Genomic DNA, 280,043 nt, shown 5'->3' with positions numbered 1-280,043 from the left:
ATTCATTTCGGAAATTGGACTCTGAGCGGTCTTAATTTAATTTATTTCGCTCCAACTTTCAGCGACCCGACACCACAAAATTTTAGAAAATTGCGTCCACAGTAAAGCAACTTAAATATTACTCTAATAAGCTCAAATCTTTCAAAAACCTGAAAATAAAATTATTATTTGATGAATAAATTCCATTAAGTAAAACCTTATTTAATTGATGGCGCATTTCTAAAAATTTTTTTAATCTTATCACTAACAAAATTCTTGATCAGCGGTTTGACCAACTTATCTACAAAAATGTTTTACTGAATCACAAAACTTCGAACACTTATTGGCAAAAAATTTAACTAAACCAATTAAGATTAACTTAAAATCATAAATTATCAATCAATCATTTAAAAAATATATTTACTAGCGCAGTCGATATAAATTGTCTCAAATGTTAAATCAAATATATTTCTTCAGAATTTTATTTCTAATAAGTGTTCATAATGGAAATAGAAAAAAATTAAACGTAATTAATAGTATTTATAATATTATTACGGACTGTAATCTACGAGTACAGTAAAATCTCTCTTAACAGACACTTCTTATAAGCGGACAAACGGACATTTTTGTAAAATTTGTTAAATAGTATAGTTTCTCTTCTAAGCGGATTCTCCAATAAACGGACACAGACAATGTTCAGATCTTTGAAAACAAAGTCTCTCCTTTAAACGGACAGAATGCCATGCGCTTCTGCATTATTATTATGATAAACCGGCAAAAAGTTCAAAAAATTACATATTTTCAAAAAAATCTGAAATAGAAAAGTCTAATAAGCAACAAATATTGTTAAAAATAAAGATGAATTGGTGAAGCACTGGCATGAAAGTAGAAACGTTTGTAAAAAGCGAAGTTTTTTTGATGAAAGTTAAGAAGTTTCTGGAAGACATTAAAAAAAATACTTTTTAAGGCACTTGAAGGGTGGCTAAAAAAGTTTAGATGTACATTTCTGGCGAATCAATATTGATGAAGAAGTTGTAGCAAATTGTTTGAGTCTATTATTTCTTAGGACAATCCACTAACCGGACAAGAAATGTGTAACCGTCAGTGTCCGCTTATTAGAGTTTTTACTGTATATATGTTTATGTGAATTTTTATAGCACTTTAAACCAAAAAATACCTCAGAGTTTCAGGTAGTTTTTATAAGTACAAGGTGTTTTACGTAATTTTACCAGGTCTGCGTCTGTAAATTGCAAAATTCTGATACAAAATGATATCAAATTTTAAAAAACTGGATAGTCTTTTCTAGTTTGTTCACCTTTTCAAAAAATTACAATTTTTTGAGTTAGTTAATTACGAAGTTAGATAGATTATAGAATAATATCTATGCCGTCTGTTGATAGAACATATAAAAATTGTTCTAAAAAACAAAAAACTATTATAATGGATTTCTAAAAATTAAATAATTAAATGTGTAGTATTTTAGTATCTAGTGTTTTGTGACTTATATATTGGGTTACGTAAGCGCAGTCGTAAGGTTGTGGGAAACACCTTGTATATCGTATTGTCAAAAAAATGGTTTATTTTCGCATCATGTAAGTAATTGCAACATAGAAAAAATTTATTTAAAAGATTTTACATAAAAAACTCTCCAGTTCTAATTGTTTTTAAACACTATAACACATAGATAATTATAAAAAAAATGCCCAGGTTTATAGGTAATAAAGTTTTAAAGATCTGTACAACTGATCTTTTTCTAATTAATTACATCATTTTATGTTTTTTGTTTTTAAAAATATGGTAACGAAGTTAATTACTTTTTTGAAAACTTGAGTAAGTTTTAAAATTAGAAGCTTAAATAGATTTTTTATTTGAATATATTTTTATTTTTTTGGAATAAGAAAAAACAATTTGTCGCTTAGTATTACGATTTACACAGACACGGAGCGTCGCAGATGCGAGTTTTATTTTATTAGAGCTTTCGAAGAGTATCAGTTATAAAAGAACTGAACTACAACTATTATTGCTATAGTATTGTAGTTTTAAACCTATTCATCAACAGCAGTTTATTTTGTTGACATACCTATCATAATAAATATTCTGAAAAAGCGTAAAAAGCTCTCATATTTTTAGATTTACGCCTTTTAGATAAATCTTCAGACCAAATTATTAAAAAACTTAAAAATAACTAATGTTAATAGGCTCGAATTTGGCTTCTCCTCACTTATTATCGCATTATGTATAATTTCGGTTTTAATTTTTCGATTTTTTGTGGAAGAATGCTCTAAACCTGTTATTTGGATTCCGCTCAAGCTGCAGCAGCCCAATCAGCACTCATTTACCCAGCATTTCCTTCCACATATCTAATTACTTATTTACATTAATCCGACAAGCAATCTATCATGAAGCTAGTACTTATCGAGCTTTAAAAAATCCGAGCGCTGTTTTAGAATCGATCGGAACACCTTGAAAACATGAAATAAAAAGCTCGAGAAATCTCATCGCTGATCTATTATGTAGAAATGCTGGAAGGTTACCGGATAAGGACTAAAAACCATTTAGAAACCCCAGAGTACGAGCGGCTCACTGAAGGGCCCGTATTGATCCGATGGGAGGGAGGAAACGGCCACTTTTGCGCATGACGCAAAGGGAAAGCACAAAAGGGAAAAGGGACGGCTATTCAGCGACACGGACTTTTCACCGAAATGGTCGTCGGCAACGCGGCTAATCAATTAAAAAAACAGAGATTCAATAGTTGGGAGATTTGGAAAGAAATTTCATTTCATGCCACATGTGCCGATATGAAGGCTACAAATGGTATTCGTCTTTATGGAAACGTAAATATCAATTTTTCTCTCTGCCACTTTTGATATTTTCCAGAGCTTCCATCATGCATCATGATGGGCCGCTATTTGCATTTTATTGGAAGGCCGAAACAACTGAATTTCAATATTGTTGCTTGAAAATGAAATTCAAATTTTTCTTCACTGTGTATTGCGTTATTGCCCGCATCCGAACGTAAATCGAAAGTGAAACGCGATAAATCATTTTGATTCGCAATATCAAAATTTCCAGGTCACAAATGTATGTTTGGACCAAGAATCTTTTTTTTAACTTTTATAACAATAATTTTTATTAAATTATTTGGAACTCTAATTTGTTTTTTGCATCAACATTTGTTACAATTCTTTCTTTATCAAGAAGTATTCTTCCATTTCAAATTATTGGAGTCCTGCTACATGGCAGCACATCTAGCAGGAACTCGAGGAACTACAACTCTTTCCCTCCACTGGTTAGATGGCGCTCCCAGAACTTGAATCAAGTTATTTAAACGAAATTACAATACCAATTATTTGAACTAATACTTTCAAATTAAATTTGTAATGCAGATTACATAGTAATCTCATAAATTCTATTCATTATTTATCTTTTTCATTTACTACTCGTTGATTTAGTTACACACAGATTAAACACTAATTGTTATAATTCTATTTTCATAACGTGGATGCAATTTGAGTCTAATTACTTACATAATAGTAGATCATGTACTGATAGCCGGTAAATAAATAAAAATAAAAATAATGCTGTAATAAGGAGAAGAAAAGCAATTACAAATACAACTACTCTAATTAAAATTACGCATTTTTTTTACAGTAGCAACCCTTACTTACAGACGAATCTAATCAGTAATTTAATTAGTTAAACATGGCTTACCTAAACCCTGTTATAATCAAAGGTTTAAAGTGTCAGTGTGAATTGATTTCCAATTTTTTCCAAAAAAATTGATCACGAATCTGTAACAGACAACCACTTGCTAAAGTCGATGAAAGCAAACTGATCTTTCACCCAGTTTCCGTCGTTACATCAGTAGCTCAAACAATAAAAGGGATCATTGTCAAGTTTAGAAAATTTATGGCCAAGCTTCTACCTTCCCTCTCGAGCGTGCATTATGGGATAGGCGCTGCAAACACGTTTCAGATGACTAAGTCCTTTTGCTAGATTTATTTTAATTAAAAAACTGCGACCACAAGAAAGTAAAATGTTGTTGCGGCCTGGACGACCGGTCATTTAAAACCAATTAAAAGATTGGAGCATTGATAAGAAATTAGCTTTCAGGAATCTTAATCCAAAAATAGACATTCGTGATAACCAGTTTGTTTGGGATTTTTCAATGAAACTTTCGAAAAAGTTCGCGGAATTACACTTTCCATCCAAGCCACAAATTTCCCCGGAAGACTCCCCTGCAGTTCTAATCCTAATCACACAATTCTAAATCGATGATCACTAGAGATTTCCGGCTTAGTTCTGTGATGAGTGTGTTTGGTAGGAAATTCCTGGGTAGTTTTGTGTAACACCTCGTAACATTTTGCACTGGAACATTTGAGTAGAGTTTGTAAGTATAGTGAACCGGAGTGGAACCCTGTGAGTCAAGGGTGGCCGGGCTCACAGCCGTCCTAGATCATCAATCATCCCGAGACAATCGCGCAGCGCACAGCTGTCGCACAGCCCGACACGCCGTCAGCCACCGGCCTACCGGGTTTATATTAGAACTAACTCTTAACTGCAACCTAACTTGCATTTGCAGAATTAAACGGTTTTATCGCCGGAAAAAGACCAGATAACCACCATAAGCCAAAGGTCGGACAGTGGGAAGCTTTCGCCAAAACCACTCAATTCAATCGTAGATTTAAGTTTTCAAAAATCGCATAAATTAAACCTAAGCTTATCAAGTCTCGAGTTGTTAAAAAGCAGGTTACAAATTGTAACTAAAAAATTGTAGCAGCATTTTGGTTTTTCTCTTATAGCTGTTAATACTTAATGTTGTTTTATAGATAGGTACAAGTAGAGGTAGTACACCTTTATTCTACAAGTGGTTACTATAGTACATTATTATTTTAGTTATTATTTTATCTTACTTGAAAAAATAAAGTGGCCATTTGGTGTTTCTTTAATCTCCGTTAAAAAAATATAACAAAAATTTCTCAATATACCTATAAGAGAAAACGTTGTATTGTACACGTAAAGAAAAGTTGGAATTATCTGTTCGTGATTCCTTTCTGAAACTCGTGCTAACACAGATAATGCATATCTTTTCTGTACTTGTATATTAAACTATTATATTTTTATCACAAACTTTCTTCTTATTGTTTTCTTCCTCTTTTCTTCTTTCGTTTTTTACATTATTTTTGACTATATTTATTTTTGATTTATTGATTTATTGTGGTCGATTACATGAATAAATACATAGAATTGACTTCATTTTTTTGGTGTCTTAATTTTCACACATACTTTTGGTGTTTCAAAAAGATTTTGTCAAAGTTTATGGGCTTATTGGACACTTTGCGATCGAAAATTTTTTGGTATTTAAGCTGTAAACTATTGTAAATTTATAAATTTTGTTTTATTTTTAATAAAAATTAATTAGATATCGAAGGTTTTATTAAAGACAAAATGTTTTACGATTTTCGTTAAAAGTGGTAGATTTTTCAGTTTAGTATTTGGAATAACAAACACAATTATAGTAAATCATAAAAAATGACATTAAATAGACAAAGAGTGTTTCATGTAAACTCCACATTTCAGGCAAACAAAAATGTTTACCAATATTTAGGTACCTACTGAAAATTTCTCTTTTAGTACCTACCTGGATGTTATGATAAACAACAACCATGTTTACACTTTTTTTAATAGGATTTGCGCCTCCTCCTTTAGGAGCCGCAGCTTTCACATTTTTAAATACTTTGAAATCCTATTTGAATATATGTATATAAAAGTGAAAGCTTAGATCTTATCTACCTTTTGGTGTTTTCACGTCCCCAAAAAAAGTTAAAGCCAAAGTTTTGAGAATGAAAGAGAATTTCATTTTGCACATCTGTATTAACATTCCCTGTTTTCCTATGTCTATGTTTAGTGAACTTCAAGTTATTTTATCAAAACATAGGTGGTCAAAATAGAGCTTACAATTTAGAAAATTGTCGATTACCGACCAATCGATTGATTAAATAATCGATCAATTAATCAGAATAATTAATAACCAAAATAATCGATTAAGTTTAATACTCAATTAATCGATCACTCAAATTTATAATCGCCCAGCTTTACTCAAAAAACAAAGAAAAAACTTTATTAAACTTATATTTTATGAATTTATTTGATATTTAAGGCAAGAAAATCAAAATTTTGAACAAGGTTTGTTTATGCAATAGGAAAAATTTCTATATGTAAACAGCTATAGTCAATGTCAAGAAAATTAAAATAATGTGAAAACTATTAATTTTTTTATTTAGTTATTGTTTAAATGTACTGTAGGTACCTAATTTTTTCTCTAAAACCTAGTTGTTTAAAATTAATAGCGTGATGTAAGCCAACTCATAACAATCCTCTGAGTGACTTGTGTGTTTGCTGAAATTTTTGAAAAATCTACTTTTCAAAACAATTTTTGTGTTAATATTTCTTATCAGTTTTTATACGCAGAACTGAGTGCCCCACCTAGACAAAGTTTCTAAACACACAAATGATAAGAACAATTCTTGAAACAATCGTTCTTAAAAACCAAGGTTAAAGATCGGTTTAATTTAATCCGCCACTAAATGCATGATTAACTGATCATGTGACCAAATTGAATTAATTTGATTAGTCTCTTGTCTTTGTAAACTTTTAACAGCGCAATTAACTTTAACTTTAAACCGGCTCAAAGACTAATTAATTTTTTATACTAGTGAAAAAAATAATACCTGTAACCCTTGTCAGTACAGAAACATTTAAAACTTTAGGGGTAAAAAGAGATAAAAAAGCATTAGATAATTAATTTTAGCATTTAACGTTTTCCATCAAATATTTTTGCCGTAAACATTTACAAAAATTTTAAAATAAATCTTGCCATTGTCTTTATTGTTTAATCTTTCGTTGTTTACATCTATGTTCCCTAAATCAGGTAATGCCTTTTCATCCATACACCTGTAGAATTCGAGTTTCTCTAAGACTTTCTGACGCAATACCCCCAACTGAGTGAAAGTTGGCGAATTTATGGAAAGTAAAATTCTCCAAATCGCTCGATTTCCAATCAAACGCCACATTTTAGCAAAGAGTGAATCACAAAAAGCAAAGCTATTCCGCTGCTTATTGAACATTCAACTCGATAAACTCGTCTTTTGTAAAGCGCATCTCGTAAACAAAATTTATCGTGGGTGCTTTAGCTAAACAGGTACAAATAAAGTTATTTGCCCAAGTACATAATAAAAACAATAAACATGTAATAAAATAATAAAGTGTGTAGTCAACGACCCGATGACAAGCGAGCAGCGATGTGGTGACGTCACTCACCCCTGCGTTAGGGATGATATATGGCGGCGGTTAGAAGATCGCGCAGCGGCCATCACTCAAATCAATTCACCCGCACAACGTATTTGACAATCCTTGTCTCTCTCTTCTACGTGTGCTGAATAAACACGTAAATAGGGACATGAGCAAAATTTTTTTCATTTTTCGTCTCGCCTTCAAAATGGGCTTCTAATTACCAAGTTCGGAAAAGTTCCGTTCCTTGCAAACTATGAGGAAGTAGACAGAAAATCATGCAAACTATTGCCAGTCTCGATCATATCGAGCATATGGCTCTAATCGTGCCATTAATGCTCATTGTTGGACTTTCGGATTAGGGAAAAAATTTCCAAGTCTAGCCATGGACTTTGGCTCGTCTCGCCCTCACAGCAGGAATCGCTGCAAGCGAACCGGCCCAAAGCGCTCTCCCAACTCCAACCCAATAAACATTATTATTAATTATTTTGCTACAGCAAGTGCTAACTCATTCTTAATTGTTGTTAATCAGTCACACATTTAATTTGTTTACTAAATAGTTACTAAAAGTGTGCACTTGACACATTTCGAATCGATTAAACAATATCTATCGTCACTTTTATTATTGTTTAATGTTTCATTTTTATTATAAAAATGGAATTAAAGTAGTTTTGTTCTTAAAATTAATTTTTTTGGTAACTGAGGAAAACAACCCGTGAGCAACTTTCTTGAGGGTATGCAAAAATAAACACTAATCCCTAAAGGGGTGGGACAAGGTACTATAAAATCTCTCTTGGCCCAAACAAATTTGTCAGTGTTTATCCTGTTGTGAGTCAGTGCAAACTTCACTTTGACGAAATGTCTTACTCCCAATTTGAAAACCAAGCCGTTCTGCAGTCGTATAATTTTCTGCAAGAAAAAACAACTTACGAGTATTACGAGAATAACCAAGCTGTAAGTTACACATTTACTGTTAGGTTTCAATCTACTTTTGAGTTTTTTACAGCTACCACCAATAACTTATCCACCTTCTGATTGGAACTGTCCCCAGTACAACGCGCCCCCTTACATGTCATCAGTGCTTCAGCTACCAACAGTAACAGGTACTAATAATTTCAATTCGTTATATTATTTTTTATTGATTGTTTTTTTTAATTAGAAATTCAAGAAACTCAACCCCAACGGACCAAACCCACCGCTGGAAAGCGTGCCCGCACTGCCTACACCTCGGCCCAATTAGTGGAATTAGAGCGGGAATTCCACCACGGGAAATACTTATCACGACCACGCCGAATCCAAATCGCCGAGAACCTGAACCTGAGTGAGCGTCAGATCAAGATTTGGTTCCAAAATCGCAGAATGAAGCACAAGAAAGAACAGATGAACAAAGTTTCGACTCCGAGGTCCTCTCCTGCTGAAACAGCCTCGTCTCTTTCGCCGCAGTCGGTCGCCAGCACCGCTTCATCCGCCGATCACCAAATTGTTGACCGCTTGTTGTCCCACGCTCCCATCGACAGTGCAAACCAATGGTACAGCCAAACCATTGATAACAGTTATCAGTTCTGTGATAATTTGCAATACAGTTTTGATAACCAATGTTCGGGCACGATTGACTGGGCTTTGCCCAAACAAGAGGACTGTTTTTATCAGGAAGGGTGGAACGGCCAAAGCTTCGATGTGTCCCAGCCTGCTTTAACCACATTGTGATTGACTTATTTAATTATGCTACTTATTAATGTATTAGTTAGGGGTTTAAATAAAATTTGATGCAGCAATCTGAGCTTTTATTTACGTCTTTTTCGGTATCATTACGCTTTATAAATGGAGTAGAAACCAAGTCAAATTCTTTCACCTGAAGCAAAGTGCTTTTCGAAAACGGTGATATCACGTAACCTTGGTTAATTGTTGTCAACTATCTAAACCCAAAACTTGTTCAAGAAACGCTTAGTTGTGTTGTTACCCTCGTGCCAGAGACTAGAATTGTACGAAATGTCCAAAGATTCGTTAGAAATTGTTAAAAATGAAGAGTTTGATAGTGACTCAAAATTACCATTCTCGGGGCTTTTCATAGAAAATCAAGCCGGAAACGCCCCAGTTTTCAACAATTACATGGACGAAAATCAAGCATTGGGTTTCAAAATCAGTGACAACAGTGGGATAAATTCGCAAATGGTTTGTGACTAACATTAATTTTTGAAAATTATTGATGTTAATTTAGGATTCTCAGATCGATTATTCGCGTCCAAACTGGTCGTACCTTCGAACCCCACAGTTCGAGCCCCAACAGTTCGAAGTGTCCCTCTCAGAAAATCGTGAGTTTTGTGCCCAGTTAGGCAAAAATTTCAGTTTTAATTATAGGGTCTCACGAGCCGGAAATGGAGCGCCCTAAGGGCGCATCTAACGGCAAAAGGGCCCGAACTGCGTACACCTCCTCCCAATTAGTCGAACTCGAACGCGAATTTCACCGGAGCAAGTACTTGTGCCGCCCTCGGCGCATCCAAATGGCCCAAAACCTCAACTTGACCGAACGCCAAATCAAGATTTGGTTCCAAAACCGCAGAATGAAGTTCAAAAAGGAGGAGAAAAACAAGGTGGTGACCCCGAAAACGTCCCCAAACGAGGCTTCAATGTCGCCGCAATCGACGTCTTCGAATAATTCGGCTTCGCCGAAGGCTTGTCAGTTTTTGTACAACCAATTTCCAGGAAGTAGTCAGGTGGTGGTGAAGGATGAGACTTGTCAGTATGATACTGAGAGCTCTTATCAGTTTAATGATCCACAGTTTAATTTTAATTATCAGTATAATCAAGCGTATTCGAATTACAATAATTATCAGGAGGGTTTTTCTTGTCAGTATTACCAAGGGAAGAATTGTGTTGGGGGGAAAGTCGACGAAACCGCTGGGGTTTACAGCGGGTGGGAGGGCCAGGTATTGGAAAACATGCCCCAACCCAACTTGACCTCACTGTAATTATTATTTTTAATCAGTGTATTGGTTTCGCATTAAATTTTGTTTACAAAGGTGCAGTGTGAAAATGATTTATTACAACCCTCATAAATCCTCCAACAGGAGTCAGGTAAGGACGTCCAGTCGCCTCAGAGTTTATCCTCGTCTCACCTTCCTAATCCTTGACGCGCCGGTTTCAAAATGTTGTAGCCTCTTTGGCCCTTTTAATTTTTCTCATTATTTGATAAAAGAAACGTTTATCGACTCCTGGGCCGAGACGGTGAGGAGAATTTCATGGCGCCTGAATTACGGACTAACGACGTATTTATGGACATTGCCAGACCATAAACAGACAAATGTCGCAATTAGGTAATGATCACTCAAAGGGAAAATAAAGAAAGTGTTTCAAAATCGGACGAAAGTTAGCAACAATTTGCAATGTTTCTACCTGAAGAGTGAAAACAAGTTGTTTTTGTTTACGATCGCAATAATCCGATTAGTGGCTGTTTTGCAACTCGCGGAATATTTAAGCTTGAAGTTGTGCGATAAAGCTCATATGGATAATGTGGAAGATGCAACAGGCGGGCAGTTGCTTGCTTCTCTGCCATATTCTCACGTTTCTATCCCCACGAGGCAACACTGGGGCATTACAAGATTGTTGTTGTTATAATCCCGAGAGAGCCCTAACATTTTCACTTTGACTCCGCGGTTCCGACAAGCTACTGTGCGGTTTGTCTCCCGTCTCGTTGTACCCAACAGAACGAGTTATAAATTGCCAGCAAATTGGACGAGAGATGGAAACTTCAACCGCTTTATTTTTAATGATGAGATAATTACGAGCCACGACGCCGATCGTATGTTTCTCGGCAGCTTTTTTTCAACAAATAATTGTACACAGTAAATAAAATTTAAAGTTAGAAACTATTTTGGCATATGGTTAAATTTTTTCTAGTGTTAATTATGCCACTAGTATTTCAGAATCGGTAAACTATAAAACTATATTTCAGAAAGTGTTAGTTGTAATTCAGATAACTAAATTAATTTCAGAAAGCATTATTTGTAAGTTAGAATCGCAATTTGTTTTTCAGAATGCGTTAATACATATTTGTCAGTTGTATTTCAGAAAATGCAAATTGTAAATCAGATATTTAAGAAATCGTGAATTGTAACTCGGAGTGTGTAAAATGGAACTCAAAAATAACTTTTTCTAAATATTCTGGGTTTAAAATTGCAAAACACCAAGCTGTGTTCTACATTATTACTGCGTTTCTTTACTTGGATTACCTATTTTAAAATAAGAAATATTTAACAATGTCTTACATTTTCATTTTGCTCTTAATACATTATGGTGTTTTCTTAAATATTGGTACACTGATTTACATCTGATCTTTTCTGAAATACGACAAAAAAGTCAAATATAAATTTATTATTTTTTTGAAAAACAATGTACAACTTATGAATTATAAAAAAAATGTTTTCTTAAATCTAAGTTACTAAATTGAAATTCTATAGACATTTTCTGAGATATATTTACTAATCTGAATTACAAGTAATGTTCTTTCCATCTTTATTACACTGAAATACAGTTGAAAAAGGCGTAGATTATGTTTAAAATGACTGTTAACTAAAAATTTTTTACAAAATAACATTATAAGTAAAAACCATTTTCTGTGAGTGCCGAAATTACATAAAAAAATTAATTTCACCTTTCAAAGCAAATTTTTACTCTTAAATAATGTCTGCGTTCCATTATTCAATAATCTTACCTTAGTTTAAACGAAAGACACGTTTTTGAACAACAGATATTTTATTTTCAAAAGCACATACTGAGACAGTTAGCTGATATTTTTCAAATTACGTTACAAAAAATCCGTAAAATTTTAAAAACTGAAGAAAAACTGTAGGTTCTTCCAAAAATATCTCAGAACTAAGTAAGTTACTGATTCAATTATAATTTCTATCTTCATTTGTTCTTAGGATATAAGACTAGCTTGATTTTTTTAAATAGCACGAAAAGTTGATCTTAATTTTTTTTAAAAGAGTTCTATGGTGTAACAAACATATGCATACCTTAATTTAATTGCAATTTAAAAAAATCGAACTAATAAAATTTTAAAAAATATAAAATTTTGTTAGCCTTGGTTGTCTTTATCTATCGTTAGCACGTTGCCGCTTAAACATTGACCAAAAATTAAGTAGAAGTTAAAGATACTTGTTAAAATAATACTTTTAACTAAAAAAAACACATTTTAATAAAAAAATTTAAACACAAAATACACCATTTTTATGCAACAAAAGATATTCAAGGTGATTTCTACTGACTTCTTGGCTTTTGTTGTCTTAATAAACCAATATGATTTTTTTTCGCTCAGTTTTATTTAAATGTACCTTTGCTTTTTAACTAATTTTAAACTAATTATTGCACACAAGTTTAATTTTTTGGCTAATGTACAAGGGACAGATCGCTAATAACAGTAGTTTTAAAGCTAACTTAGTTTTACTTTTTCAAAAATCCTGATTTAAATTTAAAATTTGTATTTTTTTTACCTAATAAAAAAAATAAAGGTGGGTATTATGTTATATCAGTGCATACAGAAAAAAATGCTCTTTTAAAAATAATTAAATTTAATTCTTCGTGGCATTAAGAGAAATCTAGTTGGTCTTGTATTTTCAAAATTAATAACAATAGAAAATTGAAACTTAATAAACACTTAGGTGTTAAAAGTACCTTTTTTAGTATATGTATATACTAAGAAGAAAATATTATACAATCTAGAATATGGTTCTCTGAGAACTACTCTTAGTGTTATTTTAGTGTGCATAACACCAGATAATTTTTTACTGTGTATGGTAAGTTTTTTCAATAAGTTTTCAATAAATGATGGATTTGTGCAGCAAAGCAGTGAGTTAATTAAAATTTTGTAAAATGGAAAATGTTGTGGTGTGAGGCAAGTGTTTAACAAAATGGCCGTGTAAAGTGATACCCTGAGACCGTGTAGATAAACATGTGATTGTTGAATACGTCAATCAACGGACAAGTGGGGTTGTCGGCCATATTGCTCCATCCCCTGACGTTTGACGAGCGCTGACAGACATCGAACCTGCCCCTTATCATATGTCAAATTATTCTCATTTCGGTTGCAAGTCCCAGCTCGCAATAAGTCGGGTGGAAATGAGCATCGACATTAGAGTCTCTGGCGAAATAGTTGTATAAAACAAGTTTTTAATGCCAGGAATTTGAGGTCGAAAAAGGCGATAGCATCGATATGCGTGACTAAATTCGATTCTCGTGTTGGTTGTAATATGGCCGCCGACACGATTTTTTGTTTTTAACGCAGTCCGCAATTAAAACTGGTTTAGATAAATTGAATAATTTTTTGCTTTCATGCGTTATTACAAGAGACATATTTCAGTTTTTCTGAAATTAGAGCGCTTGCTTGACTGTTGACTCTAATATAAAAATGCATTAAAATAATAACAGCCCATGGGAATTCTGCTCTAAAACTTTAATACGTCCAGACACGAAACGCTCTTTTCTAGGAATACACAAAAAATACTAGTATTGGAGTGAAAGACACGAAACATTAGCCGAATACGTGGTATCGATGTCGATCATTAATATAATCGTCGGGGTTCTTCTCTAGTGGGAAAACGACTGCTGCTCGAGGCAGGACGAATACATCCTTTTAAATAATACCTTAATTTACTCAAAAACAATCAATATTTAACCGCGGACTCGAGCCCGCTCGAATTTTCAATGCCGCCAGATTAAAGCGCCGTTGCAAAGATTAGAGGTAAATATGGTTTTAGTGCCGGATTAGGCGGATTTCTTGCCCTGCATTCGAACAGGGCCTGCACCCTTTCGCATTGGGGAGAACTTCCGCTGCATGATTTCCATTCAGCGGCCATCCATCTTGTTTGAGATGGTTTAAACTGACAGACAGCAAGATCCGAGAGTGGTTCTATTTCGATGACATGGCACATATCTATTCCGCTACTTATACGCAAAACTTGGAATACAGCCAATATTTACCGATTTTTTTCCTCCGAAAAATTTTGCACCCCTTATATGTTAATTTACGACGTACAAATACCGGAACTCGCTATGGATAACGGAAACGAAATTGAACTATTCTCCGAGCGGTTCTTTTCATCAAGTGTCTTTAAATTTCCAAGCGCCCTATTGTAAAACGGTATAAATACAGCTCGAACGTTCCACTGGATAAGTCAATAAGGGATAAGAAGGGGACGATATCGCCGGGAGGTTTATGAATAAAACAAAAGTCTTAACAGGCCGCGGCTTTGACTGCGTTTGATTTCCAGGATAAAAAGTTTTTCAGATTTTCACTATCAATGACTGACCAAAATCCGCACCCACACAAAGAATTCCATTTTGTCCACCTTATAAAAAAATTAGAAATTTTTGAACAGACATTGTAAATTTTCTAAACAACGAGATTCTAAAAAAAATCATTTGTATTTTTTTTAAGTTTTGTACCTACTATGTTCATACTATTAAATCGTAAACTATGCAACACATTTTTTATTGTAATATTTTGCTATAAATAGGTCACAACAATTAACCGAAATAATGTGAAAGGTTAATAATATCGACGAGTTTTCATCAATGAAATGGAAGTCAAACGAATGTGATGATTATATTTTTTGTAAACAAATATGAGTACTAAATAAATATACCCCTTTACTACTAAATTTTATTTTTTGATTACAAGGTAAAAAGTAACTTTAAAGCTGAAAATTACGTTTTTTTTCTTTTTTTACAAGACATAAAATTCTGAATGGTTATTTATTTAACGAGTTTGAGTATAAATCGGACGCTTTATTTTACGAATGGATTGTTAAACCACGAGTGAAAACGACAGTGTCGAAGAATAAAAATATTTTTTTATGATAATTTTAGAAAAAAAGACTTTTGTTTAAACGTTTGTTGCTACTGCAGGGTGATTCACAAGTGTTGACCAACTTTGGAAGAGAAAAAAAAAGACTTTCAGTGGAACATAAAATGTATTCAGACTTTTTCTAAACAACTTTATTTAATTTTTTATAATTTGTGTTTTTGGCAATCTTTTTTATTGTCGCTTTTCTGTTTTTATTGTTGTCAGACTTAATTTATTGTCGGACTTGGTGGTTTGTGGTATATTTTGCACATCATTAAAATATTTGGTGATTTTCTTCAACAGGTATAGGTTTAATGTTGTTTCTGAATGTAAAAAAAAATGATCAGAATTGCTATAAACTTAATCCAAAAAAGTAACCTTTAGAGAAAGGTAAGAATCTTTTGAAAAACAATTTTTTGTTATAGAAACTTTTAACCCATTTGCAACGCTTTTATCACTACTTTAGAGATCATCTGAGATCACTGTATAAAATTATACAATTATAAAGATGATGAAGAAATAATAAATAGGTTAATAAAACTGGGCCACTAAGCGATTTCTTGTTGTTTGTTAATACTGATAATTTACTGTATGTTTTATTCAAATTATTACAAGACTGATAAGTGATAACTGATAACAATGATAACTATTATCAATGGTTTGTTGTTGTTATTCTAACGTGAAACTAAAGATGATCAACAAATTTATAATCACTAGATGAAGAAAGTGCTGGGAATAAACGAGGCAATAATTTTAGTGAAAGACCTAGGAGTTCTGATCTTCCTTGTGCTTTATTCTTTGATTTTTTAAATTTTGACTTATGTTTTTTATTTTTTTAAGCAATTTATCTTGATCTTAACTGTCACAAATATATTTGTATGTGTTTTTATTCGGTTTTTTCAAGATAGAGTTTAATTAAAATTTCTGTACGTACTAGTATTTTCATTTAGCACAAAATACCAAACCAACACAAAACACACCTACATAAAAACGAAGTTATTGAATAAATAAAAAAAAATAAAAACAAGAATGGTAAAAACCGTGCAGTTTTTTTAAAATTCACACACTAGTGTAAATTTCAAAAATTTTTATCAGTGTACCTACTCTAGGGAGTAGACGCAAAGAAAATGAAACTGCTGCTAAAGATCTTTACAAACTTTTTGACTGTCGAATATTTTGTCAAACTTTAGGAGATGATTCTTATTACTTACTGAAAAAATACTATTGTTGTCATGTACTTTTCTGTTAAAACCATCTCAAATAAAATTAGGTTTGAAAGATGACCTATTTAGTTTCTTAAAAAAACTTTATTTACCAGAAATGATTGTTTTAACAGTTCGTAATGGGTTAATATGTAGTTAATTGTGCCTCAAGTAGCTGGGTGTTGTTTGGTGTGGGTCAGTAATTTCTTTCGGTGTGTGATTAGCGTTTTGGTCGTAATCAGACTAGATAAGCCTGAGATCCGTGGCATGGAGGGCGAGGGAAATGAGGAGTTGTGGGGTGTGAGTAATGAGCAAGTCTCTATCTCGAGTGCTTCGAATCGGGATCAATGACAAGTGCAGGCGAAGAGCGGTTAATAGGTGTTTGTGATAACAGGGATGCGATAACGGCACTGGTAAATATACTGGAAACGGAAAATGCATGATCAATGAGGATGCCGGCACACACCAGGAAATTATCTGCCCGAAATTTTCATCTTCTATTTCATGTTTGTACGCTTTTCTTAGATGAACATCGCTCGTAAATATGCCCCATCCCGGCCAATATCGCGTTTAATTAAGACACACTAAACGTCCAATTAGTTTTAATTGAGATGTTTAAAGCGAGTTTCGCGACGAGCAGCATTTTTCGCTATCGCAAACACATTAAAAAAGAGTGAGTCTGAAATAAATTATGGCTAAAGGTGGAAGCAATATCTGATTGAAGACTTCGGCGTCGGCTCATGAAACTCCGTTTTAAACGTTGTCATTTAAGTCATTACTTGTTTAGATAACAGTGCTAGCAACGCCACCACATAAAATCCGATAAGTGTTATCTTCCTCTTTACTTACTCTTCGATTCGAAACATTCCAGAGTTATGCAACCAATTAAACACACCGAAAAAAGGAAAAAATCGGCGCTCACGTCGCGAGTGTTACGTATTCGATGAATGCAGCATTGTCGATACTTTCCGTGAAGAATTTTAATATGTCGCCGATTTTACAAACTCTTAAAACAAGTGGCAGCTGTTTCTGATGTCAAGAGATGAATTTTATTTCAATATTTGATAGTTTTCGTGCCTTCGTGTCGACACCCCTCCCCAATGATCCTGGCTATATTCCCGACCCCACTCTCTCTATATGCAAAGCATTTCGAAGCTATAACTTTACTAAAACATTGAAAACACTTCAAACTTTCCATGGAAACCTCTACTCTCCGAGCATCGAGAAGACGGAAAAAAGAAGGAAATAAACTGTCAGCTGCTGAAAATTATTCTGATTATGCTAATTCTTTTTCTTCTACATCACTCGCTATATGCAGTATGTCTACACCACATTCAAACACTAGAGATTTATGACGCAGGGGGAACGACAAAAATACAAACACTCGACCCCGATTTACATCCACCTCTTTTAATTCGATAAACAACCAAGACAAACATTTAGCCAAAACAATCAAAGAATTAAGTGACCGCTCACCGGAATTTTTAATTTTGGTGTCAAATGTCTGAAATCTCCGACAGCATGAATACTCACCCAAAATGAAAATGATAATATATTATTATTATTATTATTATTATTATTATTATTATTATTATTATTATTATTATTATTATTATTATTATTATTATTATTATTATTATTAATAAATTATTAATAAAGTAAGTTCATTTTGTTCTTCTGCTTTTGAGGCGTGTTTTCACGAGATCTTACAAAATAAATTAATTTCAAGTTTAAAAACCGACAGAATTGGTTTTTTATTTCAAATGGGTATTTATAAGGGAAACAACAAATCACTTGTTTCTTTGCTTTAGACAAAAAAATTAATGCAAATTTAACCAAATGAAATATTAACAGTCTATACTTTGAAACCATCTTGAAATCAGTTTGCGATGATCGACCAATACATTCGCTTTGAAGTTTTTTGTCTACGAATTATCTGTGCCTTTTTATTGGTTGAGCGCATTAAAAAGGCATGACTCAGTTCGGCTTTCGGGCTGGCTCCTCCCAATTAAATTCAAGTAATTTCAAGAAAACAAAAATATTTAGCAATTTTATTTTTAAATCGTTGTTTTGAATGCCTCCTTTCCATAAAACGAGATTGGTTTAACTGATTTTTGTTAAAAAAGTAGATAGTAATTTACAATTCAATTTATTCTGGAAATAATTAGATTTCTGTCTCATCAACGTGCTAAAAATTTAGGAAAAAATATTATTATTTTTGGTTTAATTTCTCTTTCAGGTTTAACAAAAAGGTAAATAAATGAATAATTTATTTAGTTTATTTATTTAATTTAATTTATTTATTTTATAAAATTAATTATTATTATCTTATTATATATTATTAAATATTTATTTAATTTATTTATTTAGTTGCTAATAATAATAGTAATTATAATAATAAATAAAAATAATAAAAGTATTTTTTAGGAAAAAATGTGAGAAGGTTCCGAAGTCTAGCTTATACAGTCGATGCAAAATAAATTTTAATGTGAAATTATATTTGGCGTAAAAAAGACATTTTATTTTGTTTAGAATCCATCTGGAATTAATGAACAAAATTAAAGCTTAAATAAATTCTTCTACAAGTTTTTGCTTTTTCTTGATAATTTTGACGAATCAATGATTCTGCATCAGAAATAATCAAGAAGAAGTAAACAATGTTTTTTTTTCAGTTTTAGTTCTTGTGGTTTTCCAGCTCGATTTAATTCAAAAAAGTGTTTAAAAGAGCCTGAAAAAAGTACGAATAGCTTTTTTCGGGCGAATTCTGTCAATTTTTCAGTTTATTCTTGACGAAATTGTGCCCAAAAAGAAATTAAATTGAGTGAAACAAACAAAGTAACATTGGTTTCATTTTATTCTTGTAATTTTGAGGCATGTTTTGTCAAAAAAAAACACCAATTTTGATTGATTTTGTAGTTTTTAGACGATTTTTGATCAAATTTGATTCAAAAATGCACCGTAGAGGTCATTTTCATTTTGGGTGACTGTAGGTATCCCCTAATTGTGTAGATTACAGTCCGAGTAAATGACAAATGTTCTGTCATTTCGGTTCAACAGGTTTTTAATGATCCCACCGAAATAATTGTAAACTGCTTTAAAATCCCTGTCGGGGTTAAATAGTTGCGTAAAAAGCTTGGAATCAGAGCATTTGTCCCATGAATCAATACGCCTGACGAAAAAATTGATCAATACCATTTCATCGGAGTAGTTTTCAAGCCCACTCGCCATGAAACTTTAATTACAATCGACATAATTTGGAATAGAGTCCTAGAAAACGCTAAAGCTCGTATTTGCGGCATCCCGTGTTAACTACCCAATAAAAAGCAATCAGTGGCTTGTCACTGTACGTTACACCATTCGTGACGTCACTAGTGATGGATTACTCTTCTTGCAGCTTTTCTACCAGCAACTTGTTGGTTGTTTAGTTCGCGTTGTTGACGTTGTTTGGGGTGTTACACCCTTGCTATCTTTATACGACTGTCACGGCAAAAATCGAAACCTTGGTCTAGTCTTACCTCTATTTTTATCAGGGTAATTAGCGTCACCGTTTGACAAGTCGATATTCTTAAACGATTTATTTTCAGCGCGATGAGAGATCATTTTAATTTGGCAACGACCGAACGAAAAAATCAACCAGTTTCCTGTTTCTATATCCCAACGAAAAACACGCTGTTTGCGGCAAAAACGCGACTATAAATTACTTTACTATATGGTCTTGACTTACAAATTTATTGTTAGCAAGCTACAAAGAGAAATAGAAAAAATTAACGATTCTAAAGTTTTTCCGGTCGTTTAATTGGATTGAATTGCTAAAACATGGGACGGGAGATTTTCAGCGGCTGCGTTTTATAGCCCAGCGAATTTCATTTTTTCTATTTCGATTTTTAAGGTGCGAACTCGCAGCGTAATGACGACAGCGAAATTTCAACAGAAGCCTAATATCGAGATAATGCATGTTAAATTGTTGCGTTAACTGCTTCTGTTTCAATGCTGAGGTGTGATTATTTGCATGTAAGCAGCTGCTCCGTGGGCAAAAATCTACAAGATACAATCGAGACCCATTCAACTTTTCACTAATTACGAATTAAATGCCTGGTCTAATTGCATCACCTGCGTTTTCACGAGATGGGAAAATTACGACCTCGAGGTGACGAAAACTTACAAGACCCCGAAACCGTTTTCTACACACTGGAGGAACTTTGTGAATAATAAATGTTGTTGGATATAAATTCTCTTGTAAACTCACGAATAACTCATTATTCCATTATTAATACTTACCTTATATTTATTTTAGTTTAATTTCTAGTAAATCTTTGGATTGGAATAAAAACGCAAGTAAATTTTAATGGTTTTATTGATCTGTGGTACCTATGAACATTCCAGAGTATTATTTTGGAGACATCCTTCCCATTTATAAAACCTCCTCTCGTGGATAACCTCTCATTAAACTTATTCTGGTCTCGGATCATGTTTACGTCTTATAATTACCTTCAGCGATACAAATTACAAAGTACGGGATGAGTTTTTGTGTCGGCCTCAGCCAGCAAGGAAATACATTTGTCCAGCTATTGCTGGATACTTATTAGCGGCTGACATTCGATTTGTCTTGTCTCCGGCAAGCTGAACGATTGCGGTGGACCTGAGGGTCGATGCCTTTTCTTCGTCTTCTTCCAATCTTCATCAGGGGCGGATTTTAATTTGGCAACTGCATGAATATTCGATTATTAATCGCCGGCAATTAGTTCCACTTGTGACAGCCCTAACACAATCCTTTTTAAAATAAATAAAGCCACCATCCTCGAATGATTGACTCCATATTTCACCGTCATCCTGAAAAACAAACCGAAAAAAATCGTCTAATATTAAGAAAGTATTTGGCGCTGCGGCACAACCTATCAGCATTTCCCTATTAAAGGAGCGTTAGAGAACGCCCGCACAATGACAGCTGGTTTGTTTGCAGGCTATTTCCGCGGAAATATGGCCAAGTTCCTCTCTTCCACCAGATATATGGAACACAATAAAAGCCCCACCTGAAGACATTATGCAAAATCAATTCGTCTCTTTTCCTACTGAGATGGGCTTTGTTCACTCCCTCGGCATCTATAAGGAGAGATTGTGCGGATTAAGACGAGCAGGATTCGATTCTTTGAGGGCGGCATTAAAACATGCAAGGACGGGTTGGCCTCTTGCCCAGAACCGTGTCAAGGCCCCGGACCAACAATATCGGAGATAAAATAGAATTATTTGCTTTTAATAAATCCCCGGGGCTGCCACCCCTGCTGCCAGTAACAATATTTATCCTCGACCATCTCGCGAAACTTCTGCCAACTACTTAAAACTCTTTCGTCTTTCCATTTTCCGTGACAGGCTGTCGCTCAAATCGTTCCAAGAGGTGGCACTTGTATATATTTTAAGGAAGCATTTAGTAAATTACTTTTGTTTCGGTGCGTTTTATAAATCCTGCCATTGAAACGTCCGAGACAAAGAAGCGCCGAACGGCAACAAAAATGGGAAATGCATCGCTGCATGGGTTAACTTATATGGTCGATGGTTTCCAATAATTACAGGTTAGGTTGTTGGCGAGTGGTTGGTTGGTTAGTCTTGTTGAACGTGAGCGTAGATGCGTGACTTGGGCGGGCTCTGCATGATTCTACTGTCACTGTCGTGTTCGTGACTGTTGTACGCCTACCAGATCCGCCTGGTTCTCATTGAATATGCATCGAGGCAGACATAATAGTTCAATGTTTCGATTAAATTTACCTTTTGGAAAAAATTTTCATTTTCACCGGGCTTAAAATAGTTTATCTTCTGTCAACTGGTGATTGCGCCTTCAAACTAATAAATGTGGAGAGCTTTGTCGGCCCGTTTGATTTATTTTATTAATCATCTAATTTCGTCTTGCGGGAACTTCTGACTATTAATTATGGATGGAATGCGACGCGATTCGCATTTTTTCCGATTTTAATTAGAAACGACCGACTCCAATCGCAAGTCGCAAAGAGATACAAAGAAATCAACCAGATTGTTTGGAGTACAGCTATTCAATTTTAACGGAAGGGACACTTTACACAATTTTTTTGAATTTATTTTCAGTTTTTATAAACATTAATAATATAACTATTTTTTTTTGTTAGAACTTAGTATCAGTCAAAGTGTTTGCAACCTGCAATTAGAACTACAAATACGAACAAGAAAAAAAATACCAATTGATGACGGACGGGACACAATTGTTCTAATATTCTGTTAATTTAAAAGATACTAATTCCAACAAGTAAAAGATAAAGTCTACTGAAACTTTTAAAACCACAAAATCGAAGAGTAAAGCATATACACATGACGGACGGGACAAAAAAGTGTGAAAATAGCTCTAAAACATTTATTCAGACAGGTTTTATTTGTCAAAGACTTTAACAATATTAAAATTAGACAGTAAAAACTAAAAATTCTTGGTTTTGTTTAACAATGTCAGAAATAAGAACATTTTATGTTTGCGATTTCGGACGGGACAACAAAAGTTACATATAGATAAAAAAGTAAGTCCTATTACTAGTCAATTTACAAACCGATATCCATTTTCTAAACTACCAAAAACAAGAAAAATATTCTTTAAAAAATATTTGACAGTTGTAGAAGATCAGTATGTTATGTTATCTCCAACAATGAAGGCAATGTATTAAATTTTAAGATCCAATAAATGACTTCAATTTACCTAAGTGATTATCCTCTCTCAAAGGCTCTTTTGTCGCAAAATACATTAACATGTATTTTGAAAAAAAAATATTAGGATCATTATTAGAATCATTTGAGTAAGTAACACCAGTTTCGAGAGAACAAATAGTAGGTAAAAAAATAGTAGTAGGTAAATAGTAGGTAACAAATAGATAGTAGGTAACGCCTTTATCGCTTAATCTTTCTGGATAAATAAAAAATAAAAAACAAATTAAAAATTAAAAAAAGATGGAAAATATAAATGTATATTGAAAATTAGACACAAAAAGCTTTATTTTTTATTTAAAAAAAGTGATTGTTTTTATACAGATGATTAAAAGTGTCGGGGTGAGTTAAACTGAGTTAAAATATACGTTCCCATAACAAAAAAATTACTTAAGTCCTTTTTCACGAGATGGCCGTCCTTCTAACATTAAAGTAGTACAAACTAAAAAATTCACTAATTTGTTCTTTACTGTGGACAAAACGTGTAACGAACTACTAAATTCGAAAAAACAATAAATCTGACAACATTGGAAACAAAACAGCACAATTAAAAAAATTGTTAAAAAAATTAAATAATTAAACAAACATTAAAAATCAAGTTGATTAGAAAAAATGCTGAAAGTTTTTTATCGCCGCTCAAAAATTTGGCAAAGATGCATTAAAACAAATCATCTTTTTTTTCTAAGGTGGGAACGCAAATATAAAGATTTTTTTTCAACTTTTGTAATATGTTAGTTGGTTTTTAATTTTATTAGTTTACTTTATTTATTTATATTTACTTACCAGAAAAATAAAGATGTATTGGTTCTACTTACTACAATAAATAAAAATGTCGGTTGTTATTTAAAAAATTTAAAAATTACGTCACTACTCATTACTCAAAAACCAGTATCGTCATAAATGTTGCTATTTGCTATAATTTCAAAATGTAGCATTTACAAAAAAAATATTGACCTGTCCAAGAATTTTTTTAAGAATGATTTATACAAAGATGTGAATTTTATATGATACTATTTTACGTTTGGTTCAGTCCGCACCTGAATAGAAGTATACTTACCTACATTATATTTCTATTTTAGGTTTCGGACAGTAATTATCACAAAGTTTTCGCCATGTTAACATTGAGCATACACTTTTATATAGTATAAAGACCATTTTCTCCAATGAACGAACCTGGCTAAGTTTTTTTTAGTTTTAAGCTGATGTGAACTAAAATTTAGAGTGTTACAGCACACTACGAGTATTTCGAAATTTTTTCGAGTGTAGGTGCGTCCAGACATTTGGCATAATTTTGCCGTTTAATAGAGTGGTTGTTTCTGTTTCTTTGTGTGAAAAAGTGGTAATAGAAATGATTTGAATTTCTGGCCTGATTGGGGGTAGAAGCGTCAGTTTGACGTGAAAATGGCCTAGATGGCGACAGCTTGCGAGTGTTCGAAATGGTGATTTAATTGAAAAAATCTCATTCATATGCAGCCGAAGTAAAAAATGCAGCATCGCTCGATTTTTACCGTTTTATTTGCGGCCGCTTCGTTGAATGCCAATCATTGATATTTCCTCAAGCCTGTGTAAGCTTCCATTTTTCGAAACACAAAGCACGTTATGAAACATGCATGATTCAAATGTTAAAAATGTATATTTGGCATACAAAAGCATGTTCCATTTATAATCCCGGTTTTAAATCGTGGTAACGTCATCGAACAAAGTGAACAACAATGAAACGTCTCGTGGAATATCTCAGTCACTCACTCCGTGTTTGTCACATAACATGCAAAGACGTGCTTTTATCATCTTTATAAAGACGATTTTTCTTGGGTTTTTGTTAGGCGACCCTGTTTCCACTCCGAACGGAGTTCCGGACGGGGAAAAGACGACAACAGCTCCGTCCTTATCGCGCAAGGGAGGAACGCCGAACGAGAGAGGAAAACGTCCTTCCTCTTGGACGCCGTGCTGCGGACCCGCATCAAAACATCCTAGCTGAGCCGCAAGCGATTTGAAAAATGATCCATCTCACGTCACAAGAACTGGAGTTTTTATACTTCTGCCTGGAAGCGGTGTTGCCTCCCAGACAACGCTACACGCCAACAAGATTCTAATCCCGGCGGACGACGTTTCAGCAACATTACATTCCTGCATTCCTGCAGGAAAAATACTCAATTAAAGCGTTTCTCAGAGATGCCCAAAATTTGCCGTGTAATTACAGGTTCTGAAATGCGAATTTGGGCGAAGTTGGTTGAATCCGGTGACCGGCGCATTTGATATATTGCCCGTCTGTAACAATTTGCCACCCGCTGGGAGTCGGCGTCCATCAAAGCCGTGAAAAAGTAAATATGTGTGAGGTTTTGTTCCGAATCGTGTTCACCGTATTTTTGTTTTAAGTTATCAATAGGTCTGAGCGTGAAAAATGTTAACAAAAGAAACGCCAAGTTCATCGTAATTCTTTACACCGCTTTACACGCGCCTTTGCAACAGATTAATTATATTTGCTCGGAGCGCCCTTTATGTTGAAAATTGAGCGTTTATTCGAATTAATCGTTTATTAGCGCCATAATAGCGAGGAAATAATGTCGGTAAACGGACCCTATTGGAGTTTTTCATCGGCCGACACCCACTTGTAATTGATACGCGCAATTCGGGCACTTTTGAGACACTCTGTAAATTGAGAATCGAGCCCTACCCGTTTAAATTTATTAATATAATGCTTGCGGCTTCTCAGGCGTCATCTACTTGATTTGCCTAAGAGCCCAATACACTTAATTCCTACTAAGGAAATTAATAGAGTGTTAGAACCGGAAAACCTATTTGCTAATGAGATAGTGTTTGATTCGGTTTTCGGGGGACAAAGCATCAGCTGATTAGCATGATGACTCGGAAAAAACCGCGAGGATCGCAAGATTTAGATGGTTATATTCATTACGGAGTTCATCTTGCGGCTTCTGGAAACTTAACGCTCCGAGAGACATAAGCAATTAACTGCATAATTTTATAGCTTTAAAAGTGGAGAACTTATGCTCGCTTTACCGACTCGCCTTTGCAGTTAATTCAACGACTCGACACGAAATTTGTCCAAACATTTCAATATCTCGTCATCAATCTGTCGGAAGCGCGCGCGACAGTTCTTATATCGCTTCCGCTATTGCCTTAATAAATCTAAATAATATGCTGCATAAAATATCGCACGGTTATTCCACACACCCTCTGCCCATATTGAAGTGGACATCGGGGACATCCCTTAAGCGTTACGCTCCCCGAACGAGCTCTAATATCAGTTTTACGTGTGTTGCAGCATAACCAATCAATCTCTGCCTGAATAATTAACGGCCTCGATACAAATTCGATTTTCCCAACCCGGATTGAAATATTAAGATCAAATTCGATCAGATTATAATCGGGGGGTGAAAGCGTTTGAGACAAAACAGCGACATGATTTCTTTCAGGACGGACCGATTCCAAGGGGACCGCTCAATCTTCCTGATACGCCCATTCCTATGGACCCTCTAGACACTCCAACGCCTACAGTTAAAAAGGTCATTTCTAGCTGGCTAAGAGGGCCCACTGAGACCGCCAGCGCACGCTGCCCCCAGCCGCCAAACAACTTCAAAACAAACCCAACTGTTCTCCCAACTCTCTAAATAAATCCACAAAAAATTAAACTGTTTTCTATTTTCTTCACAAACTACCTTACCTACTCATATTCAGTGCATTTTAATTTCGATATAGAGGGTGGCTCAGCCCCGTTCCGTTCTTCTGTAGCTCAATTATCTTTTATTTAAGTTATTACTTAAGGAAGATACCTTTTTAGCTTCTTACATGCCCCTAAAGATTTTTTTAAATCGGTTTAGGTATTATTGTAAAAAAAATAAAAACCAAAAAAATCGATTTTACAGTCTTAGATTTAAAAATAAATAAAAATAGAAACAGTGCTTTTTTAAAGACGATAAAATTACGTACAGTCACAATCAAAATAAGTGACACCTCTAAAACTGCAGCCTCAAATCTTTATAATACGGTTAAAGTGTACAATTAGCTACTTTATAAATTAGCTAAATATTGTGTATTGTATTACACAAAGTCTAACAGACTTATGGATTTTTAAGTCTGATTGAACTTAATTACTACAGGGTGTTTACAATTTACTACCAAACATTCTAAACTTTTGAACCTTTTATTTTAGTTATTTTAAATAGCAACCCCTGTTCAGTTTTATATTATTTGATGCAGAATTAAAGAAGAAACATGTTTTCTTATTACGACCCTAACGTAAAATTGGACATATTTGGAGTTATGTGTCAAAAACTTTTTTTGTCAACTATTTTACTGACAAATTTAATAAATAAAAGTTGAAGATGGTTCCAACCTTGTTTATTTTTTTTATTATTCGTTTAATGCGGAATTAAAAAAGCAACATTTTTTTGCTCTTACAACTTTATTGAAATTCCTAACACATTCGGAGTTATTTGCCAAAAACTTTAACCATGTTCAACTTATAATAATCATTACAGTCATGTTTTATTGACAGAATGAGTTTTTAGCCATTAATTCCGAATGTGTTAAGATTTTCAATAGCATTGTGTTAACAATTTTTTTTAATTTTGCAGCGATTAACAATAAAGGAAACAGTGTAATAACCATTTTCGAAATGTATTCATTAAATTTGTCATTAAAATAAGTCAATAAGAACCGGTTTATAAAAGCGTCATTAATTTAATCCGCAATTAAATGCGTCATTAATTGATCATATGACTAAATTGAAGCCAAATAGTTGGTCCATTCGCGGTGTTAACTTTTAACAACGACTTTAAATTCAATGAAGCTTTCTATAAACCGCCCCTAAAAAAGTCAATAAAATAACAAGTTTTTATCAAATAATTCGGAATGTGTTAGGATTTACGTTAGGGCTGTAATAAAAAAAATGTTTCTAATTTAATTCTGAACGAACCATATAAAATAAACAAAGGTTGTTATTTAAAATAAGCAAAATAAAACGTTAAAAAAATTAGAAGTAAACTGTAAACACCCTGTAGTAATTCCGATCAATCAAACTTAATTAACAAGTCTGTTAGACCTTGTTTGAGACGAAGCTAGTAATAATGTTATCGAAACAGCGTTGTTTATATTTTTTATTAATTTTTAAAACTAAAGCTGTAATTTTTTTTTGGTTTTTATTTTTTAAAAGTAATTCACACAAAAAATAATATCTTATCATTAAACCATTTATTATCATGACATAATACATTTTTGGGTCACTGTGTATAATCAAACATATTTTCCTAAAATACGGCCTAGAGCATAAATAACGTCTACAAAATACTAATAACTGAGCGACAGAAGACAGGAGCTGAGCTGGAAAATCACAAAACAATTCGGAAAATGGAATAAGCCGGGAGATAGGAGAATGCATCTAGTCTGTGTGGCTAATTGTTGTGTGGAATGGAGTGATTAGATGTGGTTGGCGATTGTAGCGTATAAATATTTTAAAAGTGTAAGTGTTGAAAGGTCAATAATTGTTTGGTCATCGGGCAGCAATCCATCATGAACCACCTGTACGTAACGCGTGCCCCAGTTATTTATTGCGGCAAAATCCACTCTTGGACATGTTGACTAAAGAGATGATCTATGGCTTGATTTCTGCCACTCAGAGTTAAATACTTGACAAATATTGTTACAGAAGAATTATGTATCGATAAATCTCCGTAATGGCAGTCTTACACGAATTACTGTCAATATCTGCGGCTCATAAATTTCCGAGGTGGGATAAGCACAGAGGACCCGAACCTGTGTTGATTTACGGCCTCGTCCTTCGAAGGCATCGCCAGTTAATTCTTGCATCTGGCGCTCGACTAAATTCCCCGCAACTATGTTTTACAAAATGTATGTAAATGGGACGCGTTGTAACTTCTTTTCCCAATAACTTAAGTTAAATTTCATGCGGTTAGTTCTACAAAATAACCGCCACAAAGGCAAGTTTCAGCATTCGAATTGCAAATCTAATGGCAAAGTGTTGTCTCACCATGGCTGTAGGGAGAGGGACCGAGAGGAAATGGATAAACTCAGCGGTGAGATAAAGAGCGCGGAGCAGGGAAATGAAGTGTGTGTTCGCCAACAATAAACTTATCTTTTCTGCGACTGGAGACTTTCATGGCGGAGCAAAATACATCATTTGTATGTGGAGATACCTAAACGTATGAATCCAAATAGCTCACAAATGTGCACCGAGCACTATCAAAGCCCAAAGACGCACAGGTACACAAGCGCTAAACACCCAACATGATTAATGGATCGTATTTATATATCGAAATATTTTACCATCTGGAAAGATAAACGCAACAATGTACCAACACGCACCATTACGACCGAAAAAACTACCGTACAAACATTGCTCTTCCTTAAAATAGTTAAAACAAAACGCCAACTAGCCTCATTCCTGCATTTTTTACACTTTCAAATGACTCGTGAAAACTGTAAAGACATGTGACATTACCAGACCGGATGTCACAGCCAGATGCTTGTTTTTCGAACCAATTTTGTCATTTTCTTTTTTACAAGACTTACACTAACTTGAACAGTTCCGGCTGAAAATACCGTCGTGGAAAAGAACAACAATAAATGTCTTATCTTATTAAACTTTAGTAATTGGTCTTTTATTTACCCTCAACTAGAGCAAAGATAGCAAACACAAATCGGTCTTTAATTGGTTTTGTATGTCGAGAACCTAACAGTGAACCCCAAATTTTCGTAAAATTGAAAAAAAAATCAAGCGTAATTTTTCCCTTCCAGCCTGAGTTACGATAAATTCCAGTAATTATTGACATTTTCTGGCATTAGATATTCATGGGAGATAGCATAATAATTAGTATCGTTTGTCCATTTTTATCAATTTTCCACCACACATTTGATTAATACTTATCTTTCCAATAACCTGTTATTAGTATCTAATTACAACAAAGTAGCGACATATTTTAAAGCCTAATTACCGGCCCAGTCAATTTTTTCCTGTGCTCACTTTCATAAACGTGCCAGATTCCTGGACGTCCACCTCGAATAAATTTTTTGCAGCGCGTCCAATTGTCTTGCTGCTCCATCTAATTTGTCTACCCCATATGGAGGAAATATAAAAACACGTTTCATTTAATTAAAGCCTGAAACATTAGCAGTTGTTCTAGTATAATATTACGCGGTTGCGACCGTATTCTACCTGGTACTTCCACTTATAAATGTCCCCACATGTTGCGCTATAGTTTCGCAATTATCTCAGACCAGTCGAAATATACGAGTCTCCTCTCGCATTTATGCGAAATTTATAGACAAAGCGGTCGAAATACGAATTTTTATTTCACGGGCTTAGCGTGCATACCTGAGGCAATTAACTATTAATTTTCGTTGCTCGATCGGAGTTAAGATAGTGTCAAAAAATAATTAAAAATGTGCTTAACACGGGAGCAATTGGCGAGATTTTAATTGACCGGAACCGGAATTTTAATCTTAATAGAAAAATATCGGTTTCGGCGTTTTTCGGTTGTTTTGAAGAGATTATTTGATAATTGTAGTTACAGCCCGGTAGGTATGCATTGTATGGAAATTAAAAGATGTAATGTAACTTGTTTAGGCTGTTAAAATGCCTTTATTATGTGTTGGCTACATACATTATGCTAATTTTCAACAAGTCGTGACCTGAGTTAGGCCTTTTTATTTTCGAGCCGACAAGGATAATTTCTAGGCGAATAAACTGTTTGAAATTATTGAAGCGAAATGGAAGAGTAATGAAGAGTGGAACGCACGTACTGAGCTATAGTCATTTGTCTCGACATTTTATTTTCTCTTATGTATTACAGGCTTTCTGCCAACTAAACAATATTATTCTGACTTGTGATTTATAAGCTAGAAAGTTTAATTCCAGTCATTGAAAATTATTGAAAATTATGGGCAAATGCAACTACTCGTACAGTCTGCTCCAAAAACTTTCCCCAGCCGCTCGGCCAAGCTCTCGTAAAAAGTCAAAAAAAATATTTGTAGTTTGCTGACAATATGCTAACATAAGTACGACTTAAAACAAGTTACATAGCGCAAACATAAAACGATTTAATCAGAAAAATGTGGCTCTTCTCTTAATTCAAGCAATGTAAATAACAAATATTGACTCTTTGATGTTGTCTTTTTGATTTTTCTCGTGAATAAGCCGCGAAAAAAAATTAATTTTAAAAATTTACGTTTGATATTAAACAATTTTTGTATCAGCCATGATTTTTTGGATACAAAAATAATTTACGTAGAAGTGGCAAAATTACACTATTCGCCAACTGTTAATTTTGATATTAAAAGTTTATTTATTTTAATTATTATAATAAATTGTAATTATTAATTGTTCTGTAACGACAGTGTAGATTCTTTGTTGTTGTGTAACAGATTTAAAAAAAAGGATGTTTTCGTCAAAAAATAAATTATTTTAAAAGTAACAATTTTATTTACATCTTAGGCAAAATCCCGTCCCTAAAACTGGTTCACTAGTGTCTCATTTGTCTCAAAAATGAGTAATTGACCAATATAATTATAAAAATCACCTCCTATTTGTTTATCTGGTGCACAAAAAATTGCAAGACGAGTGAAACGTTTGTCATTGGATATCAGAAGAGATATTACACTCCCAGCAGTAAACCAGACCAGTCATACAGCGACTAAAACTGAGCAAAAAATTGTTCTTTGATTATTTTATGAATGTCGGCCAAACTACTTGAAATTGTGGTGTTTTCTAAGAAAATTACAAGTTTTCTATTACATTTGGTTAAAAAATCGTAAATAAATAAATTGTAGATTGATTTGTTCTTGATAAAGATTAATTCTCGCCAATAGTTTGTGTTCAAACTCAAAAATTTCGAAAGTTTTTCAACAAAAACTTAATTTTTCGCAAAACTCCTTCACAAAATGTACCAAATTAAGTCAAAAATCTTTTTAGTTAGGCATTTAAAAATTTTGAGTTATGTTTTTATTTAGACAATTTAATAATCTTTGAGACGCAAAGCCAAAAAATTGAATGTTTTAATTTTTTTTTAATATTTAATATATTGTTTATGCAAAGGTGCCTGATTTTAGTACTAGTATGAATTTCTATAGTACAGTGAGTTTATTTTCTACTTTGAGATAAATTTTTGCAAAAAGCAACTACATAATTTTACAACAAATTTAGTAAAAAAAATTGGTTCAACTGTTAATTAACTTCGTTACAGCTTTTTTGGTGCAATAGCTAATTTTAGGTTTTTGACAAAACTTAGTTCGTGTTGTTTGTTTGTTTCTGTAATAGAATTTTTCGCATAAAAATTATGTTTTAAATTTTCCTGTAATAAGAATTAATAAAAATATATCCGAAATCACCAGATTTTAAAAACTAATTTCTGTTTTTGTACATTTTTTAACACATAATTTTGTAACTTCTTAAAAATTCGGTCCTTATTGATGATGGTCATTCCTAGAGTAGGTGTAGAAATTGACAACGAAATATTTGAGTGAATTTAAAAGAAATGAATTCCAATAGAAAGCTTTAAAGAAAATTTTGTAGACTTGAAAGACAAAGATTATGAAAAATATTTTTATACAAAAAAAATTGTCAAATAATTTAGAAAATGTTGCAACCGTCTGTAAGCAGCTATTGCCTTGTACCAAAGATTGGGTCATTTATTACTCTATTTTTTAAAATCAAATTAACAAAATTGAACATTAATTATCTAGTTTATAAAAATTCTTCACTCCTGTTGTTCTGGGTCAAAAAATGTACTCAACAGTTACTCTTAAGAGTTGTAAGCTTGTCCGTACGATTGTTTTATTATTATTATTTAAACTCTTTGTGCTTACGTGCGTCATTTTAAACCAGAAAGTAGAAAGATTGGGTTAATAAAAGCAAAACATCCCATCTGAATTTTTATTTGATTTCTAATTAAACCGGCTCACATGTCTGTTATAAATATAAATCACCTTCAGCAATTCTCTTTTAGTGAATCTTCCCGAAGACAATCAATCACTGGATTAGCTCTAATAAAAACATTTCTCGTTGCAGTGACTGTTGGCGCCTACCCCTTGCAATTCCGAGCCATCTGCCACCCGATGCATATTTTTCATCGCCGAGAGATTTGATTCCTGTCTTTTCAGTTTCATTTTATCCGAAAATATTTCTTGTGTATATTCAAGCATCGTGGTGACATTCTTCGGATCGGCATATGACGCATTAAGAGGCTGTACGCGAGACCTCATCTACTATGCAAATGTCTTCCAAGAAGTTAGCCCTACGACAGATGGCCACTATGAAGTATAAAGAGCACGAGAACTTGGAGTTGAGTCCTTGCTTAATTAAATATCGCAAGCCTCCGACAAACTTTTACCAATTCGCCGATTAAATTATCGAAAAGTAGCTTCAACTGCATTCCGACAGACGATTTAAAACGCATTAGCGGCCGGAAATTGGACCATTTTTTCCAGGTTTTTACCTGGACACTCGTGGGCGCAACAAATTTGGGAGTATTTGCGTATTAAAGCTGGGTTTTCTGACAATAGGGAGATAAATTGCGGCGTCAGATGGGCTCGGAGGGACATTGGTCATTACTTAAAAATATGATACGAGTAGAATGGGGTAAGTCGTAAGTTTGCACTAACTACAGCATGCTGAGCAACCGCAGTTTCTCGTTTATACTTCCGGGTCACGAGCGTCCAGTGGCGGATGTCTAAAATTTTAATGTTCCGAAATAATCAGACTCTCATTTAAAATTGTAATGCTGCAAGCGCGCACAAAAACCGAACGAAAAACCCCAAACTCTTCCAGCCAATTTCCAAGTCTGGACTCTTCACACACAACACGATATTTTTGAATAATTATGTCTTTGGCTCCGTTTGGGATAACAGTCGTCCCTTGGGAGTTGCACTGTGAAAAATGACTTCGACGAGTGGACACTGGTGGTCAAACCGTGTCCAACACATGCAGCAAGTGCGGGAATATTAATGTCTTGGACTACCGCGTTCTTACCACCCTTCCACAGGCCCTGACCAGGACATAGATCATGCATTCACCCTCCAAGTTGGTGCGGCCCGATTTTATTGCTTAACCAAATATAAATTAAATTAACTACTGCTTCAGTAAGCAATTAAGAATTAAGGGAGTTTAGCGCGCGGAATAAAAAGCGATTTAGGTGACTTTTATTTTGAATGCAACGCCGGAGAGATAAATCACCCATAATTTTTGCGGTGACGACGCGAATACTATTTCGGGGTTGTGCAGATTCTTAAATTGGCGACACAGAGGGAAAAAAGGGTTGTCTGCGGAAAAGTGGAGCTTGATAAAGACCGCAACGACTTGATGAAACCACTCAATGCCAAGTTTGAACAAGAGATTGATTTGGAGGAAAAAATATTAATTGACAGCCACGTATCAGACGCCATCAAGCTTGAAGAAGTAGAATGAACTAATCTAATAATATTTTCATTTCTGCGCTTTGACGAAGTCTTGCTACTAGTGATCCGATTTTGATTTTGTATCAAATATATCTAAAAAAAGTTGATGTGAAATAAAAACTTGTTCTAAATTGTTTACGCATTTTATTGTAACCATAATTTCCAACACAAATTCCCAGGAATAAGCAGCTACTTAAATGTTCATTATTCAAAAAAATGATAAATCATCAACTCTCCAAATCACAGAACTTATAGAAAAAAAAATGTGTGCCACTGAAAAAAATTAAAAAATTGATCACTACCTATAATGACGATATCAGAAACCAATCAGTGCCCCAATTTACAATTTTTTTAAGTAATTTATATAGTCTAAAAGTTATAGTATTTTAAAATTTGTCAGAAGCCACTATTCTTCAGATGAGCCATCTATATGATAAGGTAGATTAAATTAAAGAAACACTAATAAATTGATGTAATGTGTATTAATATATTAGTTATAGTTACTCTGGAAGAGAAAATTGAATTTGGTTGCGGTGCTAAAAAATAAAACCTTTTGTAATAAGTAGCCTAAAAAAATTCATAAGTTATACGGTGATAAACTAATAAAACTTTATATTCCTAAAGGATAATTAGAACAGCATTCGACTAAAAGTAAAAAGGAAATTGACCGTTGTTTTAAAGATTCTTTAAGATTTTTACAAGATGACTATGACAAACAAACATTAAAAAAATAAATAGTTATGTACTTGATTATTTATGACTAAAAAATGATTTGCTTAAAAATGGACAAACAAAATTCCTGCTTCAGTTTTATATTAATTCATAGTTGAGTGGAAGCATTACGAGAACATACATACATACAAAAGTTACGCACAAAATTCATATCTTTGCTATGAGTTTTTTTTTTAATTCTTTAACAGCTTAATTTAATTTTTTTAAAGACAACTGATCTCTTTTAGTTTGTGTGTTTCAGATAATACAGATTTTTATAATATGTCTGGAAAGTATGTATAAAAAAATTCAAAAAAATAAAGCAAAAATTTAAAAAAAGAAAAAATAAAGTGAAACAAATAAAAGTTATTGAGAGTATTGTACACAGTGCTTTATGTTTTTGTTCGTGCTTTATTTTATAAGGGAGTAGTTGTTTTTTGTTTATTTTTCGTGCATAAGTTTTATTAAATGTTTTTATGCTTATTAAACTAAAAAATTATAAAAAACTAATTGCCGCCAATAAAATAAGTCAAGAACAAAAAAAGCATAATATTTTTGACTGTCAATATTTTTTATTTTAATAAATTTATTTCTTTATGTTTTATTTAATTTTTAATTTTATTAGCAGAAAAATAAAAATGTGTAGTATCTAAAGCAATAATCAATAACCTCAGTTGTCATTACAAAAAATGAGATTAACGTCATAACTCAAAAATGAATGACATCATAAATATCACTATAATGTCAACATGTAACACTAAAAAATTAAAAAACTAACTATTCAAAGATTTGTTTGAAAAATGACTAATAACAAATATAGAAATTTTGTGCTTCACTTTTGGTTTAGCCTGTATTGTACCAAGTTGTTAATTAAATAACATAAGAAAAAAATTATAAAACACATCGAAAAACTTGCCGAAAGTTTGCTGTTTTTTTGCAAAGCAACAATCTTGCTCATAAAATCGTTGTTCTAGAATAAAAATGGTTTAGAATTCCTTGATCGACCATCTAACTGTCTAGGTTTCAACGTCAGACTACCACTTATAAAAAAAAAAACAACAAATATTTTGGAAATTTTAAACATACCTATGACGAAGGATATAAGTTGGGTTCAAAAAAATATATATAATAATAATTGTTTTAAAAAGTGATCTGCTAATTCTAAGAGATTAGCAAAAAAATATAAATATTATAAGTAGGTACTTACTAATATATGAAATTTGGTTCTGATATTTTGTGACGTTGTCTAGGGTGGTTTAAATATGACACTTCTCAAGATGATAAATAGAACAGAACTTTCCTAACCAGAATATTCACTAACTCTTACATTTACTTTTGAAGAAGTTAGGGCCGGTAAAGCTCAATTAAAATTTAATGGGTTGTTAAAAGTTAATTAAAATTTAATTTCGTAAATGAAAACGTGATTGGTTCATTTTGGTCACGTGATCAGTTAACCAAGCATTTAATTGCTGATTAAATAATGATAGAAACTGACCCTATAAAAATTGCCACTTGTCTAAAAATAAAAATGGCTGTTACTAAAGTGGTTATTGTAAATCATAAACTCGGTTTAAATTTATTAGCACGACAAATTGGAATTAGTCAATAATCACTTTGTAGAGCAAAGAAAATTTATTTTTATCACTGAAAACGTACCTATAACTCGTATACTTACAGTTCTCATAATTTTGTTAAGTAGTTTATTGACTACATTAATTTTTAATTTAAAATTTTGATTAAAAATTTTGGCATTTTCTTACGATTTACCATTTTAGAATGAATTGTTGTTGAGCAGTGTGTAATGTGGCCATGTGTCACGCTTATGGAATCCGCGACCATTTTGAGCGCTTAAATTTAGTCGTCAAATTTGGAATTTTGTGTAAAAAATGTCTTGGCTTGTTGAAGAATTAAAATAAAAGAGAGAATGCAAATTAGCTTCTGCACGCAATTACGCGATGTAGTAAGATTGACAGGCGTGTTTTTGTAGCGCCAAGACGCGGCTCGGCACACCCAATCATCAAAGTCGCATCTGACAGCAATTTGGCGGGGCCCAGTTCAGCTCCGAGCTATGATTTTAGAGTCGTGAGGATCTGGCAGAAGGCAGCTTACATCAAACCACTTATTTGCCGCCACCAAACTACCAATAATAATTTTTCTCCATCATACTATAAATAGTCGATTTGATATGATCGCCTCGACGGCCAATGGAAACCTTACTCAACAGCACGCACTGTTATTAGGGGCTATTATGTGTTATTGCAGCTAATACGCGTGCAGGAACCGCATGGAACTATCTTCGTGGCCTAATCTAAGACGCCGGACCTGTACTCTAACCCATCATTACTTCACGACGAATTCTACGCTCACACAGTCTCGTTACCTTGCCTATTTAGGCACAGTTTAGATTTTTCGACTAGCTCTAGGCCACCTCTAATGAATTACATGCTCTCAGAGTAAATAATTACTTGATGAGGGAGTACGAGCGCACCAAAATGGCGACAAAACACCATCTTAAAAATAAAAATATTCGTGGCTGATTCTGTAAACAATTAAACTAGACTGGGCCCAGTTTATTGATTCCAAGCGAAAAAATGTAACGACAAAATAAAGTAAATAAGCCGAGCTAAAAGCGTAATGAAAAAAGTTCTAACGGGGATTAAATTACGCAAAGCAATCATAGCATGCAAGTTCGACGTCTAGCCTTTATTTTTCTTCTTGACACAGTTTATATAGAAGCGTCAATTCCTACCTGGCATCCCTCTAAAAATTAATTTAAGCGGGCATTTCTGTCTTTGTTTTACTCGAGTGCATGAAAAGGCGCAGTAATTCATTTTCGAACATCTATCGATCACCTGTGTCCCGTCCCCGCCTATGGTCGGAAGAGATTTCCCCAAGAAATCGTTAAAATTTTCGAAAAATCTACTCACACATCGCCCGTCAGATCAATCATCACATGTACGGGGGCACACGACTTAAACATGCACCAACTATTGTACCGTTTTTTTTCCGCCATGACGTTGCTTCCAATTTGTCTGATCGATTGTGAGAATTGCAAACGGTTTTTGATCTTCACACAGCCAAAATCCGAGTTGCAACACATCGGCATGGATGACGGGGAATGACTGAACATCACTAATGCCACTGCCGTCATCAACTGCTAATTTAGAAACCCTTTTAAACGAATTATCCGCCGCTACACTAATGCGCTTTTGTTGATGTAAGTTACATTGCCCGGTTGAAGCAAATTCGGCTGATTGGGAGATTTTTCCAGGCGAGGCGTCAAACGCAATCCTTATGAATCTAATACGGTTTTGAAGTTGAGTGCCCAGAGCGTTGTTATTAGACATCATTAATCAAGCGTTGGTCAGGAAATGAGTCAACCCTTCGGCCCTTGCTAGGCCACACTCTAACACTTTACATACTATGTCGGACATTGCGGCCGTCTTAAGACACATGGCTGGGCCTCTTTTCATACTTTAATGCGTTAAAGATGTGAATTCAACTGAAGATGCTATTGTACAAGGTGATTAGCTTCTGGGTGGTACTCCTTTGAATACTCTTAATTTATCATTTCAACATCAAAGGACTAGCGTGTGGGACGGAAAATATTTCCCAGCGTAAATACCCATTTTAAATAATTGTCAAAATACACGTTTACCCACTTGGCCAAACTTATTATATCACATAACGATATTATAATTTATACAGACACTTACCGTAATTACATGTCACCATTAGCAAAGTGTTAAGTAGTCGTAAGTGTGTCACGAGCAATTTTTACAATTTTTGTCATTTTTTACACGGTAATGGAAATACAGTTACCCTGCAAGCAAAAATTCGAGAACCAAGTGATTTTAAATGATGATGGTGGTAATAGCCACGGGAGATAAATTAGGCTGATAAATAACCAGTCAACAAGGCATAGCAAAATTGCAAGACTAATACGCAGAAGAGTTAACAATAACTGTAATTGGAAATTTTTGATGCTGGGGCTGAGGCGACTTTCGCAGGAATTTCAACGCTTTTAGCGGGAAAGAGGCTCATTATTGTCCTTCATGTCAGTAAAAGTAATATTAAAACAACAACTAAAAGCTTTCTAGTGCAAGTAGGTACAGCTAAATGTTGTGACTGTCAACAAATAGCTAAGCCGATGAAGTAAAAGAAGATGATGACAAAAGGAAAGCAAGCAAACGAGTTTGCTTCAATATTTTTAAATAATATTTTAAGTTGAAAATCGAGGCTTTTTTAAATAGTACTTAACAAAGTTCTCCATGTAAATTTCACTTACAATCAGGAAAACCTACCACAGTTGGCTGTTTTTCTACAGCAAAATGTGCTTTTTGAGTTTGTGTTAAAACTACTGTTTAATCGTTCATAGTCGTTCTAAATAAATTAAAAAAAATTGTTACCTGTAGTTGCTTATTATTAAAGGTTTAAAATAAAAATACGTAGACATTTGGGGCAAATTCTAGACACTTTCGAAGACCTATTGAAAAATTTATTAAAAAAAAATTGTAATCAAGCAATAGCGCATATGCAGTTTTTGTGTTCGAATAGATCACAAAAATGTAGACTTTTTGTACGAAAATAGATTTTGACTAATTTTTGAGCCGAGTGGCCAAGTTTTGCTAAAAACACTCACCAATTAAAAGTGAAAAATAATTTTGAAAGGTGACAATTTATGCTAGAGGTTTGAAACAGAATACCTACAGTGAAGATTTTATTTTGCTGCACACTGGCCAATACAGTTAATAGTGTTATGTACTGTTAAGCGAAATAGAGTCTTTACCATATAATACAGAAGATCTAAGAACTTTAGTATTGCACTGATATGAATTTTTTAAAACTTAACATAAAATAAAAACCTCAGTGTACCTATATTTTCGTCATAAATGTAATTCTGATCCTGACTAACCTATAAATACTTATCTTTTATTAAAAATGAAAAACTGTTTTTTACAACAGCAAAGACGCTGTTAATTTAAGTTTTGGGTAGTTTTAGGTAGTTGGTTTTTCTTTCTTCCCCATGCTGTGTAATAACTTGAGCTAATGTTAAAATTAAAAATTTTGTAGTTACTTTGCGATTAAAATTATGGTAAAGTAATGAAAGTGGATACCAGTTATTTATACTTAAAGCATTGCCATTTCCAAGTTTGCAATAACTCCTCAGAATAGGCTGAGAAAACTGAGAAATCTGTTGCCACTTGCTTTTTTTAATATGTTAATCGAATTATTTTTGATTTTATTTATATGTTTGTTCCTAAAATTTTAAATGTGTATTTTCCTAAAAAATTTGTCGTTAAATAAACCAAAAAAATACCTTGGAATCAAAAAACTATTAAACTCATCCTATCAGTTTCTCTTTTTTATTGCCACACTGTATACCTAGATTGCAACTGGATTTTTTTAAAGTGAAATAAGTCATAAAAATTTGTTTTTGTTAAAAAAAATACTTTTCGAAGTGTAATCTACTGACAAATTTGAAACCCAAAAGAAAAATATATTAGTTAGTAGAGGTTTTTAAAATAAAAATAAAGATATAAAAAACTTTTTATTTTTTTATTATTCATTTATATTTATTATACAATTCTTATTTTACGATTTATTTCTCTGCTTATTCAAAAAAATACATAATATTTATTTTATTACCTATTAATACGAGGATTTGTGATTAAATATGTCAATGTTTTTAATTTTTTTTAATTCGTACTTTTGGAGGGTAATTGTTTAATACATAAAAGGATGATTTACTTTTGGAACCAAACACCTAGAACCTAAAACGATTTTGGTAGATTATTGTCGGGTTTTTATGAACAAAGTAATTGATACAACACATCAATTAAGACCGGGTAAAAATAGAAAAAATAGTATTTATTTTTATTTGGGTTTAAAAAATTTATTTGGAAATTGAGCTACCATTTTATATTTCGTTTTGTATTACTTTTCCGAAGGTAATTGTTTGATGAATACAGAGAAGGATGATTTAGATTTGGGACCAAACAACTAGAATCTGAAACGATACTTGTAGCTTATTGGCGGCTGGTTATGTACAAAATAATTGATAAAACACGTCAGTTAAAAATGAATAGAAAAAAAATTGGACTATATTTTTATTTGCGTTTAAAAAATTCATTTGGAAACTGGGCTATAAGGCCTTCGAATGCATTCGTCAGCTGATGACGGCGTTATTGATATTTAAGAATAAGATGTAAGGAACATCAAATGATAAGAGATACTTACGCCCCTCCAAACATTTGAGAAGCGCGCGTCGTCAGCGTCACGACGCTGAAGTCCCTCGGTATTTAACAGCGCATCGGCAACCACGCGGTGCATACGATTCTTGTTCGTGACGTGTCCTTTGCACCCTCACTCACATTTCGAAAAATTTCGTAAACTTTTCTCGCCCAGACCACGTTGTATTTGAATTTTTTCGTTCCGAAAAGTGTCCGAAATTTGCATGTCGGTAATTCCCCGATTCGGAATCCCGCATTCTCTAAAATCAGGTATTCGTTTATTTTTAAATAATTTTAACGTTGTAATTGCGGCCTCGTCACGCTAACGCAAATCCCGCCTCCCGGAGCCGTCCCTGCCCACGGAGCGCTCCGCCATTGGCGCTCCACGGCACCACGTGACCGGCCATCATCCTCCTCAATGAGAAAGAAACAAAAACAACCGTCACTAACAGTAACTGTGAACACACACGTAACAATCGTTTCCTATTTCCAGCTGGCTCCGCTTGAATTTCGCGGGTTTTGTGACTAGTGAGTGGACCTAGTGATTGTGATGGTTCCTAGTGACTCCGGTCAATGAGAGTCAAACATCCGCTCCGGATGCCGACGGGACACTTAGACGACGACGACTTCGTGGTGGTCAAGACGAGGTCCAACAGCCCCGAGGCCGGGGGCGGCGGCTTCTGGCTGGCGGCGGCGTCGGGGGCGCCGCACCCCGCGGCTTTGCCCATCGAGGGATGCAACGAGACCGGCTTCATTAACAGCCAGCCATCGATGGCCGAGTTCATGACGGCCCTGCCGCATCTTTCCGGGGACATGACCCACGGCGCCTCCATCAGCCCGCAGAACACGCCGCCGGCGGGCTACCCCATGGACGTGCCGCACGGGATGGGGTCCCCCGGAGTCAACGTGCCGGAGTACCCCTGGATGAAGGAGAAGAAGACCACGAGAAAGAGTAGCCAGCAAGGTAATTTCGAATTCAGAAACACCGTCGGAGCTACCACAGCAAATATTTTCTGGAGACTTGTTTAAAAAATTATGCCGTATTGTTAATGGGCACAAAAACCATTCGTGATGTTCCCTTACTCGTACCGTGTATCATATTGCAGAAAGACATTAAAATATTATTGCCTTTAAGCATGCAATGCTACTGTAGGCGTTGACATTTCTGCACGCACTTCTTCTTTTACTTGCTTTTTCAGATATTATTTTTTTAATAGACAACGTACGACTTCCTTCATATATAATTTACGTCAAGTCGAAGCTAAATTATAAATCATTATTGGATTTTTCATATGAGACAAGCGATGACTGGAATAAGGGTACTCCGAGTAATTATAGCAACTACACAAGGAAAATTAATTAAATAAAAATGAAAAAAATTCTCAGTAGATTAATGATGATGTATTGACGACAAACCAATCTTTATTATTTTAGAGTGAAAGTGGATCGTTCAATAGAAACAGATTAGGTGTAAAAAAATCAATCGATGCAAACTTCTAAAAACACGTCTGTCACAACTTATTCAAAAATAATAAACACTGAAAGAATCTTGGGTATAATGCCAAACAAAACAGAAATCGTTTTTTGTTAATTATACCGACAGGTATTTTAAAAATATTTAAACCATCGTCAATGAAGTCCAAAAAAATTAACCTGTGTGGTAAAAGAAACGAAATTGTACATGGGCTAAAATATTTTTTAAGGGACCATCCATAAAATATTCATTGTGTGCCAGACCTTATACATACATATAGATGCTTAGACGTTTTTTGTAATACGAGGTAATAATTATTGTTAGTTATTTTATTATGAAACTAGACTTGGAACAAATATGTCAAAGATTAAAATTTGGAATAAAAAATAAAATGTTTCGTTAAACCCAACTGGTTACTTATGAACTAATCACAAAATTTACGACCATCGTTTTTTCAAAAATGGTTAAATAATTTATTTCAAGAATAAAAATGGTTTAAAAATAAAGGTTGTTGTATCTTTAAAACTACCTAAGTGTCTTTTTTCTAACCTTGATTGGAGCAATATCTATTTTAGTCAAATAATTAGAAAAATAATTAGAATGTCTGTTTATTGCGGTTTGCTATACCATTATGAAATAAAAAATAAAATTGTGGTTTCCATATTATATTTCTCAGAAAAGTATGGTTGCATTTTTGTTAAATAATGTACTAAATTTTAATACATTTTTCTACATTGTAGTGGACGCTCTCATGCAATGTTTCAATTATTATACTCATTAGAAATAATCCAATTATACTTGTAATGTCAATTATACATTATCATTTTGTAAAAAAACTTAACATGATGAAAATTGTAGAAAAATTGTTGAATCAAAAGCATGAAACCGCTAAGACCTATTCGTAACTTCTAAAAATAAAAATTAATAATAAAGACTTATTTTTATTGTTTAGGTAACGTCTATTTTAACATTGTTTTTTTTTATATAAAAATTGTAATTTTTTTCAACCATAACTTATACTTTAGTACTATAAACATCAACATTTCTGATTTCTACTACATCTGTATATAACTTCACTATCATTTCTATTGAGGTGAAGTATGTCATCAACATTTATTTTTGTGATATAAAAGAAGAATTTATACAACTGTAGGAATTCTACTCACAACTGAGAAACAAGTCTATAATCTTTCATACAAAAAAATATTGTAAAAAGTGATACTTTGAGCAGGCGATAGAAAATTCTTGAGCTATACATGCTTACTGGTTTGTAATTATATTTTTTTAAAGTGGTACAAAAATCAATAAAAATTTATGGTTCGGTATTTTTTTATTTGATGATAAGTTTGAAACTAAATAATTTTGGTATTTATCGGTATACTTACTTACCTGGAATTTGTATTTTTGATTTTTTTCTGTTTATGTTATAAAATTTAGGCTTTATGTTAGTCTTAAATTTATGGTAATTATAAAATAAATTAAACAATTCTAACTTCGACCTCCGTCGAATATTATTGTAAAGCTTAATTTTCTGAACCACTTCATTATGTATAACTTATGTTAAATTTTGAAAATTTTATTAAAATGTACTAGTATACCCGTACTTACCATGTCAAATGGCAAGTAAAAATTATTATGCTTAGCTAATTCCTATAACATTAATTATTAATTTTCTAATATTTTTACTACATTTTGAAATATCTATTTCATATCACGATACTTTTTTATTTATTTGTAAATATGTACATTTTTTAATGAATAAACCTTTATGTGTAGGCATAAAACCAATTACCTACATTTTGTAAAGCACTTGGAAGATAGTATTAATACGATTTACAAGTATATATAACTCGTAATCTACTAAAGTATTTCTTTATGTATCGACTGGTATATTTTTATTCCTCTTCATTTGTTCAAATGATTAAAGAATATTATATGAAGCTATTACAGCTGTTATAGGTGCACTATATAAATTCAATCTTTTGGTATTATGATACACATTCTGTATTTAAGAATGTCATTATTTGCAGTTTTTCGTAAATATATCTCATAAAAAACGCCTTGTCCGAGGTTAGTTAGGTCCGGCATTTAATCGTCGTAATCCTTCTTGTTAACAAATAAGGCGTCTATCGGGTCAATTGGCGTGCATTAAGTCGGTGGTTTAGTTGTTGTCGGAAGATGAAGTGTCCAAAGGGGCAGTGGTTGGCCGGAATGATCTGTAAATGGAGTGTCGGATGTCGAGCCCGGGCTATATTTCATGCTGCCGTCGGCGTCGGGACGGCATCGCTCCTGTGTTAACGTTGCTCCCTGCTGAAACGAGCCGTTTGACTCCCGCTGGGCCTCCGCAGGTCCCGATCCGATGTTTAGCGCTCTGTTATGTATTGCAAGGGTGCCACACGACATCAATGAACCTGTGGATTCACATTTGTTGAGCTTATTAAATCGACCAGTTATCATTTAGCAAAGAGCGATTGTGCTAGACAATGTTAATTGAATGATATTACCACCCGCGACGTTTGAATGATTAACGTTCACGACCGACGTGACGGTAATGCCACTACACCCACCGAACGCACTCAGCTTTTTTCAGACTCCAAATTTCAAAAAGTTCATCACAACAATACACCAATTTTCTCCCAATACAATTATACATTTGCAAGCTGTTTTTTATTTACATTTTTATTAATTCATCACATTTTTGCATTATTTTGTCTGATCTGTATACTGATTCATTTAAAACGAGATTTTAACAAAGAAATTCTAAGTTGCAGTACTAAGTGTACAAACAGCGGGTACCAGTTTTAGATGAAGCTTTTAACACTTATGTTTTTAAGCTTAATTGTTATTGGCTGTTTTTGCTTTGTTTTTGAAATAATTTGTTTTTTTTTTTGACAAATACACGTTTTTTTTTAAACCATTACCTATACAGAAAATCTCAGAAAAGTAAAATTTTCACTTCAAATAAAATCAAACTTAAAGAATATAATTTTTTTCGCTTACTGTACTCAAAAAGATAAAAAATTAAGAGGTTTGTTGTAAGTTGAATAACGTCAAAACTTTAAATAGAAAACCCAAATTTTTAATTTTGTTTCAAAAATACCTTTAAATTGTTTCTATAAAACCATTAACAGTTTTTTGCTAATTACTCAAAAGGTATTTAACTTTAAATATTAAAAAAAAATTATTAGCTATTGTTTCAGTAGTCGAAAAGTGAAATAAATTTTCAGCTAATAATAACTTTAATGTTACCCTTAGGCTATTATTCGTTATTTATAATATTTATAATCGTGAAATAACTAAAATTTCAATATTTATCACGAATTTTTAAGTTAAAGTCTTTACTTGAGTTGCTGTGGTTATGGTATGGTTTACTGCTGTGGTAAAAAACAATGCCCACGAATACTGAACATTGTTGCAAAAATTAGCATTTAAAGTGAAATATCTTTTTGTAATTAACTTTAGGCATTAAAAACTTTATGTTTTTAGATAGACTATTTTATAATCTTTGAGAAGCTAAAACAAAAAATTGCGTGTTCTATTTAACTTTTTCAAGTTATTGAACATTTAACAAAATTTTAATTTTTTTTGTTTCTAACTGCAATGTACTAAACAATTTTATTGAAATAGAGTCAAGTTTGAACTTTTACCTTTTTTCGTTTTTGTTCTATAAATTTTTAAAAGAATTAAATTATTTCCAAAGTTAATACAAGTTTAGATTAAAATCATCTGTATTAAAAGCTATGTCTAAAAATGTAATAAGTTTTAAAGTGTTCCATTTAAAAAAAAACATTTTTTAATAGAGGGACACTCTGTATATATACTGCAATAGTTTAAAAATACGCAACAGAAACAGAGTTATCTATAGATAATTTAAAAAAAAGTCAATATTTTTCATAATAAACAAATTATAGAGCTTTTTTGAATCGTCAGGACACCCTGTACATATTGTAATATAGGTAATTACTGAAAAATACAAACATATTTAAGCTTCTTTTGTAATTTTCTGAATGGACAATAATAAAATAATTTTGCTCTAATACTAAACTGGTGAATCTGGTACTATAATTTACTCATAACAAAATTAAAAGACCAATAATTAAAAAAAAAAAACTTTTTTTTAAATCGTAAGCGATTTTCATTAAAAAATAAGTTAAATCGAACAAAATAAGCTGAAAAATTAAATTACGCCCATTTTTGGTAACTTTCTGCATCGATTAAAATTCAAGAAGTATTTTTATTATTACGATTTTTGGTACAGAGAATATAAACAACTCTTTAAAAAAAATTACATTGTACAAAACAAGCTAAAATAACGCATTTCTGTATAAACTGAACATTTTAACTAAATATGAACTAATTAAAGTACTAAGCGTAAAGGACTAAAGGATTAACTTTATTCCATAAACTTATCAAAAATAATAAAATTTGCATGGAAAAAAATTGTTTTAGAACTTTATTTTTGCTTAAAGCATCAGTGATAATAAATATCCGAAAAAAAGTGGTTTCTTTATTTTTCTAACTTGCTTGTTTGTGCACCCATTGAAAATTGAAAAATTCGACTCCCATTAAAAACAAGTAGAGAAAAATAAAAAGTATGACAAAAAAAGAAATTAAACAAGGAACGCATCCATGTGTAGCCTTTTCATTTGTTAAGAGATTATTCTTTAGATTAATAAATACAGTAACATAATTAATTAGTTTGAGTAAGGAACAGATCATAGAAGCGTCATTAAGTTAATCTGCAATTAAATGCGTGATTAACTGATCACGTGACCAAATTAAACAAATTTGATTGGTCCATTCGCGTTGTTAACCTTTAGCAACGAATTAAATTTTAACAAAGCTTTCTATAAATCGGCCCTAAACGTTTATTTTTTTAATGTGTTCAAAAGCTGATCGCAGACTGGTCTGTGTAAAAAGTAATAATTTCGTTTGAGTCTTTCTGATATATCGTGATATTCGTCGGTGATGGAGCGTAACTAATGAGCTTTTTGTCTCGTTGTGCCTATATCTTGGTGAGAAAAACCATATTTCTATAATTTGTGAACATATGCCGCTATTTTAAAACATCGTGGAAGGGCAGGTCAATGATGTCGATATGATGACGCGTCACCTTGCGGCTACAGATTGATTTATGACGGGCTTTGGATTAATTAACGGCATCGAGGGACACATCCCGCATCAACCCACAGCACTCCCAACCACTGTCGCAGAACGCTCATAATTGTTTCTTGCACGGTACGATTTAATCATCAATCATTAGGTGTATCCTCCTCACACGAAAAACCCAAGAAAACCCGCTTAATTCACCGACTTTTTATTAAACTTTGAGCATAATCACGCTCCCAACTCGCACCCGTCGCATACATTTCCCCAGAAATCTGTTTCCGATGCTGTAATATCAACGCTAGAACAAGAAGGAGCCTCGCAAGGATTATACGTGCAAGGTAATGAAGAAGGATAGGCCGAGATATGGGTACACCGACAGCCAATGAGTAGTTGGAGCAGGGATTACCGAGGAGTTATCTCTAATTTGAGACGGATTTAGTGTCCTGGGAATCCTTTAAATTGGATCCTGCTCCCGTGTGCACGCGGCCTCTTTACCGCACTCGACAGCTACATTTTTGCCACGATACGAATTTAAATCCTTTGCCGGAGTTTTATCTGTATTTAGTGCGATTTACTACCGATGCTTAAACTGTCATCACTGCATCCAACTATCGATAAAAAGGTTCGGACTTGTGATGAATAAATTAGAGGAGAGGTTTCCTGCCAGTAATTATGTGGATGTGCTCGCAACAAGCCTATTAAAATGTGCACACCGGAATAAATTGGTACTTCCAGTTTTACGGGAAACTACAACTCCAAGATACAAGAATGTGTTATTAGACGGATTCTTTAGAAATTCAGATTAAGGTTAAACGAATTTAGCGTTCCAAACCACGTATGCATATTCATTGTTATTAGTTAAAATTAAAGCAAAAAACCAATTTGAATAAGACAAACATGAAGTAAAATTGATTTTTAAATCGTAACTGGCAATAACTATTTTACGATTGATTTAAGTTAATTGTTTGTAATCGAACTGAAATTAGTAATCAGTGATAATGCGATACTTATGCACAAGATTTCATTAAATTTTTTATTAATTAAATTCATTATCGTACAAATCAGTTTCAGTATTGAAATATCAAGAGTATCACATGTAGTTTTAAATTGTTTCTTTTTTAATACAAACGTATCAGTCTGCTGTCAGTATTTTATAATTAGATAATTCTTTGAAAAATGGAATGTCTAGTCCACCTCCAAATACCTACCTCCCATAATTAGCTGCTTAGTTGAAAAATCAACGAAGTAACCTTGAAGAACCAGGAGCTTTCAAGGTTATTTTTCAAAGGTTGACGTCGCTGCTGTCAAAGAATGGATCAAACCTTGGATGAAAACATCAAGTTGTGCGTAACAGAATTTATTCAACTTTCTAGAATCAAGTCGCTGATTATCATAATTACATAGAGATAGTCTAATAGTTCCAGTCCACTTTTCGGAAATTTATCAAGCTATTGTTTGGCTTGGTTTCGGGTCAAAATAAATCAAATTCTAGGAAATGTTAAGCAATGCTGACGCAAGAGCAATTTGAGAACACGAAAACATTTGAGTGAAATATTGTGTATGAGACTTTCACATTTTCAAATGTCCAACGTTTCACGTTGAGCTCGCAATTAGCAATTTCTTCGGTGCATTTTTTAAAGTCTTGTCGAAGAGATAAGCCCATCAGAGATTGGAAAGGTGAGAGTTCGAGTAGAGACGTGAGGTCTGGTCACTTTGGGGAGCCCTCGGATCAATTCATTATACCCGAGAGGGTCCGAATTTGCACCGTCATCTTTGAGCTATCCTTCCAACACCCTGCACCGATTACTTGCTGAAAAATGACGCAGATTTTATTTATGCTTTTTTCCTCGATCAGATTTATGGATGGAAGATTTTTACAGGTTTATGACTTTTGTCAAAGAATTTCTATTGAAAATTATTTCTAAAGAATTCTAATTGAAATCGCAGGATGGGGCTAGTTTAATTAGACACGGCATTACAAGGTGCCACTTTGACAGGCTCGTGCCGCTTGTAAAACTATGTACCAAAATTTGATTCAAATATTGTGAAAATATCCTTGTTCTCTAAGTTTTTTGACCGTTAGAAATGAATCTTTTGTGCCATTCTTTTGACTAACTGTTAACTTAAAAACAGTACTTTCTGCATGCGACAAATAATTTCAGAAAAAGTACAATGGAGCTTGCTGCTTCCGCTATCAAAGAGAAATTTAGAAGCAGTTATGTGAAAAAACCTTAATCAGGTGAAAAATCTGTCGTAAACTTCTGTAGTAATGGGTGTTTATTATTTCCTTTTATCCAAATATTTAGTTAAAAAAACTACCAATAAGATTAATTATGAGTTAAGACATTGCAGACAAAAACTTTCATCTTGAACATTAACTTAATTTTCTTTGATTCTTAATAATGAGATAAATTGTTTCAGGATCGATCTAAACCATTTAAAAAGTTTAAACGAATACTCGCTTTAAAACGGTGGCATTTTATTCGTTTAACGCCCGGTATTTCCGTTGATAGTTAAACCAAAAATATTTTGGTTACCAATTTTTTTCCTGGTTTGACATATTTCAGTGCTTGGCTTTGATTTAACCAAGTTTAAAATTTTTACCGAAGGAAATATGTCGGGTTACCAATTTTTTTCGAGGTTAGTTATCCTCATGCGCAGGCCCTTATTTTTTAATCCAATTTGTTCGCGAGATATCACGCAATTTTGCCACTTTCTGCGACCCGTTTTTGGCTGTGTTTTGGTGGCGTTGTAATTATTTTATATGAAACATGAGTGCTGTGGATATCTTTTGCATTTTAGAGAATAATGAAAAAATTACCAAGAAATTGACTGTTGCAAAGGATTTAACCCAATTTCTACTAAAGCACTGAAATACGCAATCAAGGTTAAAATCTTGGGTAAAATTTATCATCGGAAAGATCGGGCGTAAATAAGTAAACAGATTGCCTGAAAATACCTATACCTACCTTAAATTGCTTTAATTTTGCTTTTATTTTATTGTAGTCACCTATTTTTTTAAACTGTTTACTTAAAACGAAACAAATTGCCCATGAATCATCATATTTTGGCATATATATTAGATTTATTTTTTAGATATAGTAAATTTATTTTTGCGAATTATTTACCATAAAATGAGCAAGATAATATGATAGTATTTACGGCCGATATTTCAGTTGATGATTAAACCAAAAATATTCTGGTTACCAAATTATTTTCTGGTTTGGCGTATTTCATTGCTTAGTTATGATTTACCCGAGGTTGCTGAGAATTTAACTCAATTTCTACTAAAGCACTGAAATACGCATTCAGAGTTAAAATCTTGGTTAAAATTTGCCATCGGTTAGTTACCAAAGAACTGAAATACCGGGCGTTAGGGAATAAACTTCAGAGGTTATCAGCTGCTATTTTTTTTTGATCTACTATATACTATCATTTAAATTTTCCACTTAACTATAAAAATCACACTTTATGTGTCAAAATTCAGTTCTCGGATATTTTTTAACAGCATATTTAATTTTATATTTTTTTATTTTGTCTAGTTTTTTCGTTAATTTTATATTATGCAGACTCATCCAGAAATACTGAGTTTGTTGGCAATACTGAAATTAAATTTTGAAGAATACCAATGGAGTTCGCTTTTATTTAACAACAATTCAATAATCTTGTGGGGTTGTACGTCACATAATTGTAAAAGAAAAACTAAACTGGTTGCAGTGTTGCAAATTATAAACAAAAATAATAAGTAATTCTGGATCGGTCTGTATTATCGAGGTATTTTCTATACAATTTTTACTGAATTTTTTTAAAGAACAGTCCCAAAAACAGTCTTGAAATAATAGGAGTTTTCGAGACTATCTTGGACATATGATAGGGATTAAACCATATGTACTTATTTGCATATTTTTATTTTACTAATTGTCGGACTAACTGTTTCAACTTGCGAACTAGTTGGACTCAAAAAAATTATATAGGTAATATTTATGCCTTTCGAAAGGTTATATTATGTCAAAGAATTATTAGAAAATTATGATAAAAAACGGTTTTATTTTATTTATTAAGTTTTTTTTGCAATTACATTATAATAGGAATTCGGATTTCGACCACATATCAAAAATTGTTTTGATCTCGATCTTCGCCCCTACTGTAAAAAAATACTTGTATTAACATTCATAGAATTGCTGTAGGTCGTCCAGCACCTGCTTTGCAATATAAGTTTTTGTGGCTTTGTGTGCCAACAATAATCTGTAGTTCTTATACTCCATTAGAAAGATATGCGGTGAATGTCTGTCTAATTGTTTAATCCATTCATGTAGTTCGACGGCAGTACGGAGCAGTGATTTAAAAATCCCTATTGTACTTGGTCTGCATCTGTTATCCTGCAAGTCATGCGGTAGCAAGATCAAAGATTTGCCGGTCGCGAGTCATCCTCTTGTTCCTGGACCACCTACTCCTTTCGTCTAACGACGAACGACAAAACCGTTCGAATCGTCCGCTTTGCAAAAACAAAACGGAAAATGTCGAGATTCATATTCCCAACAAACTGTCCAACTGTAACTCACCTTCCAGCGCACATAAAAATGACATTCCAGTTTCTTAACGGAACACTGCGTTGAAATTATTGCCGTTCCCATAATCACCACAAGTCATTAAGTTCCCACTGTTTATTCATAATTCCTTAGAAGAATCGTTATAAAAACGATTTTCTCCGCTGTGCCTGGGGTCGCATTTGCGTATTTGCCCCTCTTCGCTATACTCCCGACCGGCAAAGTGCAAGTCCTGTTCGCCCAACATGTAAAGAATTAACGTGATGGGTAATTAACTGCAATATTTTTAAAACGGAAAATGTCAGAACGCCAATAAAAAGGCACGGCACATCAACCAAAGAAAAACTTCTTCGCACCAATCGCGGATTTGCAACAAGAAAGGTTACAACATTGCTAAATTTTCAATCCTTCTCTGTGGAGCTTCTTGCGTTTCCGCTTTATCCCATTTCTTTGATTTCTTATCGTCGGTTTTCCTGTCTTGTCACTCGCGACAACTGTCTGGGGCAAAAAGTGCGTTCGCGAAGAGTCATTATCGTGAAAATTGCGTCGAAAGTGGAGAATTTGAATCTCTTACATGCTCGTTGTTAAGAAATGATTAATAGTAAAATTGAATGCAATTTGCTTATAGCTAACGTTGCTATCTCGGCACAATCGGAGCATGGCGATGTGATGAACATAGATGTTTTAGTAGGAGATGATAGTATTATTAATAGTGGTGTCTGGTTGTGGGTGATGTGCAAGTCATTCTACGTCACTTGGCTCCCGTTGTTTTCCTGATCGATACCGCTAACATTTTCGTGTCATCGTCGTCGACTCATCTTCCAGATTCCCTCCGAAGAATCGAATCAAATTCGGGAATTGTCTATTGTTCAAATCGGCCAAGTTCTCTTTTAATTGAAAGTAAATTCTTTCATGCTTGTTGAGTACGCTGTCCGAATGACTGATGGATGGGCTGCGGACGCGGTTACAATGCCTTACATGGCCTTTGTGTCTACGTTTGTGTTAGATCAATGAGTGAGACTGCCGCTGTTACGCTCTGTGACTGATACTTCTTTAATCATTGATTACCCACAACACGAACCACTTTCGAACCATAGATAGGCCTAAGAAGCGGACTCAAGCGCCGTCTCCAGGCACCTGGAGATTTCTATTACACTGGAGTCCGGTTATAACGAACTTGCGGATATAACGAACTAAATTTTTCGCCGAATTTCGAAAAATATGTTGCAGTTGACAATTACAAAGCACCAAGAGAAGTGTTAACTGATGAACAGATTATTGAAATACTAACTAAAAGCATTTAAACCAATAAAGACGTGTATTTTTAGTAGTTATTTACCTAATTTTCCTACATAAGCATTTTGTTTGCCACACGAGTGCAGCGAGCGTTGTAACGAATATCTCAAAAAATATATACATTCGGTTGACTTTCATAAAAACCATTGTGGTAGAAATTGGGTACTCTTGGGATTAACTTTTATGAGTTATGAGACAATTCCACCACAAAGTTTTTATGAAAGTGAACCGGAAGTATTTTTTTTTGATAATTTAGTTCTTTCTGCTGATGGTAATATTAACTAGGTTTTTCGTTTTTTGGGTACTTTTAAGAAATAAAGTTCAGCAGTATTTTTGCCAAAAAAAAATCGCTGCAAAATTTTTGCATTCTTATATTTTTTTATAGGACTTTTTTTTTCTGTGGCTGTTTTTTAGTAATTTTAACTCAGTGTAATAGACTTTGAAGAACTAAGCTCAAAGACCAGATTGATTTAAAATTTTTGTTGGTCTCAAATTTATTCGCGGACCAAAACCTTCTATACCTCAAAATCTATAAATATTCGAATATATTTATTTGAGCTCTACTATCACTTTTTTCAGTTTTTGCACAACTGTAAAATCCACACAGTAAACATATTTCTGTTTCCCACTGGATTTATGTTTTTTTTACAATAGATAATTATATTATTGTTTGTCAATTTGTATTTTGACAAGAAACACAAAAATAAATTCGAAAATTACTCTCAAAATTGGTAATATAGAAATAGGTGATTCCAATAACGTAAAAAATCTTGGCATTCTAGTAGATTCGAAATTACGATTAGAGAATATGTCAACTTGATTGTAAAAAGGTCTTATATTGCCTTAAAATTGTTATTTTATAACTACAGTATTTTAAACCTTAAACTAAGAAAAACACTTTGTGAATTTTTGGTGCTTTAACTATGGTCTCATTATTTATTATTCTTGTTTAGATAATCGCTCAAAATATCAACTACTAAAAATACAAAATCTGTGTGGTCGTTTTATTTATAAATTAAGAAAATTTGACCATGTATCGCAAATAATAAAGGAACTTGGTTGGCTGCCGATAGACCAAATATATAATTATTTTTTGTAAATGTTTATCTACAAAATGTTTGTTACTGCTTTACCATTCTATCATATTATATTCTGTCTTATTATTTCATTCAAGAAAAAGTTGCCATCAAATTCCTGTGCGTAATATTGTTGATCTCTCATTATCAAAGATTAAAACAAGAATATTTGGAAGATTACTCGCTTACAATACAATAAAGTTATACAATTCCTGTCATTTGTTTTAAAAAAAGTCTCGATAAACAATTTTCGCAATAAAATAAAAGCATATTTTTTAATCTTTAATTTTTTCTTCGGAATTCCTTTATCATTTTGTTATTTTCTTCTTGTTTTATTTTTTGTTATTTTTCTCTAGATTTTTTTAGATCTAGAACAGTCAATTTTTGTAAATTTTATTTTATTTATTTATTTATTTATTTATTTATTTATTTATTGTTCCGTTCATTTAGTTTTTAGTTGTTAAGGGTGTTGCTGAAATTATTTTTTTTTAGTAAAATATCATTTTAGTTATTAATTTTAGGCATTTGAAACTTTATGTTTTTAGATAGACAATGTTATAATCTTTAAGAAGCAAGAACAAAAAAGGGTGATTTCCTAATTTTCTAAATTTCCTAATTTTTCTACGTTTCTAATTGCAATGAGCTAAACAGTTGGAAGAGATTTAAGTTTGAACTTGTTCTTTTCTACGATTTTTTGTTTTCGTGTAATAAATTTTTAAATAAAACGTGTTTTTACCAAAAAATCAAATTATTTCTAAAACCAAGCAAAATCGACCAATATATAGGTATATCAGTATTAAAAATGCAATAAAATTTTGGGTGTTCCTTTTGAAAAATCAACTTTAGTGCGTAATCTAAAAGAAAAAGTCAATATCTCTAATAATAAACAAGTTACGAAGCTTTTTGGGATCGTAGGGACAGCTTGTATGTAAAGTAAAAATAACTGCTAAAAAACACTGCTTATCGCAAACTTCGGATATTGTGATGCATTTTCGGAGATCTTTTTATTGGACTCTACTGTATTTTTCGAAAGAGTAGTGATTGAGGCAAAATTCTGATTTTTGTGTTGAACAGATTAAAAACTGTAGGTGCAAGTCGGCGTGGTGGCATCCCAGCTAATGGATTGTCTTGGTGGGCTGTCAAAGAGTATCGATCTTCCTCCGACGAGTTAATTAGATCGAAAGCGAAGTTATGAAGGGCGCGATTCCGTTCTGTGTGAAGGAAGAATTTAGTTAAATATTATCGTGGCCGGAGTGGGACCTGCCGGAGATTTATGCGGGGGTTGGGGCAACTGCAGCGATATTTAACTTGGTGGTGGTTCGTTGCGGCGGATTTTAATCTACATGCACAAGGTTTTTACCCTCGTTCTCCCTCGCGGAACTCGAGCAAAGACTCAACGATAAAAACATCTTGTAGCGCAAGATTTACTTCTTCAGCCACATATTCAAATTATCAAGAAATTTGTTTTTCTTATTTTTACAAGTTTAATGTTTGAAAAGTTTTAATGCTCTGATAATTTGGACGCTGGGGTTGGTTATTTATGGGCGCGATCAATTCACATGTTATGAGGCTTGAATGGGATTTATTCCGACTATTTATCTTGGATGCACGAGTGAAGGTGCGTCCTTTTCAACTCCCGATGCAAGAAAGGAGCGATTTATCATAGGTGGAATTTTTAATTGTTTCGTTTCTAATGGGGTTAAGATACAAAGTGCTGATTTATGTCTGGGTCTATCGGAGGAGTAAATTAATGTTTTATCGCTAATTGTCCGATTCAATTCACAGCTCTCAATTAGTTGTGATATCGCGGGTCCTATCTGCTGTAATATATAAGTTGGGGATGAAACAAAAAGGAAATATATCCATTTTGCTTGTTTTTGCTTCCGGTCTCTGGAGCTGTCTACACGAGTCGAGGGTCGTGAGCGGCCAGCGGTCATTCTATTAGCATCTACAATCTAGATGGCCGTTCTTGTGGGGTCCCTTACTTTACACTCCACATTATTATGTGTCTCTTATCTGACCACGCTTTCGTATATAATCCACATTCAGCTCAAGTGACCACTCAAATTTGATTAATTTGCACACACGCTCATGAATATTCAGGCTAGAGAAAAATAAATAATTCAGCAGTTACAACAAAGAAATTATTTAATATTTGCATTTGTTGTACTTTAAGTGAAATCGTGGGGAATGTAGATAGTAAAACGATATCTAAATGGCAATTTGGGAGTTGTTAGCAGTGGTTAGTAGAGTGGCGCGAGTGGTTGTGTCGACAGCAGTGCTTTGGCGGGGATTTATGGTACTATAACTCCGGACCCGGAGTTGCTAACGGGCCACAAGCAGCGCGTGCCTGTATCCGGCTGTGACACTCGACAATATGTAAGAGCAGGTGCCAGATTACAGAGATTTCCTTCATATTTGTTTTATGGCACTCGATATATTTATAGCTTTTCCAACACATTTTCACTACAAATCGACCTGTTGAACGCCATAAATATTCATTTAACGCACATTTAACCCATCACGACCCAAACACTCAACATCTTCCACTAATTTTTAACTCTGCATTCACAGCCATATCAGGGCAAATGACTCATTAATGTTCTACAAAATGTAAAGATACAGAATCTGTAGATGTTTTCTTTACAGATGTTCACGAAACTTCATTCCAAACATAAAATAAACAAGAATATGTCAAAATACAAAATAGACTAAGTGTCTGAAGATGCTTTAAATAAAGCGAAACCGGTTAAGCAGAAAATATTTAATATTTTTGGAATCATTTTGATTCATAACATGAACTGTGTCAGTGACGATATTTTAAAATACCTATAGTTCCAAGTGTTTATTGAACTCTAATGGTTAAGGACTGGTTTTGTCGTAATCGTTATTTAAAATTAAATACTAAAATGCACTTTTGAAAATTTTATATTTTGCCATTAAAATGCTGACATCTATGAAATACGGAGACGATTTTCTATCATACTATATGATTTTATTGACATATGGTGCCTATAATTATAAAACAGCAGATTCTGTTATAATGTACTCCAGAATAGTGATTTTATGCAAAAAAATATATAATTTTGTCTTCAATAAATTTATTACCCGAAGTGAAATAAATTTTTAAATCTCGACTTAAAATTCTTAAAAATCGAAGGTAGATTGAATAATAACTTAAAAACTTTTAAAAATAATAACGCGAACAATTTACTTACTTTTTACTAAAAAAAAGATCAACTAAAAATATATTTAAATAAATATATTTTTATTGCAAATCTTTCAAAAACTAGTAATTATATAGAAATCAGCATTTACTATTAAATACTTATACTATTATTATTTCTTATACTATTTTAAAACAAACAATGTTTGAATGTTTATTTGTAGAAAAAATACGAACAAAAATTGGCTATATAGCACAAAAAATTAATTAGGAAATTAAATAAATACTCGTATACCATTAAGCAAACGTAATTTTAGTAGTCTAGCGACAGTTTTTTACATATCTTTTCCACAAAATATTTAATTTAAGTATCTGGTTCAATAATAAAAGGAGCTTTTACTAAAAAAGCTAATAAATCGGTCAAAAAGAGCAAAGCTTGCAAAAAATATAGCTTTTAACGAAACTTTAGTCAGTAGCTACACAAATGACTAAACAATTTCTAAGATTTAGTTAGAGTACACAAAGTAGATACTTTAATTAAATATGCAAATAAACAAATAGAAAGACTTTTAAAAAAATAATTTGAATAACGCCATCATTCAAAGATTTATTTGGTTACATTATTGTGGAACGATAACTAGGGTAGTAGCTAAACCTAAAAAGCAGCAGCTCACTGAAATTAATAAGTAGGAATATTCAAAGCATGCATTCTTTTCTAGATTAGATCGAGTAAGTTTGAGAAACATATAAAAGAATAAGAAAGAAGAATCGTCAGCCATTTTTTTTATTTTTTTATATCGATTTTAATAATTTTAATACCTATTATAAATTTTGTTTACATCAAAAAATGTAAAAAACAAATATTTTTTCTTTTTATTGATTGTAAGATTTAAAAAAGTGTAATGTAGGTAATTCGGTAAATAACACAAATGCTCGAAAATCAGAAGAAAGAACGAGAGAAACAGATTCTCAAACGTCTTATTCTTGTGAATGTAATTTTCTAGGGATTGTTGTCGGCAATATTAGAACTTCCACTATGCAAAAAAAATCATCATCAAATATTATGTTTAAATTTCTATAACACAATACGTTGTCCATATTTTTGTGTTCGTAGTTGGGTTAGGTACATAAGCGTAGTAATTATTGCTTGATTATTCCTATTTTGCCATAAACATGATCGTATTTTATGTCTTTCTGTTCACTGATGGCCTCTTTTTAATTTACTTCTTGGAACATCGACAATTATTGTAATTGTTGAAGTAACCAAAAGCCCCCCATTTTCGGAATTCCTTCCACCTTTGTTTCCCCATCTCTGCGGGCTAATGCGTGTAAATCTCATGCACGCATCTAAATATTTATGAGTCTGTATCTTCGAAATTGTGCACCTGAAGCGACGCAATTATAGCACCATTTGGCATTTCTCTCTCGAAAAATTTGAATAATTAATAAGCATCTCTATCGTTTGGGAAAAAACCTCGTCATGACCGCGAGCAATGCTCGTGAAGCTTTAGAATCGTCTGGTACACCCAGAGAGCGAGGTAGAGTACGTGATTGACGTATTCCTCATCAGTATTCCGGCGTTGCGATTGGACAGACGCAGCTGTCAATCAAAAAGTTTTGCACGCGCCTCCCCTACCGTTCGCTTTTCGAAAAGCCCCACAATGTATTGGAATATTTTTATTCCCCGTTTAATACTTCGTACAAAAATTAAATGGAAATGTGTAGGTGCCTCGAAGAGGGTGAAATTTAATTCACATTTTAAACGATTTTAAAACCGTTTTAAATAACTTCAATTTTGCGTGATCTTGTTTTTCTACTTAATCCTAATTGAATTATGCAAGCGGGGCGATACTCGTGCACTAGGTTACCCTGACACACACACCGCTCATATCGATTCGGATGCCTGACTTATTCTATTATCAAATCCTAGTCATATTTCGCCACCAGTGCACAATTTAGCTTGTTTTCGCAACCATTTGCCCACTTCCTCTTCTCTCATCGTTTTGACACTATTTCAACAAGTTGGAGAAATAGCCTGACACCTTTAACCATGCCTACAGTATTATTAGCTCCAAAACCCGCGGCCTCTATTATTTTTACTATTCTCATCAAAAATGCCAAGGACGTAATAATTTTTGTTATTATATGCTGTCAACAATAACTCTATTTGGCGCAGATCTTCTTTGTCATTTTTGTAATTGTTTTTTGCATCTAAATTTCCCACAGCCGTACGTTTTTAACAATTGGAAGCATCCATTGTTGTTTACAATGCTGCTGTATCATTATTTCAATTACAACAATTTCTATAATAACTGTCCTCAACATTACATGATTTTCAAGTCCATGACAGAGGGGATTTGAGTGATATCCTTTTTTTTCGCAGTCAAACACTATGAAATTGATGCGATAGCAACTATTTATATTACAACTATTGTAAAATATAATGCCGTGATTATTTTGCGTGCAATGGCGACTCTAATGAGCAATGGCGGCTTAAGTAGGTTTTGATCATAGAGAATTAATAAAGAAGAGCGCTACTGTCTGCGTAATTTCATCAAACATATCAGGACAAGAATTAATTTCGTTTCTTATTCACAATTCTGATTTATGGTTGGCAAGCATTAAATCCCACCTGGTGGCAGATGTTGTCGAAGTTTATTCGGAAATAGGAAACATGAAAAGTTTCACAATTGCTAGTTCGACCGAATCATCCCACCCACAAACTATCGTTCCAGATATTAAAGACAATAATGATATTTTTCCAGAAAATGGACTTCCACGAAGATTAAGGACAGCATATACCAACACCCAACTGTTAGAATTAGAAAAGGAGTTTCACTTTAATAAATATCTATGTCGTCCTAGAAGAATAGAAATAGCTGCTTCGCTAGACCTTACCGAGCGTCAGGTATTAAAATTCGAAAAACCACGATTGCCAAAGTATGATACCTTGTTTTAGGTAAAAGTCTGGTTTCAAAACCGGCGCATGAAACACAAGCGGCAAACCCTCGGCAAGCAGGGCGACGACGGCGACGACAAAGACTCGATCACCAGCGACGGTGGCAAAAACGGCAAACTCTCCGACAAGTTCCTGGACGACGAAATGTCCAAGAAGAGTTGCCAAGGCTGCGAAATGCCTTCGGCGGGCCTGTGCGGCTCCCACGACGAGATCCCCGACATCAGTTCAACCCGAGGCAACAACAACAACACCCCAAGTGCAACAAACAACAACACGAACTTCAACAACAACAGCAACGGAGCGAGCAGCGTCGGAAGCTCCAGCCCTTTCGACAAACTCATCGAAGAGGACTCCCGATCGAACGAAGACACTAGCCTACACCCATCACCCAGGATAACAAAAAAGGCAAACTCGGTTAGCGTCAAGGTAGAGAACCGCAGGAATTCGCCCAACTCCTGCGAGAAGAAAATCGGACTGAGCAAGATTTCGCCGAAGGAAAGTCAAGACGCCGCCAACGTGAAACTGTCGCCGAAAAGTGCGTCCTCCCTACCCCCAGGAAACAACATCCACGGGATGGCCCCAAGCGTCATGTACCCACATTTGAACCGCTCCTCGCCCACGACAGCAACAGCAATCGCCTCAGCGACCGTCACCATCCAAAATGTTAGCAACACGATCCCGCCTTTCGCCTCCCGAGGCTCAATGCATTTTCCCAACCAGTACCAAATGAACCAGGAGTACCGAACCGACCGGAAACACACCCAGCAGCACTACCAAATGAACCAGAACATGTACCCTGGCGAGATGTACAACCCGGAGCACACGACAGTCAACGAGGCCCAGCCCTACGTCCGGAACACAACGGTACCAACGCAAGGGGTGGCAAGGATGTCCCGCGGCCGCCAGTACAACTACCCCAACCCCCAACAGCAGTATTACTACAACAAGAACCACCCCAATTCCGAGAACTACATCAACCACCAGAACTACGTGCAGGGCTACCAGGGCGAGCACCCGAACTACAACCACTATGGGTACCACTACAGCGGCGACGGGGGCGAGGTGGCGCACTTGCCCAACACCCATATGGGCCACGAGCCGGGCGCGGCCTACTACCAGAACGAGAACATGCTGCAGAAGAACGCCGAGTATTCGGGAAAAGTCGGCTATTATGAGAACAACCACTACAATGGTGATCCTAATTACATTTCCCCGGAAGTTTTCCCCAATACGAACAATGCGATAATGACCCCACCTGCGAGTGTACAAACTGAATCTAGTGATAATTACAATTCGTTTCATCAATTCTATTCCAGTGAGTCTTCACAAAATCAAGTCGCACCGACCGGTGAGAACAGTAACAGTTCGTCGGACTTTAATTTTTTGAGTAATCTGGCAAACGACTATACGCCCGAGTACTACCAGATTTGATTCAGTGCAATGGACAGTTCTGTCTTCTGTTAATTTTTACTGTTACTGATGTGATTTTTATTGTTTTTGGTTTTTCGATTCTAGTATTGTTCACGTTGAATGTATACACTTTATAAAAACGCTTCTAGCCAACATTTAGACAATCTAAAAGTTGTGTTTGTTATTGATACAATCAGAAAACAATCATTTTTGTTTCATCGCACGATCCCGCCGGAGTCTCATTATTAACATAAATGTATGTACTATTTTAGGACAAACCTGTAGGTTGTTGTTGAATGTAAATACTTTGCAATTTAATGTAATACTAATATTGTACAGTTAGAGACACATTGGTACACTTTAGCATTTTAATTCGGAAAATATACGACTGTAGCTTTACGTGTTTTATTTCTACAAACTCAGATAAATAATAAAAGGAAAACTTTGCGAGTTTTACTTCGGAATTGGGTCTCATTGAACTGATGAGAAATATACATAGTGCAAATCATAGAACGGTATATTGGAAATAAGGTGTTTGACAGTGATGGATTACCCTAAAAGCTGAGTGAGTCATCCAACCCTGAAGCGTCTCTTCCCTTTTCGACGCCAAGTCGGCTAATCTGAACACAGTTTTTGCAACCAATTCCAAGCCCTAATTATTATTCAAACCATATAAACAAGAACAAGTTGTTTATCTAACTCGATTATAAAACAATAAAATTATAAACAAAAGTGAAAAATGAAACTGAAAGCTCGCTTAGAGCTTTTAGAAACGCCTCCGCCATCTATCAGTGGAGCTTCGAAAGCTCTGTCAACATGGCAGAAAACTTTAACTGAGTTCTGCTCAATACAAATTGCTGTACTAAAGGTAAAAATTCAACAATAAGAATATTTACTCATTAATTTACGACATTACTGATAGTAGAATTGTACATACTTTACATAAAACATGGTTTTTTGTATCTAGATAGTTTTCTATATTTTTGAATTTTAATATTATCTACTCAGAGGAAGGTAAACTTTCCTAGCAGAAATGTATATAGCAACCTGTACCGTTTTAAGTTCGACCTATAGATGTCTCTTCAATCGGAAAGCTAAAAATTAAATATTGATCAAAACCAAAAAATTACAAAGGCACCCACAAAGCTAAAACACAATTGTACTCTTTGTACAATTTAATATTATTTGTGTCTGTAATTATATAACTTTATGAAAAAAAACTGAATTCAGTCTTAAATTATTTGAAGCGTGTTTTTGATTTTTTTAATGGGTATTTTATCTAATTGTCTCAACAATTAACCACTTTGTTTTTTTTTTTTTTTCAATTTTATTTTTTTTTTCAAACCGATTTGCAGAAATCAAATTTTAGATATAAATTTTGAAGTAACCACAACTGAGTTTTCATTTACATGTAGCGACCTAAAGATAAAACAAAGGTTGCTACTGCACTAAAAGTGGTTACTGTTTTTTTTAAATAAAAAAGTGGGTCTTAGAAATAAATTTCGAAGTGCAATAATTATTATTCACAACATTTCGATTTTTGCAACTACTTCAGTTCACTCCAAATTAAACTGTTATACAATACGATATGTACTCAAAAAATATAATAAAAATTGTAGGATTACAAAAAATACCACTATTATTTACAACAAGGGCACAAAGCAATAACGTCCATTTTACCTTTTTTATTTTTATGTAATTATATATTTTTATTTTTTTTATTTTTTTTATCTTCTGTAATTTTAAAATTTTATAATTGTATTATGTTTAATATGCAATATGTACAGATCTATAGGCAAATTAACTAATAAAATAATTGTGAATTAGTAATAAATAGAACATTATTTGGTGCACAGTACTTGCCTATTGTCAAAAAAAATCGTTATTCTGTACCTATTAACTCCAAAATATTGCAATATTTTGCAAACAGGTTCTTGTGTACCTGTATTTTAATACCTACATTATTAACAAAACATTTACTGAAAATTTTATGTTACAAACAAATATATTTTTTTGGATTATCTTATTTTCTTGTCTTTTTCTCCAATACTTGCATGGTGGTATTGGTTACCAATATAATACATGTAAGAAAAAAGTTATGAATCATATTAATTCCCTGTCTACACAATGATAATACTTAAGTACTTCTCAACACATTTTGTTGTTAGTTATAATAATTATCTCAAAATGTCACTAAATAACATTTACGGAAGCTGAAACGGATATGTTTGTTGAAACAGTTATTAATATGCATTAGAACAACGTTTCAATCCATTGAATTATTTTATTAGTTTATATTCACTACAGAAAACTGGACCTAAATAAGAGCCGTTAAGGCAAACACACAACAAAATAAGACGTATCCGGTGAGACAGATGTCAAATATGGAAATAGAACGGCAGCGACATTTCCATTTTACTGATTGTGCTCATTGAGCATTCGACAAGCCAATGACTGAGTGGCTGCTTTTCTATTTCGAGAAATATGAGAGATTCTTGCCTGGATTATCGACCTAAAGTACAGCCGAAATTTATCTATTTTCTCCAGTATTTGATGCATTGCCGCGTAATCATCTTTTTTGAAAGGCATTTTTTTATAAAATTAGTTCGTGAGTGCATCTGGAATGCCTTTGAGCTCTTAATCCTGAAAGTTGTATGTTAGACCGTCCGTTGTGTACGCTGTCACATTCTAAGTAGAAAGGTTTTAGCAAACGGTGGCCCCAGCCCGATCCATCATGGCTTGTCAGGGCCGGCTACTCTCGCCACCCCAGCCGCCCCAAAGCTCCTCCAGCCTGTCGTTCATGCTCACCCCCCATACCAACTTTCTACAATGCCAATTATTCCTAATATTTCATAATGCGACGAAAAAGTTTCACACATTCACTGAATTTGAGAGCAATGAAGAGTCCCTCTTGCCAACCTTTAATTTGAGGACTTTTTATATTCTTTATAAAATTATTCGTAACGTAAAAACTTAGTTATAGAGCAAAACAATTTGTTCTTCAGTATTCCACGGTCTATTTTACGTATTACTTCTAAAGAGTTCCAAAAAAATTAAAAATTTATGTCTAATATTTTAGTGGTCAAATCACTTACAAAAAATGAAAAAAAAATTATTCTTTAAAATTCGTCGCTTTGACAAAGTTTTATAGCTCTTAAAACTCTTTCGAGTTCTTAAAAGTTTTTTAAAGTAGAAAAAAAGTCAATTGGTTCGATGTTTTAATGTTTGATTATTCCAATCTTTGTCAAAAATGTCAAGATTTTGGTAAAATTTCGGTACCCGCCGAACATCTATCGGGCAATAACTTCAAAACTATTAGACACAACTACACTAAGTTTATTATTGTTGGAAAGCTCATTTTATTGTCTATCTTTTTCAAAAAAAAAATATTGTTCTGCGACTGATAGTTTTCTAAGTAATTGCAATCAAATTTAATACAAAAATAAGTAACAGAAAAAAATCATAACTAAAAAAGTATTGAAAATATACCGATTTTCTTAACGCCAATCGATTCTCCGAACCATTTTACATAAGCTGAAATTAAAATTGCTCCACTGTTTAGATTTATTTTACGGTAATTAAGAAAAAACAAAAATTGAAAAATCTCGAAAACTAATAAAAGTCGTAGAACGAAACGATTTGTTACAGCAAATTCTACGGCTTATTGTACAAATGACTATTAAAGTTTTACAAAATTAAAAAGTTTATTTTTTTTACCTAAAATTAGGAGAGTGAAATACTTAACGCTACAACAAAAAAATCATAACACGAAAACTAAAAGTTGTTGACAAAAACGGTTTGTTCTAGTAAATTCTGCGGCTCATTTTATTCATTATTCTATATTTATTGACTTTTTTTGCTTAAAATTTTAGTGGTCCGAGAAACTTACCTTCACAAATATAAGAAAACAGTTCTATAAATTTTTCTATGTCTCTACAACCCTCTCGAGTTGTTAAAAGTCCTCGTACAATAAAACTCAAAAGTTTGATTTTTTCAGTTTTTAAATTTTTAAATTTTTGGTATTCGGAACATTTATCGTTCTTTTTTCAAATTTTTCTGCTGTAATTGCAAAAATAAAAAAATTGAATAACTGTCAACACAAGTATTTTTTGCTTTTTTCTCGAAAACTATAAGACTTACAACAAAATTCAAAAAGCATAAAAATGTGCTTAAAATTATCTATCTTCTTGTAAGAACCTATAGGCTCTCCAAGCAACGATTTCGGCTACAAAGCTATTTTTTATTTTTCACTAAATAAAATAATAACTTCATAACTCAAAAAATAAGTCCTAGAGTCAAATCGGTTTGTACTTGCGGATTTTACGCTTTATTTTACGTAATATTACTCAGGTAATTTTAATTAATTTTTGCTTTAAATTAAGGTATAACCATTTCATTGAGTTCTACATTAAAAAAATTATAACTCAAAAACTAAAAGTCCTAGAGCAAAATTATGTTTCAGTAAATTCTAAGGTTCATTTTACCATTATTCTGGGCTTTCACAAAATTTTAAATTTTGAAATTTTTTTTAGGTAGGTACTTTCCCAAAATTTTAGTGGTAATATTTAAGTAAAACTAGTTGCTTTAACAAAATTTTATGAGCATTTCTATGCTTTTAGAACCCTCTCGAGTTCTTAAAAAAAACACACGTAAAAATATTCAAAGTATTTTTGTTAAACGGAAAATGGGCATCTGTATTTTTGTCCACAGTAAAAGTATACAAAGTTTCTAGTGTTCTTTTCAATATAAACATGCCAAAATAATCAAGTATACAGTTTTTCAATGTTGCGACTTCTAAATAAAGTGTCTAAAGTAAAATTTAAATTTTGTAAGTGTTTTTAGTAGCACACTATACTCGGTATTTTCAGCAGAATTAAACTATTTTTTTAAATAATTTATTATATCCACTCCTTTGTCAATGCTGCCAATACCTAAACATTAGATGATTTTACTTTAGAGAATTTAGTATGCGTCTATTTTTTTTCATTTTGATGATTGATTTTTCCAATTCTTGTCGAGATTTTAGTTGATTTTTGAACACTGTGTGATAAAAGTGCCTGTCAAACAAAAAATACGTTAAAATTATTTATTTATTGTTCCTACGAAAGTAGGTAGCAAGTTTTATGAAAATGTGTTACATTATTTTGAATAAACATTACGTTATTATTGCTGTTAGGTTGTACAATCTGTCAACGAATCTTTGAGTGTAGTACAAAATTGTGTCTAAAAATAGCGCCGTGTAGATGGGCATTTAAATTTAGTCATGTTGCCTAATCAATTAGCAGTGATTCCGTCACAGTGCTGTTTGGTGTTGACTAAACGTTATTAATTGAGGCATTATATTATGAGTGATTAACCTATCAAGCAGCTAAAAGTGTCGTTCTAGCGGTTTACACTCGGCTTTACACCCCTTTAAACGTATCCATCACCCGAGAGTGTGTTTCTTCGTCGTGCAAATAGTGTTTGAGTGCGGCTTCCGGTCTTAATCTGCATGGAGTGTTGCAATGTCCAGATCACGCTGGGCCTCTTTTGCTCCCGATGGCGTCTCTGTTTGCACGGGGGTTCCCACCAATCCATCACTCGACCCGTCACTACCCATTAGCACGCTCGCATACTCGCCAAGATCTATTCCATACCGACACACTACCAGCTCACATCCAGACGGACCATATTGTTCCACGACAAAAAGCACACATTCCTTGCAAAAACACGAAATAGAGCAATGGAATTTGTTTCAACCGAAAAAAAACCTAGCAATCCATGCAGCTTTCCTGGTTTGTGAAATCGGGATTCGACATAAAAGAGGTGTCAAGCTGTCTTTACCCTTCTGTTTTACTTAGACTACAAGCGTTCCCGGTCACGTCCGAGTTGTCGGTTGTCTTTAGATTTGATTAATAGCGCTGTTAATAACACTCGCTTTTCAAATTATTCGATGCGGGAGAGATAACCGAGCCACATATCTCTATCAAGGGAATTATCGAAATTATCATCTAATTTAGTCACTACAATAAGAAGAAAGGCGAGTGTTAAAATGCCGACTGGGCTAGAATATGCGAGGAATGTTCAAAGTGCTCGTCTTTTTTGTTTTGTAATCAAAGGTTAATCAAGAAACGTCCAACCAATGTTGGATTTATGTGTTTTGTAAAGGCCGTAATAAAATATTACAATGTGAAAAACGCATTTTTGATTCATGGAGAATAATACCACGCTAATTTAATGTCGTGTGCGTTAAAGTTATTTCAATGCAAGCCAGCACCGTATCCTCTTATTGTATATCTCAGTGCACGGTTAAGAAAAATAATTCGAGAGGAACAAAAGTATTGACACGCTTCACGCTACCATCAAACGGCAGAAAATCAATCTCTGCTAGATATGCGAGCACGTTCGTTTAAAAATTTCAAACTTGACTTTACACTAAATCTAAACAAATCAAACAACCAAATGAGAAATTGCGAATCAAACCGTTTAATGTTATATACGAGCAATTTGAAGAATTGCCTATTAAGAAATCCGTGCAGTGTGTTACTTACTGCACACTCAATTAAAACGCGAAAAAATAAACTTACCGCATATTCGATTAACACAGATGAAAACAATCGCTTTATAATTTCAAGCAAATTTCGTATTTGTAAAACGGAAAAATTCGATTTCAGATTATTTTCGCATAAAATGCACTCGCAATAATACTTGCCAAAAATAATCGTGGATTGTGCCAATAATTAAATGCTCATCAATCATTTTTTCAATACTCTTTTCCATACAACTTTATTCAAATTGGACGGGAATTGGGGTTTAATCGACAGATATGCAACCCAAAATACTTGACACACTCCAAATATTTGAAAATTGGAACAAATGGTGGCTTCACGCCAAAAAATTGTATAATCAGGTAAAATGGTAAAATATTAGGTTACTACAATATCATCCAAACACCATATTTAACCTTATTTAATTTTACACTTGATTCAACTCATAATTTATTAACATAGCTTGTAACTAAGACTTACTAACTACATTTTGTACTGTGCTCACGTTCAGGTAGTTAATTAATTCTTAAGGTAAGTAAGCATTAAAAGTACAGTTTCTCAAAATGAAAATAATGCGTTCATAAACAAAGGCCAACCGTGCATTTTTGAATCAAGTACTTTTTTATTTTACAAGATTTGATCAAAAAATGTCTAAAAATAAAATAACAATTTATTATTATAAATATTCTTAATTTTTCAACCTTCGTGACCTCGTTTTTGAATTTATTACTTAAATAAATCGAGCTGAAAAACCAAAAAAACTGAAACTCAAGAAAAAAACATTTTTCAAGAATTCTTGATTTTTTCTGATGCAGAAATATTGTTTCATAAAAATTATCAAGAATAAAGCAAAAAAAAAATAACATTTCAAATTGACTTAATTGAATTTGCAAATAAACTGAATAGAGTATTTGTCTAACTATTTTGTTAATCCAAAAAAAAAATTAAACTACAAATAACATTTTTTCCAAATTTTTAGAACGTTGATGACGTGATAAGACAGAAAGCTAATTATTTTCCCAATAAATTGCATTAAATTTCATTCTTTTTTGTTAATTTTTTGTTAATCAGCGAAATAAATCTCGTTTTATGGAAAGGAGGCATTCAAAACAACGACTTAATAAAAATAAAATTGCCAATAATTTCTGTTTTCTTGGAATTACTTGAAATTAATTGGGTGGAGTCAGCCCGAAAGCCGAACTGAGTCATGCCCTTTCAAGCGCTCAACCAATAAAAAGGCTAAGATAATGCACAGACAAAAAATTTCAAAGCGAATGTATTGGTCGATCATCGCAAACAGATTTCAAGATGGTTTCGAGGACTAGACTGTTAATATTTTGTGCAGTAAAAGTAATTTGATTTAATTTGCAATAACTTTTTGTCAAAAGAGAAGAAACAGGTGATTTCTTGTTGCTTTTATAAACACGCATTTGTGATAAAATGCCAATTTTGTTCGCTTTTATACTTAAAATTCTTTATTTTGTCAGAACTGGTCAAAACACGCCCCAAAATCACAAGAATAAAATAAAACGGCTGTTAGTTTACATCTTTCACGCGGTCCCGTTTGTTTTTGAGCAAAACTTCAAAAATAAAACGAAAAATGACAATTTTGTCGGAAAGGCTGTTATTTCTAACATTTTCAACACGTTTTTAAGTTTCTTACCTAAATAGAACTTAAATATGGTAGATATTTTTCAATTTTTACGTTTTATTAGCACGTTTTTAACGCAGAAAAGTAATAACTTTGCCAAAATTGTCAGAATAAAAAAATGTAATAAGAATTAGTCTTTTGCTGTGTTTGTTTGTTATACTTACGACTAATTGATAATTAATTAAATTTACAAGCAACATATTTATTTTTTTAGTCTTCTTTCAAAGTGTATACGTCGCGCCAAACTTGAAAATAATTGTTTTATTTGACATTTGTCTCAACCAACCATTTCAAAAAAAATCCTTAATCGTTTCAAAAAATAATAAACAAAACGTCACACTTTTCTCAAAACTGGCTTACGTGAGACTAATTGTGGGTTTATATTTTCACATTAGGTGAAAATGCAATCTCTGAAACATCCATTCTTTGCACTAACATGTGACAGGTGAAATAATTACTTTCATAAATAATGTAGGTAGTTAGATACAAATTGAACGTAAAAAGTGTAATAAAAATCGAATTCAAATTGAAGCTTTGAAATATGGGCAATTAAATTTCATAACAATGTCACTTTGTAATCCGTTAATTTAACGTAAATTTTCTCGCTCCAACTAGGAAAGTGAACAAAAGACAAAACCTGATTTACTCTTAAAAGTTTCTATAACACAGACCATGTCATTACAACAATCAATAAGTTAGTTTTTGCTTCATGCGTTGAAACTATTGTAAAAATGCAAGGTTTTCATTTGCTAAACATTTCTTTGAGTGTTCAATGAAAACATGAAATCTGATATCGCAATTAGTTTTAACTCTTAAATTTAAATGTAAAACTTACGATAAACCTGGAACTCTCCTTACCCTCAGCTGTGTGAAACACAAACACATGTCGATTGCTTCCAATAAACTATATCATAAACATAACTGAAGTTAGGTAAAACAGATGCGAACCTTATTTAGTTCCTTTTGATTTATGGTTTTAAAATACTATGGTCGGTATCTGCTTATGTTTATAAATAATAAGGTTTACTGCATGAAATCAAAACGCCAGCTCAGTTTTCTTCGAGTTGCTTTGCTGCTTATTTAATGATATTTCGAACACAACAAATTACGTGGCTTTTTTATTTTCTCACAAATTATAAAAAAGTCTTCAGAAGAGCTTGTTTGCTGCTAATGTGATTATTATTAATTGCCGCTGGTCGTTCGTGCCTTTCAAGCGATGCCTCAATCTGAAAGACATTTTTGTGATATAGCAATTTGAAAAGATGGACTCAGGAGATGCCAATTCCTCTAAGTGAATAGCGAGAATGAAACGGGGTGACACATGACAGCAAACTGCTGTTGCTAGTTTCATTTAGAGAGTTGTTCCTTGTCAAAGAGGTGAATCTCTAGAGAACCAAACTGCCTTCCAAACAACCAGTTGCTCCCAACTTTTCCACGTAATAAATCCGAAATTGTTCGACTTTTCTATGCGTCGTATTTGCCTCAACTCCTTATCAAATCCAAGATTGACAAGTTAAGCCCATGTTAAACATTTCGTTAGAAAATCATAAATTTCCAACCGATAAATGTAACGATTTATTCCCGAGTTGGAGTTCATGCAAATTGTTTTTGACGAAATGACACTTTTAATATCGCTTTATTATTAATATGAAAATTAAAACGCGTACATAGAGGCACAGGTGTGACAGTGATGTATTGGAAAAATTCTAAATTATTCAAAATTGCCAATGTGCACAAAAAATCGTCAGACCGGTTTATTTTATTAATGATGGGAGCTCCCATTTCCTGACCCCTTTCTTAATTGAGCAACCCAGAGATAAGCAGGAGAAATGGTTCTTATATTTTGTCCGCAATTAGAAGGTCCGTGACGTCAGGCAGATAAGGTGACACTGACGGGATATTAATAACTCCTATGTATCAGATCGAAGAAGTGTTGACTTGGAGGCCTATCTGGATCATGTCTCTGTATTAACTCATTGCTTATTAATGAATTGGGAATTAACATATTGTCCGTTACTTGACTGACGAATTCTGCCTCTTTCACCTGGTGCCTGACACGAGAACAAATACGACAACAATTTTGTAAATATTGGATTATATCCATTCAAGATACTTAAACAAATACTCCGCTGGACACCAAAAGAATTTTGTAAACACGAAGACGAGGTGTCACTTTTCAAAAGATACCACAGGTAAAGCGCATTATTAGACTGACACTGACTCTTCACTAATGTTACCTCCTCAGTTTGTGCCAGCACAAGTACCTACGTAAAACACTCTCGTTCGATTTTCTTCCGCTGAATTAATTTCAGGTAAAAAATAAAAAACTCAGAGATGGGTTCCACTATCGGAGAGTTGTAGTGACTCTGACAGGGGTGTCATGTCTAAAATTCCGACGCTCGTCTGGGATTTTAGATTTACAGATCGTGCTGTGCCTGCCACAGTGAAATATTTTTTGTGTTATTGCAGGTGTTTAAAAATTATGAGAAGATTTTTTATTTCAATTTATTTACGCTGTTGTTGTTGGTGCAAATAATCACGCAGCACCCAACGTATTATATTTCCTTAATTAGGAACTGTCGAGATATTTTCAAGATTATTCAGATTTACATAAAATTCCTGAGCGTAACAATTTAGCATTAATGCTTTTAATAGGGAAGGGACTAACTTGCATAATAATGTAAAGTAAGTTATACACAAAATCTAAAGCAAATTTTTACTTTGCAGTTGCTGATTATCAATTAATCAAGACTTTGAATTTGTCTACCAAAATACTTCGAAATTTTGTGAATGAATTTATTTTGCTAATCTATAGAAAAAAAAAACAAATATAATTGTTAAAGTTGCCAAAACAGGGATAAAGATAACTTTGAGATTTTTTATTAGGTAATTGAAAGTTAATTTAGACTTTACTTATTCTGTATTTATTAAAAAAAATTTTACTGAGCATAAAAGTACACAAAAAATTTTTTTGGTTTTTTGTTATTGGTTCTCTTCTGCAAATACATTTAACGTATTTAATCAAAATCGATTAAAGTATATTTTGTCTATTTTTTGGTTTACTTGCAAGAATGTTAATGAATATTTAATTCTTTGTTTTAAATTTTGTCTCGCAATAAATAGTATTACAATAAAGATGTATTTACAATTAATTTTTATCCTACATAGTTTTCACTAGGTATAGGTATCTTTTATTAGCTGTAGGTATTTAAAAAATATATATTTCAGTTGTTTTTCATTTTGAGAAAAATATTTTGATAGTTCTAAGAAACAATAATCCGGAGAATATTTTGTAATAATTTGTTCCATTTATAAAAGTTTTACTGTGTATATTATCATGTTCAATAAGTTACCATACTCCATACTCTTTGATCTTGGTTAACTCAGTTCATCTCATATTGTAATACAAATCGTGACAATAATTATATCGTAAATAACTCTTAGAGCTATAGCTACCTAATTAAGTAAAGTAATTAAACGAAAAACTATTCCAGATAATTATGTTTTGTGTATCTGTGTTGACTGTCGAGTGTTTATGTTTTCTTTTTACGTACCTACTAATATATATAGAGCATCATAATCTGGTTATAAATTACATTCTTCATGGTATCAACATCCAAACGATTTTATTAACGGTAAATCAAATTATTGTTTATACATAACTAAGAATCCGTTTACAGAAGCATCATTAATCTAATCTCCAATTAGATGCTTGATGATGATTAACTAATCACGTGATCAACTGTTGTATATTTACTTATTAGTTTTTAATTAAAAAAAATAAATTAAATAAATATTTTAAAATGTGTTTAAATAAAAGACAAATACGAGTAGGTAGATGTTTATTAACTACTGTAATTTGTTACAAGTACCTAACAGTGTCACTTACATAAAAATATATTTAATAAAAATGAAAAATCTTACACTTGTCTACATTTGTTCAATTTACTAACAAATCACTAATACCTACCTACTACCTAAATGTAGGTAAGCAAAATTAAGAAAAAAATTTTATCAAGTATGTAAATAATTTATTTATTGTGAGTTGTTTAAAAAATACAGTTTTTACACATTTCTTTGACGATTAGGAAAACTTTTCTTTACTGGAGGGCGTTTCTCATCTGAAGAGTACAGGGAACAATAATTATAAGAAAAGCAATTTTTTTAATAGGAACTACTAACGTTATCTAATATAGAAAAAATTGGAAACTATTAACTATTGTCTCTGTTCATAAAAAAAGTGAAAATCAGTTGCCTAATATTATTATTATTATTGTTACATTTCTCGTTTTTGATGTCTACATATTTTCTTTTTACTGTTTTTACTTGTTAGAGATACTTATCACTTGTTAGAAATTAAATTTCTATTGTTTAAAAGATCGTTATATGTCACTATTAAAAACATTCTAACGCAACAATATTTCATCAATAAAATTACAAAGTGCTAAATACAACACAAAAGTTAAATCCAGAAATGTGTTTTTCTCAAAATACCTAGGTATGAATGTGAACAATACCTATTTATTTTTTTTATGAGAAAGTCCAAATATTATTCTGCAGCGAAATATCTTCCTTCATGAGTTTTTTTATCTATTATTTTTGCTACACTCACAATCGTCTGTTGCCTTTCTCAAGAAATTTTAAGAAATCATTTTAGTCGTAATGGACACACACATATATGCAAAAAAAGCTTGATGTCTAGGTATAAGCGCATACCTACCTATAATCTATAATTAATATTTATTTATTAATACTAAGATTTAAGATGCTAATGTTTATGAGTGTAAATCGGTCGCTTTATTTTACGAGTGAATTTTTAAAACACGAGTGATTTATTTCACCACGAGGTGAAATAAATGAACAGATTTACATAAAAACGAGTTGAATACAACATTTTATTCATCGAATTAGACTCAACAAGGCTTAAAACTGCTTTAAATTTGCTAAAATAATTTGACGTATTATATTAAGAAATGCCAAACAATTGTCAAAACTGTCTTACACAAAAGAAATACCTAAGTATATTAATTATAAAACGCATTACAGTTTATGCTAAACGTTTGAATTAGGATACTTAGGTACCATATATCTTTTTATGGTATAGCATACATGCTATATATATCTTTGACATACCTATGTGTCACTCTGATCTGATAACGATTAAACTTTTTTTAAACTTGGGTATGTTTTTTATTCAAAATGATACGTATAGCTTTTACTATTTATTTATATATTTATTTCATAGCTTCAATAATAAATTATAGGTATTTGTATAATTATTAATTACCTACAATTTTTTATGTAAATAGTCTTTCAGACTACCCCGGTCGCCTCCAAAAATTTAATATCTATAAAATTATAGATAGGACTTTTATTGAAAACGTATATTAGAAGCAGCATCAAACTTTAATATACTTAACCGTGAATTTTTTATCCCCTCTCGTCTTATCAGCAGGGAAAGACCCCGAAGTCGCGTCTTACCACCCCTCAATAAATTATTAAATTATTACATTTCGGGAATCAAACTTTTCTCAAACCATCTCAAAAATTTTCTCCCCAGCATCACAATATGAATAAGTCGATAAGGATCTCGGCCTCAGCCCATTAGAAACGCCACATGCGAACAATACAAGGCGAGCTGTCATGTCACACACAGTAGCTGACACTTGTACCATTCACTGGGATTGAAATGTTCCCTTATAAAACGGTACAATGATGGCTGGATCCAGACCAATCCCTCATCCAGCATCAAATGATCTTCGTGGGGCTGCTCTGCCATTGGTCGGCCGTCCAAAGCGCGCAGAAGCAAGCTCCTCCCTCTGACACATATCGCGTCTGCCGTGCAACAGCATAAACAATCGAGTGCTTGCCATGTGACGTGTGTGCAGTGCCGACTTGATGAAAATGATGATGATGGACGTTGGGATGTACGGCCATCACAGTCAACATGGGACATACCCATCGGATAACTACTACAACTACACCAGTGATATACCAAACGCCCAGCAAATGCCCCCACATTACTCCAATTACCACTACGAAGACCCATATGGGTACACCGGCTCGGAGGAAACACCACCGTCGCCCCAAGAAGTCTACTACCACCACCAGACCATCCCCCAAGACAATCCCATAATCAATACAGAGACAGGACTAAGTTACACAAACTTGGATTATGGTAACTCAAACTTCCCCCCCATCAACCACCAGAATTACAACGAACCCTATCAAAGAACCCATGAGAACATGCTGCTGAGGCACCATGAGGAGGTGGCCGATGGGCACCAGCACCACTTCCTCCACGAAAACAAGTACCAGTTGGAGGTTGACTCCGGGTACCACCTTGGGGCATCGAGCACCCCCACAAACTCCTGCATGGAGTACCAACACCTCCACAGGTACAAGGAGGAAGCGCTGCAGGGAGATGGGAGGATGAGACAACACGTTATGCATAATTTGAGTTCGGTTCCTCAGCCACAACCAGTGTTACCAACTTATAAGTGGATGCAAGTCAAAAGGAATGTACCAAAACCAACAGGTGAGTCAACAGATAAAAATTTTAGCTTTTCAAAATTTTCTTATCTTATTGATTAGAGCGGAAACGTTTCGTTACATTTGTTTATTGGAAGTTTAGCGACGCCACGCGATTGGAAAATCGTTGTTTTATAGCTTATTTTCATTAACTCTGACAAAGACTAAAAAGACAAGTGATGCGTTTCGTAATTTACTAAAACAAATGTCAATTATTATTAATATCAAACAATTATCAACTGTGGGTGAGAAAATAATTGGAACACTATTACATGTTTCTGGGTTAAGTTACAAGATAAGCCCGAAACGAGAAACGTTTCTCATGATTAAAAATTAAAATTTAGTTGCTTTGCAATTGAAATTGGAAAAAATGTGGAAATACACTTCCCATATAATGAGAACTACCACTAAATGAATAAATTCCAGAAAAATAACAGCGCATTTTTGCTTAATCGCCAATACCACAAAATTAAATTATATCACAAAAATAATGAAAATTTTTACTTTATTATTTACGAGTATAACGTTCTATAGAAACAAATATTTTTAAAACTGCTTATAGATAAGTATACTCTCACTTACCTGCAGACGGTTTCACCTTAGCTTTTTAATTAATACACAAATTCAAAAAATAAACATAAAACAGCTAATAACAAATGCTTACACGGTTGATATTTCTTCTAAGTAATTCCTAATCAAATGAAACAAATTACAATTTAACACAAAGTACGGGATAATATGTACATATATATATATATATATATATATATATATATATACATTCTTGCTGCACATAATAAATAAACTACGTAAAAATTAAAACCTAAATATATTTTTCGGTAAAACATGTTTTAAGATTTATTTATTTATTTTAGAATTTATGAAAAATAAAAACTAAATAAAGCTTTTATTTCAGTAATATCAATGCTAGTTAAAAAAAAACATAACTTACATAAAAGAGAATGGAGTTATGGCGCTGTGTTGAAAATTGATTGTTTCTTTTGCTAATGAATCCACTTATAGGTATCAGTTAACTGTTTAATGATAAATAGACATCATTTTTCATTCGCAAATTGCCAGAAGTTTTACAGTTTCTTTAAAAGCAGGAGTATATTAAAGTAAAATTAAATGAAGAAATAAAAATAACGAGAGAACAGAAAAAAAGATTTTGTTTTTTTTTTTAATTGAAAAATGAATTAGTTTTTTTATATTATTTTTTTATTTTTATTATTTGTTATATATATTTTTATATTTACTATCACCTACCACAATATTTCAATTCAACTCAGCATGGTATAATAAAAAAACGACAATTAACAAGAAATAATAACTATCAGCTGTGATAGTTATTAAATAATTTTAATTAAATTTTTTATTTATTTACCTACCTACTTTCCAATTTGTCTAGATTTTAAAATAAAAAATAACGTAAAAATTACAAGCATTATAAATATAGAACAAAAAATTTCTCAAAATTCAAGCTAAAAAAATCATTGCTATAAATAAGTTTGTATTACATACCTAATCAAATTAGTAGTAGCTTACTAAATTTAAAAACCAGACATGAAATACTTTAATAAAAATATTAAATACAAAAATTTTAAAAAAGGCTGTAGTTTTTCATCAGCAGAAATTTTTTTGCGAGAATAACTGCCTTAATGCTGCTGAAAGATTATTAGGTGCAGAAAAATTATTACAATGACTGTAAAGAGTAAAGACAACAATAACTTTAATTTATTTTCCCATATCCACACATGTAAATTTTTTATTTTGCTATGTTTATAATTCTGTACAGCTATTCTAGATTTTAATGTATTATGTACAAAAATAGGTAAGAAAATTTTGTGGGTATTACTAACCCAATTTAGTTCTCTCAACATCATTCAAGTCACTTCTAAAAAAATACTGCAAATATAGGTACAACTTCCAGAAAAAACTCACACTAACAGTGCAATTCTATGCCAAAAGCTCAGCAGAAAATTTAGCGGCGCTAAAACTGTGTTTTTTGATGCTGTTATTTGTTACATGAGCCCAGTGGCATCAGTTGCAATTTTAAGAGTGTTTTATGAACCCTTCCAATTCCATAACAGTTCATTTAATCCTCAGTAAAGCGAAACACGCTTCCCGCGAAATAAAAAGCTCCCTAATTTACGACTCCTGCTACCATACAATGTTGCAAGCATGACTATTCCAACATTCTTGTTCTCCTTGTAAATTTCATTTAGTGAAATCGATTATGCATGCCATGTCAGATCTCGGTCGGTGATAACTACACTTGACCCTTACGTAAATTGCCCCTTGCGTACTTTATACCCACATGACACCCCGATCAATTTGTGGCGTTACACTCATCGCTTAATTACACATCTTCTCACATTTAATTACAAGAATCTACATTGTGCATAGCACGAAAAGAATGCCGTTTTTTTGGCTTTGTGCACACACGTCGTGGCAATTTTTCTCGCTCGGATTCAACTCGCTTATTATTTTGAAATTGAGCATATCGTAGAAAAAAGTCGTGTGACAGTAGTCAGAGCGCGTGGGTTGTTGGTCAGTTAACTCGAAGCGAGTTGCGTGCCTGTCGTCTACGGCACGGACCTCGTATCTGACATGCGAGCCCCAGGAAATAAACTAAAACCCAGCCACTTGAATTATTCCCAAAGTTTCAGTCGATGACAACGCGCTATTTTTAAATGGCATTAGCTAATTACCACAATTTACTGCAAATATCAGCACATAACTTTTAGGCTGGAAATTATAGGTATAATATAAGAAGTTTAATGGAAAATACACGCCAGAAACGAAACGTTTTCAATTCAGCCAAAAAACGGATGACCAACGAATAATACCTGTATAAGCATAGTGAGTATAATGACCATCAATGTAGAAAATTGTTTAGATTTTAAATTAATTAAAACTAAAAATTATACTTATGACAAAAGGCAAAAGTAGATAGGTGGCAAAAAGTATCAAGGATGTTTCTAATTTTCCAGACACCAACTCAGCCATGGAAGAATTAAAAACATACACGTAAATTAAAGTCGTATTTTAATCTGTTATGTTGAAGACAGAACTTATAAAATTTGAATGTCTTTCTGGCATCATATTTTACGCTTGCCATACCAGACATAATGCAGATTATTTAAAATAATGCTAAAGACATTCTTTTCAAATTTAGCGTTCTCTGCTTCTTTAAAAATAGATTTTAAATTACTGAAATTAATTTTAAGTGTTTGCTTCAACTGAAACTGAAACAATGCAGTTCTATATTTTCAAAACCCAAATTTTGAAAATATTGGAAAAAAATATATATCCACCTATTACGTATCAATTAAGTATATTATGATATAAGTATATGATTAAGAATCCAAAAATTTTTAGCATGGTAAAGCTATTGAATGAAACTTTTACTGTCGGTATGTTAAAATAATTAAATAAATTTGTACCTTTAAGCCAAAAAAACTTTTATTCAAAAAATTTTTCGTCAGTTTATATTTTTTTTTCTATACCTGTTTTGTCCATTTTTGAATACACATAGTTGTAAATCGTAATGTATTTTACTTCTAAATTTTGCTAAGTTTTTAAAATAATTATTACTTATTGACAAAAACACCGCGCTTTTTTTAATAATTAAAAAATAACTACAACATAAAAACTACAGGCCATGTTAATTTACTTAGTTGTTTAAGTAAATATAGATAATAAAAAATTTTGAACATAAAAGAAAATTCTTAAGTAAGTTCTTTGTTTTATTTTTCGAGAATTTTCCTATAATTTTTATTAATAAGTGGTAATAATTTATTTTCAGTATAAGGAAAAGTGTTTGGTATTTATAAACTATCAATAAAAAAGAATACAACTTTTTGGTAACGTTTCGATTTTAATTTAATTTTCTTCAGGCTGTCAATTGTTTTTTATAAACGGGTTGAAGAAGATTGAATTAAAATCGAAACGTCGCCAGAAAATTGTTTTTTTAAGTGATGGTTTAAACACCAAATAGGTACTTTTCTTTATCGTGAGACTAAACAAAATAGACACAAACACATTAGAAATGGATAATTTATTATTATTATTATTAAAAAAACATATTAAGCTTTTATATTGTTTATTAAAAAATTATGCCTCCCTAGCAGTCTTTAAACAATACGCAAAAATACCATTGTTTTTATATCATACATAATTTTATTAGTTTATTTACAATATTTACAAACAACTCATTTTACCAAAAAAATAACTTTCATATATTTGCAACAAAGATTAAAGCCGATTAAATGTTAGCTGGAACAGGATGGTTATTAGGTTTGTCTTGAGTTGTCTCATGTTTATATAAATTTTTCATAAAATTTGTGGTCACTCACAAATTATTTTTTTTAATACCATATAATTTATAACATGTTATAACATTTGCTGTAGAGTAGCGCGTTGAGTCTGCGCCGTATTTTACGCCTCACATAAGTATACATAAACAAGTTAATAACCTTATTCTGTTAAATAAGATTATTAAATAAATTAATTAAAGACCAGATTTCTAACTGATCTGCCTACTCAGAAACTGCATAAATATTACTTGTTAGAATTGTCAACATATCAAACTTGTAATGAAGATAAATGAAGGCTTTTTTAGATTTATTCTGTACCTGACAGTGTTCTATAAATCATTTTTAACAGTCTCTCTACGAGTATTTCTCTAACTTTCTAGCTCACTTTTATTTAACATGGAAATAAGTCACAAGAAATAATTAGGTGCAGAACAAATAATTTTGTGTAGTTGAATATTTTTATTTGCACAGCCAGACTATAAGTTTGGGAACGATCAAAAAATAAAAAACACTTTATAGTGGCGGTTAGTTCTGATTTACTACACGAGAGTGTATCTAATCAAAAACATTGATAAACTATTTTTACGACTCACGTTTTCCAAAACTCGGATAAGATTATATTTTTTAAATATTTTATCCAAGTAGCTATGGTTGGCAAAAGTGTGAAAGCGATTAAAAAAATAAAAAAAATGGTCATTATAAGTGAGGGTTCTCTAGCCGACGGTATTCGCCCGTATGTAAATAAAAATATATGGCTAATATATACATGTGGCCGATGTTAAATTTGAAAGGCCACTTTGATGAGATCTCGACATTTTCTGATCCACGCGACCTGATACGAGCGTTCTACTAAAAGCTTTCTAGAGAATAATATTGAAAAAAATGTTAGAACAGTATTCTATAATTGGCCTAGTGGAACTAATGTCGAGCAACCCTTAATTTAGCAAATTACACTCGAGAAAATCAATTAAAATCATCGAAAACGACTCTCAGACAAAATATAAACACTGCATTATCTAAAACCTGATAAATCATTGAATAAAAATATTTGACGTATATTGTATTAGTTTAAGCCTTAAGTTCATATAATTTTGCCACTGGTAATCCGCTTTATCTAATCACCTAATCCCACATAAAACCAATACTGTATCAATATGTTTTGAAATCGTTCGACACAGAAATCAGTTTCCGAACGAAATTAGAAAATAATTGCGATTCCATGCATTAGAGGCGATAAAACCGAATCAAAATTATTCAGATTAGAGGCGGTGCTATTGATCGAAATGAAATAAATGACAATTGTGACCTTCCAAATTCTTCGACAAGGCTTTTAGAGACTTCTGCCAAGCCAAGCTCTGTCAACACTCCTGTTGACTTTTCATCAGCTGTATTTGCTATTACCTCATCATCTGGTTGGATGCATTTAACAGTGCCGGAGATAATTTTACAAAAAAACACCAAGCAATCGCTCACTTTGCCCATTACAAGCTAATTACCGAAAGTTTTATAAATGGGCTTCTGTTATTTATTATAGATAGGAATCTTTGAAAAGTTGCATTCATTAGTCAAATTTCGCAAGTCACGTATTTTTCAAATATTAACTCAGGGCAGGTCACGCACGCCAATGTGTTCGAGGGTGAATATCACTGCAACTAAAACAAACAGTCGAGGACGAAATCCATTAAATCTTTATTTAGTTTTGCTCGGGTGATGCGCAATATTGCCTCAGGTTTAGTATCAGATTTGACGCAAAACCACCAATTATTCTCCAGAGGCTGCATTTTTAAAACCGAGATTTATTTACTCGAAAAATTACATAGTTTTCTAAACTCTTAGAAGCGGTTTAAAGAAAACTCAAATTAAATTAATTTGGTCACGTGATCAGTTAACCACGCGTTTAATTGCGGATTAAATTAATGACGCTTCTATAAACCGCTGTCTAAATTTTATTCAAAATTTATTACAGCTGTTTCAACTTTATACAGCATGTTCATTTTTCGAGCCCTACTTTGGGGATCTCAGTTATTATAAAAAAAATGAGGATAGTTAAATTAGGGCAAATTCGCGCATTTTTATGCTGAACAATAATCTGAAAAAAAATTCATGCGGTATTTTTAGTTTTTAAATTATTGGAAAAGAAACAGAAATTTCTAATTTTCGTTTTTATTTTTTCAAGCGAAAACAAAAAGAACTAGAAATTTTTAACTAGGATGTTCTTAAGCACTTTTTTACAAGAAATCTAAATCTGTCATCACCTTTTCCAAAGCATTCTTGATGTCAGAGTTACAACAGTCAAATTTGGTTTTTCTTATGAACACTATATTTGGAACTTGTATTTTTGAAAAGTGTTTTTATTTCTGATTACAACGATCTATCACATGCTATGACTGAATCTTACATGCTGACTAAAATGGAAAAAAAAGCATTTTTGTGAAGAGTGCTTTGGAAAAAACGGCAACAATTTTGTTTTTAAGCAAACTAGATTTTGGAGGTTTAATTGAATTTGGATTTGGAACGTTCACTTTTTCGCCAAGCTTACTTATTTTTCGCAAAATAAAACAAGACAAAGTTATCAAAATTCTGCTCGCATATTTCATGGAATTGTCAAAATCTAGTTTGTTAAACAAAATTTTTGGCGTTGTTTTTTCAATGCACTCTTTGCAAAAAGGGTTTTTTCTTAACTTAAATCAGCATGTATTAGATGATACATCGTTGAAATCAGAAACAAAACAGCTTTTCAAAAATACAAGTACTAATTATGGCTATCATAACAAAAACCAAAAAAAAAAACATCAAGAACGTCTTGGAAAAGACGATTACATATTTAGATTTCTTTTTTAAATGCCTGAAGATTTTTTTGGTTTTCTCTTAAAAAGTAATATCAAAAATTACAACTTTTTTATTTTTTTCAATAATTTCAATAATTCAAAAATTAAAAATGATATATCAAATTTTCTTTCAGATAATTGTTCAGTATAAAAATGCGCAACTTTGCCCTAACTTAACCGACCTTTTTTCTCATGTAATAACTGGGATCTTTTTGGTGGAGCTCGAAAAATGGACACCCTGTACAGCCATTATCAAATATAAAAAATGCACGTGGTGTATTTATGATATCTTACACCACGTGCATTTTTTAAATCTGATGATGGGTGTATAAAGCCGAAACAGCTGCACTCAATTTTATGAACCTAAATTATCTAATTTTCCGAACATTTCCAAACTCTTACAATGGAGCAAATCAACTTGACTTTTTTGCACATAAGACAAAGGACGAATAGCTTAATCCTGGCTTACGGTGTCACAAAATCAAAAACGTAATGCATCACTTGTCCGTCTTATCATGAAACTTGTGCATTTAATCCGTTAAACCCTGAGAAATTTTATTAAACCAGGTGTAATCCCCTAATCCTTTCCATTGCTTCGAATTAAGCAATTTCAGATTTATCACGATTTTAATTCGGACGTCAGTGTTGTGACTCCGTCGCTCTTCGAAACGCACACTTATCTCGATCTAAAAGCAACAACCTGCTCATTGGACCAATTTACCACGACTGGTTAAGCTGTCAGTTTTGAGACACCAGTGATACGGATATCTTAAACTTTTTTGTATCGTGTTTCGTCGAGAAATTGATCTTTTCGATTGCAAAATACGGACGTGTCTCTAATTGCCGAAACGGTTTTGATAATTTCGAATTAAGCCGAAGACGGGGCAAGTCTGGGGAGACATTCTTTAATCTATTGTGACAGCGCGGTGTTAAATACACGCTACACCGGTAATTATTGATGACGGACTTTAACATGACATGGGCTTAACACAATTATGGACCGGCCAAAAACTGTACGAAAATTTTGTCGTGTTGAGAGACTCGGTCGAGGATCCTGTCAGAACAGAGGAAGCGACATTTGGCCCTCTTATCGCTTATCGCATTCACCCACTCGAGAGTTATTTCGAAAAGTACCGATTTTTTAGGCGAATGCGTGAGCTGGGTGCGTGTCTGAGGGTAGCGTGATGAAGAGATGCCCTCACAAAGAGCTAGTCCCATCAAGCGGATATAATTAGTAGCTGGAATAAGGTGACAAAAGTGGAATTAAACTGGCTTTTTCCCCAATTGATCATAATGGAGGAAATGTTTGTCCAGAACTGCTTCCAACGTTCAATATTGTCCCATAATGAATGAAAACACTTTAAAGTATTGGCGGTTCGAGTTTCAAGTCAATTTCTGTAATGGACGAAAAGGAACGATTTGTTTGGGACACAAACTTTAAATTTAATTAAACAATTCCGATATCTGGCGCGCTGAAAAAAGCCGGCGAACAAGATGAATTGAGGGAAAGATTCAATTAGGTGAATGTGAGGCTGAATGCAAGCAGCTAATAAGAAAACCAATCTGTCTTCGTTTATTAGTTCCGCGCTGAATTCGCCGACTTTGAAAAGCTTCCACACATCGGGAAAAAATCAGCAATTGTTTGCAATTTCACCCTTTCCCCTAAATGGTCAATCGCTTAATCCGGCAGCTGGTCAAGCAACAAAGCCGAATTAGCTCGCAACATGACGTCAAACGTGTAATTTTCCTGAATGGATGGAAATTTTCACAAATAGTCACGCTCTATGCTATATCGTATTCCATACTTTCTACGGTTTTATCGTTGTTCAGTTTCGCTTAGCACAACACAAGTCTATGGGGACAGAGTGATCAATCCTGCTTGACAGCACAACATATTCATATTCGCATATTTTTGCAGCTTTTATCTACTGTACCAGTAGCTTTAATATTCCATTAAGTCTAGTAGGAAGGAAAGACACTAAACTCGATCGAGAAAAAACCGATTCGACAATTAATTAAAACAACTTGTAAACAAAGAAGTAGATTAAGCAGTTACGGGTATGGAAATTAGGATCGATTTCAGCTGAATTATAATTATGAATATTAAGCAAATAGTACGTAATCTAAATGCAAAATGCATGTATATTTGCAAGGTAGATAGGCGAATAAAAGTGAAACGGAAGCAGTCACAATGTGTCAGACCGTTCCATGTCAACCCACTGATAACATCTTTATGGAAGAAAAACGAATATTAATTTCATTAAAGCCTTTGTTTCGACATCTTGCTCGTCCTACAGACTAGCTGGAGAACTACACAAAAATGACAAAATGATTTATTTTTCTGTTGAAACGCTTAAAGAAATCACTTATGTAAACCCAAAATTACCAAATTTTCAGCTAATTTTTTTTAGTTTGAAGTCAAAAATTATATTATTTCGTGACTAATAAATTATAATATCTTTTTCTTCGAAAAACCACGTAAATGATTATTTCAAAATAATAATATTTACGATTTTAAACGCTTAAGTACATTTCTTGCAAAATGTTGTTCAAACAAACAGCCGAAATAATAATAATAATAATAATAATAATAATAATAATAATAATAATAATAATAATAATAATAATAATAATAATAATAATAATAATAATAATAATAATAATAATAATAATAATAATAATAATAATAATAATAATAATAATAATAATAATAATAATAATAATAATAATAATAATAATAATAATAATAATAATAATAATAATAATAATAATAATAATAATAATAATAATAATAATAAATAATTTATTTTATTCTTAAGCCAACAGTTTCAATGATTAAATTAGATCGAACTCCAGGTTTTTTTGGCTTGTTTAATAAAAATGGTTTTTTAGAACACGACAAAAATAAACTCGTTACGTCAAAAAATTTCCAACAAAAGTCAAAACGGATGTTATTTTTAAAACAATTCCAGAATTAGTTCAAAATCAAAATTATTGCTTTTATCTTTTCAAATGCTTTTAAGCATATTTTTAAGTTAAAAACTTATTTTATCCGCACACTTTAGCTTGAGTGAACTGAAAAGTTACCACAAAAAATCAAAAATGACATAGCTTTTCTTTTTTCGAACACGGTAACAAGTTTTATCACAAATGAATATAGAAAATGAGTAAACTGTTATTATTTTCGCTAAATTTATCTTGTTTTTACTTTATAAAATTTTGAAGAAATATGATTAATTAGGAATAACTTGACTTTCTTTCTGTCTGTTTTGGAGTCAAAAATGACCTAATTATGTTGAAAGTTATGTAGTTTTGAATAATAAACCTAATTCTTCTTTAATACGTCAACGAATTTTCAGCGTTATTTTAATTTGTTTTGCTAGAATAGCTTATTTAAAGTAATGTGGAACTAATTCTTTGAGAAAAAAGAGCAATTTCAAAATTTTTTCAAAATTATTACAAACTTTTTTTAAACTTTTTTTGCGAAATCTGGCGTAAATAGATCGAAAAGTTACCACAGTAGAACGAAAATGTTATTTTTTTAGCTTTTGTCAAGTTTTTTAACCAAAGACTCATTTAATTTCCACAATCTTGATGCTATAGCAGGCAAAAAAATCACAAATGTTTAAAATGACACTTTTTTGTTGAATTTATCTTATTTCTAAACGAAAAACTTACTGATTTTAAAAAATATTTTAATTAAATCTAAATTAACGTTATTTTAGCTTGTTCAGAGTGGGTAAAAACACTTAATTCTTCTAAATTTCTTTAAAACATTCTAAAAAATTAACCAGTCACGTCAAAAATTAGATTATTTTAAGCTCACTCATGTATTTCGCATAATTCCTTTTAGATATAAGGTGAAAACCTTTCAACATGATCGTTACAAATAAGGTTGAATCAGCTTTGAAAGGTAGTTAACAAGGTTAAAACAAAGAAATTATGTGATATGACATTAAATTTGTTTGTTAGGTACTGCAAATTAATGTCTGACCTTCGAAAAAAATTAATATTTAAAAAAAGTTGTTTTTTTAGGTCAGATTATGCATTTTGCCACTTCTAAAGCATTTATTTGAATTATTTAAATTTAAATTATTAAACCGAAATTTGTTATTATAAGAAGTTTGTTTTTATTAAATTACATATTAATATTACAGATTATTTTTGTTTCAAAATAAATATACGATTTTACTTATCTCATTAATTTAATCTGCAATTCAATGCGTGATTAACTGATCACGTGACCAAATTGAAGCAATTTGATTGGTCTATTCGCATTGTTAACTTTTAATAGCGCAATTAACTTTAATTAAACTTTCTACAAACCGACAAAAAGTCGGACACTTATTTTATATTTTATTTTTTGCAAATTGCGAAGAATATTGTCACGAAACACATTAAATTAAACGTTTTAAGTAAATATCACTGACTTCACTAAACTTTCTTTCAGTACCCAAAATTCCGCCCGCCGAGTTCCCAACCACCAGCAGCTCCTCAGCTCTAGAGAGCCCCAACCCGGCATCACGCAGCTCCTGCTTGGGCTCGAACACCTCCAGCATGCTAAGTCTCAACTGTCTCAACACCGGCCGAACAAACTTCACCAACAAACAACTGACTGAACTGGAGAAAGAGTTCCATTTCAACAAGTACCTAACTCGGGCACGACGAATCGAAATCGCTTCAGCTCTCCAACTCAACGAAACACAAGTGAAAATCTGGTTCCAGAATCGGAGAATGAAGCAGAAGAAACGGATGAAAGAAGGACTCATACCACCAGAACCGATCTCAGCTAGTTTAAGCACAAGCAATAGCAATTCGCCAAGTTCAACAAACTTGATTCAAAATGAAGCCAGCAACGAAAACAGCCGTGAATCAAACTAGTGTGAAAAAAAACAACTGTGAAAGTTTATGTATCGCCAAAGAGATAGAGTAGACACTCCCGGGCAAAAAGTTTCTTTATTTATTTGGGTACTATATTTATTTATAATTTATTTAAAAGTGTACAATAAAGTACTGAACTACATACATGCTTTTTTGTAAATACCATTTTTTCTCATTCAATTCGATGTACATAATTATTTTAGTGTAACTAGATAAGTTGCTCAGGGAATGTATTATGTACCTACCAAATAAAACACGTCTAAAGTAGTTTATTCGTTTCAAGTCGAGGATGTGCAACAGCGAACACATAAGGCATTAATCCTAAACAAAGTTTACAACAATTTGGCAAAGTACAACGAGCCAAATCATCAATTTCTCCATCGAAGCTTTACTCCAACCACACTCAATATCACTCTTAAGAACTTCAACCAAACTCCGGTTATTTTTATTCGCACACAACGTGTTCCTAAGACCATCATCAGTGTGCCTACAATTATATTCCTCAAAATCGAGACTCGAAGCAACACTGGGGCATAAATATTGCCGCCGTTTCCTCTCCCAAACTTCAACCCACCTATAAACCAAATTAAACGCGAAAAATAATAAAGTATAATTACCCCAAATCACAATCGCAAGACCATTTTCCGCCCATCAGTTTCAAATCGGTCAAAAACGCCGACCTAGGCTTGCCAGGTTTGGACCCAGTTGACGGATTTTGCAAATTCTTCAGAAGGATATTATCCCGAACGTCGACACTCACGTTTCTCACTGGCAACATGTTGCGGAAAACGTCAAAAGGGATTTTAATAATGCTGGTGTTACGGACAGTTAGATGAAAAGTCGGACTTCGAACCCCCTACAAAATTAAAATAACAAAAAGCGGGCCGTGCCGGCGCTAAAACCTGAAACATTTTTCCCGTGATTTTCTTCAAGCCTTTTCCGCTCAAAGTCAGGTTTTGCAGTTTCAAGGGCCAAGCCCCGCGCATCTCATTGTCTAAAGTATCGGTGTCTTTAGTCACCTAAAAAGTATAACTGAGTCGGTTTTAATCAGGAAGTCTCAACTACGGAGGACTATAAGTTAGGAGGCGAAACGAGATACAAAATTGCACGATTTTCTGTACTCATAAAAAATAGTACGGCATCGTTTAAATTTATTTAAATTCAACCAAATCAGTAATTATTTGAAAAAAAAATGCAGAAATGTTAGGCTTTGCATTCTCAACCTAATGAGAAAAAAAGAAGACTAAAATTATCGTGAGAAATATGAGAAAAAAATTATTTAAAATTTAAAATTTACGTTTCGTTCTGTGTTTTTCAAAACGCTGCAAATACGGTTAAAGATACAAGAAAAATGGTCAAAAGAAAGTTGTAGAGAATTAAATTTTCTTGAAAAAAGTCAGCGGGACCATATTTTTATGTTGAACGGTTTAGAGCCTAAAGACGTTCAAAGACGCTCAAGTCATCACTTCGATTTCCTTCATTTTCCCGGTGGTAAGTATTGGAAAGTGAATTTATACCAAAACCGTTAAAGATAAAAATATGGTGTCGCGGACTTTTTTGAAGAAAATTTAATTTTCTACAACCTCGTTTCTTACACTTTTTTGTATCTTTAACCGTATTCGCAGTATTTTGATAAATACACAACGGTGTCCAAAAAATTACTGCTTTGAATTATCAATTTACGTTCCATCTGCTATTTTTGCAAACGCAGCCGATACGGTTAAAGATACAAAAAAATGTAAGTAATGTGGTTGTAGAGAATTAAATTTTCTACAAAAAAGTCCGTAGCACCATATTTCTACCTTCAACGGTTTAGGTTTAAATTCACTTTCTAATACATGACCACCGGCAAAATTAAAGAATTTCGTCGCTTGAGTGTCTTTGAATGACTTTGGGGCCTAAATGGTTGAAGGTAGGTATATGGTCTCACGGACTTTTTTAAAGGAAATTTAATTTTCTACAACTTCTTTTTAACATTTTTTTTGAATCTGTAACCGCATACGCAGCGTTTTGAAAAATATGGAGCAGAGTGCAAATTGGTAAAAGTTTGAATTTTTTTTAATATAGTTTAAGATAAGATTTTTGCATTATTTTTACCTCCCATTATAGAGAATTTAATGCTCTATCCGCCTGTATTTTTTTATTTGCCTTGTTCTCACCGTTATTTAATTACAACTATTTTTATAAAATCATTTATGGTAATGGATCAACTGCGCCTCTGGCGAAATTAACGGAACTATCAAAGATAGGGACATTTTATTTGTATGTCGTTTCACATCCTAAGTCTTAGATACCCGTAGTTCCAACTTACGTGAATTTCCAAATTCTTGAGTCCATCATTAAATTGCAAAATTGACGGTATGTTAAAGTTTTTAATATTGCGGTAAACGCCAATCTTGAGTGTCCTCAAAGGCTGCATTTTGCAAAAAGCGCCCGACTTGAACAAAATTCAATTACAATTAAACCGTGGGCAAAAATAATAATTACTTCCAAAACCGTCAAGTCGATGTTTTTCAAGTTGAGTTCTTCCAACTGATTCGCGGCTCCCAGCAAACTCGTGTTGCTCAAAGTCGTGATGGGATTCCCCTCGAGTGACAAATGCCTCAATTCGGTCAAAGAGTGTGTCACTATTGGAACAGCACTCAAGTCATTATAATCCAAATTTAAATACCGCAGCGATGATATGTTCCCTGCTACTTCAAGTGCAACAGTTGGTAAAGAATTAAAAGCAAGTGATAGTGAAAGTAGATTAGGCGTTGATAGTGCTGGCACCTGTAATAAATCATTCACACAATTATCCAACCAGTTGATGCAATAATTAACCTGGGACAACGAAACGTTGTCCAGATTCAAATGGAGGAGGGTGTACTCCAATCCCTGGAAGCTCAAACCGTTTATTTCTAAGGTGAGTTGGCTGTTGTGACCCAAATTGAGGCTTGCCAGCCTCGGGATGCCCTTAAAAGTCCCAGCATCGATCTGACCCAACCGATTATAAGACAAGTCCAGCCAGGAGAGGCACTAGAAGTGTGAATTAATAATCCATTTTTCGCCCAATGCTTGATTACTTTAAACCGCGCTAATTGTCCACCGTGAGATAAGGACGAAATGCTGTTCCAGGACAAGTCCAGCTCGCTTAAAGTTTGAGCCGACGCAAGCGAAAGACTTGTAAGTGGTAATTTGCCCAGTAAATTGTGTGACACATCCAAGCGTTCAAGGCCCGTCTCTCTGAATAAATTGTCAGGTAGGGATCGCAGTCTATTATGAGAAAAATCAACAATCCTCAAGTTGCCCAAAAACCGAAACAAGTCGTTTGGGATCTCGGAAATGCGATTATGGGACGTATCAAGCCACTACAATTAATTTATTCAAAAAAAAAATAAAATTTTCTAAACACACCTGAAGTTTTTTCGTATTCCTGAAAGTGTCAAAGTCCAGTTCGTACAAAGAATTGTGTGACAAATCGAGCACTTGCAAGTGGGGCATGTTCCCGAAAAGGTCCTTAGTGGCGTTTAAAAGTTTGTTATGCCCGAGGTAAAGCTGCATTAGGGACAATTCAACCGGCCTGAAGAACTGTTTGGCGACCGACGTGATGTTGTTGAACGACAAGTCCAACACTTTGATGTTCTGCAAGCCGCCAAGCCCTGTGCAGTAAACACAAACTATTTCACATAAAATTTTGGCTTAGGATTATTTTACCTGTATCTTGTTCAAACGGCACCGAAGGAGCAACAACCAAATTGATCAGTTTATTGTGGCTCATGTTAACATGAAACATTCCCAGCGACCCCACTTGGTCGAAAATGTTAAAATCAAGACTACTGATGCTGTTGTAGGCCAAATCCAAGTCCTCAAGTTCGGGCAAATTCTGGAAAGTTTCGTACGCGATTGTGGCGATTTTGTTGCCTTTCAAGTTCAGTCGCTTCAGGCTTTTCAGGTTCATGAAAGCGCGTCGTTCTAGACTTTCGATTCGGTTGTCGTCCAAGTGAATTTGCTCGAGTTGGATTAGATCGGCAAATGTGTGTTGTTGGACGTTCCGAACGCTGTTAAACGAGAAATAGACTTCGGTCAAATCGCGGTGAATGTCCCCCTGGAACGTCCCTCTGTGGATCATCTCAATGGTGTTGTCCTGCAGGTGCACTTTTTTCAAACTTCTCAGGAAGTGGAAGGAATTGTCCGGGACGTTCCTGAGCCGGTTGTTGCTCAAGTCGAGCTCTTCCAGTCGATTTAAAATTTTTATAGCGTCACTTGGAAAATTTTGGACCGATGAGGACAGAGCATGGGTTAGTTTCAACGTCAGTAACGAATCACCAATCTACGGTTTAATTAAAAAAAAATAATAATAACACCTGACTTACATCAACAAAAGCGTTGCTTTCGATGCTTGAAATGACATTATCAGAAAGTTGTAATTTTTTCAAAGCATGGACGTATTTAAACGCGTTATTTTTGATTGTTTGAAGCCCCCCATAGGTAACGTGCAGTTCTTCCAAATCGATTCCAAAATCGCGGAAATCGTCCGCAGAGAGACTCGGTTGAGATAAGCGAGACAGTGATAAGATTCTCAAATTGCGGAGCTTTTTCAGTTCTTGGAGCGAGACTGGGGCATTTTCATTTCCACTCAAATCGAGATGGTAAAGGGAAAAGCGGGCCCCATTGAGTGACTGCACGGCGTTTAATTGTTTCAAAGTGTTTTCGCGCAGCGACAGCGTTTTCAGCAGCTCCAGTCGTTGGAAAACGTCGTCAGAAAGCGACGAAATGTGGTTACCCGAGAGGTCCAAAATTTCGAGAAAATTCTCCAGGCCGGAAAAGGCCAGCGGAGATATTTCCGTCAAACCGCAATCTCTCAAGTACAGTTCTTTGATTTTCGCTTGTCTGAACGCATTTTCCTGGTGAAAAAAATGAAAAATTGTTGGTCTCTCAATATTTATACCTCAACAAGGCTCAGGGGATTGCCGTCCAAGTACGTCCTGTTCAAGACGTTGAAGTACTGGAAGGAGGCGGCCCTCAGCATTGTTATTTGATTATAGTCAAGTCTTAACGAATCCAAATTGAAGAGGAAATTGTAATTCACGTTTTGAACTCCCACGTCTGCTGCCGGTTGCATCGTATTAATTTTATTGTGACTCAAATCTAATTCCCGCAAGGATTTTAAAAATGAGAGCGCTTGGTACGGAATTGCGGATAGTTGGTTATCGGCTAGGATCAGATTAGATAATCGGCCCATGCCATCTCTGAAAACCGAAGGATCGATTTCTTTCAAGTTGTTTCCTCTCAAATCGATTGTCTCAACCATTGGTAAACCAGAGAATGAGTCGGTCGGCAAATGGGTAATGTAATTATCAGTGAGAATCAAAGTTGTGAGAGAGTTCTCAAGTCCTCTCCAATTTTCGGGCGATATCCTTGCAATATTGTTCCCTCTCAAGTTTAAATATCTCAGTTTTCGTAAATATCGTATTGCGCGGTTTGGAACACGTGTTAATTGATTGTGGCTCAGGTCTAATTCCCACAAGGACCGTTCAAGCCCCAGAAATGTTTCATCAGGAATGTATGATAGAGGATTCTTGCTTATCACAATTTTATACAACCCTGTAGAATAAAACGATTTTATTTTGTTTGGTTTTATTGACCGGATCTGACCTGTACTTTGCAAAAAATACGGCTCAAGGACTTTCAAATTGTTATTTTCCAGGTGTAGCATAAACACTTTGGAGATATTTACAGTTTCTGGAATTCGGGGCAAGTGGATGTTTTGACACCTAACTATGCCTAAATCGGGGCCACTTTTTGAACATGCACACAGTGAATTAAAATAACAGGAAGGATAACGCACTAAATCTATTTCACGCGCCCCAGTTAACGAAATCCAAATCATTAGGAAAAAACTTGCAAGGATTAGAACGTAGCCAAAGCGGCAAAAGTTAATCACGTCCTAAAATTAAAATTGATTTAAAATTAATTAACTTTTACACGTACCATTTTAACTAATTAAGAAATACACTGGAAAACACACACATCGTCTAACTACGACTAGTTTGCAATAAACTACAACAATGACTAACGAACTAAGCATAATGAAGCCTTAAAAGTCAAGTAAAGAGGCTTCCAGTAATTGGATTAAATTTATCATTTCTAATTCAATATAGCTCGGAAATAGGGAATTAGGTATTTGAAAATAATAAACAAAACCTAATTATGGTAATTAAAAATGCAGCTTGTTCGGTGTGGCACAATAATGGGTAAGTCATTCATTTGCAAGAGTAGGTGGGTGAGGAATTAAAACGACTTAATAGCTTTGACCCATTTATTAAACGCAAGTGGGATACACTTTTGGGTCATCTTTTACTGGTAAAATTGAATAGAAGCGGGAATAATTTGAAATCAGTGCCGTTTGTCCGTAACTACAATACAGATTCCTATAAGCTAACTAAGTTAATACAAGAATGTGCAAAAGCACAATAGCATCTTAATCGCCATAACATTTAAATAATTAGAAGTACTCCAAATTTTGCATATTTTAATTATTAATGCAAAAAAATGCAAAAAATTAACAATGGTCAACAGATGTCACCACAAGCCGTTGACACTGACACATGTTGTGTTGACAGTTACATAACCTCAACATCTAGTCGTTGCAATATTTTCTGTGATAGTGATATGATAACATCCAGTGGTAAACACCTTCCAAAAACTCCATCCCTATAATGATTTTCACGGCCACTTTTCTCACGTTATGTCTCAAGCTGCTCCTGATACCGGCTTAGTAAGCCTCAGCCCCCTTGTGATTAAAACTAATTTAGACCACTTTTAGCCGGTCTACAGACTTCGAAGTTCACAGAAACTGGATGGCTATCACCCACAGTTTACCTTTAAAACAATGGTATTATGAAAATACGTCCGAGTGGACCCTTGATTATCCACCCCTTTTCGCCTATTTTGAATATTTGTTGTCTTTAATTGCGTCCTGTTTTGATAAGAAGATGCTGATAGTACAAAACCTGAACTATGCGTCTGATGAGACGATTTTGTTTCAAAGATTGTCTGTGATTTTCACTGATCTAGTGTTTGCTTACGGAACACACAAGTAAGAGTTTTCTCACAGCCCCCTGATTTTTCGGATTTCGCGGTTTTTTAGTTAATTAAAAATTGTAATAAAAAAGGGTATGACATTAAACGAGCAAAAAGTTACTCTCTGTTTCGAAACTACGAAAATAAAATCATTTTCCCTAACGTGGTGCCCCCTACTATTTTTATTTTTATTTATTTATTTTTTTTTAATATGAAAATTTCGAGATGCGACTTAAACACAAAGGTCCAACTTGTTAAGGGGGCTGTTTTGATAATTTATGTAGTTTTAACACAGAAATATTTAAGGTGCTGCAGCTCCATTCAAAAAAGTTGGAGGACCGACGTTGTTCTCCCTATTTTGCTCATCACAAACTGTGGCTTAATCATGGTGGATCACATACATTTCCAGTACAATGGAATTTTGTATGGCATTCTGTTATTATCACTCGCATATGCAATACAGGTTTAAAAAAAAATGCAACAACAAAAAAATAAATAATTTATTTCAGGGGAGATATTTATTATCGGGATTTTGGTTCGCAGTCCTTTTGAACATGAAGCACATTTACATTTATTTAGCACCGGCTTATTTCGTCTTCTTCCTCAAAAACTACTGTCTCAACTCTAAACATTCCAAATTCCAAATCAAAAATTTCATCATGTTGGGATCCACAGTCTTGGCTGTTTTTCTCGCAACGTTTCTACCATTCCACAACCAACTGGGCCAAGTTTTCGCGCGGTTGTTTCCCTTCAAAAGGGGCCTCTGCCACGCGTATTGGGCCCCCAATTTCTGGGCCCTTTACAACACTCTTGATAAAGCAGCATTTTTCATAAGTGAGTTCTAGACTCTTAATTATTCCAAAATAATGGTTTTTTAGTGTCAAAGATGGGCTTTTTGGCTAAGAAAAGCTCCGTGGCGTCGATGACTGGGGGGTTGGTGCAGGAATTTTCGCACGAAGTCTTGCCAAATGTGACACCACTGGTGACAATGATTCTGACGGGGGTTGTGATGTTACCAGCCTTAATAAAACTGTGGAGTCTTAATAAACACCCATCGAATTTTTTAAGATGCATTGTTTTATGTGCGCTGTCGTCGTTTTTATTCGGATGGCATGTGCATGAAAAAGCTATTTTGATGGCAATCATTCCTTTGAGGTAAGCACTAAACAGATAAAAATTTTAATAAGAAAATATTTTTAGCATTTTGTCAATAATGGATTTGAGTGACGCCAAAACTTTTATTTTATTAGGAATCGTCGGACATTATTCCTTGTTCCCACTCCTTTTTCCTAGTTCTCTACTTGTGATTAAAGTTTTATTGTTAGTGTTATATTCAATTTACACTTTTCACAGTTTGTCCAAGGTTTACCCGTTCGCAGGCCACAATTATTCGTTTCCTTTGTTAAACTGCACTGAAAGTATTTATATTTTAGGGTTTAGTGTCGTTTTCATGTATGAAAATTTTTTACACCAGTTTTTAGGCCTAGGCGCGAAATTACCGTACTTACCTCTTCTACTCACATCGTTGTATTGTTCTCTAGGCGTTATCTACTCGTGGATGCGATTTTATATCAATTTTTTAACAAGAACTAGTGTTGTACAAACAAAGCCAAATAAAAAGGTACAATAAAACAAGTGTTTGATTGCCCTGCCTATGATATATCCTATTTTTGCCTTCTCTAAACTTCAGCAGAAGAAACCAAGCGGTCATATTTTTCTTCAGTGATACGAATAATTTAATGAAAAAAAATGCTAGGTGTTTATAAAGAATGTTTTATGGTGACCTGCTATTTAAAAAATACAGCAGTTTCAATTCCTTTGCGACCACTTCCTACTGTAAGTCGCTCTAAATTTACAATAGGGAGTGGAGGTGAAGAAAGTGCACGGTAAATGAAAATAATAAAATTATAACAAAATAAAAAATAATAATTTTGAGAAACGGTCACTTTTATGGTATATTGGCTGTTTAAAACTATAGAAATCAATAACTATTTCACAATTTTATCAATATTATTAAAAAAATAATTCGGTAAAATGGCGTTTTTTAGTTTTGAAACTGCTAATACATTCTGTACAGTGTGCAAATGTATAATGTCGTCTTTCTAGCACTAAAGATCGGAACCTAAAAAATAGTTTTTCAATTCTAAGATTAGAATGTGATTCGCCACGTAAAAGTTTATCCGCACCGACTACAATAAAATTAAATACGAAAAGAATACAAAAAAAAATCGAAAGAGGTGTCATTGTTATGCAACTAATAATACACCTGAATTTTTTATAATATAGTAGAACCTCAATAATCTGTGCTGTAAACAGTGTTTTCAATAATCCGAGCCATTTATTTAGTTTTTGATCAGATTATAAACAGCTTTTTACATAATACGTGTATTTTTGATAATTTTGATCTAAAATTTTCAAATTTCATTTTCAGTTTTTACGAACAGTAACAGTAGAAATGAATTTTTCTTTATAGGAAGTTGGTACCAGACAAATAGTTTGCAATCTACAGTTAGAGTCATATTTTTAAAGTTTAAAATACGAGCAAAAAAAAGAAATTGATGACGGACGGGACATAATAAATATCTCACATTTTTAACGTTGAACAATTGTTATAAAATTCTATTAATTTAAAAGGCACTAATTCCAACAACTATTTTCTAAGTAAAAGGTGGAACCTGCTCAATAAAGAAATGTGCAACGACTTCTGATTAATTTACATTATGTTTACACATGACGGCCGGGACAAAAAAATCTTGTATGTGAAAATAGGAGAAAAAATTTTTTTCAGACAAGTTTTAATTATTAAAGGCTTTAACGATATCAAAATTAAACAGTAGAAATTAAAAATTTTTGGTTTTGTTAACAACTTAAGAAATGTGAACAACATTTTATGTTTGCGATGACAGATGGGACCGTAAAAGTTAAAAAGATAAAAAGAAATATTACTAATTAATTTATTTATTACTTTCTGTTTTCTAAACTTCTAGAAACTGAGAAAACACTCTTCAAAAATTATTCAACATTTGTACTACGTCATTATTACTATTTGTTTTCCTTTGCTGAAAACTTTCTTTGTAACCATTTTTCTTGATACATCAAATAAATAAATAAATTTTGTAATGACTTTATTAAAAAAAACTGTTATACATATGTGATTTAAAAATGTGAGGATACATCATTAAAGATTTGACTAAAATGCAAAATGGATAGAAAGTCACAACTAAAAAGATGACGTTTCAAAGGTAAGTAACTAATAATGCAACGAAAATTTTGCATTTTTTTACATTTATTTTCGAGGATTCTTACACAGGCGACACATTAATAATAATATAAATTTGAAAGACAAACAAGATCAAATAGAAAATTACAATAAAAGGCGTTTCGTCGTTATGCAAGTAATAATACAACCCAATTTTTGCATTTCTCTATATTTCCGAACATTCTTACATAGGTAGATACATTAAATGAATGACTCAACCAAAATGCAAAGCATTAAACGTAGGAAGTGTATCTCTTGTTTGTTGGACAGTATTCGGCGTATTCTTCCCAAGTGCAACCCGAGGATTTGCAACACTCTGAAGTGATAGAAGCGCCAGCACGTCGATTAACACCTCTTCGGAAACGCAACAACCTTTTTGCTTTTTTCGGGGCCAAATATGGAAACTCTAAACAAAAAATAACTCGGCCAAACCTAGATTTCTGTTACCTTCGTCCGTGTTAGTGATGTAATTATTGTAGCTTTGGTCGCTTCTCCGAGTCAAACGGTAAATGTCCTTCTCGCAAGCCCAGTACAAATGCTTGATTAGAGTTTCACGACATCGGGTATATTTCTCTTTATGCCAAGCTTCCTCCCAGTCGGATTGTGATCTAAGTGAAGTAATCGCATTTTACGAGAAAATGATTCATTTTTAATAATTGGTTTAGTGAGGGCCGATTCAATTACCTAGACTGGATTGAAATTTTCGTATAAACACGACAATTAAAACCTGAATTAATGTTTTATTACTAAAAGCAATAAATTTGTTGTTTGACTTTGGAGAAAAATAAAGTTAAGTACTCGCGCGCGTGGGTTTTACGACTGATTTTTTCCGATTTATTACTTCTCTAATGACTCACCTGTCTCTGAAGACAAGTTCGAGTTCATTTTCGGATCGAGTGGTATCGGACATGTCGAGGAGGACGCAAAGCGCGGCAATTGTAGAAACCGGAAGCCACATCTGAAGAAAAAAATTTATTCGCGAATTTGGCAAACTGTCTGTGCTTTACACTGTTTCAAACAAAAGTCGGTGGAAAAATAGCTCGATTAGGTGTACATCGACGGACTGGTAAAGAAGTAAGAACAACCCGGCGCCTCCACCATTTGTATATTGCCCACAACGCGCAATCGCCAAACTTCAACAAACTCGTCCTACAAGAATTACTTATAGATTGAATAACAAACAGTGGTTTTCAATTGATGCTATAAATTTCGCGGAGGCTATTTTACGACTTCTTCGAACCTCTTACCTGAGGATTCGCTCCATTGTTGACACTCCTAATCACATATTTATTGCTATTGTGGAAATTTATCGACGCACAATTTTACACACTCCTCATCTCGTTTAGCTTTATTCTTAGAGCCTTAAAACTGCAATTAGGCGAGCCAATTGTGCGACCTGCCTTCATTGTTGTCTAAATATAGCACCGACTGTCCATTTTTTTGGGGCTTATTGCGCTATTCCGCCCGACATGAATTTTATTTTGATCTAATTTGGTTCATTTATTGCATCAAGACCCAACGAACGGCTTGCACACCTCTCCCGGGACAAATCACTTACAATGACGCCATCGGAAAACAACCAAACGGAATAATCAGCCACAAAATCGAATAATATCAATATATTTGCCCGCGATATTTTCAGAAAGGTTTGTATTTATTTATATTGTAGAGGATGTTGAGCCCCTTAATGAACGCCCGGTAGTCGATCTCGTCCCGCAGCCCCCTCTCGAAACTGAAGCATTTGCAAACAGCGTCGAATTCCTGTCTCGTGATGATGTTAAGAAGGCCCCGCAGCGACAGCGCCCTTTCGAAGTGCTCGCCCGAAACCGTCCCACAGTTGGTCTTGTCATAATCCTGCAAAAAACAATATAACAACTAATTAAACTTTTATAAGATATTTTATGGACGAGTTGTTTGCACGCCAGGTCGTAACTTTTAATAAGCCATGCACCATTATGTGGCCACAAAGCGAAACTTTAAACAAAAGCGTACCTGGAAGATTTGAATCAAATTGAGCTCCATTTCGGGCTTTTTCGATAGCTTATTCATTGCGCTGGACAGCAGCACTCTTTCGTCGAAATTGAGGAAATTCCGTTCGCCGTCCCTGGTCGGGATATGCTGCAGGGGGACGATTAAAGGAGCACGCTCCAGGCTTTGCTGAGTGAAAGCCTCCTCAACCACGTCCGAAAACCGGCGATAGTCCACACATTCGCGCCTCAAAGGCGAGGCAAAACTGAAAAATGCGGAAAGTGGGACAAAGCAGTACCACAAACTTACGAATCCATGAAATAAGCCCACACGATAAATGCTCACAGAGAAAAATATTTACACAGAAATAAGCCTACATGGACATAAACGCACTGAGAAAAAACCTCAGATGGAAACAATCCCACATAGAATAAAACCCACAAGAAAAAAGCTCACGGGAAAATTAACTCATTGGAAAAAAAACAATCTCTGTAATCGTGGATAGATTTATAAATTTGTAATTCTTCGGATAACAATAAAAATATTTTAATATTTTAGAATGAGTTTTATTTACAATATGCAAGAAAAGAGTAAATTAAGATAATCAAAAGCGTAACCATGCAATTTTATTTGTTGTATTTTTTTTGTTTTAGTTACAAATTTAAAATTTTGGAAAATTGATTACAGCTTTTCGATGTATAGCTAAAACTTATACCAAGTAATCTCTTCGCATTGGTCATTCTTTTTGCAATAATTTGTTGAATTGTTATTCTTGAACATTATGAATATCAACAAATTATACCGTATGTTAGGGAATGATTTAGCAAATATTTGAAGTTGGATAGGGAATAGAAAAACGCAGAGTTTTCCAAAAAAATTGTTTCAGTTCCAAATTTTAAGAACCGCTGAACCGGAATGATAAAAATTTTGCTCGTTATTTCGCTCAAAAAATAAAGGCATTAAAAATATTGGGATAGGAGCCCCTCAGGAGCGTTAAATGATAAAACGTTTAGGATTGCATCACGCCAAATATTTTCAATCGACTCATTTGAAACGTTTTTGTTTTTTTTTTCAAAATATCAAAGTTTTCGAGAAAATTTTTGCGATATTTAAAATGCTATACCCGGCTATAACAAACAGTGATATTGTTTTAACAAAGATTATTTTAACAGAATTTAGATAAATAAAACTATTAGTCTTAGAATAGTAAATAAGAGTGTAGCTAACAAAAAAAGTTTGCTAACAAAACAAGATTATTCTTCTTCTTTACGATTCTGCAGGTCTTGGAATGTTGAAAAGGTAATCACCGCGAAATATATAGTCAAAAGTGCACAACGTAACGTTTAGGGTAAAAAGTAAGATTTTCTTTATTGTGTTACCTAATGCAAAATATTTATAATGTATTTTTTTAATAATTTTTGAGTAAAACAAGATGAATACCAGTACGCTTTTGCAACTTCCCTCACTAGTGCCTATCGTAAATATGAAAAAGGTGCCATAATAGTATATTATATTATAAGTGATAGAAATGCATCACTATATGCGAGTAAGAATTTTGACCCACGAGTACGCTTGCTCACGAGTGAGACACTTTTCACGAGCTTTTTAATGGCATTTCAATTACATATGACATACGATATTTAATCGTATCTTATCTTATTTTATTTTATACCATTGTACATTATACTATTGTTTTCGGTGAAAAAAATCAAATTTCTTTCTCAAAAGATACTCACATGTGAGTAAATCTGGGTAAAAAAACAATGAGACTGTTTATTTCATAACTATAGCAACACAGGTCAGTACGAAAACTGATTCAGTGAACTATGCTTATTTTACAGGCGGATGTTTACTTAAATTTTTCGGATTTCTTTACAATGTACCTGTAAGATAAAACGTTGTATGTCACACGTGATCGAAATGCCATTATAAAGCTCGTGAGAAGTGTCCCACTGGTGTGCAAGCGCATTCAAAATTCTCACTCGCATATAATGATGCATTTCTATCATTTCCTCTCATTTCTAGCATTTTTCTGTGGATTTTTTTATATGTGGTTATTTTCTGTGTGAGCTTTTTTTCTACGGGAGTTTTTAACCGTGTGAGCTTTTTTCGGTGTGGTTTTGTTTCTTTGTGCGCTTTATTTTGTGTGAGCTTTTTTCAGTCTGGGCTTTTTTCCATATAAAATTCTTTTGACGTGAGCTTTTTTTCTTTGTGAGCTTTTTTTCTGTGTAGGTTTTTATGTTTGTGGGCTTTTCTGGTCACCCGAACTTACACTTCCATCAGCGTTTCCATCTCGTTTTCGGTCAAATCGAAGCGACAAACCGACAAACCCCGCTTGAAATCTTCACGAGAAATAACACTTTGGTTGCACTTGTCAAAATCACGCAAAAACTCCATCACTCGGATTCGCTCACGCACAACCTTGCCCTTGATTTTGGCCATAATCAGGACAATGTCTTGCTCGGCCCGAGGCACGGGCTTTTTCACGTATTCTTCGCCACAGACCTCGTGGTGGATGGCACCAGGACAGCGGTCCTCGCAACTCTTCGGCTCAACCTCCCTCAGAAACCAGAAGTAGTTGAAACCAACCTCGTTATTAAAACGCTCTTCCAAAGCATACAACTCTTCATCGGACAAGAGAATACCATTAGACAGTAAACACTGGCGCATTTGCGAACGCGAAACGTAACCATTGTTGTGCCTAAATTACGCAAATTAGCAAAAAGTGTTAGAAGTACTAGCTAAGTACTTGTCATAGTCCCTAAAGGATGGTTTTAACATGATTCGTCTTTTCGTAACTCTTTGCTTGACTTTATCAACCGCTTCTTCGCACAATTCTCTGGAGGCGGGATTTACTTTTTGCCAGTCTTTGCCCCCCATTCTGGGCAACTCGACAATTTCACGCGGGGGCGCATCCACGCACAAACACGGATACTTCTCCAGCTCTTTGGTAGTGAAAACCTGGTCAATATCGTCTTCAAACGTCTTCCAACACACTCGAGTGGGGTCACAGGGGTCGCGATATTGTATCATTATGGCCTCAATTTCAGGCAAAGACAAGTAAAGTCTCTGGATACCACTGATCCCCAGCATGTCCAGCCCTCGGTGGAACTGCGACACGGTCAAGCGTCCACTATTTAGCGCATCAAAGTCTTTGAAAAATTCCGACACCCGTAATCTATTTTCCAAAACGTGTCTTTGAATTCGTTTAATTGTAGCGACCAAGTCTTGCGTTTGTTTCGGTTCGTTTAACGCGGAATGAAAGATGCTTTGTTTGCCGAAAATGCTCGCAGCTAGTTGTTTGCCGATTTCGGGTCGCGGCAGTTTGGGCAGTTCTGCGTTGATTATTCTTCCCGGAAATAGGCTCAGGACGTCCTAAACAGCGGATTAGAATATTTTGGTAAATGGGGCTTACGCCACTCAGGTCCATGACGCCGTGCTGGTCCAGGTATTTTACAATCTCGTCGATTGCCGCAATAAATGCGACATAATTTACTGTGTAACTGTCCTTCAGGTATTTTTTCAATAAGAGAGTAAAGTCGTCTGGCGAGACTAGAATTTTTAAATAGTCCAAAACTCGAGCGAAATGACCGATTGTTACAGTTCCGTTGTTTTTAGAAATCTGCAAATTTCGGTTCAGGTTTGGAAAACAATTACTAGAGACCGGATTTTAGGAATCTTTTCTAAGAGGCGATTTTTAAAGGCTTTTCTTAAAACTCTTAAAACTTCTTAAAAATTTTTGCCACTTTTTTATTTTTCTTAAATTTCTAGGTTTAAAATTTCTAATTTAAAATAACATGTTTTTTATTACGTAAATACACCAAATTTTTTAATTTAATAGTAATTTTACATGTAAAGATTTTTGTTTTTCAAGCTTCCGGTATTTCAGCTTTTTACAGTTTTTTAATGTCCCTATAGTCTTTAATTTATATTATATATTTCCTTATTTTTTAATTTTTCGTAGTTTTAATCTCTTATCTAATTAATGTTTTTACTTTGCAGTTTATAGGTTTTTAATTATAACTCTTTCAGTCACTTGATCTACAGAATTTAATCTTACCTAATGTTTTTTAGTTTTTTTTAATTTCAAATTTTAAGTTTTTTAGCTTTTCAATTTTTCTCAGTTTTTTAGTCGCGTATTAGTTTTTTCGAATTTCATTCTTAATAGGTCGTATGAACAAAGTGAAGTAAATGCTTTTACTTGTAATAATAAAAGATAGACCTAATTTATATTTTATGAGAGAGAAAGAGATAAAACTATAGTAAAAGCTTTTGCTGCATACTATACAATATTTTTGAATAATTTTGACAGTTTTTTATCGGGTTTTGATTTTTTTTTTTTGAAAATACACATACACATAGTTCTATATTAAATTATTTTTTAATGTTAAACAATTTTTGTATCAGCCTTGATTTTGGAATGAAAAATAATTTACGTAAAAGGGTTAAAATTGCAAGATTTGCCAATTGTTAATTTTGATTTTAGAAATTTATTTAAATAAAATTTGTTTGCTAATTTATTTCTTCCTGGAATGAATAATTTGACCAATAAAATATAAAAATCACCTCCTACTTGTTTATCTGGTGAACAAAAAATTGCAAGACGATTGAAGCGCTTGTCATTGGGTATGGAAGGGATATAGCACTCCCAACTGTAAAACAAGCCAATCCTAAAGCGATTAAAACTGAGCAAAAAACTGTTGTTTGATAATTTTGTAAATGTCGGCCTAACCATCTGGAATTCCACTGTTTTCTGAGAAAATTTCAAGTTTTCTACTACACTTGGGTTCAAAAATCGTATAGAAACAGAAAGAAAAAATGAAATGTTTCATTTAACTTTTTAAAATATTGATAATTCAGAGATGCCTGAAGATGAATCCTTACAGAAAATTTTACAGCAGCAAATTTAGAACAATATTTAGGTTCAATCGTTAATGAACTTCTTTATAGATTTTTTAGTGTAATAGTTTAATTTTAATACCTAATTTAGTAATTTCTGTTTTTGTTCAATCTTTTTTGACTCCCAAATAATTTTATTCTAACTTTCTAAAACCCGGTCTCTTATAACTACGAATTAATTACAAGTTCGTAGTCTTGGAAATACGGCCTCAGCAGCAAATTTCTCATGTTCACAACACATGCAATTTTAGTTAGAAGAAGATTCAAGCGTCTTTCTTCACTTATGCTCAGTCGGTTTACATGGAGAGGGTCTTCCCACTCAAGACCAGTGACTAAGGGGGCATTTTGTGAAAAATCAGGCACTGAAAATTAATTTTTGTCATGATAATTCTTCTGGGCGTTTGAAGCCCCACCGCTGTCATAAATAACTTCGCACAGTTGCGTATACAGGATACGACCATCCTGAATTCTGAAATAATCCGCAAGTTCTGAAATTTCTTGGTCCGAGAGACCAATAATCGCCTGCAAATGACCGGTGAAAACTGAAATAAACTGTGACTCTGAAAATTTGGGTTAGAGATTGCGTTTAATTCCGAAAGTGAGAACCAGAAATTATGGAATTTTTGTTCGGGTCGAGATGACAGAAGTACTCCCAAAGATTTAGATTTGTCCGAAAGACCGCTGCGCGGATTTTATTACAAGTGCGCCAGACATCACCTAATTTTATTTGCTACAAAAGGAGATTTATATTGCGAATTATAGCAACACGGGTGTACTTTGCAATGCATTTTTGCTGCACACTACTGGACAAACTTAAATTTTAAGAATTGTCAAAAGTGACTGACTCATTTGCGATTTTCGTTGTTCGGGTTTATTTGAGCTGTTTCCAAGTGCAGTTCTACCGGGAAAAAGGGTCAGGTAAATTTAATTTTAGAGGCTATTGTTAGAGGATGTTACCCTTATTGCAGGTAGATAAATTTAAACGGCTTTAGGGAGGGTAGAAAAAGAAAGTCGGGCTGTTGCTAACTGATGTTTTTAATGTTCATTATTGTATTCACAATTAAAAAAATGCTAGAAGAGAGTACGAACGGTGGGAATCAAGAACCAACATTTTTTATTTATTCCAGTAGGGTTTGAATTGAGCGCCACGACGACCGGTAAAGGTGTATTTCCGCCTCCTCGAGTTGCGATTGGTCGCTTTCTTCGTTATTTACTCCGCGCTGAGAAGTAGTGCTCGTTGGGGCAAATGCCGGCTTCTGATTGGTGGAAAAAGGCGAAACAACTAACGATCGGCGGCGTATGCAAGCGTTGGCGTCATCCTCATCCTTCGACATCTTTCTCTTCTGTTCTTGAGTTCAGTGGAGGTGGACGTGTTTGTGAATTTGAATAATTGACTGTGAATTTGTATATAAACATTGAAAATGGCCAATAATCAAGATTGTCCGATGGAGAACGGCGAAGATTTCTCGCAAGACGTGAACGCCGACCAAAACTTCCTCCAGAGTCAGGGCGACCAAATGAACGGCCAGAACGGCTCCGGGGACGCTCCGCCGGCAGATAGTGGCAGCGCCGACGCTCCAGGTCGAGACGACGACAGGTAAGTCGCATTTTTCCCATTTTTGGTACCCGCTATGTGTGAATTGCTGAATTATTATAGATTGGTAGTAGTGAAGCCGGCTCTTTTGCGTCTCTTTTATTTAGTTTAATTGTGGTCATCCTGTAAATATGATCGAATTTCTTGTTTCCAAACATGTTTTTTAGCAGTAAGTGAAAGCGAGTAACTTGTATTTTTCCACATTTTTGACTGTAAAGTTCCGATTTGGCGTTTCTGTAAGGCGGCCTTGTAACACCCAAACCGAAGAAAATGGCGTCGGACGAATTGGCGCGAATTTGAATCTTCAAACTCACTTTCGACCAAGTCCTGTTTTTTCTTACTTTTCAGCATAATTCGGTCTATGTTTGTGTAAATTTTACTTTTCAGTGGATAGAACCGAACTCTTTTAAATTTTTTCCGATAGAAAAATTGAACGAAAATTAATTTTTTCTAAAATCGGGACCGGTGTAGGATGCCAGGTTTACCAAGCCAAGTTTACCCACTTAAACATGCTTCCTTTTCTCCAGGTGGCTTCGTCCGCTATATGGATGATGGGGCGACAGGACGGGGATCGCTGGGACCCATGGTATTTATCCTTGGGCACATCTTCTGCCAGACACTTAGTAATTTCAACGTTAATATTAAGTTTTGGGATCTTTCAATTACGTCCCATTAAAAATTTTGTTTAATGTTTTTTATATATTTGCAAAACTTTGCTATCATTTTTCTCTGCCTAAATGTAAAATTTCCAGATTACTTTTGAGATTGCAGATCCATTTGATTGAACTAGGATTAATTACTTGATTGCTGTTTATTACCTTTGTTGTACAACTAAAGTAGTCATTTTATTAATAAGCATTATTCCAAACATTCACAGTAATGCTTAGGATCCAACCTGGGTGACAATCCTACTAATTCAATATTTTTGTTATTTACAGAAAATTGTTTGTTGGAGGCTTGAGTTGGGAAACAACCGACAGTGAGTATACTCTTTTATCATATCTCAACAGTATCAAAATAGAAGTTCGCGAGTTTATCACTTTTACGAAATTAAATACTTTCGCAAACAGATGAATCATTAAATACCTTTCAACATTGGTCATTGACCACATTTTTTTCAAATGATTGCATAATTCATTACAAGTTTTTTTAATGATGATTTTTAAAAGTCAGTTCTGCTTCTGATTAAAATTGAAGACACCTACTTTTCTGATGTTTCGAGTGAAACACAACAATTTGCCAACATTTGTTCATAATTTTAACGCCAAACGATCTTTCCAGAGGAGCTCCGCGATCACTTTGGACAATACGGCGAAATAGAAAGTATTAATGTAAAAACGGATCCAAATACCGGCAGATCAAGAGGATTTGCATTTATCGTTTTCAACAATGCTGAAGCTATCGACAAGGTTGTTGCCGCTGGTGAACACATTATCAACAATAAGAAAGTCGACCCTAAGAAAGCCAAAGCAAGACATGGGAAAATCTTCGTTGGTGGACTCACTAATGAATTATCTGACGACGATATCAAGAACTTTTTCAGCCAATACGGCACCATCATTGAAGTTGAAATGCCTTTTGACAAAACCAAGAATCAAAGAAAAGGTTTCTGTTTTATCACATTTGAGTCGGAACAAGTTGTTAATGAGTTGCTGAAGACACCTAAGCAGACCATCAAAGACAAAGAGGTAATTTGTTCAAAATATATTTTTTTCTGTTTTTCATTGCTTTGGATTTGTGTAGGTTGACGTAAAAAAAGCGACGCCAAAACCTGATGCCATGGGTGGTATGCGTGGGGGCAGGATGATGCCCGGACGTGGGGGTACCCGAGGGCGAGGCCGAGGAGGCTACGGAGGCCAGAACTGGAATCAGGGATATGGTGCATACGGCGGTTATGGCCAAAGTTATGGAAGCGGTTATGATGGTTACGGGGGTGGGTATGACTATTACGGCGGCGGTTATGGAGGCTATGGTGGCTACGATTACTCCAATTATGGCAACTATGGTAAATACTCCTACAGGCATTAGCTTTATCGTTGTTTATAAGTCAGTGCCTTTGTTTAATGCAATCTGCATTACCGACATAATGTTATTATATTAGTAGAAGGCCCTGTGATATTCACAGATTGTCTTCTACATACATACTATAATATATTTACGTATAGTCAACAACTGTTTTGTTCCTAAACCCTTATTGCATGTTGACCTTTTATGGAAATACATTGTGAAACAACCAAGGCTTGAATAAAGCATTTTGATTTCATAATGTGCTTTCCATCCATACCTACACTAAATAAATTGAAGCTGCAACACAACACAAAATTATTAGACAATGTAGTGAAGGAAAACATGTCCGTAATTTTCTTTGGTTTTGCTTATAGTAGAAAACAGTTAACTGATATTTTTTTGTTTACGTGAATGCAGACTATGGATATGGTAACTATGACGGAGGATATGGTGGTGGTCGCAGTGGTGCGCGCGGAAAAGGTACATACTGATCATGTTACATTTATTGTTACTGTGTGTTGTTTCAAATTCAAATTAGATTTTTTAGTAAACAAATTTGTTTTAATGTAGCAATAGTCGTAACCTGCGTTTACCCAAAAAAAAATCAGTAAGACCATCGTGTATTTTTTCACTGCGTCACGTACTAATCTTTAAAAAATTAGTAAATGACCATTGTAGGGTTGCAGCATTCTAATTTAAATAAAAATGAAGTGATTATATCTTTTAAAAAAATGAGTATTTATAAAAAGTATTTTGAAGAACAAACTGGCAAACAAACAACGCAGGTGGCGAGAATATTTTGAGTTTTATTAGTGAGTAGGATTTATCACTAATTAAATTTTTATACTGCTTGTTCTTTTCAGGTGGCTCCGGGGGTTATCAGGGTGGTAAACAACGAGGAGGTGGTGGCGGCGGTGGCGGCCGTAACCAAAGGCATCAACCCTATTAGATTTAGTTGTAGTACACATTTTGGTATGTGAGTTGGTCTGACTGATAGCCTGTTTGATCATCTACTTTTTTTATAGATGTTTCTCAGTTACTTTTTTTATTTGATATTTCGATTGATGATTTGAATATGATCATTCCACTTCTCATCTGTCAATTTTTCGTATCGAATTTGTACAGAACATTTAAGTTTCTATAAAGCATAAAAAAGCCGTTTATTTTTTTTAAACGTCAGGAATGCCAAGCCGGTTTTTCATTGTATTACGTTAACTTAAGTGATAGTGTAATTTTAGAGTAAGTTTATGTAATCTGTGTAGGGGGGCATCATGTACTTCCTCCACTGTATGACAATTTAATAATAAAAAATTTGTGTACATAATTTATCATCATTCAGGTATATCCTCTACATGTATTATAATGTGTGTCCTGATTAATTTAAAGTTTTTTAATTTCTATTGTGACAGTTCGCCGTTGTGGTCTAATAAAATTTGGAAATAAATAGAGTACATTTTTACTGAAACTGTTGATTTTCTTCCGCCACCCTTCATGTGTTTAATAGTTCTAAAGGTGCAAGCCAACAGCATAAGCGACGAAATGGTGCATGTGAATCCCTCCATTTTCTGTAAATTTTAAGTTTGGCGCCAAATCAATACAGGGTACTTCCGTTTGTGCATGCGTATTGATAGAAGAAATCCTGGGTTCTAGATTAAAAAACGTCCTTGAGTGGCGCTGTCGGCTAAGGTGTCCAAAATCGTAACTAAATTGGCAATTTATGAAGTTTACACCCGTGGTTTTGCGGCGTTTGTGCATTTCAATCACATTTCTACCGTGTTAATAATTAAATTTAACCGAAAATACTTCCTTAGCTCGCTTCGCCGACTATCTAGAGGTAAGTGAATGAAAGCGCGACTTTCTTCCCCCTTTTTGGTTCATTATCACATACCGGGTTTTCCTGGATTCGACATGGACAATGATCCATTTTCTCGCCGTGCAGAATTTGCGGTTATTTCACCCTATCCTGACTATTTGTTTACTTCTTGGCCCCCGAATTTCCCTTCTAACGCCTCGATGGAAGGAAATTCGAAGCCCGGACTGGCCTCAAGGCTTGATTCGGTGAAAATTTCGTTATCTGCATTCCATGTGTGCAATAATTATGGAATCCCTTTGTCTATCACATTTTAACATTTTTTTCCTCCGAATTATTGGGATTATTTCCTAAGGCGTGCTGGTAGTTTTGCCGTTTTCAGGCTTCTTTGCTGGTGCACGTTTTCTCAAGTTGTAAATAACTCTTCAGGAATGGTAATGGAGGCTCCCCCATCTCCCCAAAGTGTAGGAAGGGAATTCGTTCGACAATACTACACTTTGCTGAACAAGGCCCCTGCCCATCTACACCGGTAAGCACATTTTTACACCCAAAAATCAGCCAAACATATTTATCACCTGTGTTAATTGTTTCAAATATGCAAATTTTTACCAAGTGTTGAGCGATAGGTAGGATTTTCAAATGAAATTCGCTATAATATTTATTTCTGTTTGATGTTTTGTAACAGTCTATGAGGTGTAATATGTGGCGATTTATTTAACAACAATAAATGTGGATGCACGCCCATGCTGCATTACGAATTCCATATCAATATGTTTATTTCTTATAGTTTTATTGGCCAATTGTTCATAGGCGTCGAGTTGGAGGAACGGTCATTGAACTTTTGTAAAAAAATCGCTATCAACATCACAAAAAATATTAATTTGTTTACCAAAATCAATTTGAGTTTCGTTTGTAGAGAAAACCGTACAGATATTTTAGTTGTATTCCTAAATTCTGCTTAATTTTTCTCGGTGTGATAGTTACAGAAAGTGTCCTTGCAATGCGTTAACTAGTGAATTTTTATTTTGAACAAGGTTACGAAGGTAAGATACCTACTGTTTTATCAATACACTAATTAGATTAATTTTAATTGCACAGCAGTGACTATGATTTATTTATTTATTTTGAAAAAACTTAATTGAAGCATGGATAATTCATTTCCCAAAGCTTCAATTCGAGGTGAGGCATTTTTACAAGAATGACCTTTAAACCATATTACATCACACACGTGAAAACAACTATTACGAGCATTCTACAAACCAAAATAACAAAAAATGCTTATAGGTATAATAATACTCATTGAACTATTTTTTAGTTAAATTAAAATAAATATGATTTATTAGCATCGATTTGAAATATTTTTACGTGTTTTATAAGAGCGTTTACGGATCAATAAACTAAACGAATCCTTCACAGTTCACAAGATTTTGGTTTCGATTGTATTTGCGAGTATTTACATATTAATTTATGGGTCGGTTTAGAGAAAGAAGTCGTAATTATATTCTGGAATTCTATCGAATTATACTTTTGAAAGCTTTGGCTTTCATTCAGTTTTTCAGAAGACTTTTCTTATCAAACCTTAAGGTAAGGTCAGGGGAGTATTACCTAAGATTTTTTTCAAAAATGAAATGTCAAGGGTACACATTACACAAACTCGTAGTAGCTGTCCTAACCTTACACAGGGTTTAGCTAAAACAGAATTATCTTTTTTGCAAAAGATTAAGACAGAGTATTTATTGACGTTATTTAATAATTTTTTACTTCAAATTAAATTAAAACAAATTGTGTAGAAGAAGGTAAACTACTTTCTGCATCAATAATTCGGAATCATTGTTCTTGCAAGTGCTTTTTACTGCTCTTAGTGTAATGTCTCAATTGAAGCTATCTGACTTAAAAGATTTAAACATATTCGTGGGAAACAAAAAGCCATCTATCGTGACCCAGTTGCTGTAATTTGGGTTTTTATGTAAAGTATTTACAATCGTCTTAGCTTCTTAATGTATTTTGATTTTTTCTGAAGTATTACGACACTACCATCAGGAACTGATAAAGTTTCCTCTGTATTTATTTTAACAAATTTGTCTAACGTAACAAAACGTCGATCAAGACGCTACGAGAAAGGTACATAATTTGTGATTTCTCAGATTTTACAACCAAAACTCCTCTTTCATCCATGGCGGTTTGGACCCTCCAAACCGGGAGACCAGCCCTGTCATCGGCCAGAAACAAATCCACCAAAAAATCCAGCAGCTGAATTTCCACGACTGTCACGCTAAGATCACCCAAGTCGACTCCCAAGCCACTCTCGGCAGCGGTGTCGTCGTCCAGGTGACCGGCGAGTTATCCAACGCCGGTCAGCCGATGCGCCGTTTCACTCAAACCTTCGTATTGGCCGCCCAAAGTCCCAAAAAGTACTACGTTCATAATGACATCTTCAGATACCAGGACGAGATCATCTCCGACGAGGAATGCGAACCGGAAAACCGCTCCGAACCGGAAGACGAGACTTCGCAAGAGTGCCCGGTTTTGAACGACGTCCAGCAGATGAACCAAGCCCCCATGAATTACTACAACCCGACTAACATTGCGCCGGTGCCCCACCACCAGCCCCCGCATGTTCTAGCCCCTCCGGCGGTGCCCCAGGTCAACGGAGCCGTGCATCCTGACGATATCAACGTGATGCCCGGACCGGTGCCCCATGTCAACGCCGCGGGCCAAGGACAGGTCCTTCCGACACCCATCACCACCATCCAACCTTCGACGATTGTACCACCGTTGAATGCCGCGGCACCGGTTGAGGAAGCCCAGAACGAAGTCCAAAACGAGGAGCCGCAGGAAATTAATTACAATGAAGGGAACGAACAGGACAATGAACAGGATTTGAACCAAGAGCCGGGTTTGTCATTTTTGGAAAAATGTAGATTCTTGTTAACTTTTTTTTACAGTTGCGTCTAATGAACCCAAAACTTATGCCAACTTGTTGAAATCGGGCAATAGCGTACCGTTTAATAACCCACCTTTGGGTACTTCCCCGGCCCAACAACCACGATCTGTATCACCGGTAATGAAAACTAATCGTGTTTTTGCCAAATTTTGATTGTTGTTTTAGCCGAATATGGGGCCTAGAGGAGAACAAGGAGGCCTCGGAAACCGCAACAGCATGAACCGGGGACCTAGAGTTAACCAACAACGAGTCCAGAAGCAAGATTCGGGTCGCGGAGCCCCAGGCCGGCCCTCTTTTAACGAAGAAGGTACGTTTTAAATAATTTAGAATTACACGATCGTTTAATTATTTTTTTTTCAGATGATAGGAAACGACCTCAAGGAAACAGTTTCGGCGATCAAAACCAGCTGTTCTTGGGCAATTTGCCCCACAATGCGACCGAGGACGAGCTGCGCGAGATTTTCTCCGAGTTTGGTTCAATTCTCGACTTGAGGATTCACACGAAGCCGGCCAACAAAGTAACACTTCCCAACGGTCGCGCTCCACCAAACTACGGTTTCATAACTTATGAGACGCAAAGTGGTGTCCAGAATTGCTTAGCCGCGAAGGTAGAGCAGTTTAAAAAATAATGGTTTGGTTTGTTTGAGCTGTCTTTTTCAGCCGATTTATTACCCGAAGGATGACAAGAACGGCACTCAGTTGAACGTGGAGGAGAAGAAGACGAAGGATCGTCAGTCGTACGGGAGCGGTCGTCCGAGCAGCAACGATAACCGCTCGCGCGACTCCGGGCCTCGTCGGAGCGGCCCGGGCCTGGGGGGAGCCAATAGGAACAACGCAACGGGAGGGAGTCAGTCGGGTATAATCCCGAATCGGACCAATAACTACAACAGAGGCGGGGGACCCCCGAACCGAGGGCCGAACACTTACAATCGTCGCTAATAAGTGAACTTCGCGCGAACGAATTGTGAATGGGACGTGTACAGTGTTCAAGAACGGATCATGACGTTAGTGCCAATAGTGGTTCATTAGCTGCATATTTACATCAAACCATTTCTTTTTTTCTCTTGTTTAGGATTGTTGCGCAATGTCCGAAGCGATATCCGCCAATCAATACTAATAGTTCTCTTTTTCAAGTACTTATTGGCTGTGTTGTATAATGCGATTGGTTGATGAAAAAATCGGTAACGTTCGGAGGTTGAGTAACGATAAAAACAATGTTTCGAGCATAGTTTTATGGTTTGAACTTAAATATAAGCAGGTCACCACGGGTCGTACGTTACAATTATTTTACATAACCTAACAGCTGTATGCATGTTGATGTTAGTAGCTGCTAACTCGTAACTAAATTTTCTACTAGATACTTATTTTTTATTTTTTAATGCCAAATGTACATTATATAGGGAGTGTACATAAATAAAAATTTAAATTGAAAAAAATAGTCTTTTTATGTGAGCTGATATTAACGGAATCAGTAGAAAATTTAGTGTATTTAGCTTCTAAGGTCACCTATTCATATGGTTCTAAACATAATTTAGGATTTTGCGCTCGTATTTTCAGTTACTCTAAGTATTTATGTTTTTAAGGCTCATTCGGTTCTTTCTCCCGAAAATTATTTTATTCAGTTGTCAACACCAAGCGCAACGTAATTACTATGCACATTAGAAAAATTTTACTTTTTGCAGCTAACCAGTTTTGGTTTGATCAAAATTTTAAATCACTCAGCCGTCATTTTTTGTTGCGTACTCTTAAAGTGTTTGTGTCCACATTAAGTTAAAGTTACATGTGAATAAGTGGAGGGTGTAATCCCCATTTTATTTAAGGTAGCATGTGAAAGTGTTTTGTTAATTTTTATAAATTTGTCTGGTGAAAAAGTGGAATGTTATTTACAGGCTTAGTTTCACTTTTTTTTATTCCCTAAAGTTTTGTTACAGTATTTGTTCCTTTTCTCCTGTGATAATCACATTTCCTCTCAAAAGTATACTCGACACAGTTTTAACCAAAGTTCTTCCTTCGCTAAACTAAGACTTGTGCAGGTTCCACTAGTCACAAATCTACTTTCAGGATCTTTTCAGTTTGTCGTTCCTGTAATATTGTCAACTTGTTATTAGTAACATTAAAGGAAATTGTTACAGCGACCGCTGTTTTTCTTTCTCCCTCACACACACATCCTCAACTCAAAAAATTAAACATTAACAGCACTTGCATCGTTGGTTGCATACCTTCGCCACACGAAAAAAAACTACTATTTATTAATTTCAGTCTCAAGTTAATTTCATTGACAAAAAATACTTAATAAATGAGCCATAAACATTTTAATTTTTCTTAAAATTTAACGAAGGGGTCACCCTATATCTTCGAAACCAACATTCCGACTCAAAAATCTGGCTTATTTAATTCAGCTCAATAGCCAAAGCGCCAGTTACTTAACATTTGTTTCAACAATCAATTAAACTGATGTCACAAAGCGCTGTTTGATTAAAAAAACACATATGGGTCGTCCAGATGTTAACTTGTGCTTAAGCCCCGTTTAAATTTTACCCACGTCATAACAAGTTTATAAATTTATGATGGGAGGAAAGAGACGAGAGAGTGGGATTTGAGGGAATTTATCTCCGGTTTGTGGGCGATGCTTCTCTTTAGCCGCTTGCTGTAATTTATTCCAGTTGGTGTGGTGCTCGAAGGCGGCCACATAACAAAAACTGGTAAGTATGAATTACTTAATGTTGGCTTAGTTGCATTTGTTCGATTCCAAACTATTAAGGATTATTTTCACCGAAAAAATTCAATTTTTATTGCCAGCTTATATTTACTTTGTTTTGTTTACTTATGTTTCAAAACTCGCTTAGGTAAGAATTGTGTATACTTTTCGGAGAAAAAAATTATTACACTCGTTTTCTTGCTGTGTTTAAGATTTTTTTTTAATTAGAAACACGAAACGAAACGTTTTTCCTAGCGTTGTTTAATTTATTGCTCCTAAAATAACTTTGACTCAATTTTATTTTATTGCAAGCAATTGTTAGCAAACTTGAATTAACTGCGAGGCAAAAATAGTGCTGACTTCTGTTGTACTCAGGGGTTATCACTTGACCGTATTTGGGGCGTCCTTGATTAAAATATCTTGAGATTCTAACGAATCCGATAAAAAACCTAAACAAAAGTTCTAGCTAAAACCATCAACCCAACAGAGATTGTTTGTGTTGTTAATTACATCATCTGCGTTTTGTACATCAACGCAAAGCATTTTCATTTAGTTCCTTGAAGTTCAACGAATCGTAGACTCAACTCATTTGGAACAATAACTAAATCGCGTCTAAACACCTAATTTCGCCATGAATTAATCACTTCCTGGTGATAAACCAGCGGAAGAAGCAAAAGAGATAGTACCGTCCGCCTACATTGTCCTTAATTTATCATTTAGCACGAGTTTTTTGAACCGATAACTTTTTGGAAATAGATCAAACTTTGCATTTGATCGCTTTTGCGTAGGTTTTGAATGTAAACCATGATGTCATTTCGGAAGGATTATGTTTTAAACATTAAACCATGTGTTCATAAAGTCGATGGAAATAGACGTACTCGATTACGTGACACTCTTTGTCAGTGGCGTATTTATTACAGAATATTTGAAAACGTCCAGTCAAAGAATTTTTTGTTTCAACCCCCGAGAAAGGGTTGAAAAAACGAAGATAAACTGTTTTATAAAAAAAGTTTTAAACAAAAACTGTAAAGCATAAAATTTTAGACAAAAATGTTCACTTGACTTTTTTGATATTATTCAAATTAACAGAGGGATGATTATGATTAAGTGTAAATGGATAAAATGTACAATTTTAAAAGACTCAATCAAACAATTAAAAAAGTGCGACGAAAACTAAAAATCGAATCAATTGATTAAAAAAAATTTGCTGCCCTGGTAATGGCCCATTTAGCCATGTGTTAATTCCAGGCAAAATGAAGTTCCTTCACTTGACTCTAATCATTTTCGTGGCGTTTTTGGTCACCGAGGGCTTGGCCGAGAAAACGGTAAGTCGGCGACAACCGAACGCATTTTTCTCATTATTTAAATTAGAGGAAACACAAAAAATACAGGAAGCGCAAGCCCGTGCTTGAGGCCACCGAATTCTCTGATGCGGGCAAATCTGTGGAAAAAAATGACGTGGAGACCCCGCCGGAAGAGACCAATGAGGAAATCATCGACAACCGCGTGCCCCTCATCGGTACTTAATTAATGAACACTTTTTTTGGGTTTTTTCCACGTGTGATTGCAGACCCGTGCATTAAGGTGCACTGCGGGGCCGGAAGAGTGTGCGAGGTGGACTCCGAGGGCGAGCCCCAGTGCGTCTGCATCCCCACGTGCCCCATTGAGACGGAGCCGCGCCGAAAAGTCTGCTCTAACCACAACGAAACGTGGACCTCGGACTGCGCCGTCTACCAGCAGAGGTGTCTCTGCGACCGGGGCGACCCCGAGTGCAAAGGCGAGCAGTACAAGCATGTCCATATCGAGTATTACGGCGAGTGCCGAGAGATGAAAGTATTGCTTTAAGCCAATTTCTTTAACTTCTAAACTTTTGGAAATATTTTTTAGCAATGCACCAAGGAAGAAATGGCCGATTTCCCGCGCCGTATGCGCGACTGGCTCTTCAACATCATGCGGGACCTGGCCGACAGGTCCGAACTGACCCCCCATTACCTGAAGATGGAACGCGAGGCCGAATCTAACATGACCCGGCGCTGGGCGAACGCCGCAGTTTGGAAGTTCTGCGACTTGGACGGCTTTCCCCCAGACCGGTCGGTCTCCCGGCACGAGCTGTTCCCCATTCGGGCCCCCTTGATGGCCCTCGAGCACTGCATCGCCCCCTTCTTGAACTCGTGTGACGCAAATGACGATCACAGGATCAATATCAAGGAATGGGCCCAGTGCTTGGAATTGGAGGAGGACGTCATTGAACAGAAGTGCGAAGATATCAACGATGATGAGGAATAATTTGCTTTTGTGGCGCTCTAATGCAGAATTAAATGGTGCTAAAGTCCTAACTCGGTCGTAGATAACGAAGAGTTTTTGTAAATTTTAGTGTACTTATAGATGGATTTATTATTGTGAATAACACTGCCTTTATTATTACTGTACGAATGTTTTTGTATAAAATGCCATTAATGCAATAAATAGTTTGGAATTTGGAGCTGGCGTTTCTTTATTTCCCAACAATTAATATTGACTAGAAAATACAAAGTCACAAAAAAGGTAAAAACAATTTTAAAATTGTAGTATCAACTATCTTTTTTGATGGAATCTGGTGAAAAATTAGAGAATTAAATTGAAAAAAAGTGGAAGAAAATGTTTTCTCGAGCTAATTCGCCGACTTTTGAACTGAATGTATTTGCGTTTTAGGTGAATTATTGCAATTATATAGTTTGTAATGTTGATTTATTTAAAAAGTTTGTGTTAAAATATCTGCAAAAAACGGTCAGTACTTGGGGCCCGGTGGCCCAGTGGTACAAGCGCCACTTTCGACGGGGGAGGTCGGGTGTTCGAATTTGAAAAATTACAAATAGAAAATATATTTTATTTGTGGAGCACTGTTACGTGTTAAAATTAACACACATATTTCTGATACACTTGTGTAGTGGTCTAGTGTAATCTTGGTTGCATACACACGCAACAAAAAAAAGCTTGTGCTTTTTAAAAAAGCTCCTTTTCCTCAGACCATAAACAGACTTACTTTTGCTTCTTTCAAAAATAAAATCCGTCATTATTTATCCACGCTGCACGCTGCACACCCCAATGACTCACCCAGTAGGTAAACTGACGCAAAACCGGATTCACACATGTTTATGTTTTTTAGTTTTGTAATTTTAAGAAAAATAAATAAATCAAAATGCATTCAGAGCTGGGTTTTGGACCTTAAACTTTCTTTAAAAACGGTTAAAATTTGCATAAAGTGGTCCAATATTAGGCAACATTTAGCAAAAGTGTCACCTTTGCACATTTGCAAAGTGATTTAGCTGTCCGGCATTTAGAATGAGGCATTTTCCCCTCAATTAATTAATAAATGATTAATAGATATTTCCGTTGCCGTTTCCCTCCAAATTCGAATTTTTCAAGGTTAAAAAACCCAAGCCAAGCTTTCCCTGTTGCCCAATCGATAGACATCACATCTAGCCGCATCGTACTCGGCCCGCCATTGGTCAGTTCGGGTCACGTGCCGGATCCCTCGCCGTTCGTTGGCTCAAATTTATCATTTGGCGGGCTACGTTGAGAGAAGCCGTTGTAAGAGTCGTGTAGCGAAAGCGTTAGTGGCGTCTAAAGAAAAATGGTGAGTAATTTCGTCAAAATACCCCGCAAAAGCCTTTGCCCCACACCCAAAACCCCCATCGACCCGTTCCCCCCACATCGGGACTTGCACTTATCACCCGTCGGTATTCCGTGTTGTTTCAGGCTGGTGGCAAAGCAGGGAAAGATTCGGGCAAAGCTAAAGCCAAGGCGGTGTCGCGCTCGGCGCGTGCCGGACTCCAGGTGAGTGTCTTCGGGGCCGTAGGGCCCCGGCCGCGCTTGGAGGTTAGGTTATCCGCCCCCGGTTTTTTGTTTAGTTCCCCGTGGGGAGGATCCACCGCCACTTGAAGAACCGCACCACGAGCCATGGACGCGTGGGGGCCACCGCGGCTGTGTATTCCGCCGCGATTTTGGAGTATTTGACAGCTGAGGTGAGGGGTTTTAGGTTAGGTGCAGGTGGGACTGTCAGTGTTGCAGGTCCTGGAGTTGGCCGGGAACGCCAGTAAGGACTTGAAGGTGAAGAGGATCACCCCCAGGCACTTGCAGCTGGCCATCAGAGGGGACGAGGAGCTGGACAGCCTGATCAAGGCCACTATCGCCGGCGGAGGCGTCATTCCACACATCCACAAGAGTTTGATCGGGAAAAAGGGCCACTCACAGCCCGTCTAAGTGTTGTTGTAGGTGTAGAAGAGACTTATGTGTCGATGATGTGTTTTAATATTGTTGGGCACATGTTTGATGATGCAAGCTAACGCCTGCAGATTTCTTAAAATTCTAAATGATTTGTTATTGAAATTCCAAGTTTGTACAGCTGCATTGAGCTGTTTTTCCTTAGTTTGTCCACATTTTGAGTAGTTTTTTTAATGTGCCTTCTCCTTAAAATATTCGTTTTGTGACTAGGTTTAAGTTTAGTACGTAACTACTACATTTAACTTAGGAAATGTAAGTTTGTGTTCATGTCATACAAATAAATACTTTCTTCATTATTCACCATTTTTTCGTTTTAGAGGGTCCGAGTTTGAGACATTCGTGTTCCTAATTATACAGAAAAATTGATAGTTTTTTGTATGTGAAGCGAATAAACGTTAAATTCAGTCCTGTCTTTATTATTTCACAATACCCGATAATTTGTCTCCCTATCAAAAAAATAAATTCAAGTTAAAAATTTTGACATTTTTGATAACGCGGGTAGCCAACCAAACAAAAATTAAATTCAAATTTGGCAAAAATTAAAAGTGCGATTTAGAAGTATAAAGGTCGTTTTATCTCACATTATCCCGCACATGAACTCAATAATAATTATCTATTTGAGTGGGGGGCAATTACAAATACTTATAACTATATCTAATCAGCAGTCCAATAAAAACAATACAACCACAGAAAAAATTATTATCGACTATACACCAGCTGCAGGTGAGTCTTCCCAGTCGTCCTGCTTATTTGTGAAAAAAACACTTGTGCCCCCTTTTTTATGTTGGCCACGTGTGGGCCTGTCAAATGTCACAATTTCTAGGTTATATTTACAGCCTTATCCGAAAAATTCGCAAAAAAGTCCTTGCCATGTGTTACAGTTTATCAGTGAGCCGCCCGTTTGTGCCCTTTTTGTCATGACCGCATTTTTGCAGAAGATGTACCGCGGGGGAAGGAGCGAGGTATGGAACCCTTGTCAGGACCTATTTTGCGAATACCAGAGCGGTAGTCACGCCATTCTTATACTAAATACCGATTTTAATCTGCCTCCGGGCTTTTTGCTCAATTTGTGGAAGCAAGGTAGCGATTCACTTCGCAGTATCGTTTTCCTACTAGAGGGTTTTAGCAAAGGTTAGGATAACGGTGGATGGGGGCACGGGTCGGTGGCTGTCGTGGCTCAAATCGCACCATTTGGATTACGAGGGGGTTAGTCCGCCTGATCTTATCACCGGGGACATGGACTCGTTATCGAAAGAGATTTTAGATTTCTTTGCCAAAAACCAAGTGACTAAAGTTGTTAAAACGCCCGATCAGAATCACACCGACTTCACCAAAGCGCTAATCGAGCTGAACAACACTTGCATAGCACAAAATCTACAAGTACCGATAATTTTTTATGGTGGCATTATTTTCTAATTAATTTTTTTAGCTTGAGTCAGTTTTTGTGATCGCGGACACGTGCGGGCGATTTGATCAAATCATTGCGAACATTAATACTCTCTGTAAGGCGCCGAAGATTGTTAAAAAATTAAAGGTTTATCAAGTCGCGTCAAATTCAATCACTTGGCTGTTACAAGATGGGGAGCACACAATCCATATTCCGCAAGAATTGCGGAAAAGCAACGAATGGTGTGCTTTAATCCCCATTAAGTCACCAACGTATGCCACAACAACGGGCCTTAAATGGAACTTAAGTACGAATTTACCGCTTTTGGCCGTTTTTTATTGCTGGGTTTTCCAGATCAGTCAAAACTGGAGTTTGGGGGGATGGTAAGCACCTCAAATACGTATGATGGGGTGTCGCCCACGGTCACCGTTTCCAATGACAGTACTTTGATCTGGTCAATGGGAATAGAAACGCTTCTAGTCTAGCGAGTGATAAATACATTTTTTAATTTAGTTGGGGGCCTTATTCCTTAAATTTACTTAGAAACAATTATAATATTTCCTATGTAATTTTGGAGTAGATAGCTAGTATCTGTCAATGAAGCGGATATTAATGCTATTGAAACCATGACTGTGTCATTTTTTTGAAAATATTTATTTTTGTATAATAAAAGTTAATAGAAATTTGGTTGTTACAAGCGTGTTTTATTTAAAAACCTCCTTGTCCTGTCCACAGTGGCGTATTTAGGGCCACTACCGCCCCGGGCTACTTAATTTTGCCCCCCCCCCCCCTCTCCCTAAGCCTTTGACATTAAAAAAGCATATATTGGTTATCACCCCTTTTGTGATACCAAATGAACTGCTATAAGCTTCATAAAGTTAAAGAAATATAATTGGTCTAACACTAAACAAATTCTATCAATTTTCGAATATTGTAATCTGATAAAAACAAATTAGTAGATACGTATCTGCTTTTAACTTATTCGTTCTCTTTAACAGTTAATTTTCTCAAAAATTCAGTGATTTACAAAACTTTTTAATCAGTCCATTTAAATTAAATAGCGAACTCAGTTCTGGCACCAGTTCTCTAAAAATCCAAGAAAATAAAATTAAAAAAACTTCAAACAGTTATTTGTAATGTCACGAAACTCTAGATTTTTAAATGTCTCTTTAATTTTTTAAGATATCTATCACAAAATTATTCTGTGTTTAAGAAGTTTTTGTTTGTAAATAAAACTGCCATTTTTACACGTTTCTCTATATTACGTTGTCTCTGACTTTTTTCAAAGACATTAGTCTGAATTTTCTTTAATATGAATTGAAACTGCTAAAAACTTATTAATCTCTTTCAAAATTATGGAAAAGCCCACGGTGTTACATTTTCCCGAAGTATTTTTTTAAAGTCATTGGCATAACTTATTTGCCAGTTCTATGTTTTAACGGAAATTCAAAATACTAGTAAGTTTTTTCAAAATTTTCTGCGCGAAGAAATAAGTGAAATAATAGCTTCGAAAGAAAGAAATCGTGACGTCAGAACCGCCTTTCATCATAGAATCCTCTTATCACTGAATCTTTTCAATCGCCAAAAACCTGACAGATATTTGAACATTTTTCACACATCTTCTATAAAATAAAAAATTAAGAACTGTTTTTGACTAATTTCTGTTCTAATTTTTGCTAAACTTTATCAGTCAGAAATTTTTGCCGCCCTGGGCTATAGCCCATTTAGCCCATATGTAAATATGCCAGTGTCTGTGCAAAGTCGTGAAAAACTGAAAATAAGGATATTCTAATTTGTGTCGGAAAAGTGGGGAGGAACAAGAATAGACTGCGCGCTGCCCTACTCGCTATATCGTGGCTAAGCCCGGTCCTTATAAGGGGAGAGTAAAAGGAGGATGAACCCAAACAAAATTTCCTTTCCTGTATTCCCAAATAAATATCAAAAAAATGAAAATTCTTGGCAACACAAACGCTCGTCTGCCCAATTAGCTTAACACTGATAAATGGACACATAATCTGGCAGCCAATTTCGAGATGAAGATTTGGTAAATTGCAATCAGAATTGCGATTTGCAATTAACACATTTCATGTGTACGACTTAATCCTCCCATCTCTACTTAGAAACGAAATAGATATCAATTTCACAAAAGTGTCATGTTTTTCGTCTATATTTCTGTTTCTAAATAAAAATGCAACTTAAGTGTGGGTGTTCTGCGCGCGCAAAGAGGGACTCTTCTCCGAGGAGCTGACCTGGGGATAAGACAGTCACTGCGGGCTCCCTGAGTTGTGTGGTGCTCCTGGACCGCTTTTTGTCATCCACTTGTTGTAAGTGACTTTTTACACAACCCCTTCATGGCCTAAAAAACCCAGCCTTTTTTTTTCGAAAAAAAAACCGAAAAATTTTATTGACAATTCTCACCCGAGTTAGAATCAAAGATCGACAATTTTCCACTTTTGCGCTAATTACTAGAGCCATGAAGTGGTTCATTTGAAAAAATATTGTCCGTAAAATTGTTACTGTAAAAATCTGGATTTATGTTAGATTTATTTTGGGAGCTGTAAGCGCAGACGTCCGCGCCAAGAATAACTCGTCCAAGTAGCGCTGCCAAATACAGCCACGCTAGCCCTGGTGTAATTTACATTACATCCGAGGAGTTAGACTTTCACACAAAAGTCCCATTGTAATTAAAACACTGTTTAATTAATCGCACTCGAAGAAAATTTGACTCAAATTCAATTACGGGTCTAAAATTAGAAAATTCTTGGATCGGGACAATACCTAAATATAGCCAATTGTTTGTTAGTGTCCAAGATTCGAGAACACTGGCAATACTTAATATATTTACCGGTGTCTAAGACACCATTTGAGCCCCGGGTTTTGACGGTGTTTGTTTTTCCAGAGTTTTTTCCTAAACGCCTTTAACCATGTCTGACGAGGAAGAAGTCTACTCGTGAGTATTTTTACTCCTAGCGGTGCTAATTAGGTGCTTTTGCGGTATTTTTATTTTTGTCGGTTTATTTATTTCGGGCTTCCTTGGCTATTAGAGGCGTAAAAACGGTCATTTTTTAACTGTTTGATTATTTTAGCGAAGAGGAGGAGGAAGAGGAAGTTGTAGAAACGTAAGTGTCCTAATTGCCTCAAAAACGCACTTGAAACCGTGCGTTGATTTTTCTAATGTCCTATTGTACACATGTCCATCTAATACAAACCTTTTCTCTTTTACAGAAAGTAAGTAAACCCTTCTTGCTAGAAGTCACTGTTTGGTAGAGTAAAACCTGACTGTAGTTAGAGTTTTTTCCAAAAATTGTTCCATCAGTTTTGAGATATTTTTTTATTTTGTAATTTTTCTTTTCCTTTCACCTCGCCCCTGCCCTTTGTGATGTGTACCCCACAGGACTACAACAACAACAACCACCAAAGTCGAGTAAGTCCAAAACCGCTTAAAACTTTACTTATTTAAACTAAAGTGTTTAAGTACGTAAAGTAACCCGTTTTAAGCTTGGATTGGCTTCGTCAAACTCCGCACTGTGTTCGTTTTCTGCAATAATACCACTAGAAGAAGATATTTCCAGCGACTCTTCCAGCTTCTCGTGCGCTCTCTTATTAATTTTTGTCCGCTCACAATAGAAGCGCATAACAGCTTGAATTGGCCTCTAAATTCACTCATTTCTAGTTCGAAACCAAAATTAAACGGGCAGGAATTTTGCGCTACTTATGCGACCGCCTCTCCCGAGAGTCCTTGCTAATTTCTCACACAAAACAGGGAAGGAGCTGGCGATCCAGAATTCATCAAACGTCAAGATCAGAAGCGATCCGACCTAGATGAACAACTTCGCGAGTACATCACCGAATGGCGCAAACAGCGCGCCAAGGAGGAAGATGAGCTCAAAAAGTTGAAGGAGAAACAAGCCAAGCGCAAGATCAGCCGCGCCGAAGAAGAGAGGAAAATGGCCGAGAGGAAGAAGCAGGAAGAAGAACGCCGCATCCGCGAGATTGAAGAGAAGAAACAGCGTGATATTGAAGAGAAGAGGCAGCGGCTGGAAGAAGCCGAGAAGAAGCGCCAAGCCATGATGCAAGCCCTGAAAGATCAGAACAAGAACAAAGGACCCAACTTCACCATCACCAAACGTGATGCTTCCGTAAGTTGTGCGAATTGTGCGTAAGAACGATTCTATGACAAGGTTCTAGTCCAACTTGAGCGCGGCGCAGCTTGAGAGAAACAAGACCAAGGAGCAGCTGGAAGAAGAGAAGAAAATTTCCTTATCCATTCGCATCAAGCCCTTGGTGCTTGACAACCTCAGCGTGGACAAGCTCCGGGAAAAGGCCCAGGAGTTGTGGGACTGCATCGTTAAGCTCGAAACTGAGAAATATGACTTGGAAGAAAGGCAGAAACGCCAGGATTACGATGTAAGCCCGCAAACATAATATTGGCACAGTGGGATAACGTAATTTTACAGCTTAAAGAATTGAAAGAGAGACAAAAGCAGCAACTCAGGCACAAGGCCTTGAAGAAGGGCTTGGACCCCGAGGCTCTCACCGGCAAATACCCCGTACGTGTTATTAATTCTTGTGTTAAGTGTTTGTAATTTTGTGTTTTGTAGCCTAAGATCCAAGTAGCGTCCAAATATGAGCGTCGTGTCGACACCAGATCGTACGACGACAAGAAGAAACTGTTTGAGGGTGTAAGTATTACAAAAGTCAAAAAAAGGACCGATGATTGCGTTGTGACCGTTTCTGTTAGGGCTTTGACCACCTAAACATGGAACTTTTGGAAAAAGTTTGGAAAGAGAAAGTGGGCGAGTTCGAAAGTCGGTCGAGAAGTAAGTGGGCATATCCGTTGTGTTGTGCCCATTTTGCTATTAATCACTTGTCTCGTGTCCTTTTTCTAATCACAAAACTGTACTGTGCCATGTCTGAGTGTGCGTTTTACGTTTTAACAGGGTTACGAAGAAATTACCAAGGAAACCAATGAAAAACTCTGGAAAGACAAAATTGGGCAATTCGATTCGAGGCAAAAATGTAAGAGTTGCTGCTGGTTGCTTATTTGTGCCAATGTGGGCAAGGGCGGGTTCTGAAACGTTGTATTTTAGCCAAACTTCCCAAATGGTTCGGTGAAAGGCCCGGCAAGAAGAAGGGCGATCCTGAGACCCCTGAGGGCGAAGAAGAGGGCAAACACGCCGCCGATGATGATGAAGACATCAAGGAGCCGGTGTTCGAGCCCGAGCCAGAAGAGGAGGAAGAGGAAGAGGAGGTTGAGGTAGAAGAAGAGGAAGAGGACGACGAGGAGGAAGAAGAAGAATAAGCAAGCGAGAACATCGTTTTGTCCCGACGTCCATGATGTACTTTTTATCTTATTTTATTTTCGTTTCCAATAATAAACTGTATTTATAATCAAATAAATATCGTTACATCAAAACTACGGAGGTCTAAAGGTTAGGATACGAAACCACGTTCAAATAAAACGGTCCCGTCCTTGATAGTTTCCTTAGTGCCGCCAGAGAGCGCAGTCGTTCATTATCGTCTGTTTTCTGAGCAATGAATTTTATAAATGATAAAGCATTAAACATAACGCAAAATTTATCGTTATTTATATTTAAAAAAAAAAACTTCTACCAATTTGCACTTTGCCAATATTTTGTAGCGTTTTGAAAAATACGGCACGAAGCGAAAATGTTCTTTTTTTTCTCACGTTTCTTATGAAAATTTCAGTCATTAGTTTTTCTCACAGTGACTTTATTTTAGAATAATACAGTTTTTCTCAGAATTGGTTGAATTTAAATTAATTTAAAGAGTTGGCGCTGAGACGGTATAAGTACTCTATTTTTTGGATTCAGAAAAAGCGAGTTTTCCGTAATCAAAGCCATTTTTTCAAATAAACTTTATTAATATTAATACGACCATAAAATACAAATTATGCAGCGATAACTTTACTCTGTTGCCCCTTCTGTGTCATATTGATCTTGTCACCCAAACTCAGAGCCATCCCCTGCAACAACAAACTCAGCTGTGATTCACACTCAGTGCTACCAACCTGACTCTTGGCCCTGATCCTGATATGTCCAGTAACGGGTGCATCAGGTTTGTTGAACGGTTTTTCAATACTCAAATTAGCGAGAGCGTCCTCTCCAAAGATTGATTTTGCGTACATATTGGCGGCCATGAAACCGCACTGCCCTGACAGGGCCTTCTCCGGAGTCAAACACTTCATGTTGGTGCTTTTGATCAAGTGCTTCAAATATTCCGCAAGGTCGGTTAAGGTCGTATTAACCGAAACCTTATTCTCCCACTCGAACTCGGCCCACATTTGCCTGAACTCCGAGTCGCTACAAGTGGCCGGGACTATGTAATCCATAATATCAATATGGATGTCGTCCAGGACCACCACGTTTCGGTCGGACGCTGCTCCCGTGACGTCATAAACTATGTTCCCGAAAATAATCCCGTTTTCGGTCGAGGCCACTTTCACGTTGGCCTTAATGTTGCAGAAGTCTTTGGGCGCCAGAACCACCGGCTGCGGTTTTTCCACGAGTTTCAAATCGCCGAGAGTTGCCAACTCAAGGGTGCAGTTTTGTAACGTATCGTTGGTCTGGTTGACTATCAAAACGTCCAAAACAATATCATACTGGTTGACATGGACGTAGGCTTCGGCATACACCGGGTCTGAAAAGCCGGTCAATTGAGTCACTTTGTTCAGCTTGTTAACCCCAGTGCTTGTGTCACTGCCGCCGACTCGGCCCCCAACCAAGGCTTGTGACAAGGACGTTTCGAAGACGTTTTCACCCAATTCGCCCGACTTGTCGGCTTGTAATTGCATAAAATTGATCGGATCGTCGGCTTGTATGACATTACCAGCCTTTTCTTTCGCTTTCTGATTGAGTGCTTCTTCAATTTCTTTGGCGACTAACATGTCGTTAAGTGCCTGTCGGCACAAGTCGGTAAAAACCTTGATAATGCTCGGCTGCCGGTCCGAAAGCACCCGCAAGCAGAATAAAACGTGGTCCTTATCATCATTGGTCATGGCCTTAGTTGGCAAACCCGACTTCCCCAAGTGAATAATCCCGGCCATGATCATCATAACTTCGGCATCAAACCGATTCCTTTCAACCGCATTTTTAACCGAACTGCCGTACCTTAGAGCCAGTTTGGTCAAAGTTGAGGCGATCGCAGCCCCGATAAAGAAATCGCCGTCGATTAGATACTGGCGAAGTGGGGGCCGCTTCTCTTTTGTGCTTTTCCTAAAGCTTGATTTACAAACCGGGCTTTTCTCTCGACAAATGACTACTTACTGAACCGTGTTGAAGGCTGATTGGGTGGCGTAAGTTCCGTCAGAAGTGACGAGGGTGCTGGAAGCTTGTGTTGGGTTCGGTTGGGTGACTTCTTCCGAATCTCCGGCCACTAGACGTTGCTCCGCTTCCAGAAGGGGGCCCTCGCCTAGGGTTTGGTTGATGGCTTTAAGTACGGACTGGATGTCGGCCACAGTTGTTGCGTATTCGCCTAAAATCCAAAGGGCGGCTCGGTGGATTTTCACCGATTTTATGTTGGGGAAAGCTTCGAGGAGTTTCTGGAAAATATTTTTTTAAGACAAACACTCGGGCATCATTGAATCTTTTTTTCACATATATAAATTTTTGTAATAATGTTAATAAATGATTAAAATTTAAAATTATTGGTTTCTTATTACGTGATTGTGGATTGTTTTACCAATAGTTTTTGCTCCCATAAACCAAGAAACGCAAAATAGTTCAATTTTAAAGAGACGTTGCGTTAACATTCTAAGGGCAACGAAACTAAAATCTTTCTTCATTAAATAATTAAATTTATTAAAATTAATTTAATTAATTATATCTTGGCCCCAAACTGTCGCTGGGATAATTTTCACCATATCACAAAATTTTGGTCTCACAATTAAAATTTAAAAGTAAACCGTCAAAGATAAAAATATGGAAAAAGGTATAAGGAAGCAAAGTTTTCTCATTTTTTCGGCGTTTTTCACAAGAATATGAGCGTAAGGTGAAGTAAATAATACCGATTGTTTGCTGTCATTTTGTGTCGCAGTGGCCATAATTTTTATTAACAATGTTTTTCGGCATAGCAATGCTTTTTTGATTTAACCAGCTTCTTATACATGTTTGAATATGTCATATAATATGACTTTTCTTTTTTACTCGTAGTAATAAAACGCTCAGATACAGTGAAATTTAATAAAGCTTTATAACAATATTTAATAATTTTTTCAGAAACCTAACGTGATGAAGTACATAAGAGACACGTATTAAATATCAGAAAAAAATCATGTTTATTATAATAAGTAAATCAACCAAGTCGAAGTTCACCAATTGCTCTAAATTGGAATGAGTCCAAAAATCCAAAGTGGTTGTTTTCTCAAACAGGCCAATCACAATGCGTATTAATACTTACGTTAATTAATAATTTTTTTGCTTCTACTCATCGCATTGGAAATGACGTAAGACGAAAGCATCATCTTTCATAAAAAAAATCGACCGAAATGTGACCCAGATATTTTAATTAGATGACCTTTTCATGATTTTCATTCATAAAATATGGACGCACTAGTAATATTGTTCGTATTTTTTCTTTTTTAAAAAATTGTGACTTGATTTATGTCACGACAGAACTCAAATCAATGATTATACGGAAAAGAAAAATTTAAATTCGATTATTTCTTGCAGTTTATATAGAAATAAATGCGTAATCATTAATCAAGTGTGCGTCATTTTCGATATTTGACGCTCCAATGATTAAACACATTCAGATAATAATAAAACAAAATTAATAATCAAACGAAATGCATAGCAAAACGTTTGATTACCGACAATTGAGATCTTACAAATAATCTAATCAAATAACCATGAAATAACCCAAACAACCGTTCTTAATCGAGAGTTGACTTACGTCAAACGTCCAATTTTTCAAATTTTCAAAGAATTTTCTTACCTCAATGATGAGCGGCTGCAAATTATCGAATTTCTGAATCGCCTCTCTGACGAAGATCAGAACATCAACGGCTGCAAGCTCATTTGTATCAGATAAGAATTCGACCAAAACTGGAATAACAGTTGCTGCAACATCCGGAAATCGAATACAACAAGAATGCAAAGTCCGGACTAGCAACTGTCTATATTTTCCGGTATCTTCATGCTCAACATCGTGCGTTTTCGCAACTTCTTTCTTCAAAACCAAGACCATTTCTTCGATATTTCGCGACGAAACCAAATCCATCGCCAGATTAAGAGTCTTTTTGCGCACCTCCAAATCAGGACTCGACAAAACCCTCAAAATATCCATAACCAAGTCTTGAAGAACCCTTTCGTGAGTTGGGTGGTCTTTGAGAGCGATCAGACGGTCCAAAACAATGAGCTTGACATTGTTGTCGCTTTCCTTGATTATGAGCTCAATGTAGCAACTGGCGGCCGCTTTAATCGCCGTGGGGGCTGTGGAGAGCGTGACCAAAGTCCCCGCAGCCTCATACCGCACAGCGGGGCTGCTCGAATTGAGCAAATTGTAAATACAGCGGATGAACCTGGACCGTTCAGACGGATTGCTGTGGCAAACTTTGTAAATCAATTCGACAATAACCAACTGGAGGATGTCCCCGAAGGAGGTCACTTGGTCCAAGCACGAGGCCAAATAGCTCAAGGCGCGCTCCTGATCTGCGTGGAGCAGCATGAGGAAAGCGTTCCGCTTACACGACATGTCTTGCTCCCCGTCCAAGTAATTCGAAATCAACTCTGGAGCGTCCGGGATCAAAAATTCGAAATTTCGGTAAATTGTGAAAATCGCAAGGACGGCATTGCGCCGCACGTAGGAGTGTCTGTGCTCCAGACAGGCCCGGATCGAGGGCATCAGGGGCTCCAAAAGCTCGGGCTCTTTCAATTTGCACAAGAAGCGCAAAGTTGAGCCCCTGAGAAATTCGTTCGGGTGTTGCAAATCCTTGCGGTAGGCGTCGCAGACGAGGATCATTTCCTGGAGGAGTTTGCCGTCGGGGGAGGTCTTAGGGACGATCTCCCAGAAGATGAGGAGTAGTTTTTTGGCGGTGTGGTCTTGCAAAGGGAGGACGTAGCGGATTATGGTCATGAGGAGGCCCGGGGGCAGGCGCTCGCCGGCCAGGATCATGTGAATGGTCTTTTTCAAAGCTTCGACTTTTTGTTTGACGTCGCCCTTTTCTAGAAACGGGCGATAAGAGAGGATAGCGCTTGGGGGTTACCTACCTAGGTCTATCTTAAGTTGCATCTCATTGTAGGGTTCTGTGTCGGTGGGGACGTTTATGAGGGTGTAACAGGGCTGTTCGACTGCAGTCATTGTGGAGATTTACCTGGAAGTGGGAAGGGACACGAGTTAGGGTTAGGGCGTAGAAAGATACCAACAAAAGTGTTAACGTGAAAAGAAATGCGAAACTGTATTATCGTGTGAGAACAGGTTTTTCATACCACTTTAACTGAGAAAAAACACTTATTTAACACAAAACACGTAATGTTAATATTTTGGAATTAAATGTCAACGACGTGTCAACCTATTTTGACACTTGACAGAACCGGTAAGCAACCTATTGTACGCGCGTGTTATGTAACCAGTAATACAAATTCTTTATGGAGTTGTTGTTGTAAAACAATTTTACTTATCTTGATTTTGCATGCATTTTATTAATAGCGATTTTGGAGGATTATAACTTTGGATATATTAACGACAATATTTCTAACTATTATCGTCAATATTATTTAAAATAATAAATAATTAACCCGGCGCATCCACCATTTTACATTTAGTATTACCTATTATAATTAATTTATCGGTAAAAGTCACAAAACTGACCATTTTTGTGGCTATACAGGATGGTCCGCGAGTAATAAGGAGTTAAAAAAAACAGAAAAAATGTTTGAATTTTTTTATTATTACGTTTACAATTTGGCGCCTTTACGTACTTTTAGCTTTTGCCGCATTATTTTTTTATTTCTGTCAGTTTTATGCTCCGCTTTATGTTTATACGTCTATGTGTTTTTTTATTCTCTTATTTTTGTTTACGTGTTGTTTCACTTGCCTTTTGTACAATTTTTTCAATGAAACAAGTCACATCTGATCCGGGTTATAAATAGGTATAGGGATGTTATTCGAAGTGTGAGTGTGAGATTTTATGACTTTTACTCCTAACAACGTAATATACTATTGATTTATTTTAATCAGAAACACATAAATAAAGAATTTTGAGATTAAAATGGGTAATAAAAAACTTGAGAATAAAATAAAACACAATTTATTTTTGTATTTTTATTATAACACCTTAAACATCACAATGGAATGAATACTGGATAAAAATCCATAAAACATTAATACAGAATAAATACATATTTAAATATACATCTTTTGATTATGTTACGACGAAACATGAAATCACAGCAAATGTGGTCATTGGTTAATTGATAAAGCCGTACAACTTCGTCCCAAACTCGTGTTTTATTGTCTCCGTTTGCAAAACGAGCGTGTTTCCTCTAAGACTCTCATCTCAGTCTTAGTCAAATTATCCAAAACTGAATCATTTCAATAACTGGCATTATTCCCTCTCATCGAAATACTCATCCTCCTCTCAGCCCTGACACTCAGATCCTGCGACCCTCCCGTCCCAATGGGCGGATACCTCCACCTCCAGGGCCTCTGCTGCAGGTGCCCATCCGTGGAGGCCCTCTCCCTAAAGGGAACACTCTCTCCCGGACTGCTCGCACTGCTCTCCTTGCTCTCCTCCTCATCCTCCTCCTCCAACTCCACTTCGGTCCACCGCCGACTGAACATCCCCATCCTACAGCTGGGGATAAGTCCGCTGGGAGACCCCGCCGACGAACAAAGCAACTTAACGCTGTCAGGACTCATCGGTTCCTTCTCACTTCCACTTCTCCGCATCTTGGGATTTTTATTTTGAACGCGCCAAAAGCGGCAAACGTCCCGAAAGACCGACCACACTTGGTCGATGCTTTCGCGGACTGAAATCTCGTGGAAGCAGACACAGCCGATTTCTTTGCTACGGCGTTGCCCTTCTTCGAGAGTCACCATTCTGTCCTCCATCTGGTCGATTTTGTTGCCCACGAGGACCACGGGGACGTCGAGGACGGGGTCCTTGGACGTGCCCCCCAGGCGACGGCGGCGCTTGTTGTAGTTGATCAAAAATTTAAGGCGGTAGCACTCGTCAAAAGAGCATTTGTCCGTCACTGAATACATGAGGATGAAGGCTTCAGCCCAGCGGATGTTCGCCTCCAGAGCCAAACATTCGCTCTCCTGCAAACATTTACATAATTAAATTCTAGGTGGTATTAATAAAAATAAGCATAAATAGGTCGTTTATTGATAAAACCCGAATAATTAACAACATTAAGAAAAAATAATTTGAACAGATTCTGATAAGTTAAACTAAAAAAAAACAAACAACAAAAATAGGAAGTAGAAAAAAATTGTATATTACACTTATGATTAATAAAGGCAAGCCTACAAAACTAAGCAAATGCTTCTAAAAATGTAAGTCTGCTAAATGCTTGACTCATAAAATTTTAGAGACGACTGGCAGGCGAAAATAAAAGACGTTGTTTAATTGCAGCTTAATATGTATTTCTTATACAATTTGTAATAAGATTTCCTTTAAGATAAACAATTAACATTGTTTTTACTCTTTTTTTTGCAGCCTAAGAATTTTTAAATTCTCCAATAAAACGCTGTAGTTAAACATTTGAAAGATTTTTCGTTTCTTCAATTTCTGATGTAAATGCGTTATAAGTGAAGATCTTACAAGTTTCTTATTGTCTTCGTTCTATTGAATTAGAAACTGCTCTAGTCTTTATTTTATTAGGAATTTTTGATAATCTAGGATTATTTTCTTGTCCACTTTTAATAATATTCAAAAGTATTTGGAAAGTATTTCGGAAGCGCTAAGCTTTATTTTTTATTGCTAGTTACATTTTTATCAGTTTTCTCTTTAATAGAATAATTTTAATATTGTAATTGCTTTCTCTTTTTTAATTTAATGGTTGCTAGTGGAGGACCCTCGAGTTTTATTTACAGTAATAGGATTATTAATTTTACGGTAACTGTTAACTGTTCGGATTCTTTTTTCTCAGGCAACAATTCTTCAGATAAAAAATCGTCAGCCATTCTACAACAGCATAATTATAATTAACTGCAGAATATTTTAATATATATATATATACAGGATATCACAACGATTCAAAAAAGCTCCATAACTTGTTCATTATTTTTTTTTATTATAGCTGCGTTACTGCTTCAGACTGCGGTGTGTATTCAGACTGTTCCAAAACTAAAGAGACGCTGAAGTAATTTTTTTTAATAGAGCACTCTAAATTTTATTGCATTTTTGGACGCAGCTTTTAATTCTGATAATTTTGATTTATACTTATATTAGTCGATTCTGTTTAGTTTTTGAAATAATTTGTTTTTTTTTGACGATAACGCATTTTATTTAAAAAATTATTACACAAAAACAAAAAATCTAAGCAATGTAGGACGTTCACTATTTTAAAGGAAAAAGTTCAAACTTAAATCAGTATCAGTTGTTGAGCGTATGTCATTAGGATCGCAGACAAATTATAAATAAATATAATAAAATAAATAAATAAGTAAAACATGAAAAATATATTCAGCAGGACACTTTTCTAAGATTTTTAGTTTTTATGTAATATTTAAAAAAAAATTTTTTTTGTTAAAAAATCAAATTATTTCAAAAACAAACATTAATTTAAAAACCAATAACAATTTCTCTTAAAAACAGCAGTGTCGAAAGCTATATTCAAAAATCGCAAAAAAATATAGAATGTTTCTTTAAAAAATTGGATAGGTTTGTATTGTAGCTCATTTCGGAAACATTCTGTATTCTTGAAAATAATTTTATGTAAATCAGAGGATTAGTTTATACAGTTTTCGTAAAAAAAGATTAATTTTCTAACTATTTAAAGTCAACAATGGACTTTTTCATATTGCTGGAACCTCACTCCTCTTATGAAAGGCTTTAAATCAGAAATTAATTCAGTTTACTTGGAAAGAGTGATATTTCAAGTTTTTTAAGTGACACACAACTGACGGCAGCTGTTTACTTTTCAATAAAAGCTTATTTTACTAAGGAAATGCTTTATACCATCCAGTGAGGCTATTAATACAAATAATTTGAAATAATAATTTTTAATTGAATTTAATAAGGTTACAAAAATTTCCTCTCAAAATGTGTAAGCTTATTATAAGAAAGGTTTGCTTTCTAACGGCCCATTTTGTCTTTTTTCTCAGGCTAGGTGTGTTTGCCGTTCGGATATAATTGCTTTTGTTCGTTGAGTGAGTTGAAATTCAATAATTCCTTTTAGTACACTCATAAATCTTCGTTACTTCGTCTTCTTATCCCTTGATACTTAATCTATAACGGTTGTTTATCTCTAATATCAGGTTCGGACATCTTGATATATTGCCCAAATAGCAATTTTATTTTTTATTGTAACAATTATCGTCAAGTTGATTTTTTCAAACACTCAGAGACACATTTAATAAAACAATTACGTGATCACGAAACCACACGTCTATTGTTTAAAAAATAAAACTATACTGATAAAATTCGAATTAATTAAATTCTTGTTATTTACACGGAGTAAAATAATGACGAAATTTTTATCGTGAAACAGCGTTGTTGGCAACAAGATGCCACTAAATGATTACTTGATAAATGCAAAAATTATTTTTGCATAAGTGGTGTTTGATCAAAAAATCGATTCATTTTCACATAAATCGGCTACAACGTCCGAAATATTTATAAACAGTTAATAAAATGCTTTAATGATGTAACACCTGCTAATTCCTCGCCATTGTAAACATTCTAATTTTAATAAAGTCGCTTGCAACCACTTCCAGGCGATAACAAATACGCGGACTTTTATTATGACAAACTAGGCGTAATTAACTTTAATTCGAAACTTAATTAACAAATTGCACTGCCATTTGCACAGCGGACATGCAAACAGGGCGAAAGCTTACGTGCGGTTGTCCTGCCGTATCAAGGATATCAAAATAAACCATCTCGTTGTCAATCACTGTGTGGAAAGCGTAAACTTTTTCCAAAGTCGGGTCGTACTCGCCTATGTATCTTTTGGTAATAAATCGCACAACCATCGCTAGAACGGAAGCCTGGTAAACAAACCCAGAAATAGCCGCTCTGGCAATTACCTGATTTTCCGACACCGCTTTGCCCCAAAACCATGACCTTCAAAGTTTTCGGTCGGGGGTAGAGGCCGAGCTTGGCCAGTGAGGACTTCGGAGATGTTGCGTTCATTTTTCGCTCACATCTGAAACGATAAAGTTTTCCTCATCAACGCCAGAAAGAAAAACCGGAAATTTTAATCAAACTTTCGGACAAGTTTGCCGAGAAATGTGACGGATCAATATTGTAAAAAAAATAATTGAGACGGGAGCCGAGTGCGAATTTACGAGTTCAAGGAATGAATAATGCAGCGGGTATTTATCTACAAAGTTAGTTTTAAATGCACTTGAACTCTTGAAAAGTCGCTGTTTTGTTTTATTTGTTGTCCTTACTCGCTCCAAGGTGGGCCGCTTTAACAGCCTTCAATCCAAAACAATTCCGAGCATAAAAGTGCGAAAAGCTTACTCAAAATTTTATGCACTTGCATCAAAAATAGATTTCGGAGTATAAATGGAGACGAAACTTTAGACGACTCATCACAAAGTTGCGCCTGGATGTGACAGCTTTTGGCGGAAAGCTCGTCACGTAAGACAAAATTTTAATTAATTATTATCGAACTAAAAAGCTCTTCGGGGCCCAAAATTTATGGCGTAGTTTCATTACATGGCGAGTTATTGTTTGGAGTTCAAAGGACATGCAAAACTGGTTAAACCTTGATTAAAACGTAAGCTTTAATATCAATTAAAATGAGTCTCGTGTCGCAATCCTGGCATTGTTTTGCTCCGCTTGCACCAATAAAATAAAATTCCAAATGCACAAAAGCTCGAAAAGCAATTTATCGGACACTTGGCATCGATGTGGATTTAATTAAAAGTCCCCCTTTGACGCCGATTGTTTACCACCTCGCGGTAAAATTTCAACTTTGATCGACTTAGAGAAATTCAAAAGTGTTTACTTGCAGGAAATCATAATAAAGCAACATCAATCACACGTGTCACGTCAATAATAAGCGGGAAAACACGCACCTGTGAAGGTCTATTTAAGCGAAAAAACACCACCTCGCAGCACGTGGCCGAATTTTGCGACATTTATTGCGACGTCCCAAAGCTCCGAGCGCTTTTGCCAAACTGTTCAAATGTAGGTTAGTGGAATTGAAAGCGAATAAAGCACGCGCTTGCGTTTCCTCGCTATTTATACCGAAATTTACAAGTGCTTTTACACTTATTCCCTTTGAAATCATTACGATGTTTACGGAGATTTTGGAAAAATGGGACGTGAGCGGATTCATGGGCGCCGAATTACCAATGGGCTTAATTCTATTTATCCTTCGTAGGTGGCCTCGCTCGGATCAGCGATGAAAGCTCGAGCTTCGTTCGGATAAATCAGATAGATCAGAGTCTACGAGAAATCACCACGCTGTGTGGGCATTATGTTCAATTACGCAGTCTAATTAATTTTTAATTTCAAAGGAAAAACTGTCACTCGCAAGTGTGCCTTTCGTGTTTTCAACAGCTTTTGTTACTTAAGTTTCAAAGTAAATACCTGCGAAATTAAATATTTAGCCCCAAAGAGATCAAAGCTTTGTGTGATTCTTATTTGCTTAGCCAATAGTCAATAGAAGGGTGAAACAATGTTGGGGGCGTTTAAAACTGTTGACTCTCGAACCCGGTCTCTTATCAGTGTTTCTCTTATTTTGTCCTCAGACTTGAAATTAAGATCCCGACAGACATCGGTATCTGACAGCTTTATTAGAAAATTATTTTTATTGAACCTTCGATCAACGTTACATAATTTTGTTTGTCAGTCCAAACGGCTATTTTTGAACAAAAAGCGATTTTTGCTTTCAAAGTTCAAGGAGTGAAAATTAATAGAAAACGCAATAATTTTTCTCTAATTTCGATTGACACCTTCTCAAGTTGTGACTCGGTAAAAATTGACTCTTAATTAATTTGCATAAGTTAATGGATTATGGCAATAACTAAGTTTGAAACTATTAAGCTCTTCCAGATATTTACTCTCATTATGCAAATCCAAGTAAGAGGGTCATCATAATTAATAACGGCTTGTTTGTAAACTACTAGAAAATCGATAGGAAAAGAACGATGAGTTATGACGCTTTGTCTGCGCGGTTTCCAACAGCTATTGCAGGTAATAAAAGTTTAAAGCTCGGCACAAGAATTGAGGAGCGGTTCCTGTTGGCTTAGCGAAAAAATCCGATTGTCTGCAGTTGCAATCAAGGATGTTATTTATTGTCTTGTGATTATTTTGGGATGAGTCAAAGATAGTCGTGGCGTTAACAACCGGATATCGTATAATTGATTCCGATAACGAAGTTATTTGTAAAACGATTTGTTATATAATTATAAGACCCATAAATCACTTAATCTTGCACCTATTTAATCACGCTTCTGAGGTCGAATCATGAACACTGCGTGAAACAAGACTTTGGAACCAGTCACCGTAACTTCAGCTGGATTTTAAGAAAACTGCTAAAATTAGAATGTTTACTAATTCCACGGATTGACCCTCCCACTCTTATCCTATTATTTTGATATAAAAATGTTTTTTGCTCAATAAAACTTATCACGTTGTGAAATTTAATTCGTTTACCTCCGAATCGATTTTATTTATGTTTATCTTAAGTCACTCCACAAGAACAGATTAGATTTTTCTCAATTTATTTCTAGAATTGTTATCAAGAGGTATGACATTTCATCTAAGCGTGAAAGCGTGATTTTTCTGGATTTCGCCTCAAATTCTGGGTCAGTGCAGCAGTGACTCGATTAAGTAAAAGAGATAAAATATTAGAAACAATATTTATCGATCGGAAAATAACAAAATTGTTTTCTGATCGGATGCAACCGAGATAAAAATACAAATCCTGGCAAAAACCTAATCGCTCCATTCAGAAATAATTATCGCAACTGGACGAGACATTTTTGCAAATTTTGCAGGTCACTCGTTATCACTCCTTAGTTTGACAATTTTTGCCAAGCAACAATTTTTTATTAAGGGAACATTTTTATCACCGTGTCTGGCCTTCTGGCAATAATAGAATCACTGATGCGGAAGACAAGCAATCAGCAGCGATAATAAATGACCAACACCACTATTATCAAACTATGGCGTAAAGGGGAGTCGGTGTGACCTAAAATAATAGTAAATATTTTAATAAAAAAATCATCCGACAGCGTTATCAGTCGCGAGCGTAAGAATTGTATCACAAATTCGGTTCAATTTCGCAGAGCGATTAGTCGATTGTTCGGTGCCTGAAGATTCGCAGGTATAGCCGAAACCCGTGTCAATCCAGGCAAAGGTTAAACAAACAGCGATTTCATAAATCTTGCCGATAAACATGTTATATCTGAATTTTTTTAATCACAATTTGTATCATCCCAGACTGTGCTATTTATAAATTTGTGGCTGCTGAAACGGCCACAAATCATCCCTAATTTCGGAAGTAGCAGCTTGCAAAAAGTGGCTGGTTTCTTGCAGTGATGGTCAGTGCGTTATCCGCGAAGGCAGTGTTGGCTGAACTTTGAGCAATCACGGTAAGCGCTAAAATCTCAATTTTTTCGCGCTCTAAAAATATTTTAATTATGATGTGTGTAGTTAAATGAGTCAAGGTTTTTGCAATAAAGAAAATTAAATCCTGACACTCGCATCTATCTAAATCACTCCTACTATCCAATTTTAACTCGTCGGTCCAATTGTTAGTCACACAATGCCGACCCTAGATTAATAATTTTGACTTCAAGGGTACTTTTTGTAAGAAATGTAGACTCCATGGTAACATGAAGCGACATTTAACACCACCGGGGTATAAATTGATATTGGTTCCTTTCAAATTCTATTTTGTCCCTCCAGGTGGCTTACAATGAACGTGCCAAAACTCTGGCTTAAAGTCTGCTTCACCTTGCTCCTCGCCGGCCAGATCCACGCAAACATCGACCGAAAAGAGTTCTTCTGCGGGAAAAAATTGGTGAAGACTCTCACCGAACTGTGCGCTATTTACAATTACCCGACTTTGCGTAAGTTCCGCTTTGTCGAAAGTTTTTTGTAATTTTTGTTCAGCTAGGAGACGTTTTCGGCGGCAAATAGTGGACGAATGTTGCCGGTCGCAGTGCTCTCGCCGGTATTTGGTTCAGTATTATTGCATGGAAGCCCACAGGTGGGTTAACTTTTGTCGAGTTCGCTCATTCACTTGAAAAATTTCAGCTCGATTGCGCACCTCCTCAAAGCCAAGCCCGAGCCGGAGAAACCCCCGGAAAGGCCCGTTGAAGCGCCCAAAGAGACCCCTGTAGGTACCACCCCCTCTCACATTTCACCAAACCATGGGCATTGCAAATGCAGGAAAAGGCGGGCGAAGGTGCTTTTGCTTATCATTCATTGATCATCTCGAGCAGCGTGTGTGCAAGTGTCTAATGCGTGATTTTGCTTTTTAGAGGATAAATAAATCGAAGAGGATGCAAGGGCAGAGGAATTTCATTCATAATCCGGTGCCTCCGGCCAATATTGGCCACGTCGAACGCTCACAAACGCCGTTCTATATTTGGAAATTCTCGAGGGTTTATTAAAAACTTCGACTTATTTAAATCCATTTCATCTCATCTATTTATTTCTCTGTGATTTCTCTCGTACAAAACGTTGTATTATTTACGAGCTGAGTATTTTTACGAATCCCGAAAGAGCAATTAGTAGACTTTAATTATTTATTAAAATAAGGACAAAGGAATTGCGTGCTTCTGCTACTAATTATCTTCGGGGGATTTTATGCGACATAATATTATCTCGAATTTTTTTACCTGTGAGTGACTTCTTTGTTGTAATGGTTGTAATTTAAATAAAATTTAAAACAAACTTTTGTTTTATTTTCCATGGTCCGATTTATATCCCACTCCATTATTTGCCGGACTCATTCAGTCCTGTAAACAAAGCTTTACCGTACAAGACCAAAAAAAAACAATTATATATCATTATTACATTTATTTTTAATACTGATACATTTTGAAAAATTTCCAGTAAACTTTTACAGTAACTCGTTGCAAAATTAACATTTAAAACATTTAGGGCCGGTTTACAGAAGCGTCATTAATTTAAATCGCAATTAACTGATCACGTGACCAAGTTGAACAAATGTGAGTGGTCCATTCGCGTTGTTAACTTTTAACAACGAATTAAATTTTAACTAAGCTCTAAGGTTTATAGGAGCGCAATTAACTGAACATGTGATCAAACTGAACACATTTGATTGGTCAGTTTGCGTTGTTAACTTTTAATAATGTGTTAAATTTTAATGGAGGTTTTTATGAACTAGTCTTTAATTAAAAAAAAATTGATTTCTTCTGTTTCTCAAAATAATATTACATATGGAAAAACAAAAAATATCTTCTTATTAAAACATAGCAAAATAGTTCCAACAAAACCTATTTATAATTTTCGGTTTAAAAATACCAGAATTGTTTTGATATTTTTTTTTCATAATTTGGAGAATTTAAATAGATAAAATTATAATTATTCACTGTGTTAGAAATCTGTCTTGATGTTTAACAGAACACTTTTCCTCTTTACGTTAGGTTCCTCTCCCAAAATGTATGCTTTATTTTACTACTCAGCTGTAGATGTCGCCAGTTTCCCTTACGTTTATCGTAAATACATGAAACAAATTCATACAAACAACCCAAATAAAAAGCACCAATCCAGAAATCATTGATTTTCAATTTTTATAGCGTTAATAAATATTTTAGAACGTAATCGGAAAGTTCACTGTTTAACTACTAAAACTCTTGCAACAAATTTCTAATTAATATTTCAACGTTTCCATAATATTTTCTTTAAGCTCATAAACACGAACAAAGAATAACAAAAATAAAACAAAAATGTTTTTTTTTAGTATAAACTAGTTTTATGCTTTCTTTCTCATCAGGGCGTTATATTCGTGCGCCCATGTATATTTTTGTAACATTCTCTGTAACTAAAAGAAATTCGATACACATTTTTTCATGCGAATAATTAATATCATAATGCAAAAATTATTCATCCAGCAGAAGAGCTTTACAGTTAATTACTCAAATTGCATAAAATTACAAATTTTTTATTTTTATTACAGAAATAATGAACAATACTTTAAAATACGAAGCGTTTTTAACGGCGATTTTGTCAGTATTTACTATTAAAACCATTGTTTTCATCATGTAATTTATTTCTGCCTAATTGTTACAAATGGTGGAATATATCTTTCTATTCGATTTAAATTTCAAGCGGAGCCATTTAGGAATTTAAACCGAGGAAAAACTCCCACATTTGTGTCAGCTAACACGACTTATGTTCCAATTTAGCATTGAACATAACTTCTATGAATAAAACCCATTTACAGTTGTCATAAATAGCCCCTAACACATACACAATCAGATTACATGAGAAATTTGTGTCAATTAAACCCAGGTCTAAAAATATTTTTTCGGTATTGATTTTTCACTAAACGCCTTCATTCATCCGTGTTTTTGTGCGTGATTTCAAAAATGGAAAGGCCGCCTAATTTATTAAACTTCCGCAAAAAAGCAAATTTCATTAATTGCATCAATTAGCGGAATGTGAAAGGTGTCTAATTGGTGGATGTTGCGAAGATAATAGGAAGGCACCGAGTGTCCTATCTCGTTTCTCAATCAGGCACTCATTTACGAATTTGTTGTAACCGAAAATAATCGAAATATCGATTGTGGCGTCCCTTCGACCTCCATGAGTGGGTGTTTGCCCATCTCCAATGGGGCATCTGCGCTCTTCGGCGAAGGCAGCGGGGTGAATTCCACCCAATAAGGACCTCGTCCTCGTTGACGTCATGGAGGATCAATACCTGGTGTGGACCAGGACAGTCCTAGCCGTGAGCGCGAGAAATTTGTATGTCTTTGAAACGTCGGTGGTGTTGTGGCTTTATGAAGTTAGAAAGCGCCCATGTGCGGGCTAGCGTTTAGAACACGGAACAGTCCCTCGCAAAAAACTTCGCTTCGTTGGGGCGACTGTTGCGGCCATAAGACCCACAAGTGAGAGTTTTCTTGCCTAAGTGCTTCGACTAAGGTAAAAAGTACCACTAAGGCGCGATGATTAACGTGGCGGGAGTCATCTCCATTATCATTTTTTACGTGCTTATTCTGGGGGTGGGCATCTGGGCGGGCCGCAAAAAGGAGTCCGGGAATGACTCCGAGGAGGAGGTCATGCTGGCGGGGCGCAATATCGGCCTTTTCGTCGGCATTTTCACAATGACAGGTACCACAAACCCAAAAACTGAGACACAATTCAAGCCGAATTTTTCAGCTACTTGGGTCGGGGGCGGTTACATAAACGGCACGGCTGAGATTATCTACACCACGGGGTTGGTCTGGTGCCAAGCACCTTTCGGGTACTCTCTCAGTCTAGTCTTTGGGGGCATTTTCTTTGCAAATAAGATGCGAAAACAGGGTTATATAACGATGTTAGATCCACTACAAGACTCGTTCGGCGAACGCATGGGAGGCCTCTTGTTCCTGCCGGCTCTATGTGGCGAAGTTTTCTGGGCCGCTGGGATTTTAGCCGCACTTGGGGCCACTCTGAGCGTCATCATCGACATGGATCACAGAACCAGCGTAATATTCAGTGCTTGCGTCGCCGTTTTCTACACACTCTTCGGCGGCTTATATTCGGTCGCTTACACAGACGTCATCCAGTTATTTTGCATTTTCATCGGACTTTGGATGTGCATTCCGTTCGCTTGGACCAACGAACACGTAACCTCGTTAGAGTCAATCGACGTCGACTGGATCGGAGTCGTCAAAAAAGAAGAGTATTTTATTTATTTGGACTACGGTTTGTTGCTAATTTTCGGCGGAATCCCGTGGCAAGTCTACTTCCAGCGAGTACTTTCGAGCAAATCCGCAGGTCGGGCGCAACTCCTGTCGTACGTTGCAGCTTTTGGTTGTATTCTAATGGCCATACCACCGGTACTAATCGGCGCAATCGCCAAAGCCACCGGTACCACCCGTCAAAAAACCAAACCCGGTCTAATCCCTTTCTTCCAGCCTGGAACGAAACAGGATACAAGGGTCCGTATCCTTTAACCGAGGCCGAGAGCAGCATGATCCTGCCAATGGTGCTGCAGTACCTCACACCCGACTTCGTCTCGTTCTTCGGCCTCGGTGCTGTTTCAGCCGCTGTAATGTCTTCAGCAGACTCGAGCGTACTTTCCGCAAGTTCCATGTTCGCCCGAAACGTCTACAAGCTGATCTTCCGGCAGAAGGCGTCCGAAATGGAGATAATCTGGGTGATGCGAGTCTCGATCCTGATTGTGGGGGTACTTGCTACAATCATGGCACTAACCATACCTTCCATTTACGGTTTATGGTACTGCGTTCCCGCCCAAATCCTTCCCCCAATAAAAAAAATTGTTCCAGGTCCATGTGTTCGGATCTAGTCTACGTCATTTTGTTCCCCCAGCTCTTGATGGTCGTCCATTTCAAGAACTACTGCAACACTTATGGCAGTCTTGCCGCGTACATTATAGCGTTTTTCGTGCGTTTGAGCGGCGGCGAGGCCCAGATGGGCTTGGATGCGTTGGTGCATTTCCCAGGATGGGATGAGGAGAATCAAAGACAACTGTTCCCCTTCAGGACTCTAGCCATGATTTTGTCGTTGGTCACTCTGATTGGGGTTTCATGGTGGACGAAGTGGGTGTTTGAGACGGGGAGGTTGGCCCCAGGGTACGACTTTTTCCACTGCGTTGTCAACATTCCCGAAGATGTACAGAGGGTGGGAGAGCCGGCGGAGGAAGGGGAACAGATGTCGGTGATGGCTTCTGGTGCTATGGGGAAACTGTACGGGGCTGCGACTCTTGTGGGTAAAGATGAGAGGAATGGGAGAATCAATCCGGCTTTGGAACCTGATGATGATGTCTTGCCGGCCGAAATCGAGAAATTGAGAGGGTCGGTTAGTAGTGGAGGGGGGATCAGGTCGGGGACTAATCCGGATATCCAAACCACGCTTTGAAGGAGTTAATCATTTGTCTTCTGTTTTTTTCGATTAGAAGATCAGTAGGTGCTACATAGATGTTTTACTTGCCGCTGGACGGTTCTGTTGATTCATTTCGAGAGTTTATTTTGTTTTGTCTTCAACGAAATGTATTCAAGTCGTAACATCGAATTGTTAAGAAGTGGAACGTATACATATCGGAATTGAGTCCTACACGTAACAATACATATCACTGTTGCTCCTTAAGTAACTAGAAGTGTACATAATTTTAGGATAAAACAGTATTTATTGAATTTGTTGAGAGTTTTCATATTACCTTGCAAGGAAAAGATTTATTTGTATTTTGCATAAATGTATATTCTAATTGTGAATTTTTTAAAACTCTAGTCGGTGTGTTAAATGTGATTGAACAATAATTAGCAAATCATTTAAAGTGTTTTATTTTTTAAAAACACAGAGACTAAAGACTTGCCACTCAAAAATATCATCCCCGAAAATGTATTATAATACAGTAAAATCAATTCCATTATTGCTTTTTTCTATTCTTTCCTTTTGATTCGTGGTAAATGTTACAAGTCACATGATATAATAATGTACATTAAGAGCGTAGCGAACTGTTATGACCACCCGTTGTTGCTGTAATATATAGAAATATAGAAAAAAAACTATATTTGGTATGTTGTGTATATTCAATAAATAGACTGTTAAAAAAGTAAAGATAACAGCCTTTGTCGTAAGTCAGAATGTTCAATGTATATATAAAACGTAGTCTAGAGATTATAGAAAGTTGTTGTAAAATAAAACTCAGAAATTAAATAAAAAAGCATTTTATTTATACAAAATCTGGTTAGTACTAATACTGCACATTCCTTAATAAATTAAAAATCTATGTACAAACGGTCCTGAATCCTTAATATGAATATCCTCCATTGCTTGCGTACTGTTGACCTCCGGCAGACGGCGCCCCGTAGCTTTGAGAAGGAGCAGGAGCACCGTAGCTCTGAGAAGGCTGACTCCTCCCACCTCCAAATCCTTGTCCCTGTCCACCAAAACCGCCATGACCGCCTCCAAAACCACCAGAAGGAGCACCGTAACTTTGACTAGGGGCAGAGTAAGATTGTTGGGGAGCAGGCGCATGTCCTTGAGACGGGGCACCGTAGCTCTGAGAAGGAGCCTGGCTGAACGAGCGGCTTGGAGCTCCATAACTTTGAGAAGGAGCATGACTTTGAGATGGGGCACCGTAACTCTGAGACGGAGCACCTCCGAAAGATCCTGAGCTCTTGGCCGAGCTTACGGGAGTGCCGTAGCTAGTCGAGGGTGGCAAATAGTTGCTCTGAGGTTGAGACCTGCTAGGAGCGCCGTAGCTCTGAGAAGGAGCTCCAGAGCCATGCCCGAAACCGCTAGATTTACCGAAAGAGGAAGATCCACCAAAGCCTCCAGATGGGGCACCGTAGCTTTGGGAGGGAGCTCCTCCAAAACCGCCAGATTTACCAAAAGAGGATGAACCCCCGAAACCTCCGGAAGGAGCACCATAGCTTTGAGAAGGAGCACCACCGAAACCGCCAGACTTGCCTCCAAAACCTCCCGAAGGAGCGCCGTAGCTTTGGGAGGGAGCACCACCGAAACCGCCAGATTTGCCTCCAAAACCTCCTGAAGGAGCGCCATAGCTCTGGGAGGGAGCACTACTGAAACTGCTAGATTTTCCTCCAAAACCTCCCGAAGGAGCGCCGTAGCTTTGAGAGGGAGCACCACCAAATCCTCCCGATTTACCAAAAGAGGATGAACCTCCGAAACCTCCCGAAGGAGCACCATAGCTTTGGGAAGGAGCACCACCGAATCCTCCCGATTTACCAAACGAGGACGAGCCTCCAAAACCTCCCGAAGGAGCACCGTAGCTTTGGGAAGGTGCACCACCGAATCCTCCTGATGATTTACCGAAAGATGACGAACCTCCGAAACCTCCAGATGGGGCGCCGTAGCTTTGGGAGGGAGCTCCACCAAATCCTCCTGATTTACCGAACGAGGAGGAGCCTCCAAAGCCACCTGAAGGGGCACCATAGCTTTGGGAGGGAGCACCACCAAAACCTCCCGATCCTCCGAAACCTCCCGATTTTCCGCCAAAGCCTCCCGAAGGAGCACCGTAGTTTCCAGAGGGTTGGGACGCGCCTCCTGGAGGCAAGTAACTATTGGCCGGGCCGCCAGAAGGATATCCTCCAGACAGAGGCGCTAAAAGTTCAATTAAAAAACAGTACTAAATTGTGGGAATTCGTACCGTCACGCTTAGTGAGCTGCCCTCCAAGAGATCCGTTGAGTAAACAACATAGTGCAAGTGTACAGCTCTGCAATAAAACGATTATTACAAAATTGTTTGAAAAGTCCAGTATTTCGAGCACTAACCACTAATTTAAATGAACTCATGTTGGCGCACTTGCACTCACTATATTAAAACGGTCGAAAGAATGTCTTGTGTGAAGTTGATGGTTGATGAAGATGTTTGCAGGTATTTATAGATCCCCACGACTGCGTCGGGTGAAAGTGTATTCACATCTTGGTTGATATGTGTGGGAGATGTTCCAAAAGAAGTCCTTGCACTGTCTCGTCGAAAAACTGGAGGGATGATTATTACGACCTTGATAAAAACCACACAATTCTTGTGTAAACACTTTATTGCCATTGATTGAATGTAGCAGAGTACGTGGAGTACGAATTTTTAGGCCAGTTGGCCAATTTGTGCCTCTAGTACGCACTTATCTATTAGATAAGAAAAGTTTTACGACATTTTATTTCAATTGTAATTGCATGTACGGAATGCAAATCGTGCTTGGGTTATTGTACAGTCATGACTCTGCGCTTCAACAAGCTCGCTCTATTAATTTCGCAAAATAAATTAATATATCATTTATTTTTGTGTCGCAACGCCCTGACGTCACTTCGAAAATTTTCGACTTTGACGAATCAATAAGTGTTTGAAAGTAAATAGACCTCTCTGACCTTAACCCGATTATTAAATTTTAACGTAATTATTGATCCGCTAAACAATAATCTTAATGAGCGTTTAGTGTGTGTAATGTTTGTTTTCGTATCGCAAAACTTAACACTTTTGAAATGTCTGATGCGGATGTATAAACTTGCATTGAATCCTCATTAAATTTTGCATTGGTGAAAACCGTGAGGCACAATTTGCTTAATTTACTTTTCGGTGTGTTTAGAAGATTAATTAAAAATCGTTTTGCATAATTAGTTGAAAAAAAGAGAAAATCTCATATATCCAAGATTCTCGTCGTGTTGCTTTATTATTTTTTTGGTAGCATGAAATGGAAATTAAATTACAGTACATACGGTGCTATTAAGTAATGCAATAAATAAAACGTTTCGTCACAGAAAAGCGAATCTTCCTTTTCCTTTCGGGAGACAACAATTACCTTTTTAGCGAAATCGTGATTTCAAAGTTTGAAAATCACGAAATGCGACGATTGATTTCTCACCCAATCGGTGCTTATCTAATAATAGGAAATTATTCAACAATGATTTATAAACACACAAATCTGGCGAAAATTTCATTTTCTTTGCGTAAAATCGGGCACGATCTGGTCGAATGAGTAAAATCGTACGATCATTGTGATAAAATAGTTCAAGAATAATCCAGTTTTTAATTCTTGAAAATGTTTGAGTACACAAGTGATAAAATAAATAACAATAGAAAACTTGTGAATTTGAAGCATTTATTTTCAATTCCGAAAAACACTCCATCAACTAAAAAATTGATGAGTTTTGCAATGAGCAATTAAACTGTTTTGAAAGTACCATTAATTGTTATTACCAAAATTGGCGGTTATTCGTAAACACAATCGACTTTCGCAACAAAATATCAACGCACAAGAAATTTTTATATTAATTATATCACTAAGTAGACCTTGGTTTAGTAAAACCAAAATACGAAAGTAAGTGTCTTTATCATGTGGTTAAAAAAATCACGCACGACTGACTTAAGTAGAGGTATTCATGCTCATCAACAAATCAAGGTAATTCTTCCTCTTAGAGCAATAATTAATGATTTTAACAAGGTGAATAAGTATCCATTAAAATATTTACGGTTATTATTACATTAATAAAATTTCAAATGTTCATATGTTAACAAATCATTAATTGCTGTAATGAATCCAACTCGATTTGATAAGGTAATAAAACGACTTGGTTAGTGGAAGATTTTTGTAGACACAGGTGATTTTTACTGTGGTGCAGTGTCATTTTTTAAGTTCGAAAATCCCTTAGAATATATTATTTGCAAATTAATCACACACCCAGACTGAATGAACAAGCATTAAATTGGATTAAAATTCGAGACAATTATTTGCAAAAAAATTGATTTTTAACTTTCTCAACAAAGTTGGCACCTTTTAATGGACTAGAAAACACAATTATCTCCTCTGCTTACAAATTTAATTTAAATTTTGTCTCTCGTCAACTTTACGACTCATTAACTCAGTTAGTAAAAATCACTCATTTATCACTAGATCTCACAACAAAGTATCACAATTGATCTAAAAATAATAATAATTTGGTGTAAGTGTTCGCAAATAGTATAAAATAATTGCCGTGGGATAACGCAGCCTAGAGTCCCACACAATGCATTTCAAACACGTCCTCGTTCTGTGTTTAATAAATCTAGTTTTGGGTCAAAAAGACCCACACTTTGCCGCTGACAGAAACACAATCGTGCATTTATTCGAATGGAAATGGTCAGACATCGCTGACGAGTGCGAACGATTCTTGGCACCGAAAGGCTTCGGCGGAGTTCAAGTAATTAGTTTCGTTTAATAATTGGAAACGATTTAATTGAATCGTTTAAGATTTCACCACCTAACGAAAATTTGGTCGTAACAAGCAGTAACAGACCATGGTGGGAGAGGTACCAACCGGTGAGTTACATCCTCAATACGCGATCAGGAGACGAAACGGCTTTGGCTGACATGATCAGTCGATGCAATGCCGTTGGAGTCAGGTATTTAACAAACTAGGAAAAAAATTAATTTTTGGCCAGGATTTATGTAGATACTGTTATTAATCACATGACTGGGATAGGCGGTACTGGGACCGCTGGATCTCAAGCGGACCATGATGGTAAAAATTACCCTGCAGTACCATATGGGCCTGATGATTTTCATGAATTTTGCACTATTAATAATTACCAAGATGCCAGTAATGTGCGGAATTGTGAACTTGAGGGACTTATTGATTTGAATCAAGTACTCTTTAAACCGATGAAAACTTAAGTTTATTAAATTTTTTAAGAGTTTAGATCACGTCCGAAGCAAAATTATTGAATTTATGAACCATTTGGTCGACCTGGGGGTTGCAGGATTCCGGGTCGATGCAGCAAAACACATGTGGCCGGCCGATCTAGAGGCAATTTACGGCAGTTTGAAGTATTTAAACACCAATCATGGTTTTCTCGACGGTCAAAAACCGTTCATTTTTCAAGAAGTCGTAGATTTTGGTAAAAAACCGACTTGTGTATAATCTTTCCAAAATTTAATCCTCAGGTGGTGAAGCAGTCAGCAAGCACGAATACACCGGATTCGGTACTGTTGTGGAATTTCAGCATGCGGTAAGTCTTGGTAACGCTTTCCAAGGAGGTACCCAGTTGGCCAATTTGGCCAACTGGGGCCCGGAGTGGAACCTTGTCGATGGTCCCGACGCCCTTGCTTTCATCTGCAACCACGACAACCAAAGAACCGGGAGCACCCAAATCCTCACGTACAAAAACCCAAAACCGTACAAAATGGCCATTGCTTTCATGCTAGCCCACCCATATGGTACCACCACGCGTGTAATCTCGAGCTTCGCATTTGATGATTACGACCAAGGGCCACCACAAGACGGTGATGGTAATTTGATAAGCCCGATTATCAATGACGATGGTACTTGTGGCAATGGTTACGTGTGCGAACATCGATGGCGCCAGATTTTCAACATGGTTGGGTTCAGAAACGCCGTTCAAGGAACGGGAATTGAGAATTGGTGGTCGGATGGTAACCAGCAGATCGCCTTCGGGAGAGGAAACAAAGGATTTGTTGCCTTCACCATTGGGTACGACCTCAACCAGCATTTGCAAACAGGACTGCCGGCTGGGTCGTACTGTGATGTGATAAGTGGTAACGCGGAAAATGGGACTTGTACGGGAAAAACCATCATAGTTGGAGAAAATGGATATGCCGATCTTTCCCTCGGAGCTAATGAAGATGACGGAGTGATTGCCATTCATGTTAATGCCAAATTGTAAACAAATAAACAGTATTTATTACACGTGTCTTGTTATTAAAAACCTTGATTAAATTTTTGATCCAGTGATAAATATTTGGCGACCTTCTTCACTATTTTTGCCAAGTCTTGAATCACTACATAAATTGACATTTTGACATTCAGTACCGAAGCAGAAGAAGAAAATAACAATAATTACTAACAAAATTTTCAATCCAAAAAAATACTTTATCAATTAAAAAATTGATGAGTTTTGCAGCGAGTAATTAAACTGTTTTAAAAGTGTCATTAATTGTTATTATTATAATTGACGGTTAGTCCTAAACAAAATCGACTTCTGCAACAAAATATCAACGTACAAAAATTTTTAGATTAATTATATCACTAAGTAGCTCATCACAAGTGCAGTCGATCAATAGTCACAGCAACGACTAATTTATTGAAACAAGAATAATTATTTTGTCAAGTAATGAATAAATTAAAGTCGGCAAAGAGTTACTATGACGACTCTAAGTACTATGATTTTCATCTAGTCGTCTGAGAATTTCTCATGTAAAATCAGAAAAAGCCGTTTTTTAGAACTAATGACAAGCTTTAGACACCTAAAATTACAATTCTCTATTTATTAAAGACTCCAATTCGGAAATAAGCTTCGATGATAAAAGTGATTTCTTGCAAAGTGCAACCATTTAGTTGCATTTTTACATGTAAACCAATTTCAAAGTTAACTAGTTGGGAATAATTTAAAACACACTGTATTTACGGCTATATTACATGTTAACAAATTACTAATTGCAATGATAAGGCAATAAAATGATTTGGTTAGTGGAAGATTTTTGTGGACACATTTTTAATCTCAAAAGATATAATCAAAAGTTCAAAAATCCCTTGGAATATATTGTTTGCAAATTAATCACGAACCTAACACACCCACAGTGAATGGACAAGCATAAAATTAGATTAAAATTAGAAAAAAAATTGATTTTTAACTTTCTCAACAAAGTGGGCACGTTGTAGTGAACTAGAAAACACAATTATCTCCTCTGCTAACAAATTTAATTCAAATTTTGTCTCTTGTCAACTTTACGACTCATTAACTCATTTAATTTCATTTTCTTTGCGTAAAATCGGGCACGATCTGGTCGAATGAGTAAAATCGTACGATCATTGTGATAAAATAGTTCAAGAATAATCCAGTTTTTAATTCTTGAAAATGTTTGAGTACACAAGTGATAAAATAAATAACAATAGAAAACTTATGAATTTGAAGCATTTATTTTCAATCCCGAAAAACACTCCATCAACTAAAAAATTGATGAGTTTTGCAATGAGCAATTAAACTGTTTTGAAAGTACCATTAATTGTTATTACCAAAATTGGCGGTTATTCGTAAACACAATCGACTTTCGCAACAAAATATCAACGCACAAGAAATTTTTATATTAATTATATCACTAAGTAGACCTTGGTTTAGTAAAACCAAAATACGAAAGTAAGTGTCTTTATCATGTGGTTAAAAAAATCACGCACGACTGACTTAAGTAGAGGTATTCATGCTCATCAACAAATCAAGGTAATTCTTCCTCTTAGAGCAATAATTAATGATTTTAACAAGGTGAATAAGTATCCATTAAAATATTTACGGTTATTATTACATTAATAAAATTTCAAATGTTCATATGTTAACAAATCATTAATTGCTGTAATGAATCCAACTCGATTTGATAAGGTAATAAAACGACTCTATTTATTAAAGACTCCAATTCGGAAATAAGCTTCGATGATAAAAGTGATTTCTTGCAAAGTGCAACCATTTAGTTGCATTTTTACATGTAAACCAATTTCAAAGTTAACTAGTTGGGAATAATTTAAAACACACTGTATTTACGGCTATATTACATGTTAACAAATTACTAATTGCAATGATAAGGCAATAAAATGATTTGGTTAGTGGAAGATTTTTGTGGACACATTTTTAATCTCAAAAGATATAATCAAAAGTTCAAAAATCCCTTGGAATATATTGTTTGCAAATTAATCACGAACCTAACACACCCACAGTGAATGGACAAGCATAAAATTAGATTAAAATTAGAAAAAAAATTGATTTTTAACTTTCTCAACAAAGTGGGCACGTTGTAGTGAACTAGAAAACACAATTATCTCCTCTGCTAACAAATTTAATTCAAATTTTGTCTCTTGTCAACTTTACGACTCATTAACTCAGTTAATACAAGTCACTTATTTATCGCTAAATCTCCGATAATTTCACAACAAACTATCACAATTTATCTAAAATTAATCATAATTTGATGTAAGTGCTCACAAATACGAGTAGTATAAAATAATTGCCGTGGGATCACACAATCAGACTCGAGTCCGACACAATGCATTTCAAACCCATCCTCGTCCTGTGTTTAGCAACTTTGGCTTTGGGCCAAAAAGACCCACACTTTGCCGCTGACAGAAACTCAATCGTGCATTTATTCGAATGGAAATGGTCAGACATCGCTGACGAGTGCGAGCGATTCTTGGCACCGAAAGGCTTCGGCGGAGTTCAAGTAATTAGTTTCGTTTAATAATTTGAACGATTTAATTGAACCATTTAAGATTTCACCACCTAACGAAAATTTGGTCGTAACAAGCAGTAACAGACCATGGTGGGAGAGGTACCAACCGGTGAGTTACATCCTCAATACGCGATCAGGGGACGAAGCGGCTTTGGCTGACATGATCAGTCGATGCAATGCCGTTGGAGTCAGGTATTTAACAAACTAGGAAAAAATTAATTTTTGGCCAGGATTTATGTAGATACTGTCATCAACCACATGACTGGGATGGGCGGTACTGGGACCGCTGGCTCACAGGCGGACCGTGATGGGAAAAATTATCCGGCAGTACCATATGGGTCTGGAGATTTTCACGACTCTTGCACTGTTAATAATTACCAAGATGCCAGCAATGTGCGGAATTGTGAACTTGTGGGACTTGCTGATTTGAATCAAGTACTATCTAAGTTGATAAAAAACTCGAATTGGTTTGAATTTTTAGGGTTCGGATTACGTCCGAAGCAAGATTATTGAATACATGAACCACTTGGTCGACCTGGGGGTTGCAGGGTTCCGAGTGGATGCAGCAAAACACATGTGGCCGGCCGACCTAGAGGCAATTTACGCCAGTTTGAAGAATTTAAACACTGATCATGGTTTTCTCGACGGCCAGAAACCGTTCATCTTTCAGGAAGTCATAGATTTGGGTAAAAAACATGACTTGTGGACGATTTTTCCAAAATTAAATCCCCAGGTGGTGAAGCAATCAGCAAACATGAATATACCGGCTTCGGTACTGTCATAGAATTCCAATATGGGCTAAGTCTAGGTAACGCTTTCCAAGGGGGCAACCAACTGGCCAATTTGGCCAACTGGGGCCCGGAGTGGAACCTGCTTGATGGTCTCGACGCCGTTGCTTTCATCGACAACCACGACAACCAAAGAACAGGGGGCTCCCAGATCCTCACGTACAAAAACCCAAAACCGTACAAAATGGCCATTGCTTTCATGCTAGCGCACCCATATGGTACCACCCGACTGATGTCGAGCTTCGCCTTTGATAACAACGACCAAGGGCCGCCGCAAGACGGTGCTGGTAATTTGATAAGCCCGAGTATCAATGACGATGGTACTTGTGGTAATGGGTACGTGTGCGAGCACCGATGGCGCCAGATTTTCAACATGGTTGGGTTCAGAAACGCCGTTCAAGGAACGGGAATTGAGAACTGGTGGTCGGATGGTAACCAGCAGATCGCCTTCGGGAGAGGAAACAAAGGATTTGTCGCCTTCACCATTGGGTACGACCTCAACCAGCATTTGCAAACAGGACTGCCGGCTGGGTCGTACTGTGACGTGATAAGTGGTAACGCGGAAAATGGGTCTTGTTCGGGGAAAACCATCACGGTTGGAGGAGATGGATATGCCGATCTTTCCCTCGGAGCTAATGAAGATGACGGAGTGATTGCCATTCATGTTAATGCCAAATTGTAAACAAATAAACTGTATTTATTACACGTGTCTTGTTATTAAAAACCTTGATTAAATTTTTGATCCAGTGATAAATATTTGGCGACCTTCTTCACTATTTTTGCCAAGTCTTAAATCACTACATAAATTGACATTTTGACATTCAGTACCGAAGCAGAAGAAGAAAATAACAATCACTACTAACAAAATTTTTAATCCAAAAAAACACTTTATCAATTAAAAAATTGATGAGTTTTGCAGCTGTTTTAAAAGTGTCATTAATAGTTATTATTATAATTGGCGGTTAGTCCTAAACAAAATCAACTTCTGCAACAAAATATCAACGTTCAAAAATTTTTTAAATTAATTATATCACTAAGTAGCTATTACAAGTGCAGTCGATCAATAGTCACAGCAATGACTGATTTATTGAAACAAGAATAATTATTTCGTCAAATAATAAATAAATTAAAGTCGGCAAAGAGTTACTATGACGACTCTAAGTACTTGTTTTTTAAAATAACATTTTGCGGAGTCAAAGCATTTCCTAAAATAACTATGATTTTCATCTAGTCGTCTGTGAATTTCTCATGTAAAATCAGAAAATGCCGCTTTATAGAACTAATGACAGGCTTTAAACACCTAATTTTACCATTCTCTATTTATTAAAGACTTAAAATTTATTAAAATTTATTAAAATTTTTCCAAATTTTAAAAGAAATAAGTGGCAATTTTTTCAGTAAACCAATTTCAAAGTTAACTAGATAAAAATTATTTAAAAACACACAGTTTTATTTACAGTTATATTACATGTTAACAAATTACTAATTGCTGTAATGATAAGGCAATAAAATGATTTGGTTAGTGGAAGATTTTTGTGGACACATTTTTAATCTCAAAAGATATAATCAAAAGTTCAAAAATCCCTTGGAATATATTGTTTGCAAATTAATCACGGACCTAACACACCCACAGTGAATGGACAAGCATAAAATTAGATTAAAATTCGAAACAAATTTTTACAAAAAAATTGATTTTTAACTTTCTCAACAAAGTGAGCACGTTGTAGTGAACTAGAAAACACAATTATCTCCTCTGCTAACAAATTTAATTCAAATTTTGTCTCTTGTCAACTTTACGACTCATTTACTCGGTTAATACAAGGCACTTATTTATCGCTAAATCTCTGATAATTTCACAACAAACTATCACAATTTATCTAAAATTAATCATAATTTGATGTAAGTGCTCACAAATACGAGTAGTATAAAATAATTGCCGTGGGATCACACAATCAGACTCGAGTCCGACACAATGCATTTCAAACCCATCCTCGTCCTGTGTTTAGCAACTTTGGCTTTGGGCCAAAAAGACCCACACTTTGCCGCTGACAGAAACTCAATCGTGCATTTATTCGAATGGAAATGGTCAGACATCGCTGACGAGTGCGAGCGATTCTTGGCACCGAAAGGTTTCGGCGGAGTTCAAGTAATTAGTTTCGTTTAATAATTTGAACGATTTAATTGAACCATTTAAGATTTCGCCACCTAACGAAAATTTGGTCGTAACAAGCAGTAACAGACCATGGTGGGAGAGGTACCAACCGGTGAGTTACATCCTCAATACGCGATCAGGGGACGAAGCGGCTTTGGCTGATATGATCAGTCGATGCAATGCCGTTGGAGTCAGGTATTTAACAAACTAGGGAAAAATTAATTTTTGGCCAGGATTTATGTAGATACTGTCATCAACCACATGACTGGAATGGGCGGTACTGGGACCGCTGGCTCACAGGCGGACCGTGATGGGAAAAATTACCCGGCAGTACCATATGGGTCTGGAGATTTTCACGACTCTTGCACTGTTAATAATTACCAAGACGCCAGCAATGTGCGGAATTGTGAACTTGTGGGACTTGCTGACTTGAATCAAGTACTATCTAAGTTGATAAAAAACTCGAATTGGTTCGAATTTTTAGGGTTCGGATTACGTCCGAAGCAAGATTATTGAATACATGAACCACTTGGTCGACCTGGGGGTTGCAGGGTTCCGGGTGGATGCAGCAAAACACATGTGGCCGGCCGACCTAGAGGCAATTTACGGCAGTTTGAAGAATTTAAACACCGATCATGGTTTTCCCGACGGCCAGAAACCGTTCATCTTCCAGGAAGTCATAGATTTGGGTAAAAAACATGACTTGTGGACGATTTTTCCAAAATAAAATCCCCAGGTGGTGAAGCAATCAGCAAACATGAATATACCGGCTTCGGTACTGTCATAGAATTCCAATATGGGCTAAGTCTAGGTAACGCTTTCCAAGGGGGCAACCAACTGGCCAATTTGGCCAATTGGGGCCCGGAGTGGAACCTGCTCGATGGTCTCGACGCCGTTGCTTTCATCGACAACCACGACAACCAAAGAACAGGGGGCTCCCAGATCCTCACGTACAAAAACCCAAAACCGTACAAAATGGCCATTGCTTTCATGCTAGCGCACCCATATGGTACCACCCGACTGATGTCGAGCTTCGCCTTTGATAACAACGACCAAGGGCCGCCGCAAGACGGTGCTGGTAATTTGATAAGCCCGAGTATCAATGACGATGGTACTTGTGGTAATGGTTACGTGTGCGAGCACCGATGGCGCCAGATTTTCAACATGGTTGGGTTCAGAAACGCCGTTCAAGAAACGGGAATTGAGAATTGGTGGTCGGATGGTAACCAGCAAATCGCCTTTGGGAGAGGAAACAAAGGATTTGTTGCCTTCACCATTGGGTACGACCTCAACCAGCATTTGCAAACAGGACTGCCGGCTGGGTCGTACTGTGATGTGATAAGTGGTAACGCGGAAAATGGGTCTTGTTCGGGGAAAACCATCACGGTTGGAGGAGATGGATATGCCGATATTTCCCTCGGAGCTAATGAAGATGATGGAGTGATTGCCATTCATGTTAATGCCAAATTGTAAACAAATAAACAGTATTTATTACACGTGCCTTGTTATTAAAAACCTTGATTAAATGTTTGATCCAGTGATAAATATTTGGCGACCTTCTTCACTATTTTTGCCAAGTCTTGAATCACTACATAAATTGACATTTTGACATTCAGTACCGAAGCAGAAGAAAAAAATAACAATCATTACTAACAAAATTTTTAATCAAAAAAAACACTTTATCAATTAAAAAAATGATGAGTTTTGCAGCTAGTAATTAAACTGTTTTAAAAGTGCCATTAATTGGTATTACCAAAATTGCAACAAAATATCAACGTACAAAAATTTTTAGATTAATTATATCACTAAGTAGCTCATTACAAGTGCAGTCGATCAATAGTCACAGCAACGACTGATTTATTGAAACAAGAATAATTATTTTGTCAAGTAATGAATAAATTAAAGTCGGCAAAGAGTTACTATGACGACTCTAAGTACTATGATTTTTATCTGAGAATTTCTCATGTAAAATCAGAAAAAGCCGCTTTTTAGAACTAATGACAAGCTTTAGACACCTAAAATTACAATTCTCTATTTATTAAAGACTCCAATTTGGAAATAAGCTTCGATGATAAAAGTGATTTCTTGCAAAGTGCAACCATTTAGTTGCATTTTTACATGTAAACTAATTTCAAAGTTAACTAGATGAGAATAATTTAAAAACACACTGTATTTACGGCTATATTACATGTTAACAAATTACTAATTGCTGTAATGATAAGGCAATAAAATGATTTGGTTAGTGGAAGATTTTTCTGGACACATTTTTAATCTCAAAAGATATAATCAAAAGTTCAAAAATCCCTTGGAATATATTGTTTGCAAATTAATCACGAACCTAACACACCCACAGTGAATGGACAAGCATAAAATTAGATTAAAATTCGAAACAAATTTTTACAAAAAAATTGATTTTTAACTTTCTCAACAAAGTGGGCACGTTGTAGTGAAGTACAAAACACAATTATCTTCTCTGCTAACAAATTTAATTCAAATTTTGTCTCTTGTCAACTTTACGACTCATTTACTCGGTTAATACAAGGCACTTATTTATCGCTAAATCTCTGATAATTTCACAACAAACTATAACAATTTATCTAAAATTAATCATAATTTGATGTAAGTGCTCACAAATAGTATAAAATAATTGCCGTGGGATCACACAATCAGACTAGAGTCTGACACAATGCAATTCAAACCCATCCTCTTCCTGTGTTTAGCAACTTTGGCTTTGGGCCAAAAAGACCCACACTTTGCCGCTGACAGAAACTCAATCGTGCATTTATTCGAATGGAAATGGTCAGACATCGCTGACGAGTGCGAGCGATTCTTGGCACCGAAAGGTTTCGGCGGAGTTCAAGTAATTAGTTTCGTTTAATAATTTGAACGATTTAATTGAATCATTTAAGATTTCGCCACCTAACGAAAATTTGGTCGTAACAAGCAGTAACAGACCATGGTGGGAGAGGTACCAACCGGTGAGTTACATCCTCAATACGCGATCAGGGGACGAAGCGGCTTTGGCTGACATGATCAGTCGATGCAACGCCGTTGGAGTCAGGTATTTAACAAACTAGGGAAAAAATTAATTTTTGGCCAGGATTTATGTAGATACTGTCATCAACCACATGACTGGGATGGGCGGTACTGGGACCGCTGGCTCACAGGCGGACCGTGATGGGAAAAATTACCCGGCAGTACCATATGGGTCTGGAGATTTTCACGACTCTTGCACTGTTAATAATTACCAAGACGCCAGCAATGTGCGGAATTGTGAACTTGTGGGACTTGCTGATTTGAATCAAGTACTATCTAAGTTGATAAAAAACTCGAATTGATTTGAATTATTAGGGTTCGGATTACGTCCGAAGCAAGATTATTGAATACATGAACCACTTGGTCGACCTGGGGGTTGCAGGATTCCGAGTGGATGCAGCAAAACACATGTGGCCGGCCGACCTAGAGGCAATCTACGCCAGTTTGAAGAATTTAAACACTGATCATGGTTTTCTCGACGGCCAGAAACCGTTCATCTTCCAGGAAGTCATAGATTTGGGTAAAAAACATGACTTGTAGACGATTTTTCCAAAATAAAATCCCCAGGTGGTGAAGCAATCAGCAAACATGAATATACCGGCTTCGGTACTGTCATAGAATTCCAATATGGGCTAAGTCTAGGTAATGCTTTCCAAGGGGGCAACCAACTGGCCAATTTGGCCAACTGGGGCCCGGAGTGGAACCTGCTTGATGGTCTCGATGCCGTTGCTTTTATCGACAACCACGACAACCAAAGAACAGGGGGCTCCCAGATCCTCACGTACAAGAACCCAAAACCGTACAAAATGGCCATTGCTTTTATGCTAGCGCACCCATATGGTACCACCCGACTGATGTCGAGCTTCGCCTTTGATAACAACGACCAAGGGCCGCCGCAAGACGGTGCTGGTAATTTGATAAGCCCGAGTATCAATGACGATGGTACTTGTGGTAATGGGTACGTGTGCGAACACCGATGGCGCCAGATTTTCAACATGGTTGGGTTCAGAAACGCCGTTCAAGGAACGGGAATTGAGAATTGGTGGTCGGATGGTAACCAGCAGATCGCCTTCGGGAGAGGAAACAAAGGATTTGTCGCCTTCACCATTGGGTACGACCTCAACCAGCATTTGCAAACAGGACTGCCGGCTGGGTCGTACTGTGACGTGATAAGTGGTAACGCGGAAAATGGGTCTTGTTCGGGGAAAACCATCACGGTTGGAGGAGATGGATATGCCGATCTTTCCCTCGGAGCTAATGAAGATGACGGAGTGATTGCCATTCATGTTAATGCCAAATTGTAAACAAATAAACTGTATTTATTACACGTGTCTTGTTATTAAAAACCTTGATTAAATTTTTGATCCAGTGATAAATATTTGGCGACCTTCTTCACTATTTTTGCCAAGTCTTAAATCACTACATAAATTGACATTTTGACATTCAGTACCGAAGCAGAAGAAGAAAATAACAATCACTACTAACAAAATTTTTAATCCAAAAAAACACTTTATCAATTAAAAAATTGATGAGTTTTGCAGCTGTTTTAAAAGTGTCATTAATAGTTATTATTATAATTGGCGGTTAGTCCTAAACAAAATCAACTTCTGCAACAAAATATCAACGTTCAAAAATTTTTTAAATTAATTATATCACTAAGTAGCTATTACAAGTGCAGTCGATCAATAGTCACAGCAATGACTGATTTATTGAAACAAGAATAATTATTTCGTCAAATAATAAATAAATTAAAGTCGGCAAAGAGTTACTATGACGACTCTAAGTACTTGTTTTTTAAAATAACATTTTGCGGAGTCAAAGCATTTCCTAAAATAACTATGATTTTCATCTAGTCGTCTGTGAATTTCTCATGTAAAATCAGAAAATGCCGCTTTATAGAACTAATGACAGGCTTTAAACACCTAATTTTACCATTCTCTATTTATTAAAGACTTAAAATTTATTAAAATTTATTAAAATTTTTCCAAATTTTAAAAGAAATAAGTGGCAATTTTTTCAGTAAACCAATTTCAAAGTTAACTAGATAAAAATTATTTAAAAACACACAGTTTTATTTACAGTTATATTACATGTTAACAAATTACTAATTGCTGTAATGATAAGGCAATAAAATGATTTGGTTAGTGGAAGATTTTTGTGGACACATTTTTAATCTCAAAAGATATAATCAAAAGTTCAAAAATCCCTTGGAATATATTGTTTGCAAATTAATCACGGACCTAACACACCCACAGTGAATGGACAAGCATAAAATTAGATTAAAATTCGAAACAAATTTTTACAAAAAAATTGATTTTTAACTTTCTCAACAAAGTGAGCACGTTGTAGTGAACTAGAAAACACAATTATCTCCTCTGCTAACAAATTTAATTCAAATTTTGTCTCTTGTCAACTTTACGACTCATTTACTCGGTTAATACAAGGCACTTATTTATCGCTAAATCTCTGATAATTTCACAACAAACTATAACAATTTATCTAAAATTAATCATAATTTGATGTAAGTGCTCACAAATACGAGTAGTATAAAATAATTGCCGTGGGATCACACAATCAGACTCGAGTCCGACACAATGCATTTCAAACCCATCCTCGTCCTGTGTTTAGCAACTTTGGCTTTGGGCCAAAAAGACCCACACTTTGCCGCTGACAGAAACTCAATCGTGCATTTATTCGAATGGAAATGGTCAGACATCGCTGACGAGTGCGAGCGATTCTTGGCACCGAAAGGTTTCGGCGGAGTTCAAGTAATTAGTTTCGTTTAATAATTTGAACGATTTAATTGAATCATTTAAGATTTCGCCACCTAACGAAAATTTGGTCGTAACAAGCAGTAACAGACCATGGTGGGAGAGGTACCAACCGGTGAGTTACATCCTCAATACGCGATCAGGGGACGAAGCGGCTTTGGCTGACATGATCAGTCGATGCAACGCCGTTGGAGTCAGGTATTTAACAAACTAGGGAAAAAATTAATTTTTGGCCAGGATTTATGTAGATACTGTCATCAACCACATGACTGGAATGGGCGGTACTGGGACCGCTGGCTCACAGGCGGACCGTGATGGGAAAAATTACCCGGCAGTACCATATGGGTCTGGAGATTTTCACGACTCTTGCACTGTTAATAATTACCAAGACGCCAGCAATGTGCGGAATTGTGAACTTGTGGGACTTGCTGATTTGAATCAAGTACTATCTAAGTTGATAAAAAACTCGAATTGATTTGAATTATTAGGGTTCGGATTACGTCCGAAGCAAGATTATTGAATACATGAACCACTTGGTCGACCTGGGGGTTGCAGGATTCCGAGTGGATGCAGCAAAACACATGTGGCCGGCCGACCTAGAGGCAATCTACGCCAGTTTGAAGAATTTAAACACTGATCATGGTTTTCTCGACGGCCAGAAACCGTTCATCTTCCAGGAAGTCATAGATTTGGGTAAAAAACATGACTTGTAGACGATTTTTCCAAAATAAAATCCCCAGGTGGTGAAGCAATCAGCAAACATGAATATACCGGCTTCGGTACTGTCATAGAATTCCAATATGGGCTAAGTCTAGGTAATGCTTTCCAAGGGGGCAACCAACTGGCCAATTTGGCCAACTGGGGCCCGGAGTGGAACCTGCTTGATGGTCTCGATGCCGTTGCTTTTATCGACAACCACGACAACCAAAGAACAGGGGGCTCCCAGATCCTCACGTACAAGAACCCAAAACCGTACAAAATGGCCATTGCTTTTATGCTAGCGCACCCATATGGTACCACCCGACTGATGTCGAGCTTCGCCTTTGATAACAACGACCAAGGGCCGCCGCAAGACGGTGCTGGTAATTTGATAAGCCCGAGTATCAATGACGATGGTACTTGTGGTAATGGGTACGTGTGCGAACACCGATGGCGCCAGATTTTCAACATGGTTGGGTTCAGAAACGCCGTTCAAGGAACGGGAATTGAGAATTGGTGGTCGGATGGTAACCAGCAGATCGCCTTCGGGAGAGGAAACAAAGGATTTGTCGCCTTCACCATTGGGTACGACCTCAACCAGCATTTGCAAACAGGACTGCCGGCTGGGTCGTACTGTGATGTGATAAGTGGTAACGCGGAAAATGGGTCTTGTTCAGGGAAAACCATCACGGTTGGCGGCGATGGGTATGCCGATATTTCCCTCGGAGCTAATGAAGATGACGGAGTGATTGCCATTCATGTTAATGCCAAATTGTAAACAAATAAACAATGTTTATTAGTCGTGTCTTGTTATTTAAAACCTTGATTAGATTTCTGATCGAGTGATAAATATTTGGCGACCTTCTTTACTATTTTTGGCAAGTCCTGAGTCAAAAAAATTGACATTTTGACATTCAATACCGAAGCGAAGATAATAACAATCATTACCAATAAACAAACTCGAGATTTTTAGCCTTGATAACCCGAATAAAATCGTTATATCTCGCCTCCGATAAACACATTTCCTTCAATAAACAAAAATTTACTTTCCGTAAGAAGCTTGCGCCGTATTTGGACGCAAGTTGATTATGCACTCAAACGCTCGGCTCGTAATTATTTTCTCCTACGATAGCCACGGAGAGAATAGTAAATAACTATTGTAGTTTCATTCATAGCGAAGTGTGTCATGAACGACCGAAAATTCCGGCTCAGATTCAAAATATCTTTCCATCAGGAAATAAAAATTGTTTTTATTAACGGATTTATGAGGCGTTGAAAATGATACACTTTTAAATGCATTTCCGGCGGTCAGAAGAAACCAAAATTAAAATATAGAAAGTACTATTAAAATAAAAAATCCAATTCTAGGCATAAACATCAGATTTAATTAGCAGGTAAAAATCAATAAGTGGCGCCTAAAGCCATAAATAAATTTCGCCCCGCTTGTTAATTTTTTTCTATACGAGGTGAACCTGAAGAAAGTTTATTTCATTATTATTTTTTGGGGCTAGCGACTTTTTTTTACGGATTTTGATGCCAAATCTAAGTAATGCTTGTTCTTAGTAATTAATTAATTAAATTTTAAGCAATTTTAGAAAAAAAACTGAAAAAAAAAATCAGGCACAGAGATATAAAGAGCTGAATTGTGGACGATTGTTAGTTTTAGAGATATCGTAAAAATAAGTATACTTTTAATAGACGCATCTTCCATATGTTATTAAAACTTTTCTAGATTTTCTTTTATTTTTTTATTAATTGTGATAATGGTACAGGTATCGCAATAATTGTAAAATTTTTCTTCATTAAACGCTTATTGTTTATTTATAGTAATTAGTAATAAAAATACATACCTACATAATTAAAAAATAGAAAAAAATTAAAGATGATTAAAAACAACAATGAAGAATTTTTCTGGCTTTCTTCTACTAACTAATACTATTAAAATAAAATACTACGTTAATAATTTTGTTCAAACTGAGGATATTAGGCATTTTTTATGCACATTATTGCCATAGCGCGTTTAATTTAATATTAGACTGTGTAGATCTAAAGAAGTATTTTACTCTTTTTAATGCTGAAAATGATCTTTCACCTCTACAATTAGTCACCTCTTTACAAGCTAAGAATTTCGACAAAATTACAAGATTCGTAAACGTGTTTGTCTGCATCAATATTTTTCAGCTTAGATTTTTTTACTAAGTCCAAGTATCTATTAAAAGAAAGACATTATGTGCTTAACTTGAAGTAATTCGCCTTCTAACTTATAATCAAGATCTTCAATGTAAATTTGAATCGACTTTGAGCATTTTTTTTACTTCACTCGTGGTCTAAATAATATAAAAACTTCTTTCTTTAAAGAAAAATACGTCTTCAAGCTTAAATCCCTTTGGTTTCTGCAATAATACTGCAATGCGCAGTAAAATAATAAAAGCACAGTAAAAATATAATAAATGCACAGTAAAATAATAAAAGCACAAACAAAATAATAAATGCACAGTAGAAATATAATAAATGCACAGTAAAAATATAATAAATGCACAGTAACATAATGAAAGCACAGTAAACATAATAAATGCAAAGTAAAATAACAAAAGTACATTAAAAAAATAATAATAAATGCACAGTAAAATAATAAAAGCACAGAAAAAATAATAAATGCACAGTAAAAATGATAGATGCAAACTAAAATAATAAATGAGCAGTAAAATAATAAAAGCACAGTAAAAATAATAAATACACAGTAAAAATAATAGATGCAAACTAAAAATAATAAATGAGCAGTAAATAAGCGTTCATTACCTAAACTGTGTAAACTAAAAATTGCATATACATCAATATTTTTCAGCTTAGATTTTTTTACTAAGTCCAAGTATCTATTAAAAGAAAGACATTATTATGTGCTTAATTTGAAGTAATTCGCCTTCTAACTTATAATCAAGATCTTCAATGTAAATTTGAATCGACTTTGAGCATTTTTTTTTACTTCACTCGGGGTCTAAATAATATAAAAACTTCTTTCTTTAAAGAAAAATACGTCTTTAAGCTTAAATTCCTTTGGTTTCTGCAATAATACGCCACTGAAGAGTAATATTTTTGCAAAGAAAAAATACAGAAATTAAGACTCGTTGAACCAAACCATGTCAGAAAGTAGTTTTTATTTGCCCAAGAAAACATAGATAAGTTGGGGTCATCTTGTCTCTTGATAACCAAAACCACTCGTTCTCACAAGATGTTAAGCCTTGTGTCGTGTCTGTGTTTTCTCCCCTTGATAGCCTCCTCGTACAAATCGCCCCATTTCTCCCCCAACCGTTCCACCATCGTCCACCTTTTCGAATGGAAATGGTCGAGCATCGCCTCCGAATGCGAAAACTTCCTCCAGCACAAAGCCTACGCCGGCGTTCAGGTAATAAATATGGTTTTAATCCGCGGCTTTTACCCTTTTGTAGGTTTCACCCCCGAACGAAAACTTAATAATTGACGGCCGACCTTGGTGGGAAAGATACCAGCCTGTGAGCTACGTATTGATTACGAGGTCCGGTAACGCGAGTTCTTTCGCTGATATGGTCAAGAGATGCAACGCAGTGGGCGTGAGGTGCCCGAAAAAGCGTCTCGATTTCGGTTATTTGAGGGAAATGTTGCAGAATTTACGTTGATGCTGTTATTAATCACATGTCGGCGGGAAATGGGGTCGGGACCGGTGGCAGCGTGGCAAATGCCTCGCATAAATTTTACCCAGGAGTGCCATACGGCCCCGATGATTTCAATAAAAATTGCGAAATAACCAACTTTGATAATAACGAAAATGCAAGAAACTGCGAACTGGTCGGTCTGAAAGACTTGAATCAGGTAAAGCGCTAAAGCACGTCGAGTCGCTTTTGTAACTTTTCCCAGAGCAAGAAATACGTGAAGGGCAAAATAATCGAATACTTGAATCATTTAATCGACCTGGGGGTGGCGGGGTTCCGAATCGACGCCGCACGACACATGTGGCCCTCAGACTTGAGAGAAATCTACTCGAATTTGAAAAATCTAAACACTGAGTTTGGCTTTGCCGAAAATTTGAGACCGTTTATTTACCAGGAGGTGCCAACAATGGGTAAATAAGTGACACGAATCTTCAGTCATAACTTATGGGTATAAATTAAATGCACAGTATTTTATTTAAACGACAAGTATTTTTGATCAGCAAAAATAATAACTGCACAGAAAAAATAATAAATGCACAGTAAAAAAATTATAATAAATATACAGTACAAATAATAAATGCACAGTAAAATAATAAGAGAACATGAAAAAATAATAAATCTACAATAAAAATAATAAATGCACATTGAAATAATAAAAGCACAGTAAAAAAATAATAGTAAATGTACAGCAAAAATAATAAATGCACAGTAAAATAATAAGAGCACAGAAAAAATAATAAATCTACAGTAAAAAAATTATAATAAATATACAGTAAAAATAATAAATCTACAGTAAAATAATAAAAGCACAAAAAAAATAATAAATCTACAGTAAAAATAATAAATGCACAGTAAAATAATATAAGCACAGTAAGAATAATAAATGCACATTAAAAATAATAAATGCACATTGAAATAATAAAAGCACAGTAAAATAATAAGAGCACAGAAAAAATAATAAATCTACAGTAAAAATAATAAATGCACATTAAAAATAATAAATGCACATTGAAATAATAAAAGCACAGTAAAAAAATAATAATAAATGTACAGTAAAAATAATAAATGCACAGTAAAATAATATAAGCACAAAAATAATAAACCCACAGTAATAATAATAAATGCACAGTCAAAATAATAAATGCACAGTAAAATAATATAAGCACGGTCAAAATAATAAATGCATAATAAAAATAATAATTGCACATTGAAATAATAAAAGCACAGTAAAAATAATAAATGCACAGTAAAATAATAAAAGCACAGTAAAAATAATTAAAACACAGAAAAAATAATAAATGCACAGTAAAATAATAAATGCACAGTAAAATAATAAAAGCACAGTAAAAATAATAAATACACAGCAAAAATAATAGATGCAAACTAAAAATAATAAATGAGCACTAAATAAGCGTTTATTACTTAAACTGTGCGAACTAAAAATTGCATATACATTTTTTTTACTGGGCACTTGAACGGAACAAATTTTAATAAAATACTGTGCGTGGTTTACATGTCATTTAATTTTTTTGCTGTGCAAAATATTATATTATACCGATCACTTATAGTTTTTTTATTCAGACAAGGAATATACAAAATTGGGAGCTTTGGTCGAGTTCAATTATGGGAAATCGTTAAGTGATGTGTTTAGAGGCAATGATAAATTAAAATGGTTGGTCAATTGGGGCCCATCGTGGGGTCTAATCGATGGTTCAGACGCTGTTGCGTTTATTGACAACCACGACACCCAGCGGGACAAAAATGGGCACATTTTGAGCCACAAAAAAGCAAAGCAGTACAAGATGGCAGTTGCGTTTATGTTGGCACACCCATATGGTACGACCCGGATTATTTCGAGTTATGCCTTCAATGATTTCAATTAAGGTTTGTGTATTTTAAGTTTTCTTAATTTTGGGTTTAATAAATTTAGGTCCCCCGGCTGATAAGACCGGTGATTTAATTCCTCCAAACTTTAATAAGGATAACACTTGTGGCAATGGTTACGTCTGCGAGCATCGCTGGAGAGAAATCTACAGCATGGTTCAATTCCGGAACGTCGTTGCTGGGACCGGTGTTGAAAATTTCTGGTCGAACGATGATCAGCAAATATCGTTCTGTCGCGGAAATAAGGGTTTTATAGTTTTTACTAATTGGGGCGATGTTAAGCGGGATTTACAGACGTGTCTACCTCCCGGGATTTACTGTGATGTTATATCAGGAAGTCTGGAGGCCGGAAATTGCACCGGGAAAGCCGTTAGAGTAAAAAGTGACGGCAAAGGGTTTATTCGGCTGGGGGCGCTTGAGTTTAATGGTGTCCTGGCGATACACGAAAAGTCAAAATTGAAATAATTTAGTCAAATGAATTTTAATAAAATTGCCTGGCGCTGAAGTTCTATACATACCAAATCAACACAAACGTTTGGATTAAATCGAAAAATAAATTATTTGTCCGCTCCAAAATTGTAAAACAGGAATAAATAAAATTATTAATGCGCCGGCAAGGTCAATACAGCCGACCATAACGTGTTTACGAAAGGAAAATAAAACACAATTAAATCAATCGATTTATTTTTTACTGTTAACAAACACCGCAACAACTCCTTCGAAGTCCAATTTGTTTTCCAAATTTCCTGAAATAATGCCACTTTAAATTTTTTCAGTAAAATTTTCTCTATTTGCGAACGCAATAAATCCACTACTCCCTCGTGAAAACACAATCTGTTGTTTGTTATTTGACCACCAATTCCCAATCTCAGTCCCTGAAACTGTATTCCTGAAATCGACCATGTTTTTCACTTGGAGCCAACGGTGTTTACACATAAAACCGTTCCCAAAAGAATCATCCAAGTAAATAATTGGAGATTTGATGTTTTTGTCCGAATCCAGCGGATTTCCTAATCCGCAATTTTTAAGCGCTTTTCTTAAAACTCTAAATAAAGTTGTTTTGTTGAAAATGAAAATAATTATTAAATTCCTAAACTGATTTATTGTTTCTTAAGTAGGTTTTAAAAATCCTACAGATACTTTTTCAAATTTTTTTACCAGTACGTGTATTTAGTTTATTTAGTTATTTTATATTTAATGATTTTTTGTTTCTCAGGCTTCCAGTATTTCAGTTTTTTAGTTTCTTTATTATCTTTTTTTTGCCGTTTTATAGTTTTTTAATTATCACTTATAGATCTACAGAATTTTACTCTTACTGTTTTTTAGTGTTTTGTGTTACAGTTTTTAAGTTTTTTAGCATTTTAGCCTTTTAGTTTATTGGTTTTTTATTCAATATCTAATGTTTCAATTTATTAGTGTTTATTTTTTCAATTCAATAATGAATAGTTTATTCAATTTGTTAGTTTTTCAGACGTTTAGTTCTTTACAGTTTCAGACTCAATAATTTTTAGTTTCACAATTTAAAAAGTTTCATTGTCAATTTTTTTATTTTTTGAATATTTAAAGTGTGTTTTTGTTAGAAAAACTAAGCAGAATTAACCATATAATTTCTGTGAAAAGACGCGCTCTAAAACCGGTTCACTGGTGTCTTATTTGTCTCAGAAATGAGTAAGTGACCAATAAAAATATAAAAATCACCGCTTACCAGTGCACAAAAAATTGCTATTGATTTAAGCATTTGAAATTTATAAGTTTTGTTTTTATTTAGACAATTTAATAATTTTTGAAAAGCAAAAACAAAATTTTTCTCTTTAAAATATTGATAATGCAAACGTTCCTGATTTTGGTATTAGTATTTTTCCATACAGTGAGTTCATTTTCTAGGTTGAGATAAATAATTCTTACAGAAAAACGAAACAAACAGCCGTACATAACGTGTTTACAAAGGAAGAATAAAACACAGTTAAATTAATCGATTTATTTTTTACTGTTAACAAACACCGCAACAACTCCTTCGAAATCCGACTCCAAAATCCTAACACTGGCGACTCCTTTACCATCAACAACCACACTCTTGCCGGTGCAAGTCTTGTTGACCAAACTCCCCGAAATAATGTCGCAATAAGTGCCGGCAGCTAGCCCAGTTTGAATTTTCTCAGTCAAATTTCCTCCATTTGCGAACGCAATAAATCCAACACTCCCTCGAGAAAACGCAATCTGTTGTTCGTTATTTGACCACCAATTCCCAATCTCAGTCCCTGAAACCGCATTCCTGAAATCGACCATGTTCCTCACTTGGGGCCACCGGTGTTCACACACAAAACCGTTCCCACAAGAACCATCCGAGTAAATAATCGGAGATTTTACGTTTTCGTCCGAATCCTGCGGAGGACCTACGTCCTTGTTGTGGAAAAAGTAACTGGAAATGATCCTTGGCAAGCCATAGGGGTGTGATAGCATGAAAGCTAGGGCCATTTTGTACTGTTTTAGAGTTTGGTAGTTTAAAATTTGGCCGTTTCTTTGGTTGTTGTGACTGTCGACAAACACAACTGAGTCGTTGGTTGGGATGAAACCCCAGTCGGGGCCCCAATTTTGCAAATTCGTTAAATTGTCTTTGCCGCTGAAGACACGACTTATCGCCGGACTAAATCTCGACTCGAGCACATTTCCCAATTGTCTGTGGAATAATTACGAAATATTTCTACAAAATTATGTGTTTTTTTTTTACCAAAAACTGGAACGTCTTGGTAGATAAAAGGTCTGGTTTTGGGCGGGAAAAAACTCGTGTTGAGATCGTTAAGTTTGGAGTAAATTTCTTCCAATTGTTCGGTCGCGATGTATTTAGCTGAATCAACCCGGAAGCCTGCAACCCCTAGCCCAATCAACTTATTCAAATACGTTACAATTCTCAGTTGGACGTTCTGTGTGGACTGAAATGAAACTTTTATCCTCCACGAATCGAAACTTCCCACTCAAATACTTGGTCTAAGTCTCTCAGATTATTAAGTTCGCAGTTCCTCACAACTTCGGGATCTAAATAATTCGGAATATTACAAGTAGGATGAAAATCCTCCGGAGTGTAAGGCACGCCGGGATAAATTTTATCGTCGCTCATTGCTTTATTTCCTGCCGTGCCAATTCCGGTAAAAGCCGCCATGTGGTTGAAGATCACATCTGCATAAATCCTGGAATGATTTATTCATCGCGTGGCGAAATCCTGAGTTTGATTACCTAATTCCGACTTTGTTACATCTGGAAATCATGTCAGAGAGTTGGGATTCGGAGCCTGAGCGAGTGGTGAGGTTGTAACTCACGGGCTGGTATCTTTCCCACCATGGGCGGCCTTTGACAATCACGTTTTCGGCGACTGGCGAAATCTAGCCATTAAAAAGATAAAAACGAGATAAAGTGATCAGCATTTTTTATTAATTTCTACTACCGAAAAAATATTTTTTTTGCAATAACTTTTATTACGAAAAAAGCAAACAACACAAACTCGGTTTTGTCGAAAACTTAAAATTATCTATAACAGAAAAAAATTAAAAAGAAGTTAATTAACTATTGAACTTAAATATTGTTCTAAATTTACTGTTGTAAAACTAATTCGTTTTTGCGCAAAAATTCATCCCAACCTAGAAAATAAACTCACTGTATGGAAATACATACTAGTGAGATTAATAAATTGTCTATATAAATAAAAACATAACATAACTCATATTTCTAATGTCCAAGTTAATAATTCAAAAGATATAAAGAACAACTGAGTTTTTGCTGAAAAACTTGCAAAATGTTTGAGTTTGAACACAAACTAATTGCGAGAATCAATCTGAGAAAACTGAGAAAACAGCGAAATTCCGAACAGTTTAGCCGACATTTACAAAATAATCAAACAGTTTTTTGCTCAGTTTTAATCGTTTTATGATTGGTCAGTTTTACAGTTGGGAATGCAATATCCCTCCCATATCCAATGACAAACGCTTCAATAGTCTTGCAACTTTTTGTGCACCAGATAAACAAGTAGGAGGAGACTTTTATAATTTTCTTGGTCAATTACTCATTCCAGAGACAAATAAGACACAGAACGAGATTTCGCTTTAGATGCGAATAAAATGATCAATTCTGCTTAGTTTTTGAAATAATTTAATTTTTTTGACAACTACTTTTTTAATTTTTATAATTATATTTTCAATTACTCTTTTCTGAAACAAATGAGACACCAGTTAACCGGTTTTAGAGACGGTGTTTCTCTCAGAACAGAATTTTGTCTCAGATGCGAATAAAATGATAAATTTTGCTTAGTTCTTAAAATAATTATTTATTGTGACAAGAACATACTTTTTTATTTATTACACTGGTAAATTGTTTTTTATTTTAAACTCGAGGCTGATAACATACAAAAAATTTTTAAAATTAAGAAATAATTTAATAGAAAATTAAATTAGGAGTCTATATTTTCAAAAATAAAAGTTCATACTTTGATGAAAAAGAAACTAAAAACCTAAAAACACAAAAAACTAAAAAAAATATTGGGATTAAAATTCTAAAGAACTCAGCGATTGAAGAACTGAGAAACTATAGAACTGGAAAAGAGAAACACTAATAAATTAAAGCATTAGATTCTTAATAAAAAACCAAAACACTAAGAGACTGAGAAAAAAAACTCAAAAACTAGAATACAAAAATACTAAAAAACAATAAGACAAACAATAAGTGACATAAGCCGTTCTCGTCAAAACTATAACACAATTTGTTCTTTTGTGTTAAAATATAGCGTTTTCATTATGTTTTTTTTGTAAATTTATTTTATTTTAAGCAAAAAATCGTACAGAATAAGCGGTTTTTTTGTAAAAGTAAATCATAATTTGTTTTTTTTTGCCTGAATAAAGCGTTTTCAGTCTTTTGGATGTAAGCTTTTTTTTTTCTAACAAAGAATCAAAAAAATATGACGTTTTGAGTATGTTCAAAAATAGTTTACTCGTTTCGCAGCAAGAAATCTTATGAAATAAGCCGTTTTTATTTAAACTATTAAATTTTTTAATTGTTTTTTTGAACCAGAATAAGGTGTTTTCGGAGTGCTATCTGAAAGATTTTTCGTTTTAAAGTAAAGAATCTTTTGAAGTAGGCTGTTTTCAACCAGACTCTAACATAATTCGTTCTTTTGAGCCAGAATTTAATGTTTTTATCTTGTTTGTTGAAAAAAGTTTTTATTATAAAATAAAATATTTTCTGATTTTTAGGCAAGAAATTGTCTAAAATTAACTACTTTCTTTTAAACTGGTTCATAAACATTCACTATAGAAAGTATAATAATAATAATAATAATAATAATAATATAATAATAATAATAATAATAATAATAATAATTGAGAATTGGTGGTCGGATGGTAACCAGCAAATCGCCTTTGGGAGAGGAAACAAAGGATTTGTTGCCTTCACCATTGGGTACGACCTCAACCAGCATTTGCAAACAGGACTGCCGGCTGGGTCGTACTGTGATGTGATAAGTGGTAACGCGGAAAATGGGTCTTGTTCGGGGAAAACCATCACGGTTGGAGGAGATGGATATGCCGATATTTCCCTCGGAGCTAATGAAGATGACGGAGTGATTGCCATTCATGTTAATGCCAAATTGTAAACAAATAAACAGTATTTATTACACGTGCCTTGTTATTAAAAACCTTGATTAAATGTTTGATCCAGTGATAAATATTTGGCGACCTTCTTCACTATTTTTGCCAAGTCTTGAATCACTACATAAATTGACATTTTGACATTCAGTACCGAAGCAGAAGAAAAAAATAACAATCATTACTAACAAAATTTTTAATCAAAAAAAACACTTTATCAATTAAAAAAATGATGAGTTTTGCAGCTAGTAATTAAACTGTTTTAAAAGTGCCATTAATTGGTATTACCAAAATTGCAACAAAATATCAACGTACAAAAATTTTTAGATTAATTATATCACTAAGTAGCTCATTACAAGTGCAGTCGATCAATAGTCACAGCAACGACTGATTTATTGAAACAAGAATAATTATTTTGTCAAGTAATGAATAAATTAAAGTCGGCAAAGAGTTACTATGACGACTCTAAGTACTATGATTTTTATCTGAGAATTTCTCATGTAAAATCAGAAAAAGCCGCTTTTTAGAACTAATGACAAGCTTTAGACACCTAAAATTACAATTCTCTATTTATTAAAGACTCCAATTTGGAAATAAGCTTCGATGATAAAAGTGATTTCTTGCAAAGTGCAACCATTTAGTTGCATTTTTACATGTAAACTAATTTCAAAGTTAACTAGATGAGAATAATTTAAAAACACACTGTATTTACGGCTATATTACATGTTAACAAATTACTAATTGCTGTAATGATAAGGCAATAAAATGATTTGGTTAGTGGAAGATTTTTCTGGACACATTTTTAATCTCAAAAGATATAATCAAAAGTTCAAAAATCCCTTGGAATATATTGTTTGCAAATTAATCACGAACCTAACACACCCACAGTGAATGGACAAGCATAAAATTAGATTAAAATTCGAAACAAATTTTTACAAAAAAATTGATTTTTAACTTTCTCAACAAAGTGGGCACGTTGTAGTGAAGTACAAAACACAATTATCTTCTCTGCTAACAAATTTAATTCAAATTTTGTCTCTTGTCAACTTTACGACTCATTAACTCGGTTAATACAAGGCACTTATTTATCGCTAAATCTCTGATAATTTCACAACAAACTATCACAATTTATCTAAAATTAATCATAATTTGATGTAAGTGCTCACAAATAGTATAAAATAATTGCCGTGGGATCACACAATCAGACTAGAGTCTGACACAATGCAATTCAAACCCATCCTCTTCCTGTGTTTAGCAACTTTGGCTTTGGGCCAAAAAGACCCACACTTTGCCGCTGACAGAAACTCAATCGTGCATTTATTCGAATGGAAATGGTCAGACATCGCTGACGAGTGCGAGCGATTCTTGGCACCGAAAGGTTTCGGCGGAGTTCAAGTAATTAGTTTCGTTTAATAATTTGAACAATTTAATTGAACCATTTAAGATTTCACCACCTAACGAAAATTTAGTCGTAACAAGCAGTAACAGACCATGGTGGGAGAGGTACCAACCGGTGAGTTACATCCTCAATACGCGATCAGGGGACGAAACGGCTTTGGCTGACATGATCAGTCGATGCAATGCCGTTGGAGTCAGGTATTTAACAAACTAGGAAAAAAATAATTTTTGGCCAGGATTTATGTAGATACTGTCATCAACCACATGACTGGAATGGGCGGTACTGGGACCGCTGGCTCACAGGCGGACCGTGATGGGAAAAATTACCCGGCAGTACCATATGGGTCTGGAGATTTTCACGACTCTTGCACTGTTAATAATTACCAAGACGCCAGCAATGTGCGGAATTGTGAACTTGTGGGACTTGCTGACTTGAATCAAGTACTATCTAAGTTGATAAAAAACTCGAATTGGTTCGAATTTTTAGGGTTCGGATTACGTCCGAAGCAAGATTATTGAATACATGAACCACTTGGTCGACCTGGGGGTTGCAGGGTTTCGGGTGGATGCAGCAAAACACATGTGGCCGGCCGACCTAGAGGCAATTTACGGCAGTTTGAAGAATTTAAACACTGATCATGGTTTTCTCGACGGCCAGAAACCGTTCATCTTCCAGGAAGTCATCGATTTGGGTAAAAAACATGACTTGTGGACGATTTTTCCAAAATTAAATCCCCAGGTGGTGAAGCAATCAGCAAACATGAATATACCGGCTTCGGTACTGTCATAGAATTCCAATATGGGCTAAGTCTAGGTAATGCTTTCCAAGGGGGCAACCAACTGGCCAATTTGGCCAACTGGGGCCCGGAGTGGAACCTGCTCGATGGTCTCGACGCCGTTGCTTTCATCGACAACCACGACAACCAAAGAACAGGGGGCTCCCAGATCCTCACGTACAAGAACCCAAAACCGTACAAAATGGCCATTGCTTTCATGCTAGCGCACCCATATGGTACCACTCGTCTGATGTCGAGCTTCGCCTTTGATAACAACGACCAAGGGCCGCCGCAAGACGATGCTGGTAATTTGATAAGCCCGAGTATCAATGACGATGGTACTTGTGGTAATGGTTACGTGTGCGAACACCGATGGCGCCAGATTTTCAACATGGTTGGGTTCAGAAACGCCGTTCAAGGAACGGGAATTGAGAATTGGTGGTCGGATGGTAACCAGCAGATCGCCTTCGGGAGAGGAAACAAAGGATTTGTCGCCTTCACCATCGGGTACGACCTCAACCAGCATTTGCAAACAGGACTTCCGGCTGGGTCGTACTGTGACGTGATAAGTGGTAACGCGGAAAATGGGTCTTGTTCGGGGAAAACCATCACGGTTGGAGGAGATGGATATGCCGATATTTCCCTCGGAGCTAATGAAGATGATGGAGTGATTGCTATTCATGTTAATGCCAAATTGTAAACAAATAAACATTGTTTATTAGTCGTGTCTTGTTATTTAAAACCTTGATTAGATTTCTGATCGAGTGATAAATATTTGGCGACCTTCTTCACTATTTTTGGCAAGTCCTGAGTCAAAAAAATTGACATTTTGACATTCAATACCGAAGCGAAGATAATAATACCCATTACCAATAAACAAACTCGAGATTTTTAGCCTTGATAACCCGAATAAAAATCGTTATATCTCGCCTCCGATAAACACATTTCCTTCAATAAACAAAAATTTACTTTCCGTAAGAAGCTTGTGCCGTATTTGGACGCAAGTTGATTATGCACTCAAACGCTCGGCTCGTAATTATTTTCTCCTACGATAGCCACGGAGAGAATAGTAAATAACTATTGTAGTTTCATTCATAGCGAAGTGTGTCATGAACGACCGAAAATTCCGGCTCAGATTCAAAATATCTTTCCATCAGGAAATAAAAATTGTTTTTATTAACGGATTTATGAGGCGTTGAAAATGATACACTTTTAAATGCATTTCCGGCGGTCAGAAGAAACCAAAATTAAAATATAGAAAGTACTATTAAAATAAAAAATCCAATTCTAGGCATAAACATCAGATTTAATTAGCAGGTAAAAATCAATAAGTGGCGCCTAAAGCCATAAATAAATTTCGCCCCGCTTGTTAATTTTTTTCTATAGGAGGTGAACCTGAAGAAAGTTTATTTCATTATTATTTTTTGGGGCTAGCGACTTTTTTTTACGAATTTTGATGCCAAATCTAAGCAATGCTTGTTCTCAGATGTGAGATGACACAAGATATAGCAGTTTTTTGCAGCTATACTTACAAGAAAGTAATTAATTAATTAAATTCTAAGCAATTTTAGAAAAAAAAATCAGACTTAGAGACATAAAAATCTGAATTGTGGGCGATTGTTAGTTTTAAATATATCATAAAATTATTATTTAATAGACACATCCTCCAAATGTTATTAAAACTTTTCTAGATTTTTGTGTTTGAAATTTTTTTCGTTGCTTTTATTTTTTTTATTAATTGTGGTAATGGTACTGGTATCGCAATGATTGTAAAATTATCCTTCATTAAACGCTTATTGTTTATTTATAGTAATTAGTAATAAAAATACATACATAATTAAAACATAAAAAAAACAAATTTTTTCTGGCTTTCTTCTTACTAAAATACTACGTTAATAATTTTGTTCAAACTGAGGATATTAAGCATTTTTTATGCACATTATTGCCATAGCGCGTTTAATTTTATATTAGACTGTGTAGACCTACGAAAGTCTTTTACTCTTTTTAATGCTGAAAACGATCTTTCACCTCTACCTTTGTCACCGCTTTACAAGCGAAAAATTTCGACAAAATTACAAGATTCGTAAACATGTTTGTCTTCAGCAATATTTTTCAGCTTCGATTTCTTTACTAAGTCCAAGCATCTATTAAAAGAAAGACTTTATTATGTGCTTAATTTGAAGTAATTCGCCTTCTAACTTATAATCAAGATCTTCAATGTAAGTTTGAATCGACTTTGAGCATTTTTTTACTTCACTCGTGGTTTAAATAATATAAAAACTTCTTTCTCTAAAGAAAAAAACGTCTCCAAGCTTGGGCCTTTTTGGCTTCTGCTATAATACGCCACTGAAGAGTAATATTTTTTCAAAGAAAAAATGCAGAAATTAAAATTCGTCGGACCAAACCATGTGAGAAAGTAGTTTTTATTTGCCCAAGAAAACATAGATAAGTTGGGGTCATCTTGTCTCTTGATAACCAAAACCACTCGTTCTCACAAGATGTTAAGCCTTGTGTCGTGTCTGTGTTTTCTCCCCTTGATAGCCTCCTCGTACAAATCGCCTCATTTCTCCCCCAACCGCTCCACCATCGTCCACCTATTCGAATGGAAATGGTCGAGCATCGCCTCCGAATGCGAAAACTTCCTCCAGCACAAAGCCTACGCCGGCGTTCAGGTAATAAATATGATTTTAATCCGCGGCTTTCACCCTTTTGTAGGTTTCACCCCCGAACGAAAACTTAATAATTGACGGCCGACCTTGGTGGGAAAGATACCAGCCTGTGAGCTACGTATTGATTACGAGGTCCGGTAACGCGAGTTCTTTCGCTGATATGGTCAAGAGATGCAACGCTGTGGGCGTGAGGTGCCCGAAAAAGCGTCTCGATTTCGGTTATTTGAGGGAAATGTTGCAGAATTTACGTTGATGCTGTTATTAATCACATGTCGGCGGGAAATGGGGTCGGGACCGGTGGCAGCCTGGCAAATGCCTCGCATAAATTTTACCCAGGAGTGCCATACGGCCCCGATGATTTCAATAAAAATTGCGAAATAACCAACTTTGATAATAACGAAAATGCAAGAAACTGCGAACTGGTCGGTCTGAAAGACTTGAATCAGGTAAAGCGCTAAAGCACGTCGAGTCGCTTTTGTAACTTTTCCCAGAGCAAGAAATACGTGAAGGGCAAAATAATCGAATACTTGAATCATTTAATCGACCTGGGGGTGGCGGGGTTCCGAATCGACGCCGCACGACACATGTGGCCCTCAGACTTGAGAGAAATCTACTCGAATTTGAAAAATCTAAACACTGAGTTTGGCTTTGCCGAAAATTTGAGACCGTTTATTTACCAGGAGGTGCCAACAATGGGTAAATAAATGACACGAACCTTCAGTCATAACTTATGGGTATAAATTAAATGCACAGTATTTTATTTAAACGACAAGTATTTTTGTTCAGTGTAAATGATAAATGCACAGAAAAAATAATAAATGCACAGTAAAAAAATAATAATAAATGTACAGTAAAAATAATAAATGCACAGTAAAAATAATAAAAGAACATAAAAAAATAATAAATCTACAATAAAAATAATAAATGCACATTGAAATAATAAAAGCACAGTAAAAAAATAATAGTAAATGTACAGTAAAAATAATAAATGCACAGTAAAATAATAAAAGCACAGAAAAAATAATAAATCTACAGTAAAAAAATTATAATAAATGTACAGTAAAAATAATAAATCTACAGTAAAATAATAAAAGCACAAAAAAAATAATAAATCTACAGTAAAAATAATAAATGCACAGTAAAATAATATAAGCACAGTAAGAATAATAAATGCACATTAAAAATAATAAATGCACATTGAAATAATAAAAGCACAGTAAAAATAATAATAAATGTACAGTAAAATAATAAAAGCACAGTAAAAAAAATAATAGTAAATGTACAGTAAAAATAATAAATGCACATTAAAAATAATAAATGCACATTGAAATAATAAAAGCACAGTAAATAAATAATAATAAATGTACAGTAAAAATAATAAATCCACAGTAAAATAATAAAAACACAGAAAAAATAATAAATGCACAGTAAAAATAATAAATGCACAGTAAAATAATATAAGCACAAAAATAATAAATCCACAGTAATAATAATAAATGCGCAGTCAAAATAATAAATGCACAGTAAAATAATATAAGCACGGTCAAAATAATAAATGCATAATAAAAATAATAAATGCACATTGAAATAATAAAAGCACAGTAAAAATAATAAATGCACAGTAAAATAATAAAAGCACAGTAAAAATAATAAAAACACAGAAAAAATAATAAATGCACGGTAAAATAATAAATGCACAGTAAAATAATAAAAGCACAGTAAAAATAATAAATACACAACAAAAATAATAGATGCAAACTAAAAATAATTAATGAGCACTAAATAAGCGTTTATTACTTAAACTGTGCGAACTAAAAATTGCATATACATTTTTTTTACTGGGCACTTGAACGGAACAAATTTTAATAAAATATTGTGCGTGGTTTACATGTCATTTAATTTTTTTACTGTGCAAAATATTATATTATACCGATCACTTATAGTTCTTTTATTCAGACAAGGAATATACAAAATTGGGAGCTTTGGTCGAGTTCAATTATGGGAAATCGTTAAGTAATGTGTTTAGAGGCAATGATAAATTAAAATGGTTGGTCAATTGGGGCCCATCGTGGGGTCTAATCGATGGTTCAGACGCTGTTGCGTTTATTGACAACCACGACACCCAGCGGGACAAAAATGGGCACATTTTGAGCCACAAAAAAGCAAAGCAGTACAAGATGGCAGTTGCGTTTATGTTGGCACACCCATATGGTACGACCCGGATTATTTCGAGTTATGCCTTCAATGATTTCAATCAAGGTTTGTGTATTTTAAGTTTTCTTAATTTTGGGTTTAATAAATTTAGGTCCCCCGGCTGATAAGACCGGTGATTTAATTCCTCCAAACTTTAATAAGGATAACACTTGTGGCAATGGTTACGTCTGCGAGCATCGCTGGAGAGAAATCTACAGCATGGTGCAATTCCGGAACGTCGTTGCTGGGACCGGTGTTGAAAATTTCTGGTCGAACGATGATCAGCAAATATCGTTCTGTCGCGGAAATAAGGGTTTTATAGTTTTTACTAATTGGGGCGATGTTGAGCGGGATTTACAGACGTGTCTACCTCCCGGGATTTACTGTGATGTTATATCAGGAAGTCTGAAGGCCGGAAATTGCACCGGGAAAGCCGTTAGAGTAAAAAGTGACGGCAAAGGGTTTATTCGGCTGGGGGCGCTTGAGTTTAATGGTGTCCTGACGATACACGAAAAGTCAAAATTGAAATAATTTAGTCAAATGAATTTTAATAAAATTGCCCGGCGCTGAAGTTCTATACATATCAAATCAACACAAACGTTTGGATTAAATCGAAAAATAAATTATTTGTACGCTCCAAAATTGTAAAACAGGAATAAATAAAATTATTAATGCGCCGGCAAGGTCAATACAGCCGACCATAACGTGTTTACGAAAGGAAAATAAAACACAATTAAATTAATCGATTTATTTTTTACTGTTAACAAACACCGCAACAACTCCTTCGAAGTCCAATTTGTTTTCCAAATTTCCTGAAATAATGCTAGTTTAAATTTTTTCAGTCAAATTTTCTCCATTTGCGAACGCAATAAATCCACTACTCCCTCGTGAAAACGCAATCTGTTGTTTGTTATTTGACCACCAATTCCCAATCTCAGTCCCTGAAACTGTATTCCTGAAATCGACCATGTTTTTCACTTGTAGCCAACGGTGTTTACACATAAAACCGTTCCCATAAGAACCATCCAAGTAAATAATCGGAGATTTGATGTTTTCGTCCGAATCCAGAGAATTTCTTAACCCGCAATTTTTAAGCGCTTTTCTTAAAACCCTAAATAAATTTGTTTTGTTAAAAATGAATATAATCCTTTTCATTTTTCTTAAATTTGTAAATTGATTTATTGTGTCTTAAGTAGGTTTAAAAAATCCTACAAAAATTTCAATTTTTTTACTAGTACTTGTATTTATTTTATTATTTTACATTTAATGATTTTTTGTTTTTCAGGCTTCTAGTATTTCAGCCTTTTAGTTTCTTAATTTCTCCACAGAACTTCATATATAGTTTATTTTCTCAAGTTTTCAGTTTTTCGTGGTATTATTATCTTTTTTTTACCGTTTTATAGTTTTTTAATTATAACTTTCTGTCAATTATAGATCTACATAATTTTACTCTTACTGTTTTTTAGTGTTTTGTGTTACAGTTTTTAAGTTTTTTAGCATTTTAGCCTTTTAGTTTATTGGTTTTATATTCAATATCTAATGTTTCAATTTATTAGTGTTTCCTTTTTCTAATTCAATAATGAATAGTTTGTCCAATTTGTCAGTTTTTCAGACGCTTAGTTCTCTAGAGTTTCAGACTCAATAATTTTTAGTTGCACAGTTTCATTGTCAATCTTTTTATTTTTTGAATTTTTGAAGTTTGTCTTTGTTAAAAAAAAATAAGTAAAATCAACCATTTTATTCGCATCTAAAGCGAAATACTGTTCTGTGAAAAGACGCGCTCTGAAACCGGTTCACTGGTGTCTTATTTGTCTCAGAAATAAGTAAGAGACCAATAAAAATATAAAAATCACCGCTTACTAGTGCACAAAAAATTGCAAGATGGTTGAAACATTTGTCATTGGACATCGGAGGAAATATTGCACTTCCAACCGTAAAACGAACCAATTATAAAGCGAGTAACACTGGGCAAAAACTGTTTGATTATTTTGTAAATGTCGGCCAAACCATCTAGAGCTTTGCTGTTTTCTAAGAAGATTCCAAGTTTTGTATTACACTTGGGTTCAAAAATCGTGGTTAAATTGTGGATCGATTTGTTTTTGATAAAGATAATTAGTTCGTAACTGTTTCAGCAAAAACTTAATTATTTTGCAAGATTTTTTTACAAAACTCAAAAATACCAAATTATGTCAAAAATCTTTATATCTTTTTAGCTATTGACTTAAGTTTTTGAAATTTATAAGTTTTGTTTTTATTTAGATAATTTAATAATTTTTGAAAAGCAAAAACAAAATTTTTCTCTTTAAAATATTGATAATGCAGACGTTCCTGATTTTGGTATTAGTATTTTTCCATACAGTGAGTTCATTTTCTAGGTTGAGATGAGTAATTCTTACAGAAAAACGAAACAAATAGCCGTACATAACGTGATTACAAACGAATAATTCGAGTAAAACACAGTTAAATTAATCGATTTATTTTTTACTGTTAACAAACACCGCAACAACTCCTTCGAAATCCGACTCCAAAATCCTAATACTGGCGACTCCTTTACCATCAACAACCACACTCTTGCCGGTGCAAGTCTTGTTGACCAAACTCCCCGAAATAATGTCGCAATAAGTGCCGGCAGCTAGCCCAGTTTGAATTTTCTCAGTCAAATTTCCTCCATTTGCGAACGCAATAAATCCAACACTCCCTCGAGAAAACGCAATCTGTTGTTCGTTATTTGACCACCAATTCCCAATCTCAGTCCCTGAAACCGCATTCCTGAAATCGACCATGTTCCTCACTTGGGGCCAACGGTGTTCACACACAAAACCGTTCCCACAAGAACCATCCGTGTAAATAATCGGAGATTTGACGTTTTCGTCCGAATCCTGCGGAGAACCTACGTCCTTGTTGTGGAAAAAGTAACTCGAAATGATCCTTGGCAAGCCATAGGGGTGTGATAGCATGAAAGCTAGAGCCATTTTGTACAGTTTTAGAGCTTGGTAGTTTAAAATTTGGCCGTTTCGTTGGTTGTTGTGACAAAGACAACTGAGTCATTGGTTGGGATGAAGCCCCAGTCGGGGCCCCAATTTTGCAAATTCGTTAAATTGTCTTTGCCGCTGAAGACACGACTTATCGCCAGACTAAATCTCGACTCGAGCACATTTCCCAATTTTGCGTAGCCCTCATTACCGATCACATCATTGTCTGTGGAATAATTGCGAAATATTTCTACAACATTATGTATGTTTTTTTTACCAAAAACTGGAACGTCTTGGTAGATAAAAGATCTGGTTTTGGGCGGGAAAAAACTCGTGTTGAGATCGTTAAGTTTGGAGTAAATTTCTTCCAATTGTTCGGTCGCGATGTATTTAGCCGAATCAACCCGGAAGCCTGCAACCCCTAGCCCAATCAACTTATTCAAATACGTTACAATTCTCAGTTGGACGTTCTGTGTGGACTGAAATGAAACTTTTATCCTCCACGAATCGAAACTTCCCACTCAAATACTTGGTCTAAGTCTCTCAGATTATTAAGTTCGCAGTTCCTCACAACTTCGGGATCTAAATAATTCGGAATATTACAAGTAGGATGAAAATCCTCCGGAGTGTAAGGCACGCCGGGATAAATTTTAACGTCGCTCATTGCTTTATTTCCTGCCGTGCCAATTCCGGTAAGAGCCGCCATGTGGTTAAAGATCACATCTGCATAAATCCTGGAATGATTTATTCATCGCGTGGCGAAATCCTGAGTTTGATTACCTAATTCCGACTTTGTTACATCTGGAAATCATGTCAGAGAGTTGGGATTCGGAGCCTGAGCGAGTGGTGAGGTTGTAACTCACGGGCTGGTATCTTTCCCACCATGGGCGGCCTTTGACAATCACGTTTTCGGCGACTGGCGAAATCTAGCCATTAAAAAGATAAAAACGAGATAAAGTGATCAGCATTTTTTATTAATTCCTACTACCGAAAAAATATTTTTTTTGCAATAACTTTTATTACGAAAAAAGCAAACAACACAAACTCGGTTTTGTCGAAAACTTAAAATTATCTATAACAGAAAAAAATTAAAAAGAAGTTAATTAACTATTGAACTTAAATATTGTTCTAAATTTGCTGTCGTTTTTGCGCAAAAATTTATCCCAACCTAGAAAATAAACTCACTGTATGGAAATACATACTAGTGAGATTAATAAATTGTCTATATAAATAAAAACATAACATAACTCATATTTCTAATGTCCAAGTTAATAATTAAAAAGATATAAAGAACAACTGAGTTTTTGCTGAAAAACTTGCAAAATGTTTGAGTTTGAACACAAACTAATTGCGAGAATCAATCTGAGAAAACTGAGAAAACAGCGAAATTCTGAACAGTTTAGCCGACATTTACAAAATAATCAAACAGTTTTTTGCTCAGTTTTAATCGTTTTATGATTGGTCTGTTTTACAGTTGAGAATGCAATATCCCTCCCATATCCAATGACAACCGCTTCAATCGTCTTGCAATTTTTTGTGCACCAGATAAACAAGTAGGAGGAGACTTTTATAATTTTATTGGTCACTTACTCATTCCAGGAATAAATAAGACACATAACGGAATTTCGCTTTAGATGCGAATAAAATGGTCGATTTTGCTTAGTTTTTGAAATAATTTAGTTTTTTTTGACAACTACTTTTTTAAATTTTTATAATTATATTTTTCAATTACTTTTTTCTGAGACAAATGAGACACCAGTTAACCGGTTTTAGAGACGGTGTTTCTCACAGAGCAGGATTTTGTCTCAGATGCGAATAAAATGATAAATTTTGCTTAGTTCTTAAAATAATTTGATTTTTTGTGACAAGAACATACTTTTTTTATTTATTACATTGGTTGTTTATCATTTTAAACACGAGGCTGATAACAGTAATAACATACAAAAATTATTTAAAATTAAAAAATAATTTAATAAAAAATTAAATTAGGTATCCATATTTTCAAAAATAAAAGTCCAAACTTCGATGACAAAGAAACTAAGAACCTAAAAACACAAAAAGTAAAAAAAATAGTGTGACTAAAATTCTAAAGAACTCAGCGATTGAAGAACTGAGAAACTGAAAAACTATAGAACTGGAAAAGAGAAACACTAACATTAGATTCTTAATAAAAAACTAAGGTACACTAAGAGACTGAAAAGACAAAAAACTTAAAAACTAGAATACAAAAATACTAAAAAACAATAAGACTAAAATTTTGTAGATCTAAGCGACATAAGCCGTTCTCGTCAAAAATATAACACAATTTGTTCTTTTGTGACAGAAGATAGCGTTTTCATTATGTTTTTTTTTGTAAATTTATTTTACTTTAAGCAAAAAATCGTACAAAATAAGCCATTTTTGTTAAAAACAAATCATAATTTGTTTTTTTTGTGTCTGAATAAAGCGTTTACAGTCTTTTGGATGTAAGCTTTTTTTTTTCTAAAAAAGAATCAAAAGAAATATGACGTTTTGAGTATGTTAAAAAATAGTTTACTTGTTTCGCAGCAAGAAATCTTACGTACATTTTTAATTGTTTTTTTTTTGAACCAGAATAAGGTGTTTTCGAAGTGCTATCTAAAAAAATTTTTGTTTTAAAGTAAAGAATCTTTTGAAGTTGGCTGTTTTCGACCAGACTATAAATTATTCATTCTTTTAGGTCAGAATTTAACGTTTTTATCTTGTTGAAAAAAGTTTTTATTGTAGAATAAAATATTTTCTGATTTTTAGGCAAGAAATTGTCTAAGATTAACTATTTATTTTAAATTAAAATAATAATAATAATAATAATAATAAAGTAATAATAAAAAATACGATTAAAAAACTATAATACTAAAAAAACTACTATAATATTAAATTAAATACTAATAAAAAATATTAAAAGTTAGAAACATTAAACACAACTGTAGGATGTTTAAAATTTATTCAGAATACAACAATTCAGTTTAGAAAGTTACGAAAAATAAAAAAGGTGTCAAATATATCTATTTTTAACAAACAAATTTATTTTAAGTTTTAAGAAAAGTCGGTCTCTAGTGATTACGATGGTAGTACCTGGACTCCGCCGAAGGACCCATACTGGAGGTACCTCTCACACTCATCACCAATGTCAGCCCACTTCCATTCGTTTAAATGGACTATTACGCTACGATTGGCGGCAAAGTTTGGTTTTTTTTGGCCTTGCACGAGCCATAAACTTACGACAATTGTCAATAACACAAACTGTGGTTTACGCATTTTGCGAGACACAATAGAAATACGAGAATAAATCCTTATCAGATGATTAATCAAAGATTAGTTAAGTGTCCAATTAAACGTTACTTAATCAATTGAAGCGATCATCTCGAAGAAGGACAAAGGTGTTACAAGGCTAAATCAGGCGATATATTTTAGTAAATTAATTAGTACCGGGTTAGTGTTAAAGTGAGTGAATGTTACTAATTACAAGAACCAGAAACCAGGTCCGATATAATAGTGACATAACAGTACTCTCTTTAATTCCCTCTAATTATCATCTATTGTTAACTTGTGTGTCGACACGTTCCGATGGTATCTCCAGTTTCCCATGTAGTAACAAATTGCAAAACTGGACCCTTTGGTACTTCTCCCCCCAAGTTCATTAACTTGGTGTCGTAACATTTTCGATTTGTCAATTTCTCTTGACCTTCCTGCGAGTTACAACGTTATTACTTTGAATGTTTGCAGTTGAGCGAAAGTAATGTCTCAATAGCGGTGTCACTCATCTAACAATAGAGATCGGTGAGATAATTTATCGCAAGTTTCGTGATCTACAATTCATTAGGATGAAACCTATAGATGGATTACAGTGCGGAACGGGAGCTAATGTTTTCAGCCTTGTCGATCTGTTGCACATCTAAACTCCACGTTTCGACTAATGTAGGTTACTCAATTCGTATTTCGTGCACTCATATTGCAATAGGTGTAGGTACGTCTGACCTCAGATGGTACTGTTTAAGTGTGAGATCATTACCTGGATGATGAGTTGGAAACGGCAAGGCAATTAGCGATGAGCTAATTTCAATTTAAATCTATCGCAAAAATGCCACCACAGGAACATTACTAGCACAGTTTCGCAATTCCTGCACCAGCAGGAAGTGTGCAATCGGCAACAATGTGATTCTGCAAATGCACAAAAAATCAGGCTCGTTTCGACATTTTGAACCACATATTCAAATGTTTGCCAACATTTTCCTGTAATTTTAAACGTTGCACCTTCCCTAAAAAATCGAACGACTTGGATCTCACCACGTTCGCAATAAAGCCGCCGCTTTATCGGATTAATTTAAAGTTCTTATCGGTAAGGACAATTTATCACGTTCTTTCCCAAATCTTTTCGGTGCCATTTTTTCTTATCGAAATGCATCTGGTACAACTGTCTCTTTTTATCGCCTGTGCCACTTAAAATGACACAAATTTGTTCAACAAACTCGCAGAGATGCTCCGAGTGTTTGTTTATTCAAAACAATAGTGCTTGGTGGGAAAATGACGCAATTTTTCTAATTAATCTAACAAATTATTAATTATTCGGATCTTGCACGAGTGAAAGCCCGTGGATTACCCTTCACTTCCATTACACTAACGTTTTGAACAAATAAAATATTTACACACTCGGTGCGTAATTTATACAGTTTAAATATTATCGCATTAAAACAATTATAGAAATTTTTGTGTTATGTAAATGTTGCGTTCGAGATGTAAACAAGTCAGGTTCTCAGTGTATGCAAATTTGGCTTTGATGTTGATTAGAGGAGAAAACTCGGATGCTAGTTTCAGTTTCGTAGTCCAAATTGTAATTAATTTTTAATTTAAATGCAGGCTGTAAAATCCATGTAATTACGTTAAGTAAGCGTTTCAAAAGCTTGTGGTGTCTGCAATAATAAAACGCGGCAATAAAGTCCCAGGTCAGGGCTTAGGTTTTTTCGAAAAAGCACCGTATGATTGATCACCACATGCAAATAGAAAGTGTGTGGTTTGTGCAAACAAAAATTCCGGTCCTTAAGCACCCATGCTCTGAATGTAGTAATTAATTCCGAGATGTCCCGGAAGATCTTCCGGGCGCTTTCTCCCGATTCAAGGTCACACTGTTACACAATCATAACTCTTCAAAGCGTGTCGTTTATCACAATTGTCGGTGTAATTACTGTCATGACTATGTAATGAGCATTTGATTTTGGAGAGAAAGTCGGAGGGGAAATGAGATTTTTCGGGAGCATGGGCAATTAATGACCCAGATCGTGCGAATTGTGATGTTACTCAAGATCGATTTTGTTATCGATTGATTCCGAAGCAGTCGACCGAATTTGTGTCAAGAATTTCGACGCGAATTTTTCACCTTGTGTGGAGCGGCTTGACGCACGTCTAATTAATGCAAATTGCACGGGATGGATGGGTGAAGTAAGGGGTATTACGACACCCATTCATGGCATAGTCGTGCACGACTGTTCCTAGTTTAAATCACAACGACGGAATTTGTAAATGGACAGCTTGTATAATTTAAATAAGTTTCTGTGTAAGCAATTAGTGCGATAATTTCTCCCAAAATTGAAAAAGTTTTTGTCTCGGCCAATTTTTCCAGTTACGGGTCCTAGTTTGGTTTCAGGGAGAAAGTTAATTGTTCGTTTTTTACAGGCGGGCGCGTGCTTTAAGAATTATTAGCATGTTGTTAAAAGTGTCATTGACATCTAAATTTACTGCGAAAGAAATTACTTTCAATAATGTACATTTGCACACGTTTTCATTGTCTAGGTTTTACGACTTCTTCAATATTGACTTAATTGCTAGGACAGAAAGTTGGTTCCGTCACAGTTAATTCAAACTTTAGATCATGTTAAATGCGTCTAGCGTTCCACATTTGCTACTTTATCATCCGTTTCAACACGCAATGAAGCTCTAAATAACCATTAGAGCTAATCTCGGAGGAAAAACTTTGGTGGGCACACACCCTCTCCGGTACATTTACCGGCGATCGAAGTTTCATTCATAGTTAATTCATATTTGAGACGTAACCCAAGTTGGAAACCAAGGTCAGTGCTTTACATTAACGGAAGACACGAGCGTAATTCCTTTTAACGCCTGAACACAAAATTAATTTGCTTTAGTCACAACTAATCTCAATATCTCGCAAATTCCCATAATTTTTCATACGGGAATCCCCGAAAATTGGCAAAATCTTCGCCAATAAATCAGCTAAAATCGTTGGGTTTTTGCGGGAATGAAACCGGTAAGCTGTTTGAAAGTTGAACATTCGTCAAGTGACCTTTTTGTGAACTTTGTGGTTGAAACGATCGAAGTTTGGAAGGCGGAGTTCAGCAGGAAAGGGCGGATCCTGCAGGAGGCGTTTAACGGGTGTGACTTGGAGCAGGATCAATACCTGGCCTGCTGCAACTTGCTATTTTTACAGGCAGGTAGAACGGTACGCATAATGCATTTGTGAGTTTTAATCAAACATCCACTATGTGAAATAAATTATTACAAAAATTTCATAACAACACACTTGAACCAACTTAATAAACCCAAGAACACAATATCTCGTCTCTTCGGGCTCGACTGCCACTTGACATCTCTTTGACATCGTCCTTGATTGTCCTTAGTATAATCAAGGACTCTCCTCTATCCCATACACCCTCGGTTCGAGGTTAACCCCTCCGTAGTCACAATTTCGTTTGTGTTTCGATTTTTCGTATTTGAAGCAATTTTCGTGACACTTGCAGACTTCTCCCCTTGGTCACCAAACATCACTTTCACCTTGAGGGTGCTGTGATCGAAAATTCAAATGAACAGCCCCGGGCTTCCGTCCCGAACAGGCAATGGGGTGGTTGCGAGACTTGCATACAAACGGGAATAAATGCATCGTTATAGATTATAAATGTAATTAAAGAGATTATGTGGGCGATTGAGTGGTTAAGCTATCTTGAAAAATTCCAGATAATCGGGTTACTTTAATGGGATTTGCATCGAAGGGTACGGAGAAATTTATCGGCTGTCAAACCGGAGGTGAAGGGTTATGATGCGAGCTGGAAGCTCTTGAAATACACAAGAAATTTATTGCGTCCATTCATTTAACTGTAAGAAAGCGATTCATTTTTCTTTATGGCTCATTACTTGTAAAATATGTCTTTTGTTGTAAAGAAATTAAATAAATGAAGTAAAAAAATGTTTTCTTGTCTTTATTTCTTCCCCACATTTTTGCGTCCTTTTGTCAAAAATATAAATAAATTAAAGAAATTAATATCAATCATTTTTGAGACTTAAAGTACATTTAAAGTTGGTTTGGTAAATACAAAATTAAATAAAGATTTATAGAATACATTTTCAAATGAGTCATATTTAAGCACTAATTCGTGTATGTACTTCTCTGGGGTGTTATTTTTATGCAAAGTTAGTGACCGTAACAAGTGAATAAACATAGGTACATCGTGTTTTCTGATTTGCCTATTTTGATTAGGCAATATTGAAGTCAGTGGCAGTGGCGTATTATAGCAGAAGCCTAAGAAGTCCAGGTTTGGGGTCTAAAATTTTTGGATAGGACGTTTTTTTCTTAAAATAATAAAATCGTGTATTGGTTAAAGCAAAATAAATTTACGGTCATTACTTTATTTAGAAATGAACGAAGAATTTAAAATTTTGAGCTTCTTGTCAATTATGGTCACAGGTGAAATAAAAAAGTGCTCAAAATACAAAGCAGATCTTTATTATAAGTTGGAAGACGAATTACTTAAAATTAAGCACATCAGTTTTTCAACGAATGGACACTTGGACTTAGTAAAAAAATCGCAACTGAAACATATTGCTGCAGACAACTACCGTAGATCTACACAATCTAATCTTAAATTAAACGCGTCATGGCAATAATGTGCGTCAAAAATTAAGTGCTTAATCCTCTCAGTTTAGACAAAATTATTGACGTATTATTTTATTTTATTAGTATTTTTAGTAGTATTTTAGTATTTTATTTTCTAGCAAGAAAGCCAGAAAAATCTTGAATCATTAACAGTTTTGTTGTTTTTATTTATTCTTTATTTTTTTTGTCTATGTTTTAATTATGTATGTACAGACTGTTTATAAAAGAGTGTAGGATCTCAAGTCAGGTCAGGTCAGGTCAGGTCAGTGTAAGATCTCAGGTGGTTCTAAAATTTAAATTTTCGAGCATGTAATTTATTTCTATGAAATTTTTGAAAAGTACCAACAGGCAACCAGAAAAACCAATTTTTTTCAAATACTTTAATTTTTCGTTTTTTCTTAAAAGATCCCACATTTATTTTTAGACACTTTTTATTATTATTACTACATACTATAAATAAGAAATAAGCGTTAATAAGAGGATAATTTTACAATCATTGTGATACCACAATTAAAAAAAAGGTTTGGCGTAATTTGTGTTTTATTTTTCCGTGATTTTTGTTCTATATTTTTTCGTTTTTGGATTCGTAGTCTTTTTGCATTATTTTCACGGCATTCATAATTTAAATTAAGCGGCACATTACGTTGAAATTTCAAAGGTGACTTGATAAACAACTATTTTCGAACACATTGTATATCAAACACCAAAATCTAGAAAAGTTTTGGTGAGATATAAAAGATGAGTCTATTAAAAGTATATTTTTACGATATCTCTAAATTTATTTCTATTTTTTTTTTCAGATTTTTTCTAAAATTTTATAGAATTCAATTAATTAATTAATTAATTAATTACTTGTAAGTATACCAGCAAAAAATTGCTATATGTTGTGTAATCTGAGAATAAGCAGTGTTTAGATAAATGTTGTTTTGCCATCAAAATGCGTAAAAAAATGTCGCTAGCCACACAATAAATTAATAAAGTAAAAATTGAAATAAACGTGATTTTTGAGTTAGCAATCAATTTTATTAGAATTTTTTGCTTAAAAACATCATTAATTAATTAATTCTACTTAGAAGCAAGGATAAAAAAATTGGAAAAAAATTCACATACATAGAGAAAAACCCCGATAGAAAAAAAATAACAAGCGGGGCGAAAGTGCCGTCAAACATTACAACAATCTTGAAAATACAAATATATTAATTTCTCAACACGATTTTTGCTCTACTTTTGCTGCGAATCGTTTAATTATTAAATAAAAAATAGACTGACTTTGAAACCTTGTGATGTTTCCGAAGACATCACGCAACGCGATTAGTGTCAATTTTCAAAGTAAACACCACAAGGTAAGTGAATGTATTTAGTTTGTTGTTCATAGAAAAGATTAATATGTCCATTAACCAAAACAAATTCCATTTATTATGAACTTTACTTGAAAAATTCCAAATAAATCTTTAGCACTTGTCAAGGCAGAATCGAACCAATTGCTTCACTTGTGCTGCAGCTACCCGTAACATAAATCTTCCTCCAGTACAAAGCCCCGACAACAATACAACCTGATTAGGTCATTGCGAAACACGTACGAGTATGAGAAGTATTTATAAAAACAGTTTAGAGCAATTGCAATTACTTATTCTCTCGATTACGCAGTTTAATTACAAACGATTGCATTTAAATAAAAATACACCATTGTTTCGACACAATAACTTTTGCAAAATTTCGAATTTCAACCCTCGAAGTGTCGGCGAAAGTGCTTTAAAATTTACGATCGAGTCGTGACAACGAGCGGAAACCTCGATTTGAATAACGCGCCCAACTTTTAAAATTGCAGATTTGATTTCGAGAAAAGCGAGGATTGGGTATTATCTTCATGACATTCGTCTGCAAAGGTCGACATACAACATGAGGGTGGCAGCGGAATCAAATATTCATGTTGGAACGGCTGGCGCTGTATCGACCAGCCGAACTTCCAACCCTCTCCGCACCTGTAGGTGCGCTCGGAAAGCTCGTTACATGGACCATTGCCTCCAAAAATTTATTTTTTATCAATTTAGAACAAGCAAGCTCATTATTGTTGCAAGTGCAATTCGGCAGCCTCGGGGTTAATTAACTCTGTACAACCCCTCCAAATTACGAGCACATCTACTACATAGCTAATGCGTTTCGATTGCTTTTCCAAACACTGGTGAATTTATTACAAGCATGTCCTAAATAAGAAAATAAAATAGATGAGCTTTTCGTGACGAAAAAAGTTTATTTGGAAAAAATTAAGCTTCAAGTGGATTTATTTTCACATCAGCGATTGTTTTACGTGATAAGATTACCGCAAACGACTCTTGGACCGGAATATCAAGTAATTGATCCAACAAAATCAACCCTGAAACGACATTATCGGAATTTATTTTTTGATTCGTCATGCTTTCACTAAATTATTGTTATTACAGAGTCGTTACTTCAATTGCCTTTGAGACAAATTTCTCCACAATTATTTATCCAAATAAGCAAATTTTAATTCGTCTTACAAAATAAAAATAAGTAGGTCTCCCGAACAGATTTCCTTTCCCACTGGCGATATGTTAACAGACTTCTAATTTTTTTAAAGAAATATTGCATCGATACAACACAATTTTGCAATGTTTGCTCAGAAGCTATTACAAAAATACAAAAAATACGCAGCTTAAAATAATTGCTTCACCTCAGTTTTCAGAAAATTGTCTGATTTTTTTTTAATTGTAGAAATAATTAGTGAATTTTATCAAACAAATAATTCTTATTAATAAAGCTTTCAAATTACGTTTATTGATTTTTTGAGTTTTAAATTTTTATTTAAGTAATTAATTGGGTATCTACCTTTTGGAAATAGCGAAGTTTTTTAAAGTTTTTTTTTTGCAAAAAAAACATTTTTAGCATCATTTGTTTTAGGACATGAGAAATAAAAATTTTTGAAACGACTGAAAAGGCACTTAATATTACGTACCTAATTCTGAAATAAATTAATTAATTAATCTCAGATTAGTTACAACAAATTGTAGAAACTTGTTAAATAAATTACTTGTACATATAGATAAATATAAATAAGGCATTTAATAGTGAATCAAGCGCTGAACGCTGTAGGATTATTATTAGTTTTTGAGAGATGTTAGAAAAACTTTTAGAAGAATTATCTTGTATTTTTCAAAATTAAAAAAAAATAACTTTTCTCAGAAGCAAAGTATACCCACATTCGACGTAAGAATTGTCACAACAAAGTTTCTACTTGTAATGCGATTGTAAAATCTATTCAAAACTTAGTATGTATGAGGTTCAGGTAAATACAAAAAAAATGTGTAAAAAAATAATGTTTTTAATTTTAATGTTGCACTTTTTTTAATTTGGTAAAGAAGTTTGTTAGTTTATAATTTAATTTTAGTACCGAGTTTTCAAGAAATATGTTTTATCTTGTCATATTGTAAATAAAACTGTTCTTCAAAATTATTCTTTCGTGCAATATTTTAGTTAAGAAAGGAAAAATTATTTGGTCTTTTTCTCAGAAAACGCTTATTTAAATTTAAGTTAGTGTTTAAATAATGTATGAGAAAAATCTGTGCCCTAGGTAAATTTATTTCTAAAGCCTTGGTGTTTCAAAGTGAATCAAATTAATTCGTGAAGCTGTCCTTCCGGAGTGCAATCTCGAAGTTGATCTCCAAGTCGTCGAAATCCATTAGCAGGCGTCCCGAGCCGGTGCCGCTTTTGGGTCAGTTTCCATATTTAGCTCGTATTAATGTCAACGCGATAAATTAACAAAGACGTAGATTCGGGGATTGGGCGTCGAGATGTGACGTCTGGCGTCGAAACCAATCGTGTGGCGGCAGTAAGGGCGCGTGCCCCGCCACAAACCCGCCCCCGAAAATCCCGTTCGAACGCCGCCAGATTCTAGCGTGGGCTGCGTCTCAGGAGCGGTCGTACGTTGCGGGAGTGAGCCAAACAGTGCACCTGGAGATCGGCACCGTGGAGACTCGCGCCGGCCAACACGGCCCGGGAGGCAGCCTTGGCCTACTCGGAGATTCGCGCGTCGCCAACAACATTCGCGGCTTCTTCGCCACCCGGATAGGAAGCGCCCTTCCAGACACAGGTAAGGCCAAAACCCCAAAATCGCGACCTCGAAACCTCAAAAACTGGCAAGTTCGGGCGCAAAATGGCCGACGAACGACAAGATGGCCGAAATCAATAGCGCTGTTACGTAACGGGCTAATTACGCGGCCATATTACTTTTGGGCCCAGAACAAATAACAAAACGGCCAATCAATAATCAATACTGAACTCATTAGGGCCCAGTTTTTACCAGGAAAACACCAGTAACGACTCTTCTAATAAGTAGGTGATAGCTTCTTGGAGTAGATTAAGGCGTACTCTATCTAGTTGAGAGTTTCTTGGCTAATTCGTTACTGGTTTTGTTAATTGTATTGAAAAAATTATTGTTATATAATGAAGAAGCGCAAAGGTCCAAGTCTTTGGGTTTGTCAGAAAATGTTTTTTTCTTGGTTTAGTTCTTTGGTGCGCTTCTGCCTCCGCGATCCTTTGGTAGACGGGGTGCGGGGGGTCAGCGCAGTGCCTCCCCATGCCCCCGGCAGTAGCCCCCTCTAATGTGTGTTCTATGTCCAGGTTAACCCGATGGCACTGCGCTCCCCCGTCCCCCTCTAAGTAACCACGTCGCGCAATCCACTATCCGCTTGCTGGTCTCTGGCCGCCATGACGACCATCCCGATCCTAAACATGGAGTGGGGTGAGCTGAAGGAAGTGATGTGGACCAAAGTGCAAGAACCGCGCACCCAACGCAAACTCATCCTCGTGATCGTTTCCATCGCCCTCCTCCTGGACAACATGCTGTACATGGTGATCGTGCCCATCATCCCCGACTATCTGCGATACATCGGTGCCTACAACGACGAAGTGACCGTTCCGGGAAACGCCACGCTTCCACCAGGTACTCCCTACAAGCACGACCATCACGGCCAGGACTCGGCTACCGGCATCCTATTCGCATCCAAGGCCATAGTCCAGCTGATGGTCAATCCTTTCTCGGGAGCTCTAATCGACCGCATCGGCTACGACATCCCAATGATGATCGGACTCACGATAATGTTTCTGTCGACGGCAGTGTTCGCCTGTGGCCGCAGCTACGGCCTCCTCTTCTTCGCCCGAAGCCTCCAAGGGGTCGGCTCGGCCTTCGCCGACACCTCGGGGCTGGCCATGATCGCCGACCGCTTCACGGAGGAAAACGAACGCTCGAAAGCCCTCGGCATAGCCCTAGCTTTCATCAGTTTCGGGTGTCTGGTGGCGCCGCCTTTCGGAGGAGCCTTGTACCAATTCGCCGGAAAGGAAGTACCGTTCCTGATCCTAGCCTTCGTTTCACTCATGGACGGCTTTATGCTGCTCCTGGTCATGAAGCCTTTGAAAACCCAACTCAAGGAGGCAGGTCTCGCCAAGCCGCCTTCCGTGCCCATCTGGCGCCTGTTCATGGACCCGTACATCGCGGTCTGTTCCGGGGCGCTGATGATGTCGAACGTGGCGTTGGCCTTCCTGGAACCCACGATCTCCTTGTGGATGGAAGACAACCTCACCACCGACAACTGGAAGATCGGGATGATTTGGCTGCCCGCGTTCTTCCCGCACGTCTTTGGCGTCATCTTCACGGTCAAGATGGCCAAGAAGTACCCGCAGTACCAGTGGCTGATGGCGGCAGGGGGTCTCGCTTTGGAAGGCTTGTGCTGCTTCATTATCCCCTTCGCCAGCTCGTACAAAGTCCTCATGATCCCGATCTGCGGCATTTGCTTCGGAGTCGCTTTAATAGACACCGCTCTCCTTCCCACCCTGGGCTACCTGGTGGACGTCAGATATGTTTCCATTTACGGAAGCATTTACGCAATCGCAGACATATCGTATTCCGTTGCTTACGCCATTGGACCTATCATCGCTGGAGGAGTGGTCGAAGCGATCGGTTTCACGGCGCTTAACGTAGGTATCGCCTTTTCCAACTTGCTGTACGCGCCGGTACTCATGTACCTCAAACATATCTACGACTTCAAACCATTCGAGAACGAAGCCAACATCCTCATGTCGGATCCTCCGAACAAGGAGTACCAAACGTACTCCATGCAGGAGCAAAAACCGATCTCGGATGACATTCAAAACCATCTCGAGTATAAACAACAGGAGACTAACTTCGATTCAAACGGGACGTACCAGCAAGGGTACGACCAGTACCAAGGCTACCAGCAGAGTTACCAAGAAGTACCGGCTTACCAGCAACCTAGACCGCCCCAACAAGCCGAGCAACCTTCGAACCCGTTTAGACCAGCCGAAACAGGACGAAATCCCTTCAGGCAGGGTTTCTAAGCTCTATGTGTATATTGTATATTCGTGTAAGTGTCCCTGGGTGTTAATTATATGTACATATCACACCGGATGTTCCTGAAACTTGTACATATCGGCTGAAATTCATAAGCACACTGTTTAACCCCACTAGACTTAGTCTAAGCGATTTTTCTAGGGGATTGAGTTGTTGTTGCGTTTTGGTAGGTTTTGGTAGAGCTAGGGTTTGAGTTGAGTTCAGATTTCGTTGTCAAGTTTTTACTTATATCAACTAAGATCACATACATATCAGAATCGAATGATTCGCTTGTTATATCGTGATAGGTCGAAATTCTGGCCACTTAATTATAGCGTAGGCTAGTTTTAAATTAAGTCACTGATAAGTAGCCCGCATCACACCCCCGTCTCCTCCATTTATATATATATTATTCAAGTTGGATTTTATTGGTATAGCTCTCGACTCGATAGTGTCAATTCCCTTGTGTATAGTATTTGTGCAAAATGATCAAAGTGTTATTTTGCCGTTAGTATAAATACGTTCGGGAACCAGAAAATTTGCTCAGCTATGTAGATACTCAAAATATATGTATATTTACCCCAAAATCTTTATCTAACCCTGTTTTAACGGCAACTATGGCTGCGACAAGTTAAATATAATCGACTGTGATGGGCACGTCCCGTGCCCTTAACAATTAAATTGGAACTTAACAATGAGAACTAATAATAAAATCCAATAAACTATAATGTATGTTTATAAAATAATTAGTACTTGGTTTAAACTGGAACTTTCTAAAACATGCTTGTAGTTGTCGTATCTAAGTATATAAAACTATAGGAAAGCAATAAAAAAATAGTTGAAGCCTTTCAGTTGACCAAATAGCGCGAATTTACTTACCTACATCGAAACATTATTAAATGTGTATCTCTGTAAAGGTGCCTGTGACTATATTTACTAAAGTAGTACTTTGAGCTTGTTTTGTGAAAAATGATCGTTCAAGTCGCGTAACGCACTTGAACGGATTTTGGATTAGTTACCGACTGCAGCTTCTTCCATATCCCTCTAGAGTCAGCGAGGGTCATAGATAATGGATTCTCTCATTGACTTGGCTTTAAATATAATCTTAGACTTTTGAATATTTTGACATTTTATCTGATTGTTTTGTAAAGTACTGATAGTTTAAAATGTTGATCGGAAAGGATGCATGTGACTAGTAGAATCTAGCTCTAGTACTAATAGTAGCTGTATTGTTTCAATGTAAAGTATAATTTCAGAAAACTGTATAAGGGTGCTGTTTTACTGTTGTCGTGAGCACTACAGGCTCTAACTGATTCTAAAACCAGATGATTTTATTTTGAGGAAAGTCTAGTACTAGTATTTAGTAAATTTGTTATTTCTAGAACCAGTTGCAGCCTTATATTTATTCCAAGGAGCAATCACATGTACTGACCGTTTATCGATATCTGAATGGGTCTATTAAACTAATTGTTATTGAAGTTTGTGTTTTTTTCCTAATCCGCGTTTCAAATTCAATCGTAATTAAAACATAGAGCACGTAGGGCAGGGTAATTGGCTAATTCTGTCGGTTCCATTGTATAACAGAGGGCAACCGCATAGCAAATCACCCCCAGTTCGTTATCTCTCTATATTGGAGGGTCGCAAACCAAGGGAATGCTTGTTTAGAGGTACGACGTAATGAATTAAGCGAAACAGCCCCACCTTGTCCGAGCATACATTAGCCTAATTGGCGCGTATCAGCTATCAAAACTAAAATTTTCGGTCACTTTGCCATTTAATTAAAGCCGGACTCGGCGGGTCAACATTCCACTAAGAAGATGAAAGGGTAGGTGGAGGGCCCTCAAGTTGTGTTCTTTTAGTCGAGCTGGTGCTTTATAAACAGAAACAGGAGTCTCTAGAGACCGGGGGTCTGACCCGAATAATCGATAGATTACGCCAGCTTCGAGTTACCTTTTGTAAATACAAGAAAATATCGGTGAATAGAAGATGGCGAGGCTTTACGACACACTTGGCGAAATTGAATGTGTCAATGGGATTTTTTCAAGGCTGAAAAGATAAATTGGTGCACAAACTGACTTTCTCGCCGGGAAAATTCATTTCGTTCAGGTATGAAAAACATGAAGGGGAGACAAATTAGATTTTATTTCGCACGTTTTCCATTAAAGAGAAAGATTAGAATTGCAGAAATGGAGATTTGCGCGCGGTTATGTATTTGTTATCTGATTAAAAGCAGCTCGGGATGATAGAACGAGTGTCAGTCTTGTAATTGACGTGACTTTCCCTCCGCCTCTAATGTTATTAGAAGATTATGTCGTTTATTTAGTGTCTGAAGGCTGGTTTATTACCAATTCCGAACGTTTGCACAAAGTCAATACTTTGATCGTCATTATCTCATTTAATAAACTGCGAGGTTACGGCCGCTGCAATAACTGTTTTTATTTCGCCCCACAACACTGAAAGGCTTTTCCCGTCCTCGCCCTAAGACACGGTGAAATACCGCCGTTATGAATATTAATGTTCCGCTTTCTGTCATCGCAACAATACAGCAGTTGCGTTAAAATCCCCCCTTTTGATACTTTTCGCGTTCGAATTTTGGAAGGTGCGACCGGAAAACTAACATCATAAACGAGATGATGAAGTGTGCTCCAAGTTCCGTTCGGATATTTCAATGAGTTCCTCATAACTTCCGGTTGAATGAAAGGAGAAGTGCGGCGCTTTGTCGAACGAGCGGGTGCCGAGTCAATTGGGCATGAGGAGGGCTAAAACCCTCTACGACCACGGATCAGCGAGATTGGCTTTGTTAGCCGGCCCCAGCCCCAACCGTGTAAGAATAAAATAACTACAAGTCTGGAGGTTTTCTGACGATGTCGGCGGACAAACCGACTGTGATTATTTAATGAGGGCAGAGACCAATTAAAATTCCCAAAGAAACGCCCAAGTTTCGGCTCGATTCACCAACATTTAACATCTTGTAATTTTGAATAAACGGAGGCACAAAGGAGTACAGAAACTCATGTAACTTTAATTAAGTTTTGCGCAAGTTTTTATCAAAACATTCAAAAATTGAAGCTCAATTTCGAAATTAAATAGAATACTCTATTTTTTGTTTTTTCTTCTCAAAAATTGTCTAAATAAAAACATAACTCAAAATTTTCAAATGCTCAAGTTAATAACTAAAAAGATATAAAGATTTTTGACCTAGTTTGGTACACTTTTGAGTTTTGTGAAAGAATCTTGCAAAACAATTGAGTTTTTGTTAAAAAATCTTTATCTTTTAAATCAATCTTTATCAAAAACAAATCGATCCACAATTTAACCACAATTTTTGAATCTAAGTGTAATAGATAACTTGGAATTTTCTTAGAAAACAGCGGAATTCCAGATGGTTTGGCCGACATTTACAAAATAATCAGACAACAGTTTTTTGCTCAGTTTTAATCGCCTTATGATTGGTCTGTTTTATAGTTGGGAGTGCAATATCCCTTCCATATCCAATGACAAACGCTTCAATCGTTTTGCAATTTTTTGTGCACCAGATAAACAAGTAGGAGGTGATTTGTATATTTTTATTGGTCAGTTACTCATTCCAGGGACAAATAAGACACAGAACGAAATTTCGCTTTAGATGCTAATCAAATGGTCGAGTCTGCTTAGTTTTTGAAATAAATATTTTTTTTGACATCTACTTTTTTATTTTACACAAAAACTAAAAATGCTAGAAAAGATGAACTTTTACACAACTAATTAAAATCTACATTGTCGGTTTGAAAGAAATAATAATTATAATGAAATAATTATAATAGTTATAATAAATTATAACTAATAATAAATAAATTTTTAAAATCAAAATTAACAACTGGTGAAAAGTGCAGTTTTGCCACTTTTACGTAAATAATTTTCTTATTGCAAAATCGAGGCTAATACAAAAATTTTATAAAATACAAAAATTGTTCAAAATTAAAAAATAATAAAGATGTATTTTTTCAAAAATTCAAAGCTTATAAATCGACTAAAGAAATTAAACGCTAGAAAGTAAAAACACAAAAAATTATAAATAATGAGACTGAAATTCTAAAGAACTAAGCGACTGAAAAACTGAAAAAACTATAGAATTCGAAAAGAGAAACAGTAAAAACCAATACACTAAGAGACTGAAAAGCTACAAAACTTTAAAACTAAGAGATTAATATTTTCTGTAGATCTAAGTTACTAAAAGAGTGATAATTAAAAAGCTATGAGTACGAACATATTAATTAGATAAGATACTAAAGCCACGAAAAATTAAAAAAATAAGAAAAAGAATAATATGAAATACTATGGTGAAATTAAGAAACTAAAAATTTTAAATACTGGAAGTGTGAGAAATAAAAAATCTTTAAATGTTAAATAACTACTGAATAAAAAATTTGTGTTTCAATTGATTTTAAACTAAATAAAATAATAAAAATATCGAAAATGTATCTTATTTTAAATTAGGAAGAATAAAAAAAATAAATCTCATTTAGGATTCAAATCAATTTAAGAATCCAGGAAAAATAAAAAACGTATCAAATATTTTTCTTTTCAACAAAATAAATTTATTTCGAGTTTTATGAAAAGCCCTTAAAAATTGCGTGCTAGGAAAGTTTCTCAAAATCACCAATTTTTGATTTTAAGGAGCACCTAACTGAAAGTCGGAAAGTATGAAATCTTCGTTGTCCTAGCCGACAATTTTTTTTATAACAATCTTTATCGTCAGAAGTTGGTAGTGTTTTCGGAGATTTTGGCTTAAATACATAGATTTTTAAATTTTTTTTGATAAGAGCATCTCGTCTCTGCAACTCTTTATCGCCGTGACATCGATTAGTTTAATCCAATTCGTTTCGTGGAGGTTGGCACAGTTTCGAGCGCGTTGTAGTCTCGGGGTAAATTCTCTTGGGTGTCGAACGATCTCGAACCTGACTCTAATCCAAATGGATCACCGAAAAACGCCAACACAATCAAAAAAATCCAGCATTTTCCTCGCTCGAAATTAGTAAATGCGTTAGCGAAACAAGATGGTAAACTTCATCGTGAAATACGAGTCTCGGGAGAAATGTGACCATCATTTCCTCGCACGTCTTCCACCCGGGAGGGGTAGTTTCGCCGTAATGTGTCTCGACTATTACTGTTCTACTTCCCCCAAGCTTTATTGCCTTCTCAATGGGAAATGACACGTGTGTATTGCTCGAGGTATTCGACAAACGTCTGGTATATGTAAAAATAAATATTTTCGTTGAGCGGCAAGGGGTGCCGATGCTGTGCTGAAGCGCATAAACCGAGACAAAGGTGCCGGAAATTTGTGGGGGACAGTTATCAGACGCTAATTCCGTGTCGCGATAGTGAGGATTACACGCCCGACCGCGGTAATCCGCTAGGGGTAGATGGAGACAAGTTAAAACGGTCATGATATATTTTTCTAGGTTATTGGCTCCACACTTACCCTCCGTGGTACGAAAAAGATTATTAAAAATGTTATAAAAGTGGGAAAACAACTAAACGGGGCTTAACCCAGTCGGGACTATCAGCTTTAAAGGCAATTTGCCGCTTCTTCGGCCAAATTAAGCCTTAAAAATACGTAATGACTTCATTACTGTTTTGTGGGGCTGAAGGATTAAATTTCGCGACATAATAAAACTATTAGAAGCTCTGACGGAAAAACGTTTCACTGTCTGTGTACAGATGGCCCAGCCCAGCTCCCTTCTTCTGTAGCTCAGTTGGAGTGTCGAACGCATTTCAGAAAAATATTTTTGATAATACATAGTGTCCCAAAAAAGTTTGACGTCAACATAATAATTTTTTTACTGGAATGCTATTATTTTTGTGTGGTCGTTAGGAAGCTTTGAAATCCTGGCTCCTTAATTGGAGATGACCAAATTTATATTAGCTTCCTTCATTTCCTAAAGTTTCTTTTCGAATCGGTTCAGAAATTACTGTTAAAAAAATAAAAACCAAAAATAATCGGTTTTACACCTTTAGTTTAAACATTTAATAAAAAAATAAAAATAGTGATTTTTTTATTATATCATTATAGAACATACGGAACAAGATCTAACAAACTTATTAATTAAGTTTGATTAATCAGAATTATTACAGAGTGTATTTCCAAACTTTTTAAACTATAGAGCTTTTTATTCTGCTTATTTCAAATAACAACCTTTGTTCAAATTTATATCATTCGATGTAGAACTAAATAAATTTTTTTTTTATTACAACCTTAACGAACACATTTGAACACGTTCGAACACATTTTGTTATTTGCCAAAAACTTGTTTTGTCAAGTATTTTACTGACAAATTTAATGAATAAAAGTTGAAATTCTAATGAGCACAAAAATTAGTAGCTTGCGATTAAAAAATTATTATTATGACATATTTTTAGAGATACTTTGTATAACCAAAAATATTTTTCTAAAATATGTTCTAGAGCTTAATAACGTCTACAAAATATGAAAAGTTCAACTTTAGCAAAAATTGAGGTACAGACGGGAGCTGAGCTGAGCCAGCGTGTATGATTTTCTAACATGGAATGAGTTAATTAAACTCGCCCTAAAGTCAGCAAAGCCATTCTCTTGAAGAATTAAAAAGACAGAACCGACTTTTTGGCGAGTTTCCGTGCCCAGAGGCCACATGTAACCGAAATGGGCGTTTCAGTCAAGTGATCGATTGCAGGCTTCTAAAGACATGTTTCCGAATTGCCCACATCCCCAGATTATGGCTCAGCTCCGATGAAATCTTCGACCGGATCTTGAACAATACCGGCCTTTTGCCTTACTGATCCAACAACCCATATAAATCCGTGTCCTGTTCCTGTCTGTCAATTTAACGACCGCCACCCAATCAATACTTTGCATAAAGTCCCGGAAGCAATAGCACAATAGGAAAATAATAAAAACGAAGAAAAGCAACGTGTAAAGTGTCCAATTACTCACGACGCAGACCTGAAAGCAATTAGCGAAAGTTAGGGAAAGCGTTGTAATGGTGCAAGTTGTTTCAAACAAAGGCTGAACATGAGTGCTGTTATCTGAGCTGATCGAGTGCAGGGCAAAGTCCCTCAGGACCTCGGCATGGAGACAGGTTTTCCATTCCCCCGGACGCCTCCGGCGCTACAGAGGGAACCGGAAAATGCCAATCCTGAATGAAAACAGTGTTACAGGCAGAAAGAGAAATTTCCAAGTAAAACAATTATTCCGAAGGATTAAGTAAGGGTGCACAGTGCATCCTCCTTTTATTTGCTCGCGTCTCACGTTGCCAGACCGAGGTAAATCCCGGGAGAATCCGGCTAAAAAGTTCCCGACGCTAACTTTGTCCGCACACAAAGGAAACAGAACGGGAGGGATGTCTTGAGGGAACGAACAAGGACGAAAAACAACGTGCGAGATAATCATCAACGAGCCTCCAGGATTCCTGCTGTTGATGCAAGCTCTTGCTCCTGCAAGACCATCGCTTGCCTTTCGCTGCAGGATTTACCGGAATATCGATCCGGACTCTCTCACCTCAGCGTGCCCTTAGATTGGAGCCAATTTAAGGCGCGGCTTTATCCCTACAAATCCCTTTCTACCGCCACCGTTCTACTAAGACGCTCCAAACGAAAAATATCAAATTGCGAAAGAACAAAAGGGATTCTACGATTTCTGCACATATCGAATTGCAATTAACCGCACTTGAGCCCCCTCTTCATTAAAAGATGCTAAAGCGATCTCGCTGCACAAAAAATACAAAACCAAGCCCATGAAAGTCGGTTTAATTTTTCTAGATCACATGCAACTGAATCGTTCCTAGTAGCACACTTATATAACCGGGATGTGACGCTTTTATAAGCTAACTGTAAGTTAACCACCTTATTTAACCGTTATCTACGCGCGGTTATGTTTAGGTTATATAACTCTTTTTATATCTCGGTTATTTTGGGGATATGTGTCGTTACCTAATCTTTATCTACACGGTTATATAATTTTCCTTACACTCTGCTTATATTGTGGTTATATTTCATTAACTAACCATTATATACGCGTAGTTATATTGTGGTTATGTTTCGCGATCTAACCTTTATATTGCGCTTATATAACCATTTTTCTTGTATAACTTTTGCCTATTTTTTTTTTAATTAGAGGATTAGCATGTAGAAAGTGAGAAAACATTTATTATTAGAATAATTTTTCAGTTTTCAATTAATTATAAATTAAATTTATACTCGACTTACATGATAAATAATAAAATATAAGGAACTATTTACGTGGTTGTAACACGTAATAACAAGTAAAGAAAAAGCAAAAATCATTGTTGAATAAACTTTATCATACAAACTTACAAACTAGAGAATTTATAAGTTATAAGTTATCATTTATAAGTTATATAACCGTCACATAACCTTTGTATTTACCAGACATAACCATGGTTTGATAACTAAATCTAGTTTGGGCCACATTGTTTAAAAAATATAACGGTTACCTAACCGTAATAACAGTTATCTAACCGTAATAACGGTTACCTAACCATAATATAACCATGGTTATATACGCTAAACATAATCGTGGTTAGATAACTGTTATATAAGCTAGATCTAACATAACCAGTGGTTAGATTTGTGTATTGCGGTTATTTAACGTTATATAACTGAAAGATAAAAAAATTGTGCTGTTAGGGGGTATTCAGGAATCTGTGTTTTTCCTGGTTTTATCCAAAGCGAGCAGTTCTTTCAATTTCGAAGTGCTAGACGAGTCTGGGCTTAATTTAGCACCATTAGCATTTTTTCTGGAATCCAATCCCAAGCCGTGTCCTCGTGATGTATCTAGCTAATCTCCCGCTCCCGTTGGGGTCGCATCCCCATCTCCGCTTGATTGCTTTGTCAGGTCGCTTTATTGTCACCATTCACCGCATTTCCTTGTCGATTTTCCCCAGCTCGCAATATTTACATGGTGACCTTAGCAGGAGAATGTTAAAGTTCGTCGCGAATAAATCGTTACACTTTAAAAAGGGTAGCAGCTGACAACGGTACAGATAACGAGATTATTAGGCCGAGTAAACAGCGAAAGGACAAGCTCATCCCAATAAACGTCAAAGCTTAACGCGGCTATAAATCAGGCCCAAGAATGTCAGTTAGCGGCAATTAAACGCACCCCCGGCGGATTAACGCGATTATAAGTGGAGATGTGCCCGATGTTACTGGAACTTCATTAATTAAGCAGTTATGGGGTGGCGACACGAATATCATTTTTGGTTTTGTTGCAGGATGGCGCGAATCGCTGCTTTCGCTACCGAAGAAGTGGCTGTCCGGGACGTCTCTGGTGCCCCCCAGCTCGACCACGGCTAGCACTGAGGTAACACGAACGCATTCTTTGTCCTCCCACACCTGCACTTGACATTCTATTTCCCAACGACTGTATTGAAATTCTTCATGATTGTTCCAACCCCCTATTAGCGCCCAGCGGGTCGCAGGCCTGCAGCCGGCGTGTCAACTATTGAAAGTATCAGGTTGAAAAGCCGGCGAACATGAGCTTTACAAACTTCAAAGCGCGTCTGCTTTCCCGGAAAGGGTTTAATTTTTTAGTGGTAGAACGTTTTATTGTAAAAAAAATGTGCGAAGGCATTTTCCTCTAATTTAAACTAGAACAGCCAGTGGATCGTATTCTGTTGCCAAAAATCACTCTCCAAAATGATTCAAAACAGTTCTTTTTTATAATCTCCTGGTGGATAATAAGCAGAATTTGATTAGAAGACCACAATTTACGCAATTCTTTAGTGGTCAAAATGTAGAAGTTTTTTTTAAGGTCAAAGGCCTAACTGCATCGCCCTGGCTTAAAATATAAGCTCTGCTTTAGTGTGTCAAGTGCTTAGCATCAGAAAAGCAATTTCGATGCACAACTTGGAAACAGATTGATGAGAAATTGTATGATTCTTGATTTTTATAATGAAAAAAATTATTTGAATGCTCTAAAAACATTTTCGCGAAATAAAATTCAATACATTTTTGGTATAGTAAGGCTTTCTCGTTCTTGCAGTCGCTTAAAAACTGAGAATACTTTGGTAAAAATTGTTCCAGAAGCAATTATCTTCGAAATAATAATAATTATACGTTAAATTATGAAAAGTTTTTTAATCGTTTTATTGTTTAATTGTTTAATTATCTAAAAAATATCTATAACAGCACTGATAAATAATTTTTTTAAGTTCAACTCTTTCCACTGTATCTCTAATTTCAAAAATTTTTTCATTAATTTTTTTCATCAAAATTTTAAGTTAATTTTTTTTCTCTTTGTTTTTTTAAAGATGTAACTTGAGAACAATAGTACTTCAAAACTGGTGTGGCTTTTTTAACGTCTTTTATCACACAGTTTTTCTAGATAATTTTGGATTAGCAAACTGTTTAAATTTTGTTGGCTTATACTCATAGTTTTTTCCAATTCCAATTTTCAATTTTTAAAGTACCCAAATAAAAATTTTCGAAAAAATGCTTGTTGCTTATATAAAACACCATTATCTGTTGTAAAACTTTATGGTGTACAAAGAAAACGTTGCTATAATAACTCATTCTGATAAAATAAAGGTATAAAATAAAATAAAGGCGTATAGTTTACTCCTTGATTTAAATATTTTATAAAAAAATGTTTAGAATTTTTCATAACATTAAATTTTAAGCTTGATATTACAAAAAATTACTAATACGTGAAAAGAGAGCGGATGCAAAAAACGAGTGCGGAACAAAGTGAAGAAAATTCTTGTTTATTGGAAGAAAACTATATTTTTTATTGAGATTTTTTCTGCACTCTCTCGTGTCGGATTAATTAAAGTGAATCTATATTACTTAATTCTGTGCTCGAAAGAACTTACAAGTAGGTATATATGCAAAATAAAAGAAAGAAACAAATTTTGAAAGAAAAGAAGTTATTATTGGAGGACAAAAAATGTAATTTGAAATAAATAATACAAATTTAAAAATCTGTTTTATTTTCACGGAATAATAAGTTTCGCGTTCCTGGTGACTCTTAAGTGGTGTTCATTGCCGCAGATTATCTTAGAACAAAATAAATTATACCAGTGGAGTTTTTTTCTAAAGATAGAACTTTGTTTTTTTGAAAGCTTCTAGTTTTCTCTACATATAACATTTTTAATACAATAGCTTGTTAATTTGGTAAAACATCGCAAAAATTCGCGATTAGTCATTGTTTGCCTATGGCAAGATTTATGCCGCTGTTATTTAACTGAGAATGTAGAAATGTTGCTAACAGAGGGTAATACGAGTAGAGTTTATGAAATACGAAATTATAAAATAACAGCTGTAATTTTCACAGTAATAGAGCATAACATAGTAGTAACGGAACTGAAAGAATAGCACCATAATTTCAATATCGTTAAATTATTCGACTCTTAAAAGCAAAACAAAAAGTTTGCAACATTTGCACGTATTTTTAAATCTTTGACAAATAATTTATTTATAAATAATTTTCTAAAATTCAAAAAAAACGGTCGGTGCTTGAAGTATAGAAAAGAATCGAGAAAAAGAGTGTAAATCAGGATTTTTCTTCATGTACTTGGTATCCAGTCCAGTTTTGTTTACTAGCTCACACATAATTAAAAAACCGTCGCGCTGAATCACTGGGCTTCGCGTGCTCTAGGTGTATTATTAATTAATTCACAATGCAAATTTAGACGGATGCTATTATAACGCTACACTGCGGGGCACAAAGCAGGGGGGTTGAACCCTCTGTGAACTCACTGGTGGTATAATACACCGAGGACAATGGGACGCTTCCCCGACAAGGCTTATATCACTAAGATAATATTAATGAAAGATTCGGACAGCAGGAAAAATTTACATCATCAGATATTAGAGCGAAAATAATTGAGTCGGGTCAAAATTTTGGCGTCAAAAATAGTCCTTAAATTAACTCTGCGGCGAGGTCACGGTGCGGCAGGTAGACGAGGGGCAGCTTTCGATCAATAAAGTCGGTGCTTTGTGCACGCGTGAACTGTATAAACCTATGAATTCCTGACACGCGTTTCTTTCACGAAGTATTTCGATCAGAAAAACCGAAATGTATTTCACTAATCTGGATGCAGAAAACAAGAACGGGAGGCTCCCGAGGGACATCAGATATGTAGATGGCATTTCTGTGTTCCGCGTCCCGAGGGAGTCCTCAGTGATGATCCTCCGTAGCCAAACATTAGCAAAAAGCGGAAAGATTGCGTGCCTTAATTTCAACAGGGACGAAAAATTGGGCAGGTATTAGAGGAGAAAATCCAGATATAGAATCAATCGGATGATTGGGAGCTGGATCTTTGTCGGTGAAGTAAAAGGCTTCACTTTATTAGATCTGACAGTAACTCACTTTAACTGCCAATCCGTTATAGAAAGCCGGGTTCGGCTTTAAGATTTTTTCTGTTTTCATTCGACACCTTCGGGGTAAATTCAGTGTACAGTTGCGGCCGCCAGACACGTGTTCTCGTTACGACCCTTCACATGGGGATAACCCCGCAATGTAGTCATTAATTAACCTTTCGCTGATAGGCATCGAATTATCGGCTGGTCATCCACCCCGGAAAACTCAAATCTTTACACGACACCTGCAGCTTGTCATTTCCCAGAGACACCCCAGCATCTCCCTCGAATTTATCTAATGCATAAGTTCGCATCCTCTCATGTTTCCATAATATGATACGCATTACGGGGGCGCTTTCGTCAACAAACTCGTTATAATATTTATTTATATGATTATGAGTGCGAAAAAGTATTACAATTTCATTCAGACTCTAATGGAAGATAATAAATAATAAATTGTTTTTCCATTTAGTGCAAGTTCCGTTCCGCAGGTATAACGAGGGGTTGCTTTCAACGAACCGAAAATATAATAGGGATGTGTGCGTCATTAAGAAAACAAGCGCTACCTTGTGGGTAAACAGCAGGAATGGCGAAACTGAATAAAATATCAGAGCAGTTTATTGAATCAAAACATGGTTGTTTTTGTCTGAATTTCTAATTAAAGAACGCAATCAGCTATTACAACTTCAGAAATGTAAATGTCAATTTGAATTAATAATAATTACGACTAATGGCACTTTAAAAGCTTGTCCGACCTCTAATAACAACTGGAAAAATGTCAACATTTGGTGGCAAAACAGGAAGCTAAGGTTAATTAAATATATCCAAAGGCAATAAATAAATAAAGTACATGGTAAGATAAAATAAAACTTAATTATTTTACATACCTGTTTAACTTTTCTTAAATAATGGCTAAAAGTTTTTATTAATACGCAATGTTCAGGAATATTTGTTGAGATTAAAGCTGGATTAAATGTGTCTAGTAAAAACAATTTTTGAAAGTAAAACTTTTTCCCTTAAAGAACTAGTGAAAATTTTGTCTTTTTATTAAATTTTGCCGATTATTTTACTATTATCCTTTTAGTTTGATTGGTTTGATAAATAGTTTTAGTTTAGACCGAATTCGGTTATTTGTTTCGGCAAATTTTCTTAAACTATTTATATGAGTATCGAGTATCGAGTAAAAAATAATTAAATAATAATTTCATCAATAGTCATTATGTACCTTCGTGGTTTTTGAATGTTTTGGTTTGTTTTTTCAAAATTGTCTGATATTATGTAAGTTTTTGACTAAAAAAAAAGCTAACGCACCTAAATTGGGTCAAGTCAAACAACTGATTAAGACGTAATTTCTTAATTTTTTTAACTTGTTTTAGCAAAAGCTTGCAAAATAGGTAAGTGTCTAGTTCAAAAACATTTTAAATATTCGAAATTATCAGAACAAATGTAATTTGTTTGTAATTCTTCTAATTTTGACCTAAGATTTTTTTTGAAATAGTTCTACAAATAAAGGCACAGTTGGTTGTAGAAGTAAGTTAAGTTACCTATACCTCTGATAAAAAAAGCTACAAAAAATAATCATTTTTTATTTAAATAAATAATACAGAGGTACAGATTTCATGTTTAATAATACAATAAAATCTCTTAACAAGGGACACCGATGAGAAATCTTTAATTGTCCTGTCCGTTGTAGAGAGGTGTTCAATAATGAGAGATGGGCAATTTTAAAATAAAAAAACTATTTTTTTAATGAACAAATGGGTGTTACTGTGACATAGGAGTTTGACAAAGTGACCAAGTTTGGAAAAAAAACGCTGTTTATAACACTCGGAAGACATCATTCAATATTAAAGATATTCAAGTTAAAAAAAAGCATCAACAAAAGTATTTTTTATAAAAAAAATTCTAAATATTTAGACATCATGGATTTAGTGTGGTGTTAATACATGTTTTCTCTTTACTATCGTCTTTATCAATCTTTTAATCTAATTTTTACCTAAAAATTTTGCATACTTTCATCGTTGTTTAATTTTGAATTTTGGGTATACACTTTTTTATTTATTTCTTTATAATCCATCAAATAAATGTTCTTTGCACCACTTTTCGGTTTGTCCGCTGTAAGAAGCAAATTTATATAATTTTATGACAATTTGGAGTTTTTTGTGTCCGTGTCCGTTATACAGAGAGTCCGTTGAATTTTTTTTAAACTATTTTTCAATGCATTTGTTACGTTCTTACAAAAATGTCCGTTGTGAAGACGTGTCCTTTATCGGGAGGTGTCCATTAAAACAGGTTTAACTGTAATATATATTCACTTTTCTAATATTTTTTGTTATTTACTGAAGTTTTTATTTTACTGAATATCACATACACACATAATACTATTAATACACTCATTAATCGTATTATCCTATGATCAGTTTTAAGAAGTCCATGTCAGTGCACTGCAAACAATTCTACAGAAACGCTAATGTTCCGCAAGATAAAATTTTCATTGTATAATAACGTTTCAGAAAAAGTGTAAACCAATTTTTTAGTTTTTTCTCATTGAAGCATTTAAAAAATATTTCCCCATCTCATTCGTTCTTTTTTGCTTCTTATTTTTTGTTTAATTTAACTACAATACCTAACAAAAAAAATGTTCCAGTTCAGTCGAAGCCAAACCATTGTGTGTAATACGTGAAGGAAACAATGTTCATAACTGGGTTAGCTCCCTCCAGTTGTAATTCCCGTTCCTCCACCCTTAATCTATATTTAATTTTCAATATTTCTTATCGTCGCAATTTTCCGCCATTCCCAATCCCCTTTAATCCCCATCAAGAATTAAAAAAACTCGCAACCTCATTAGTCAAAACACGACTCAATCCCCACATGTTCTCGCTTAATTTCACGCTTCCATACGTTGTAAATTCTCGGTCGTCAGGTGAGAGCCACGCTCTGTTGCCCTTGCACCAGGTCGATATCTCCCGGTGACGTTTCCGGGTCGTCCACTACGTGCAAATGAAGATAAAAGAGCCCTACACCTAGTGCGAGTCCTGTTTCGTACTGGGTTGCGACCCTTGTCTGCTCTCACCGGTCGCTCTATATTTCATTCCGATCGATAACGATGCTCATGTAATATAAATGTGTACAGTCGGATACTTGCGTAAGCTTCGAGCTTTGCCACAGAGGTTTTAAGTGATATTTGTTTGTCCACAGAGTTTTTTCACGAATTATTACCTACTTTACTTAATTGTGAAAAAAATATTTTTTCTGGGTGATGTAATATACTATATTTAAAAATTTATATATACTTATGAACATACTTTAATAAAATATGTTTGTATGTTTATATATGTATTTTTATATTTATATTTATATTTATATTTATATTTATATTTATACTTATATTTATATTTATATTTATATTTATATTTATATTTATATTTATATTTATATTTATATTTATATTTATATTTATATTTATATTTATATTTATAATATAAACATTCTTAATATAAATATAAATAAAATAAAAAATTCTCTAAGTCTTTGAATTATGTTACTTATAGACATTACAAATATTTTTTATATTCCGACTTCCTTGAAAATTTAAAAAAAATAAATAAAATAAAATAAATAAAAAAATAAATAAAATGTTTTACATTAACGATATTGAGTCTAAATTATACCTTTTTATTTATAACTTTATAAAACTATTTGCCAAACATGCCCCTTTAGTCACTAAAAAACTTACAAAAAAATATTCATTTTGGTTAACATGGAAAAAAGAGACAGCATAACGAAATTGAAACAAACTAAACTTGATATTGATTGCAAAGCATGTTGCCAGCTTCGTAACTTTAGTGTATCTGAAATTAAAAAAAGAAAAGCAGCTTTTCAGAACCGGATTAAAAACAATTTATTTATTAATACTAGTATTATTTCAGTATTAAATAATGCATTAAGATTACTTGTTTTTTCGAAAGCTTTTTTTCATTATTTAAATGAGAGTAGTCAGATGGTTCAACTGGATAATTTATTACAATACTGTGGAAGATTTACATCAGGGGTACCCCAAGGCTCCGTCTTAGGGCTCTTATTATTATTACACCTTTTATATACTTTCGACACAGTGAATTCTATTCAACATCCGTTCATTCATGCATTTGCGGATGATACCCAACTTGAGTAATCTTTTAGATACGATGTAGTAGTTAATGCAATTTTTTGTCTAAACTCCGATATTCAAGATATTCAAAGTTATTGAAACTAAACAGTGAAAAGTGCTCCCTTATAGTTTTCCAATTTTTTGTTTTTGTTTCTAAAAGATTATTAAATTGTCTACATGAAAACGTAACTTAAAATAATTTCAAATGACCAAATTAATAACTAAAAAAATATAGAGATTTTGAAACTAATTAGGTACATTTTCAAATTTTGTAAAGAAATCTTGCGAAATAATTGAGTTGTTGCTGAAAAACTTGCGAAATGTTTGAGTTTGAACACAAACTAATTGCGAGAATCAATCTTTATCAAAACAATCCACAATTTATCCACTATTTTTGAACCCAAGTGTAATAGAAAACTTGAAATGTTCTTAGAAAACTGCGAAATTCCAGATGGTTTGGCCGTCATTTGAAAAATAATCAAACAACAACTTTTTGCTCAGTTGTAACCTTCTTATGATTGGCTTGTTTTACAGTTGGGAGTGCAATATCCCTCCCATATCCAATGACAAACGCTTCAATCGTCTTGCAATTTTTTGTGCACCAGATAAACAAGTCGGAGGTGATTTGTATATTTTTATTGGTCAATTGCTCATTGCAGGGACAAATGAAATAAAATGGTCGATTCTGCTTAGTTATTGAAATAATTTGATTTTTTTTGACAGAAACACACTTCTTTTAAATATATTAGTTTATTACACAAACACTAGAAATCCTAGAAAAGTAATAAAAAAGTTTTTTCCAAACTCAAGACTGATACACAAATTTTATAAGATACAAAAATTGTTTACATATCAAAAATAATTTAATATAGAATTAAAGTATACCTATTTTCAAAAGTTAAAAATTTAAACACTAACAAAAAAACTTAAACACTGAGATACTAAAAAAAAACTAAAAAATATTGAGACAGACATTTTAAAAAACTAAGCGACTGAAAAACTGGAATACAAGAAAACTAAAAATAGTACGATTGAGAATTACAAAAAAGTAAAAACTTGAGCAAATGATTAATAAATACTGCTATGGGAAAATTAAGAAACTAAAAAGTCAAAGTACTGGATGCCTAAGAAACAAAACATGTTTAGATGAAAAATAAAATGACTATGAAATTGAAAAATTTTATGTAATGATTTCAAACGAAATACGTACTAATAAAAAAATATTTTATTTTCTTATATTAATATTATATTGTGTATTTTCTTTAAGCATTGACTTCTGGTTTTGGTTTTTGGTTTATATTTGAAAATTTATGTTTTTTTTGATTTGTGAGACGTTAAGTAGAGTAGCGTTAGCATGACTACGCCTCCTCACATTTTTTTTCTAACTAAACTAAATATATAAAAAGCCGAAAAATATATAAAAAAATTAAGCCCCAATTCGTGTTTCTGGGGTGGAAATCGGCCTCCTCCACTTAAACCGTGCGTGATTACTCCATGTGTCATGCAAGTCACGCTAGGTCCTTTTTCTATCGATATAACGGCCGCGTGTATCCACTAGAAATAAGGGCGAGTAGGTTAAACGAAGCGGTCGCGTGCATCCACTTGTACTTTTATCATTTATTAAAAATTGCCATTTGTTGGGAAAGTCATGCGCCAATATTCGATCCCGATAGACAAACAGACTAATTGGGCGCGGTGTTGTACGAGTGATTCACGGGATGTTAATTGCTGTCTCACCCCCCTTCAGCCCCTGTGTGCGCATCCCTTGCGATTTTCCCCGTCTATGAATATATGGATGATTCTGAAACTGAATTACGCGAATCGTCAGGGGTAGAGCCGTTACGGCAATCAGGTGGTCGTTTCGGGAGAGATATGTGAAAATGAGGTCGGTAACATGTGACGTTTCACAGTGAAATTTTCGAAAATGTCGGGTCGTTATAACTGAAGTGTGTTCTTTCGTGATGTTTGCTACTTAATAATTCATTCGATTGCAGGAGCTCCCCCTGCCCAAGCTCCCCGTGCCGGAGTTAGAACAAACCATGAACAAGTATGAGTACACAATGAGACCGCTCCTGAACACGGAAGAACAAAGAAAGCTGAAAAACCTCATCGAGAAATTCGCTGGACCAGGCGGACTTGGGACGCAGCTACAGCTCTATCTGCAGGATCGGAGAGAGAAAATGGATAATTGGGTACGCTTGGATGTTCAAACCTGGCACCCGATGAAATTAAACTGTTTTCAAGACATTTTCGCACTCCTTTTATGATTCCACTGGAGCTAATACGCCAGATATTCAGTACAAAAAATTCATTCCATAATAAAATTTCACAGTAACTGGATATATTTTAAATTTATACCAATACTTAAATAAAAAAATTATAAGTATTGAAAACAAAATTTGTGTCAAGTTAATTGTACAAATATTTATGCGAGGAGCTATAATACCCCTAACTTTTGTACCAGTTGGTGAGGCGGTGAAAGCATTTTTGTTGACAACTGGAATGTCGGTGAACAATAGAAGATTTAATAACTTAATAGATGAAAAATATTTTTACGCGTCACGCAAATAATATTGTAATTGTTGTTATTACAACAACAAATAAGTACAAATGTAAAAAATGACCACAATAATATTCACCTGCAAAATTCCTGCAGTCGTAAGCATGATTTACATGACAAGCACAGAAAAAATATCTACAAGTCTAAAAAAAAGTAAGTCATCTAAGGATTCAACTAAAGATTGAAATTATGTTTCATCTTTACGTTCATCTATTTTTCTCTCAAAACAAAAAATATTTTCCCTTTATTAGGATGTGCTCTTATGTTTACAAATTGACGCCATTACGTACTTTTACCTTTGCCGCATTATTTTCTTATCTCTGTCAGTTTTATGCTCCGCTTTACATTTATATGTATATGTTCTCTCACTTTCTTATTTTTGTTTGCTTATTGTTTCACTTACCTTTTCTACACTTTTTTTCATAGAAAAATTGTCGCCGTGATCCGGGTTCGAACACCCGACCTCCCCCGCCGTAAGTGGCGCTTATACCACTGGGCCACCGGGCCCCAGGTACTGACCGTCTTTTGCAGATATTTTAACACAAACTTTTTAAATAAATCAACATTACACACTATATAATTGCAATAATTCACCTAAAACGCAATTACATTTAACTCAAAAGTCGGCGAATTACCTCGAAAAAACATTTTCTTCCACTTTTTTTTCAATTTAATTTTTTAATTTTTCACCAGATTTCATCAAAAGATACGAGGCGTATAAGTTGATTCTACAATTTTAAAATTGTTTTTATCTGTTTTGTGACTTTCGGCACGTTTTTGACCGAAAATGGACATAATTTCTCCAAAAATCACCAAATTTGTGTATTTTTTAGTCAAAAATAGTAGACGTGCACAAATCCTACTGGATTCGTAGTGTCCATGATTTTTTAACAATGTTTTTCGGAACTTTATTAAACAAACTCAGTTAACTAAAAAATTTTAGAGATAAATTAAATATTTTCGTTTATTTTTTATAATTTAAGAAGTAAGTCACCTAAGAATTCAATTAAACTTTGAAGCTATGTTTCATCTTTAAGTTCACCTCTTTTTCTCTCAAAACAAAAGGTATTTTTCCATTATTAAGATGTGCTCTACGTTTACAATTTAACGCCTTTACGTACTTTTACCTTTGCCGCATTATTTTCTTATTTCTCTCAGTTTTATGCTCCGCTTTCCGTTTATACGTCTATGTGTTCTCTCAATCTCTAATTTTTGTTTCGTGTTGTTTCACTTACCTTTTCTAAACTTTTTTTCATAGAAAAATTGTTGCTCTAATCCGGGTTCGAACATTCGACCTCCCCCGCCGTAAGTGGCGCTTATACCACTGGGCCACCAGGGCCCCAGGTACTGACCGTCTTTTGCAGATATTTTAACACAAACTTTTTAACTAAATCAACATTACAAACTATATAATTGCAATAATTCGCCTAAAACGCAAACACATTCTGTTCAAAAGTCGGCGAATTAGCTCGAGAAAACATTTTCTTCTACTTTTTTTCAATTTATTTCTCTAATTTTTCACCAGATTTTATCAAAAGGTACCAGGCGTATAAATTATTATTTTTACCTTTTTTGTGACTTTCGGCACGTTTTCGACCGAAAACAGACATAATTATAATAATAGGTGTAAAAGAAAGTAGTGTTAAATAGTACATTTTTCCACTCGGGTGCATTTCATTTTTTTAATTAGATTTTGTATCTAACTAACCACTAGTTTTTAAGGTTGAATTACTTTGATCCATTAGTCAGAAATAGTGACCTAGAAACCTGATATTTTAATTGAGACAAGTAGTATTTTTTATAAGCAGTAAAAAAATATTTTTGGCACTTTATTTGTTCATCTAAATTGAAAATTTTTAACTACAATCTGATAGAAAATAAAATCGAGGCGTAGCCGAGTTTGACGACAACGAAAGCAGTTTGATGAAACTCTTCAATTTGTGTCTTTGTCGCTGGAAAAATTAATAAAAAGCCTTTTCCTCATAACGAAAAGCAAGCAAAGAGTTAATGAAAATTAAATTCGTTTGAAACTAGATTGGTGCAATTACGGAATTACGTCGTGTCAGTTTGAGCATCGAAGCGCAAGTTCCAAGCTTCCCCCAAGCCGAATTGATCTTGTTAGCTATGAAAATTGTTTGATCACCGATTCGGAAAGTAAACGTAGTATTTTCCACCCTCCTTTCGGCTAGTTAACATTACCTATCCCTCGTACGTCATCCCATTGACATTAAAAATATAGAATGTCACACTTTCCACTTCAGAATTTAATCACTCGAGAAAAAAAAATCGTTGACCTTTACGTACCCAACGAAATAGACTTTTAACCCTGACCGAAACGTTCAATAACAAACACCCATGACAAACAACGATTGATTTATTAAACTATTATTTATTTACATTTGAAATCATAAAAACAGTAACAATCGATTCGAACATCGCACGGTCTATATCATCAACCAGCTATCATTCTACCGAGTTTGTAACATCGGTGGAGCAGCTTAATCCCAGCAGACCTGAAGAGCAAACAGCGCATTTCGCAGCCCCTAGAGGGATTAAAAATTATAATTGGATTGAAACGGGATGGAGTGCCAAAATCTACAACAAACCCACACACGCTTATTTCTTAACACTTAATTCGTTTTTTTGTGATCAGTTGCAACAAAGTATAGTTTAGCAACTTCGCTAACAGTTTTGTTTTACGATTATCACAAAACTTTATTGCTCGTAAATCCCCTGTTAGTATTGTATTCCGCAACCCGGCAAACAGCTATTTTTCAATGGTTGCAGCCAATGAGGGGGAACGCGAAGCACGCACGCGTTTTCTCACCACCAATCGCACCAACCCCTTGTCTATCTAAGACAATAGGGTGTCTAATCGCAGCCACGGACCTAGTCTACAAAACTGCGAGCTCATCATTTCATCTTCAAAAATGTGCAGCAAAAACGCCTCATTTTTGGCACAAAAGTTGATTTTTTTTGCTTCCGTTTGTTAAAAAAAGGGCAAATGAAACTATACTACGCTAATAAACATTTTGTATTCAAAATTTTCTGTCCAAAATTTGAGGAAAAAGAAATGTAGCAAAAGATAGTTCTGTAAATCCTACTGACTGCGCCAATTAGAGAAAAAAAGTTTTTTTTTTACTGTAAACATAATATTGTCTTTAAAATTTTGTGTCCAAAAAAAGAGAAGGTATTAACACAAAATATACGTAATTCTTAAGTCCTACTGACTGAGCCAATTAGGTACATGTTTTAATTTTTAAGTTAATAGAAAAAAAATGTGTTTATTTTTTTCTCGACATGCATACAATATTGTAATTAATTAAATTATTAAAACTATTATAATTATAATACTGATTTGCAGCCCATTACAGGATCAAAATATTTCCTTTTTCCTTTAACACATTGTTGATAAAAAATAATTTATCAAATGGGATTAGATTTCTTTAGATTTCTTTTTTCTGTTTACAGTTTTTCTGAATTATGAATTATAAAGCAATGAGCTTTCTCAAGAATTTTCTTCCATATAACCCAACTAGAAGAATGTATTCTGTAAATACTTACTTGAAACTGCTGTAAAACATTGAAAAGTGGCTAAAATTCGACACATTTTAGCCCCTTTAATGAAAAACATACTTTTTTAAACCTATTTACGGTACATTTTTTGGATATTATAATTAATAAAAAATAAGTTTCATCCGGTAAGGAGATGGGTGCAGAACGATCCTAATTCGTATCCTCTATAATATTACTAATAATACAAATTTATGAGAATGACAGTAAAAAAAGTTTCCGTCTGCAAAATTTTTACAGTAAGCATTACGAGCGCAAAAAAATAACTATGATTGAAGAATATTAAAAAAAAATTGCACAAGAGAATATTTAGGTAAGCATCATCGTTTGTTTTAGAATGACATCAGAATAAATAATATTTTTTTATGCGACGAGTTTGATAATAAAGAATTGTAGAAAAATACACTTGCAAAAAGAAAAATAAAAGGACTCGTATTTAATAGCAACGCTGATTTTTGTGTAGTTATTAGCTTTCACAGTAGTTGTAAATCCTACTGACTGCGTCTATTAAAAAAAATATTTTTTTTCCTGTGAACAGATCGTCTTTAAAATTTTGTGTCTTTAATTTGAAGATAAGGTAACAACACAAATTACATAAGTAATTCTAAAACATTTCTAGCTGGACTAATTAAGTAAATGTGTTAATTTTTTGCTTCTTCAGGTTAAACAATAATAAATCTTTATCAATTTATTTTTGTCTAACATTTGAACAAAATAGAATAGAATAGAAAATGCCACAAAATAGTTCTGTAAATCTTACTAACTGCTCCAATTAGATCTGTTAATTCCTTTGCTTCCCTTGTCCTTTCATTAAAGAAAAGAAAAAAGTCAAACTTTCTTCACAGTGATTTTATTGTCTTTTAGAAAATTTATCCAAAATTTGAAAACAAGTGTGCCAGAAAACACTTCTATGAATCCTACTGACTGCGCCAATTAACCGTTTTTTTGTCCGTAGGCTTACGACTACTGGCTCGACGACATGTACCTAAAAAACCCATCCTCCCTCCCTGTAAACTCAAACCCGGGCATGGTATTCCCGCCCCGGAAATTCACCACAATCCTGGACGTGGCCCGCTTCACGGCCCGCCTTCTGGACGCAGCACTGGACCACAAAACCTATCTAGACAAGAAGCAACTCCCGGTGGAACTAGCAACGTCCCGTGAACCCGGCCAGCCGCTTTGCATGGCCCAGTACTACCGCATTTTGGGCACTTGCCGGATTCCGGGCCGGAAAAAGGACGCACAGGTGGTTCCGGGCAAGAGCGAGTCGGAACACGTGATCGTAATCTGCCGGAGCCAGCTGTACTGCGTTCCGGTGCAGGCCCCGGACCGGGGCCGCTTGAGCGAGGACGAGATATGCGCCCAGTTGTTGCACATTTTGGACGACGCGCCTTGTCTGGCCAGCCCGCCGCCCGTGGGCCTCCTGACGGCCTGGAAGCGCCCGCTGTGGGCCGAAGCGCGCGAAAATTTGATGGGGAGCGAGCGGAATCGGCGCAATTTGGATTTGATCCAGCGGTCGTTGCTGGTGGTTTGTCTGGATGAGGGGCTGGGGAGTGGGTTTAACTGTCGGTTGCAACGCGGGGGCAAAGGGCACAGTGCCGGGCACAGGGATGAGACCAATTTAGCCGTCCAGATGATACACGGAGGTGGCAGTACGTGCGATACTGCCAATCGATGGTTTGATAAAACCATCCAGTTGATTGTGTCTGGAGATGGTGCTTGTGGCTTGTGCTACGAGCATTCGCAAGCCGAAGGAATCGCCGTGATACAGCTTGTGGAGAAGTTGTGGAAGCATGCAGACTCTCAACCAGCTACCTCCGAAGTACCTTCGGCTTCGATAAGCCATTTGCCGCCGCCCGAGCGCCTGGAATGGACGCTGGACGACAAGGACTTTTCCCGCATCGAGGAAGCGGCTCTTTCCATCGACAATTTAGTCAAAGACTTAGATTTCCAAGTGTTCAGATATACGAATTACGGCAAGGACTTTATCAAGTCCTGCAAAGTCAGTCCAGACGTCTACATCCAACTCGCACTACAACTAGCTTACTATAGACTCTACGGCAAATTGACCGCGACCTACGAAAGCGCCTCAACTCGCAGATTCCGCCTAGGTCGAGTGGACTGCATCCGGTCCGCGAGCCCCGAGGCCCTGGCCTGGGCCATGGCCATGGCCCAGCCCAAGGACGAAGACGACAGCAAGAAAGTAACCTTCCACTTGGTCAGCGACGAGGAGAAGCTCCGGCTGTGGAAGGAGGCCATCAAGCGCCAAACCACCGAGATGGTGGACAATATCCTGGGCCAAGGCATCGACATCCACCTGCTGGGCTTGCGGGAGGCTGCCAGGGAGACCTCACCGACTGCTGCGCACCCACTGCCAGACATCTTCACCGATTACACTTACAAGTTAGCTAACAAATTTCTCCTAAGTACGAGTCAAGTCGCGACCTCGACGGACAGCTTCATGGGGTACGGCCCAGTGGAGCCGGACGGGTACGGAGCCTCGTATAACCCGAAACCCGACCATATTATTTTCTGCTTGTCGGCGTTTTGGTCCAGCGAAGTTACGAGCACTTCGAGGTTTGCACAATCGCTAGATGAAAGTCTCAACCTAATGCAAGCTTTACTCACAAGACCTGCCACTTAAAAATGCGAATTAGGGGTTCAGGCCTAAGCACCATTGGCTCAAAGTTAAAGAAATTGAACAGAGCAGGAGGAATTGAAGTGAACTGCTTGATGCTTGGTTTTTTACGCAGTATTAAATCGAATTTAGTTAAATTATATATTATTGTTAGTAATTATGAATTTTACGACTGTTCTCATACAAATGATATATTTATACACTCAATCTGGTTATTTATTTTATAAGACGTACTAGTAGGCGAGCTTTTGATTGCACTTTACGCTTTGATTGGAAGGATTAAGACTTGAGTTGAGTTTTAAAATATATATTCGTTGTTGTGTGTTTTGCATGTTTGTTACCACGTGGTTACTTTATGTATAAATGCTTTATATACTATAAAAGTCGTAGCTGTACAAACAATAATCATTTATTACTTAATTAACCAATGGCCTTAACATGGCATATCACTACGTCTGTCAATCTAGCTAAACAATTGTAATATACTTGTTAACACGTTAGGTAAGAAGCCTTTTGACCGATTTTGGCGCAAACGTGATAAAAGTCCAAAAAGTATTCTTCGTGTATTGTAGGTTCCTATGTTTTGGTTAGTGTACATAGATTACATAGAAAAGTCGTGTATTAGCAATATGAAATAGTGTATATTTTTTCCACGTAGACTTGTACAGGGGATGTTACCAACTACTCGATTTCTTTTCTGATCTGTGTCTTCAGATTATTTTAAACTTGCTGAATAGCTTTAATATCATAGTTGTGTTTGTTGCTTTACATTATCAGATTGTTCAGTTCAGTACCAAAAATCAAAATTTTTGTAAATACCGGAACTGTACATATCGCCAATTTTTGCTGTTTATGACTGTCACTGGATGTTTTAACATTAATCTGTTGTCACTACGCAGTGATGCCCGCACCAGTATATCTTGTCCATATTTATAGACTAGGCCAGTATTGTAGATATCTAATATAAAAACGCATGTAATTGTTTTTACACTCGATTCATTTATAGTTGTACTGTGATACATAAACGCTTATCTACCACTTTATTTAAAGATTGTAACCTTGTTGCGCCTTTAGTTTAATGAACCAATATCGAAACATATCACTTTTAGAGACTGTAGCGTTGAATGTTATATTGTGATATATTTATGTGACGGCAAATAAAGACGTAAAATGTTGCCGCTTTTTCATTCAAACGACCGCCAAGTCGGCACCATCTGTGGGCTGGAAGCCACACTGGTAGCAATTTTGCTGCTGGGCCCTATACCTGTCACTGTCAAAAATTTGTTTATGTCTCAACCTAACCTGTGTTGTTTTGTGAGTCATGTTTGTCCGAAAAATTCCCCGTAATGTTTAAAAACACCTTCCAAAGTGGCTTTCTCTCGATTCTGTACAGTATCGGTAGTAAGCCGCTTCAGATCTGGGATAAGAAAGTAAAAAACGGCCACATTAAAAGGATAACCGATGAGGATATCCAGTCCCTGGTCCTGGAAGTGGTCGGGTGTAATGTTAGCACCACTTACATCACCTGCCCCGCCGACCCCAGGAAGACCCTAGGAATCAAACTCCCTTACTTAGTCATGATTGTGAAAAATCTCAAAAAATATTTCACTTTTGAAGTCCAAGTAACGCAGTAATTTGGCACATTTCGGGCGTTTTTTGTAACAAGTTTGCAGATTTTAGACGATAAGAACGTACGACGGAGGTTCAGGGCTAGCAATTATCAGTCAACAACAAGGGTCAAGCCGTTTATTTGTACAATGCCAATGAGGCTAGACGAAGGCTGGAACCAAATCCAGTTCAATGTGGCTGATTTTACACGACGTGCCTATGGGACCAACTATGTGGAGACGCTAAGGGTCCAAGTCCATGCCAACTGCCGCATAAGACGAGTCTACTTCTCGGACAGATTGTATTCAGAAGACGAACTTCCAGCCGAATTTAAACTGTTCCTACCAATCCAAAATAAGACACGAACTGCGGTTGCAGCGCAGTAAACATTTTAGGACCGGACATTAGGTTTTTTTGTTGTAATTTGAACAAATTGCTTTTTAAACTCATTAGGTAACACAAAATTGTATGCAATCATCATTTTAGACACAATAAACTTCATCTTTCACAAAAATGCTTGTCTTATTCTGAGATTAAGGTACATGTCAGTGGCCGTCCGTTAAATTAGCTAAAAAATTATGGGGTTTCCTCCGGGTTGTATAATTGGTTGCATAACCACTAACAAAGGTGGCAGTTTTGAAACCGGGAAAATTATTATTTAAACAATTATATTGTGCGATGAGTGGTTTTCCCGCAAGTAAATATGATTGCTCATTAATCCATTACAATTTTGCAATTACTCAATTACAGAGGATATCAACAATGTAAAGCATAATGGTGTCATAATTTACATTTTATTATGCTAAAAAACTAATTTGTAAATAACTCGGTTATAATAGCGCAATTTGTTTTTACACGACGATTATTTGTCGCTTTGTCTGCATCCAAAAAAATGCTGGACCTTAGACTTGAGGCGGATTTCCAGTACGTTTGGTACTTTTGCTGGTGGAAAGAGGGGTGTGTGATTGCCAAACTTGTAATTACCGCAATTATGATCACGTGTCGCGCTGGTGTAATAAAAATTTTTGATTACATGTTTTTGCAATGTAATTAAAGTGGAGCTGAATGGCAAAAATGAGATAACGACGCGTGTGAATTTATATGTTTGAAAAAACATGATTTTTGCATTTAAGTGCAATTAATTACCCGATAATTAAAATTCTCTTAAGAGCTAATCAGGCGTGGACGTGTTAGTCATGAAATATGAAATTTTTGAAAAGGTAATTAGAGTCCCAATACTACGTGACACGAAGCAGACAGGATGAAACTTTTGAACGAAAAATTGGAATTTAAGTGTGTTGATTAGTGCCTGTAAGCAAAACAATTAAAATATTTAATACGACAAAGGCGATAAAGTAACGAGATTATATTTACACCACTTGCGTGGCAGGAAAAAATTTTGAGCGGACAAAGTGCTATTATTTCGAAATTGCGTCTAATACACCGGTCGATAATTTATCATGTAATTCCCCCGTGTGTTATTACATGTTATTGGCATATTATGATGAATGAATTTTTTATACAACTTCCGAAACTATTTAAAGTTTGGGATAATCATAAGTTAGGCAAGTTTTTTGTGGACAAAATAAAACAAATAACAATTCGGCGGTGTGACGCTAACACGGTCATCAAACAAAGATTAGCAAATACAAAAATGTAATTTTTATTTGCTTTGCCGCGCGAAATTCCAGAAAATTTTGCAAAGCTAAGTTTATGAATTTCCTGACCCTGAAAACACAAGAGGTGCGCTTTTCATATAAAAATCATTCCGTTTTGCATAATTGAAATAAAAAAGTGTTATTATCCTCTCACGTGGTCTCATTAGGAAAGCGCATTTTGTACTTTTGTTTTCGCACATCCTTGCGCTTCGCTAATAGTTTTCTTGCATTTTCTTGTCCGCAGATAAGATAATAGAGACATATTTGTGTAACCTTTGTTATAGTATGATTATTCTGTCTTCAAAATCAAGGTTAATGTTAAATACTTGTACAACTAATGACACAAGGCAATTACATTGTTACTTATTCTTTGAAAATAAATAGACATTGATGATGCTTGTCCCTTGTTGGAAAATACACTGAACAAACTTCCCGTCCCAATACCAGAAAATCACGCGAAAAACAATCACAAGAACGCAGCCTAAAGTCCAGAAAACTGCACTTTTCGAAACAACAAATTGTTTTCAAGTACTAGACGTATTCCGGTCATGAAAATAAAAATTTACGGTTTGTCGTAGTCAAGCTTTCTAGAATCTCGTATTGTTTTTTTTCCTCAAAAAATAAAAATAAAATAATCGACAAACTTCATCAAGAATGTGGAGATTTCGTAAATCACACTTTTTTGATCATTTTTTAAAATGAAAGCAAGATAATTTTGTTGTTGGAAAGACATTAAAATTCTCGTCCTCAAAATTGTTTTTAATTAACCATAAATTTTTATTAGTGTGCAAATAACTGCACTATTACTACCACGTGGTAGGATCAAGTGCCTGTTTATAAAAATTAACTTCAAAAAAATATTCGAGACTGGCGTCATAACAATTAAATTCCTTAATGTTCAAACTGCACCAGATATTTTAATTTTAATTAGAAAAAAATTAACATAAACGACATAATTTTCAACACTTAGTAAACAGATTATTTTATTTCAATTAGTAATGTAATTATAAAGTATTCAATTCGTAATAATTACATTGTGACAATATGACAGTTTCATACGCATATTCTGTGACAATGACGCAAATAATTTTCCTTAAAACCTGTTAAGGAAATTAATAGTAAGTAAGGTCCGCGAAAAAAGGCAAAATTTGCGTTCTTCTGCAGCAATTTTTTAATTTTATCTCTGACGCATTTAGTAACAAACCAACAATGAGTCGATGACTACACGCATCCAATGTTTGATGATAACAAACGCAGGTGTTTGAAAGAATCGCAAAAAACTCGCATAAGTAATTAGATACATACATGGTGACCATTTTTTTACTTTTCACACGTCCAGACAACAAATTGTCTGACGTCCAAAGTTGGCCAACACTGTATCATCTTGATAATATCCCCATATTTGCATAAATTAGTAGTTTCAGCGCTACAGTTGGATTAGCAGTTAAAAATCAACAAAAAAAATTAAGGCGTTACAACTATGACGCAAAGCGGGCCAATAAATTATATTTTTGAACGCAGTTCTGTAAATCACATTCTTTGCTCAAAAAAACTGCGTATGTCGTCAATGGTCTAGAAAAGTTGCTCATAAACCCCGAAAACTGCTAGATCAAGGTGCATTTCTGCACCGTTACGTAACAAGCTTTTAGCCATGTTTCACACCATCTTCTGAAAAATTATTGACGCATCATTATCATAAAATCGGTTGTTTATTGACAAGAGAAAAACGTAATTGCGCTCTTCACGCGATTTTTTCCTAAGTCATAAAACACTTTTATTGACGAACGACACTTGAGATGCAACAAAATATTTCCATTCGAATTTATTCACTTGAGGTAATTATCGGCAGAAATGTGCGTGACCGATCGAACATTGGGAATTCGAAAGCAAGTCACTATCTCTTTACATTTTTGTCATTTCCGAGAAACTAGCTTTGCTGAACAACTCCGTCAAAACACCCCGTCCTTTTACGTGCAGAATTTCCCACAATTATAATTAAAAAAACTGATCCAAAGTATCACCATAATAAAAAATTGTAGTAATGTATGCGTGCCACATTCGTGTAAGTCATTAAAGTCATTTGTGTATTTTTTTGTTGTTTTTATCGAGTTTGTACTTTACGTACAGGACTAAAAATAGAAAAATACTTTATTGGCTTATTTGAATATAAAATTTATAACAAATTATGCTGTGTTAGCAGCCGTGTGGTAATGAATTCGGAAAAGTTGTCTATTTTTCCCTTAATGACTTAATCGGGCGAAATTACTAAAACAAACATTTATTTTCTTTTGACAAAAATCAACAGCAAATGACGCACGAGGAGCAAAAAATCGAACCGGTCATTCCCAGTAATGATCCCAAATTAAAAAACAAAAACAACTCATTTCAATACCAGGTTGCCCGATGTTTACAATTTTTTTCTTAGAATTGTTTCGATATTATTTAATTCAATTTGAGCCAACCTTGGCGTGTGATTTATACTTTCGAGCCGTCAGAGAGAACCAGAAGGTTCACTCGACTGACGTCACGACGTTTTGCACTAATAGACACAATTATCGTATTTGGGAAAGGTTGAATTTTGGTGGATGCGCCGGACTAGAGTTTCCGCGTGCGGAATTTTGCAAGAAAAGAAATCTAATCGGTTATCTAAGAGAGAATGTGACATTGACAGTGAAAACTGAATCCGATTAGGCAAGCGGTGCCTTAAACAGGCTCTCTTGGCTAAGAACCAGTCTTTACAAAACACGGCGATCTCATGACTTTTAAATTACAATCAATTAGCTTATATAAGAGTGAATTTTTTGAAATCCGAAAGGGTATTGAGCAAATGCTTTGTTGATCGGTTTATTCGGAATTCTACTGGCATTGAGCCGTTGAGATAACTAAGGCACTTTAACCGTGATTTTTAATTATTATATTCTTCGTTTTAATTAACATTTCCAAGCTTATTGAACGGCTGAATCCGAAAATCATCAAGGCTTTTGCCTATTCATATTTTTATGACCGGTTTGACACTAAATGATTTCGGAAAATCGTAAAAGTGGGTCATTGACGCAAATTTGTTTGCAGTAACTCGTTTCCGCGAAAAAATCAAACAATTTGAACGACACTCAAACAGCGTAAAAATGATTTATGTTTATGGCTTATCGAGTGTTGAAGATTTTTTCCGCAACAGATTAACACGAAGCTTCAATAGCCAAATGTCTTTAATCGCTTCTTCGTCGGAAACTTTTAGGCCAGTCAACTTTTATCAGTGTTTACAAACAAAAATTGTTATTAAAAAATTCGAGAAAAATCTATTTTGTTTACCGTCCAAGGAAATTAAAGTGTTTACCTGTCCAAATGGTAATTAATCTATCGCTTGAGCCAATCGGAACAACTTCCGGAATTGTTCTCCAAGAAAAAAATTGAAATATCTTGTACAGCGTGTCTGCAAGGACTTATTATTTTTTAAACGGATAGCAAAACAAAACAATAAAATTATTTTATTGGATTGGCTTTGTTAAATTTGTTTGTACAGTGAAAACAAAGAAATAAATATTATTAATAATGATACGACAAATCTACAATTGCTGTTAAACTTGTTAATATTATTTAATTCGATTGATATTATTTATCTCTTGTCAACAACTTATAAACAATTAGAGAATTAAAAAAGTGAACGGGAAAACACAAAAGACGACAAAAATAGAATCCTAATCGCTGTTATAATTTTAGCCCGAAAATTGGCCTCATATTTGGGTCAGTTTTTAATTACAGGGTGCATCAGAAATACGTGTGTTAATAATTTTAGCAAGTAACAGCGCTCAACAAATAAAACTTTTTTTATTCGTATTTTTTCAATAAAAGTTTCGAAACTTTACTTTAAATTTAGGAAAAAAAAATGAAACCAGTACCCGCCTATGAGTACAAAATTAAAGAACACAATTATTTACGTTGTGATAGAAACGGACATTTTGAACAATTTAAAACAACAATGAAAATTGTTGCAATGGACACAAACTAATTATTAAACACACAAAAGAAAAGAGAAAAACAGTCAAAATAATAAAGAAGAATTTTGCAAAATGTTAAACAAAACAAAAAAAACAATACAAAAGATCCAATTTCTACCCCAACAATAAAATAAAGTTTTTTTTAATTAAGTTGTTTTCTGAATATTTTATTTTGTTTTATTCTAATAAATGTTTAATAAAACGATAATTTAACAAACTGTGTTTATTAAATCAAGTAACAGTGCCCCAGTAATTTTTTCCGTTTTTATTATTAAGCTTCACTCTCTTTAATATATTTTTATTTTATTATCTTTGCTAATATAAAATATGGTGCTTGCTATATTGGCGAGTTGGTTTTTTCATTATTAAATTATCTATTTGATCGTTAACTCTCTTTTTTTTAATGTTGGATCTTTTAAAGATATGTTTTCATCTTTATTTTAAGACTGATTGCTAAGTTGTCTGTGCATAAGTCACCAACTAGTTGAACTTCTTTAAGATTTTACCCAAGGTTTTTTGTGTAATATAACAACAGGTGTCGAATTTGGGTTAAAATATTTATTTTTACTTACAAAATTGTTTTCAGCTTTGGAATATGTTTCAGCTGCAGTGCAATGCCACCGAAACAGAAAGATAAAGCTAACAGTTTGTCATTACGCTAAGTAGAGGAAATTATTTTTTTATATAAAGTTTTCCTACCACTGTAATCACTTGTTCATTGTTTTATAATTATTTTTAAACTCTCACTTAAACCCATTTAAAAACTTAATTTGCTTGAAATTTATTTTAGACAAGTCATCTTTTTTAAAAAGAAAGTGACTTGATGATATTTTTTATTTGATATCTGACCCAGAAGAGTCTAGTTATAAATAAAATAATTTGCATAGTCAATTCCGCTTTAGATAATATAGTTCGAAAAATGAAACGTTCCGCGTTACCGGTATTACGCAACCAAAAGACATAATAATTGTAATTGAGGAAGACAATATTGAGTGGTTCACAAAAAATAAATTTGAGAAAATTTAATTTAATTTTAACCTTGCAGATGCACGTCCAACATGTAATTTTTGCGAATAGAAACAGTTCCTTATTAATGGAGAAATTAAACATTACGAAATCACACTATCGAGCTAAAACTGGATTACAAGATTGCTTCAGGTGTGCATATCAATCCATTAGAAGAAATAAAATCGTTTTGTTTCACAACGGAGCAAAATTTGGTCATCTCATCACCTTATTGTTGTTTTGTTTAAAAATTTGCGATAAAAAAACCGTAAATTCTGTTTGCTTTGTCCTGGTCCTTCAGTGTTAAGGTGAAGGCTCCAGTTGGTGCGAAACCCGGTGAAAATTCGCCGCTTTTCGCACTAATCGGAACGCTATTAATGTTACGTTGGTTAACCACTCGCTCCTTGCATAATTTTCGATCACCTTCTGTTGCACACCTTTCTAAAATACCAGTTTCTGGTTCACTCCGCAGCTATATAAAGTTTTTCTTTCACAATAAACCGTCGGTGCAATCGGACAAAGTATCATAATTAAAAAAACGCTAATTAAAAACGCGATGACAATATTTTGGTGGGGCAGGTAAAGTTCTTGAGAAGCGCCAACCTCGGACGTCATATCTATCAATTTCTCCCACTCAATAAATAGGTAAGCCGACTACCGTCTTTTAAAAACCCCCCGAACTCTTGTCAATGGATTATTTTGCCATTCAAGTCCGACGGTTTTGTAGCACGAATTAAATACGGAGTTTTGTGATTTGTGAGTGACCAAAATGGAATTTAAATACAAAATTAATTCACGTAAGTCCTTTTGCAATTTTCTAGAGCGGGCGTTCATTGCCACCATTTTTCAAAATTTTTTTTTTAATGGTTAAGAGTCAAATTTTACGGCGAACATTTTGCTCCACCTGATTGATATTCCGTTGTACTAGATGAAAACTTCCTTCCGAGCCTATTAAGTAGTTTGGCGTAATAAAAATGTATCACACGTTTGAATTAATCACGCCTGATTTTTGCCACAACTATTTGTCCTCTAGCAATTTTGAAAATTTCTAAAGACTTATCTCGCTCCGCGTCAAAGTGCTACACGTGTGACTTTGAAACCTTGCTAGATTTTTAATGTGTGCACGTGTCGGTGCGATTTTTCAAAAACTTTTCCGGCTCAACGAGAATGAATCAAGGGCGTTATTTTTAGTGGCTTTCTTTGATAAGGAATATAATTAACGATGTTGACATTCTTGAGGTTAATATTCAATTCATTGCCAGCGTATCTTGCAGATATCAATTAACAAAGAACCGGGCAAAAAATAAATTGAAGAGAAACGTAGCCTGTGCATTTTAAGTAAGATAAAATGATATATCATGGCTACTTTGCCAATCTGACCGTCAATATCAAGGTACCTGCAACGTATCTTGGCCAAGGCGATTCCCTGAAACTCAGTTTCTTGCCATCTAACGTAAACAATGTCAGAAATTACCATTTCCGGGTCACGCAATTTGACAAAGTTTATCTCGCGACACTTCAAGTGGCGGGTTCACCAGCCTAAGGCCGAAAATTTCCGCGCCTGTCTTTCACTAAATTGTGCATTACCTCGCTTGCAAGCACAAATTAACATTGACCGATTCTCGCAAACATCACTACAATCATTCCATATTTCCCAATTATAAAAGTGACCTTAACCAATATTTTATGGTAATGTTCAGCACCAGACATTATATAATCGAGAAAGTACGTTGACTTCCAATGGCAATGAACTAAGATGATTTTTTCGAGGCGACTTCCAATAACACCTCGCTTTTCCTCCTTGCTTACTTTTACCAAATCGGGTCTTCCACAGGGCTCCTGATATTACTAATGCTGGGGGCCATCATGACCTGCTCCTCGTACCTCATGTTCGTATACCAGCCACTGCAGCTCATTATCAAAAAGGTACGTCCAGGAAGAAATTAAAACAACCAAAACTAAACAAAAAAATTGATAGGTTGCAACTCTAGCCCCTGGTTCAATTTTTCTCAAACTGTGGTCCGTCCCTCCCTACAATGTTTTCATTGACGCTTTTATCTTCAATGTAACGAACCCGGAAGAGTTCTTATCAGGGAAGGAAAAAATGAAGGTTGAAGAAGTGGGCCCTTACGTTTACCAGTAAGACAAACACTAGTTACCAAAACTAGTTAACTAGCCCCAATTTTTACAGAGAAATTCTCCTGAATAAAAACGCAACTTTCAACCCTAACGGCACCATGACGTTCGAGCCGCGCCGTTTCCTCAAGTTCCGTCCAGACATGTCCGTGGGGAACCCCGACGTGGACTGGATCATCTCCCCCAACATCCCCCTCCTGGGGATCACCGCCTCGCTCCGGGACTCCGGTCTCATCACCAACCTCGCCGTCTCCACAATCAGCAACGCCCTCAACTCGCAATCCTTCCTCAACGTCACCATCTCCCAGTACTTGTGGGGCTACGACGACCGCCTTGTGACCCTCGCCCACAAAGCCCTCCCCAACTGGATCAACTTCGACCGCTTCGGAATTCTGGACCGCCTCATGGCTCTGGACAACGCCACCAACATCGTGACCCTGAACATGGCCCCAGAGCTAGGCCTCGCCAGCTCAATTCTCACGGAAAAGGAGCGCAACGCCGTGTACCACATCCACCGCTGGAACGGCTCCCCAGGTCTCAAACACTGGGGCTACACGGACGACAACCAAGACAACAAGAACTCCAGGTGCAACATGGTCGAGGGCGCCTTCGAAGGGACGGTCTTCCCGCCGAACATGCCCGAGAACACGACGGTGAAGCTCTACAGACGGGCCTTCTGCCGCCCCGTGCCCTTCAAATACCGGGAGAAGTCCACCACGAAGACGGGCTTCAACGCCATGACGTTCGAAGTGGACCGGTTGTTCCTAGCGACGCCTGAGGAGAACCCCGACAACCACTGCTACTGCCCCAAGGACGGGTGTCTCCCGAAGGGCCTAGGGTCGCTCTCGCCGTGCTACTACGACATGCCCATTGCCATTTCGCAGCCGCACTTCCTGAATTCCGACCCGTTCCTGTTGGAGCAGATCGTGGGGATGAAGCCAGACGAGGAGAAACACGGCTCCAGTTTCCTGCTACATCCAGAGTTGGGTGTTGCGCTGGAAGCCAACTTGAGGATACAGATCAACCTAGATATTGGCCAAACGAAGTACAATCCCCGGACGAAGCCCTTCAACGGCATGTACCTGCCGTTGTTCTGGCTCCAGCTGCGGCTGGGGGAGATCCCCGGGAGCATAAACGCTTTGATAACTGTGCTTTTTTACGTGCTTCCGGTCCTACAGGAAGTACTGATTTACTTGTTAGGCTTAGGTGGTTTAGCTTTAATGTCGGGCTCAGCTTTATTCTCCCTGTTCTTCGCGAAGGATCAGCCCAACGGGAGGCTGAGTTTCAGGGGCGAATACAGCCCGATTCCCATAATTCCGATCAATTCGCCCTACTTTAAACCAGATCTTAGGATATTAAAGTGATTGTTTTTGGTATTTTTAGACTGTAGATAAATTAAATGCCTGTAGTTATTAACGTCTGTGACGTTTTAGAGACTGAAATTATTTATATTTGTACATATTGCGTGAGAGTTATTAGTTCTTTAGGTACTTTTGTTATTTAAGTGCGGTTTTGACGATTTTTTAAAACAAAGTTTTTATAAAAGTATGATGAGTTTTATTTGATCTTTGAACCTTTCCCGTCACTTTGCAATGTCAAGGAGTGGCATTGAATTGTAATGACAAGGGAAAAAATGTGGCTTTTGGCTTGGGAATAGAGCTAGGCCAAGTGGGAAATTTTCTGCTGAAAATTTGCACACTCAGCACTAATTTCGCTTTTTCCTTGCATAAAACATTGAGCTGGTAATGGCTCACTTATACGACCTAAATGACACTAGACAAAAAACTGGTTCATGTGCAAATGGATGCAAAATGCAGATGCCTATTAAGCACAATTATTGTTTTTCTGTTTCAGAAAAATTCCGTAGAAACTCATGCTACGCTTAATTAAAATGCTCAACGGTTTGAAAAAATGCTAAAACTTGCTTATTTTTTTGCCATGTTTATTATTTATTAAGTGGGTGAAACCACGTGTCATTACTTCGATTTTCCAAGCAATTATTCTATTGTTGAGTCCCTGACTTGTAATTTCAACAATTAATTAATTTCTGTACAAATCACTTCAAACACTTGTTAATCAGTTAGTCTGTCACTTTTCTTTAAAATATAAATAAATTTGCCGTAACTGGATTTGTGTAATCTTGGTGTCCCCATTAAGCGATTTAAAATAAGTAGAATTTTTTTTAATATTTATGTGCAGTTTCGTTAAAACTTTTTGTGATCCATTCCTGACATCGAAATTTCAAAATGATTTTAGTAATGTTAAGTTTGTATCAAATACAAGGTTTGGTTTATAAATATTTAATGTGTTTTGTGACAAAAAAATTTTTGAGAGAGAATAATCATGTAAATTGAAGTAATTCATTGGATTCTAAAATTCACATACTATGCCTTTTAGGCGATAATATAAAATATTGACGTATTTTTTTTGAAAACTATTTTCTAGTTTCTGGTAGTTCAGAAAACATAAATCGGTAAGTAAATTGATTAGTAATATAACTTTTTTATCTTTATAACTTTTGATGTCCTGTCCGTTATCGCATACATATAATATTGTTCTTATTTCTTAAGTTGTTAAACAAAACCAATAATTTTAATTTCCACTGTCTTATTTTAAATATTGTAAAAGCCTTTAATAATTAATTAAAACCTGCATGAATAAATTTTTAGAGCTATTTTCACACACAAGATTTTTTTGTCCCGTCCGTCATGTGTAAACAAGAAGTAAATTTATCAGAAGTTGTTGCACACTGCATTCGATTTGTGGTTTCAAAAGTTTCAACAGATTCCACCTTTTACCTCAAAATGGTGTCTTTTAAATTAACAGAATTGTATAACATAAAAATGAGAGATTTTTTGTGTCCCGTCTGTCATCAGTTTGTATTTTTTTCCTGCTCGTGTTTCAAACTTTAAAAATGTGACTCTAATTGTGGGTTGCAAACAATTTGAATGGAACTAAGTTCCTATAAAGAAAAATTTACTTTTACTGATACTGTTCGTGAAAATTGAAAATACAGCGAAAAATTTGTGCAAAGTGTCCCGTCCGTTAAAATGAAATGGCTGTGATATAACTGTGATTTAATTTTTATTTACAGTTTTAGTAATACGATTAGATCACACCAGCGCAACTTTAAGGATGTTATGTAGTGTTTTTTTGTGTCAATCTCTAATAAATTAAACAGTAGTAAATCATTTTCTAACAGGAAATAAATAGTTCATTAATAAGAGTTATTAATAAAGAGTTTTATAAACAAACAGTTAAGTAACAAAAAAACTTTCAATGGAAAATATTTGTACCCAACTCTTTTGTTACTCGTCGACTCGTAATTGCTTCTCGCTTTCATTTTTACCGAATGAGCTAGATTCCGTGAGCAGCGCATTAGGCAGTTAATTAAATTTCGTTACCGATAGATGCCTTTATCACTTTCCTCAACTTTCAAGAGTCAAATCTGCGTAAACAGTCGTGGATAAAAAAGTGGCGTGAAAGCTCAAAAACGCTTTATTAAAGAACGGTTTGTACTCTTTTGTAATAAAGTTTTTATATACATTTTATTTACAAGTTTGTTACTTTCACGAACAATTACTATCACATCTGAGATCGGGTCAGTGTCAGTCAAGGTTGCTTCAGCCGCGTTTTGGACTGAATCCACGGGAGATAATAGGAGAGTCGCGTGTAGACGTCCGGGAATCCGGGCTTGGCGCACCCGGAGCCGAAGGAGGTGATCCCCGCCAGCATCCACCTGCCGTCCCGCATGGCGCACTGGAGCGGCCCGCCGGAGTCGCCCTGCAACAGCGGTGTTAAGTCCGGGTCGCAATTCGCCTCCGGGAGATTACAACACAGGTGCCGCTCGAGCCGTCCAGGTGCCCGGCGCACATATGCCCCGACCGGATCGACACGGCATGCCCGTACTTTTTCCGGCAGACGGCGTTGTCGTGCAGCGGCACTCTCGCCTCCAGCAGCTTCCCGGCCAGCATGCCGTCCTCGGCGTCCCGGCCCCAGCCGGTGGCGATACACAGGTCGGTCTGATTGTATGCTAATCGGCTGGGAGGCAGGCAAACAGCTCGAACGCGGCTGTCTCTTGCTAATTTCACTGGCCGTGAGAGTTTCATTAGAGCTGCGAACAATCGCCGATATCCGTATCTTCCGACTGGAACAGTTCTACTTACCAATGTCGTGTTGAAAATTGTGAAATCGCTCGTGCAGGATTATTTCTTCGACTGGAATGCGCTGCTCGGACTTTTCCTCCACGTCGCGGTCCCAGTCGCCCAAAACGGCCGTCCAGAGGGCGGCCAGGGGAAGGTTAAACAAGTCGCTAAAAGTGACGTCAAGTGTTACAACTCCTGCATAGAAATGACCAGCAATTCGCTGTTGACACAGCACGATGTTTGAACAGGATCGAAAGATTCCAACAGTTTTTTCTCATTCCGAATTAGCACGTTCGGTCTAATAAGTTATTTAAAGGAATGTTTCAAAGTGTATTGACGTGGATCAAAAAAGAGATATTCCAAGAAAGCATTTGTCACGAATATAATAAAATTTGCGTGGGTTTCACTACGTAAAAAATTGCAAACACAAAAACAATTTTTTTCTACGGACAAATCCGCCCGAAACAGGAAACAACAGTTTAAATTAAAACATGAATTCCGATCAAATAAAGTAAGTGAAATGGCAAATAAATTTAAATTCTATGTTTAACAACATTCTAAAACGATTAATTTAACGCTGTTCATAATAATTGTTTCAATGTTAAACCCGTGATTTGTAATTTTAGCAATTCACTACAAATCACTTAAAATGTTCGTTGATTAATTCATTTAATGCCAACTCATTCAGTCGTTTGAATGGTTTGATCAAAAATAGCAACAATTTGTGTTTGCAACAAAAGGCACTAAACGAATCTTTTAGAAACGATTTGAGTAGCAATTTCATTCCTTATTTTTTAAGACAAAATATAATATAAAACAATAACTTAAGCGGCTTAAATCGAAACTATTTTTTTTGTATCGAATGACGTTTCGCATGTTAATTTTGTACCTGAGAGCGACAACAGCCCAAGTCCATTTTTTTCAAAAAATAAATATAAATTTTTCTATTTGAAAATTTGAAAAAATGCAAAAATGCATAAAATCTTGGAAACACCATAATTTACAAAATTTACAGATGCTGAAATTTAATAAATCCAGCGTAATGTTAGAACGACAAAAGATTAAGTCCAATTTATTTATAAAAACGACTGGGCTAATTTTATTAGAAATTATAAAAATCCTCTTTTTAAAGTGCAAATTAGAAGACTTTTGGAGCATTTATGTGAATGTAACATCACCTTGTGCTGGAAGAAAAAATTTGAAGATGGAAGCAAATTTAAATTATCCGAAGTTGTTTCTTTTCAGTTCAGAAAAGCAGAGATGGGAAAATTGTATTTTAAAACAAATTGTACAAAAAATATGAAATGCGTTAAATAAAGAATAAAACAAGAAAGCCTTTAAATTTGTCTCAATTACCCTCCAACTTAGAAACTAACGCCAACCCACCAGTAAAGCAAAATACCATAGTATTTTATCAAGACTTCTACAGAAATCTTCCTTATGTTCAAAATGCTGAAGATTATTCCCGATGCTAATTAACTTTCTTACTTAATAAATATATTAAACTTGTTTAAAAAAAATATTATTACAATTTCATGACTTAATTTATTTTGGCTCTTTGCGTAAAAAAAACATTATATGTTTAGGGCGGTAATGTATTACGTCCTTTTTTTATTGATAACGTTTTAAGCCTTCTGAATTCTAGATTATAATCATTATTTTAAAACACGTTTCCGACAGCAACGACTTTTCAGTAGTTTAAAACACGCTTTTCATAGCAACGTGTTTTAATTAAAATATCCCAACAAAAAAAATTTTGAATAACACTTATGCGAAAACGCGTAAAGTCCTCGACTCGCATACGCTCGTTGCATAACGACATCCCTCGAACTTTAACCTTGTGTTTTCTCACTCGTATTATTAATAACTATTAGAGTATTTTATTAATTGTAGGTCGAATAAAATCAAATATCTTTTTGTTTACTTTACAAACACTTACAAAATAACAAAATAACCACTTATAAATGTTAGATAAAATTGTGGCACTGGTTACTAAATAAGATTTTTTTTTAAATTACTCCTAAATATTGATCATTTTGGACTTGGGCTGTTTTCGCTCTCAAGCACAAAATTAATTAATTAAGAAATTAACTGAATTTCTCTTGCAATAATGACGCGATTTTTGAATCTCGCTGATCTATTACAGTTACACGTCTTATGCTGCAGGAGAATCCGGATTTTATGTAGCGTATGGCACGATTTACGCTAGAAGTTAGTTACCTCTCTTCGTAGAAACTCCCTGTTATAAAGTTTTTCTCTATGCAAATTTACTTCTTGATAACACATTGCAATTACATCAAATCAGACTTCGTTAAATGAGGTGCTTTTATTACAAGAGAAATTAGGTAAATTAGTATAAAATGTCATTAAATCAATTGCAAGTATTTTGCAAATGTTACAACAAAATCTTGCCTATGGTTTGTTCTAGTTGATATTTAAAAATGCGAGATTGCTCGTAATTTAACTGGTAGAAAATAAATTTGCTATTTCAGTGAGTTTCGGTAGAAATGAGGATTTAACAAGATTCGTAATTCTTGTTCGTATTGTTTCTCATTATTAGATTGCTTCTTCAATAGTGTAAAAAAGCTTAAAATCTGTGTTAAATTTATTACATGTTTACCAGCTTGTAGTAATAAAAAGTGGATGCTAGTGGGAAAACTATGAACGAAAGTTTTAATGGGATGTAAAATTATAATACAAGATTTTAATAAAGTGTAATTGTGAACGGCCGCATCGTAAATTTTTTATCTCATTGTGCATCGGTGTAATTACTGTCTAGAAACAATTTAGATAACAATAATTCACGAGACAATAATGACAGGCTCAACTTGTGTCCATAATTTACTTTAATTGTCTAGTATTAACTACTTAAAATTAAATTATCTGTTTTTACGAGTTCCTTAAACTGAACGGTTCATATTACATACGTAAGACATCAAATTATGTCGTTAAAAGAGCATTTATAATGTAGATTGTTTCTTGGAACTGTATTAGAAAAAACGCGTCATGTGAATTACCGTTCGATTACCAAAACAATTGATTGACTTTCTTTCGTGTTTACTGAAATATTTCGCGCAAAACCGGCCGAGATTATAAAAAGTCGGTTAAATCTTAATAGAAAGCTTAATTTAATAGGTTAGTAATACCAACAAAGAAAAGTGTATAATGACGCCAATTTCGTATGCGTTGAACAACACACTGAATTGTCATTACGTTTCTCTTGATAATTTATTCATAATCCAATTAGAAACAAAGCGCTGCTTCGCGCTCGCAGAAAAATCCCAAATATTCGATGCATTGGATAACTCGTATTCATTTTACGAAACAAACCGAAACAGGTTGTATTGAAAGTGATGCTGAACCATTACATAAACTTATCCGGTTATCCACTGCCCGGAAGCAATCAACAAAACTGAAACTAGTACTCACTTGTTGACGCAATGAGCCGCCGTTAACAACCATTCGGGCGATATCAACACACCCCCGCACCAGTGACCCAGAAACCCGAATTGGGGGTGCAACAACTGCAGGGAGACCTGATCAAACAGAAAGCAATCTTTAAATTAACACGCACATTTAATTAACGCCTCGAAATAAAGCAGACGTTTCCTTGAAACCTTCCCTAATGAAAAATGTATTGGCATGACGAAGATTGGCACAAACATAAATCTTCCATTATGACAGGTTTTCTACATGTGGAAGAAATTCCTGCTGCTATTATGCGCTGTTTCAAATGTATGTCTCCATTAAGAGGCGTAATGACCCTAAGTGTCAAACAAACAAGAAAGTATATCTTCACCGCTCAACAGGCGAGCTACTACTTTGAAAAACTCTAATCAATTAAAATGTTTCCGATTTTATTCAAATGATCCTGCTATAATGTTATTAAATAACAAAGAATTTTTTCCTTTGCTTATCAGCCATTCCATGAAAAATGCAACCTGACCCCGAAATTTCAAAACGATGTTAATAGTTAATTTTCCCTCAAAATACGCACCTGAATATTTTTTGAAGAGTATTTTTCTAGTTTCTGGTAGATTAGAAAATAGAAATCGGTAAATTATTACTTTTTTATTGTTTTAACTTTTGCTGTCCCGTCCGTCATCGCAAACATAAAATGTTGTTGTAATTTCTTTCGTTGTTAAACGAAACCAAGAGTTTTTAATTCAGTCTGAATAAATTTTTAGAGCTATTTTCACGCACACGATTTTTTTGTCCCGTCCGTCATAAGTAACGGAAAAATAAATTAATCAGAAATCGTTACACATTGCCGTATTCTTGGGTTTTGTGGTTCAAAAGTTTCAACAAGTTCCACCTTTTACTTAAAAAATGTTTGTTAGAATTAGTGCCTTTTGAATTAACAGAATTTTATAACGATTATTCAGCTATATTTTTTTATTTATTTTATTATTTATTATTATCGTTATTATTTTTTATTTATTTTATTTTTTATGTTCCGTCCGTCATCAATTTGCGTTTCTTTTTTCTGCTCGTATTTTAAATTAAAAAAAATTGCAAACATTTTAACTGGTACTTTAAGTTGATATAAAGAACTCAGTAAAGAACAATTCATTTCTACTCATACTGTTCGTAAAAAATGAAAATAACATCTAAAAATGTGTGCAATTGTCCCGTCCGTTAAGATGGAATGGCTGTTATTGTTATACAAATAGAGCTGTTGTTATTTTATTATTTCTTATTTATTTAATTTTGTGTGTCCCGTCCGTCATCAACTTGTATTTCTTTTTTCGGCTCGTATTTCAAATTAAAAAAAATGCAAACATTTGATATAAAAAACCCAGTAAAGAACAATTCATTTATACTGCTACTGTTCGTAAAAACATAAAATAAAATCTACAAATTTGTGCAAGTGTCCCGTCCGTTAAAATGGAATGGCTGTTATTGTTATACAAACAGAGCTGTTGTTATTTTATTATTTTTTATTTATTTAATTTTTTGTGTCCCATCCGTCAAAATGAAATGGCTGTTATTCTTAAACAAATAATGTATAAAATAAAGTATGAAACTAAACGTCTTTTTTTTATATTTTCTTATTAAAAAAATAGAGTAACTTTTTTTTGACAAAAGAGTAAAACAAAATTTCGTTTGCAAAACATTATTTTCTGAAACGCTTATCTCTGTATTTTTTGTTCACTCTGTATATTGGTCTGGTAAGATCAATTTTCTGTGCTTGCTGATAAAAAAAACTGTGATTTGGTGATTTTTACAAGCAATTCGAAATAAATCCTGAATATTTGAGAATAAGGAGACCAAAAAATTTGGTCCGTTGAGAAAAAGTCTCCCTTGAAAGAAAAGCTCCGTTTCCGGACTTAGTCCTGGCGGAATAAGCGCGTGAATAATCCAAGTAATAAATAATTCGCGTCGATGTTTACAGGAAATGGTAATGACCCAGTTGAATTTTTTTCCATATTACGCAAGTATGTTGATTAGAGCCCTTACCTGCCACGGCCACGCACCTCTGACACTCTGCTTGCCGTGGATGATGCGTCCAAGGGCGCCGACGCGGGGCTGTCTGGATCTCCTGACGCTCCTTCCACAATCTGCACAAAACCACACACACTTAGCCAAGAGGTAGATCAGGTTGTGGGGCTACCTTGGAACGCTGACATTGACCCACACATCAGGAGGAGCAGCAGCAAGACGAAGCCCATAGCACTAACATGTCCAGTGCACCCCGTAACTCTGCAGCGGAGAGAGTGATTGGAACAATGAAAGTGGTCGCCGGTATAACTAGGCCTCCTCACCTAACCTAACCCAGATAGAAAGGGTCACAGATGGCCGGCGCCGGGCCATAACCCAACACGGTGGGCTCACAAACACCCAACCACCGCCACTTTGCCCGAAAATCCAAGGAACGCAGGCCTAGAGGCCCAGAAACGAAAGGAATGTCTTTAAGAGAATTATTTCCAGCAACGCTTTATTCCAAAATTTTAGTCAATTTTTCATCAAGAGAGACCGGATTTTAAGAAACTTTCCCAACACGCAATGTTAAAGAGCTTTTTTTAATTTTTTTTTAGATCAAATTTTTCAATTTTATAGTTATTTTATTTTACATCTAAAGATTTTTTGTTTCTTAGGCTTTTAGTATTTTATAATATTCATTACCAAAATTTTTCAGTTTTTGTGGTTTTACCGTATTAACGTTCTTACATTTCAGTTTTAAAGTTTTTTAATTATTCTTTCAATAGATCTATAGCATTTTTATCTTAAAGTTTTTTAGTTTTCTTGTGTTCTACTTTTTAAGTTAACTTTTCAGTCTCTCATTAGTGTATTGTTTTTTTATTCAAAATATAAAATATTTGAGTTTATTATTGTTTTTTTTTCAGTTGTATACTTTTTTCAGTTTTTCTTAGTTTTATAAGTTTTTAGTTTCTCAGTGTTAAAGTTCCTTTGTCAATGTTTGAAATTTTAATTTTTAAAAATATGCATACTCTGATTCTTTATTAAATTAGTTTTGATTTGAAATAATTTTTGTACCTTATAAAATTTATGATTTTGGAATAAAAAATAATTTACGTAGAAGCGTCAAAATTCCAGTGTTCGCCAAATTTTGAGATTAAAAATTTGTTTATTTTAATCAATATAATTGTATTTGTTAATTTTTCCAAACTGACAGTGTAGATTGTAATTAGTTGTGTAAAAGTCCTACTTTTCTAAAATTTTTTGTTTTTGTTTAATTTAAAAAAGTGTGTTTTTGTCACAATTATCTCAAAAACTAAGCAGAATCGACAAACATCGACCCTAAAACCGGTTTCATTTGTCCCAAGAATTAGTAATTGACCAATAGAGATAGAAAAATCACCTCCTACTTGTTTATCTGGTGCACAAAAAATTGAAAGACGATTGTTAAAAAAAAGCGTTTTTCTAAAAAAATTCAAGTTTTCTATTACAACTGAGTTCAAAAATCGTGGATCGATTTGTTTTTAATAAAGATAGATTCTTGCAATACATTAAAATAAATTTTTTTTTATATCTTTCAAGTTATTAACTTAGGCACATATAATTTATAAGTTTTGTTTTAATTTAGACAATTTTATGATCTTTGAGAAGCAAAAACAAAAAATTACGTGTTTCATTTAACTTTTTCAAGTTATTTAACTTTTGGCAAACTTATAATTTTAGTTTTCCAATTTTTTAATATTCTTACATTGCAGTTCTATAGTTTTTTAATTTAACATTCTCTCAGTCACTTATTTCTACAGCATTTTTATCTTATTGTTTTTAAACTTTTTTTTTGTATATGTAACAGTTTTTATTTCTTTAGCTTTTTATTTTCTTAGTGTATTGTTTTTTTATTCAAAATGTCATATGTTTCAATTTAATAGTTTTTCTCTTCTCCTGAAGATTCGCAAGCCCTTGCAAATGCAAAGCATTATTTTAGTCAAACCTTAAAAAATGACTTATTTCTCACTCTGAAATGAAATTATAGTACTTAGCATAACAAAATTAGAAACAGTTAAAGACAAACTATACAAAAAATTCTGAAAATAAAAATCTACTGAAACTAAAAATGAAAAAATATTCATAATACAGAGGTGCCTGATTTTAGTGCTAATATGTATTTCCAATCAAAGAGTTCATTTTCTAGATTGAAATAAATTCTTACGAAAAAACGAATTGATTTTCCAAACAAATTTCGAATAATATTTAGATTCAACAGTTATTAGCTTCATCGTTTTTTGTGTAATAGATAATAATTTTAGGTTTATGACAAAAGACTGTTCATGTTTGTTTGTTTTTTTATGTTATTATTTTTATTTTTTTTTATTTAGCAGAAATTTATAAAAAAATATTCTAAATCACCAGATTTCAATACCAAATTTATAATAATAGTTAACTTCAGAAGCTACATTCCGAGTCCTTTGCCTGTATTTTTTTTGTTGATTCTTGCACAATTTTGCAGTGTGTCACTTCACCCGTCTGCAATTACCCTAATAACAGACCGTGTGTTACTCGATCCCTGCTGCTCCCAGATTGAACTTTCCTTTGAGAAATTGAGACTCTATCCAAAAAGTCGGAAATGTGTTTCGAATGTTGACTTTACATAAACTTTCACTAAAAAGTAAAAACCCATAACACGTTTCATTTTCACGTAGTCATGAAGCGGTAATTAAATCCTTTGCTGGTCGAACGTTTATTTGATGGAGATAATTAGCGTAAAATGATAGACATCGCTACAATTTATTCAGCGGCAGAAGTTGGTCAGGCAAGGTGGCGTCGAATTGTGCATGTGATTGAAGAAGCCTTCAAGTTTCACTGGACGAAAGTTTCCGATCTTATCTTTCACTCGGATTTGTGCAAAACCACGAAATCATTAGCTGAAAAAATCGGAAGTGGGACAAGAGTGTCTCTGGTGGCGAGCCCGATTGAGAGGCTAATGACTATACCACCCGGAGTTTCGATTAAACCGCCCCACGTATGCGCGGGCGGATTATTCCAAATTTTTTAATTGCTGCGATGAGACTTATCTAGTTACCCAACGTTCGGCAAAGTTGTGGCGTTGCTAATCCTTGAACAAGTTTAACAATCCTTTTAAACTTGACTTCGTCTTATTTGGAGCTAATAATAATTGGATACTTGTTAGAGAGATCTCGTAAACAACTAGTCTATTACGAAAAATATCGCCTTACACTAAAACACTTTCAGAAATATCACTCTCTTTTCAAATTAGCGGAAAACAGGACACCCATGCTGCTTATTCCCCATTGTTGCAACCTATAATTTCCCCAATTTCCATAAATTACTCTCGCATTATAATTCGAGTTAAAGTGCTTTTACCGAAGTTAAAACTCGCCCAGCTCCTATTAAATAATTTATGGGCCTCGACCGTTTAAAATTCCTCAAACGAAACACAGATAATGCCTCACATACCCATTTTTCGGGATGCAATCTATGAAAACGCAGTTAATTTCCTCTGTGGGATGGCAAGAGCGCAAAAAACGCGATTCTTTGAACTTTTCGCCCGTAATTAGCCCGAAAAAGCAATTATGGTGCAATCAAAAGCGCCCTTATTTCAACTATAAATATTATAATTCTTCATTTTAGGAAGCGCTTCACGGGAAATCACCCTATTGATATATTTCCGGCGCAAATTGCACGTAGGCACAGCCGCGAAAGCCATTTTTGTACACTTGATCAAATTTTTGCGACACGAAATGAGTTTTTTCTGTATGGGTGTGTCAGTGTTACGTATGACTAACGAGATTAATAAATTACCAGTGAGGCCTAGAGCGGCTCTTCCACTATAATTAGCTCGAGGTCTGATTGTTCCAAAGATTGTTTTATTATTTAATTCAAGGTAGGCGTCCCTTGCAAAAACCAAACCAGAGTTAAACCACCAAATCGCTGCGAGTGATTCCCGAAACTTTGGCTATTTGGCTCGGTATTTGCACAACTCGGTGCAAAGTCTTGTTTATATTTGCGAGCGCGAATTTCACCTGCAATTTTTCCAAACCTTGCGACAGATCAAGGATCGAGAAAATGAAACACGGTGTAGAATGGGTCACGAACATGCTTTATTTGGACTATATAATTATTAGCAACAATAAGTAACAGGTTATCTGCATGAGCTTTGATGATAAGAAGTCAGTGTGATTGTCTACGGGGCTGGGGGCTGGAAAAGGGGCGAAATCTACGGTAGAGAATTCCTCATCTTCGAACGGGCAACCAGTCGCCGACGTCCTCACTCTGATACTGTAACGGAACGTTCTTAGTTAAACACCAAAGCTCCCGCAATAATTAACGAGAGTTTTATGCACGACGCACTCGCTTTACTTATTAAAACACGCGACGGATGGCACAAAGGAGCCAAATAAATGTTGTTAACCTAAGCGAAAATAATTAAAAAAGTGTTAAATGGACGCTATTTATTACGGCGACAAGGCTTTTTTTCTACTTGGAATTTCACACTAGCACTGTTCGCAAATATTAACTTTCATGTTGTTATTATCTTAAAAACAACAGCCAGTTTTCGAATTTAAGGTGTTTGGAGTCGATGGGAGGTAAACACCCGAAGCGTTTATATCTCAAAAACGGTATGAGTTCCGTTAAAACAGAAACATTTCCTACAAGATTGTTTTTTTTTTTGTACGAGTTGTACGTAAAAATTTCAGTCAAATTTTTTGGTTTCTTTAAACTCATTTAATTCCTACCTGTGGTGTATTAAATTAAATAATATCAATTTAAATTTAAATTAATAACGTAATAATAATAATAATAATAATAATAATAATAATAATAATAATAATAATAATAATAATAATAATAATAATAATAATAATAATAATAATAATAATAATAATAATAATAATAATAATAATAATAATAATAATAATAATAATAATAATAATAATAATAACAATAATAATAATAATAATAATGATAATAATGAGTTTTCTTTTACGGTTTCGTTCAAAATTCAAACAACATTTGCTCAAAATTTTGAAAATCGCTATCTTTTTGTTTATTTAAAGATGTAATAAGCAAGAGCAAGACTCCCCCTGGAGCATCAATTTTAATTTTTTAATAAATAATAAAATGTGTTTTTAAATTATTCTCATCTAGTAAACTTTGAAATTGGTTTATATGTAAAAAAAAATTGTGCCGCTCTGTTCAAATCCTCTGTCAATAAATGTCAAATCTGTCAGTTGAAAAATTCAATTAATTTTTTTTTATTTTGTTAAAATGCAACTAAATTGTTAAACTGTGCAAGAAAACACTTTTATTATCGAAGCTTATTTCCCAATTGGAGATTTAATAAATAGAGAATAGTAATATTCGATGTTTAAATGCCTGTCATTAGTTTTATAAAGCGGCATTCTCTGATTTTACATAAGAAATTTACAGACGACTAGATGAAAATCATTCTAACACACATTATATAAAAGCCGAATGAACAAAAGTTGTTAAATAATAAACCAAAAAAACTCTTGCACATGCACATTTTTTTATAAATTAATAAATAAATTGTTAAAATGTACTTAATAAAATATTGTATGAGTAAAAATCACTACGATTTGCGTGTGAGATTGAACTTCTTTCCTTTGTTATTTATGCCATGATGATTAAAAATTGTAAACAAATAGTATTAGAGTCTACAAAAGAATAATATATCGAAAAACTACAACTCTATTACCAATTTACAATTTTTCTTTAGAAAAATTATTTAAAATAGCGAGCCACACACAAACCCTCTTAAATTTGCCCATAGGTATTATCAGCGAAAAGAAAAAACTACAAAAAATTTGTATTTTATATTGTATTTTTTCTTCAAAAAAATATTGAACAGGCTTTTTTTAGGTAATAAATCAATATTTTTAGTCTGACTAGTAAAGACAATCACATTAGAAATCAAGCAAAGACACGAGCTCTGCTTTCTCAAAAGTGACTAAGATAAAACATATTTATTTGGTCTAAACAAATTAAAATTTCAATTAGTCAAAATAAGCCTTACATTTTTTACTATTTCAATTTCAACTTTCTTATTTAAAAAATAGGGAAAATTTTATTATAAAAAATAGTTTACAATAATTTGGAAAAAAAATTAAGTAGTTTTATTTCATTTCACGCTCATACCATGAACATTTTAAATAATAATAAAACATCAAATTGAAGCATGTTAGAAACATTATCAATTGGAATATAATTTTTTTCACTTGGGCAATTAGAACTATTTATTTTCTGACTGGCACTAAAACGTGAAACACCTGTGAGTTCAAAGTAACGCAAGATTTTTACGGGTCATTTTTCAAAAAAGTCGATCTCATTTTTGCCAGTGCTTCATTTTGACATTTGTGACGTCACTGGTTTGTGAACAATGAGTCCTTTTTAAATTTTTTTAAATGGCAACCGATACTTTTGTGGTAATAATAAATTAAAAAAAAATAAAGAAAAAAATAAAGAAAAAAAAACAAAAATGTATTAATAATTAAATTACACATAAAAGAATAAAAGAATTTAGGCTTATTTTATAAAAAACGACAATTTTTTTGCTCATTTTAAAAAATTACAGTAAAAATAATAATAAATAATAATAAATAATAATAATAATAATTTTGTGAGTAAGTACTGTGTGTGTCAAAAAATGCACAAAATATAGACAGTTCTATTTAAAAAATAAATAAATTTGCATAGTAACATTTTTTGAAATATTTTAACATACAGTCCATAAAAAGGCATCTTCTTGATGCCTATCTAGTTTTTAATTTTATTTTGTTTGCCTCCAGTCAAAAAATCCTGTTTCGAACTACGCGTTCATTGACAGAAAAGCTTGTAATATAAAAACGTGTACTTGGATGTCATATAATAGTGTAGTTTAAATTAAAAATCCATTTGCCATGTTAACAGGTTTGTAAGAGTAGGTATTATGTTCCGACAGGTTTATTTACGAGGCATCGCCTATTAAAAAAATAATTGGATCGAATAAAAACATGCAAATGTTTAAAAGTGAATTGGTGCAACTGAATCCAATTAGCTAATAACATTAATGATTGTTATTAAACATAAAAATAGAAAAACCGGGAAAGCCCTGATTATCGGTATTGACGTACCTACGTGAAATTACCGACATTTAAATCAATTGCAAGTTTGTAATAAATGTAACTGACGTCTTTATGAGTCGAAATAAAGAGGCGGAATAACATATGTGTACTTCTGCGTTTGATGGTTGTCATAATGAGCCGTGTTTTAGTTCCAGATTTATTCGAAAACAGCTAAACATGAATGAATTTAGCTAAACATGCAGAATGTTTATTCGTCTTTGAAACAATAAACGAGTAGAAAATAAACACGAACCGATTTGAATATGAAATGTGCGTAAATAATCCAAGAAACAATAATTACCATAAAATATTGCGGTAGGCCAATACTTTCTATTCTCAGCTGACTAGCGAGAGTTCGCTTTAGGATGCGAACCAATTCTTTCTTTATAAAACCGCTGTTACTTTCAAGGTTACGGTTTTTATTCTACTTACGAAAAAGGGAAAGTCATACAGCCAGTGCGTGAGAAAAACCCGGTTTGAGGACTTGGGTCGGAGTTTAAGCCGCAACAAGTTGGGTGTCGGAAACTCGGCTAATATTAATACCTCATCATGACTTATTCATGCGGGCAGCCATGTAATCGGAGGTGCACCCTCCAATTTTTGCAACTTGTAGTAAAGTCAAAATTCTGTTTTGTATTTGGAAAACCGATTTTCTCCCGGAATAAACTTAGCGAAAAGAGCTCGAATTTGGTTATTGAAAGACGCGGGGTGAAATGTAAAGAACAAATAGGATGAAGCGAGTTTGTGTCGGAGCATAAATATTTTCCTTGCAGCTTTTCAGGCAAGCTTCAAATTTCAAACGCCACTTTATTGGTTTTATTCGTCTATTTTAACATTCCTATGAGCAATGGAAGTGGTAATTATTATACACTTAACCTTGATTCTCCAAGTATTTTACTACAAATAATTAATTATTTGCTTTCAAGATTCTTTGTCTTCTTGCTTGATACATGGGAGGTCTCCGAAGATGTCTCATACGCAATAAATTAAATTCAAAGATTATGTCAATTTGATAAATTTATTGGATTTTTTCCGCGCAATTAATAGGAATTAACACTTCAAGGGAATAAAATAAATTACAGTCAAAGTAACAAATAATTGAATTACCTCTAACGGAAAAACTTATTCCCATGTTTCACAAAGTTTGAATATTGGTTTAAAAAACTTCCCCGCAGCTTTGATCCGTTTCGCCGAAAATATACATTCTGCAAAAGTTTCCGTTTGCTGTTTAAGTCAATAGTATTACATCTTTACAAGAAAATCAATCACAAGCCCTCCGACACCCACACCGTAATTTTACAATAAAACAAACTGTATTTCCTGGTCTAGAAATACATAAAGACCATTTCCGATTTTTTCGCCGTAAAGCAAATATTTGCTCTGAAACAATGCTGCTATCATCGTTTGCTTAATCGTGTCAAAGTTCAACAAAAACCAACCAAGCCAATTCTCTTACCTGACCTTCGTATTCCATCGGTGGATTGGAGTCGTCGATGCGCTTACCGAACCTGAAATCAAACAGATCATTACCTGTTGCTTCTTGCCCCTTGTGGAAAACGTATTAAATGCACTCGACCCGAAATATCGAGCTTTCGTTGCGACTTATTGGCTTTACAGCACAATATACCAGACACGACAAAAGCCAGCTATTAATTTCCGCTTGTGTTAAACTGTTAAATATTTATTTTCTGCATACTTTGGCGAGAAATCGCCCACGACGTCATTTTCCCGCAGGAAATTTCGACACGCGAAACCGAAATCTACGAAACAATGGGTCAAACGGTGCTTTTTCAATTTTTACCCACGGATTATTAAATCCCGGAGAGTTTCACTCAAGAGACTGGAAACATTAAACGAATATTTCCTGAAATAATAGAATCGAGAAGAATCAAAATAGCGCGCCGGAATAGATCAACACACTACCAGCGATGAAATTTTCTTTCAATTTATTCGTAATTAAAAGCCATAAAAATCGCACAAAACAAAATATTCCGACCTTTATCGTTATTAAATTTTAATACAATGTAGGTCGAATTTCCCAATTGTAATCGGAGAAATAATAAAGTTTGTGTTTGTTACCCTGAAGCTGTTTCGGTTTTAGATTGCAATCCCTGAAAATAATCTTTTACGGCTCATTTTTGCCAGTATTGCTGAATTTTTAAGCTCAATCGGTTGGAAAATACGGCTTTATTAACATTCCATATTATTCCATTCTATGTACTTACCGGAAACGATCACATAACTTCTAACCCAGTCAGGCTTAAATTAAGCTTACTTAAAATAGCTGGCGTCATCTGCTGCCCGATAGATTAATTATCTAGACATGAATGAAGCAGTTTTACAGAGAAATAGTGCTCGTTTTATACAAGGTGAGTCTGCTTTTCTGCATCTCTCTGTATTTTTTTTGTATCTAAAAAAACAACAATCACACATAAAGTCGCAGCTCGAAACTATTTCTTATCTCATTCTAAACAAATTATGTTTAAATATTGGGTTTGTACAAGAAATAGCTACAAAAATGCTAAAATTAAAGAAAAACGAAAAATTCAAACATACTAGATAATTTTAGGGCCAACGACAATTATTCACGAATTTTTTGCACAAAAATTTTGATTAATTAATATTATTTTATCAGAAGGAATTGTATGAAAATTCTGAAATATAAAGTATTTAATAGGAAACATTGATTTCATGTCATATGCTTTTAACAAACACACCTTGTATAATTTGAGTAACATATTATTAATTATTATTAATGTCTTTGTAACAAAAATAATATTTTTTTTAATAAAATAAAACATATAGATTATTTCTTCTACTTTTTTGTTATATTTTTACTGTCGTTATTACATACTAATTAACTAGCGGCTTTTCTATATCACGCCGCCATTTTTACAATACTACCCCACTCGAAAACTTAGTAAAACATTTATTTATTAACTTAAAAAATGGTGGATGCGCCAAATTATTTATTAAAAAAATTTATAACTCAAAAAATAAAAGTCGTAGAGCAAAACGGTTTATTCTACTAAATTCAGCGGCTCATTTTCGATATTAGGTCGTCATTTTTACAACACTACCTCACTCGAAGTCTTAGTAAAAAATTTCTAACTCAAAAACTAAAAGTCGTACACAAAACGGTTTTTTCTAGTGAATTCAGCGGCTCTTTTTCTGTATCACACCGCCATTTTTACAAAACTACCTCACTCGAAAACTTAGAAAAAAAATTATTTATTAACTTAAAAAATGGTGGATGCGCCGAATTATTCATTAAAAAAATTTATAACTCATAAACTAAAAGTCGTAGAGCAAAACGGTTTGTTCTAGTAAATTCAGCGGCTCATTTTCTGTATTACATCGTCATTTTTACAACACTACCTCACTCGAAAACTTAGAAAAAAAATTATTTAGAAACTTAAAAAATAGTGAATGCGCCAAATTATTTATTAAAAAATTTATAACTCAAAAACTGAAAGTCGTAGAGCAAAACAGTTTGTTCTACTGAATGCAGCGGCTCATTTTCAATATTACCTCGTCATTTTTACAACACTACCTCATTCGAAGTCTTAGTAAAAAATTTCTAACTCAAAAACTAAAAGTCGTAGAGCAAAACGGTTTGTTCTAGTGAATTCAGCGGCTCTTTTTCTGTATTACACCGCCATTTTTACAACACTGCCTCACTCGAAAACTTAGTAAAAAAATTATTTATTAACTTAAAAAATGGTGGATGCGCCGAATTATTCATTAAAAAAATTTATAACTCATAAACTAAAAGTCGTAGAGCAAAACGGTTTGTTCTAGTAAATTCAGCGGCTCATTTTCTGTATTACATCGTCATTTTTACAACACTACCTCACTCGAAAACTTAGAAAAAAAATGATTTAGAAACTTAAAAATTGGTGAATGCGCCAAATTATTTCTTAAAAAATTTATAAGTCAAAAACTAAAAGTCGTAGAGCAAAACAGTTTGTTCTACTAAATGCAGCGGGTCATTTTCGATTTTACCTCGTCATTTTTACAACACTACCTCATTCGAAGTATTAGTAAAAAATTTTTAACTCAAAAACTAAAAGTCGTAGAGCAAAACGGTTTGTTCTAGTGAATTCTGCGGCTCTTTTTCTGTATTATACCGCCATTTTTACAACACTGCCTCACTCGAAAACTTAGTAAAAAAATTATTTATGAACTCAAAAAATGGTGGATGCGCCAAATTATTTATTAAAAAATTTATAACTCAAAAACTAAAAGTCGTAGAGCAAAACGGTTTGCTCTAGTAAATTCAGCGGCTAATTTTCTGTATTACACCGTCATTTCTACAACACTACCTCATTCGAAGACTTAGTAAAAAATTTCTAACTCAAAAACTAAAAGCCGTAGAACAAAACGATTTGTTCTAGTGAATTCAGCGGCTTATTTTCTGTATTACACCGCTATTTGTACAACACTGTCTTACTCGAAAACTTAGTAAAAAAATTATTTAGGAACTTAAAAAATGGTGGATGCGCCAAATCATTTATTAAAAAATTTATAACTCAAAAACTAAAAGTCGTAGAGCAAAACAGTTTGTTCTACTAAATGCAGCGGGTCATTTTCGATATTACCTCGTCATTTTTACAACACTACCTCATTCGAAGTCTTAGTAAAAAATTTCTAACTCAAAAACTAAAAGTCGTAGAGCAAAGCGGTTTGTTCTAGTGAATTCTGCGGCTCTTTTTCTGTATTATACCGCCATTTTTACAACACTGCCTCACTCGAAAACTTAGTAAAAAAATTATTTATAAACTTAAAAAATGGTGGATGCGCCAAATTATTTATTAAAAAATTTATAACTCAAAAACTAAAAGTCGTAGAGCAAAACGGTTTGCTCTAGTAAATTCAGCGGCTAATTTTCTGTATTACACCGTCATTTCTACAACACTACCTCATTCGAAGTCTTAGTAAAAAATTTCTAACTCAAAAACTAAAAGCCGTAGAACAAAACGATTTGTTCTAGTGAATTCAGCGGCTTATTTTCTGTATTACACCGCTATTTGTACAACACTGTCTTACTCGAAAACTTAGTAAAAAAATTATTTAGGAACTTAAAAAATGGTGGATGCGCCAAATCATTTATTAAAAAATTTATAACTCAAAAACTAAAAGTCGTAGAGCAAAACAGTTTGTTCTACTAAATGCAGCGGGTCATTTTCGATATTACCTCGTCATTTTTACAACACTACCTCATTCGAAGTCTTAGTAAAAAATTTCTAACTCAAAAACTAAAAGTCGTAGAGCAAAGCGGTTTGTTCTAGTGAATTCTGCGGCTCTTTTTCTGTATTATACCGCCATTTTTACAACACTGCCTCACTCGAAAACTTAGTAAAAAAATTATTAATAAACTCAAAAAATGGTGGATGCGCCAAATTATTTATTAAAAAATTTATAACTCAAAAACTAAAAGTCGTAGAGCAAAACGGTTTGCTCTAGTAAATTCAGCGGCTAATTTTCTGTATTACACCGTCATTTCTACAACACTACCTCATTCGAAGTCTTAGTAAAAAATTTCTAACTCAAAAACTAAAAGCCGTAGAACAAAACGATTTGTTCTAGTGAATTCAGCGGCTTATTTTCTATATCACACCGCTATTTTTACAACGCTACCTCACTCAAGAATTTTGTAAAAAATTTATTTATTAAATCAAAAAATGGTGGATGCGCCAAAATAAAAAGTTAATTAAAACTTAAAACATTCCAAATATCAATTTGCCCAAATTTAAAATATCATTAAGCTACTTTTTAATAATATTAGTTTCAATAATAATATAATAGTTCTAAAGGTTTTCAGTTCGATGTTTAATTCCAGTAAAACAAACATACCTAATATGTTTTTAACGACAAAAAAAAATTCATAAAACAATACGTGTATTACTTTTTTATTATGTTTACAACATAAACTTTCAAACAGTATTAGATTTTTTTCAGAAGAGATTCACTTTCAGCCTCTTAGGTTAGCAGAATCTCATTCTAAAGTTGATTTTAGCTAAATAATCAATTATACAACTAATGATAATATAAAAAACATATTAGGTTTACTCAATAAAAAATTTCATATGATAAATAATTGATTATTGTTGGATATTTAATTTAATAAAAATATCTAATTTGTCTCTAACGACTAACAAAGCAAAACAATCAATTAGAAAACAACAGACTTTTGCCATATTCATAGATAAGTGGCTCGTAAAGCTAATCCATAACAAAACAAACAAGGAACATTCGGCGATATTTACGGGCAGACTTTGTTTAATTTACGGTGGCATTAAGTGGAAAAATCATTATCAGATTTTGTCTGTGCACAATCGGGACTCTTATCTGCCTCCTGATTAATATTTTTGTTAATTCTTTCTATACAAAAACACATTGTATTTCCAAAAAGACAACAAATGTATCTTGAAATAAAATAAAAAAGCACTAGTAATTGTTCACTTGTTTTAATGAATTACGCACATGAAAACGAACACAACGTAAAAGATACAAGTCGTTGCAGAAATGTAGGGTAAGTCTGAGCGAGTGGCTCACCTGGGTCGAGCTCGGTCTGCGTAGAGTCGGTCTAGATGTTGAAGTCTTAACATATTGATGGCACGCTGTACCTTGGGACCCATACTATCAACTTGGGTCGGTCCGCTGCGCACACTACCTACCACCAGCACGCGTTAGCTCGCAGGTACCATACACCCATGCACCCACCACAAACGAGAAAAACACTCAGCGTGCAGACAAATCACAAACTTCTACGTGGACCAATCATCTGCTCGAAAGTTGTCACGTGATACGTACCGTTAGGCCGGTTATAGAAACACAGACAATAAACAATACAGTGAAATAAATTCATCTATTAAAGCAAAATTTTGTACCTCATAAAACTTTACTACAGGGAATAAATAAGGGAGTTTACGAGGCATATGATCGCACTAGTTTATGAGGTGCAAATATAAGCGCCTGTTTTTTATTATCGATTTTATTTCAAAAGCTAAATCTAATTACACACTTAAATAAAGCACACTTCTACCAAAAAAGTCCGATTGTTTCGGGTTGGGTCAAGTTTAATAAATCAAATCAGGACAACAGTGGGAAAAAATGGAAAAATAACAAAAACCTAAATCGGATTCGACACCCGCTAACATAAACCTACTTCCGACAAAAACTTTCGATTAATTTTTAAATGCTTGACGAGTCTTTTGACATTTTAATTAATTTCGTGTTAAAATAATGAGACGCTTATTAGTGATGAAATAAAGTAAAAAATTGTTTGAGCGGCGACGGCGAAGTTTAATTCCGTTTGGTAAAAAATTGATTTATGAATTTTATAATTTCATTAAACAAATTAAAAAGATGCAGTTGATGAGACGATGGGTAATTCTTTTATTCCCGTAATAAATTTACTACCGACTCACGTCAACAAGAATCAGACATTTTATAAATCTCTCCCCAACCCCGTCATAACGAGCGAAAATTCTAATTAAACATAAATTATCACCCCGATAGAGACCCAAATAACGTCGTGTTCCAATCAAAAGTTTGCTTCGCAAATAGCACAAAACACATAAATCAAAAGAAACTCCGAGTTAATCATCACTCTCGTGTAAAATTTCTCCAAAGTAAAAATTTAATTTCGTACGATTAAAGCAGAAGAAACTCAACTCCCACTAGTATGCAGAAAATTCTGACCAATTTAGCACAGAAAGCCATGCAAAAGAACCCGTCCTTTATTACCTAGGCCTGGCCACTGCGGAGTACATTTCGTCCAATTTGATCAATCTCTCCAACATATCGTTGCTCCGAGAAGTGCGGGCGGCTTCGCCCCCGTTTTCCTGCAGCAGAGCGGCGGCAAGGACCGCAGCAAACCACCACAGAGTCGACCACCTCATATTCCTGCGAACTTCCTGCAAAAATGGTGGGCCACTGAAGAGGTTACAAAGGACGACACCCTATTAAATCTCATTTCGACGCGTTCACGACACTAATTACAAGTTAATTTGTTATCAAAACTAAGTTAGATCCCTTAAGGAGAGATAATGTGCATAATTAGCTCTTCGGATCAAAGAAGAACGAGTCGCGCGGAAATTTGTAATCTTATATGTGCAAATACATGGAGGGACCGCAACATTGAATCAGCTAATCAAGAGCGCGACAAAGACGCTAAGTGCACTTATTAGAGCGAAACAATTATTATCTATTTTTAGAAAAAAAAAGATTTTTTTCGAAAACAATTTTAGGACTATTTTAACACTAGTTTACAATTTTTCTACCAATAGATAATTTATACTGATTTTGTTTTCTGCTTACTACCTGATAATTAAAATACGTGTCACATTTGTCTATCACGTATATAATAGTTTTTTTAATATATTCACTACAAGTTTGAAAAACTTGTTTTTGGTGTCTAGTCTGTGATAAACTAAATCTTAAACATTTTATTTGCTTTAAAATATTGTCAAGTGAATGTAGCTTAAGCCCAAAAAACTTTTGCTTTGTTTGTGGTAAAATTATCCCAATAAAACCTGGAAAACTTAAGCGGTCAAATAGTAAACGTTTTTATCAAGATTTAAAATCTTATGAAAAAAAGCATACCAAGGTTTTTTGAATAAAATATGTTTTCCGATTACTACTGGTTACAGTAAGAAAAAATGACACTAATCATTTGTGTCATTTTTTATTTTTCAAAAGATTTGATTCACTCATTTTTGTGGAGTCTGGCATTCGCTACTGGTGATTAACAAATTGTTAAATATTATATTTGCTTTAAAATATCATCAAGTGAATGTAAATTAAGCCCTAGCAAACGTCCGATTTTTTTTTAACTTTAGTATCAGATTATCTATTTAAAAAAGTTTAAAAACTAAAAGTCGAAGAGCAAAACGGTTTGTTCAGCGGCTCATTTTCTGTATTACATCGTTATTTTTACAACACTACCTTGCTCAAAATCTTAATAAAAAATTTATTTATTAACTTGAAAAATGGTGGATGCGCTAAATTATTTATTAAAAAATTTATAACTCAAAAACTAAAAGTCGTACAGCAAAACGGTTTGTTCTAGTGAATTTAGCGGCTCATTTTCGATATTACGTCGTCATTTTTACAACAGTACCTCACTCGAAGTCCTAGTAAAAAATTTCTAACTCAAAAACTAAAAGTCGTAGAGGAAAACGGTTTGTTCTAGTGAATTCAGCGGCTCATTTTCTGTATTACACCGCCATTTTTACAACACTTCTTTTTTCGAAAACTTAGTAAAAAATTTATTTATTAACTTAAAAAATGGTGGATGCGCCAAATTATTTATTAAAAAAATTCTAACTCAAAAACTAAAAGTCGTAGAGCAAAACGGTTTGTTCTAGTGAATTTAGCGGCTCATTTTCGATATTACGTCGTCATTTTTACAACAGTACCTCACTCGAAGTCCTAGTAAAAAATTTCTAACTCAAAAACTAAAAGTCGTAGAGGAAAACGGTTTGTTCTAGTGAATTCAGTGGCTCATTTTCTGTATTACACCGCCATTTTTACAACATTTCTTTTTTTGAAAGCTTAGTAAAAAATTTATTTATTAACTTAAAAAATGATGGATGCGCCAAATTATTTATTAAAAAAATTATAACTCAAAAACTAAAAGCTGTACAGCAAAACGGTTTGTTCTAGTAAATTCAGCGGCTTATTTTCTGTATTACACCGCCATTTGTACAACACTACCTCACTCGAAAACCTAGTAAAAAAACTATTTATGAACTTAAAAAATGGTGGATGCGCCAAATTATTTATTAAAAAATTTATAACTCAAAAACTAAAAGTCGTAGAGCAAAACGGTTTGTTCTAGTGAATTCAGTGGCTTATTCTCGATATTACGTCGTCATTTTTACAACACTACCTCACTCGAAAACTTATTAAAAAAATTATTTATGAACTTAAAAAATGGTGGATGCGCCAAATTATTTATTAAAAAATTTCTAACTCAAAAACTAAAAGTCGTAGAGCAAAACGGTTTGTTCTAGTAAATTCAGTAGCTTATTTTCTGTATTACACCGCCATTCTTAAAACGCTACCTCACTCGAAAACTTAGTAAAAAAATTATTTATTAACTTAAAAAAATGGTAGATGCGCCAAATTATCAAATAAATAATTTTTCAATAAGCCAATTTTTATTTCTGGTTAACAATGTGGGTAAAATCGTTTTGAACTCACACAATAAATTTTGACAGAACTTAAAAAAATGCAAGCAATTATAATGTTCTTATGTTTAATTCTCTGGACATCTTACTTTATGCACCATAATCCATGTTCTCACCTTACAAATGTCACCCCGGATTAAAATAATTCTCATGGTGTAGGTTGGTATGATAATTAATGTAGGCACAGAATGTTGGTAAATTTATTTATCTGTAATCGGATCACATCGCATTTTCGCTCTGCATATTTATTCAATAAATAGAAAAAATTCAAATAATATTATTGTTTATTACAACCCGAACATTGTTTTGCTAATAAAGGAACCCATGCGAATTTTTGCCATTACTGAATTCGGTCGAAAGTTCCACAAAAGCACTAAATTACATTAACAACAGATTGCGTTACATTCAATCTGTTCCCAAAACTGAAATAATGATGTTCTTCAAATATTAATTATAACTTTGTATTAATAACCATTGTCAAGATTACTTACTCGCTTTATAATTTCCGCTTGTTCCCTTTAATCTGTTTGAATACAACTACAAAGATCATTTGCTTGTTAAGCGCTAATGGGATTTTAAACGCATTTAAGGGCCTGGACTGGCAACCAAACACCATTTTTCCAGTTTATCGGAGTTAATTACAGAAAATAATGTAATCAGATTTTGATGAATTCAGCTCACGTCGGTCAACCCCGTTAAACTCGTCCCTTCATACGTGTTGATTGTTATCCCGGCTTGTTCAGAATTTTTAGCCAAAAAGTAGCTTTTTAATTATTCTTTTGTACGTGTATTTGTTCCCTAAACATCAAAGGCAAAGTCACGCTTGACTGCAAGCATAGAAATAAACAAACCAAACTTTTGCAATACTTGAAAAAAGTTGCCGCAAAATTTAAATTCAAAGTAAACAAAGTCGCAGGAAAATATTGTTTCTTCCCCACAAAGAAATCGATCGAAAAACAATCTCCCTCTCAAAAATAAATCAAAGACTTACGAACGGTAAGTGTGCCGGTAGCACTCGGAAGATCACCTGTTGAAACTTTGGATATGTTGCGTTGAGACTGTTTGACGTCTCCTGTGTGGGCTTTTATAGCAGTTTGAGGACGCACGCCGGCGCCCCACTGCATTGGGGGCGGTTTTCCGCGTCTGCAATGCCACTTTACCCACCTAAAATATTGTCTAACAGCAACGCAATTATTACACCATTCAAATCACTGCACGGATGGATTCATGGCGGGGTTTGTCCGCATTTTTACTTAATTACTATCGAGATTAGAAGACGCTACTCGGCGAAATTTCACTTTTGCGACAATAAGATTAACCAGAATGAAATTAAGCAGAGACGGGGCGGAATTTATATGCAAATTTCTAGTCGAGCTTCTGTTATTTCCGGTACTTTTAAATTAGCTGAACGCCGGTTAAAAAACACATTTTTAATTTGACGGAAAGAATACCCGCCTTTTTATGCACATTAATTAACAAACAAGTTCAAAGTAGTTTTATTAGGAAAATTGCGAAGAGTTCACTGCTTTATTGGAGAATTTATTACAGTGCCCGCAGGAATAACACGTAAAATAAACTATAAGTTCGTATTAGAAAAATGCTCTCTCAAAATGTTAAAATAGTAAAATAAAAATCACTGTAGGGCAATAATTTGAACAAACCAAATGCGCTTTCGCCTGTCTTAATGCGGCAAAGCTCAGCTATCCTTAATTATAAAAGGTTTTCACACCGACTTAGAACGAAATGTAAATAAAATTTTAAGAAAATTTCCTTCCACCTGCTGCTTTTAATTAAAAGTTGGTTAATAAACAGAACATTCCTCAGTCCTTTTCCATGCTATCCAGAGAGCGATAACACCAGAATCGACATGGGTTTCGACAAATGTTTAGTCAGAAAATTAATAAATAAAGCATATGCCTCTGATTGAATTTTTGCCAGTGAGTGAGCACTGGTGATAGATAACAAGCCGCAAACAGTGTAACACGGCCAAAAATTAGATTTATGATTATTCTAGTTCGGTTTTGGTCGCGCTTCGGTGTTTTTCAAACGGAGGCACTCATAAATTCATCAAAATTATTAGGCCGCACATATACATGTTATGCATTAGAAAATACACCGGATGTGAGTGGGTTATGCAGATGGATTTTTCGTCAAAGTGGTTTAGTGTAAGAATTTTCCAAAAATTTAATTTCTTTGTATAAATATTCCATGAAGCGCTGCTGCAAATGCTAATGAGAGGGCGCCTCCGGGGACCGGGATAGATAGGTAATACACGGATCGGGAATCTTATTTAAATTCATTAGAAAAAAATGCACAAATCTTTGATCGCGTGTCTTGAGGCGCTGAAAATGTTCTATTTCCTAACTATACATCAATAAACACATTTGCATGCAGGAAGCGTATTTCAAGGACAATTCAAAATGGATTTTCTATGTGATCGTCAACTGGTGTTATTCAAACTCGATTTTCATACACTTGTGCAAAAAACTTTTACCATTTTGATTAAGGCGAAAATAATTTCAATGTGGAAAATCGTAAATCTCGAATTGAGTTCCAAAGGAACGGACTTAATATTCACCGCCGGTCTAAAACTCCAACTAAAACAAAGTCATTTTCGCGACTTTTAGCCTTTATGAATAAATTAATTTTATTCAGAAAAGTGGCAAAAGACTAATGACAGATTCCACAGGAAAGCGCGTTTCACGCTATATTATAGACTAAGACGTTTTTGAGGAGCGAATGAACTCCAACGTAAAGATAATTACCACTGGGAACAATTCTCTAAAAACTCTGAAGCTTAGAAAAATTAAAAATTTTACATTTACATTAACAGTTAACGAAACATCATATAATCGTTTGTGATAAACAAATAAATTAGTAAACTTTGTAGTGAAACACTATCACAATCATTTTCTTTTATTTATTGTCCAGATCCGTGCTGCGTTTACACTTTACATTTTAGCGAAAGTTAAATATATTTTGTATTCAAAAATTTCAGCAAATTTGTGTATTTTCTAGTCAAAAATAGTGGACGTGCGCAATCCTACCGAATTCGCAGTGGCCATGATTTTTTTAACAATGTTTTTCAAGACTTTACTAAACAAACTCAGTTGACTAAAAATTTTTAGACATAAATTAAATATTTTCGTCTAATTTTTTTTATAATTTAAGACAAAAGCTATCTAAGAATTCAACGCTAAAGTTTGAAGTTATGTTTCACCTTTACGTTCATCTATTTTTCTCTCAAGACAAAAAGTGTTTTCTACCTTAATTAATGTGCTCTTACTTTTACAATTTGGCGCCTTTACGTACTTTAACTTTTTGTCGCACTATTTTCTTATTTTTGTCAGTTTTATGCCCCGCTTTTCGTTTATACGTCTATGTGTTCCTTCAATCTCTTACTTTTGTTTACTTGTTGTTTTACTTACCTTTTCTACACTTTTTTTCATAGAAAAATTGTTACCCTGATCCGGGTTCGAACCCGCAACCTCCCCCGTCGTAAGTGGCGCTTATACCACTGGGCCACAAAGCCCCGAGTACTGACCGTCTTTTGCAGATATTTTAACCCAAATTTTTTAAAAAATCAATAATATTTTTTTAATCTTTAATTTTTTATGTAACCCCGCATTTGTTTTTTGTGTTTTTCTGTCATTTTCTTTTGGTTTCAGAACTTGGAGGATGAACCTATTACAACCGTAACTTGCAAAAAAGAAAATGTGGCGAAATTTTATCACTATTTTTTCAAACCTTAGCTGAAATAGATAGTAACCAATTGCGAAAAATAAAAACCACAGTCATCATCACAATTTGAATTAACCGCCCGTCCAGTCGGTAGAATAACAATCGTTTTCAATGTTGGTGAAGACCTTCGACATGAAGAAGACAGGTGCTGGCACTATGAAACATTACAGTCGACCAGACAATCGCTGCGCACATGGAGCTAGCACCATTTCCCCACCATTCTCGTTTTCTACAGCCAAGTTCACACCAGCAAAATTATTAAAATAATCGTAAATCATTATAAAAACATCAATAAGCTGTTACGCTGACTTGCATAGAACATCTCCTAATCATTCTAAGGTGTTTCTATTACAAATTAAAACTTAACTGTATTGAATTTCTGCATTTTTTATTCTCATATTCAAGAAATACAAACTGATTTTTTTCACCCCCTTTATATCCTGCGATTATCTTTATTTTTGCAGGAGATTAAGCCCTTCGATAGGGCCTTCGACTGTAAAAAAATCATGTTCGGATAAACACCCCTTAAGACCTTAATGAATTTTTAAAAATCCTTTAAAATTTCCAGATTTCGCAAACTTTATTTTTAAAAATTCATTACAGTATTAAGAATGGCCCCCGAAAAGCAAATCAGTTATTACAAAAAAGAAAGAAAATAGTAAAAATAATGAATAAGAATTTTGCAAAATGCTCTTATAGAAAAGTTGTTGTACTTTATGTTTTATTACGTGGTAAACTTAACACACGTAGACACGCCCTTTATAAACAATTAAACACCCTTTTTTATCAAAATTTTTAACACGAAAAGTTCATTTTTGTCCTATAGTATACATTTCAATAAATCACACTGAAGTTTATGTCATTGACTCAAAGGTAGATTTATCTGACCATAACATATTCAATAATAATTAATAACGCGCTAAAAGAGCAGAAACGGACATAGAATCCATAAAAATGAAAAATTTGATATTGCCAAATGAGAACATAACCCTACTTTTAAAACCAAATTTTCTGGAGACCTAAAATTAACACAATTTGTGACAATACTACTAATTTTCACACCAACATTTTACATCACCGGCTCGTTTGTACAAATAAAAAGAGAAAAATAGTGAAAATAATGAATAAGAGTTTTGAGAAATGCTTTTATAGAAAAGTTGTTGTACTTTATGTTTTATTATGTAGTAAACTTAACATACCTTAACATGCACTTTATAAACGATTAAACGCCCTTTTTCATCAAAATGTTTAACACGAAAAGTTCATTTTTGCCCTATATAATTTCAATAAAATCACACTAAAGTTTATGTCGTTGACTCAAAGGTAGATTTATCTGCCAAAACATATTCAATCATAATTAAAAACGCTCTAAAAGAGCAGAAACGGACACGAAATCCATAAAAATGAAAGATTTAACATTTACAAATGATAACATAACCTCACTTTTAAAATTGAATTTTCTGGAGACTTAAAAATAACACAACTTGTGGCGATACTACTAATTTTCACACCAAAATTTCATATCACAGGTTCGTTTGTACAAAGGAAATGAGAAAAATAGTGAAAATAATGAATAAAAATTTTGCAAAATGCTTTTATAGAAAAGTTGTTGTACATTATGTTTTATTACCTGGTAAACTTAACAACTTAACACTCGTTAACACACCCTTTATAAACAATTAAACGCCCTTTTTCATCAAAATGTTTAACACGAAAAGTTCATTTTTCCCCTTTATACATTTCAATCTCAATGAAGTTTATGTCGCTGACTCAAGGTAGATTTGTCTGCCCACAACATATTCAATAATAATTAATAACGCTCTAAAAGTGCCGAAAAGCACACAAAATCCATTAAAGTTATAATTTAACACTTTAGAAGAGAACATAACCCTGCTTTCTGAACTTTTGTCTCTGTCTGACAATAGCACATAAATTTTTGACGCAAGGTAGATATTTCTGCCCTAAATATCCTATCATAACGCTCTGAAAAGGCAGAAATGGATAAAAGTGTATATTTTCTCATTATCGGGTAACAACATAACCCTACTTTTCGAACCTACCGAATTTTCAAGAAAACAACCAAAACAAACAATTTGTGGCTATACGCATTGCGATACCACTAATTTTCGCACCAAAATTGTACATTGCCAGTTTCTGTTTAAATAAAAACTTGCATTTTTATTTTTCCATTAACTGCATGCGAAACTTTTATAATTTTAGACGTTTACAGGCAAATACATTTGACATAATTAATTTTTCTAGATTAATACTGTTCTATTTTGAATAATTCTGTGTATGAATGTCTCTAAATTTGATGGATTCTGCCAGCGAATGTTTCTGGTGACGACCATTTTAGACTTGCCCATGACGTCACATTCGTGACGTATCCCGAGGTTAGGTGTGCGGCGCAGGCGGCGAGAGCGCTTCAGTCGACAGCGAGCGGTGGCACGGGTCAGATGGGAAGCGGGAAGCAGGAGGCGAGGCGAGGTGAGGCGGTTTATTAAATTATTGTGCCGTTTCGTTCAATTTATTCAGTTTGTTACTTGCCGTTGTCGCGAATGGACGTGTGCTCAAGCAAATCTAAATTTTTCGGTTTAAATTTTAAATTCGGTGATCGCGTTTAGTGTGTGTGTGTGTGTGTTAGTGCCAATGGAATGGACTTTAAGGAGGAAACAATCCGGATTAAAGGGTAAGTTTGCAGTGATTTATTTTTAGAATATCAAATCAAATCTGTGATATTTTCAACTAGTAATTTAAGAGCACATTGTTCTAATTTCATTGTTTCTTCTATTGCAGTAGGTCCGTTTAAGAAGAAGATGGCATCGGAACAGAAGACAAAGGTAGGTTCTTTTTTTTTTCATTTGCGGTTAATTTATTTTCATTGTCTTGCTACAAACGGTAGCAGACGTGCGTTTTAATATTTTTAAATGCGGTGTTGAAAAGTCATAGTTTGAGTGTCACGTTTTAAATTCAGTAACTAAAAATTAAATCAAACACTCAAACAATTTATTGCCACGTAATAATTTTGTCTTTAATTTCAATGAATGAAAGTGGCTTGCTCAAAATTTAATGCAAATAAACATTTTTTTTTGGTTTCATTTTTATTATTATTATTTCTTTATGCTACAAACGGTAGCCAACGTGGAAGCGATATACAGGTACGTCCATTTTATTGTTGTGTCGTATTTATTTATTTCACAAACCAATAATTTCATAAAATTTAATTGCAATTACAATGTTGTGTACACCGGCTCTAAATACGGTGTTGAAAAGTCATAGTTTGAGTGACTCATTTTAAATTCAGTAACTATAAACAAAATCAAACACTCAAACAATTTGTTGCCACGTAATAATTTTGTCTTTAATTTCAATGAATGAAAGTGGCTTGCTCAAAATTTAATGCAAATAAACATTTTTTTTTTTTACTCATTATTATTATTATTATTTAATGCTACAAACGGTAGCCAACGTGGAAGCGATATACAGGTACGTCCATTTTATTGTTGTGTCGTATTTATTTATTTCACAAACCAATAATTTCATAAAATTTAATTGCAATCACAATGTTGTGTACACCGGCTCTAAATACGGTGTTGAAAAGTCATAGTTTGAGTGACTCATTTTAAATTCAGTAACTATAAACAAAATCAAACACTCAAACAATTTATTGCCACGTAATAATTTTGTCTTTAATTTCAATGAATGAAAGTGGCTTGCTCACAATTTAATGCAAATAAACATTTTTTTTGGTTTCATTTTTATTATTATTTTTTTTTAATGCTACAAACGGTAGCCAACGTGGAAGCGATATACAGGTACGTCCATTTTATTGTTGTGTCGTATTTATTTATTTCACAAACCAATAATTTCATAAAATTTAATTGCAATCACAATGTTGTGTACACCGGCTCTAAATACGGTGTTGAAAAGTCATAGTTTGAGTGACTCATTTTAAATTCAGTAACTATAAACAAAATCAAACACTCAAACAATTTATTGCCACGTAATAATTTTGTCTTTAATTTCAATGAATGAAAGTGGCTTGCTCAAAATTTAATGCAAATAAACATTTTTTTTCGGACTCATTATTATTATTATTATTATTATTATTTAATGCTACAAACGGTAGCCAACGTGGAAGCGATATACAGGTACGTCCATTTTATTGTTGTGTCGTATTTATTTATTTCACAAACCAATAATTTCATAAAATTTAATTGCAATTACAATGTTGTGTACACCGGCTCTAAATACGGTGTTGAAAAGTCATAGTTTGAGTGACTCATTTTAAATTCAGTAACTAAAAATTAAATCAAACACTCAAACAATTTATTGCCACGTAATAATTTTGTCTTTAATTTCAATGAATGAAAGTGGCTTGCTCAAAATTTAATGCAAATAAACATTCTTTTTTCGGACTCATTATTATTATTATTATTATTTAATGCTACAAACGGTAGCCAACGTGGAAGCGATATACAGGTACGTCCATTTTATTGTTGTGTCGTATTTATTTATTTCACAAACCAATAATTTCATAAAATTTAATTGCAATTACAATGTTGTGCACACCGGCTCTAAATACGGTGTTGAAAAGTCATAGTTTGAGTGACTCATTTTAAATTCAGTAACTATAAACAAAATCAAACACTCAAACAGTTTATTGCCACGTAATAATTTTGTCTTTAATTTCAATGAATGAAAGTGGCTTACTCAAAATTTAATGCAAATAAACATTTTTTTTTTGGTTTCATTTTTAATATTTTTTTTAATGCTACAAACGGTAGCCAACGTGGAAGCGATATGAAGGTAGGTGTATTTATTTACTGAAGTTTTGAATTTGAATTGCCACATATTAAAACGAATTGTGTATTTTTTATTTTGTTTAATATTGACAAACGTTGCTTGTTGTAACTTTCATGCAAATAAAGATTTTTTTATTGGTGTTGTTTTTATTTTTTAATGTCTTGCTACAAACAGTAGCCAACGCAGAAGCCATATGAAGGTAGGTGTATTTTTTTGCGTTTTATCTTGTGATGTGTTGAATTTAATAGCTTGTGTGCCATATATTATACCGTATTGTGTATCCTTTATTCTGTATAATATTTATTAATGTCGCTTGTTGTAACTTTTCTACAAATTATTTTTTTTTTGTTGGTTGTGTTTTTAATTTATTTTTTAGGTTTTGCTACAAATGGTAGCAGATGCAGTATAAAGGTAAGTGCATTTATTTAACGCCAAGTGAAAAAACTTTGATTTTTGTGTACTATTTTTTCATTTCACAAACCAATAATTCTTTTATTCCCTTCATTTTCAAATAATCATTGTTTACCTCATCCTTATATCCTTTTTTCCTGGCAAGAATGCTCTAAACCTCCACGTGGTTCTTGCCGGACAAATTAGTTATTGACTAATTTGACCAATTAGAGCAATCCTTAAATATAACATTGTTGATTGTTTTTTACAGCCGTAAAATTATGTCGCTTGTTGTAATTTTCATGCAAATAAAGTTTTTTTTAATGGTGTTGTTTTTATTTTTTTTAATGCTGCAAACGGTAGCCAACGTGGAAGCGATATACAGGTACGTCCATTTTATCGTTGTGTCGTATTTATTTATTTCACAAACCAATAATTTCATAAAATTTAATTGCAATTACAATGTTGTGTACACCGGCTCTAAATACGGTGTTGAAAAGTCATAGTTTGAGTGACTCATTTTAAATTCAGTAACTAAAAATTAAATCAAACACTCAAACAATTTATTGCCACGTAATAATTTTGTCTTTAATTTCAATGAATGAAAGTGGCTTGCTCAAAATTTAATGCAAATAAACATTTTTTTTTCGGACTCATTATTATTATTATTATTATTATTTAATGCTACAAACGGTAGCCAACGTGGAAGCGATATACAGGTACGTCCATTTTATTGTTGTGTCGTATTTATTTATTTCACAAACCAATAATTTCATAAAATTTAATTGCAATCACAATGTTGTGTACACCGGCTCTAAATACGGTGTTGAAAAGTCATAGTTTGAGTGACTCATTTTAAATTCAGGAACTATAAACAAAATCAAACACTCAAACAATTTGTTGCCACGTAATAATTTTGTCTTTAATTTCAATGAATGAAAGTGGCTTGCTCAAAATTTAATGCAAATAAACATTTTTTTTTGGTTTCATTTTTATTATTATTATTTTTTTAATGCTACAAACGGTAGCCAACGTGGAAGCGATATACAGGTACGTCCATTTTATTGTTGTGTCGTATTTATTTATTTATTTCACAAACCAATAATTTCATAAAATTTAATTGCAATTACAATGTTGTGTACACCGGCTCTAAATACGGTGTTGAAAAGTCATAGTTTGAGTGACTCATTTTAAATTCAGTAACTATAAACAAAATCAAACACTCAAACAATTTATTGCCACGTAATAATTTTGTCTTTAATTTCAATGAATGAAAGTGGCTTGCTCAAAATTTAATGCAAATAAACATTTTTTTTTCGGAGTCATTATTATTATTATTATTATTATTATTTAATGCTACAAACGGTAGCCAACGTGGAAGCGATATACAGGTACGTCCATTTTATTGTTGTGTCGTATTTATTTATTTCACAAACCAATAATTTCATAAAATTTAATTGCAATTACAATGTTGTGTACACCGGCTCTAAATACGGTGTTGAAAAGTCATAGTTTGAGTGACTCATTTTAAATTCAGTAACTAAAAATTAAATCAAACACTCAAACAATTTATTGCCACGTAATAATTTTGTCTTTAATTTCAATGAATGAAAGTGGCTTGCTCAAAATTTAATGCAAATAAACATTGTTTTTTCGGACTCATTATTATTATTATTATTATTTAATGCTACAAACGGTAGCCAACGTGAAAGCGATATACAGGTACGTCCATTTTATTGTTGTGTCGTATTTATTTATTTCACAAACCAATAATTTCATAAAATTTAATTGCAATTACAATGTTGTGTACACCGGCTCTAAATACGGTGTTGAAAAGTCATAGTTTGAGTGACTCATTTTAAATTCAGTAACTATAAACAAAATCAAACACTCAAACAATTTATTGCCACGTAATAATTTTGTCTTTAATTTCAATGAATGAAAGTGGCTTGCTCAAAATTTAATGCAAATAAACATTTTTTTTCGGACTCATTATTATTATTATTATTATTATTATTATTATTATTTAATGCTACAAACGGTAGCCAACGTGGAAGCGATATACAGGTACGTCCATTTTATTGTTGTGTCGTATTTATTTATTTCACAAACCAATAATTTCATAAAATTTAATTGCAATTACAATGTTGTGCACACCGGCTCTAAATACGGTGTTGAAAAGTCATAGTTTGAGTGACTCATTTTAAATTCAGTAACTAAAAATTAAATCAAACACTCAAACAATTTATTGCCACGTAATAATTTTGTCTTTAATTTCAATGAATGAAAGTGGCTTGCTCAAAATTTAATGCAAATAAACATTTTTTTTTGGTTTCATTTTTATTATTATTATTTTTTTAATGCTACAAACGGTAGCCAACGTGGAAGCGATATACAGGTACGTCCATTTTATCGTTGTGTCGTATTTATTTATTTCACAAACCAATAATTTCATAAAATTTAATTGCAATTACAATGTTGTGTACACCGGCTCTAAATACGGTGTTGAAAAGTCATAGTTTGAGTGACTCATTTTAAATTCAGTAACTAAAAATTAAATCAAACACTCAAACAATTTATTGCCACGTAATAATTTTGTCTTTAATTTCAATGAATGAAAGTGGCTTGCTCAAAATTTAATGCAAATAAACATTTTTTTTTGGTTTCATTTTTATTATTATTATTTTTTTAATGCTACAAACGGTAGCCAACGTGGAAGCGATATACAGGTACGTCCATTTTATCGTTGTGTCGTATTTATTTATTTCACAAACCAATAATTTCATAAAATTTAATTGCAATTACAATGTTGTGTACACCGGCTCTAAATACGGTGTTGAAAAGTCATAGTTTGAGTGACTCATTTTAAATTCAGTAACTAAAAATTAAATCAAACACTCAAACAATTTATTGCCACGTAATAATTTTGTCTTTAATTTCAATGAATGAAAGTGGCTTGCTCAAAATTTAATGCAAATAAACATTTTTTTTTCGGAGTCATTATTATTATTATTATTATTATTTAATGCTACAAACGGTAGCCAACGTGGAAGCGATATACAGGTACGTCCATTTTATTGTTGTGTCGTATTTATTTATTTCACAAACCAATAATTTCATAAAATTTAATTGCAATTACAATGTTGTGTACACCGGCTCTAAATACGGTGTTGAAAAGTCATAGTTTGAGTGACTCATTTTAAATTCAGTAACTAAAAATTAAATCAAACACTCAAACAATTTATTGCCACGTAATAATTTTGTCTTTAATTTCAATGAATGAAAGTGGCTTGCTCAAAATTTAATGCAAATAAACATTGTTTTTTCGGACTCATTATTATTATTATTATTATTATTTAATGCTACAAACGGTAGCCAACGTGGAAGCGATATACAGGTACGTCCATTTTATTGTTGTGTCGTATTTATTTATTTCACAAACCTATAATTTCATAAAATTTAATTGCAATTACAATGTTGTGTACACCGGCTCTAAATACGGTGTTGAAAAGTCATAGTTTGAAAGACTCATTTTAAATTCAGTAACTAAAAATTAAATCAAACACTCAAACAATTTATTGCCACGTAATAATTTTGTCTTTAATTTCAATGAATGAAAGTGGCTTGCTCAAAATTTAATGCAAATAAACATTGTTTTTTCGGACTCATTATTATTATTATTATTATTTAATGCTACAAACGGTAGCCAACGTGGAAGCGATATACAGGTACGTCCATTTTATTGTTGTGTCGTATTTATTTATTTCACAAACCAATAATTTCATAAAATTTAATTGCAATTACAATGTTGTGTACACCGGCTCTAAATACGGTGTTGAAAAGTCATAGTTTGAAAGACTCATTTTAAATTCAGGAACTATAAACAAAATCAAACACTCAAACAATTTGTTGCCACGTAATAATTTTGTCTTTAATTTCAATGAATGAAAGTGGCTTGCTCAAAATTTAATGCAAATAAACATTTTTTTTGGTTTCATTTTTATTATTATTATTTTTTTAATGCTACAAACGGTAGCCAACGTGGAAGCGATATACAGGTACGTCCATTTTATTGTTGTGTCGTATTTATTTATTTATTTCACAAACCAATAATTTCATAAAATTTAATTGCAATTACAATGTTGTGTACACCGGCTCTAAATACGGTGTTGAAAAGTCATAGTTTGAGTGACTCATTTTAAATTCAGTAACTATAAACAAAATCAAACACTCAAACAATTTATTGCCACGTAATAATTTTGTCTTTAATTTCAATGAATGAAAGTGGCTTGCTCAAAATTTAATGCAAATAAACATTTTTTTTTCGGAGTCATTATTATTATTATTATTATTATTTAATGCTACAAACGGTAGCCAACGTGGAAGCGATATACAGGTACGTCCATTTTATTGTTGTGTCGTATTTATTTATTTCACAAACCAATAATTTCATAAAATTTAATTGCAATTACAATGTTGTGTACACCGGCTCTAAATACGGTGTTGAAAAGTCATAGTTTGAGTGACTCATTTTAAATTCAGTAACTAAAAATTAAATCAAACACTCAAACAATTTATTGCCACGTAATAATTTTGTCTTTAATTTCAATGAATGAAAGTGGCTTGCTCAAAATTTAATGCAAATAAACATTTTTTTTTCGGAGTCATTATTATTATTATTATTATTATTTAATGCTACAAACGGTAGCCAACGTGGAAGCGATATACAGGTACGTCCATTTTATTGTTGTGTCGTATTTATTTATTTCACAAACCAATAATTTCATAAAATTTAATTGCAATTACAATGTTGTGTACACCGGCTCTAAATACGGTGTTGAAAAGTCATAGTTTGAGTGACTCATTTTAAATTCAGTAACTAAAAATTAAATCAAACACTCAAACAATTTATTGCCACGTAATAATTTTGTCTTTAATTTCAATGAATGAAAGTGGCTTGCTCAAAATTTAATGCAAATAAACATTGTTTTTTCGGACTCATTATTATTATTATTATTATTATTTAATGCTACAAACGGTAGCCAACGTGGAAGCGATATACAGGTACGTCCATTTTATTGTTGTGTCGTATTTATTTATTTCACAAACCTATAATTTCATAAAATTTAATTGCAATTACAATGTTGTGTACACCGGCTCTAAATACGGTGTTGAAAAGTCATAGTTTGAAAGACTCATTTTAAATTCAGTAACTAAAAATTAAATCAAACACTCAAACAATTTATTGCCACGTAATAATTTTGTCTTTAATTTCAATGAATGAAAGTGGCTTGCTCAAAATTTAATGCAAATAAACATTGTTTTTTCGGACTCATTATTATTATTATTATTATTTAATGCTACAAACGGTAGCCAACGTGGAAGCGATATACAGGTACGTCCATTTTATTGTTGTGTCGTATTTATTTATTTCACAAACCAATAATTTCATAAAATTTAATTGCAATTACAATGTTGTGTACACCGGCTCTAAATACGGTGTTGAAAAGTCATAGTTTGAAAGACTCATTTTAAATTCAGTAACTATAAACAAAATCAAACACTCAAACAATTTATTGCCACGTAATAATTTTGTCTTTAATTTCAATGAATGAAAGTGGCTTGCTCAAAATTTAATGCAAATAAACTTTTTTTTTGGTTTCATTTTTATTATTATTATTTTTTTAATGCTACAAACGGTAGCCAACGTGGAAGCGATATGAAGGTAGGTGTATTTATTTACTGAAGTTTTGAATTTGAATTGCCACATATTAAAACGTATTGTGTATTTTTTATTTTGTTTAATATTGACAAACGTTGCTTGTTGTAACTTTCATGCAAATAAAGATTTTTTATTGGTGTTGTTTTTATTTTTTAATGTCTTGCTACAAACAGTAGCCAACGCAGAAGCCATATGAAGGTAGGTGCATTTTTTTGCGTTTTATCTTGTGATGTGTTGAATTTAATAGCTTGTGTGCCATATATTATACCGTATTGTGTATCCTTTATTCTGTATAATATTTATTAATGTCGCTTGTTGTAACTTTCCTACAAATTATTTTTTTTTTGTTGGTTGTGTTTTTAATTTCTTTTTTAGGTTTTGCTACAAATGGTAGCAGATGCAGTATAAAGGTAAGAGCATTTATTTAACGCCAAGTGAAAAAACTTTGATTTTTGTGTACTATTTTTTCATTTCACAAACCAATAATTCTTTTACTCCCTTCATTTTCAAATAATCATTGTTTACCTCATCCTTATATCCTTTTTTCCTGGCAAGAATGCTCTAAACCTCCACGTGGTTCTTGCCGGACAAATTAGTTATTGACTAATTTGACCAATTAGAGCAATCCTTAAATATAACATTGTTGATTGTTTTTTACAGCCGTAAAATTATGTCGCTTGTTGTAATTTTCATGCAAATAAAGATTTTTTATTGGTGTTGTTTTTATTTTTTTTTAATGCTACAAACGGTAGCCAACGTGGAAGCGATATACAGGTACGTCCATTTTATTGTTGTGTCGTATTTATTTATTTCACAAACCAATAATTTCATAAAATTTAATTGCAATTACAATGTTGTGTACACCGGCTCTAAATACGGTGTTGAAAAGTCATAGTTTGAGTGACTCATTTTAAATTCAGTAACCAAAAATTAAATCAAACACTCAAACAATTTATTGCCACGTAATAATTTTGTCTTTAATTTCAATGAATGAAAGTGGCTTGCTCAAAATTTAATGCAAATAAACATTTTTTTTTGGTTTCATTTTTATTATTATTATTTTTTTAATGCTACAAACGGTAGCCAACCTGGAAGCGATATACAGGTACGTCCATTTTATTGTTGTGTCGTATTTATTTATTTCACAAACCAATAATTTCATAAAATTTAATTGCAATTACAATGTTGTGTTCACCGGCTCTAAATACGGTGTTGAAAAGTCATAGTTTGAGTGACTCATTTTAAATTCAGTAACCAAAAATTAAATCAAACACTCAAACAATTTATTGCCACGTAATAATTTTGTCTTTAATTTCAATGAATGAAAGTGGCTTGCTCAAAATTTAATGCAAATAAACATTTTTTTTTCGGACTCATTATTATTATTATTATTATTATTTAATGCTACAAACGGTAGCCAACGTGGAAGCGATATACAGGTACGTCCATTTTATTGTTGTGTCGTATTTATTTATTTCACAAACCAATAATTTCATAAAATTTAATTGCAATTACAATGTTGTGCACACCGGCTCTAAATACGGTGTTGAAAAGTCATAGTTTGAGTGACTCATTTTAAATTCAGTAACTATAAACAAAATCAAACACTCAAACAATTTGTTGCCACGTAATAATTTTGTCTTTAATTTCAATGAATGAAAGTGGCTTGCTCAAAATTTAATGCAAATAAACATTTTTTTTCGGACTCATTATTATTATTATTATTATTATTTAATGCTACAAACGGTAGCCAACGTGGAAGCGATATACAGGTACGTCCATTTTATTGTTGTGTCGTATTTATTTATTTCACAAACCAAT

The 280,043-nt window shown here is 34.7% G+C and overlaps 35 protein-coding genes, 2 long non-coding RNA genes and 2 other non-coding genes across 61 annotated transcripts; 29 read left to right on the top strand and 10 right to left on the bottom strand.

Moving 5' to 3' along the window:
- Window positions 1-8,100: 8,100 nt before the first annotated feature.
- Zen (zerknullt) lies at window positions 8,101-9,042 on the top strand. The gene is made up of 3 exons (NM_001043348.1): window positions 8,101-8,223; window positions 8,276-8,372; window positions 8,429-9,042. The coding sequence occupies exons 1-3, from the start codon at window positions 8,128-8,130 to the stop codon at window positions 8,974-8,976; spliced, it is 741 nt and encodes a 246-aa protein (NP_001036813.1). The 5' UTR covers window positions 8,101-8,127; the 3' UTR covers window positions 8,977-9,042.
- Window positions 9,043-9,258: 216 nt separating this feature from the next.
- Zen2 (zerknullt-related) lies at window positions 9,259-10,238 on the top strand. The gene is made up of 3 exons (NM_001044625.1): window positions 9,259-9,441; window positions 9,497-9,581; window positions 9,628-10,238. The coding sequence occupies exons 1-3, from the start codon at window positions 9,259-9,261 to the stop codon at window positions 10,236-10,238; spliced, it is 879 nt and encodes a 292-aa protein (NP_001038090.1).
- An 8,971-nt stretch (window positions 10,239-19,209) lies between these two features.
- LOC135265866 (uncharacterized) lies at window positions 19,210-20,610 on the top strand. The gene is made up of 3 exons (XR_010333719.1): window positions 19,210-19,657; window positions 19,709-19,845; window positions 19,899-20,610. It is a non-coding gene; the product is annotated as an uncharacterized LOC135265866 (long non-coding RNA).
- Window positions 20,611-24,070: 3,460 nt separating this feature from the next.
- Window positions 24,071-26,678, top strand: LOC135265868 (uncharacterized). Its single transcript, XR_010333721.1, has 2 exons — window positions 24,071-25,349; window positions 26,463-26,678. It is a non-coding gene; the product is annotated as an uncharacterized LOC135265868 (long non-coding RNA).
- A 15,183-nt stretch (window positions 26,679-41,861) lies between these two features.
- Window positions 41,862-62,834, top strand: pb (proboscipedia). The gene is given in 3 exon segments (NM_001114335.1): window positions 41,862-42,363; window positions 60,833-60,975; window positions 61,027-62,834. Coding segments are annotated over 3 exon segments (1,965 nt in total). The 5' UTR covers window positions 41,862-41,972; the 3' UTR covers window positions 62,458-62,834.
- A 9,507-nt stretch (window positions 62,835-72,341) lies between these two features.
- Lab (labial) lies at window positions 72,342-89,318 on the top strand. 2 transcript variants are annotated; one of them, XM_064355975.1, is made up of 5 exons: window positions 72,342-72,474; window positions 72,536-72,806; window positions 72,860-72,926; window positions 76,175-77,152; window positions 88,743-89,315. In XM_064355975.1, the coding sequence occupies exons 4-5, from the start codon at window positions 76,513-76,515 to the stop codon at window positions 89,171-89,173; spliced, it is 1,071 nt and encodes a 356-aa protein (XP_064212045.1). In that variant the 5' UTR covers window positions 72,342-72,474; window positions 72,536-72,806; window positions 72,860-72,926; window positions 76,175-76,512; the 3' UTR covers window positions 89,174-89,315. The 2 variants fall into 2 exon arrangements, with proteins under 2 accessions (XP_064212045.1, NP_001107762.1); NM_001114290.1 differs by lacking the exons at window positions 72,342-72,474; window positions 72,536-72,806; window positions 72,860-72,926 and having other exon boundaries at window positions 76,495-77,152; window positions 88,743-89,318.
- Window positions 89,255-95,245, bottom strand: chp (chaoptin). 3 transcript variants are annotated; one of them, NM_001114338.1, is made up of 13 exons: window positions 95,141-95,149; window positions 94,811-95,102; window positions 94,104-94,759; window positions 93,529-94,059; window positions 92,870-93,485; window positions 92,570-92,814; window positions 92,239-92,523; window positions 91,997-92,191; window positions 91,661-91,945; window positions 91,485-91,610; window positions 90,076-90,192; window positions 89,791-90,029; window positions 89,255-89,747 (listed from the first exon to the last, which is right to left on the bottom strand). In NM_001114338.1, the coding sequence occupies exons 1-13, from the start codon at window positions 95,147-95,149 to the stop codon at window positions 89,495-89,497; spliced, it is 3,849 nt and encodes a 1,282-aa protein (NP_001107810.1). In that variant the 3' UTR covers window positions 89,255-89,494. The 3 variants fall into 3 exon arrangements, with proteins under 3 accessions (NP_001107810.1, XP_015839467.1, XP_008201247.1); XM_015983981.2 differs by having other exon boundaries at window positions 89,423-89,747; window positions 92,570-92,832; window positions 95,147-95,245; XM_008203025.3 differs by having other exon boundaries at window positions 89,423-89,747; window positions 95,147-95,245.
- A 495-nt stretch (window positions 95,246-95,740) lies between these two features.
- Window positions 95,741-97,873, top strand: xit (xiantuan). Its single transcript, XM_008203234.3, has 6 exons — window positions 95,741-95,933; window positions 95,982-96,254; window positions 96,545-96,701; window positions 96,748-97,072; window positions 97,117-97,393; window positions 97,439-97,873. The coding sequence occupies exons 1-6, from the start codon at window positions 95,875-95,877 to the stop codon at window positions 97,866-97,868; spliced, it is 1,521 nt and encodes a 506-aa protein (XP_008201456.1). The 5' UTR covers window positions 95,741-95,874; the 3' UTR covers window positions 97,869-97,873.
- A 1,675-nt stretch (window positions 97,874-99,548) lies between these two features.
- Ilp7 (Insulin-like peptide 7) lies at window positions 99,549-100,652 on the bottom strand. Its single transcript, XM_064356465.1, has 4 exons — window positions 100,507-100,652; window positions 100,355-100,455; window positions 99,945-100,105; window positions 99,549-99,903 (listed from the first exon to the last, which is right to left on the bottom strand). Exons 2-4 carry the CDS (start codon window positions 100,453-100,455, stop codon window positions 99,731-99,733), a joined length of 435 nt encoding a protein of 144 aa, XP_064212535.1. The 5' UTR covers window positions 100,507-100,652; the 3' UTR covers window positions 99,549-99,730.
- A 449-nt stretch (window positions 100,653-101,101) lies between these two features.
- LOC664358 (uncharacterized protein) lies at window positions 101,102-107,273 on the bottom strand. The gene is made up of 9 exons (XM_970368.4): window positions 107,141-107,273; window positions 106,971-107,094; window positions 106,778-106,924; window positions 106,548-106,726; window positions 104,881-105,087; window positions 104,215-104,840; window positions 103,738-104,166; window positions 101,490-101,730; window positions 101,102-101,351 (listed from the first exon to the last, which is right to left on the bottom strand). Exons 1-9 carry the CDS (start codon window positions 107,150-107,152, stop codon window positions 101,136-101,138), a joined length of 2,181 nt encoding a protein of 726 aa, XP_975461.1. The 5' UTR covers window positions 107,153-107,273; the 3' UTR covers window positions 101,102-101,135.
- A 391-nt stretch (window positions 107,274-107,664) lies between these two features.
- Window positions 107,665-111,430, top strand: sqd (squid). Of its 4 annotated transcripts, XM_015985137.2 has the most exons (7): window positions 107,665-107,961; window positions 108,897-108,937; window positions 109,240-109,646; window positions 109,702-109,963; window positions 110,383-110,445; window positions 110,829-110,937; window positions 110,991-111,430. In XM_015985137.2, exons 1-6 carry the CDS (start codon window positions 107,786-107,788, stop codon window positions 110,912-110,914), a joined length of 1,035 nt encoding a protein of 344 aa, XP_015840623.1. In that variant the 5' UTR covers window positions 107,665-107,785; the 3' UTR covers window positions 110,915-110,937; window positions 110,991-111,430. The 4 variants fall into 4 exon arrangements, with proteins under 4 accessions (XP_015840623.1, XP_008201459.1, XP_064212534.1 ...); XM_008203237.3 differs by having other exon boundaries at window positions 110,829-111,430; XM_064356464.1 differs by lacking the exon at window positions 110,383-110,445 and having other exon boundaries at window positions 107,666-107,961.
- Window positions 109,106-109,174, top strand: LOC135266182 (small nucleolar RNA snR61/Z1/Z11). The gene has a single exon (XR_010334098.1). It is a non-coding gene; the product is annotated as a small nucleolar RNA snR61/Z1/Z11 (small nucleolar RNA).
- Window positions 111,431-111,639: 209 nt separating the features above from the next.
- On the top strand, window positions 111,640-116,854 carry rin (rasputin). 3 transcript variants are annotated; one of them, XM_008203240.3, is made up of 7 exons: window positions 111,640-111,799; window positions 112,158-112,304; window positions 113,920-114,671; window positions 114,721-114,836; window positions 114,885-115,026; window positions 115,080-115,327; window positions 115,380-116,854. In XM_008203240.3, exons 2-7 carry the CDS (start codon window positions 112,207-112,209, stop codon window positions 115,656-115,658), a joined length of 1,635 nt encoding a protein of 544 aa, XP_008201462.1. In that variant the 5' UTR covers window positions 111,640-111,799; window positions 112,158-112,206; the 3' UTR covers window positions 115,659-116,854. The 3 variants fall into 3 exon arrangements, with proteins under 3 accessions (XP_008201462.1, XP_008201461.1, XP_975463.1); XM_008203239.3 differs by having other exon boundaries at window positions 111,642-111,799; window positions 112,143-112,304; XM_970370.4 differs by having other exon boundaries at window positions 111,643-111,799; window positions 112,205-112,304.
- Mir11620 (microRNA mir-11620) lies at window positions 114,386-114,503 on the top strand. Its single transcript, NR_161822.1, has one exon. It is a non-coding gene; the product is annotated as a microRNA mir-11620 (primary transcript).
- Window positions 116,855-117,263: 409 nt separating the features above from the next.
- On the top strand, window positions 117,264-119,899 carry SPARC (Secreted protein, acidic, cysteine-rich). Its single transcript, XM_970372.4, has 5 exons — window positions 117,264-117,421; window positions 118,666-118,742; window positions 118,789-118,936; window positions 118,988-119,250; window positions 119,305-119,899. Exons 2-5 carry the CDS (start codon window positions 118,671-118,673, stop codon window positions 119,701-119,703), a joined length of 882 nt encoding a protein of 293 aa, XP_975465.1. The 5' UTR covers window positions 117,264-117,421; window positions 118,666-118,670; the 3' UTR covers window positions 119,704-119,899.
- A 977-nt stretch (window positions 119,900-120,876) lies between these two features.
- Window positions 120,877-122,085, top strand: LOC664368 (histone H2A.V). The gene is made up of 4 exons (XM_970375.5): window positions 120,877-121,033; window positions 121,156-121,233; window positions 121,308-121,421; window positions 121,468-122,085. The coding sequence occupies exons 1-4, from the start codon at window positions 121,031-121,033 to the stop codon at window positions 121,657-121,659; spliced, it is 387 nt and encodes a 128-aa protein (XP_975468.1). The 5' UTR covers window positions 120,877-121,030; the 3' UTR covers window positions 121,660-122,085.
- A 164-nt stretch (window positions 122,086-122,249) lies between these two features.
- Window positions 122,250-123,764, top strand: LOC664370 (uncharacterized protein). 4 transcript variants are annotated; one of them, XM_008203241.3, is made up of 5 exons: window positions 122,250-122,403; window positions 122,616-122,760; window positions 122,807-123,060; window positions 123,110-123,374; window positions 123,422-123,764. In XM_008203241.3, the coding sequence occupies exons 2-5, from the start codon at window positions 122,619-122,621 to the stop codon at window positions 123,550-123,552; spliced, it is 792 nt and encodes a 263-aa protein (XP_008201463.1). In that variant the 5' UTR covers window positions 122,250-122,403; window positions 122,616-122,618; the 3' UTR covers window positions 123,553-123,764. The 4 variants fall into 4 exon arrangements, with proteins under 4 accessions (XP_008201463.1, XP_015840764.1, XP_015840762.1 ...); XM_015985278.2 differs by having other exon boundaries at window positions 122,289-122,403; window positions 122,562-122,760; XM_015985276.2 differs by lacking the exon at window positions 122,250-122,403 and adding an exon at window positions 122,423-122,568.
- Window positions 123,765-125,237: 1,473 nt separating this feature from the next.
- up (upheld) lies at window positions 125,238-128,486 on the top strand. Of its 5 annotated transcripts, none has more exons than XM_064356506.1 (10): window positions 125,238-125,391; window positions 125,967-126,017; window positions 126,154-126,186; window positions 126,462-126,491; window positions 126,831-127,206; window positions 127,256-127,474; window positions 127,525-127,617; window positions 127,669-127,749; window positions 127,809-127,887; window positions 128,158-128,486. In XM_064356506.1, exons 2-10 carry the CDS (start codon window positions 125,992-125,994, stop codon window positions 128,367-128,369), a joined length of 1,149 nt encoding a protein of 382 aa, XP_064212576.1. In that variant the 5' UTR covers window positions 125,238-125,391; window positions 125,967-125,991; the 3' UTR covers window positions 128,370-128,486. The 5 variants fall into 5 exon arrangements, with proteins under 5 accessions (XP_064212576.1, XP_015840759.1, XP_015840761.1 ...); XM_015985273.2 differs by lacking the exon at window positions 127,809-127,887 and adding an exon at window positions 128,008-128,086 and having other exon boundaries at window positions 125,239-125,391; XM_015985275.2 differs by lacking the exons at window positions 126,462-126,491; window positions 127,809-127,887 and adding an exon at window positions 128,008-128,086 and having other exon boundaries at window positions 125,239-125,391.
- Window positions 128,487-128,896: 410 nt separating this feature from the next.
- betaCOP (Coat Protein (coatomer) beta) lies at window positions 128,897-133,652 on the bottom strand. Its single transcript, XM_001816436.4, has 6 exons — window positions 133,516-133,652; window positions 133,297-133,400; window positions 132,023-133,251; window positions 130,354-130,628; window positions 129,099-130,302; window positions 128,897-129,053 (listed from the first exon to the last, which is right to left on the bottom strand). Exons 2-6 carry the CDS (start codon window positions 133,385-133,387, stop codon window positions 128,979-128,981), a joined length of 2,874 nt encoding a protein of 957 aa, XP_001816488.1. The 5' UTR covers window positions 133,388-133,400; window positions 133,516-133,652; the 3' UTR covers window positions 128,897-128,978.
- A 683-nt stretch (window positions 133,653-134,335) lies between these two features.
- On the bottom strand, window positions 134,336-139,483 carry LOC664374 (uncharacterized protein). Its single transcript, XM_970381.4, has 4 exons — window positions 139,283-139,483; window positions 138,284-138,402; window positions 138,095-138,231; window positions 134,336-135,349 (listed from the first exon to the last, which is right to left on the bottom strand). Exons 2-4 carry the CDS (start codon window positions 138,387-138,389, stop codon window positions 134,621-134,623), a joined length of 972 nt encoding a protein of 323 aa, XP_975474.1. The 5' UTR covers window positions 138,390-138,402; window positions 139,283-139,483; the 3' UTR covers window positions 134,336-134,620.
- A 2,014-nt stretch (window positions 139,484-141,497) lies between these two features.
- On the top strand, window positions 141,498-143,117 carry LOC103315192 (uncharacterized). Of its 3 annotated transcripts, none has more exons than XM_015985431.2 (6): window positions 141,498-141,808; window positions 141,870-142,077; window positions 142,125-142,288; window positions 142,332-142,428; window positions 142,476-142,557; window positions 142,703-143,117. In XM_015985431.2, the coding sequence occupies exons 2-6, from the start codon at window positions 142,052-142,054 to the stop codon at window positions 142,832-142,834; spliced, it is 501 nt and encodes a 166-aa protein (XP_015840917.1). In that variant the 5' UTR covers window positions 141,498-141,808; window positions 141,870-142,051; the 3' UTR covers window positions 142,835-143,117. The 3 variants fall into 3 exon arrangements, with proteins under 3 accessions (XP_015840917.1, XP_015840916.1, XP_008201468.1); XM_015985430.2 differs by having other exon boundaries at window positions 141,499-141,808; window positions 142,476-142,626; XM_008203246.3 differs by lacking the exon at window positions 141,870-142,077 and having other exon boundaries at window positions 141,501-141,808; window positions 142,476-142,626.
- Window positions 143,118-145,222: 2,105 nt separating this feature from the next.
- ChT (Choline transporter) lies at window positions 145,223-147,406 on the top strand. Its single transcript, XM_008203247.3, has 4 exons — window positions 145,223-145,520; window positions 145,569-146,261; window positions 146,309-146,630; window positions 146,681-147,406. The coding sequence occupies exons 1-4, from the start codon at window positions 145,355-145,357 to the stop codon at window positions 147,270-147,272; spliced, it is 1,773 nt and encodes a 590-aa protein (XP_008201469.2). The 5' UTR covers window positions 145,223-145,354; the 3' UTR covers window positions 147,273-147,406.
- Window positions 147,407-148,065: 659 nt separating this feature from the next.
- On the bottom strand, window positions 148,066-149,814 carry LOC664382 (pro-resilin). Its single transcript, XM_970389.4, has 3 exons — window positions 149,652-149,814; window positions 149,527-149,593; window positions 148,066-149,480 (listed from the first exon to the last, which is right to left on the bottom strand). The coding sequence occupies exons 1-3, from the start codon at window positions 149,670-149,672 to the stop codon at window positions 148,165-148,167; spliced, it is 1,404 nt and encodes a 467-aa protein (XP_975482.1). The 5' UTR covers window positions 149,673-149,814; the 3' UTR covers window positions 148,066-148,164.
- A 2,041-nt stretch (window positions 149,815-151,855) lies between these two features.
- Window positions 151,856-153,558, top strand: LOC664385 (alpha-amylase). The gene is made up of 5 exons (XM_970392.4): window positions 151,856-152,054; window positions 152,105-152,256; window positions 152,296-152,500; window positions 152,547-152,751; window positions 152,798-153,558. Exons 1-5 carry the CDS (start codon window positions 151,881-151,883, stop codon window positions 153,535-153,537), a joined length of 1,476 nt encoding a protein of 491 aa, XP_975485.1. The 5' UTR covers window positions 151,856-151,880; the 3' UTR covers window positions 153,538-153,558.
- A 2,336-nt stretch (window positions 153,559-155,894) lies between these two features.
- Window positions 155,895-157,578, top strand: LOC663954 (alpha amylase). The gene is made up of 5 exons (NM_001114376.1): window positions 155,895-156,076; window positions 156,126-156,277; window positions 156,316-156,520; window positions 156,567-156,771; window positions 156,819-157,578. Exons 1-5 carry the CDS (start codon window positions 155,903-155,905, stop codon window positions 157,553-157,555), a joined length of 1,473 nt encoding a protein of 490 aa, NP_001107848.1. The 5' UTR covers window positions 155,895-155,902; the 3' UTR covers window positions 157,556-157,578.
- A 1,234-nt stretch (window positions 157,579-158,812) lies between these two features.
- LOC664009 (alpha-amylase) lies at window positions 158,813-160,519 on the top strand. The gene is made up of 5 exons (XM_964141.5): window positions 158,813-159,019; window positions 159,069-159,220; window positions 159,259-159,463; window positions 159,510-159,714; window positions 159,762-160,519. The coding sequence occupies exons 1-5, from the start codon at window positions 158,846-158,848 to the stop codon at window positions 160,496-160,498; spliced, it is 1,473 nt and encodes a 490-aa protein (XP_969234.1). The 5' UTR covers window positions 158,813-158,845; the 3' UTR covers window positions 160,499-160,519.
- A 1,157-nt stretch (window positions 160,520-161,676) lies between these two features.
- On the top strand, window positions 161,677-163,386 carry LOC664022 (alpha-amylase). The gene is made up of 5 exons (XM_964287.5): window positions 161,677-161,885; window positions 161,935-162,086; window positions 162,126-162,330; window positions 162,377-162,581; window positions 162,629-163,386. Exons 1-5 carry the CDS (start codon window positions 161,712-161,714, stop codon window positions 163,363-163,365), a joined length of 1,473 nt encoding a protein of 490 aa, XP_969380.2. The 5' UTR covers window positions 161,677-161,711; the 3' UTR covers window positions 163,366-163,386.
- A 1,235-nt stretch (window positions 163,387-164,621) lies between these two features.
- Window positions 164,622-166,330, top strand: LOC664041 (alpha-amylase). The gene is made up of 5 exons (XM_015985150.2): window positions 164,622-164,829; window positions 164,879-165,030; window positions 165,070-165,274; window positions 165,321-165,525; window positions 165,573-166,330. The coding sequence occupies exons 1-5, from the start codon at window positions 164,656-164,658 to the stop codon at window positions 166,307-166,309; spliced, it is 1,473 nt and encodes a 490-aa protein (XP_015840636.2). The 5' UTR covers window positions 164,622-164,655; the 3' UTR covers window positions 166,310-166,330.
- A 2,388-nt stretch (window positions 166,331-168,718) lies between these two features.
- LOC664389 (alpha-amylase-like) lies at window positions 168,719-176,757 on the top strand. Its single transcript, XM_008203250.3, is given in 6 exon segments — window positions 168,719-168,934; window positions 168,978-169,123; window positions 169,173-169,377; window positions 169,423-169,627; window positions 170,799-171,101; window positions 171,148-176,757. Coding segments are annotated over 6 exon segments (1,452 nt in total). The 5' UTR covers window positions 168,719-168,760; the 3' UTR covers window positions 171,567-176,757.
- LOC103315140 (alpha-amylase) lies at window positions 173,065-174,765 on the bottom strand. The gene is given in 5 exon segments (XM_015984425.2): window positions 173,065-173,775; window positions 173,778-174,031; window positions 174,082-174,286; window positions 174,333-174,478; window positions 174,751-174,765. Coding segments are annotated over 5 exon segments (1,317 nt in total). The 3' UTR covers window positions 173,065-173,078.
- Window positions 176,758-177,916: 1,159 nt separating the features above from the next.
- LOC107399231 (alpha-amylase-like) lies at window positions 177,917-179,623 on the top strand. The gene is made up of 5 exons (XM_064356430.1): window positions 177,917-178,123; window positions 178,173-178,324; window positions 178,363-178,567; window positions 178,614-178,818; window positions 178,866-179,623. The coding sequence occupies exons 1-5, from the start codon at window positions 177,950-177,952 to the stop codon at window positions 179,600-179,602; spliced, it is 1,473 nt and encodes a 490-aa protein (XP_064212500.1). The 5' UTR covers window positions 177,917-177,949; the 3' UTR covers window positions 179,603-179,623.
- Window positions 179,624-181,362: 1,739 nt separating this feature from the next.
- On the top strand, window positions 181,363-184,506 carry LOC664392 (alpha-amylase). The gene is made up of 6 exons (XM_008203248.3): window positions 181,363-181,574; window positions 181,618-181,763; window positions 181,813-182,017; window positions 182,063-182,267; window positions 183,528-183,830; window positions 183,877-184,506. The coding sequence occupies exons 1-6, from the start codon at window positions 181,401-181,403 to the stop codon at window positions 184,293-184,295; spliced, it is 1,452 nt and encodes a 483-aa protein (XP_008201470.1). The 5' UTR covers window positions 181,363-181,400; the 3' UTR covers window positions 184,296-184,506.
- Window positions 184,507-186,219: 1,713 nt separating this feature from the next.
- Window positions 186,220-190,129, bottom strand: LOC664395 (alpha-amylase-like). Its single transcript, XM_008203252.3, is given in 6 exon segments — window positions 186,220-186,795; window positions 186,798-186,962; window positions 187,014-187,215; window positions 187,266-187,470; window positions 187,517-187,662; window positions 189,830-190,129. Coding segments are annotated over 6 exon segments (1,458 nt in total). The 5' UTR covers window positions 190,013-190,129; the 3' UTR covers window positions 186,220-186,238.
- An 8,475-nt stretch (window positions 190,130-198,604) lies between these two features.
- On the top strand, window positions 198,605-202,478 carry VAChT (Vesicular acetylcholine transporter). The gene is made up of 2 exons (XM_970406.4): window positions 198,605-198,744; window positions 199,275-202,478. Exon 2 carries the CDS (start codon window positions 199,362-199,364, stop codon window positions 201,006-201,008), a length of 1,647 nt encoding a protein of 548 aa, XP_975499.1. The 5' UTR covers window positions 198,605-198,744; window positions 199,275-199,361; the 3' UTR covers window positions 201,009-202,478.
- On the top strand, window positions 198,611-227,432 carry ChAT (Choline acetyltransferase). 2 transcript variants are annotated; one of them, XM_008203059.3, is made up of 4 exons: window positions 198,611-198,744; window positions 210,249-210,337; window positions 219,481-219,678; window positions 224,575-227,432. In XM_008203059.3, exons 3-4 carry the CDS (start codon window positions 219,526-219,528, stop codon window positions 226,261-226,263), a joined length of 1,842 nt encoding a protein of 613 aa, XP_008201281.2. In that variant the 5' UTR covers window positions 198,611-198,744; window positions 210,249-210,337; window positions 219,481-219,525; the 3' UTR covers window positions 226,264-227,432. The 2 variants fall into 2 exon arrangements, with proteins under 2 accessions (XP_008201281.2, XP_064212184.1); XM_064356114.1 differs by lacking the exons at window positions 198,611-198,744; window positions 210,249-210,337 and adding an exon at window positions 219,214-219,371.
- A 71-nt stretch (window positions 227,433-227,503) lies between these two features.
- Window positions 227,504-228,379, top strand: Bug22 (Basal body up regulated gene 22). Its single transcript, XM_970412.4, has 2 exons — window positions 227,504-227,879; window positions 227,931-228,379. The coding sequence occupies exons 1-2, from the start codon at window positions 227,604-227,606 to the stop codon at window positions 228,249-228,251; spliced, it is 597 nt and encodes a 198-aa protein (XP_975505.1). The 5' UTR covers window positions 227,504-227,603; the 3' UTR covers window positions 228,252-228,379.
- A 6,642-nt stretch (window positions 228,380-235,021) lies between these two features.
- LOC664099 (scavenger receptor class B, member 1-like) lies at window positions 235,022-238,207 on the top strand. 2 transcript variants are annotated; one of them, XM_015984277.2, is made up of 4 exons: window positions 235,022-235,168; window positions 236,358-236,449; window positions 236,502-236,662; window positions 236,715-238,207. In XM_015984277.2, the coding sequence occupies exons 2-4, from the start codon at window positions 236,375-236,377 to the stop codon at window positions 238,021-238,023; spliced, it is 1,545 nt and encodes a 514-aa protein (XP_015839763.1). In that variant the 5' UTR covers window positions 235,022-235,168; window positions 236,358-236,374; the 3' UTR covers window positions 238,024-238,207. The 2 variants fall into 2 exon arrangements, with proteins under 2 accessions (XP_015839763.1, NP_001164151.1); NM_001170680.1 differs by lacking the exon at window positions 235,022-235,168 and adding an exon at window positions 235,201-235,320.
- Window positions 238,208-240,141: 1,934 nt separating this feature from the next.
- LOC103315194 (chymotrypsin-like elastase family member 2A) lies at window positions 240,142-246,728 on the bottom strand. Of its 2 annotated transcripts, none has more exons than XM_008203255.3 (6): window positions 246,419-246,728; window positions 246,265-246,365; window positions 244,234-244,340; window positions 240,826-240,971; window positions 240,569-240,773; window positions 240,142-240,442 (listed from the first exon to the last, which is right to left on the bottom strand). In XM_008203255.3, the coding sequence occupies exons 1-6, from the start codon at window positions 246,474-246,476 to the stop codon at window positions 240,283-240,285; spliced, it is 777 nt and encodes a 258-aa protein (XP_008201477.1). In that variant the 5' UTR covers window positions 246,477-246,728; the 3' UTR covers window positions 240,142-240,282. The 2 variants fall into 2 exon arrangements, with proteins under 2 accessions (XP_008201477.1, XP_008201476.1); XM_008203254.3 differs by having other exon boundaries at window positions 240,493-240,773; window positions 246,419-246,719.
- A 3,590-nt stretch (window positions 246,729-250,318) lies between these two features.
- LOC107399284 (uncharacterized) lies at window positions 250,319-264,686 on the bottom strand. 3 transcript variants are annotated; one of them, XM_064356351.1, is made up of 5 exons: window positions 264,555-264,686; window positions 261,117-261,286; window positions 259,923-260,036; window positions 254,821-254,872; window positions 250,319-250,518 (listed from the first exon to the last, which is right to left on the bottom strand). In XM_064356351.1, exons 2-5 carry the CDS (start codon window positions 261,269-261,271, stop codon window positions 250,474-250,476), a joined length of 366 nt encoding a protein of 121 aa, XP_064212421.1. In that variant the 5' UTR covers window positions 261,272-261,286; window positions 264,555-264,686; the 3' UTR covers window positions 250,319-250,473. The 3 variants fall into 3 exon arrangements, with proteins under 3 accessions (XP_064212421.1, XP_064212422.1, XP_064212423.1); XM_064356352.1 differs by having other exon boundaries at window positions 254,826-254,872; XM_064356353.1 differs by lacking the exon at window positions 259,923-260,036.
- Window positions 264,687-280,043: the final 15,357 nt, after the last annotated feature.

The sequence above is a fragment of the Tribolium castaneum genome, chromosome 4 (assembly GCF_031307605.1).
Source record: "Tribolium castaneum strain GA2 chromosome 4, icTriCast1.1, whole genome shotgun sequence".
Lineage (NCBI taxonomy): Eukaryota > Metazoa > Arthropoda > Insecta > Coleoptera > Tenebrionidae > Tribolium > Tribolium castaneum.
Note: the sequence above shows the minus strand (reverse complement) of the source record. Positions and strands in the feature narration are given on the sequence as shown.

Excerpts from the sequence above, each read along its gene's own strand:
- Zen (NM_001043348.1), top strand. The coding sequence starts at position 8,128 with ATGTCTTACTCCCAATTTGAAAACCAAGCCGTTCTGCAGTCGTATAAT. Across the intron at positions 8,224-8,275 it reads ATTACGAGAATAACCAAGCT|CTACCACCAATAACTTATCC; the intron begins GTAAGTTACACA and ends AGTTTTTTACAG. Across the intron at positions 8,373-8,428 it reads TCAGCTACCAACAGTAACAG|AAATTCAAGAAACTCAACCC; the intron begins GTACTAATAATT and ends TTTTTTAATTAG.
- Zen2 (NM_001044625.1), top strand. The coding sequence starts at position 9,259 with ATGTCCAAAGATTCGTTAGAAATTGTTAAAAATGAAGAGTTTGATAGT. Across the intron at positions 9,442-9,496 it reads GTGGGATAAATTCGCAAATG|ATCGATTATTCGCGTCCAAA; the intron begins GTTTGTGACTAA and ends TAGGATTCTCAG. Across the intron at positions 9,582-9,627 it reads AGTGTCCCTCTCAGAAAATC|GGTCTCACGAGCCGGAAATG; the intron begins GTGAGTTTTGTG and ends TTTTAATTATAG.
- Lab (XM_064355975.1), top strand. The coding sequence starts at position 76,513 with ATGAAAATGATGATGATGGACGTTGGGATGTACGGCCATCACAGTCAA. Across the intron at positions 77,153-88,742 it reads GAATGTACCAAAACCAACAG|TACCCAAAATTCCGCCCGCC; the intron begins GTGAGTCAACAG and ends ACTTTCTTTCAG.
- chp (XM_015983981.2), bottom strand. Across the intron at positions 93,486-93,528 it reads AAAGCAACGCTTTTGTTGAT|ATTGGTGATTCGTTACTGAC; the intron begins GTAAGTCAGGTG and ends ATTAAACCGTAG. Across the intron at positions 91,611-91,660 it reads TCGACTTGACGGTTTTGGAA|TCGGGCGCTTTTTGCAAAAT; the intron begins GTAATTATTATT and ends ATTTTGTTCAAG.
- xit (XM_008203234.3), top strand. The coding sequence starts at position 95,875 with ATGATTTTCACGGCCACTTTTCTCACGTTATGTCTCAAGCTGCTCCTG. Across the intron at positions 96,702-96,747 it reads CACTCGCATATGCAATACAG|GGGAGATATTTATTATCGGG; the intron begins GTTTAAAAAAAA and ends AATTTATTTCAG. Across the intron at positions 97,394-97,438 it reads ATGGCAATCATTCCTTTGAG|CATTTTGTCAATAATGGATT; the intron begins GTAAGCACTAAA and ends AAATATTTTTAG.
- Ilp7 (XM_064356465.1), bottom strand. The coding sequence starts at position 100,455 with ATGTGGCTTCCGGTTTCTACAATTGCCGCGCTTTGCGTCCTCCTCGAC. Across the intron at positions 100,106-100,354 it reads GAACTTGTCTTCAGAGACAG|ATCACAATCCGACTGGGAGG; the intron begins GTGAGTCATTAG and ends TACTTCACTTAG. Across the intron at positions 99,904-99,944 it reads CATCACTAACACGGACGAAG|AGTTTCCATATTTGGCCCCG; the intron begins GTAACAGAAATC and ends TTTTTTGTTTAG.
- LOC664358 (XM_970368.4), bottom strand. Across the intron at positions 105,088-106,547 it reads ATTTCCAAGACTACGAACTT|ATTTCTAAAAACAACGGAAC; the intron begins GTAATTAATTCG and ends CGAAATTTGCAG. Across the intron at positions 104,841-104,880 it reads GCGTCATGGACCTGAGTGGC|GACGTCCTGAGCCTATTTCC; the intron begins GTAAGCCCCATT and ends TCCGCTGTTTAG.
- sqd (XM_015985137.2), top strand. The coding sequence starts at position 107,786 with ATGGCCAATAATCAAGATTGTCCGATGGAGAACGGCGAAGATTTCTCG. Across the intron at positions 107,962-108,896 it reads CCAGGTCGAGACGACGACAG|AAAATTGTTTGTTGGAGGCT; the intron begins GTAAGTCGCATT and ends TGTTATTTACAG. Across the intron at positions 108,938-109,239 it reads GAGTTGGGAAACAACCGACA|AGGAGCTCCGCGATCACTTT; the intron begins GTGAGTATACTC and ends CGATCTTTCCAG.
- rin (XM_008203240.3), top strand. The coding sequence starts at position 112,207 with ATGGTAATGGAGGCTCCCCCATCTCCCCAAAGTGTAGGAAGGGAATTC. Across the intron at positions 112,305-113,919 it reads GCCCCTGCCCATCTACACCG|ATTTTACAACCAAAACTCCT; the intron begins GTAAGCACATTT and ends GTGATTTCTCAG. Across the intron at positions 115,328-115,379 it reads AGAATTGCTTAGCCGCGAAG|CCGATTTATTACCCGAAGGA; the intron begins GTAGAGCAGTTT and ends TGTCTTTTTCAG.
- SPARC (XM_970372.4), top strand. The coding sequence starts at position 118,671 with ATGAAGTTCCTTCACTTGACTCTAATCATTTTCGTGGCGTTTTTGGTC. Across the intron at positions 118,743-118,788 it reads AGGGCTTGGCCGAGAAAACG|AGGAAACACAAAAAATACAG; the intron begins GTAAGTCGGCGA and ends TATTTAAATTAG. Across the intron at positions 119,251-119,304 it reads GCGAGTGCCGAGAGATGAAA|CAATGCACCAAGGAAGAAAT; the intron begins GTATTGCTTTAA and ends AATATTTTTTAG.
- LOC664368 (XM_970375.5), top strand. Across the intron at positions 121,234-121,307 it reads CGGCGCGTGCCGGACTCCAG|TTCCCCGTGGGGAGGATCCA; the intron begins GTGAGTGTCTTC and ends TTTTTTGTTTAG. Across the intron at positions 121,422-121,467 it reads TGGAGTATTTGACAGCTGAG|GTCCTGGAGTTGGCCGGGAA; the intron begins GTGAGGGGTTTT and ends TCAGTGTTGCAG.
- LOC664370 (XM_015985276.2), top strand. The coding sequence starts at position 122,488 with ATGTCACAATTTCTAGGTTATATTTACAGCCTTATCCGAAAAATTCGC. Across the intron at positions 122,569-122,615 it reads CCATGTGTTACAGTTTATCA|AAGATGTACCGCGGGGGAAG; the intron begins GTGAGCCGCCCG and ends GCATTTTTGCAG. Across the intron at positions 122,761-122,806 it reads GCTCAATTTGTGGAAGCAAG|CAAAGGTTAGGATAACGGTG; the intron begins GTAGCGATTCAC and ends AGAGGGTTTTAG.
- up (XM_064356506.1), top strand. The coding sequence starts at position 125,992 with ATGTCTGACGAGGAAGAAGTCTACTC. Across the intron at positions 127,618-127,668 it reads CTCTCACCGGCAAATACCCC|CCTAAGATCCAAGTAGCGTC; the intron begins GTACGTGTTATT and ends TGTGTTTTGTAG. Across the intron at positions 127,750-127,808 it reads AGAAGAAACTGTTTGAGGGT|GGCTTTGACCACCTAAACAT; the intron begins GTAAGTATTACA and ends CGTTTCTGTTAG.
- betaCOP (XM_001816436.4), bottom strand. The coding sequence starts at position 133,387 with ATGACTGCAGTCGAACAGCCCTGTTACACCCTCATAAACGTCCCCACC. Across the intron at positions 133,252-133,296 it reads GCAACTTAAGATAGACCTAG|AAAAGGGCGACGTCAAACAA; the intron begins GTAGGTAACCCC and ends GCCCGTTTCTAG. Across the intron at positions 129,054-129,098 it reads GGATCAGGGCCAAGAGTCAG|GGGATGGCTCTGAGTTTGGG; the intron begins GTTGGTAGCACT and ends TTGTTGTTGCAG.
- LOC664374 (XM_970381.4), bottom strand. The coding sequence starts at position 138,389 with ATGAACGCAACATCTCCGAAGTCCTCACTGGCCAAGCTCGGCCTCTAC. Across the intron at positions 138,232-138,283 it reads AAGCGGTGTCGGAAAATCAG|CGATGGTTGTGCGATTTATT; the intron begins GTAATTGCCAGA and ends CTTCCGTTCTAG. Across the intron at positions 135,350-138,094 it reads ATACGGCAGGACAACCGCAC|GAGAGCGAATGTTTGGCTCT; the intron begins GTAAGCTTTCGC and ends AAATGTTTGCAG.
- LOC103315192 (XM_015985430.2), top strand. The coding sequence starts at position 142,052 with ATGAAGCGACATTTAACACCACCGGG. Across the intron at positions 142,078-142,124 it reads CGACATTTAACACCACCGGG|GTGGCTTACAATGAACGTGC; the intron begins GTATAAATTGAT and ends TTGTCCCTCCAG. Across the intron at positions 142,429-142,475 it reads TATTGCATGGAAGCCCACAG|CTCGATTGCGCACCTCCTCA; the intron begins GTGGGTTAACTT and ends GAAAAATTTCAG.
- ChT (XM_008203247.3), top strand. The coding sequence starts at position 145,355 with ATGATTAACGTGGCGGGAGTCATCTCCATTATCATTTTTTACGTGCTT. Across the intron at positions 145,521-145,568 it reads CGGCATTTTCACAATGACAG|CTACTTGGGTCGGGGGCGGT; the intron begins GTACCACAAACC and ends CGAATTTTTCAG. Across the intron at positions 146,631-146,680 it reads CCTTCCATTTACGGTTTATG|GTCCATGTGTTCGGATCTAG; the intron begins GTACTGCGTTCC and ends AAATTGTTCCAG.
- LOC664382 (XM_970389.4), bottom strand. The coding sequence starts at position 149,672 with ATGAGTTCATTTAAATTAGTG. Across the intron at positions 149,594-149,651 it reads TGAGTTCATTTAAATTAGTG|AGCTGTACACTTGCACTATG; the intron begins GTTAGTGCTCGA and ends GTTTTATTGCAG. Across the intron at positions 149,481-149,526 it reads GCAGCTCACTAAGCGTGACG|CGCCTCTGTCTGGAGGATAT; the intron begins GTACGAATTCCC and ends TTGAACTTTTAG.
- LOC664385 (XM_970392.4), top strand. The coding sequence starts at position 151,881 with ATGCATTTCAAACACGTCCTCGTTCTGTGTTTAATAAATCTAGTTTTG. Across the intron at positions 152,055-152,104 it reads AAGGCTTCGGCGGAGTTCAA|ATTTCACCACCTAACGAAAA; the intron begins GTAATTAGTTTC and ends GAATCGTTTAAG. Across the intron at positions 152,501-152,546 it reads GACTTATTGATTTGAATCAA|AGTTTAGATCACGTCCGAAG; the intron begins GTACTCTTTAAA and ends AAATTTTTTAAG.
- LOC663954 (NM_001114376.1), top strand. The coding sequence starts at position 155,903 with ATGCATTTCAAACCCATCCTCGTCCTGTGTTTAGCAACTTTGGCTTTG. Across the intron at positions 156,077-156,125 it reads AAGGCTTCGGCGGAGTTCAA|ATTTCACCACCTAACGAAAA; the intron begins GTAATTAGTTTC and ends GAACCATTTAAG. Across the intron at positions 156,521-156,566 it reads GACTTGCTGATTTGAATCAA|GGTTCGGATTACGTCCGAAG; the intron begins GTACTATCTAAG and ends TTGAATTTTTAG.
- LOC664009 (XM_964141.5), top strand. The coding sequence starts at position 158,846 with ATGCATTTCAAACCCATCCTCGTCCTGTGTTTAGCAACTTTGGCTTTG. Across the intron at positions 159,020-159,068 it reads AAGGTTTCGGCGGAGTTCAA|ATTTCGCCACCTAACGAAAA; the intron begins GTAATTAGTTTC and ends GAACCATTTAAG. Across the intron at positions 159,464-159,509 it reads GACTTGCTGACTTGAATCAA|GGTTCGGATTACGTCCGAAG; the intron begins GTACTATCTAAG and ends TCGAATTTTTAG.
- LOC664022 (XM_964287.5), top strand. The coding sequence starts at position 161,712 with ATGCAATTCAAACCCATCCTCTTCCTGTGTTTAGCAACTTTGGCTTTG. Across the intron at positions 161,886-161,934 it reads AAGGTTTCGGCGGAGTTCAA|ATTTCGCCACCTAACGAAAA; the intron begins GTAATTAGTTTC and ends GAATCATTTAAG. Across the intron at positions 162,331-162,376 it reads GACTTGCTGATTTGAATCAA|GGTTCGGATTACGTCCGAAG; the intron begins GTACTATCTAAG and ends TTGAATTATTAG.
- LOC664041 (XM_015985150.2), top strand. The coding sequence starts at position 164,656 with ATGCATTTCAAACCCATCCTCGTCCTGTGTTTAGCAACTTTGGCTTTG. Across the intron at positions 165,275-165,320 it reads GACTTGCTGATTTGAATCAA|GGTTCGGATTACGTCCGAAG; the intron begins GTACTATCTAAG and ends TTGAATTATTAG. Across the intron at positions 165,526-165,572 it reads CCAGGAAGTCATAGATTTGG|GTGGTGAAGCAATCAGCAAA; the intron begins GTAAAAAACATG and ends TAAAATCCCCAG.
- LOC107399231 (XM_064356430.1), top strand. The coding sequence starts at position 177,950 with ATGCAATTCAAACCCATCCTCTTCCTGTGTTTAGCAACTTTGGCTTTG. Across the intron at positions 178,325-178,362 it reads TGCAATGCCGTTGGAGTCAG|GATTTATGTAGATACTGTCA; the intron begins GTATTTAACAAA and ends ATTTTTGGCCAG. Across the intron at positions 178,568-178,613 it reads GACTTGCTGACTTGAATCAA|GGTTCGGATTACGTCCGAAG; the intron begins GTACTATCTAAG and ends TCGAATTTTTAG.
- LOC664392 (XM_008203248.3), top strand. The coding sequence starts at position 181,401 with ATGTTAAGCCTTGTGTCGTGTCTGTGTTTTCTCCCCTTGATAGCCTCC. Across the intron at positions 182,268-183,527 it reads CCAGGAGGTGCCAACAATGG|ACAAGGAATATACAAAATTG; the intron begins GTAAATAAATGA and ends TCTTTTATTCAG. Across the intron at positions 183,831-183,876 it reads CTTCAATGATTTCAATCAAG|GTCCCCCGGCTGATAAGACC; the intron begins GTTTGTGTATTT and ends TAATAAATTTAG.
- VAChT (XM_970406.4), top strand. The coding sequence starts at position 199,362 with ATGACGACCATCCCGATCCTAAACATGGAGTGGGGTGAGCTGAAGGAA.
- ChAT (XM_008203059.3), top strand. The coding sequence starts at position 219,526 with ATGAACAAGTATGAGTACACAATGAGACCGCTCCTGAACACGGAAGAA. Across the intron at positions 219,679-224,574 it reads GAGAGAAAATGGATAATTGG|GCTTACGACTACTGGCTCGA; the intron begins GTACGCTTGGAT and ends TTTTGTCCGTAG.
- Bug22 (XM_970412.4), top strand. The coding sequence starts at position 227,604 with ATGTTTAAAAACACCTTCCAAAGTGGCTTTCTCTCGATTCTGTACAGT. Across the intron at positions 227,880-227,930 it reads ATTTCACTTTTGAAGTCCAA|ATTTTAGACGATAAGAACGT; the intron begins GTAACGCAGTAA and ends ACAAGTTTGCAG.
- LOC664099 (NM_001170680.1), top strand. The coding sequence starts at position 235,293 with ATGGAATTTAAATACAAAATTAATTCAC. Across the intron at positions 235,321-236,357 it reads TAAATACAAAATTAATTCAC|GGCTCCTGATATTACTAATG; the intron begins GTAAGTCCTTTT and ends GGTCTTCCACAG. Across the intron at positions 236,663-236,714 it reads GTGGGCCCTTACGTTTACCA|AGAAATTCTCCTGAATAAAA; the intron begins GTAAGACAAACA and ends CAATTTTTACAG.
- LOC103315194 (XM_008203254.3), bottom strand. The coding sequence starts at position 246,476 with ATGGGCTTCGTCTTGCTGCTGCTCCTCCTGATGTGTGGGTCAATGTCA. Across the intron at positions 246,366-246,418 it reads GTCAATGTCAGCGTTCCAAG|ATTGTGGAAGGAGCGTCAGG; the intron begins GTAGCCCCACAA and ends GGTTTTGTGCAG. Across the intron at positions 244,341-246,264 it reads GAGGTGCGTGGCCGTGGCAG|GTCTCCCTGCAGTTGTTGCA; the intron begins GTAAGGGCTCTA and ends CTGTTTGATCAG.
- LOC107399284 (XM_064356351.1), bottom strand. The coding sequence starts at position 261,271 with ATGAGGTGGTCGACTCTGTGGTGGTTTGCTGCGGTCCTTGCCGCCGCT. Across the intron at positions 260,037-261,116 it reads TCCGCAGTGGCCAGGCCTAG|TGTGCGCAGCGGACCGACCC; the intron begins GTAATAAAGGAC and ends GGTGGTAGGTAG. Across the intron at positions 254,873-259,922 it reads GCAGACCGAGCTCGACCCAG|GTTCGGTAAGCGCATCGACG; the intron begins GTGAGCCACTCG and ends GTTTGATTTCAG.